Here is a 248,895-nt window from a genome sequence, read left to right on the forward strand (position 1 = left end):
TTTCTGATTTACTTCACTCTGTATGACAGACTCTCGATCCATCCACCTCACTACAAATAACTCAATTTCATTTCTTTTTATGGCTGAGTAATATTCCATCGTATATATGCGCCACATCTTCTTTATCCGTTCATCTGTCAGTGGACACTTAGGTTGCTTCCAAGTTTTGGTTATTGTAAACAGTGCTGCTATGAACATTGTAGTACATGCCTCTTTTTGAATTATGGTTTTCTCAGGGTATATGCCCAGTAGTGGGATTGCTAGGTTGTATGGTAGTTCTATTTTTAGTTTTTTAAGGAACCTCCATACTGTTCTCCATAGTGGCTGTATCAGTTTACATTCCCACCAACAGTGCAAGAGGTTTCCCTTTTCTCCACATCCTCTCGAGCATTTATTGTTTGTAGATTTTTTCATGATGGCCATTCTGACCTGTGTGAGGTGATACCTCATTGTAGTTTTGATTCACATTTCTCTAATGATTAGTGATTTTGAGCATCTTTTCATGTGTTTCTTGGCAATTTGTATATCTTCTTTGGAGAAATGTCTATTTAGGTCTTCTGCCCATTTTTGGATTGGGTTGTTTGTTTTTTTGATACTGAGCTGCTTGTAAATTTTGGAGATTAATCCTTTGTCAGTTGCTTCGTTTGCAAATATTCTCTCCCATTCTGAGGGTTGTATTTTCGTCTTGTTTATGGTTTCCTTTGCTGTGCAAAAGCTTTTAAGTTTCATTAGGTCCCATTTGTTTATTTTTGTTTTTATTTCCATTTCTCTAGGAGGTGGGTCAAAAAGGATCTTCCTGTGATTGATGTCATAGAGTGTTCTGCCTATGTTTTCCTCTAAGAGTTTTATAGTGTCTGGCCTTACATTTAGGTCTTTAATCCATTTTGAGGTTATTTTTGTATATGGTGTTGGGAAGAGTTCTAGTTTCATTCTTTTACATGTAGCTGTCCAGTTTTCCCAGCACCACTTATTGAAGAGGCTGTCTTTTCTTCATTGTATACTCTTGCCTCCTTTATCAAAGGTGACCATATGTGTGTGGGTTTATCTTTGGGGCTTTCTAACCTGTTCCATTGATCTATATTTGTGTTTTTGTGTCAGTACCATACTGTCTTGATTACTGTAGGTTTGTACTATAGTCTGAAGTTGGGAAGCCTGATTCCTCCAGCTCCGTTTTTCTTCCCTCAAGACTGCTTTGGCTGTTTGGGGTCTTTTGTGTTTTCATACAAATTGTTAAATATTTTGTTCTAGTTCTGTGAAAAATGCCAGTGGTAGTTTGATAGGGATTGCATTGAATCTGTAGATTGCTTTGGGTAGTATAGTCATTTTCCCAATGTTGATTTTTCCAATCCAAGAACATGGTATATCTATCCATCTGTTTTTATTGTCTTTAATGTCTTTCATCAGTGTGATAGTTTTCTGCATACAGGTTTTTTGTTTCCTTAGGTAGGTTTATTTCTAAGTATTTTATTTTTTCTGTTGTGGTGGTGAATGGGAGTGTTTCCTTAATTTCTCTTTCAAATTTTTCATCGTTAGTGTATAGGAATGCAAGAGATTTCTGTGCATTAATTTTGTATCCTGCTACTCTACCAAATCCATTGATTAGCTCTAGTAGTTTTCTGGTAGCATCTTTAGGATTCTCTGTAGTATCATGTAATCTGCAAGCAGTGACTGTTTTACTTCCTTTCCGATTTTATTGGATTTTTAAAATTTCTTTTTCTTCTCTGATTGCTGTGGCTAAAACTTCCAAAACTATGTTGAATAATAGTGGTGAGAGTAGGCAACCTTGTCTTGTTCCTGATCTCACAGGAAATGGTTTCAGTTTTTCACCATTGAGAAGGATGTTGGCTGTGGTTTTGTCATATATGGCCTTTATTATGTTGAGGTAGGTTCCCTCTACGCCTACTTTCTGGAGAGCTTTTATCATAAATGGGTGTTGAATTTTGTCAAAAGCTTTTTCTGAAGCTATTGAGATGATCATATGGTTTTTCTCCTTCAATTTGTTAATATGGTGTATCACATTCATTTGTGTATATTGAAGAATCCTTGCATTCCTGGGATAAACCCCACTTGATCATGGTGTATGATCCTTTTAATGTGCTGTTGGATTCTGTTTGCTAGTATTTTGTTGAGGGTTTTTGCATCTCTGTTCATCAGTGATACCGGCCTGTAGTTTTCTCTTTTTGTGACATCTTTGTCTGGTTTTGGTATCAGGGTGATGGTGGCCTCGTAGAATGAGTTTGGGAGTGTTCTTCCCTCTGCTGTATTTTGGAAGAGTTTAAGAAGGATAGGTGTTAGCTCTTTTCTAAATGTTTGATAGAATTCGCCTGTGAAGCTGTCTGGTCCTGGGCTTTTTTTTGTTGGAATATTTTAAATCACAGTTTCAATTGCAGTGCTTGTGATTGGTCTGTTCATATTTGCTCTTTGTTCCTCGTTCAGTCTCAGGAAGTTGTGCATTTCTAAGAATTTGTCCATTTCTACCAGGTTGCCCATTTTATTGGCATATAGTTGCTTGTAGTAATCTCATGATTCTTTGTATTTCTGCAGTGTCAGTTGTTACGTCTCCTTTTTCATTTCTAATTCTGTTGGTTTGAGTCTTCTCCCTTTTTTCTTCATGAGTCTGGCTATTGGTTTGTCAATTTTGTATATATTCTCAAAGAACCAGCTTTTGGTTTTATTGATCTTTGCGGTCGTTTCCTTCAGTTCTTTTTCATTTATTTCTGATCTGATCTTTATGATTTCTTTCTTTGTGCTAACTTCGGGGGTTTTTTTGTTCTTCTTTCTCTAATTGCTTTAGGTGTAAGGTTAGGTTGTTCATTTGAGATTTTTCTTGTTTCTTGAGGTAGGATTGTATTGCTATAAACTTCCCTCTTAGGGCTTCCCTGGTGGCGCAGTGGTTGAGAGTCCGCCTGCCGTTGCAGGGGACACGGATTCGTGCCCCGGTCCGGGAAGATCCCACATGCCACGGAGTGGCTGGGCCCGTGAGCATGGCTGCTGAGCCTGCGCGTCCGGAGCCTGTGCTCTGCAACGGGAGAGGCCACAACAGTGAGAGGCCCACGTACCGCAAAACAAAAAACAAAAAACAAACTTCCCTCTTAGAAACGCTTTTGCTGCATCCCATAGGCTTTGGGTCATCGTGTTTTCATTGTCATTTATTTCTAGCTATTTTTTTGATTTCCTCTTTGGTTTTTTTCAGTGATCTCTTGGTTATTTAGTAGTGTATTGTTTAGTCTCCATGTGTTTGTATTTTTTATAGTTGTTTTTCCTGGGATTGATATCTAGCCTCATAGCATTGTGGTTGGCAAAGATACTTGATACAATTTCCATTTTCTTAAATTTACAAAAGCTTAATTTGTGACCCAGGATCTGATCTATCCTGGAGAATGTCCCATGAGTATTTGAGAAGTGTATACTGTTGTTTTGGGATGGAATGTCCTATAAATATCAGTTGAGTCCATGTAGTCTAATGTATCATTTAAAGCTTCTGTGTCCTTATTTATTTTCATTTTGGATCATCTGTCTGTTGGTGAAAGTGAGGTGTTAAAGTCCCCTATTATTATTATTATTATTTTTTTTTTGTGGTACGTGGGCCTCTCACTGTTGTGGCCTCTGCCGTTGCAGAGCACAGGCTCCGGACGCGCAGGCTCAGCGGCCATGCCTCATGGGCCCAGCTGCTCCGTGGCATGTGGGATCTTCCCGGACCAGGGCACGAACCCACATCCCCTGCATTGGCAGGCGGATTCTCAACCACTGCACCACCAGGGAAGCCCAAGGTCCCCTATTATTATTGTGTTGCTGTTGATTTCCTCTCTTATGGCTGTCAGTATTTGTGTTATGTATTGAGGAGCTCCTGTGTTGGGTGCATAAATATTTACAATTGTTATATCTTCTTCTTGGATTGATTCCTTAATCATTCTGTAGTGTCATTCTTTGTGTCTTGTGATAGTCTTTATTTTAAAGTCTATTTTGTCTGATATGAGAATTGCTACTCCATCTTTCTTTTGATTTCCATTTGCATGGAATACCTTTTTCCATCCCCTCACTTTCAGTCTGTATGTGTCCCTAGGTCTGAAGTGGGTCTCCTGTAGACAGCATATATATGGGTCTTGTTTTTGTATCCATTCAGCTGGTCTGTGCCTTTTGGTTGGAGTAATTAATCCATTTACATTTAAGGAAATTATCGATATGTATGTTCCTATTACCATTTTCTTAATTGTTTTGAGTTTGTTATCGTAGGTCTTTTCCTTTTGTTGTGTGTTTTGCCTAGAGAAGTTTCTTTAGCGTTTGTTGTAAAGCTGGTTTGGTGGTGCTGAATTCTCTTAGCTTTTGCTTGTAAGTAAAGGTTTTCATTGCTCTGTCCAATGTGAATGAGATCCTTGCTGGGTAATCTTGGTTGTAAGTTTTTTCTTTTTATCACTTTAAATATGTCCTGCCACTTCCTTCTAGCTTGCAGAGTTTCTGCTGAAAGGTCAGCTGTTGACCTTATGGGGATTCCCTTGTATGTTATTTGTTGCGTTTCCCTTGCAGTTTTTAATATTTTTTCTTTGTATTTAATTTTTGATAGTTTGATATATGTCTTGGCGTGTTTGTCTTTGGGTTTATCCTTTATGGGATTCTCTGCGCTTCCTGGATTTCATTGACTCTTTCCTTTCCCATCTTAGGGAAGTTTTAAACTATAATTTCTTCATACATTTTCTCAGACCCTTTCTTTTTCTCTTTTTTCTTCCGGGACCCCTATAATTCGAATGTTCATGCGTTTAATATCCCAGAGGTCTCTGAGACTGTCCTCAATTCTTTTCATTCTTTTTTCTTTATTCTCCCTGCCAGTTATTTCCACCATTTTATCTTCTAGGTCACTTACCCGTTCTTCTGTCTCAGTTATTCTGCTATTGATTCTTTCTAGAGTATTTTTAATTTCAGTAATTGTGTTGTTCATCACTGTTTGTTTGCTCTTTAGTTCTTCTAGATCCTTGTTAAATGTTTCTTCATTTTGCTTTGAGATTTTGGGTCATCTTTACTATCATTACTCTGAATTCTTTTTCAGGTAGGTTCCCTATCTTGTCTTCATTTATTTGGTCTTACAGGTTTTTACTGTGCTCCTTCATCTGTAACATATTTTTTTGTTGTTTCATTTTTCTTGTTTTTGATGGGTGGTACTGTATTCCTGTCTTACCGGTTGTTTGGTCTGAAACGTCCAGCAGTGGAGTTTGCAGGCAGTTGTATAGAGCCTTGGTGCTGAGATGAGTACCTCTGGGAGGCCTCACTCCGATTGATATTCCTTGGGGTCTGAGGTTCTCTGTTAGTCCAGTGTTTTGGACTTGGAGCTCCCCCCACAGGAGCTTGGGCCCAACCTCTGGCCTGGGAACCAAGGTCCCACAAGCTTTGTGGCATGGTGTTTAAAAAAAAAGAAAGGAGCAGTATGATATCAAAGAATAAAAAAGAAAATAAAATTAGAAAGATAAAAAATATATTAGGAAAAATTAAACTATAATCGAAACAATTGCAATTAGCTAAAATAAAGCTGCAACAGGAAAAAGAATGGAAAAAAAAATGGGGGGTGGGAGAAGCCAAAAGGAAAGAATAATAACAAAGTATAAAGAATAAAATGAAATTAGAAAAATGAAAGATTTATTAGGAAAAATAAGAATATAAAAGAATCAACAACAGTGAACCAAAAAGGTAAAACAGAACCCCAATCTAAAGGAAGAAAAAGGAAAAAAAAAATGCCTTGGCTGTAGGAGCAGAGTTTAGGCAGGGGTGGAACTTAGGCAGGGGAGGGGTTTAGCATGGGGTGGGACCTAGGCGGGTGGGGGATGATGTTTGAGTGTGGGGCGGGGCCTCTGCTTAGGACCTGTGTGGAAGGGAAGAGGCAGCCTTCCACGAAAGAAGGGCCTCTGGAGTGTGGAGTTCCAGTGTTTAGAAGTAGGGCCCTGAGTGAGGGTGCGTGGGTGGGGTTTAGGCCCATCGCGTTGGAGGGGGTCTCTGAGTGTAGAGGTAGGGCCCTGGGTGGGGGTATAGTGGCGGGGTTTGTGTTCTGCACAACAGGGGGGAGGCTCTGAGGGCAGAGGATTAGGCCTGGGAGTCTAACAGGCTCCCCAGTGCCTAAGTGGACAGGAAAGCACTGGCCGTGTTCCCTTCTGTTCCTTCGTGCCCCTCCCCCACCATCTCCCCCAGGGTCTCCCCCATCGCCGCTGGACCCCTTACAGTGGTTGGGTCCCTCTGGGTGTAGGAACTCCTCCCCTCCCCTCCCTCAGCTACCCCTCAGGGGTGCTGGTTCCGGAGGTCTGGCCTTTGTTTTTGCTCCACTTCCCTCCCTCCCACACCCTCAGGACCCGCATGGCTGGAGGGGACCTAGGTGGGCAGAGGATCTGTCCTGGGATCTCAGCAGGTTCCTGGGGGCCCATGTGAGCAGGGGAAACCTGGCCACACTCCCTTTTGATCCGCTGTCCCCAGTGGTTCCCCTTTTCCCCCTTTGGGCATGGGAACTCTTCCCCTCCCCCAGCCACCTCTCAGGGGTGCCAGTCCTGTCTTGCCTCCACTTCTTCTCCCCCTTCACTCCCCCCCCAACACCCCACGTCCTACCCAGTCGCTGGGGGTTCCTCCCGTCTCCTTAGGTGTCCGTGGTCCCCCACCAGTGCCTGGTGGGTGCCCTAGTTGTGAGGAGACACAAATCCTGCATTCTCCTAGTATGCTGTCTTGACTCTGTCCTCCTCAGTGTGGTTTTGATTTGCATCTCTAATGACAAGTGATGTTGAGTACCTTTTAATGTATTTATTGGCGGTTCATGTATCTTTTTTGGAGAAACATCTGTTCCAATTCTTTGCCCATTTTAAAATAGGGTCATTTTTCTTTTTGTTGTTGACCTGTAGGAGTTCTGTATGTACAGTTGACCCTTGAACGTCACGGGTTTGACCTGCATGGATCCACTTACACGTGAACGTTTTTCAGTAGTAGATACTATAGTACTACATTCTATGTGGTTGCTTGAATTCTCAGATGTGGAGCTGCAGTTATGGAGGGCCAACTGTTAAGTTATACTCAGATTTTTGACAGATGGTCAATTCCTGCATTGCAAGGGTCAACTGTATTCTGAATATCAATTTCTTATCATATATATGATTTGCAAATATTTTCTCCTATCATGTGGGTTGCCATTGTACTCTGTTGATAGTGCCCTTTGATGTCCAAAAGCTTTTACTTTTGATGAAGTCCAACTTAACTAATTTTTCTTTTGTTGCCTGTGCTTTTGGTGTCATATGCAAGAAATCATTGCAAATCCAAAGTCATGAAGTTTTTGCCCTTTTTTTCCTTTGATAAATTTATATTATTTTAGGCTGTGTTGGGTCTTCATTGCTACACGTGGGCTTTCTGTAGTTGTGGAGAGTGGGGGTTACTCTTCATTGTGGTGCGCGGGCTTCTCATTGCAGTGGCTTCTCTTGTTGCGGAGCATGGGCTGTAGGCGTGTGGGCTTCAGTAATTATGGCACGTGGGTATAGTTGTTCCGTGGCATGTGAGATCTTCCTGGAACAGGGCTCGAACCCGTGTCCCGTACTTTGGCAGACGGATTCTTAACCACTGTGCCACTAGGGAAGCCCCACCTTTTGTTTTTCTTCTAAGAATTTTATAGTTTTAGCTTATATGTAGGAATGTGATCCATTTTGAGTTGATTTTTGTATGTGGTGTGAGATAAGGATCAAATTTAATTTTTTTCCATGTGGGTTTTCATGTTTCCTGGTGCTGTTTGGTTATTTTTTTTTTTTTTTTTGTGGTACGCGGGCCTCTCACTGTTGTGGCCTCTCCCGCTGCGGAGCACAGGCTCCGGACGCGCAGGCCCAGCGGCCATGGCTCACGGGCCCAGCCGCTCCGCGGCACGTGGGATCCTCCCGGACCGGGGCACGAACCCGCATCCCCTGGACCGGCAGGCGGACCCTCAACCACTGCGCCACCAGGGAAGCCCCCTGGTGCAGTTTGTTAAACACTGTCCTTTTCCCCCATTGAATGGTTTTGGCACCCTTGTTGAAAATCATTTAGCCATAATATATGAGGGTTTATTCCTGGGCTCTGTTGTATTCTGTTGTTGGGTATGTCAGTCTTTATGCCAGTGTGGTACTATTTTGATTACCATAGCTTTGTAGTAAGTTTTGAAATCAGAAAGTGTGACACCTTCAACTTCCTTTTTTTTCAAGTTTTGGCTATTTGGGGTCCCTTGAGATTCCATATTTTAGGATGAATTTTCATATTTTTGCAAAAAACTGGTGTTGTGATTTTGATAGGGCCTGCATTGAATCTGTACATTGGTGGTTTGGGTAGTACTGACATCTTAGCATTAGTTTTTACCCCATGAGCATGAGGTGTCTGTCTTTTTTTTTTTTTTTTTGCGGTACACGGGCCTTTCACTGCTGTGGTCTCTCCTGTTGCGGAGCACAGGCTCCAGACGCGCAGGCCCAGCGGCCATGGCTCACGGGCCCAGCCGCTCCGCAGCATACGGGATCCTCCCAGACCGGGGCACGAACCCACGTCCCCTGAACTAGCAGGTGGGCTCTCAGCCACTGCACCACCAGGGAAGCCCATGAGGTGTCTTTTTATTTATATGCATCTTCTTTATTTCAGCAACATTTTCTAGATTTCAGCATACATGTCTCTCACTTCCTTGGTTAAGCTTAACTCTAAGTATTTTATTCTTTTCTATATTTACTTATTTATTTTCTGTATATTCTTTTTATTTTCCACTATAAATGGAGTGATTTTCTTAATTTTATTTTTAGATGTTCATTACATAAAAATGGAATTGATTTTTGTGTGTTGATATTGCATCCTGCAACTGTGCTAACTGCTTAATCAATTCTAACAGTTTTATGTGGAATCTATAGGGTTTTCTACATAAAAGATCATGTTTTCAGAGAACAGAGATAATTCTATTTCTCTTCTAGTTTAGATGCCTTTTATTTCATATTCTTGCTAATTGCCCTGGCCAGGACTTACAGTACTGTTTTGAAGGGAAGTAGTGAAAGTGAACATCCTTGTCTTATTCCTCACCTTAGGGAAAATGTTTTCAGTTTTTTACCATCAAGTATGATGTTGACTAATTTTTTTATGTATTGGTTTTACTACATTGAGGTAGTTCCCTCTATTCCTAATTTGTTGAATGTTCTTGTTATGAAAGGGTGTTGAGTTTTGTCAAATGCTTTTTTACTGAGATGGTCATGTGGTGTTTTTCTTTCATTCTGTTAATGTGGTGTACTACATTGATTTTTCTTGTGTTGAACCATCCTTGCATTCCAGGAATAAATCTCACTGGTTTATAATTCTTTTCATACTGCTGTTAAATTTGGTTCGCTAGTATCTTGTTGAGGATTTTTGCATATGTATTCTTCAGGGATATTGACCTGTAGTTTTCTTTTCTTGTGAGTCTTTGTCTGGCTTTAGTATCAGGGTAATGCTGGGCTCATAGGATGAGTTACTAAGTGGTCCTGTTTCAGTTTTTTTAAAGAGTTTGAGGAGAATTGGTGTTTATTTCAATTGTTTGATAAAATTCACTAGTGAAACCGTATGGACTTTTCTTTCTTTGATTACTGATTTAATCTTATACATGTATTCAGATTTTCTATTTCTTCAACATTCAGTTGTGGAATTTGTCCGTTTTATCTCAGTTTTCTGATTGGTCAGGATACAGTTGTTCAGAGTACTCTCTTATAATCATTTTTATTTTTGTAAAATCAGTAGTAATGTTTCCCCTTTCACTTCTGAGTTTAGTTAATTGAGTCTTTTTTTCCTTAGTCAGTCTACCTAAGGGTTTATCAGTTTTGTTGATCTTTTAGAAGAACCAACTCCTGGTTTCTTTGATTTTTCTCTATTTTGCTCTTTTTCACTTTATTTCTGTCTGCTCTAATCTTTATTATTTCATTCTTCTAGGTTTGGGTTAATTCATTCTTCGTGTATTTCCATAAGATGTAAAGTAAAGTTGGTTTGAGATCTTTTTCTTTTAATGTAAGCATTAGTTGTAAGTTTCCCGCTTTGCACTGCTTTTGTTGCATCCCATGTGTTGTAGTGTGTTGTGTTTTCATTTTCATTTGTCTCAGGATATTTTCTGATTTCCTTTGTGATTTTTTCTTTTCCATGGATTGTTTAAGAGTGGGTTAATTTCCACGTTTGTGAGTTTTTTGTTTTTCCTTTTGCTGTTGATCTTCACTTTCATTCCACTGTGATCAGAAAAAATACTTTGGATTGTTTCAGTCTTTTAAAGTTTATTAAGACTTGTTTTGTAGCCTAAGCTATAATCTGTCTTGGAGAATATTCCATGTGCATTTGACAAAAATGTGTGTTTTTCTGTTGTATGGAGTGATCTGTGTATTTCTTTTAAGTCAAATTAGTCTGTAGTGTTGTTCAAATTCTCTTTTTGATTTTTTTGGTCTGGTTCTGTTCTCAGGTGCTTTCTTTGAGGTATTATTGTCATGTATGTTGCATGTTATAAGCCCAATAGTGCAGTGTATTTTGTTTTTAAGTTATTGTCTTATAAAGGCTGATATATTTTAGAGAAATTAGAAGGAGGAAAGATAAAAATACATTTATTCAGTCTTTTACCTTTATCCATTTACCATATCTTGTGCTCTTTGTTTCTTCCTTTGGATTTGAGTTACCATCTTTCTCAGTAGTCCCCTAAATTACCCCCGGTTCAGTGATTTGCTAGGAAGACTCACAGTACACAGCATATAGTCACATTCATGACTGTGATTTATTACAACAAAAGGATACAAAGCAAATTTGCCAAAGGGAAAAAGTTTAGTGGGCAAAATCTGGAGGAACCAGCTGCCAGCTTCAAATAGTCCTCTTTCAGTGCAGTCATATAGGATGTGCTTATTTTCTCCATTAAATTGTGACAACATTTGTACAATGTTGAATACCAGGGAAGCTTGTTATAGACCTAGTCCCCAAGGTTTTTACTGGGGGCTTTCTGCCTAGCACATACTGAATTTCACATTCTCTGAAAGAAAACAGGTGTTTCAGCATAAGCTGTTTGATTTGTATAAACAGTTTAGATACAGTCAGCACTCTAATTAGTTTTGGAATGGTGGGAACCCTCCCAAAATCCAAGTTCCCAGATGCCAGCTCAGGACCAACCTTGCAGGCAGGCGGGGTTTTTTTGTTTGTTTTTTAGTACAGCAGTCTTAAGCCAGTTAACTCTTTTCTGCATACCTTTTGATGTCCTTTCCTTTTTTCCTGAGGGATTTCTTTTAGTATTTCTCATAAGGCAGGTTCAGTAAGAACAAATATTTTAATCTCTGTTTATCTGGGAATGTCTTTGTCTGTAGTTCCAAAAGATAGTTTTGCTGGATATAGAATTCATGGTTGACAGTTTTTCTGTTTCAGCATTTAAATATGTCCTTTCAGTGTCTTTTTGGTTTCCATTGTTTCTGACAAGAAGTGAGCCATTAATTGTATTTTTGTTGTCTTGTGTGCGATCACTTGTTTTACCTATATTCTTTTAACATTTTCTTTTTGTTGAGTTTAAGTAGTTTTGTGTATGATGTATGTGTGCATGTGTTTATCCCACTGGGATTTTGTCAAGCATTCTGAATCTGGGGCTTAATGTCTATCATAAAACTTGGGACATTTGCAGTCATTATTTATTCAAATATTTTTTTTATCCCATGTACTATCTCCTGGAACTTCCCATTATACGTGCGTTAGTGCACTTGATGTCTTAGGGGTCTCTGAGGCTCTCTTCACTTCAGTCTTTCTTTTCTGTTTTTTATATTACTTAATTTTATTGAAGTGTTTTCATGTTTTTTGATCTGCCATCTCAAATCTGCCGCTGAGTCTGTATAATGTTTTCATTTCAGTTATTGTATTGGGTCGGCCAAAAAGTTTGTTCGGATTTTTCCATAAGATGTTATGGAAAAACCTGTGTGAACTTTTTGGCCGACCCAATACTTCTAAACTGTAGAATTTCTAGAATTGGTTCTGCTTTATTGATTTTACTTCTTTTTCGAGATTCCCCACTTGTTTAGGTGTCATCATATTTTTTTTTCATTATTTAAACATACTTTCCTTTATTCTTTTAATATGTTTTTCATGACTGATTTGAATTATTTGCCTGCCATTCTGGGCCCGCTCACAGGTAGTTTCTTCTTCCTTCAGTCTGGGTCACTCATTGTATATCTTCAAACTTTTTTTGTTGATGATTGGACATTTTGGATAATTTATTATAATAACTCTAGAGTTTGTTTTTTTTTGTTTTTTGTTTTGTTTGTTTCCTGAGGGTCATTGTTGCTGATACTTGTTTTAGTATTGTTTTTTAGTAAGTTTCCTGGACTTAATCTGCAAAATTGATCTCCCCTGCAATGTGCAGCTACTGACTAATGTCTCTGCTTATTTTTTCTTATTTTTATTTTTACAATGGCTTTCTAGGGGTTGCCTCCATATCTGCATAGTGTTTAGATGTTCAAACATCTTGAGCCAGTAAGGCATCTGTTCTCTGTTGATTGTGGGATGATGTGTGGGTTTGGGAGTACAGGCAAAGTTCAGGACGTTTTAATGTCTGCCCCAGCTTTTACTTCCTGCCAGGCCTTTCTGGAACTTCCTTGCAAACAGCTTCCCAGTGAGCTAGTGATGTGTGGGGAGCTTGGCCTTTCAAGTGCCCTTAGCTTTGCATGTACACAGCCTCCCTGACAGACAGGGATGAGTGGAGAGCTTGGGTGCTTCAGCGTTTTTCCCTTTTATAAGTCTGCCTCCCGTTGAACCAAGGATATGTGGCAAGCTTATCTGTTCCCTCTTTGACTCTCTGGTTTCCAGGATTTTCCTGTTAAATTTCTTGCTGGTTGAGGGATGTGCTGCTTGCCCAAAGCAGGTCTGCAAACTCTGGCTAACAACACTGTTAGCTTTTTCTGTTTGTTCTCTAAGAATTTGCCACTTTAACAGTGCTGCAGGCTGTATTGCACTCTGCTCCATGTCAAGGCAGCAGCAAAGCTGCTGGTTTTTCACCAACAGCCCTACCCTGGTGGCACTACTGCCTACCAGAGTTTTGTGAGGGGATGGGAACAGTCCTGGCAAGAACATCATTTATTGCCACTGTTCTTATCTGAGGTTCAGAAGTTTCCCATGCATAAAATGTTCTTAATTTGTATGCCATCACTTTTCAAATACAGTACAGTTGACCCTTGAATAACACAGGGGTTATGGGCCCTGACCCTCTGTGTGGTCAAAAATCTGCGTATAACTTTACAGTCAGCCCACTGTTTCCCTAAGTCTTAATGGGGTAAAACTGAGCAAATTGGCTCTTTGTGTCATAATTCTCAGTCATTAGAAGAAATAATTCCTTAATTTTTCTCTTTAAGCACATGTAATTGTTGATGTAATTTCTGCTTTCTTCTTAAAGCAAGACTGAGCTGTTTTGAGTGTGTGTTTGTGTGTGTGTGTGTGTGTGTGTGTGTGTGTGTGTGTGAGAGAGAGAGAAGTGGTAGGAAGAGAATATGTTTGAAGCTTGGTTATTTACAGTACAGTATTCAGTAGCTTTGGGGTCTCATTTGTCTTACATTACCATTATTGTTATCACTTTCTTTAAAAACCAGATCCACTACCATCAACTCTGCTGCCATCGTCAGTATCACTTGTTTTTGAAGCAGAAGAGTGATAGAATTTTTGTTAATTTTTTTTCGCTGTCAGTCACATGAAATATATATCCACTGACCTTAAAACTAAAAACCTAAAAGAGAACAAATATAAACTAACAAGTATTGAGTGCATATTGTATGTCAGTCTCTATTTAAGTTTATTATGTATATTATTTCATGAAATCCTTACAGTAATTTTGGGAGATTGGTCTTAGTTCTGTTTTCCAGATAGGGAGACTGAGGCTCAAATAAAGTAATTGTGTGGCCTAGAGGAAATTATTTAATAAATGGCAGAGCTGAGATTCAAACCCACGCTTAATGCCAAAGCTGATTTCGTGGGGATTGTCCCGTGCTGCTTCTCCTATAAAGTAAGAACAATAACAGTTGAGACAATCTGTTTGAAAGATATCTTAGCAACAACTCAAGTAAAACCATATTCAAATAGTTCTGTTCAGACTTAAAGATTGTTTAATAAATGCCCACTAAATTTCAAGCACGGTGTCTAATAATCTTTTGGTATATTCTGTTTAAATGAAATGATACTGTGAAGTAGAATGGATTTCTTTCCATTTTAGGCCTTTTCGTAAGCCTGGGTTCCACCAATTCTGAGGTTGAACTAAAGGAAGATTATGAAACTCAGCTGGAAAGATGGCGTATAGGAAGAAGAAAAGTCTTAAAACATGGATGTATATTTCAAACCAGAAAACTATATTGTTTAGTGTATTTTAAAATGTTTACTATTTTTCTGGAATAGGGGAATTAGGTAGTCTCCCTAAGTCTATTTTCCAGATAACTGATTCTACTTCTTTAAGTCCAACTTATAAATCTTAGTTAATTATTTTTTCTAAACTCTTTCTGAAGTTCTGTTATTTGTTTTTTCTTTATCTGGCATGTAAGTAGTATGTAATAGTGAAGACTCTTAAGTCAAATAGTACATAAGACTTCTAGAGTCTCTGTTGTTGATATCATGGTGTGCTGTTGAGGTATGTTTGTCTGTGACCCACAGTTTGCTCTTAACTATATGCTAGGAAATGGAGATAAATTATACAGATTGCATACCTTCAGCTCTGTACAGTTTGTTTCTAGAAATTTCCACCTCTAATTATGTCCAATTGTGTATACACATAGGACTAAACTGGTGCTTCTTTAGAGGGACTAGTGTGGTTTCCTTAATTCATGAGATTTAAGTATTGTTTCCCAATTTAAGAATACAACCAACTCCTTATTTTCTTTATAAAGTTTTATAAAAGTTTTAAAACATACAGAACACCTGGATACTCACCACCTAGAATCAGCAATTGTCAACATTTTCTTTCTCATTTATTTGCTTGGGTGTATATATGTATATGTCTGTGCGTGAAGTTGGAGACATCAAGACACTACACTAATACCTAACTACTTGGTGTTCATCTTCTAAAAGTGACTTAAATATACATAGCCATAATATGAAAATTAATAATTCCGTAATCTGTTATGGAGTTTGACTTGAAAATTTCCCCAGTATTCCCCAAATTACTTGCATAGCCTTTTTCTTATTTTAAAACAGATCTACTCAAGGATCACACATTCCATTGGATTGTTGTATCTTAGAAATTGTTATCGCTTAACCTAGGATAGTCTTCCTTCCTTCTCTTACTTTCAGTTATTCAATATGTAGATTTATTTTGTTTTTAATAGATTAGGTCACTTTTCTTGAAAGATCACCCTCACACTCTGGATTTGCTTAGTTGTTAATGTTTTCCTTGAATCCGCTATATTTCTTGTAAACTGAAAGTTACGTTTAAAGGTTTGATTAGATTAAAGTTAAGCATATCTAGTGTGAATACTTTATGCGTGATTTTTGTATTCATGAAATTAATTTTAAAAGTGTTTCCATTCAAGAGTACTTGTTAATTGAGGTAATATTGCACAGGCTAAAGAATAGTAACATGGTAGGAGGTAAACAGTCTGGTTTCAGGAGCTTGAAAGTGGGAATCAGGTATTTCTCAAGTATTACTCATTTTGTAAAGGAAAGACAGAAAATAACCAAAGTTTATTGGCTGTCCTTTTCCTGTACATGAAGGTGATCATCTCAGTTTAATGCCATGAGTATTGGTGTTGAGCTTGAGTCATCAGTCACAGTCATTAGCTGCTACCCTTAAGGAAAATTGCACTTTGGAATTCGAGGAATGTTTGAAGCATGGAGTTAATTACTTATCACTACTGACATGGTATCAGTAGAAGAAAGTGCATGTTACTGATAGAAGTGACCTGTGTACTCTGAAAATAATACCTAATGGACTGTCAGCAATTAACCAGAAAACCTTTTTTGAAAATCATCTTAAACATATTAGTAATGTTTCCTGTGTTTGTAAATAGTATTCAGTATACTTAAATGATGGCTTATTTATTTATTTACTTTTAGACTTTTGTTTTTTAATGTACAGTGATGTGTTGTTCTTAAGTGGATATTGACAGGCGTATATACTAATGTAATGACTATTCCAATCAGGATTCAGAATATTTTCATCACTCCAGAAAGTTCCCTGTGTCTACTTCTGGTCAGCCTGGTTCTTCTCCCCATTCAGGTATCTGGTGGTCCAAGCCCTATACTGCCAGAGAGTTGGGCTGATCTTGTCATTGCTTAAGCTGTAGCAGAAAGCAATATGTTACTGGTGTCTTAAGTAGGAATTTCAAATACATTATCTCAAGGAAGCAGTTGGGAGTTTTGTTCTGTAGTATTTTTAATAATGTGATCCTGGGACATTAAAATAATAAAACAGCAACAAATAATATCTACAGCACTTGCTGAGCTCTAAGCACTCTGCCAAGTGCTGTTATTTATTTATTCAATTTTTGCAGAACCTACCAGTGAGGTAGGGTCTATTGTTAGATTTATTTTAAAGATGCAGAAACTGAAGCATAGGAGAAATTAGTTTGTTCAAGCTCACAAAGCTATTAAATGGCAGAGCAAGTATTTGAACCTTGCATTCAGACTTCAGAGCTTGTATTATTAATCACTGTATTATATTCCCTGTTAGTATATGTGGGCTTAGGAGACCTTCTTGAGCTGGTCAGGGAATCTAATCACCATTTATAGTGAATTTTCCTATATGAACAAAAGAACCCCAGTAATCAACTTAAAAAGACAGATATTGGAACAGTACCTCTTTGAAAGTTGGTGATCCCAGTTAAAAAAATAGGCAATGGATTTGAATAGGTATTTCTCCAGAGACGATGTAAGATAGCCACATGAAAAGATGCTCAACGTGATTTATTCATTAGGGAAATGTAAATAAACCGTAAGATACTACCACACTCACTAGAATGGCTACCATTAAAAAGACAGTAGCAAGTGTTGGCAAGGAGGTGAAAAAATTAGAACTCTCATGAACTGCTGGTGGGAATGTATAATAAAATAGTGCAGTCACTGTGGAAAACAGTTTGACAGTTCCTCAAAAAGTTAAACACAGAGTTATCATATGACCCAGCAATTCCATTCCTAGGTATATAGCCAAAAGAATTGATAACAGGTGTTGCAACAGAAACTTGTGCATGAACGTTCATAGCAGCATTTTTCACAATAGCCAAAAGGTGGAAACAACCCAAACATCCATCAACAGATGAATGGATAAACACAATGTTGTATATCGATACAAGGGAATATTATTCAGTCATAACAGGAATGAAGTATTGATACATACTACAACATGGATGAACCTTAAAAGATTATGCTAAGTGAAAGGCCATGTGTCATATGATTCCCTTTATATGAAATCTCCAGAATACGCAAATCCATAGAGTCAGAAAGTAGATTATTGGTTGCTAGGAGCTGGGGGTGGGGGCGGGGGGGAATGGAGAATGACTACTAATAGATACAGAGTGTCGTATTGGAGTGATTTAAAAAATGCTCTGAAATTATATAGGGGTGATGATTGCACAACTCTGAATACACTAAAGCACAGTAAATTAGACACTATAAAAAGTAAAAAGTAGACTTTAAAAGTTGATGACATTTAGTTTATCAGACATAATATACACATATAACTTACTTGAAAAGTGTAGAATAGAATTTCCTGGAGGCTGGTATACAGAACTCTTGATACTGTGTGGTAATCTAGGGAAAGACGAGTTGTTTAATCAAGTAAACTTGGGAAATATACGTACTGTATCTATTGAAGATTTACAGTGTACATCAGCCCACTAAAGATTTGGTAAAGCTCTGTGGTAAAGAAACCTGTTCAGTGTTAACACAGGATTTTTGTAACTGAATTGGTCTTCAGCCCTTTAAATGAACAATCACCAGTTCTACAGAACCTACTTCATTATATCCAGCTTGGAAAGCACCGGTCACATATTATTAAAATTTTTAGTTTATTAAGAATTCAGTAAAATAAAATCATTTCCTTAAACTAGCCACATTTCAAGTGCTCAGTAGTCACATGTGAGTAGTATATACTGTATTGGATAATGCATTTCTCTTGTTGCAGAAAGTTTGTACAGCCTTAGTAGACATACACAGTGAGACATACAGTCATAGGATGTTTTTATTTACTCTTAGTGCCCCACTTCTCAATTATTATAGAGCATTACAGAGAGAATGTTATGGGTTGAATCATGTCTCCCACCAAAAGATATACTGAAGTCCTAACCCCCAGTACCAGAAAGTACTTTTTATGCAGAAAAATTCATGCCTACTTGAATCTTTGTTACCATGTTACAAGTTACAAGGAAATATCTGATAGACTTCTTTAGTTATACATACATTTAGACACAGAGGTAGTTTTGTAAGGAGTAAAATTGCCTCGTAGAAAGTATTTTTTTTTAATAGCGTCAACAATTAATTGGGGGCCTTTAAACACGTTGATTTCTGCTATTTATGGAGTCAAAGTAGTACTTATTAACATTTATGCAAAATGTAAGTTACTAGAAGAGAGGTGGGACTGAAGACTGCTGGTTGTCTGCTTTACATAAAAATGTAGCAGTTTCATAAGCCCACGTTATTGTACATTATTCTTTTGATATGGATACAAGCAGAATAACAATATCAGGTTTGATACGCTTTCTGACTCCCAAATTAGGGAAGTCATTCATTTCGAGAAATGAAAAGTTTATAAGATATATAAATATTGAAATAGTTAGAAATAAGTAAATACTAAAACATACTATGATTTTAAATTAGTGATTAAATATTGTCACCCTGATTGGCTCTTTTACCTTTATTAATCCAGTTGGCAAATTATCATCATTGCTGATTATAACAATAGAAACCTTTTTAAAAGCCCCTTTTTTGATGGGTTAACGTTGTCTCCTTTGTCATTAACATTAAAAAACAACCTTTCAAATAGATAAGAGATCCCTAAATCATCAAAAATAAAGATGCAATTTACTCTAACTTGTATCTTGCATGTATGTATTGTAGTTGTGAAACAAATTACAATCAGTTTTTGTTGTTTTTGTCTTCTTTCTGTCCCTCCTACCTTCTGTCATAGTTCAGGTTTCTCTTTTAGGTTTTTGCAACAGATTCTGAGTAGGCCTCTGTAAGTATGTTTTTTTCCCCTTTAATTAGTTCTTCAAAAGACCATCTAAGATAACTTGTTTTTAACTTTTTAAACTTTTTTAGGATATACTTGACATAAATATAAATATAATTGACATACACATAAATTGTACATGTTTACAGTGTAAATTTGATTAAGTTTGATGTGTATGCACCCATTAAACCATCACTATAATCATGATAATGAACATATCCATTACTCCCAGTTGTTTCCTCCTGTCTCTTCGTAGTGGCTTCCCACTGCCCTCCATCTCTGGGCACTCATCTGCTTACTTTCTCTCACTGTAGATTAGTTTTCATTTTCTAGAAGTTTATATGAATGAAATCAGGCAGTATGTACTTGTTTATTGGTTGTTCTTTTGTGTCTTTCACTTAGCATAATTATAAAGAGGAAATTAACATTGGTACAGTATTATTAAAGTACAGATCTCATTGAAATTTTCCCTAATTTTTCTACTGATGTAGTTGTTATTTCTTAGTCTTTTCCATTCAGTAATAGTTGTTCAATTTTCCTTGTCTTTTATGACCTTGATCCTTTTGAAGAATACTGATCAGTTCATTTATAGAATCTATCAGCTTGGGTTTATTTGATTTTTCTCATGAATGGAATGCGCTTATGTGTTTTTGGCAGAAATTATCACAAAAATGTCCTACTCAGTATTATATCAAGGAGTTCATGATGTTCATATATCTTACTATTGGTGACCTTTACCTTGATCACTTGGTGTCTGCCAGGTTTCTCTACTATAAACTTTCTTTTTTAAAAAGGAACTGGGGGAAGATATTGTGCATATCTTATTTTTCCTGAAACTTGCTCACTGATTTTATGTCCATCACTGGATCTTGTCTGCAGCTAATTATGTGGTGTTTATCTAATGATGATTCTCTACATCCTTCTTCTTTCTCTATTTATTAATTGGAATTCTATGTAAGAAAGAGCTGTCCCTTTGCTTTCATTTATTCAGTTACTTATATCAGTATGTTTTTGTATTTACGTGTTAAATACAATGCTGTAATTATTTTATTTAAATTTTTGCCTATTTTAAAAATTGGATTGTATATATATTTATTTACTGCATTTTAAGAATTCTTCATTTGTTTTGGATACAAGTCATTGATGCAGATACGTGATTTGCAGATATTTTTTTCCAGTTTGTAGCATGTCTTTTATTCTTTTTAGTAGTGTTTTTTGAACAGAAATATTTGATTTTTATAAGGACCAGTCTGTCAGTTTTAATAATATTTATTTTGTGAGCCATGAAATAAATACTGTGTCTTATCTAAGAACTCTTTGCCTAACCCAGGACCACAAAAGATTTTCTATATTCCTGAACTTTGATGGATCAGGTTTTACATATAGGTCTCTAAATAGGTGAATTAATTAATTAATAGATATTATACATCTATTACTGTATTTATTAGGTTATTTTGATACTTTCGTCTTTTAACTTTTATACTAGGATTAAAAGGAATTTACTTATCATTATAGTATTCTGTATTTGTCTATATATTTACCTGTACCAGTCGGTTTTATACTTTTTTTTATGCTACAGTGTTGCTGTTCTGTGACCTTTCATTTTAACCTGAAGAATTTTAACCTTTAGCATTTCTGGTGAGTAGGTCTAGTGGTGATGAACTCCGTCAGGTTTTGTTTGTTTGGGAAAGTTTTTAATTTTCCTTCTTTTTTGAAGGATAAGTTGCCAGTTATAGTATTCTTGGTTGGTGGCTTTTTTCTTTTAGCACTTAGAATATATCATCCCACTCCTTTCTGGCCTGCAAGGTTTCTGCTGAGAAATTTGCTTATAGTTCTATGGGGGTTCCCTTGTACATGGCAAGTTGCCTTTTTCTTCTGCTTTCAAAATTCTCTCTTTGGTTTGACTTTTGACAATTTAATTTGTCTCATTGGGGATTTCTTTGAGTTCCTCTTTGGGGTTCTTTGGGCTTTTTGTATCAGGGCATCCATTTCCTTCCCCAGATTTGGGAAGTTTTCAGCCATTATTTCTTTGAAAAAGTTTTCTGGTCATTTCTCTTTCTCCTGAGCATACATTGATCTGCTTGTTGGTATCTCACAAGTTCCTTAGGTTGTTTTTTTACTCTTTTTTTCATTTTTTTTTTCTTTTTGTTATTGAATGATTCCTGATGACTTTTCTTAGACCTTTTTTCTTTCTGCCTGATCTAGTCTTCTCTGGAATCCCTCTAGTGAGTTTTTATTTCAGTTATTACATTCTTTAACTTTGTGATTTCTGTTTGGTAGTTTTATATTTATATATAATAAATTATATATATATAATATGTATATAAAATATGTTTATATATATATTTTTAATTCATTTTATTTATTTTACTTTTGGCTGTGTTGGGTCTTTGCTGCTGCACACGGGCCCTCTCCAGTTGTGGCGAGCGGGGGCCACTCCTTGCTGCAGTGCACAGGCCTCTCACTGTGGTGACTTCTCCCACTGCAGAGCACGGGCTCTAGGCACGCAGGCCTCAGTAGTTGTCGCATGCGGCCTCAGTAGTTGTGGCTTGTGGGCTCTAGAGCACAGGCTCAGCAGCTGTAGCGCATGGGCCCAGCTGCTCCGTGGCATGGGAGATCCCCCTGGACCAGGGCTCGAACCTGTGTCCCCTGCATTGGCAGGCAGATTCCCAACCACTGCGCCACCAGGGAAGCCCCTATTTATGTATGTTTATTTAATAATTATTTATTTAGTATTTTGTCTTTGTTGAAATTCTTACTTTGTTCATGCATCGTTCTCCTGATCTCAGTGAACATCTTTATGATGGTTATTTTGAATTATCTGTCTAGTAAATCATATATCTCTATTTCATTAGGGTCTCTTTCTTTTTTTTTAAAAATTAATTTATTTTATTTTTGGCTGCATTGGGTTTTTGTTGCTGTGTGCGAGCTTTCTCTAGTTGCGGTGAGCAGGGGCTACTCTTTGTTGTGGTGCGCAGGCTTCTCATTGCAGTGGCTTCTCTTGTTGCGGAGCACAGGCTCTAGGCACATGGGCTTCAGCAGTTGTGGCATGTGGGCTCAGTAGTTGTGGCTCTCGGGCTCCAGAGTGCAGGCTCAGTAGTTGTGGAGCACAGGCTTAGTTCTGCGGCATGTGGGATCTTCCCGGACCAGGGCTCGAACCTGTGTCCCCTTCATTGGCAGGCGGATTCTTAACCACTGTGCCACCAGGGAAGCCCCATTAGGATCTCTTTCTATAGATTTATCTTGTGTCCTTTGGAACATATTTGCCTGTTTCTTCGTCTTCCTTGACCCTCTTTTTTGGTGTTTGTGCATTAGGCAAAGCAGCCACCTCTCCAGTCTTTATGGATTGGCCTCATACAGAAGAAGATCCCTACCAGTCAGCCCAGCCAGAGATTCTGGTGGCATCTCAAAACTATATTCTAGTTCAGCATGCTTACTTTATTCTTTGCAGCCGCCTGGTGTCTAGGTTATTCTACATCCCCTCACAGCATCAAAACAAGTGAGACTGAAGCCATTTCTCAGGCAGCCTCTAAAAAAGTTGGATCATTTGATGGTTTAGCCAATTCTTTCCCTCCCTTGGGAGAAGCTGAGGGCTACGTTTTTTCATCCACTTGCTCTGTGCTGAGCTGAGGGGAGGAGCTTTGGGAACTGGCAGCCCAAACCTCGGTCTCTATTCTCATTAGCATCTGGTGGCTAAATTATGCCAGGTCTCATTATTGCCCAGTGGAAGGCAAGACAGACCCCACCACCACCCCTTTTTTGGGCAGCCCCCAGAAAAGTTGGGGCATTGGAATTGTGGGCTAATCTTTAGCTCCCCAGGGAGAAGTTGGGGTTGGGTTTTTTATCCACTTGCTCTATACTTAGCCAGGGAGAGGGGCTATGGCAACTGCCTGCCCAAACCTCTGTCTCTGTGCTTACTAGCCCCCAGGCAGCTAGATTTTTCCAGATCCTGTCAGCACTCTGAGGCAGGTAAGTCAGAACCCATTCCTTTGAATAGGCCCCATAGAAACCGGGCTTTTGGACGTGTGGATCAACTCTTTTTTTCCCAGGGAAAAGCTGAGAGCTAGAATTATTTTCTCTGCTAACTCTGTGCTAAGCTGTGGAGAGGAGCTATTGGTGACTACCAGTCCATGCTGTTGTCTCTGTTCTCCCCCAGGTAGCTAGATTATGCCGGTTCTGACAGTGCTTCAAGACTGACAAGTTAGAAGCCTGTCCTCTGAGGATCCCTGTGGAAAGGTTGGGGCATCTGACACACAGACCACCCCTTTTCCTTTGTAGGGATTAGCTGGGAGTTGGAGGGTTTCATCCTGATTGTATGGCACTATGTTGGTGGTAGGAATTCTGGTGAGAAGGTGTCCTGAATTTCCCTACCAGCTTTGATGAGTGTGATCTCTCATTCATCCAGCATTCAGGTGCTTTTCAATTCATTTCTGTATTTCTCACAAAAGGGGATTTGTCTGCAAATTGTCGTGGGGGGGGTGGTGGAGAAGAGAATCTAGGACTTTTTACTCTGACATTTTGCTAATGTCACTGCCCCCAGGGTATTTGTTTTTAATGTTTAATTGATATTTGAAGTACAGACAACTAATGCCTAGCAGTTTTAATGTGTTTGGAGCTTTGTTAGCTTCTTAGAAACTTTTGTATTTCACTTTCAGAGATTAAAAAAACTTCTAAGGGGATGACCTATGTAACTTTGGAAAATGGCATTGTAACTCGTTATTCTAAGGCTAAAGTAGAAGTTATCCAAAAAAACTGTATTGTATTTGGTAAATTTGTTTTTTTATAGGGGTATAGTTAGCAATTGCAAAATACTATATACATATGGTAAGGTTGAACAAAGAACTAAATTAGTTGTATGAAATGATAGCCAGGTTCTCGCTGTCAGAAGAAAGTTCCAAATAAGTAAGGGAGAAGGCTAGAAAGAACCACATTGTGCTTGATTATAGTCACATATATTTTTGTTTATAAATATATGCATATATTGAAAGAAATATGTAGAGATACGTGTGTATATGTGGGTTATATAGGTTCATATACTTCCTACTGTGTTTGCTGAGAGGACCTACAAGTAATGACACCCCACTAACAGTAAGCATCTTGTTTTCAGGTCTTCTTTTCTAAATACTATCTCTAATAAAAGGGTCAGGAATCCCTGAAAAAATGGCTGATTTTAGGGCAAGGACAGACAGAGTACCAGATGACCTTGTGGAGCTTCTTGTAGTGCCAGAAACTGGATGTCCAGTTGTTCCAGCATCATTTGTTGAAAACTATCTGTTCTCCATTGTGTTGCCTTTGCTTCTTTGTCAAAGGTCAGTTGACTGTATTTATGTGTGTCTGTTTCTGGGCTATTCTTTCATTGATCTGTTTTCTATTCTTTTGCCAATACCACACTCTCTTCATGACTGTATCTTTATAGTAAGTCTTGAAGTTGGGTGGTGTCAGTCTTTCAACTTAGTTCGTTTCCTTCAATATTGTGTTGGTCGTTCTCGGTCTTTTGCCTCTCCATGTAAACCTTAGAACCAGTTTGTCAATATCTATAAAATAACTTGCTGTGATTTTGATTGGGATTGTATTGAATCTGTAGATCAAATTGGGAAGAACTGAACATCTTGAGAATACTGGGCTTTTTAATCCATGAATTTGGGATATCTCTCCATTTATTTTTTATTTTATTTTGTTCATTGAAACTTTGTAGTTTTCCTCACATAGATCCTACACATATTTTGAATTTATATCTAAATATTTTTTGTTGAAAATTCCACTTGTTCATTGCTAGTATATAGGAAAGCAGTTGACTTGTATATAATAACATTGTATCCTGCAACCTTGCCATAGTCACTTATTATTTCCACAAGTTTTTTTGTTATTGTTGTTGTTCATTCTTTCTGATTTTCTATATGGGCAGTCATGTCATCTAAGAATAAGTTGTATTTCTTTCTTCTCCATCTGTATATCTTTCATTTCCTTTTCTTGTGTTCTCCCAGTATGATTTTGAAAAGGAAGGGTAAGAGGGAGTATCCTTACTTTGTTCCTGATCTTATCAGGAAAGCTAGTTTCTTCCAGTGAGTATGTTGTTAGCTATAGGTTTTTGTAGATGTTCTTTGTCAGGTTGAAGAAGTTCCCCTCTGTTTCTAGTTTGCTGAGAGTTTTTGTCATGAATGGGTGTTGGATTTTGTCAAATTCTTTCTCTGCATCTATTTATAAGATCATGTGATTTTTTTTCCTTTAGTCTGTTGATATGATGGTGGATTATATTAATTTTCAAATGTTGAACCAGTCCTGCAGATCTATAGTAAATCCCACTTGATTATAGTATATGATTCTTTTTATACATTGTTGGATTTGATTTGCTAATATTGTGTTCAGAATTTTTGCATCTATGTGCATGAGAGCTCTTGGTTTGTCATTTTATTTTCTAATAATGTCTTTTCTGGTTTTAGTATTAGGGTAATACTGGCCTCATAGAAGGAGTTAGTATTCTCTGCTTTTATCTTGTGGAAGAGATTGTAGAAAATTTGTATAATTGCTTCCTTAAATGTTTGGTAGAATCCACCAGTGAACCCATCTGGGTCTGGTCCTTTCTGTTTTTGAAGATTATTAATTATCAATTCAATTTCTTTAATGGATATAGGCTTATTCAGATTGTTTGTCTTTATGGTTCTTTTTAGTTGATTTGCTTGGACTGTTTAAACTCATTTAATATTGGATTATGTTATCTTTTGTTATACTTCTAGAATTATTAAAATACTGTCAGTGTACTTGATGATATCTTTTACTTTTTATGAGATATTAATAAAATAAAACTGTTTTCTTCCAGCCTAGTGTATTAATCATAACCTACAAGGAACCTGCAAAATCATCTTCTCAGTTTGGATCCTACACGCAAGCTGAATGGAGGCCAGATAGTACCATGATAGCTGTGTCAGTAAGTACATTTTTCAACTTTAATGCTGTTTTCTTATGAAATCATTACATCGCATTTAAATTTAATTCTCTTAGATGAGATCCTTTCACTTTTTCACACCCATTAGTATTTACCATCTGTGATAGGAATTGCTGTACCGATTCTTCTATTCAGGTTACTCCTACTATATCGTTTTTCTTGATTCTTCTACTTCCTCCCATCCCTAAACGGTGCCTATATCCTTTTCTTTTTATTCCTCTCACTTTACTGTTTTGTCCTTGAAGTCTAATCTAGATTTTTTAAGCTTTCATCTGTATTTACATGGTATTCCCAAATTTATATTATAAATCCTGCCCTCTGTTCCCAAAGATGTCTCATAAAAATGATAAACTTTGTGTTTATGTCATACTACATTCTCATATCCATTTGGGTTTATTTCTGCATTTCTCCTCTATTCCATTAATGTGCTTAGGTCTGGTTAATTTTACCTTTTTATTGTCAGCTCTTGGGCTGTCATCATCACCTAATTCGAATTAGCAATAATACATTTATTGAGAGCACCTTCCATGTAACTATTATTATAACCGCATTAGGTGTATCATGTCTTCTAAGCTTGACACTTCGAAGTAGATACAGTTGTCCTTCGTAGTAGATTAGTGTGTTGAGGGTTTGAGAAAGTAAGTTTTATCCAAAGTTACACAGATAGTGTATATTGGAGAGAAGGACTTTAGAATTAGGTACTTAGATTCCATTTACTGTCAAGTACTACACTGATATCTCTCTGCTTTCGGTCCTTTTCCTGTTCATGCTATATAATGCTGACTGGGTTAATCATCTGAAAGTGGCTCCATAAAATAAAAAATATTGAGTAGTTCCTCACTTCCTGCAGCAAGGGTTTGCAGACTACCAACCATGTGCCAAATTTACTCTGCTTCCTGTTGTGTGTGGACCATGAACTAAGAATAGTTTTATGTTTTTAAATTATTGGAAAAAATCAAAGAGGAATAGTATTTTTGACAGGTGAAAATTATATGAAATTTAAATTTTATTATCCATCAATAATGTTGTTTTTGAGTATTAAAATGCTGATTTCTTTGCATGTTGTCTGGCCGCTTTCAAGGGACAACAGCTGAGTTGAGTAATCCTGACAGTGCCCATACATGGTGCTTTATCTCTTCACTCTTCTGCTCAGTGCAGTATAAATTATAATAAAGCATTTATAAATTCATTGTTTCAAGTGCCACGCATATTGCTATATTGTGACATGTCATATTATTTTTATTACTAGTGTATACTGATCATGTCAAAGGAATAAAAAGAGAAAAATAGATTTTGAATTTCATGCTTTTAAAGCACATGTGTATTATTTTATTACCGAATTAGATGGCAAAATATTGTGTTTATTATGGAATGACACTATAGTGATGCCAGAAGAATACAGTATAAGTTGAAATTACCCAGCTACGTACTCATCACAGTATTCCCAGCTCACTGAAATTAGTAGTCAGGAAAAATCAGAAAATTTAAAATGGATTATCTCATCACATCAGATTTTTTTCACAAAAATAAAAAATTAAAATGAAGGTGCAATCAAAGTAAGTTTGCTTGGTTCTTATGATGAATTGACAAATGTTAATACTGCTCAGTTTATTTGAATATCAAGACAGAATGTGAAATGACTAAGAATTACTCCCCATGAATAGCATGTGTGGGACAACTTCAGGTGAAAAAAATTTTCAAAGTTGAGAAAACACTAATTCAATACAACCTGAAGTAGAATCCACTAAGGTGTCTTGATTGATGGTGGTAAAAACATGGAGCAGAAAAAGGCTTCAGTTGGACAGATTTACAAAGCTTATGAATATGTAAACATTTAAAACTGATGGTTATTTTAAGTTTTCGTCAGAAATAGAAGCTGAATATCCTGACTTGCCCAAGACCACAGTCTTTTGATGGCTTAGCAGTTAGTGGTAAACATTTATTGTGAATTTTTTGAGCTCATGTGTGAGGTTGAAATTTTTTGAACTTGAGGAACCACTCTTAATCACCTGTGGGACATTGAATGGCTTTGGAAAATAGCTTTGCTGCAGACTTGATAATGTTTCCTAATGAATTTAAAACTATAAAGCAAAACAGCGCTTGTATGTGAAACTTATATGTGGTTAAGCCATTTTGATGACAGCTAATGTTTGAATTACAAGTAAAGTCAGGCTGTCAAAAGTTAACAAGAAGATGTCTATTTCCAAGAAAAATTAGCAATAGGTATTTTTTCTAAGGTCAAACCACAGTTCAAGTAGTATTTTTTGGATCTTGATGCAGTTGCAAAAGAAATTTCCATATTCATAATCCATTAATTGTGCAAATGAGGAGTGCTTCCACCTAACCTTCAGTTGGAAGTGATTACAATGTAATGACATGTTAATAGGCAAACATAGAAGAAATCTGGTAGACTTTATAATTGCCTACCAAGTGATGAATGTATTCAATTACAATCATATGCTCATGGGTTGATATCAGTATTTGGCAGTACTGGTTTGAAAACACATTTTCACATATAAATATGTAAAATCACATTACAGACTAGCATTAAGAGGAAACTTTGCAATTGATTTTGATCGTGGGAACACTAACTTTATTTTTAATTGAAATATAGTTGGTTTGCAATGTTGTGTTTCTGGTGTACAGCAAAGTGATTCAGTTATGTACATATATGTTTATATTTATTTATTTATTTTTCATATCATTTTCCATTATGGTTTGTTACAAGATATTGAATATAGTTTCCTGTGCTGTGCAGTAGGACCTTGGTTTTTTTTTTTATATATATAGTAATTTGTATTGGCTAATTCCAAGCTCCTAATTTATCCCTCCTCCACCCCCATCCCCGTTTGGTAACCATAAGTTTGTTTTCTGTGTCTGTGACTCTGTTTCTGTTTTATACATAAGTTCATTTGTATCATATTTCAGATTCCACATGTAAGTGATATAATGTGGTATTTGTCTCTTTCTGTCTGCCTACTTCACTTAGTATGATTATCTCTAGGTCCATCCATGTTGCTGCAAATGGGCATTATTTCATTCTTTTTTATGGCTGAGTAGTATTTCGTATATATATACACAACATCTTTATCCATTCATCTGTTGACGGACACTTAGGTTGCTTCCATGTCTTGGTGATTGTAAATAGTGCTGCTCTGAACATTGGGGTGTATGTATCTTTTCAAATTAGACTTTTCCTTTTTTCCAGACCATATGCTCAGGAGTGGGCTTGCTGGATCATATGGTAAACTCTGTTTTCCATAGTGGCTGCACCAGTTTACATTTCCACCAACAGTATAGGAGAGTTCCCTTTTCTCCATACCCTCTTTGGCATTTAATATTTGTAGACTTTTTGATAACGGCCATTCTGCCAGTGTGAGGTGATACCTCACTGTAGTTTTTTTTTTTTTTTTTTTTTTGCTGTACGCGGGCCTCTCACTGTTGTGGCCTCTCCCGTTGTGGAGCACAGGATCCGGACGCACAGGCTCAGCGGCCACGGCTCATGGGCCTAGCCGCTCCGTGGCATGTGGGATCTTCCCGGACCGGGGCACGAACCCATGTCCCCTTCATCGGCAGGCGGACTCTCAACCACTGCGCCACCAGGGAAGCCCCTCACTGTAGTTTTGATTTGCATTTCTCTGATCATTAGCGATGTGGAGCATCTTTTCATGTGCCTGTTGGCCATCTGTATGTCTTCTTTGGAGAAATGTCTGTTTAGGTCTTCTGCCCATTTTTTGATTGGGTTGTTTGATTTTTTGTTATTGAGTTGTATGAGCTGTTTGTATATTTTGGAAATTAAGCCCTTGTTGGTCACATCATTTGCAAATATTTTCTCCCATTCCATAGGTTTTCTTTTCATTTTGTTCATGGTTTCCTTTGCTGTGCCAAAGCTTATAAGTCTGAATAGGTCCCATTTTTTAATTTTTGTTTTTATTTCTATTGCCTTAGGAGACTGACCTAAGAAAACACTGCTACAGTTTGTGTCAGAGAATGTTTCACCTATGTTCTCTTCTAGGAGTTTTATGGTGTCCTGTCTTATATTTAAGTCTTTAAGCCACTTAGAGTTTGTTTTTGTGTGTGGCGTGAGAGTGTGTTCTAACTTCACTGATTTACATGCAGCTGTCCAGCTTTCCCAGCACTACTTGCTGAAGAGACTTCTTCAGCAAGAAGTAGAAGAAGAAGAGACGACTTCTTGCCTCCTTTGTCAAAGATTGACTGAGTGTGGGTTTATTTCTGGGCTCTCTGTTCCATTTATGCATGTGTCTGTTTTTGTGCCAGTACCATGCCATGCTGTTTTGATTACTGTAGCTTTGTAGCATTTTCTGAAGTCTGGGAGAGTTATGCCTCCTGCTATGTTCTTTTTCCTCAGGATTGCTTTGACACTTCTGGGTCTTTTATGGTTCCATATAAATTTTAGGATTATTTGTTCTAGTTCTGTGAAAAAGGTCATGGGTAATTTTATGCTAGGGATTGCCTTAAATCTGTAGATGCTTTGAGTAGTATGGCCATTTTAACAATATTAATTTTTTCAGTCCAAAAGCATGAAATGTCTTTCCATTTCTTTGAGTTACCTTCAGTTTCCTTTATCAGTGTTTTATAATTCTCAGCATATAAGTCTTTAACCTCCTTGGTCAGTTTTATTCCTAAGTATTTTATTTCAGTTTTTGGATGCAGTTTTAAAGAGATCTTTTTTTTTTTAACTTTCTGATATTTCATTGGTAGGGTAAAGAGGTGCAACTGATTTCTGTATGTTAATCTTGTATCCTGCTACGTTGCTGAATTCGTTTATCAGTTCTAGTAGTTTTTGTGTGGAGTTTTTAGGGTTTTCAATATATAGTATCTTGTCATCTGTGTATTATGACAATTTTACCTCTTCCCTTCCAATTTGGATACCTTTTATTTCCTTTTCTTGTCTGATTGCTTTGGCTAGGACTTCCAATATTATGTTGAATAGAAGTGGTGATAGTGGGCATCCTTGTCTTGTTCTAGATTTTAGCAGGAAGGCTTTCAGCTTCTCCCCATTGAGTATTATGTTGGCAGGGGAACATTAACTTTAAACCTCAATTAAGCAAAAAATATTATCCCCACAAAAAGAATTTCATTCTCTTTAGTGGATATATATTACAAAGAAAAATTGTACTAAATTTTCATCACTATTATATTTAGAATTTTGTAACAGTAAAATTTATGAAAATTTGTTTTCTCTCTGTAATCTTGTGTTGTTGTTTTTCTGTATTTTGATGCTTTGACGCTGGCCCTGGAGAGACTGCCCCTCTCAGGGCTAGCCAATTTCTAGAGATAGTAAAGGATTACCTGCTAATGTTCCTTTCATGTGCAAACCAAACACTTCACAGCCTGTACCCTCAACCACATCCTTTATGGAGCTCTTTACCTAGGGCCACTATTCCCCACTCCTAATTACCCCAGAGCCAGTTACCAGATAACTAGAAACAGCCTCTACAGAAACAATTTCACAATAATTTATTAACCTTTGCATATACTAAATATTAAGAAAACAAAGAAGTTAGGAATTATTTCTGTTCTCAAGTTGGGGGTGGGTAAAATACATATGTAAGAGAAGATAACAAACAATTTACTCTTTTTGGCTACTGAAAGTCCAGTTTTTATTTTACCTGGTTATTGCTTATAGTCTTTTTCTAGAAGATACATCTCCATACAACTGGAGATGTCATGATGAACATAAATTTAGCTGTTGTAGTCTGGTTTATGTTAAATAGGCTAAGTAAATGCTGACCTGATTCAAGTGATTTAAGTTAATTCATCTCTGTTTGTATAATTTAAAACATGAATTTATGGTTTAGCTTATATGAATTATAAGTTCATAAATGGACTTTATGAAAAATAGACTTTTTTAGAGCAATTTTAAGTTAACAGCAAAATTGAGAGGAAGCTATAGAGATTTCTTGCATTACTCCCTGCCCCAACACATGCATAGCCTCCCCCCATTATCCTCCACTAGAGTGATACATTTGTTACAATTGGTGAATCTACATTCACCATCATTATCACCCAGAGCCCATAGTTTGCATTACGGTGCACTTTTGGTGTTGTACATTGTGTGGGTTTGGATGAATTTATAATGACATGTATCCATGATTATAGTATATAAAGAGTAGTTTCACTGCCCCTCAAAGCCTCTGTGCTTTACCTATTTATCCCTTCATATCCCATAACCCCTGGCAGCCACTGATCTGTTTTATTGTCTTCATAGTTTTGCTTTTTCTAGAATGTCGTATAATTGGAATCATACAGTATGTAGCCTTTTCAGATTAGCTTCTTTCACTTAGTAGTATGCATTTAACGTTCTTCCATGTCTTTTCATGACTTGATAGCTCATTACTTTTTAGCATGAATATTAAATCATGGGATGTATTACAGTTTACACATTCACCTACTGAAGGACATCTTGGTTGCTTCCAAATTTTAGCAGTTATGAATAAAGCTGGTATAAACATCTATGTGCAGGTTTTTGTATGGACATGTTTTCAACTCCTTTCATGCGCTGAGGTGCGCTTGCTGGGTTGTATGGTAAAACTATGTTTAGTTTTGTAAGAAACTGCCAAACTGTCTTCCAGAGTGGCTGTACCATTTTGTATTCCCATCAGCAATGAATGAGAGTTCCTGTTACTCCACATCTTTGACAGTGTTGTTAGTGTTTTGGATTATGATCATTCTAATAGGTGTATAGTGGTATCTCCTTGTTTTAGTTTGCATTTTTCTCACGACATATGCTCTGGAATATCTTTTCATATGCTTATTTGCCATCCATATATCTTTGGTGAGGTGCATGTTAAGGTCTTTGGCCCATTTTTTAGTTGGGTTGTTTGTTTTCTTATTTTTGAATTTTAAGAGTTTTTTGTTATTTTGGGTAACAGTCCTTTATCAGATATGTCTTTTGCAAATATTTTCTGCCAACCTGTGGCTTCTCTTTTCATTCTTTTGACAGATTTTTTGCAGAGCAGACGTTTGTAATTTTAATGATGTCAGGCTTACCAGTTTATTTCATCGATTGTGCCTTTGGTGTTGTATCTAAAAGTCATCACCAAACCGAGGTCATGTAGATTTTCTGTTATGTTATCTTTTAGGAGTTTTATAGTTTTGAGAATTGGATTTTTAAAAGTTTTAGTTTTTAATAAGGGGGATAAATGTTCGATGAAGAAAATCTGAGAATTGTAGAGATAAACAAGAAAAAATAAATAACTTCACTACTCACAGATAATCATTAATTTTTACTTATGTTCCTATACCTTTTTAACGGTTGTTTGCAGATACACTTATATTTAATAGTACATAGAATTTGAAAGGCTATTGAAGTCTGTTTGTTTTTAAATCCAAAGTGATATTACTATAAGTGACTGTTAATGTCACCTGTTCATGAGGAGCACATTTGATAAATCTGTGAGTTTTCATAGGTAGAGCATTATTGAAAACATATTTTTTTCTTTATAGAAAGCTACTGTACAGCTTTTTTGACATGTTATATCATGAACAATGTCTCACTTCAACATTTTTCTGTAACTTGATTTTGAATGTTTGCATAGGATTCTAACTTACAGATGAGTAGATTTAAATAGATAAATATGGAAATTTTCATTATTTTCACACAAAATTAACATCTTAATTTACACATTACTCTGCAATTTGATTTTTTTCACTTAGTATATTATGACTACCCTTCTAGATTAATACATACACTCTAACTTATTAGTTTTAGTATTTGTATAATATTCCATAGTGTGGAAGTTTCTTATACTCTTTGCTATTCTTCTAATGGACCTTTGGCAACTATAAACAGTGCTACAGTAAACATCGTTATACATATACCCTTTTGTATTGGCGCATTTATTTCTTTAGGGCACTTTTCCCTATGTAGGATTGCTGGGTCAAAGTGTGTATGTATATTCTTTTTAATGAGTATTGCCAAATCATTTTTTCATAAAATTGTGTCAGTTTCCAGAGTCACTCCTATGTGTTCTTAAGATTCCTGTTTACCTACATTGTGCCTGCATTGGATTGGTGAAAAATGGTCTTGTCATTTTAATTTCCATTTGTTTAATTTCTATTGCTAGTGAGGTTTGGCATCTTTTCCTATATTTATTGGCCCTTTGCAGTTCCTCTTCTGTAGGTTGCCTGTGTTTGTCCATTTTTCTTTTTTTCTTTAATTTATTTGGTTGCACCGGGTCTTAGTTGTGGCTCGCGGGCTCCTTAGTTGTGGCACACAGGCTCCTTAGTTGTGGCATGTGAACCGTTACTTGCGGCATGCGTGTGGGATTTAGTTCCCTGACCAGGGATCGAACCCAGACCCCCTGCATTGGGAGTGCGGAGTTTTATCCACTGTGCCACCAGGGAAGTCCCTGTCCATTTTTCAAACCCAGAATATTAGTTCCATATCTTTTTGCTTGTTATTTTCACTATAGCTTCAATGCCAAGAGCATTTTCTGCACACAGTGGGCATTCATATATTAAATAATATCTGAACGTACTGTTCTTTAAGCATGGTGAAGGATATCCTGTCTAGGTACAGGATTCTTAGATTGAGATTCTTTTTTTTTTTTTTCCTAGCCATGAGGTAATGTTCTAGTGCCCTCTGGTTTCTAGGGTTATTAGTGAGAAGTCTAGTGTTAATCTGAGTCTTTTCCCTTTTCAGGCAACCTATTCTTTTTCTATGAAAGATTTTTCTCTTTGTGATTGAAATTAAGTTATTTTTACTTACAAGATTGTATCTTTTTTTTTTTCCATTAAATTGTCTCCCTCTGCCTGCCTCCCTCCTTCCCACCCCGGGCCAATCCACCCAAATTAAACCTGAGTCTTAGGCGTTTCAATCTGAAGACTTCAGTCTGTTTCTGCAGCTAGGGATTTTTTTTTCTCTTTTTCCTAAATAAGAGAAGAATAGAACAAGGTTTGTCTTGTTTTCTTCCCTTTTTTTTTTTATTGGAGTATAATTGCTTTACAATGGTGTGTTAGTTTCTGCTTTATAACAAAGTGAATCAGTTATACATATGTTCCCATATCTCTTCCCTCTTGCGTCTCCTTCCCTCCCACCCTCCCTATCCCACCCCTCCAGGCGGTCACAAAGCACCGAACTGATCTCCCTGTGCTATGCGGCTGCTTCCCACTAGCTATCTACCTTACGTTTGGTAGTGTATATATGTCCATGCCTCTCTCTTGCTTTGTCACAGCTTACCCTTCCCCTTCCCCATATCCTCAAGTCCATTCTCTAGTAAGTCTGTGTCTTTATTCCTATATTACCCCTAGGTTCTTCATGAAATTTTTTTTCTTAAATTCCATATATATGTGTTAGCATACCTGTTTTCTTTCTTTAATTCATTATTTGCAGAGCTCCTGAATTTGTCTTCCAAGTCTCTTACCTTTCAGTAATGATTTTATCGAGAAGGGACAAGCTGTCAAGATGGCAGCATAGAAGGACGTGGAGCTCACGTCCTCCCACAGATACATACAATAATACATCTACAAGTGGAGTAGTTCTCACAGAATACACACTGAAAGCTGGCAGAAGATCTAATACAACCAAAGCTGCAAGAAAGATGCCCACGTAACTGGTTAGGATGAAAGGGGAAATAAAAAGGAATCAGGACAGGACCTGGACCCCTGGGAGGGACCTGTGAAAGAAGAAAGGTTTCCTCACCCTGGGAACCTCCTTCACCAGCTGGGAGGTCCACTGGGACAGATAGGGAGCTTCAGAGACGAATACAGGAGCCAGCTTATAGCCAGGTAGGGTAGAGGGAGACCAGCATAGACGGTCCTTGCACATTGGTGCACTTTCCAGCCCGACATGCAGGCCTGCCGGTATGTGCAGGGGCTGGATGCTGAAACTCGGGCTTCAGTGGACAGACCTGGTGAGGGGACTTGGTTTGGCTGTGCAGAGATAGCCTGAAGGGCCTGAAGTGTGGTCTGGGATGCAACTGGCACGGAGCGCAGGTCTGCCATAGGAGCCCCATTGTCAACACACGAAGGGAAGGGTGTGGGCCCACCATGGCAGCCTCATTGTCAGCATGCTCCCAGCGGGGCATGGCTGCAGCCACTGCGGACTTTAGAAATGTGCACCAGCAAGTTTTGGGAGCGTGCAAGCGCCACCAGAGTGGGTGTGCACGTGCAAAGGCAGGGCTGAAATCTGAGCAGATTACCAGCACTCCGATAGTGGGTGCAGGAGTGACTTTGGTGGGTTTTCGCACCAGTGGCGTTGTGAGCATGCACATCCCTGAGAAATGTATGAGTCTGTTGTTTATTGATGCTCCTGTAGCGGAGGCTGGTTTGAAGGCAGTGCCAGCAATATTGTACTTTGTGGGCGCACACACCGGGTGGCAGGTGATATCACGGAGTTGCACGTCCTGGTGGACAGCTGCTGGAGAAAAATACACAGAGGCCCCTTTCCTAGTGAGAGCTTTCCAGTCCTGCCTACCTCACACTGTAGCTTAGAACTGGATCTGGGGGCTTCTACTCCAACAATTGGGGAGCAGACCCTGCTCCCAACAGGGCTGTGACAACCACAGAGCAAAGAAGAGGCCCCGCCCAACATCCAGTGCAAGCTCTGGTCACCACAACACAACCCGTCTGTCAGGGGGATAACGGCCAGAACATGGCAGGCATCCATACCAAATACAGGCCTTGCACCAAAAACACTGGACTCACACAGGCTACACAGGGATGCTCCCAAATAAAAAACAGCCCTTTAAGACCACAGTAGATAACTGTTTCTCCTAAATTCAGAGAGAGAAATATGAGTAAAGTGAAAAATTGGAGGAACTACTCCCAATTAAAAGAACAAGAGAAATCCCCTGAAAGAACACAAAATGAAAGAAACCTCTCCATTCTACCAAACACTGAGTTCAAAAAGGAGGTAATAAAAATGCTAAAGAAATTAAGAAAGATTATTGATAGAAATGCAGATCACTGTAGCAAGGAACTAGAAACTATAAAGAGGAGCCAGTCAAAATTAGACAGTTCAATTGCCAAGATAAAAACTGAGCTAAAGGCAATGAACAGTGGACTAAATAAGGCAGAAGAATGAATAAGTGATCTGGATGATAGAATAACAGAAATCACCCAATCAGAACAGCAGACAGAAAGACAAGAGAAAAAAAAAATTGAAAGCAGCATACGAGATCTATGGGGTAATGTTAAGCCTTCCAATCTACGCATAATAGAGATCCCAGGAGAAGAAAAAGAGGATTGAAAGTGTATTTGAAGAAATTATGGCTGAAAACTTCCCAAATCTAAAGAAGGAAACATATCTAGGTACAGGAAGCACAGAGGGTTGCAAACAAAATGAACTAAAACAGACCTACACTGAGACGTGTTATAATTAAAATGTCAGAATTTAAAGATGAAGAGAGGATTCTTAAGGCATCAAGAGAAAAACAGTCAGTCAGTTACAAGGGAACCCCCATACGGCTATCAGCTGATTTCTCTACAGAAACTTTGCAAGCCGGAAGGGAGTGGCAAGATATATTCAAAGTCATGAAAGGGAAAAATCTGCAACCTAGGATACTGTACCCAGCAAAATTATCATTTAGAGTAGAAGGGGAGATAAAGAATTTCCCAGACAAGCAAAAACTAAAAGAATACAGCAATACTAAACCTATCCTAAAAGAAATATTGAAAGGTCTTTTCTAAATAGAAAAGAAGCAAGACTCTATAAGAAAGAGAAATCACAATAGGAAAGGCAAGTACGTAAAGGGATTGTTTGATCACCTAAGGAAGCCAGTACATAGATTTTTTAAAAAATCAAAAAATTTTGTGAAAGTGATTATAATTACAATGAACAGCAAGAGGATAACATGAAGATGTAAAATAGGACATCAGAGTCACAAAATGTAGGGGAGGGGAGTAAGAAAATATAGATCTTTTAGAATGTGTTTGAACTTATATGACTACCTGTCTAAAGCAAGGAGATATAGTAATGGGTTAACATATTTGAAAATCAGGGTAACCACGAATCAAAAACACACAATAGATTACAAAAAATAAAAAGAAAAGAACTCAAGGATAATACGAAAGAAAACTGTCAACCCACAAAAGGAAAACAAAAAGAAGAAAGGAACAAAAGACAAATACAAAATCAACTGGAAAACAAGGTTTAAAATGGCAATAAAGACATATCTACTTATCAGTAATTACTTTAAATGTCAATGGACTAAATGCTCTGATCAAAAGACAGAGTGGCAGACTGGATAACAAAACAAGAACCTATAGCATGCTGCCTACAAGAGACCCACTTTAGGGTAAAAGGAACACATAGACTGAAAATGAGGGGATGGAAAAAGATACTTCATGCAAATCGACATGACAGGAAAGTGGGGGTAGCAATACTCGTATCAGACAAAATAGACTTCAAAGCAAAGGCCATAAAGAAAGACAGAAAAGGACACTATACAATGATAAAAGGATTAATATAAGAAGAGGATAGCATATGTTAACATGTATGCACCCATATGGGAACACCTGAATACATAAAACAAACACTCCTCTAAAGGTAGGTAATTTTATTGCTTCCACCATATAGTAGAGCTAACTATGGTAGACAGGTTAAAGCACCTGCCCCAGATTACATAAATACTATGTGCCTAAGATCACATCACTGATAATGGAATTCTAACCCATGAAGGCTGGTTCTAGAATTTGAAAGTCTTAATAATTTTGCCTTGCTGCCTTTCTCTGTTAGCATGGTTGTTTGATCTTACTAGCTATTATGGAATAAAGCTGAATCTAGGAGACGCTTTGAAATTTGCTTCTACAAAAAAAATCATTGATCGACTGTGTGAGAAGGATATACAGTTGTATGACCTATAGAGCAATACATCATCACTCTCTGCACATTAAGTCAAAGCCAAAGCAGTCATCCCCATTTAATTTTCTTATGGCCTTCCCCCTGATCCCCAGGTATAGTCATTGTATGCTCTGACATGTCAGTATTAAAAATTCTAGTACTGTATCATCAACAGAACCACAGTCACCTCCTTATCAACTTGTACCTTAGAAAGAAATCTCACTGACACTGTTTTTTAATGGGGTGTGAGAAAGAAAATCCTTTACCATTTTAAGAATTGGCCCATAGCTTTTGGGAGTGTGCATTCTCTGAGCATCAGAAGTAGAATATCATTTTTGTAGACATGTTACCAGACCATAAATATCCTTACAGTTTTCCTCAGTTTTAGACAATTGATCTATATCCATGCGCAAGGAACATTAAAATGAATTTGAAGTACTGTCTCATTTCTAGGACTGTGTCTGGCAAATAGTAGCACCAGCATATTTAGGCATATGCGTAAGTATTTTTATTGAGGCTTTGCTTATAATAGGAAAAAACCTGGAGTCCCTTGGTTCTGTGTTCCCATCCAATCACCAGTATTTTGCTAAGTCCTGTCTCTAGTTTACTGCCATCCTCTTCTCTTTATTCTCGTTGTCATTGCCTTAGCACAGGCTTTTAGTATCTTTTGTAGATTGCCTAGAACTCAAAACTTTCAGTTACATTTTTTTGTCTACTTGAAATGCATCTAAATTATGCATAGCTATTTCTGAATCACAGCTTTTATTTTTTAAAATATTTATTTATTTATTTGGCTGTGCCGGGTCTTAGTTGTGGCACGCGGGATCTTGGTTGCAGCATGTGGGATCTTTAGTTGCAGCATGCGGGGTCTTTAGTTGAGGCATGCGAACTCTTAGTTGCGGCATGTGGAATCTAGTTCCCTGACCAGGGATCGAACCCGGGCCCTCTGCACTGGGAGCTTGGAGTCTTAGCCACTGGACCACCAAGGAAGTCCCACTTATATTATTCTTACTTTAAACCTTTTGGTGGCTTCCCATTGCATTCAAAATGTGTTCCAAACTTCTTAGCCTGGTATTCAGAGCATCTTGTGCTCTGGCCTCTACCTGCCATTCCAACTCTATTTCTCATTGCTACTCTTAATATTCTCTTTCACACCCAGCTAAATGGAAATGTAGATTGTTTTGCCACAACATGAGTTACTGTGACATGAATTAGAATATAATTTATTTATAAATAAGGGAAAGACATCAGTTTAATTTAGAATTCCTGTTGTTTCATTGTGATTTTTTTTCCCGTTCCCAGCATGTTAATGTATTGAGTCACCAAATAACAGCTGAAAGCAAAGTATTATAAGAGAGTGGAATACAGCAAATTGTAGAGGAGTACAGTGTTCTAAATAGTACCCATTCATCTCTCTTTTTTTTTTTTCTTTTTTTTTCCCATCTTGGTGTGACCAGACACTGTTTTGGAAGTGATTACTCTGCTATTCTCCTGGATCTCTTTGAATTTTGCTCTTGTCTCCATAACTTGGTGTCTTTAAATCATACTATTTATACTTCCTTAAATTATACTATTTTTGTTAGGGTTGTTATTTTTCACAGTTAACCATTATCTTCAAAATGGTGGCTCAAAACAGCCATTTGTTTACTCTCATTCTGTGATTTGCACTGGGTTTGGTCAAATGGTTCTCCTGATCTCACCTCTAGTACTGATGTGGCTACAGTCATTTGACAGCTCCACTGATGCTGGATAGCCCCTTAGTTACATATCTGGTAGTTGACTGTAGCTGTCTGTTCTGGTTTCTTTGTGACCTCTTATTTTCCAGTAGGCTAGATAAGGCCTTTCTTGTGATGGTAGAAGCTTTTCAAGAAGCAGAAGTTTCTAAGTCGAACCATCACTTCCATTCCTCTTTTCTAAATAGCTTTATTGAAGTACTGTTGATATACAATAAATTGCACATGTTTGAAATGTACAATTAGATAAATTTTGAAACCATAACTACAGTCAAGATAGTGAACAGATCCATCACAGGTTTCCTTGTACCCTTTTGTAATTCCTCCATCCTGCCATGATTCACCTCCCTCTAAAACCAATTACTGATTTGCTTTCTGTCACTACAGATTACTAGAGTTTTAAACAAATGGAATCATACAGTATGTGCTATGACATTTTTCTAATTTCTTTTACTCAGCATAATTTTGAGATTCATGCATGTTGTCATGGATCAGTAGTTAATGCTGAGTATCTTATTGAATATAACACAGTTGGTTTATCCATTTATCTGTTGATGGGCATTTGAGTTGTTTATAGTTTTGGGCTATTTTAAATAAAAGTGCTATGAACATTCATGTACAAATCTTTATATGGGCATATATTTCCTTTTATCTTGGGTAAATAGCCATGAATGGAACAGCTAGATCGTAAGGTAGGTCCCTTATGTTTAACTTTTTAAGGACACGCTAAACTTTTTACGAAGCAGTTGTACCATTTTACATTCCTACCAGCAGGGTACAAGAGTTCTCATTCCTCTTTGCCAACCTAAGGTGTGCCTTTTTAATTTTAGCTATTCTAATGGCTGTGTGGTGGTATCCCATTATAGTTTTAATTTACATTTCTCTAATAACTAATGATGTTGAACATCTTTTCATTTGTTTATTTGCCATGTGTGTTTTCTGTGGTAAAGTGTCTTTTCAGATCATTCGCCCATTTTATTTATTGGGTTCTTTGCTTTCTTATTGTTGAGTTTCTAGAGTTCTTAGTGTATTTTGGATTCAAGTCCTTTATTACACATATGCTTTACGAAGAATTTCTCCTAGTATGTTACTTGTCTTTTCATTCTCTTAACACTATTTTTTGAATGCGTGAAGTACTTAATTTTGATGATGTCTGGTTCATTAGTTTATTTTTTAATGGCTCTTATCTTCTTCCTATGCTTTCTTCTAGAAGTCTTATGATTTAGGTTTTATATTTAGGTCTCTGATATATGTTGAGTTAATTTTTATATATGGTGCAGGATATGGATCTAAGTTAATTATTTGCATATTGATATTCAGTTGTTCCAGCACCGTTTGTTGAAAAGGTTATCCTTTCTATATTGCATTTCTTTTGCATCTGTGTCATAAATCTGTTGTCCACATGTATGTGGGGTTTTGTCTGTGTTCTCTATTCAGTTCCATGATATATTTGTCTGTGTTAATACAGTATTACTTTTGATTACTCTAGCTTTGTAATAATTTTTGAAATCACAGTGTGTTACTTTTTCAACTTTGTTTTCAAAGTTGTTTTCAGTGTTTTAGGACCTTTTGTTTCTGTATGAATTTTAGCATCAGCTTGTCGGTTTCTATGAAAATACCTGCTGAGATTTTGACTGGCATTGCATTGGATATGTGGATCCATTTGGGGGGAGTTGTCATCTTAGCAGTATTGAATCTTCTGACCTATGAACAACATATATCTCTTCCTTTATTTAGATATTTTTAACTTTGTCAATGTTTTGTTATCAGTGTACAAGTATTTCACATCTTTTGCCAGGTTTATCCCAAAGTATTTTATATTTTTTGATGTTTTTGAAAACAGTATTTTAATTTGCTGATTGTTCACTGATAGTATATAGAAATGCAGTTGATTTTTCTATTGATCTTGTATCTTGCAACCATGCTAAACTCAGTTATTCTAGTACTGTTTTTGTAGATTCCGCCAGATTTTCTGTATAGACAGTGACGTCAAAAAACAGTTTTACGTTTTTTCTTTCCAATCTGGATCCTTTTATTTCTTTTTCTTGCCTGATTTTATTGGTTAGATTGTCCAGTACAATTTTGAATAGGAGGAAAGCATTTAGTCTTTTACCATTAAGAATCATGTTATAGGGGCTTTCCTGGTGGCGCAGTGGTTAAGAATCCACCTGCCAATGCAGGGAGCACAGGTTCAAGCCCTGGCCCGGGAAGATCCCACATGCTGCAGAGCAACTGAGCCCGTGTGCCACAACTACTGAACCTGTGCTCTGGAGCCCACAAGCTACAGCGACTGAGCCCGCGTGCCACAACTACTGAAGCCCGCGTGCCTAGAACCTGTGCTCCTCAACAAGAGAAGCCACCGCAATGAGAAGCCTGCACACCGCAATGAAGAGAAGCCCCCGCTCGCCGCAACTGGAGAAAGCCCATGCACAGCAACAGAGACCCAGTGCAGCCAAAGATAAATAAATAAATAAATATTAAAAAAAGAAGAAGAATCATGTTATAGATATTTTGTAAATCCCCTTTATCAAGTTGTGGAAATTAACCCTCTCATTAATTTGCTGAAAATTTTTAATTAGTAATGTTATATTGGATTTTTTCTAATGTCTTTCCTGCATTTATTGAGACTATCATACTATTTTTCTTTTTTAGTTTGTTAATATGGTAACTTACATTTATAGATTCTTGAATGTTAAACCAACCCTGCATTCCTGGATAAACCCCATTTACTTATGATGTATTAATACATTGTTAGATTTAATTTGCTAAAACTGTTTATAAATTTTACATCTGTGTTAATAAGCGATATTGGCTGGTAGTTTCTTTTCCTCATAATGTCTTTGTCTTCTTTTAGTATGAGGGTAATGCTGGCCTCATAAAATGTGATCAAAAGTGTTCCCTCTTTGTTGGTTTTCTAGAAGAGTTTGTGTTGAATTGATATCTCTTTTCTAAGTATTTGATAGAATTCACCAGTGATAGCATGTGGGCCTAGAGTTTTGTTCTGCTTTGTGGAAAGGATTTTAATTGAAATTTCAATTTCTTTAGTAGATATAAGCCTATGTAGGGTACCTCTTTCTTTTCAGTACGATTTAATAGTTTGTGTCTTTAAAGGAACCCATCCATTTCATCCAAGCGGGAAATTTACTGTCATAAAGTTATTCACAGTACTCCCTTGTTATTTTAATATCTGTAGAATATGTAGTGATGTCTCCTCTCTCATTTCTGATAGTGGTTATTCTCTTTCTTTTTTTCCTGGACAGTATGACTAGAAGTATATCGATTTTAATGGTCTTTAAAAAAAAAAACAGATTTTAATTTCATTGATTTTATTTTTGTTTTCTACTTCACTGATTTCTATGCTGATCTGTATTATTTCCTCTTTTTTTTTTTAATTTGTTTATTTTGGGTTTCATTTGCTCATCTGTTTCTTGTTTAAAGTAGAACCCAAGGTCACCGATTTGGCATTTTTCTTTTTTTCTAATACAGGTATTTGAAGCTATAAAATTTCCCTTAAGTACTGCTGTAATAACACCCCACAAATTTTAGTATCCTGTATTTTTCTAAATTTCTGTCTTGATTTCTTCTTTTATTCATGAAGTATTTACAAGCATATTATTATTATTATTTTTTTTCGGTATGCGGGGCTCTCACTGTTGTGGCCTCTCCCGTTGCGGAGCACAGGCTCCGGACGCGCAGGCTCAGCGGCCATGGCTCACGGGCCCAGCCGCTCCGCGGCATGTGGGATCTTCCCGGACCGGGGCACAAACCCATGTCCCCTGCATCGGCAGGCGGACTCTCAACCACTGTGCCACCAGGGAAGCCCTACAAGCATATTATTTAGTTTCCAAATATTTGAGAGTTCTCCAGAAATCTTATGTCATCAATTTCTAGTTTAATTCTGTTGGGGTGAAGGAACATATATTATACATGTTTTATTTTTATATATGGTAAGACCCCAACATAGATTGCTATTATTCTTGTTTAAAAAGTCAGTTTAGGGCTTCCCTGGTGGCACAGTGGTTGAGAGTCCGCCTGCTGATGCAGGGGACACGGGTTCGTGCCCCGGTCCGGGAAGATCCCACATGCCGCGGAGCGGCTGGGCCCGTGAGCCATGGCCGCTGAGCCTGCGTGTCCGGAGCCTGTGCTCCACAACGGGAGAGGCCACAACAGTGAGAGGCCTGCGTACCCCCCCAAAAAACACAAAAAAACCCCCAAAAAACAAAAAAAAAAGTCAATTTACCACAGCCATACCTGAGGACTACCTTCCTGAGCATTCTAATCAATGCCCTGTGCGTTATGAGTTTCCTCAGTCTTGCTGGTGGGACAGGGACTGTTTTCTGGACTGTTGGAGCACCATGCACTGTTCCCTTTACTAATCCTTTTGGTTTCTCTTCTGCCTTGGTAGTATCCTCACATGCATGTGCTTATTGGTGCTCTTTGATTCTTTCTCCATGCAGCTCTCTTGACTCTGGTACTCTGTCATATAAATTTTGTTAGTGCCTTGTTCTTCCTGGACTCTCAACATCGTCTTCTCAACTCAGGGAGTCTGCCAGGCTCTGTCTCTATTCCCCTTCTCAGTGCTGTGACCTGGAAACTCAAGAGAGTAAGCTGGAACAATCATAGAACTCACCTGAGTTGTTTTCCATGTGTCAGAGATCACTAGCCTTCATTGCTTGTCAGTGTTTTGAAAACCATCGTTTCATATATTTTGTTTGGTTTTTGGTTGTTTGTTTCAGATGGAAGCACAAATTGACTTCAGCTTAATCCATCTTCGTTGGAAGCAGAAGTGTTTTTTTTTTTAAGTATTTTGATATAAAACAATGTGATAGAACTAGTAATAATATAATAATTTTTGATGACTATTTGTATCAAAAGATATTCTTCACCTATCTTTGAGAGAATATGTTATTTATAACCATTTTTGTTATTTTTCATTTAACTATATTCATAGGTATGAATGTACAAAGTCTGAAAGAGTATACAAAAGTGTTAGATCATTATCTTATTATGCTTTGGGGTGAGTAATTTTATATACTTGAACATGTATAACAAAAAAATAAAGCTAAAAACAGAGAGCATCATTTATAAACCAGTGTAAAGAATTAAAAAATGCTAGTCTGTTATCAGCCTTATTTGAAACCTGATATGACAGTATGTTGGCATAGAAGATACATCTCTAAATCATCGAATCCTTCTCTCTTAAGTTATTACAGAAATCTCTGTGATGCCGTTATTCAAGTCATTGGAGCCAGATGCATAAATCTGTCCTATTCTTTATGGTAAAAATGGTATATGCTGAGGAAGAAATGCACTATGACTTGGAATTCTAAACTATCTGGTGAATTCATGTACAAAAAAGTATTTGGGTTGGTAGAGGAAAGTATTGGGATGCTGCCTACAGGTTAAGCATTAGTTATATATAGCAGTTGATTTGTCTCATGACACGGTTAGATTTAAATTACTCCTGTTTACAGAAGTTTACTATTTGTAATATATATGTCATGCATCAGTCATAAAATAATTTAAAAATACATTTAATTTGGGGTGGCAAGTGAAAACTTCCCAAATGCCCAAACAAAGCAGAATAGAAACAGGCAGTTAATAATAATAATGATAACCGTATCAACTACCACCACCACCTGTAGAATTCAATCTCTTCTTTTTAAAATGTGAAATTAGGTGAGGTAGTTTGCCTGGTTTTTTAAAAGCTCTGTTACTAGATTTACAATTGAAATAAATGATGTGAAACTTTAATATTCATACCTCTCTGACTGATAATTTGTTGCATTATTAATATCCTTTTACATTATTGTTTCTAGTTCTTCTAAGTAGCATTAGTAGAGACAAGGCTGTCTCTTCCAGCCTCTATTTAAGTAGTGATTTTCTTTTATCCTCTCAATACCTTTATCCTTATGACCTTATGGCCCTAATTCATGGATAGACAAAAGAAGGGGACATAAAGACTTGTCATATAAGTTGCCTACAGATTGTTGGGCCTCTGTAATTAAAGGCACATAATCCAGTAATATACCTTGGAGAAAGAAAAAAATATTGTTAAGATAGGGATAACAGGAAAGAGAACTTCGAAGTTCTTTATTTTGTCTTTTCATTAACTTAGAAAAGTTAGTTTTGGGGTGTGTGCGTGTGTTTATGGATGTATACTCTAAGAAGGTATTGGTATTGTTGCCTACAGAGTAAGCAGTAGTTATATACTTTTTTGCAGTATTTTAGGGATAGGAAGAGAAGGGCCATCATAACACTGCATAAAAACAGTTTTGGTATAGATACACAAAGATGCTACTTTTTAAGGATGATCATGTTTTTGCTACCAAAACTTTTTAAGTTGTTCAAAGGCAGGACTGTTCATGAAATTATCACTGATGAATGTCATTGAGATCTGGAAATAAATAGCATTTAATATACATGCAAAGCCATAGAAACTTGGTAAAGATCATTGATACAGAATACCAAAATAGTAAATCAAGCCATTATTTGTAATTTGATCTAGTATACTGTCTATATAAAATTTCTAAATGCTGGTGCAAAGTGATGCTGTGTTTTTCCTGGCATTATAGTCTTCTAAGCACTTGTTAAAATTCTGAGTACATTATTAGCATTTGATATTCTGAAATGTTGAACTTTTGACCTTGAGTGACTGATATTCAGACAGTGGTTGTATGTTATTCATCTAAGTACTAGACCGTATTATTTTACTTTTCTAGCCCCTGTAACAGTAGAGTTTACACATTTTAAACAGTCACTAATCTATATAGGGGTCATGATGTCTGAAACTTTCAATATGGTTTGATTTGAATCCATTTTCTTTTTGATCCCATAGTTTTCACATTAGAAGAATAAAAAATTGCACATGAGTAATTAGAATGATGATCTTTTCTGAAGGATTTTAACCTTTTTTCTTTTGTATCCCAATATGTTGAATTAGAGTTTTGGAATACATTAAAATATTAAAGTTTATAGCTTAGAAACAAAACACCTGGCTTTGCTGAAGAAATTGAGTATTTCCTCTGGCATTCCTTTATGTGAAAAACAGAAAACCAGTACTGGAAAGAAACTTGAAACTTTGAATAATTTTTTCAGTTTCTTTAGTTCTACTTTGGGTAAAAGCCCTCCTGCCTCTAAAATGATAAGAATTCAGTGTGAATATAAAGAAGTTTGGGTAAAACATTGCCACTTCACTCTGTTAATGCCTGAAAATGTTTGGTTAGAAAAAGCTAAATATTGTATTTATATAAATGTAAAATGGTTGTTTGAGCTTTACAAGTCAGATATGTGCCATGATCATATGATGGCACTGTTTGTTTTAATATAATTTATATATATATTTTAATTGAAATATAGTTGATTTACAATGTGTGTTAATTTCTGCTGTACAGAAAAGTGATTCTTATACATATACATACGTTTTTTAATATTCTTTTCCATTATGGTTTATCACAAGATATTGACTATATTTCCCTGTGCTGTACGGTAGGACCTTGTTGTTCATCCATTCTATGCATATCATGTTTGCATCTGCTAATCCCAAACTCACAATCCATCCCCCCCACCCCCCCATCCCCCGGCAGCCACAAGTCTGTTCTCTATGTCTCTGAGTCTGTTTCTGTTTTGTAGATAAGTTCATTTGTGTCATATTTTAGATTACATATATAAGTGATATCATATGGTATTTGTCTTTCTCTTTCTGACTGACTTCACTTAATACAGTTTATATTTTTAAAACATTTTATTAACTTAGAAAAATTAGCTGATGTTCAAATTTTTTAAGTTGGAGGTTTGCTCTGTTTTTACTTCTGTCTTGATATATTTTGTAGTAAATCAGAGGCTAATTGATTGATTTTGAAATGTATAAAATATGTTATTCTGAAGTTACACTATATAAACTTTGAGTAGAGTCAAGAATTTCATCATACTTACTATTTGGTGACATAATTGCTTTAAAAACTCAGAAAAATTATTTGCCGTATTATTCCAGAGTTTAAAACGTTCTGTATATTTTGCAAAATAATCATCTATTATTGAATAATAAAGTTATTTTAGAATATTAATGTCTACAGCATGTTATGAACTATTGATTTCAATTACCTATGAAATATTTTGAAATCTGTAAATCCCTTTCATGAGTTACTTTAAACAAGATGGATTATATTGAAGCAAAGTGATTTTTTTATTTGCATAATTAAGCTGTAGCTCTTCAAAAGGGGGTTCTTGAAGTGTTTTCAAAGTAACAATATATAAAATTAAGATTACAGTCATAGCCTTACCCTTTAATTCATGGTAAATAAAATTTATCTTTCAGACGGCAAATGGCTACATCTTGTTTTTTCATATAACATCTACAAGAGGGGACAAGTACCTTTATGAACCAGTGTATCCCAAGTAAGTTTGTTGTCTTTCATTTTTTAAATATTTGATTTGCATACTTTGTATTCACAAAACATTACAGTTTGGGGTTGTCTCAAGTGCTAAGCCAGCATTTCCAAAACACTGTTTTAAAGATTACCAGGTCTTTGAACTGCTGTCACTTGAATAAAGAATTCTATAATTAAATAAGTCTGAAAATCTTGGATGGATGTACTATCTCCAGAATTACTATTAAAATACTCCAGATCTAGCATCCTTTAGTCTTTATTGGGGATGTATGAGCTAAGATCATGAGGGGAAGAGGTGAAGTGTCAGTAAGCTATACGTACTTTTTCCTGTACATTTTAGTGTATGCATAGAAAAAATATGTACCCCAAACAGTGGGTTACCTCTTGATTAGAATTTGAGGGAACTTGGACTTTTGATCTTTAATCTGTGTTCTGTATGTTTTGCATTGTTTTTTTTTCCTTTTTTGTTATTTTCCTTACTTGTGAAACAAGAGAACATTTTATTGAAAGACCTTTTGAAATAAAAGAACATGTAATGTAATTTTCAAGTATTTCACCTTTTTAAAAAACGATCAAGCCATTAAAACTGGATGAAAATATAAATGAATTATTTATCACATTTCTAGATGATAGAAGACAGAGGTTATTAGTTATATAAGTAATTAAAGGGAAAATAGATTACATTATATGAAAGTTTAAATTTCTGAAAATTAACAGAAAAAAAAAAGACCAACATTAAAAGGGCAGATAACAAACTGGGGGAAAATTTTGCAGTAAACAAGACCAAGGCTTACTGTTTTTTATATGAAGGGGTCATATAAATTGCTAAGAAACACAAAGATTTCAAAAGATAAATACGTAAAAGCAATCTCATAAGAGGAGATGTCATCCATTTTAATTCTCAATTTAGACATACTCTGAAAGATTTCAAAAGATAAATAGATAAAAGCAGTCTCATGAGAGGAACTATCTCCATTTTAATTCTCAATTTAGACACTCTCCTGTAAATAAAAAGCAATAAACAGAATCACCTGTACTTAACTTGATTATTTTTTATACTATTATAGGTGGGCAGGGGACTATTATAGGTGGGCAGGGGAGGGAAATAACATCTCTTGAAACAGTGAAAAATACAATTTTCTTCCATTTGCCAACATGATTTACATATATTTAGAGTGTTTTGGAGTAGTATTTTGAGACTCACTTTTTGTTTTCCAGAGGTTTTAAAAAGTTTCTTACCTTTTAATTCTAAGACTCCAGGGGACACTGCTTAACTAAGTAGTAGTCCCAACAATGCATGAGCTATGCTGTGTTTGACTGTATATGTTAAGCTAAAGAACTAAGTAAAGAGCATTATTGTTTTGTTTTGTTTTTAAACTTGGATGTTCTTCCACTGTGTTGAAGAGTTTGAGTTTCAATATGTGGGCTCAATAAAATGTGTATTGCCTTAGAGCAGCATAAATAGAAATTAAGGGGGGATATAGGCTTTGGTGTCAGATAGACCTGGAATTGAATGTCAGTTCTGCTGCTTTTCAACTGTATGTCTCCTATCAAGTTAAAATACCTCTAAAAACCTGAGTTTCCTCATCTGTAGAATGAGATAACAGTAGTAATTATTTTATAGGATTAAATGAGACCATGCATATTAAATGTTTAGGTAAGTGCCTAGCTTGTGGAAAAATTAATAATGGACAGCTGCTATTATTATTAATATATTTTTTCCCTCATCAAATTTTTACTTTATTTCTAATGTTTTAAGTGATTATATATATAAAGTGATTTTATACATTACATAAATTGTATATATTATATATATTTTTTGTTTTTAACTTGATAATATACTTTTTTCAGAGTTTAACTTCTAGTAACTGTTACATAAAATCAAACAAAATCTCTTATATGGAAACAGTTTCGCAGAGCAGATTAGAATCAGCCTATTATGCATTTGTTTGCTAGACTACTTTCTAGTTCGGCTTTTTAGTCTAGTAAGTTTCTTAGTTTTTCTGTAGAACCTGTTTATAAAATGGGAATAAAAATATTTTCTTCAGTTGTTTGGAGGGTTATGTGAGTTTAGGTTTTTAAAACCTGATTTGAGGAGAGTTTTTTTTTAAATTTAGTTTTTATTGGGTGTAAGATAAGCTCAAGGATGTATTATACAATATACAATGTAGCCAATATTTTGTAATAACTGTAAATGGAAAGTAAATTGTATAAAAATTTTTAAAAACTAAAAAAATTTAGTTTTGAGAGTGTATCATCATCATCTGTGCCATTGTAAACACTTATGCAATTCAAGACACTATTCTAAGCACTTTTTCAAACTAACTTAATCCCTGTAGCAACCTGATGAGGTAGTTATGTACAGTAACTATACAAACTGCAGCACAGAGATGGCCAAGTAACTCACCCATAGTCATACACTAGTAAGTGACACAGTCAGGATCTAAACTTAAGTGTTGTAGCTTCAAAATCTGTGTATTTAAATTAACCACCAATACTACACTTCAACCCCGTGTGTCCATCTAGCCATCTACTACTTTGGGTTTTATTTGGGGAGTTAGGGAACCAAAAATGGATAAATGATCTGGAGTGGTTTATAGTAGTCCTGAAGAATAGAGACAGCATAATTGAGGCCAGTGGTTAGTCATCCTCTTCACAGTTTTAGAAACGCTATTGTCTCTTGCTTCTCTTCTCTAAATCTTATAAGTTCCTCCCATGAGTTTTTCTATAGTATCTCAACTTCCTTGTATTATGTGACAGCATCTTAACCTCAGACTGCCTCTTTTCCCATAGTGCTTCATCTTAGAACAGGTCAGATGCCCCCATAATCTTTCAGAGTTTCCACATAGTGTTGTTTCCAACATCCTTCCTGTTGATGGTGGGAGTCAGGCTTCAGCAATGGTTACAGTCTTATATTAAATGACTCTTTATGCCTCAAAGGTCATTTAGGTCATTTATTGTTTGATTAATGAATTTTCCATTTCTTTCATCCTTTGCATCTTTATAAATTCCATTCTATATTAAAATATTCCTTCATATTGGTTACACAGGCCAATGGATGGACTTATCCATTGAAGGGGTCATCTTGATGGCTTTTTCTTTCATGTCTTGTAACTTACAGTGCAATTAATGAAGGAAACTCTGTCAGGGATAAATCAGAAATAATTTGTGTTAAGCTTTAGAATATGTTCATGTGTTTATTTTTAAGTATGAGTTTGGTATATCTTGAAACTGCAAATCATATTTAATTTCATAATGAAAATAATTTCAACAAACATTTCATCATTATGTATACTACTTTGAGAGCAGAGATTTTTTTCTCCTTATTCTTTCTATCTTTCCACCTTATTGAGACCAGCCTTATTGAGGTTAGTGGTCTTTTAAAAAGAAAAGTTACTGTACTAAAATTCAGTATATTTAATTATCAACTATTAAAGATGAAGATATTATCTTCTTCACTGAAAAAAATCACTCCAAAACAACTATCAAAATTCAGACGTCCCACTCCCTCCCCAAGGCCAATATTTTTACCATCTGTTATGAATTAGTGCTAGGTGGGAAGCAAGAAGAGAATAATTAGTTGAAGTTAGCAATTTCTAACTTCAACACAACTTGCCTTTTCAAAAATCCTGCTTCTTGGGAACTATACTCAATATGTTACAATAACCTATAAGAGAAAAAAATCTGATAAATAACATATATATGATACATATATATATACACATATATATTATATATACAACTGAATCGCTGCTGTACACCTGAAACTAGCATAACATTGTAAGTCAATTATACTTCAATAAAATAAAGCTTCTTGCAGGAGAAACCTGCAAGTAAGGGGATATAAACATTTACTCAGTTACATCAAAGAGAATAAAAGAGGTTTGAATTACTTACAGATGTGAAAGATTCCCCTCAACATTTGTTTTTTTCTTTTTGCTAGTAAGTTTTGAGTGTTAGTTTTCTGGAGAATAAACTTTAACTGCTTTTTTCCCCTTAAGCTTCTATAGATTTAGAAAGTTATTTCTAACAATATATCTTGGTCTAAGTTCAGTTTTTGAACTTGACAAAGTGTGTTAGTTATCCTAACATTTTTGATTCCCTTTGATCTTCTCAAAACGTTGCATGTGTAATTTGATTTCAATATGTATGTATTCTGTAACAGTACATGTGTAACCTTTAGCTGTTCAAATTTGTGTCTTTTATGTATCCATTAGCTTACATTATAATTGCATGAGCATTTACTAATAAGATTAATTAGCAACGTTATTCTATAAATTCTGGACAGTGAAAACCACTCCCTGTTGGCCACACTTCTAAGACTGGCACCTGAATTCAAAGAATCACAGAATTGTTAAGAAATCTGCCTGATTCAAAGAGCCCTGTGCATTGTTCTTATCGGACTCAAAGCTGTCTGATTTTGTGATAATGTAAATAAAAAGCTTTTTTTTTCTTTTTAAGAAAAATGATATAAAATGCCTGGTGATAAAGAGTACTTACCTCTTTCAGAAAACTCTTCTGAAAAATTGTTGTCATCCATCTGTCCATTTAAGTATTAAATTTTGTCAGGCTCCAGGACCGTTTTAGATACTGGGATGCAGCAGAGGAAAAAGAAAAAAGAAGAAAAACAACAACAACAAGAAACTCTACTCATACAGCCTGCATTCTTGTAATAGATGATGATAAATAAGTAAAATACATTACAAATTAGGTGATACATTCTATGGAGAAAAATAAAGCCGGGAAAGGGAATGGGAAGTGGGGAAACAACTTGAAATAGAGTGGTCAGGGTCTTTACTGAGAAGATGATGTTTTAAAAGTTCTCAATGAGATGAGGAAACAAAACATACACCCATGGCCAGAGCATTCTGGATTGGTGAGATTTAGAAGGTAAGAAAGTTAATAAGAAGAAATTACTGTGACTAAATCCTAGGTCTTATCTAATAACTTACAGTGAAAAAATCAGAAGGGAGAAATTTTTTATTAAATATAAAAAGAAAAATTACATTCTGCTTTTAAAATAACCTAATCCTGGGAAAGCCTACAGTTTATTCTCTTTTTTTTGTAAATGGCACCATCATTTGAGCTTATTTATTCTTACGACTTAATAACTCCAATAGCCAGTCTATATCAAGTCCAGTATATTCTACCTTGTATCCCTCATGTCTTTGCCTTCTTCCTAATTCTCAGCAACACTACTTTAGCTTGGGTTCTGTCATTTTTCTCCTGGATTATTGTAATATCTTATTAATTAATCTTTTGTGGTTTACCCCTAAATGAATTTTTCTAACATAAAATTAACTGGCCATTTTTCTACAGTTTTTCAGTGGCTTTTCTTAGATTTCAGGATTAATCGTGTTGCTTACTTTTTTTGAGTTTTATTTTACAAATCTGAAGAATGGATTTAATATCCACTTCATGAAGATGTCATTAGGTTGTTTTTGTTTGTTTGTTTGTTTTTTGCGGTACGCGGGCCTCTCAGTGTTGTGGCCTCTCCCGTTGCGGAGCACAGGCTCCGGACGCACAGGCTCAGCAGCCATGGCTCACGGGCCCAGCTGCTCCGCGGCATGTGGGATCTTCCCGGACTGGGGCACGAACCCGTGTCCCCTTCATAGGCAGGCGGACTCTCAACCACTGCGCCACCAGGGAAGCCCTGTCATTAGGTTTAAATCAACACCTTAAATTACTCTGTAGAGTACCTAAAATAATGCTTTACTGTTGCCCAGGATTTTGTTATGCGTTCTCTTGTATTCTACATGCTCTTACTGGCTTTAATTATCCAGTATATATGGATGAGGTTCAGACGTTTCTGTAATATAGTACCACTTTCTTAAGCTTCTGGCCCACCTTTCTGGAACAAATCTATTTAGGTGTCTCTAGGCAGCCTCAAACTAATCATGTGTAAACCTAACTCATTTCCTCTCTACCAAGCCAAACATGTTATTGCTTTTCTAAAATTTATTGCCATTACCATGATCTTTTATACAGTGTGTGATGTTGAAAACCTTGGAATCTTTATTTCTTCATTTCTCTTCTTTGTTTGGTAATCAGATTGTATTGATTGATTACAACTCTCTAGTGCCTCTAAAATTTGCTAGTATGTATTTTACTCTCACTTGTCATATTAAGGGCATTCATGGCCTCTCCTTGCCTATTGAAAAGCTTGTTTACTAACTCATTCTTGTCCTCTAGTCTCTTTCTCCTCCATACTGAAATCCATTCTTTGCACTGATAACCAGATTTATTCTTCAGAGCAGAAACTTGATGATGTGATTCTTGTCTCAGAAACTTTTTTTTAAAGTCTGGATTTACTTTGTTCTAAATAATTAACACCTGGATCTAAAGATACAAAAAAAGCTAGCATTATACATCAGTACTTCCTGGAATATTATTTCAGAAAGATCATATCAGTAAATTTTTTTATTTCTGATTTTTTTATTGTGGTAAAATACACAATGTAACATTTATCATCATAATGTTTTAAAGTATAGTTATATAGTTGGCCCTTTAACAACACAGGTTTGAACTGTGCAGGTCCACTTATACATGGATTTTTTTCAGTAAATATGTACTGCAGGATTCTTGGTTGGTTGAATCCAAGGATACAGAGCCACATATATGGAGGGCCAACTGTAAAGTTATGCACAGATTTTCAAGTGCATGGAGGTCTGCATCCCTAACCCACAGGTTGTTCAAGGTTTAACTGTACTTCATATAAGTGAAACCATATGGTATTTATCTTTTGTGACTGACTTATTTCACTTAGCATAATGTCCTCAAGTTTCATTCATTTTGTAGCATATGTTAGACTTTCCTTCCTTTTAAAGGTTGAATAATATTCCACTGTATGTATATACCACATTCTATTGTGAATAATGCTGCTATGAACATGGGTATTCAAATGTCTCTTTGAGACCCTGATTTCAGTTCCTTTGGGTATATACCCCAAAGTAGAATTGCTGTATGTTACGGTAATTCTCTTTTTAATTTTTTTGAGGAACTGCCATACTATTATCCTCAGGGGCTGTACCATATTCTGTACTTAGTGCACAAGGACTCTAATTTCTCTACATTTTTGCCAACACTTATTGTTATATATGTATTTTTATAGTAACTTGTAGGTGTGAGGTGGTATCTCACTTTAGTTTTGATTTGTATTTCCCTAATGATTAGTGATGTTAGGTACTCTTCTAATGTGCTTATTGGCCGATTGTGTATCATTGGAGAAATGTCTGTTTTGAGTCCTCTGCCCCTTTTTGAATCAGGTTGTTTTGGTTTTTTGCTGTTGAGTTTTAGGAGTTCTATATATATTCAGGGTATTAATTCCTTATCTCATAAACTTCTGTTGCTCTCCAGTCCCCACAAAATAAAGTCCAAGAGATCTGGCTTGGCATTTAGAACTTACTTTTCCCCTATCTCTAGCACACTGAACCCACACTTCCTATGTATTTTAATTCTGTTCATTTGCTATTTGCTTTACTTAGTATGCCTTCACCGCTATCTTTTTTTATGTAAGAAAGCTATCTCACTTCGTTTTCAAGCTCAGGTCAAATGTTTATAAAGCTTGACCTCAACTCTCCTATCTTCCCTTGTACCCAAGAAATAGCTGATCCCTCATGTATAATCCCATGGCACTTAAAAAAATTTACACTGGTAGTCCATGAATTTATTCTTATAAAAACAAACAAGTACTATGTTGAGGTATGTTCCTGCTGTGCCTGCTTTCTGGAGAGTTTTTATTATAAATGGATGTTGAATTTTATCAAAAGCTTTTTCTGTATCTATTGACATGATCTGTGGTTTTTATTCTTCAGTTCATTAATGTGATGTATCACATTGATTGATTTGTGGATATTGAAAAATCCTTGCATCTGTGGAATAAATCCCACTTGATCATGTTGTATGATCCTTTTAATGTATTGTTGGATTTGGTTTGCTAGTATTTTGTTGAGGATTTTTGCATCTGTGTTCATCAATGATATTGGCCTGTAATTTTCCTTTCGTGTGATGTCTTTGTCTGGTTTTGGTATCAGGGCGATGGTGGCCTCATAGAGTGCGTTTGGAAGTGTTCCTTCCTCTGCAATTTTTTGGAATAGTTTCAGAAGGATAGGTGTTAACTCTTCTCTAAATGTTTGGTAGAATTCACCTGTGAAGCCATCTGGTCCTGGAATTTCATTTTTGGGGAGTTTTTAAATTACTGATTCAGTTTCAGTACTGGTGATTGGTCTGTTCATATTTTCTATTTCTTCTTGATTCAGTCTTGAGTGATTACACCTTTCTAAGAATTTGGCCATTTTTTCTAGGTTGTCCATTTTATTGGCATATAGTTGTTTGTAGTAGTCTCTTATTATCCTTTGTATTTTTGTGGTGTTGGTTGTAACTTCTCCTTTTTCATTCCTGATTTTATTGATTTGGGACCTATATTACAAACCAACAGCTAATATCATCCTCACCGGTGAAAAAGCTGAAAGCATTTCCTCTAAGACCAGGAACAAGACAAGGGTGCCCACAATTGCCACTTTTATTCAACATAGTATTGGAAGTCCTAGCCACGTCAATCAGAGAAGAAAAAGAAATAAAAGGAATGCAAATTGGAAAAGAAGTAGAGCTGTCACTGTTGGCAGGTGATATGATGCTATACGTAGAAAATCCTAAAGATGCCACCAGAAGACTACCAGAGCTCATCAGTGAGTTCGGTAAGGTTGCAGGACAGAAAAGTAATATACAGAAATCTGTTGCATTTCTATACGCTAACAATGAACTATCAGAGAAATTAAGGAAACAATCTGATTTACTGTCACATCAAAATGAACAAAATACCTAGAAATAAACCTACCTAAGGAGGCAAAAGACCTGTAGTCAGAAAACTGTAAGATACTGATGAAAGAAATCGAAGATGACTCAGATGGAAAGATATACCATGTTCCTGGATTGGAATAATCAATATTGTTAAAATGACCATACTACCCAAGGCAATCTACAGATTCAGTTCAATCCCTATCAGAATACCAATGGCATTTTCCACAAAAGCAGAACAAATAATTTTAAAATTTGTATGGAAACGCAGAAGACTCCAAATAGCTAAAACAATCTAGAGAAGGAAGAACAAAGCTGGAAGAATCACATTCCCTGTCTTCAGACTATACTACAAAGCTACAGTAATCAAAACAGTATGGTACTGGCACAAAAACAGACACATAGATCAATGGAACAGGATAGAGAGCCCAGAAATAAATCCACACACTTATACTCAATTAACCTGACAAAGGAGGCAAGAATATACAATGGAGAAAAGACATTCTATTCAGTAAGTGGTGCTGGGTAAGCTGGACAGCTGCATGTTAAAGAATGAAATTAGAACATTCTCCAACACCATATATAAAAATAAACTCAAAATGGATCAAAGACCTAAATGTAAGACTGTATACTATAAAAGTCCTAGAGGAAAACGTAGGCAGAACACTCTGACATAAATCACAGCAATATTTTTTTGGATCCGTTTCCTAAAGCAAAGGAAACAAAAGCAAAAATAAACAAATGGGACCTAATTAAACCTAAAAGCTTCTGCACAGCAAGGTGCAGGAGTAAAGACGTAGACGTAAAGAATGGACTTGAGGACATGGGGAGGGAGAAGGGTAAGCTGGGACGAAGTGAGAGAGTGACATGGACATATATATACTACCAAATGTAAAATAGATAGCTAGTGGGAAGCAGCCACATAGCACAGGGAGATCAGCTCAGTACTTTGTGACCACCTAGACAGGTGGGATAGGGAGGGCGGGAGGGAGATGCAAGAGGGAGGAGATATGGGGATATATGTTTATGTATATCTGATTCACTTTGTTATAAAGCAGAAACTAACACACCATTGTAAAGCAATTATACTCCAATAAGGATGTTAAAAAAAATAAAAGCTTTCTGCACAGCAAGGGAAACCATTGACAAAACAAAAAGACAACCTACTGAATGGGAGAAAATATTTGCAAGCAATATGACTGATAAGGGATTAATATTCAACATACATTAACAGCTCATATAACTCAACATCAGTAAAACAAACAACCCAATTAAAAAACGGGCAGAAGATCTGAATAGACATTTTTCTGAAGAGGAAATGCAGATGGTCAATGGGCACATGTAAAGAGGCTCAACATTGCTAATTATCAGGGAAATGCAAATCAGAACCACAATGAGATATCACCTCACGCCTGTCAGAATGGCCATCCTAAAAAAGAACATGAATAACAAGTCTCGTCAAGGATGTGGAGAAAAGGGAAGTCTCGTGCACTGTTGGTGTGACTGTAAATCAGTGGAGTCACTGTGGAAAACCATATTTTTAGTTAAAAGACTAAAAATAGAACTACCATATGACTTAGCAATTCTACTCCTGGGTATATGTCAAAAAAACCCTAAAAACACTAATTTGAACAGACACATGCACCCCAGTATTCCTAGCAGCATTATTTGCAATTGTCAAGATATGGAAGCAATCTAAGTGTCTATCAACAGATGAAAGGATAAAGAAGAAGTGGTGTATATATATATACAATGGAATACTACTCAGCCATAAAAAGGAATGAAATTTTGCCATTTGCAGCACCACGGATGGACTTGGAGGGCATTATGCTAAGTGAAATAAGCCAGACAGAGAAAGACAAATACTGTATATCACTTCTATGTGGAATCTAAAAAATATAACAAACGAGTGAATATAACAAAAGAGAAGTAGACTCACAGATACAGAGAACAAGCTAGTGGTTACCATTGAGGGGAGAGGCAATACAGGGGTGAGAGAGTAGTAGATACAAACTATTGAGTGTAAGATAGGCTGCAAGGATGTATTGTACAACACAGGGGATGTATCCAATATTTTGTAACAACTGTAAATAGAGTGTAACCTTTAAAAATTGTATTAAAAAGCACACAGATAATGAGAGACATACAAAAAGTAAAAAGTGAAATTGGGAACCTTGTCTGCTTTTTCAGATTCCAGTCTCATTTCACTCTCCAGTTAGCTTTATATCTTTTGAGTAAATAAATACCTAAGAGTTGAGTTGCTGGGGCATATCACATGTCTAGTGATTTTAGGTTGGATCATGGGCATTGTATTAGATATCAAATGTCTGATTTTCATTCTTTTGCTTTAAAGAATGTTGAGTTTTGTTTTGGATGGCAGTTAAGTTGGAGAGCTTCTTGATCCTTTTGAAGCTTGTTTATGTATTTTTAGGGTAGGTTCAACCTTTACTGTAGACTAGCTTAGCGCTTCTGAGCTCTCTGCTAATGTCCTGAGTCTTTAATGAGGTCTCTTTTATGTGGTCAGAACTGGAATGTCTCTCAGCCCTATATGAACGGTACAGCTTAAAACTCTGGTAGTTATTCTTTGGCTGACCTTGTGGGGTTTCACCATATATATGCATAGCTTAGTATTCAGCAAGACTTAAGGGGAATCCCTTAAGCTCTAGGTTTCTAGAGCTCTTTCTCTGTATCTCTCACCTGTCTTGTACTCTGTTCCACAAATAGCTGCTTCTGCTTCCCTGAACTTTAATCTTTTTCTCCTCAGCTTAACAAGACTGCCATATTATGCTTGTGTCTTCCCACCATACATGGTAGTCTAGAAAGTGACTTCTATCAGAAAACCTTGTTTGTCTCCCTTCACTCAGGATTATAGTCCTGTTCTGCCTGTTATGCAGTGTCTGAATATGGTTGTTTTATATATTTTGACCAGTTATTTTTTTTATTGTTTCTGGAGGGCTAATTTGGCACCAGTTTGCTGTTAGTATAATAATAACGTGACTGATGACCACCTATGTGTCCATCAGTCAGCTTGAACAATTTTCAGTCTTTTTTCACTGAGTATGTTTTAGCACATTCAAGATATCATCATTTTATTTCATGCCCAAATACTTTCATTATTGATATTCTGGTAACAATTAGGTTAACTGAAAATGATGAAACAGGAGGTACGGAGTTTGATGAAAGAAACCATCCTGAGCCTTTCCAGAACTATGGTTGGAGAACCAAAGCCTTTTGGTCCAGAATTCACCTAGGATTGCCAGAACTTCCTGGATCAAGCCTAATACATTCCAGAATCATTTTAAAATTTGATAACCTGAGTTGTAAGAGAGTAGATCTTGAAAGTTCTTATCACAAGGGGAAAAAAATTGTAACTGTGAGGTGTTGGAGGTTAACTAATCTTATTGTGGTAATCATTTTACAGTGTATACATATTGCAAATCATTTTGTTGTGCACCTTAAACTCATACAGTGTTCTATGTCAATTACACCTCAAGAAACTGGAAAAAAAATGTGAAAATCTGGAATGAGATTTTTTTCCATCATCATCAAACACTTATTGTATGCTTTGCTATCATTTGTAAGGCACTAGCTATTCTGTTGCTGAAAAGGTATAAGATGCTAATGAAGAGAGACATATTTAAAATTAATGGCAATATGCAATGGCAAATGCCAAGTGAATGAACATCCCTAAAGGTGTTAGTAGCATTTCAGGGGAAAATTCTTGAGTTGTCAGGGAAAGGTTTGTAGATAAGGAGATTTGAGCTATACTTGGAAGGAAAGATAGGCCTTAGGGTAAGTAATGTTGCTAGGAAAAACACTGTATAGTTAGCTGTACTTCTGAAATTCCTATCCGATGTCCCTGGGTTGTTTGCTGCCCACCCCACCCCCAGCACCACCAAATCCATCAGGTTATCTGCTATGTTACTGTTTTCTTTAGCTGGCACTTAAAGTATTTGAGATGTCCTGCACACTAGACTTTGTTGAAATCAATGCCTGTTGAATTTAATTGCATAGTGACAGTTTTCTGTATCATCTTGTTTAGCCCTCCAAAGCATACTTGACATATATATTAAAGGCAGTTTTTTCTCTCTTTTTTTTTTTTTTTTTTGCGGTACGCGAGCCTCTCACTGTTGTGGCCTCTCCCATTGCGGAGCCCAGGCTCCGGACGCGCAGGCTCAGCGCCCATGGCTCACGGGCCTAGCCGCTCCGCGGCATGTGGGATCTTCCCAGACTGGGGCGCGAACCTGTGTCCCCTGCATCGGCAGGCGGACTTTCAACCACTGCGCCACCAGGGAAGCCCATTTTTTTCTCTTTTAAGACTTCTTTGTAATTTTTATGATACGTTTTTGAGTACTGTAGTTTGCTTTTTATTTTTATCAATTTAGTGGGAAACTGCTCCCTCCTCAAGGCTATGGGAAGTTTGACTAGTAGTTGACCTACCCCTCATTTCATTTTTCATTGCCCTTTGGGGGCTGTGCATTGCATTCATTAGAATGGAAAGCTAGGAAACTTTATTTAAAAAATAAATTTATTTTTATTTTTGGCTGTGTTGGGTCTTCATTGCTGTGCGTGGCTTTCTCTACTTAACGGCGAGCGGGGGCTACTACTCTTTGTTGCAGTGCACGGGCTTCTCATTGTGGTGTCTTCTCTTGTTGCAGAGCATGGGCTCTAGGCGAGTGGGCTTCAGTAGTTGTGGCATGCGGGCTCAGTAGTCATGGCTCTCGGGCTCTAGAGCGCAGGCTCAGTAATTGTGGCGCACAGGCTTAGTTGCTGTGCAGCATACGGGATCTTCCCAGACCAGGGCTTGAACCCGTGCTCCCTCTGTTGGCAGGTGGATTTTTAACCACTGGCACCCCCAGGGAAGCCTGGAAACTGCTTTTAATTCATGAAAAATACATCAGTAAAGCAAAACTCTTAAACTGGCTTAATTTCATTTTCCCTACTTTCTTACGATATTGGACTTAATATTACTACCTCTGATAAATATACAGCAGTTTAGAGATGTGGAGAAGAGAATTTGAAGAGCATTTGAAATTAGAGCCACGTGGGTTTCAGTCTGGGCTCTACATTTTATAGGCAATAACTTTGGAAAAGCTGCTTGTTCAGTTACTTTCTGTGTTTTTGTGCATCTATAGAATGAGAACAATGAGTTAGTACGTTCTTAGTAAGTTGCAGTTGTTGTTGTCTAGGTTGCCTTTTGAATTATTAAACATAATCTGCTTCCACTGGATATTTAAGACAATTTGTGTGTGTTCAGGAAAGAAGGAAATTCAAGTTCACTAAATATATGGATTCTCTTATAATCCATTTGTTTCTCTAAGGTCAGTAGTAATGTCCCCCCTTTCATTTCTGATTTTAGTGAGTTGAGTCTTCCTTTCTTTTTTCCTTAGGTTTTTCAATTTTGTTGTTGTTTTCAAAGAACTACCTTTGCTTTGCTTGATTTTCTCTATTGTTTTCCCATTCTCTGTTTTTTGTTCATATCCGCTCCAGTCTTCATTATATCCTTCCTTCTGCTAGTTTTGAGTTAAGTTTGCTCTTTTTCTAGATCCTTTTAAGGTGGAAAGTTAGGTTATGGATTTGAGATTTTTCTTCTTTTTTGGTGCAAGCATTTTAGCTGTAAATTTTCCTCTGATCACTGCATTCACTGCCTCCTATGGTGTTGTGTTTTCATTTTCATTAGTCTCAAAGTATTTTCTAATTTTCCTTTTGGTCTTTTCTTTGACCTATTGGCTGTCTCAGAGGTGTTGTTTAATTTCCACATATTTGTGAATTTTCTAGTTTTCCTTCTGTGATTGCTATCTAGTTTCATTTCATTGTGGTCAGAGAAGATAATTTCAATCTTTTTAAATTTATTGAGGCATTTTGGTGGCCTTACATGTTCTATCCTAGAGAATGTTTCATGTACATTTGCGAAGGAATGTGTATTCTGCTGTTACTGGGTAGAGTTTGGTATACATCTTAGGTCTGAGTGGTTTGTAATGTTCAGATTCTCTGTTTCCTTACTAATCTTCTGTGTAGTTGTTCTATGCATTATTGAAAGTGCGGTATTGTCCATTCGTTACTTTAGAACTGTTGTCTAGTTGTTACTTTAGAACTTTTTCTCCCTTCAGTTGCTTCAGTATTTGCTTCATGTGTTTTGGGGCTCTGTTGTTACATGTGTTATCTGTTTATAATTGTTATATCTTCTTGCTGGATTGACACTTTCATCAATATATAATGTCCTTTATCTCTTTTAACAATTTTTGATTTAAAGTATTTTGTCAAATATTACTGTAACCACTAAGCTCTTAGTTATACAATTTGCATGGAGTATCATTTTTCATCCTTTCACTTTCAACTTATTTGTTTCTTTTGATCTAAATTGAGTTTCTTATAGAAAACTTAGAAATGGAATCATATGTTTTTTTAATCTATTCTGACAATGTGTCTTTTAATTGAAGTGTTTAATCTATTTACATTTAAAATAATTGTTGATAAGGAAGAACTTCTGCCATTTTGCTATTTGTTCTCTGTGTGTCGTATCTTTTTTGTTCCTCAGTTCCTTCATTACTGTCTTCTTTTGTGTTTAATTTTGATTCCTTTTTCATTTCCTTTTCTTTGTATATTTCAGGTTTCTTTAGTGGTTATTTTGGGATTACGTAGTATCTTACACTTACAACAACCTAGATTGAATTAATAACAACTTGGTTTCAGTAACGAAACTATATTCCTCTACATCTTCATCCTTCCCCTTTTATGTTCTTATTGTCACACATTATTACATCATTATACATTGTGTGCCCATAATGTAGATTTAGAATTATCTTTTCATTCATTAGTCTTTAAAATCATATAGTTAAAAAGGTGGATTTCCAAATCAAAAATACAATATTGCTGGCTTTATATTCACCTATGTAGTTACCTTTACTGATGTTCTTTATTTTTTTCATATGGCTCTGGATTACTGTATAGTGATCTCTCATTTCAGCCTGAAGGACTCCCTTTAGTGTTTCTTGTAGTTCAGATCTGCTTGTGACAAAATCCCTCAACTTTTGTTTATCTGAAAATCTCTTAATTTCTCCTTTTTTTTGAAGGATAGTTTTTCTAGTTAAAGAATTCTTAGTTAGCTTTTTTTTGTCTTCCAGCATTTGCATTGTCATCCCACTGCCCCTGTCCTCCATGGTTTCTGATGAGAAACTGGCTGCTAATGTTATTGAGGATCCCTTGTATATGATGCGTCACTTCTCTTGTTGCTTTCGAGGTTCTCTTTGTCTTTCAGTAGTTTGAATACGATGTATCTTGTATGGATCTTTTTGAATTTATCCTTCTTGGGAGTTTGCTAAGCTTCTTGGATGGTTAGATTGATGTTTCTGTTAGATTTGGGACATTTTCAACCATTATTTCTTCAAATATTCTTCCTGCCTCTTCCTCTTGCCTTGCCTTTGGGACTCCCATTATATTTATGTTGGTATGTATGGTGGTATCCCACAGTCTCTTAAGCTGTGTTCATTTTTCTTCATTGTTTTTTCTTCCTGCTCCTCAGACTACATAGTTAATAAAATCACTCATGAATAATAATCACAAACTATTAATTTGTTGGGTTTTACTGGACCACAGTCTAACAACTCTCAGTTATTTGATGTGGTATACAGTTGACCCTTGAACAACATGGGTTTGAACTGTGCAGCTCTGCTTATGCACGTTTTTTTTTTTTAGTAAACGCAAATAGTACAACATGATGCACGGTTGGTAGAATCTGTGAACGCAGAACCACAGATAAAGAGGACTGACTGGGGGACTTGAGCATCAGCGGATTTTGGTATGCATGGTGGGTCCTGAAAACAGTCCCCTGCACACACCAAGGGACAGCTGTACTGTGTAAGTCAGCATAGGCTAAGTCCCTGCGGTAGAGGATAAAAGCAGAGCATTGTGTACCAAGTGTTGGCTCTTTAAAGTCTCTGCCCAGAAATGACCCAAGTCACTTTCCCTTGTGTTTTATAGGCCAAAGTAAGTCACATGGCCATACCTAATTTTAAGTGGTGAGGAAAGCACAGTTCTCTCTGTACCCCAGAATGAAGAATATATTATGTTTCAATAGCTTGAATGACAACCAGGTATGCATACAATGTGATTGTATGTGTCTGTTTCTGAGAAGTCTCTGTTAATGACCGGGAACTATAATTCTCAATATGCTTTTATCATATCCCTTCAGAAAAGATTATGATAAAATTGTCTGAAAAGACATTTCTACTGCCACTGCTAGTAGATGCCTTTGTGTACTCTTATTAACAGTCTCCTAATTAATTTACACACTACTCCCTCCCCACTCTATCACCAGTCCATTCTTTAGCATTCATTGTAATATTTCTTTGTGTACACAAAGGTTATTATTAGTCTCTTTAACTCTACTAGTTTTCAGTTTAACTCCTTCACCTTACTAGCTCTGTGACCATAAACAAAATTCTTAATAATAAACTGAAGCTTCAGTTTCTTTTCTGGAAAAATACAGATAATAACGCCTGACTCAAAGGATTGTAATCAATCAGTTGACATAATGTGTGCAGAACGTTTTGTACACTCATACTTGGTAACTGCTCAATTTATTGCTTTTTTTCCTCCTGGCATTCAGTGCTCTTCATAGTTTGGCTCTCCCTTCCAAAAATCTGATGCAATACTCTCAAATTACTGTTGAACTATGAGTAATAATATTTTTGATCAGAAAGTTAGATTTTTTTGTTAATGTAATTTTTAACAGTTTACTGCATTTTAGTATGTTTGGAGGAAGGGGTGGAAATTATACTGTGAAGTTTATCTCCTAATTTTATAATGGAAGTCATTGCGAAGTCAGGATTTACTTAAATTTGCTATAAAATTCTTATCATAATACTTTTAGCTCTAATAAATGGTAGTATTTATATAAAGGAAAATAGTTTCCAGTTTCAAGATGGGTAATGAGGTTTCCACCTTTTTCTTGAAAATCACCAACAGAACAAAAAGTTGAAATACTGTTTTCATCTTTAATGAGAGCTGGAGGTATCTCTAACCCATGACCTAAAAATTGGATGAGAAAAAATAAATGACTTAGGAAGAATATCAAACCTGAGAGCCTAACGTTACATATATGATATTGATGAAAAGCAAAACCCTAGAACCCTAGAATGTTTGATCTGCAAAACCCTAGAATGGCTCAGGTACTAGTACCACAGAATATAGGAATGAACCAGGGGCCATAAATGGGGATTGTTTGAAAAATCTGAATAAGGAATAGGATTTCTATGTTCTCACCTCACAGGAGACAGGATGTCTGATTAAACCAGAGGGATTCCAGACACAGAGTAGGGCAAGGATGAGATGCTAAACTAAAGATGGGGATTAAGTGAAAGTTGTTGTACTGAACAGTAGGATGTCAAGCTTTCTTCCCCTGCTTGGCTCCAGACTTCTGGCTTCTGTACTTGATTGAGGGATTCTTCCTAGGGAAAGTAAATCACTCCCGATGAATGACCCAACAGCCTCTCATATTGGAAGACCTCAAACAAAAATGCCTACCCTGAGGTCCACCAGTTGACAACCCAACTTGAACACATAGAACTTATAATTAGTTTTTTCTCATTAACCTCTTGAACATGAAGAAAGATGTTATCCATCTTAGGAAAGTTTCTAACGTAAAATAGAGACACACAACAGAAAAAAGGAAACTCAGAGGAAATAGGCAATATAGGGAACAAAAACACTTTGGTGAAATGAAAATTAACCACCTTAAACAGGTATTGCCTAATTAAAAAAAAATTGATGCTATAAGAAAAAAGGGGAGGTGGGTGTGAGAAAGTTCCTGGAATGAAAAGTATGATAGCAGAAATTAAAAATTCAATAAAAGCATTAAAAAAAACATTTGACAGACCCTCCAGGATATAGAACAGTGGCAGAAGAAATGTCTTCAGACAACTTTATCATCGTCTTTTTTGAAGGGACATTCATTCAAGTGTCATAATAAAATAGAGACATTTCAGACTTGAGAGTTCTAAGTTTACTTCTCATGCACCTTTCCAGAAAGCCCCAAGAATATGTGAACCGAGGAAGATACAGGATCTATAAAATAAAGAGTTCAACATAGGAAAGAAGCAAAGAAATCATAAGGATGATGACAAAGTAAATATCATGTTGATAGCTGTGCATTAGACTTAGTAGGGCAATGGGCATAAAGAGGGATGCCTCCAAGGGCGGGGGTGAAATGGAAATCATAAGCTATATAGCAGGTTTGACCACATAGAAGATTGTTTTGAGAATTGTTTTGTCAGACCTATTAAGGAGTATGAGATGACTTAGGTATAAGTTTAAAGAAAACCAAGCAGGGCTTCCCTGGTGGCGCAGTGGTTGAGAGTCCGCCTGCCGATGCAGGGGACGTGGGTTCGTGCCCCGGTCCGGGAAGATCCCACATGCCGCGGAGTGGCTAGGCCTGTGAGCCATGGCCGCTGAGCCTGCGCGTCCGGAGCCTGTGCTCCGCAACGCGAGAGGCCACAACAGTGAGAGGCCTGTGTACTGCAAAAAAAAAAAAAAAACAAGAAGAAGAAAACCAAGCAAATGAAAGCATGTGGAAAATTACCAAGTTATTTAAGGAAAGATTACTGAACACTATTTGACCCAGAAGTGAAAAATATTTATGTAATCATCATAATGAAAACAGTTTGGTATAATTATGTTAGGAGGATGGGAAAAAATGGGTAAATGAGAATAAAAAGCTAATGTCTAAAATTAATGATGTTAAAGCAGTGTAAACACATGGTTTAAAAAATACGCAGGTAAATAGAAGAAGATAACAGCTCAAAGAATTCAAGCTGGTTGCCTCCTCACTGAAAGAAGACTACTTCAGTAGTTATTTTTGTTTGTCATAAGCCTTCTAGCACTGTTTGACTATTTATGTGTATGTATTACTTTGAATAATAACTTTAAAACTAGATGTACATGGAGAACATCTCAGAAAATTCATCACAGTGTCTTGTGTGGTTAGCAATTCAGATATGACTCCTGTAAACTAATAACTCATGATGTCCTTTTAAGGGCTGTCATATCAAACATACTAATTGAACATGAACATGTTTGGTTAAAAATTAGCCAATTTAGCCATTCAGGCACGTAGAAGGAATCAAATATTCCAGGTCATGGCAGTAGCAGAGCAGGATAGTAATAAAGCACCACCAGGTTTCTGTATGGAAAGTAATCTAAAACTAATAAGCATCTAAATAATTTTCTGAGCATCCAGATAATTTTCACAAAGCTAGGAACCTTAACTTGTTAGATTCTTTGCACTTAGTTTTAATAGTATTGACAAATTGGTTTCTAGGATTGTAGGTGATGAGAAGGAAAGATGATGTAGGCAGGCTAATTGTTGCCTAAAGTAAGTGATAGCTGATAGTAAGAGAAGAGACAGATAGCTGTTAAATTCTAGCACAGGCATTGAGAAAGAATGGTCCAATGCCATATGGATATAAAGATTCCAAAACAGCTTTATAGTCCTTTTGAGGGCTTGTATGTGACAGCTCAATTATGTTGGCATTGACCTAGCCACTCTAGTGCAGCCATTTAGTGCCAAGGAGTTTTCGAATTTACCCATTTTGCCACTTAATGTAAAACATCTCCTAATTGCATCCCTGAATCTGACCTTAAGTCTGATACATACCTAAAGGATAGGAATCAAGAATGAGGTGTGGAGCAAGGGAAGATGAAGTGACGATTTGATCACTTCGGACATGCACTGTATAATAGAATGGTATATAAGTTTCGTAGTTGCTCAACTCAGAAAGGGCTGTCAGTCATTTTAAATGCCTGTTGGTTCCCTTGAGAATTAACTTCTATCTTTACTGTTTTTTTCCCTAAGATTCTTTGCTCCTCTCTCTCTTCTCCCTCCATTCCCACTCCCCCCAATATAAGTTACACTGGTCAGACACATTTATTTCTAATTGATAAATAGATATGTCTGCTATAGTGGAATTTAAGTATGTTTTTCATTTGAGAATCTAAAGGATGAACACCTGATTTTTACGTTTGATTGTGTTACTTTATTTGATTGGCTATTAGTCACAGAGTGGAGGAGAATTCAGTATCTTTCTCTTTAATCCTGTGTATTTGCTTTTTTTTTTTAGAGGAAGTCCACAAGTGAAGGGGACACCCCATTTTAAGGAAGAACAGTGTGCTCCAGCATTAAATTTAGAGATGAGGAAAATATTGGATTTGCAGGCACCCATCATGAGGTACAGTACTTTGGTTAAATTTAGCATTTTGTGATGACAATATACAGTGTAGTTTGTTAATCGCATGAGCAGTAAGAAAGTTGATTTTATTTCTTTTCATTGAGGATCATTTTTTTTAGTCCTAAAAATTCTTGATTAGCCCTTATAAAAATGTAAAATTTTACAAATGGTACATTATTATACTTAAATTACTGTAATAAAGCCCACAATTTGGGTATACCAACTGTAATTTTATTTAGAAATTTATATTTTTTGATAAGATCTAGAATTGTTTGAATGGTATAACATAGTACATGTTACTTAAAAAGATACTCATATGCATTTGTAAAAACATTGAGGGCACTTTCTCTTTTCTTTTTTTTTTGCGGTACGCGGGCCTCTCACTGTTGTGGCCTCCCCCATTGCGGAGCACAGGCTCCGGACGCGCAGGCTCAGCGGCCATGGCTCATGGGCCTAGCCGCTCCGCCCCATGTGGGATCTTCCCGGACCGGGCACGAACCCGTCCCTTGCACTGACAGGCTGACTCTCAACCACTGGGCCAACATGGAAGCCCGAGGGCACTTTTTCTTGAAAAAACTCCCCAAATACGTTGTTGGGTTAAGAAAAGTGAGGTATACTGTACATAAAAATGCTACTATTTTATTTTAAAGCGAGCTGGTGGTGGTAGTTTATGTGTTGTTCTGGAAGAATACGTAAGAAACTGGGCATGAGAACTGAGTGGCTAGGGGGGACAGTTTTGGAAAAAAGACTTTTTACTATGTAGTCTTATTAAGTGTTGACCTACACAATACGGATACAATACGTGAATATATTAAACTATATGAATGTAATACATATGTTTCTTAAATTCTTCTGATTCACAGTTCTAACTAAAGGCTTCCTTCATCATTTCTCTTGTTAGAATACAGTACAGATACTAGAACATGTTAAATAGAATTGTATACAAGTGGCTGGCTATTGCCTTGTTTAATCTATCTTTTTTTTACTTTAAGTCTCCTCAGAGAAAAAGAATGCCTTTTTGTTGTTGTTTTTATTTGTTTAAATGTGATCAGGGCTACAGGAGATTGAGTTCAGGTTACTCTTTATCTCAGATTTTATTTCAGAATAGAGATCCTTTTCAAGAGTGTAACTTGTGTAAGGAATTTTGAATGTCTGGGTTCCAAGCTGGATGGAACTGTACAAGCATGGCTTTCTATCTCCACCTGGTGGCAAAAACTGTGTGGTTCATGGATATAGGATAGAAAAAGAGCCTTAAAAAAAAGAATTCCTGCTGTCTTGTACAAGTTTAACTTGTCAGGTGCTAGTTTTTAATCTACTAATTTAGATGATTGGAAATCTCTCATTTTCTCTCAGAACTTCAGTAAAATGATCGCATTTCAGAGCAGTGTTATTATTAGCACCTGTAACATGTACCTCCTGGAAATTTGATTGGAGAATTCCTATATACTTTTGAATTGAGTGAGGGGGCATGAAACTTGGCCTTTAAACCAACTGTTTTCCCTCCTACTACCAAAAATTAGTCAAATAAAGTTAGGGACAATGATTATGCTGTTGCTTATAGGCATAAGATTGCAAGAGTCTGCCATCTTTTAATTTTTGATTGAAGAAAGAATTGGATTAATGTTAAGCATCTACACCTTGTTATTAATTGAGGGTAGAGAATATGTAGAAAGTTTAAAAGTACTGGGACTTCCTGGTGGTGCAGTGGTTAAGAATTTGCCTCCCAATGCGGAGGATGCAGTTTGATCCCTGGTCAGGGAACTAGGTCCCACGTGCATGCCGCAACTAGGAGTTCTCATGCCACAACTAAGGAGCCCGCCGGCTGCAACTAAGACCTGGCACAACCAAAAATTAATTAATTAATTAATTAAAAATTTTTTAAAAAGAACTGATATAATTTATAATTAAAACTCTTAGTCTATTTCTAACTAATACTAATAAATGCTACAGTTTATTATCTTCCTTCTTCCCAGGCACTTAGAAAGACCCATGTAGTATATATAGTATTTAATGTTAATTAGGTATTAAACATATTTACATATTTGAGAATCGGTAATTGTGAATTATTCATTTTATATTAAGAATATTTGATTAATCAGATTCCAAAATCCTATTATTCTCCTCCCCAAATCCTATTATTCTACTTCTAAGATCCTAAATTAAACAACGGCAATAACAAACACCTGTGGTATACCACATAGCTGTTAATAAAGCCCATAGAAGTCAGTGATTGTAGAGGGCATAACTATGCCATAACTAGAGGCATAGTTATGCCTCTCTAAGGGCATAACTTAGAGTATCTTCATGTGTATTTTGTGTGTACTTACACGTAGGGGTGATTTTCAATAAAAGTCAGTACAACATATGAAGACATAGGATATAAATTATTGGTACAGGGTCCTAACATCCCCCAGGTGGCAAGAATTAATCCTTTAGTTCTTAAGTCTTTGTGAGAATGGGAATCCGTGGGGAGAGACCCTTGGGTGACTTGAAACAAGGCCTATTTACTAAACTTCATGGAAATATTCAGTACTTTAACATCTGATATCAGCCTTTAATTGAAAGTTTGTTTACTTTCAATTAAACGGGGAGAATCTATCCTTTTTATAGATTGTTTATCATTTTTGTCACAGTATTTGTTAATTCCAACGTCAGGATTGTTTATGAGTCTGTTTACATTGATGGATTTTTCTCGACTCTGGGTCACATTTTCCTGTTTATTCAGACATCTGGTCATTTTTAATCACAGTACTGTGGATGATGATGATGTAGAGATTCTGAATTCTGTTAACTTTGTCAGAGAAGTGTTGAGTTTTGCCTAGAAGGCAATTAAATTACTGGAGGGTAACCTTGATCTTGTTCCTAATCGTCATATGCAGTGATTCTTCCAGGGAGATACAAGCTGGGGAGAGGGAGAATGTGGTTTGAAAAAACCGAGGCTGACTCCTGCTGAATGAAAACCACTGGTAAACCAGTGACTCCTCCACTAAATTGCCTCTCTTATATCAGGTCTAAAACAAAGTTTTTATATTCTAGCCACCACATGCTACACATAAATTTTACCACTAAAATATAAATTTGAAATAAAAGAATATAATTTTAAAAGGTGAACTTTCATTAAACTGGGAATTGTAGTTGACTGCAAATGCTCTGAAGTTCAAGAGATGGAGCTCAGTAAGGGGACATGTTATTCTTATCTTTTTTAATATTTTTATAGTTGGGAAGAAAGTACAGTAAATTCTTCATCATCTGAAATATATGGTGGAATAAGTCATTGAACTTAACTTTCCAAAGAATTAAAAGTTAAAGAAAACATTAAAAACGTTCTTTTCACCACTATGGATTAAAATATTTCTGAAATAGACTCTTAACTTCTAAAGTATGAAAGGAAATTTAACAGTACATAATAGAGTATATAAATAGACATTACATTTTTCATTCTTTCTTACACTTAAATTTTCTTTTTTTACAGCATTTGATACTCTTTTGAGTACTCTTTCTTAAGTCCATCTTATTCCCTTGGCTTTCTTGATACCATTTTCCACTGGTTCTCTTTCTTTCTCTCTGCCATTATCTTTGTAGCCTCACTTTTGGATTCCCCTTCCCTCTTGACCTTCCTCCCACAAACATTTGGTGCCATATGTAACTAACATTGCCCTAGGGACTTGGCATTATAGGAGTAAACAAGTCAGGCATTTATTGCCCTGCAGTTGTAATTGTTAAATCTCTTTGCAAGTATCAATAAGTGCTGAGATCATACTACATAATTACTTTTCACTACTTAGTTAGCTGAGAGGTCTTCTGCAGGCATAAACTGTATTTTATTCACCTCTGAATCTCCAGCCCAGCATAGTGCCTGTCACAGAGCTCAGGCTTAATTAAATGTTTGTTGAATGGATGCACAATGTGAGATTCTTTGATACCCTAGAAATACTGTGGTCTAGAACTATGCTCTCCACTACAGTAGCCATTAGTCAAATGAAGTGATTTAAATGTAAATTACAGATAAAATAAACAGAATTAAAAATTTAGGTCTTCTGTCACACTAGCCATGTTACAAGTGTATAATCACCACATGTGGCTAATGGCTACTGTGTTGGATAGTACAGATACAGAACATTTCCATTACTGGTGAAAATTCTGTTGGATAGGGTTAGAGGATTGTTACCTCTACACTCCATGTCTCTGGATTGTCATTCTGTCATTAGTTCTTTTCATGGTTTCTCTGTCTCTTTCCTTTCTTGTCAGCTGTCACTTATCCTTCCATCTTCTAATTTGCTGTTTCAGTACGTCTAGTTTTTAAACATAATTCATCAGGTTTGTGACTACAGCAACGCGTGGTCTTTCATTTTTTTCAGAATTTCTGATTCTAGATTGAATTATACATTGATAAAGCTGATATATAGCTAAATTGTAGATAAATGGCAGTTTTGTTAAGTGGTTTTATGATCTTTGCATGAATATTCTCCAGAGCAGTTATACTCATATTCATTGCTTACCCAATATGCTTTTCTTAAAAGGAAATTGATTCTAAATTGCTTACTTCTCTACAGTTTGCAGTCTGTGCTGGAAGATCTCCTGGTTGCTACTTCTGATGGACTTCTTCATCTTATTCACTGGGAAGGAATGACAAATGGGAGGAAAGCTATTAATCTTTGTACAGTACCCTTTTCAGTAGATCTCCAGTCATCTAGAGGTAGTTACACTTTTTTCATGAGACAGAACCAGATGTTTAATATTTTATATAAACTAGTTAGATATTTCTTATGGATGAACATTGGTTTATCTACTTTGGAATTAATTATGCAAGGGAGGAGGGTGTGTGTGTGTGAGAGAGAGAGAGAGAGAGAGAGAGAGAGTAGGAAAGAGTAGTTCAGTTGTTTAGTGTTGTTAGGTCATTATGTTTGCCCTTTTAACTGTCCTTATATGGTTTGCAAGCAAAAATACAAGAGAGTTAATTTACTATATTTATATTCATATTTCATGTACTTTTTTTTTCATCAGCAGGTTCATTCCTGGGCTTTGAAGATGTGCACATTAGAGACATGGAATACTGTGCCACACTTGATGGGTTTGCTGTTGTGTTTAATGATGGTAAAGTTGGATTTATCACACCAGTGTCAAGTAGATTTACTGCAGAGGTATGACTTATTTACTTGGAATGTTTATTTTTTAATTTTGCATTTATTAATTTTAGTCTTTATTAAACCCCTCCCCTATTTTCCTTATTTAAGATTTTTTTAATCAAAACTATACATATAAATAGTGTAAGTAGACAATTCTATTGACATGTTAATGAAAAATGATAGTTCCTTTCCTCCTGCTTGTTCTCTTCATGCCGTTTTCATTCTCAGAGGCAACTACTTTTTATTCCTTCACTGGTGATTTTGCTATTTATCTCCACTACTCTGAGTATTTCCTGTAATTTTTAGTTTTTAGGCTGTGTTCATTGACTTCCCATTGTGGAAAATGACCATGTACTTCCCACTTCCCTGTTCCCCCACCCTGTCTGTAAGTTCTTCCCATCTTCCCAATATAGTTATTGTGATTTTGATTATGTTAGTATCCGTTTCATCTTGAATAAATTTCTCTTGGAGCCTTCTGGACGATTGCTTACTATACATACCTATTTAACACAGTTGCATTTTTAGGCTGTCCATCATTATCATCCTGTGGATTTCCTATATTCCTTTATTTTTAGATCCTTTCAGAGTTAATGGTTAATTAATATTTGATTCATTAATATATGAATTTGGTTGCTGTGACAGAGACCCAAAATAAGAATTTGGATTCACTGAAGGCTGTGTGGGCTTTGGTGGGTTTGGTTGACTGTGATCTTCATCATAGGGTGAGCTAACTGGGTTATTTCTTTTCCTCCCCACTCCATATCCAGTGTCTGTTGGAGAAGAGTCCTGCAGTCTTTCTCAGAGAATATGTACCTGGCTGGCCCAGTATTTTGGGATTTGAGTTATGGAAGAGTTAGACTAGAGGGTCCAAATTCAGGATGTAAACTCCCATGTATCCCTATTTTTGGTGTGGTCTAGAGACCACTGAGATTTTTTTGTTTTTCTCTAAAGAAAAACTCCAGTTTTCTATTGGAGTGGAGGTGGGATATTTCTTAGCTGCTCAGACTGGGAGGTAGGCAGTGCCAGCTACTGATTAAACAGGCTTTAAACCAATCCTACTGCTTTTAGTTCAGCTTTTGAGAGACATTTAAATTCCAAGGCCTTTTGTGTACCTTACAATGTAAGTGTGGCTGTTTTTCAACATCATTACTGCTGGTTAAGGATTCTACTCATCCACTTGCTTCCCAGCGTCCAGAATTTTCTGAGACCACCTCCTCTCCCATTCTTTGTCCTTGCCAACATATGCATTTTGAAAAAAATCTTTTCTGTTATAAAAGTTGGGGTTTTAAGAGTCAGAGAAGCTAAATATTCATGTTCAGTGTGTTTAATGGAAAGGATTTTAAGTTTTCAAGGGCATATTTTTCTATATGGTATCAGCTTTCTGTCTGATTTATTTCACTCAGCATAATGCCCTCAAGGTCCATCCATGCTGTTGCAAAAGGCAAGATTTCATTCTTCTTTATGGCTAAATAATATAGTTGACCCTTGAACAACATAGGTTTGAACTGTGCAGGTCCACCTACACCTGGGTTTTTTTCAGTAAATACATGCCACAGTACTCTACGATCTGCGATTGATTGAATCCACAGATGCGGAACCAAGGATATGGAGGGACAACTGTAAAGTTGTATATGCCGGGGGTAGATGCCCCTAACCCCCATGTTGTAAGGGTCACCTGTATATTCCTGTGTGTGTGTACCAAATTTTCTTTATCCATTCATCCATCAGTGGGCCCTTAGATGTTTCCATATTTGGCTATTGTAAATAATGCTGCATTGATCATGGGAGTACAGTTATCTTTTTAAGTTAGTGTTTTCTTCTTCTTCTTCTATTTTTTTTTTTTTTTTTGGATAAATACCCAGAAGTGGAATTGCTGGATTATACGGTTGTTCTAACTTTACTTTTTTTTTTTTTTTTTTTTTTTTTTTGAGGAAGTTCCATACTGTTTTCTCTAGTGGCATACCAATTTACATTCCCATCAACAGTGCACAAGGGTTCCCTTTTCTCCACATCCTCCCAACACTTACTATTTCTTGTCTTTTTGATAATAGCCATTCTGACAGGTACGAGGTGATACCTCATTGTGGTTTTGATTTGCATTTCCCTGGTGTTAGTGATGCTGAGCATCTTGTCAGGTAGTTTTTGGCTCTCCCTGTGTGTTCTTTGGAGAAATGTCTATGCAGATCATCTGCCCATTTTTTAATCAGAATTTTTTTGCTATTAAATGTGTGAGTTTTTAATATATTTTGGATACAATCTTTTCTCACATATATGATTTGCAAATATTTTCTCCCATTCAGTAGATTGCCTCTTCATTTTGTTGACATATGTTTGGGATTTAAATGTTTTTACTGAAAACAAAAATATTAGAGCTGGAAAGTGAGTGACTGATTTCTGAATATCAGCTTGTATTAGTATTTGGTTAAAGAAAGTTTTCTAGTAAATTAAGGATTTAAAATAATGAAAAGTAGACGAAACATTATTAAATAAGTTATAAGTAGAAAATATAAATTACAAGAAAACAATACATATCTATTACTGGTAATTGGGAAATACACTAATGCCGTATTTATATCAGACATTATTTAAGTGCTTTATAAAAATCCTGTTTGGCACTGCCTTGTTTTTTTTTTTTTTGGCTCTGCCGAGCGGTGATGCGGGATCTTAGTTCCCTGACCAGGGATCAAATCCACGCCCCCTGCAGTGGAAGCGTGGAGTCTTAACCACTGGACTGCCAAGGAAGTCCCCTGTTTGGCACTGTTCAATACAGTTAGCAAATGTATTAAAATATGTCAGATTATGCCACTCCTCTGCTCAGAACCCTTCAGTAGGACAAGATATTTAGGACAAAACCTGCTGAGGACAGCTAAAAGAGCTGGAGAAAAAATATTTTTTGAATGTGCTTAACGGCTTTGGAGAGCTAAAAAGACTGTAAAGAGCTAACAAGACTGGTTAGGGGAGGCCAGAGGCCCAGTGAGCTAAAAGCCCAGTGTTTGACATGACAATGAGCATGAACAAACAAGGCTGTATGCAACAACATGGATGAATCTCACAAACATGTTTAGTGGAAGCGGCTAGACACAAAAGAGTACATGCTCTGATTCTATTTTATATAAAATTGAAGGAAAACAAAAAACATAGGCAGCTCTGAATCAGTTCTGTGTGGACGCATGTTTAAGTGTTAATGGTTTAAAGGAAAAGAAGGAAGTGATTACTATGTAGGTCTGGATATTGTTTCTTTTGTGGTAGAGGTGAGGATAATATTGATCAGGAGTGACACTGTTGGGGGACTTGTGGGTACTGGTAATTCCTAGCCTGAGTGGTAATTTCACAAGTGTTTACTTTGTGATATTATTGTGATGTACATTTTTGCTTTTGTATTTTTCTCTAATGTATTATAATTCATAATAGAAAGGGTTAAAAAAAACTAAAGACACTCCAAATGACTCCCCATATATGAATTGGAGAAAAAGCCAAAGTTCTTATGGTGACTTTCAAAGCCCTATAAATCTGGCCCCCTATTTCATCTGTTACCTCATTTATTCCTTCTCCTTCCCCCATTCCACTCCACTCCATCTGCACAGGCCTCTTTGATGTTCTTTGAACATGCCAGAAATGCTACTGTGACAGGGCCTTTCTACTGCTGTATCTCCGAAAGTACTTTCCTCAAGAGGCACCTTCATAGGGCAGACCTTTTAATATTACATCTTCACCCATATACTCTCTTCTCCTTAATTGTTTTATTATTTTTTTCTGTAACATTTACTAACCTCCCACGTGATACTGTACAGTTTTTTAAACTTGTAAGTCTCTTAACAAACGTAAAGCAGGGATATAGCTAGGGATTTTGGTATGTTTGAATATCTGCAGTATCCTTGGCACCTAGAGCAGTACCTGGTGAATAGTAGGCACCTGGAAAATTTTTGTTACAGGGATGAATAGACGAATTTCAGTCTAGGCAGCAGTCCAAAGAAATAATGCTCAATGCTGTCTTTGCCATTTTTGTTAACTAAAATAATGTCTAGTTTTATTATTAAAATTGAAGAATAAAATTCCTACAAAAAAGCAAATATTCCATATTTAGATAGTAGATTCTATAGTTAGGAATTAAATAAAATCTATAGTATTATATTTCAAACAGTTTAATTATATTGGATCATCTAATTTTACTATCGTGATAATCCAGAAATAAAGTGCTGTATTGTAGTGTGCTGATTTTTTGTGCTTACTAAACAGTCATGATGACCTTTGCCTTAGAAATTTATGATCTAGGATGCCCTTGATTTGACAAATAAAAACAGACAAGAGAGCTGAATCTATTCTGTGTCTGTATTCAGAATTAAGTAGCATATAAAGCTTAATAATAATGTCATTCATTTATTGAAGCTTAACTTGTTGAATTCCAGGCATTGTATTAAGTGGGTTACTTGTATGTAAGTTCTCATTTAATTTTCAAAACACTCTAAGAGGTAATTTACAGATAAGAAAACTGAAGCTTGGAAAGGTCAAATAATCATTTTAGCAAGTCGGGTAGATCTGAGATGTTATGTCAGGCTGCCAGATACCATGCTACTAACCACTGTACTATAAAGCAAAGGAGTAATAGAGAATAGTCAGCAATTGACAAATCATTAATCACTTCCAAAGGATAGATGAAATAAAATCGACCATTTTCGATTGATCAGAAAAGTTCAACACTATATGCTAGGTGACAAGAATAATAATAGTGAGCAAATTAGATGCAGTTTCTACCATTAAGAGGTTTACATTTTAATAGGAAAGTTGTCTTCATTTAATTTGAATTTACAGGTCAGATATCCATTTTTTAGTGTTTTATGAATAGATTAGCACTGGACTGAGCTCATTTGGGAATATGTATTGAACCAGTTAATGAAATTGAGGTTTTTAAGGGAGAAAATCCAGATGGTAGTTCTGATGGGATGTTTTCCTATCCAGATCAAACCATATAAAGAACCATATAAAGCCTTATAAAACTGTGTTCATTGAAGGAGAATTTTATTGATAAAAGTATATTTGGGGAACATGCTTTAAATCTTAACTATTTTTCTTAATTTTAGCAGCTTCATGGAGTTTGGCCACAAGATGTTGTTGATGGAACTTGTGTAGCAGTAAATAACAAGTATCGACTGATGGCGTTTGGTTGTGCGAGGTAATTGATACAGATGTCTGTATTTTAAGACTTACTGCCAAAAATAATGGGTTTTTTTTAAACCGTAAGATATTCTTAACACACTTATGAACTTTATTGTGCCTTTCATAATTTATGAATCAGCCTTAATATAAAATTTAAAAGCATTTTAATAGATTGAAGCAAACAAATCTAAAGGGCAGATTTTGGAGATTGGGTGTTTAAGTTTGTAAAAGTGAGCTTTTTTTCAGTGGTAGGAAATTGAGTCACAAGTTGAGAAGATTAAATCAGTTAAAATTTAGGTTCTTTATTGTTTAAAAGAAGATCAGGAAGAATGTTTTCCTTTTTTGGAAACAGTCCTTTCTTTTTAAGACATCAGTGTTGACTTGCCTTTGAATTAGTGGGTGTGCCTTAGTTAACAAGCAAATTAAAAGCTTATACATAAAATCAATTTCTTGCTTTAATTCAAATAATTCAGGTTTTAGAAGTAAAATTGAATACAAATTATTCATTCAACAAATATATTTGTGTCTACCATGTGCCAGGCACAATTCTAAGCACTTGGGATACATTAGAAAATAACAAATATACCTGACTTTTTTGAGCTTTATGTTTTAGCTCAAATAAAAAGATTATATCAGATGCTGAGAGTAATGCCTTAAAACGTGTATAGTGCTTTTTAGTCTTCAAAACTCTTTGTTAAATATAAAATTCCATTTTGACCTCAAAATGTGACTTAGTGGTTCTGTAGAACATAACATCTAATATTGTTTCCAGCTACATCAAGGTAAGTATCAAAGTATTTCTATCAGTATAAGTAATACACTGATAGTGTTATAAATCACTGCCTTCATTATACTGTCAATAATCTGTTTGTGAAGTAGGAAATTCTTATCCTCAACACATTGCTTCTCACTGAGGAGATAAATGTAGAAAGTAAATTTAACTTAGTGTAAGGAGAAAAGGAAAGCGTATTTTTCTTCATCATTATGGATTTGATTTGGTCACATTTTGTTTAGAATTTTTAAATCTATGTTCATGAGTACAGTTTGCTATAGTTTTTTTTTTTTTCTCTCTCCTGGTTAACCAAGGTTATGCTTGTCTCATAAGACAAGTTGAGGAAGGATTTCTCTCTTTCCCTTCTTTGTTCATCTTTGAATGTGTGGCTGAATTTGTCAGTGAAGCCACCTGAGCCTAGAATTTTCTTGATTACTAATTCAATTCAGTTTTAAAATAGACTGAAGAACATTTAGATTTTTTGTCTCTTAGTCATTTTGGCAGGTTGTGTTTTTCTAGGAATTGGTTTCTTTCATATACACTGTCAAACTTATTGGCATAGAGTTTATAATATCCTTTTTAACTTTCATATTGTAAAATAAAAACAAACAGGAAGATGCATAATCCAGATATTCACAGTTTTACAAATAATTATAATACAAACATCCATCTTTTCACAACTCAGTCAAGAAATAGAACGTTGCCAGCCAATATAAGTTTTACTCCTGCCACTTCCTAATCATGACTCCCATCCCCCCCTTAACACTTAAAGGTAACCAATTTTGTCTTTCATGATAATCATTTCCATTTTTTTTTACAGTTTTACCACTCAAGTATGCATTCCTAAAAAGCGTAATTTAGTTTTACCTAATTTTGAACTTTATATGAATAGAATCATATTCTATGTTTTGTGTCTTGATTCTTTCAGTCAACGTTGTGAATTCATCCAGCTTATTTGCCAGTAACTGAAATCATTTATTTGGGATTGATTTATAAGTAGTGTTTTGGTGTATGAATATATCATACTTTGTCTGATTTCCTGTTAAAGGACATTTACATTATTTCTTGGTTTCCAAAAAAGGAGACATTCTCTTACATAAATGCATCATCTTTAGTCAAACACTTGGGAAAATTAATGATAAATCCCCAATAAGATCTAATATTGAATTCATATTCATACTAACCCAGTTGTCACCAAATTTCCTTCATCTCTTTTGTTTTAATCAGAATCATTCAAAATTCATGAATTATATTTGGTTATTATTTCTCTTTAGTTACCTTTTGCCTATAAAAATCCTTGTATCTTCTTTCTTATTTTTATGACATTAACTTTTTTTTGAGTCTAGGTCAGTTGTTTACAGAATATCCTACATTCTAAATGTGTCTCATCGTTTTCTCATATTGGCATTTAATTAGTTTCTGTAACACCTGTTTGAATCTTGAAGGTGGTTCTTATTGAGCCAGTATAGTCAAATGAGTAGGAAGCTCACATCAGCATTTAGAGGAAACTGACAGAGACGGGAACAGTGGTAGGTGTGCAGTTCTACATCACCTACATTTAGGACTAGCACCCAGGGGTCTAGCAAGGCCAGATTTTAGAAGCCAGGATTCTAGCCCTTCTTCCAGGATAATGAAGGTGGAATCTTGGCCTTCAGCCTTTTAGTTACCTCAGTTTTCATGAGTTGGGAGAGGATCAGCCCTTCTTATGGCATGATCATGGGTTGGGGTGAAAGTTTTGTGATTATAGCTATGTGACATAACTGACCTAGTGGCTTCTAGCCCTGATCTGCCAGCACTTACCAGGATTAATTGACTTGAACACCTCATTAGAGTTCTATAAGAAACCAGCTTTCTTTTAGGATGACAGTTTACAGCCTAATTCTTCCCCTTATATTTAAAGGTTTGATTAGATTCTGGTTAAACATTTTTGTCATAGGTGTTTTGTACTTCCTATGGCATCATGCAGCAATAACATTGAGTGGTCTCAGTATTGATGATGCTAAATTTGATTACTTACGGTGGTAATAGCCATATATATCTCTATTATAGAGAGATGTTTTTTGCTTTGAGATTAGTAAGTAGTGTCTTTTTAATGAAATATATTTTTCTTTTATGGTGGGCTTATGAGAAATGGAAAGAAAAATAATTTAATATAGGCACTATAAATACTTAAAACGTTAATTGTCAGTCTTTTGTAACTATTGACATAGCACCTACTTCTTATATTAGAAATATCTGGACTCCTCACTGACTTGTTAGAGTTCAGCAACCCAGAGTTAGCACTTGACAGTTGTTAGATGCAAAGCAAAAATAAGTAAATACCTGCTAGCCACTTAGTGCTGTCTTTTAGCAAGGTATCTAATTGGGCAGGTAGTCTGGATAGATATCTGTTCCAGGCATTTGGCTTCTAAGTTAGAGTAACAGATCAGATTTTTCTCTCCCACCTAAAATAGCCAAGAAAATGGACAAAACTATGAAACAAGTGTTTTGAATTCAAGACATAGGACATCAGGCAACAAAGGATAGTGATCCCTGAAAGATGAGAAACTAAATAAGAAAACTCTTCAACTGCCCCAGCTTCAATTACTTTGAGAGAATCTCCAGCACAAGGATAGAGAGACAGGGCCTGGCAGATTCCCTGGGTTGAGTGTGTGGAAAGGAAATGAGAGTCTGGGAGACCAAAGCAGCTGGGGCTCACAGGCCAGACATCAGAGGAGAGAGTGGCACAAAGAGAGAACTCCAGAGAGCTGTAGAGGGTTTCTTTTGAGTATTGAACTGAAACATGGAAGACAAAAGACCCAAATCAAACATTACAGAAGAAAAGATTAATAAGCTTGAAGAACACAGCAAGAGAAATGATGCAAAATGAAACACAGAGAGAAAAAAAGAATTTAGAAACAGAGCATCAGTGAGCTGTGGGATAACTTCAAGTGGCCTGTTATTGCAGGTATTTTATTTAGTCCCCATCCTGATCCTTGAGAAGAGTGGGGCTGGAAACTGGAAACTGGAAACTGATCAAAGCTGCTGTGAGGAGATCATCTAACTTCTCCTACCTTGAAGGAGTACAGATAAGGGTCAGAACATTCTGGCAGTCATAAGCTAGTATCATCCTGATGTGTGCAAAAGCAGCCTTGGATTTAAATTATTTTTAAAACAACATTTATGTTAAATTTTCGATCTGAGAATGACTCTGTAAGCAGAAATGATATTTTTTGTGATTATTATAATTCAATTTTGAAATATAGCTTAGATGTAATATACAGATTCTTTGTTTTGGTTTCTGGCCCTTTGTAAGTTTGACCCTTGTAAAGATTTTTTAATGGAATAATGATACTTACCATATACATAAGAGTATGTATCATGTGTATACATACAAAAGATAATATAAGGTAAAAAATAACAAAATGAAGATTTCTGAACGTTTCCAGTACTGCACTGATGTAGCCCCCGTTTGTCTCTCTTCTTTAATATTCCCCTTTCTCCACCAGGGCAGTTACTAATCTGGAATCTGTGTACATTAGGTCCTTGTTGTATTTTTACCACAAATGTATTTAACTATGTTTTGAATGTTTTTCACAGTATAGAAACAGAATTATACTATTTATGTAGATATATAGATAGATGGGTGGGTAGATAGATATGCTGTACATTTTAATGCACATGACAAAAATTCATTTTCAGTGCTATATGGTATACTACTATATAAATATACCACAGTTTCTCTTTCCTTTGTCTTATTGCTGGACATGTAGATTATTTCCATTTCTTTGCACTTATTCCCAGTACTATAATGAACATTATACATGTCTCAAAGACAAGGATATTTCTGGGTTATATCTGTAGGTGAAATTGCTAGATTACAGAATATGCATTTGTTTAAATTTAAGAGATGACTGCAAATTATTTACAAAATGGTTTTGTTCTAGTTTACACTCCTATCAGCAGAACATAATATTTCCTGTAGTCATGTTTTTTTATATTTGTATTTGTCTCTTTACACTAAAAGTCTTTTTGATTTTTACAGTGGTTCTGTACAGGTTTATACAATAGATAACACCACTGGAGCCATGCTACTATCTCATAAACTAGAGTTAACAGCAAAACAATATCCTGGTGAGTCCTCTTCTTTTTTTTTTTTCTTCTTAATTAAAGGTAATAGAGTCTCTGTCTCTATTCCTGCCCTGCAAATAGGTTCATCTGTACCATTTTTCTAGATTCCACATATATGCATTAATATACGATATTTGTTTTTCTCTCTCTGGTTTACTTCACTCTGTATGACAGACTCTAGGTCCATCCACATCTCTGCAAATGATCCAATTTCGTTTTAAATTAAATGATGGAGGTTTTAAATTAAATGATGGAGGCCAAAGGCCAAATATTGTTAAAATATGTAACAATGTTCTCTCTGACCCAAGGATTTCTGTGTCACTAGAGGCTCCTGGGATATCTCTTCATTTAGTTTTCTCTGTCCTCACTTAGTTTTAGCCCCTATATTCCTTGTCTGGGTTTTGCTTTAGACTCTTGCCTGATTTCATCGCCTCTGTTATTTTATGCCTTCCAATTCCATTTGTTCATTCAATGAGTAATTATTGAGTACATACTGTAGGCCAGACACTGTTCTAAATGCTGGTTGCACAGCAGTAAACAAACCAGAAAATCTCTTTCTGAACCCCCTTAGTGACTGTTGATTGAATCCTGTCCACAGATGTAAGTCTAAAGTCTGTATCATTGGAAATGTTTTTGAATGAAACTAACAGAAAACCCAACTTACTATTGCTTAGACAAATAGGATTTATTTTCTGTAATAGCAAGAAATCCAAAGGTAAGCTGCTGTTGGCACTCATTTGGCCTTTCTGTCATGATCACAGGGTAGCTTCTGAGCTCCAAGCATTACTGCTGCATTTGAGTCAAGAGGAAAGGAGGAAAGAAAGCATCTATATGCTTTTTGATCAGGAAAGCAAAAAAGCTAGATTGAATTTGAGTTCTTCCAGAGAAGATTTCTGTTTGTTTCTTCCAATCACCTGGGAAAACTACATCAGTCTGGAACCCTTTGCATTATATTCTCTGTTTGAGATTTTTTTGAATCATACAAGTTACACAAATTACAGATCAGACTGAGGACTGGTTTCTGGTTGCAGATTCTCAGGGGAACTTCTTTATTTTCCATTCAATACCATGGACAAAAACAGGGAAGTGTTCTTGCTATTTTTTCACCTTCCATGTGGTAGAGTTTATTTCTCATTCTCCCTTGTTCATGGAATCTTTGTAGTCCCAGCTTTACGTGGGTATCTTCTATTAGATTCCCTGCCTTGGCCAAGCTCTGAGCTTTATCTCCTGTTCCTCACATGCTGTGAGTCGTCAGATGTAAAAGTCAGGTCTCTAGGGTTTGGCAGAAAAATTCAGGGCAAGAGCACTTGGTACACTCACTTACCTCCCAGTATTTTTGGATATTTTGGTGTGTTTAAGTATTCTGTTTAACATTTTAGTTGTTTCAGTGTGGAGAGTCATTCAAGGTGTCATTTCGCTATACTGCCAGAAACAGAAATTTGCTCCTTAAGTTTTTATCATTCTTACTGCATAGCCTTTAAAGGCTTGCATGTATTTTTTTCTAAGGACACTTTTTGCTGCAACTGACAAGAATAGGGTGTTGTGTATTTTGATTGTGTTTTCTAACCCTTTTATCTGTTTAATTTTCTATCCATACTAATGTTGTGATGTGCAGTACAGTAGTTACCAGCCACATGTGGCTGTTTAAATGAAACTAACTGACATTAAAGAAAATTAAAACTTTTCTCAGTTTCATAGTCACACCTAAATGTTGAATAGCCACATGTAGCTAGTGACTGTCTGTTAGACCAAGCAAATATACAACATTTATCATCATTTCAGGAAGTTCTCCTCATTGCTTCTGTTGATTGATTGACAGCACTGTATTGAATTTTTTAGATTGTTTCCTTTTCTCATGTTCTTGGAATGCCAATTCTCCCTTTGGTTATCTGCTAACTCTCACTCTTGCAGTTTTTCTTATGGGAGAGTGCTGCCTTCTTGAGTTACATAACTTTAGACTATAAAAACTGCTTAAAATGTCAGGAGACTTGTGCTGTCCTGCATCTTGAACACAGACAAGCTTCTGTGTATTTTTCTGGCTCCACTGGCTGATTTTTACAGGTGGCAGCACTGCAGGAGTCCTTACGTGATACAGCGGCTTCCATTCTGATTCCCAGACTCACGCCAGCCTGAAACCCCTTTCTTGTCTTTGTATAGGATGTGAGACCCCAACTCCCTAGTCATTGCTGGGTCCCATTCCAACCTTCTGTCCCTATATTTCTAACCTTTTTCACCTCACCACTCCCCACTCTTCACACCTCCGCCCCCTGGGCTGCCTTAATTCAAACACTAACCAAACTCACTTTCAGTTTTCTCCTTTCTTTCTTCAGAGTTCAGCTCTGTAACAGAAAGTCTTTGGATTACGTTTTACATTTTTCTCATTATGCAGGTTATCACAATCTATGTTTATGGTAGGTTACCAGCTAGATAAATTTTCCATATTCCTGCCACTTGAAGATTAGGTTAACTGTCATTAACATTTTATTGTATATCTCTACAACTAGATTTTAATGTGTTCATAATACTTGGAAAATAGATATGCATATTATGTACATATGTATATATATGTTTACTTGGGATTAATAGGAATACTGTTTATAACCATTCTGTAAGCTTTGATTTGAGTTTGTATGTTTCTTCTTGGTTTGGTTTTAAATTTCGCTCTTAAATGTGTAAAGTATACTAATAAGATACGAGGTTTCTTATGCATGTTACCATTTATTTATTTGGTTATTTGTTTTGTTTTAGTTTCGTCATTTGATATGGCTTTATTGGGCATTTTTTTTTCTATTTTAATAAGAATTTTTTTTATTGCAGTATAATTGCTTTACAATGTTGTGTTAGTTTCTCCTGTACAATGAAATCAATCAGCTATATGTATACATACATCCCCCCCACCTTGGTCCTCTCTCTCACCCCCCCATCCCACCCATCTTGGTTGTCACAGAGCACTGAGCTGAGCTCCCTGTGCTATACAGCAGGTTCCCACTAGCTATCTGTTTTACACATGGTAGTGTATTTATGTCAAACGTAATCTCCCAATTTGTCCCACCCTCCCTACCCCCTGCTGTGTGCACATGTCCGTTCTCTACGTCTCTGTCTCTATTCCTGCCCTGCAAATAGGTTCATCTGTACCATTTTTCTAGATTCCACATATATGCATTAATATACGATATTTGTTTTTCTCTCTCTGGTTTACTTCACTCTGTTTGACAGACTCTAGGTCCATCCACATCTCTACAAATGATCCAATTTCGTTCCCTTTTATGGCTGAGTAATATGCCATTGTATGTATCTACCACATCTTCTTTATCCATTCATCTGTCATTAGACATTTAGGTTGTTTCCATATCCTGGCTATTGTAAATAGTACTGCAGTGAACATTGGGGTGCATGTGTCCTTTTGAATTATGATTTTCTCAGGGTATATGCCCAATAGTGGGATTGCTGGGTCATATAGTAGTTCTGTTTTCAATTTTTTAAGGAACCTCCATAGTGTTCTCCATAGTGGCTGTATCAATTTACATCCCACCAACAGTGCGAAAGGGTTCCCTTTTCTCCACACCCTCTCCAGCATTTGTTTGTAGATATTTTGATGTTGGCCATTCTGACAGGTGTGAGGTGATACCTCATTGTGGTTTTGATTTGCATTTCTCTAACGATTAGTGATGTTGAGCATCCTTTCATGTGTTTGTTGGCCATCTGTATATCTTCTTCGGAGAAATGTCTATTTAGAGCTTCTGCCCTTTTTTGGATTGGGTTGTTTGTTTTTTTGATATTGATCTGCATGAGCTGCTTATATATTTTGAAGATTAATCCTTTGTCAGTTGCTTGGTTTGCAAATATTTTCTCCCAGTCTGAGGGTTGTCTTTTCATCTGGTTTATGGTTTCCTTTGGTGTGCAAAAGCTTTGAAGTTTCATTAGGTCTCATTTATTTATTTTTGTTTTTATTTTCATTACCCTAGGAGGTGGGTCAAAAAAGATCTTGTTGTGGTTTATGTCAAAGAGTATTTTTCCTGTGTTTTCCTCTAAGAGTTTTATAGTGTCTGGTCTTACATTTAGGTCTTTAATCCATTTTGAGTTTATTTTTGTGTATGGTGTTAAGGTAGTGTTCTAATTCCATTCTTTTGCATGTAGCTGTCCAGTTTTCCTGGCACCACTTATTGAAGAGGCTGTCTTTTCTCCATTGTATGTTCTTGCCGCCTTTGTCATAAATTAGGTGACAGTATGTGCATGGGTTTATCTCTGGGCTTTCTATCCTGTACCATTGATCTATATTTCTGTTTTTGTGCCAGTACCATACTGTCTTGATTACTCTAGCTTTGTAATATAGTTTGAAGTCAGAGAACCTGATTCCTCCAGATCTGTTTTTCTTTCTCAAGATTGCTTTGGCTATTCGGGGTCTTTTGTGTTTCCATACTATTTTTTATATACATAAATAATACAGTTATTCATATATCTGAATTATGGTGGGAAATGCTAATGTGAGGATTCAAACATAGGCAGAGGAAAAAAGTTTTACTTACTCTATTAACAAAGGCTGTCTTCTGTAGGCTAAAATCTGTATACAAGCCCTTTGTGGCAAAGGTACTTATAACAAAAATTTATTAATACTGCAGATGTAAAGAATTTTAATTTTAAAGAGGTGAAAGCTATAGATCTTTTGAATTGCTGATGGGAAATGCTGCTATGTTTCATTTAACTCTGCAGTAAAGAAACTTGGATTTTACTACACAATGAAATTTTCTCCTTTAATAATTACATATGAAGAACTATTATTAGTTAAAAGAAGATATAAGCGCCTATGGTACTGAGGCTGGAGTTTACCTACTTAATCCTAATGTAAGGTTAAGCTTTGATTTATTTTAACTTGGATCTCTTTGATATTGCTGATGGAACATGGAGATCATGGTAAAATATTATTTTACATTTTAAAACACCCTCATACTTTGCAGAGTAGTTTGACATTCAGTGTTGAATCATTCAAGGGATATATTATTCCCATCTTACAGAAACTGATTTGCCCAAATCCAAAGCCTTTTTAAGACTACACAGTTATAGTTATTTAAGCTAATAGTGGCCAGAAACGGTTTTTGGTTCATATAAATCACTTGGGTACTGACTTTGTTCTGTTTAGATCGGGTCAAGGCTAATGACCATACTGATTTTAAATAGCCCTAAACGAACAGAATTCATCTCATTATTTGAAGCAGGCATGCCTTTCTGCTTGTTTCAACTTGAAGGTATAGGCTGTAAAAAATACTAAGTATTTATGAAGTAATCATTTATTTTTAACTCTTCTCACAATTTCTTAACAGACATTTGGAACAAAACAGGAGCTGTTAAATTGGTCAGATGGTCTCCTGACAATAGTGTTGTAATAGTGACCTGGGAATATGGAGGCCTTTCTTTATGGAGTGTATTTGGAGCTCAGCTGATTTGTACACTTGGAGGAGATTTTGCGTGAGTCAATAAAGAAATTTTAGATGAAATAACTCCATTTTCTCCAAGACAATACACATACACAGAAACTTTGTTATACAGCTACCATTTTGCCTTGACTCTGAACCCAAAACAATTTGTAAGGTTCAGAATTAATGTATTCAGAATGTATTGTTTCCTCATACATCCATCCTCTTTCCATCCTCTTAAAACTGACCATTCAGTGAAAGTGCATTTATTTATTGAACCCCTATTGTGTATATGATAACATGTTAGATTCAAAGCTAAATCAGACATGAATCTGCCTTCAAGTAGCTTATTTTTTTTTTTTTTTTTTTTTTTTTGCGGCACGCGGGGCTCTCACCGCTGTGGCCTCTCCCGTTGCGGAGCACAGGCTCCGGACGCGCAGGCTCAGCGGCCATGGCTCACGGGCCCAGCCGCTCCGCGGCATGCGGGATCTTCCCGGACCAGGGCACGAACCCATGTCCCCTGCATCGGCAGGCGGACCCCCAACCACTGCGCCACCAGGGAAGCCCCTCAAGTAGCTTATTATCTAATAAGAGTGGTAAGCTATATACATAAATAACTAGTAGGAAATGAAAAATTACATTATCTCATTGGGTTAATGTAGGTTAACTCAGTGGGTTGATAGAACTGGGTTAATATCTCTGTCCACTTCATATACTACCCTGAACTTCAGTCCTGATATAATGAACACACCTTCCCAAACTGCATGACCCTGTTAAGTTATTTAGTAACCGGAAGACTGTATCTCAGTGATATACCTAGGTGTATTAACCAGGAGTCTCATATTTCATACAGTATTGTGTATTTCTCATTCTAAGGAACAAAATCAGTTTTTTAAAATTAAAGCTAAATATTACATGCAATTAGAAGACTCTTCTTAATTAAGTTTCTATTGTGTTTCAGTTATAGGTCTGATGGTACCAAAAAAGATCCCCTTAAGATCAACTCTATGGTAAGTTCTTTCTATAAAATATTGATACAGTGTGAAAAACTTGGTTTTTTCTTCTTCTCTCATGTTGATCTGATAAAATTACAAAGCTATTCTAGTCTCAGCAGACTCTTATACAGTTCTTGCTTTGATAAAAGTATTATCTTTAAAAATCAGGAGGCTGCCCAGTTTTCAGTATTTGATTTTGGTTTTGTTTAGATGTGTCCAGCAAGCCCTGTCATCTCTGTGAACATACTAACTGTTGAAATCAGGCCTTTGTTTTTCCAAAGCATACCTACATTTCTTATGGGACTCAATAGCACCCACTTCCCATGGCCTCCTTTCTTTTAACATAATGTGAAATGCTCATTGGGTCTTCTTCCTGGAAGACATGTGCTTGTACGTTATTTGAGCATATTTAAAATTTTTTCCATAGATGTATGTCAAAAGAATTGTAGTCCCTGTTGTAACAATATTTTTACTATCAATTTTCAAGAGTTTCTGTAGAAAGCAGTGAGGTGTAACCCCTGTCTTTACATACAAACATTTTCTTTCTATAGCCCTCTGTGTACCATCTTTGAGGAATTAGTGGCTGTGAGGCTTATCACTACCTTTCTCTGCTGCTCCACAGAGGAAGGCATTTTCTGATCATGGGTTTCTCGAAGAATTAAGACCACCATGGTTGCCTTCAGTAGGGGTTCCCAACCTTTCACCACCAAGGATCCCATTTGATGGCTCTCCTCACCTCCATATTTTAAAATAAGTTTTCAAACACCATTTCTCTGACTGCCAATCAGTGCTTATGAATGCCATGCAGCAACCAGTGTTACCTGCCTCACTAAGTTAATATTTTAATCACAGCTAAGAATCTAAGCATTTTAGTTAACTTATGCAACCAAAACTTTTCATGGGAAAGCAAAAGTTCTATTCAACTTCTGAAATTTTGGAACAATTCATGGACCTCTTCTCCCCGCATTAGTATTTTCTTGGCCTTGCAGATTGGGAATTACTAATGTTAAAAAAAATTTTTTTTTTTTAACTCTCATGGAATCTCGTTAATAGAATATTGAAATGAACTGGGCCTGGAGAATTTATTTGAACCCTCTCATTTTACAGAGGAAGAAACTTATACCCCAAGAAACCAAACAGCTTGGCCAAGGTTGTACAACAAAATGGTAGCCAAGCTGGAGTGCAAAACCCTAGTCTCATAGCCTCCAATCCAGTGTTCTTTGTTCTGTACAAAACTGCATCTGTTTGGGTGCTTCTTTGTAAAGCTTCAGCTATGTAACATGGGTCTTCTCTCTGTAAGGAATTTCTTTGTATTTGAGAGGCAGTTAAATTAATGGTGAAGTTACAGAGAGCAGTAGGCATTTCTTAGGTTTTGGAGCTAAGATTGGTGTGTAGTGTTTTCACTCTTCTAAGTGGAGAGCAGTGATGGTTTCTACTGGAGATCTAAGATGTAGTAGATGTAGGTATAATTCTTGTCTGTGTTGTTTGTCATGGTTTCTCCAGCCTTCAGAAGTCATTAATAATGCTGTTGTTGGTTATTTCAGAATTTGAATATTTCAAACCGGGAAAAAATAACAAACTTTTTATTGCTTTGATTTTCTTTCCCTGACTCCCTTCTTCTTTCCCCCTCCTCTCTCCAAGAGCTGGGGTGCCGAAGGCTATCACCTATGGGTAATCAGTGGATTTGGTTCTCAAAATACTGAAAATGAGTCTGACTCCAAGAGCATAGTTAAACAGCCTAGCATTCTACTGTTTCAGTTTCTCAAGAGTGCACTCACCGTAAACCCTTGTATGGTAAGTTTATTTAATTAAAACTCCGTTAGTTTTTTTTAGTGGCTTTCATATTTGAATATGACTCTTCCTTATGACAATTTTATTTCTGAGCAGGTTTTGCTTTTTTTTGGCCTTGTGGCATGCAGGATCTTAGTTCCCCAACTAGGAATTGAACCTGCGCCCCCTGCAGTGGGAGCGTGGAGTCTTAACCACTGGACCGCCGGGGGAGTCCCATGCTTTTTTTTTTCTTTTTTTAATAGGATCACAAGCAATTTGAGGAAAAGCAGTGTTTACAGATTCATTTGAGTAACCTGAGTAAAATTTAGTCTTTGTCTGAATAGCATTTCTCAAAGTATGTTCCACCAGGCACTACTTGTGAGAAATATCAAGAGCAATTACGTAGGACAAGAAGAATTTCTGTTGTCTCTTAAGTGTGAAATAAAGGAGTTAAACAAAGCTGTAGAGATTTCTTTAACATAGGACTCAAGTCTTTAATATGCTGATGTGCATCATGAAAGTCCAGGAGTTGGTATATAAAAAGCATTGTTTCCCAAGCTTATTTAACTATGAATTTTTAAGGAATGCCTAGAAGAAAATAAGCCTAGAATCCTGCTTTGGGAAACACTGCCCCAAATTATAACATAAACTCATGTTTTATCAGTCTGAAATAAGATATTAATATGATATATTGTTGATATATAGTAACAGTGATATGTTATATGATAGGGGTGCATATCTTAGTATCTACCACCAATGGGTTTTTAAATATTTGGTGCAACCAATTTCTAATTAAAATTTATAACACATTGAGGAAGAATGAAAATACCCTGGATCTCAGACCTCATTACTATAGCTGAATAATAAGAAAAACAAGAGTAGAGGATTTCTCCTCTGCTTGCACATCCCAAATAAATAATTTAAAAGCACTCCGAGTTTTATATCAAGACAACATTTGGACTACAATGGGAAGGTGAGTGGCTGGAGTGCTGATCTAATTTAAAGAGTGAGTGAATAATCTGCCCACATTTGAAAACACTCGCCTTTAATTAAAAACCAGGGCATAATCACAGAGAGTTGAAACTATATTTTTGTCTAAACATCCTCAGAACCTGGTACACTCCTTGGTACTAACCAGGCTGTCACCAAGCAATTATTGAATTGTTCTGAACCAGGACCACAGATGTAGGCTACTCTTCCTCCTCCCCATGATTTAAAAGATCCTCCTGTATCCAGTTATCCCTGTTCGTAATCCACTCCCTCTTCTTACCACGTGGGCACACGGATGAGCGTATACACACAAACAGTTTGACCAGACATGTTTTCTTACTACCATTCATGAGGTATCTTATATGAAACTAGTTTGTAAACTGTAGACATTGAATAGTCTTATTCAGTTTTCAGGTGGAAAATCTCTCATAGCACTGCCCTGGGCATGTTTTGGAATCTGTATGATAAAACAGACTTTAACAAAGATTTTATTTACACTGGGAAGTAATCATTAAAATGTTGTCTGTTAAATATAACAGTGTGTGAGATTATTAGGTAGTCTTGTCCTCTGTGAGGAAAATCAGCATTGAGATGTGTGGTACATTTCCAACAATAAAAGTGAATTAATGTATTACTTACTTTCCCCTACCTTATACTAACTTGTTTTTATTTGCTTCCCTCCCCTCTGCTTCCTTTTTCCCTCATCTAGAGTAACCAAGAGCAAGTGTTGCTTCAGGGGGAAGATCGATTGTACTTGAACTGTGGAGAGGCCTCACAAACCCAGAATCCCAGGAGTACTTCGGCACACTCTGATCATAAGCCCAGTCAGGAAAAGAGCCCGTTTGCAGATGGCAGTTTAGAGTCTCAGAGTTTAAGCACTTTACTTGGTCATCGGCATTGGCATGTAGTGCAGGTAAGTCTTCAGATGCTGTTGACTGTGGACTTAGTCCTTGGTAAGATAGCACCCTGAAGCACATATTTAAGTATTTCATTTGTTGCTTTAGAAAACTGAGAAACTTTGTAAACTTCTTGACTGTCATGTCTCTCTTCTGCTGTTCTGTGCTCTTGTCCTCTTGTCTTCTCCTTTCTTTCCACCTGATGTAGATTGTATGCCCACCTACTTTAAGTCCATTAGTAAGTGAATAGTTAAAAAAAACTAGAAGTTTATGCTTTGTCCTCTTATTGTGCAAGACTGTTTATTTTACTTCCAGCCTATTTTTGGTATAAATTTAGCTCTGGATTTGCATAGGCTAAAGTGTAGTAATTTAATGAAAAGTGACAATATTGATTAGTACCTTGTGCAGCTGACCTTGTAGTCCTAATGGGGACACATTGAGGTTAATTGCCTGACTTTGGACCCAAATTGCAGACTTCTGATTAGTCTAGAACCTTAGTGTTAATAATTTTATTATTACTCAATCTTGTACCAGATTATTATTAAATTAGCAGTTTCTTTTAGTAATTCTGATACATTGACATTTAATATAGAAATTAATTCTGAGTTTCGATACCAAATAAAATTAATTTGGGTAAATCAGTAAATTGAAGTTTCTTGAAAGAAACTTTCACACACATTTCAAAGTCCTGAGTGTTTTCTTCCCACTTTTCATGCCAGAGTGTCTTAGGTACATCAGAGCCTACTCTTGGATTAGTTTCTTTTAGTCATTTTCTATTTCCACAATTCTTTGTCTTACTTCTACATTCTGTACTTTTACCTTACTAGCTTACTTCAGCTCCCATGTTATTTTCGGTTGACTTTGAGAGGAGATAATGAGAGACATAAGAATGGTCATTGTGTGAAAAATTGAAGGAGGAATATCTCCTACATTGACATGTGGTATACACTAAAAGAAAATGTATTTAACTTACATTAAGAAATTCATAAAATCAAAACAATGTGCATACCATTTTATAATTAGTAACAGTTATTAAATAAAACTGCATCAGCTACTTCCTTGACTAAAATTTTCCACTGCTCCCTTCTCTCCTATAGCCATTTCTCTGCTATTTTCATTTCCCCATACTTTGAACTATTCATTCTACACTGACCTAGCATCAATGCCAGTTCTGCCTAGCCAGGTCTGTGTTGCCAGAGAGCCAAGTAGAGCAGAGGATCAAAGAAGGTAGGTCTGGAACTCAAAAATCCATCAGGCAATAACAAAAATTGAATTTCCTTCCAGCTCAAAAATTCAGTGATTCTGTGATTCATAGCCATCTATAAAGTATCCCATATTAGAAGCATATAACACTGATTTTACAACTTCAGGCAAAGTAGATACTAGCAAGATTCTTCTGTCATCCTGTTCTTTAGGTATCTAAAATATTTAGAAAGATAAACTTGTTTAAGTCTAGCTTTACGTAATTTTTTCAGTTTCCTTAAAACTAATAAAAATAATGCTAGAGTTGTACTCCCCCCAAATTAAGTTATAATGGACTCATAGAATTTTTAGAGCTGGAAGGACCTTAGCAATCATGTAGTCCAACTAGGTTTTATACATGAGGAAATTGAGGCTCAGGGAAGTTAGGTGACTTGCCCAAGGTCACACAGCAGAATAGTGGCAGACTCTATCCTTACCATGATATAAATTAAAGTAATAATCAAACCTGTTTTAAAACCTAGGTACTAAATGTTGAAGCATATAATATACTGCTGACCTTGATCTAAAACTGAGAATGTGCCTATTTGACATTCTTTTTACTTGGAGTTGCCCTATGCTTTGTTTGCTGGCACTCCAGCCACAAGAGTCAGTGCAGCATTGTGGTGGTGTTCGTTTGGTAGTGTGGTTTACAGTGTCCATATAATGTTAATGCTTTTAACTTCCAGACATTTTAGCCATTAGTAAGTATTCCCTGAAGAAATGTGGGTGCCTGTTTAATTCCCCCTTCAACATATGCTCTTGTCTAGGATAAGTGCCCGCATCCTCCATCACAATGGCTTTGTTTGTGTGGTTTATACTTTGTATGCTTCTTGTACAGCTTAGAGTTCATCACATGAGCTCCAACTAATTCTGCTCTGTCTGTTCCTCATCTAGACTACTGGATTTTTTTTGTTTGTTTAAGCCTTCTACCTTACACTCGTTAGTTTCCTGGTCAGAAGATTCTGTGTTAACCATGTTTTCTCCTTTAACAAAAATAACACAAATACATACTTGTCGGAAGCAGGGTAATGTATCAGGCACTATGTTAGAGAGGTCAACAAAGAGGATTGTAAAGGCTATTTCATTTATAAATGATTTGCTCTCATTCCTACAACGTGTATCAAATGTTCTGGGTATTTGGCACAGATCATATCTCCTAGGGTGATGGCCCTCACAGTCTCACCAGTTACAGAAGAAAGTAGGCTAGGTAGGAGACATGGTTTTAGCAGAATGACTTCAAGGGAAAAAAGGTAGATTTAGGTTCTCCAAGAGACTGAAAAATCCTAAGATGTTCAGAGTAGAGATTCTGTACCTTAGCACTGAGTTTCCCAGTGGTATGACATGACTTTTGTGCCCTGACTATGCATTCCTAACCTGAGTTTCTTCATTATTCATTAGCCACCTCTTTTCTTACTTCTGCCATTTCCTGTTCTCAGTATTAGGAGTGGAACTCAAAGTTCAGGTAACATATACATCTCCTGGGGCAAAACCAAGTTTTTGTTCTTATTTCATAGCATCTTCAAGACACAAAACCATATGAGAAATAAAGCTTCATTTTAAGTTTTGAAAGTAAACCATTTGTGGCATCTCATATACTTTTGGAGGGTAAAAGAATTTGTTTTCTCCTAGAGATAGTCATCAGAATGTGATCGTATGATAAGTTAACCTTGGTTCCCATGATTAGAAACTCTTCATGTTGGAGTCCACTTTGGCAGTGAGATCTCACTTCCCACTTTACCTGCCCACACATCTCACAAATACTTATGAAACACTAAGGTTTGGGGAAAGTCGGGGGTGGGGTGTTTAGTGTCATGGATGGCTAGCTCAGTTGTGCTCCAGGAACATCCTTCTTCAAGTGACTATTTTTATTTTCTTCATCCAAAAAAAGAATTTCACTTACAGTGTCCTACAAAACTACTTTCAAATTTTACTTCGCCACCTGATCATTACCTCAGATTATCATTATTCTGAACTAATTCCACCCATCATAGTAAATTTTACTGGTTGGCCTGAATAGTACAGCATATCTGTTAAGATACAAGTTAAGCATTCTTCAAGCGTATCTATCCTGACACAGTTATTTTTAATTCTGTAAGGTAGGCTTCCACAAACCAGCACTGGGGTTAAGAACTTCCTAATGTACCAAAAGCTGTTAATTTACTTAGATTTTAGGTTGACTTACTGGATAATAAGTGAAGTCTAACAAAAATAGTTTTATAAATAAATTTTATCAAGGTTAATACAGATGTTTTCACTTGATTTTTGCTTTGTCTTCACATTACACAAAGAATCTTATTGGATTTGATTGCATTTACTTGGCTTTTTAATTTGACTTTCTCTTTTTAAATACGTAATCATTTTTCTTTGAGTAAACGGAAACTAAATTAAATTGAAGGTTCTCTTATTCCAGGAACAGAAGATTTTTCCTTTATTCTGTTGTTCTGTTAATTTTCACATTGCATTCACCATGTGCTCATGAAAACTATTTACTCAGCAGGCTAATAGATCACAGTCTCAGTAAAGCTAGACTTAAGCTACATTGATACCTCACAGAGGATTTTTTAAGTTTAAAATTCTCAGAGTGACACAAAGACACTGTGTACAAAGATGTAAGACAGACGACATGGAAAGATATATTTATTGCTTATATTGCAGATAAAGAGTTAATATCTGTAATATATTAAAAGTACTTGTAGGTGAATAAGTTGAACGCCCCAGTAAAAAGCAGTAGCTTATACACACTTTTATATATATATGGCTGTTTGTTTAGAGATAGCAATGATATAACAGAAGAATTTCACTTTGTATTTTGTGTACTTTTATACTGTTTAAATTTTATAAGCATGCATTGCTTTTTTATTAGAAAATGTAAAAATAATAAAAGAGAGTTCTACTAAAAAAACATAAACAAAACTCTTGCTGAGGCTCTGATTTTATTAGATAAGGGTTTTTTGGGATGGTTCATATCAGCGGACCCAAACTGTTCCATCTACACAATTCTTGGCTGCCTTAGTAGATGCTTCTCTAAATATCTTTTGTCATTCTGTATTTATTGAGTGTTCAATATTTAATTTAAATCAAATAAAAACAGTGTAGAGAAAAAAGAGGAAAGCCTGATGTCTAGAAACATATAATGAAATGGTTAAGACAGGAGTTGTGAAATATTGGCTGCTAGTGTAATACTCATTATTTGGGAGCACTTTTTAAAAAACAATTTATTTTATTTTTGGCTGTGTTGGGTCTTCGTTGCTGCTTGCGGGCTTTCTCTAGTTGCAGTGAGTGGGGGCTACTCTTTGTTGCGGTACACAGGCTTCTCATTGCGGTGACTTCTCTTGTTGTGGAGCACGGGCCCTAGGCGCGCGGTCTTCAGTAATTGCAGCACGTGGGCTCAGTAGTTGTGGCTCGCAGGCTCTAGAGCACAGGTTCAGTAGTTGTGGCGCACAGGCTTAGTTGTTCCGCGGCATGTGGGATCTTCCCAGACCAGGGCTCAAACCTGTGTCCCCTGCATTGGCAGGCAGATTCTTAACCACTGCGCCACCAGGGAAGCCCTATTTGGGAGCACGTTAAACATTACAATAAAATTAATCTCATGATGTTAATGCTTTTACTTGCTTTACTTTAAAATATATTTCAGAAGTCTTACCAAACTGATGTGTTATTTTCTATAGATTTCCAGCACCTATCTAGAGAGCAATTGGCCTATACGGGTGAGTTATTTGTTACTTTGTTGGTGTTAACTTTCATTGGATAGCATTTGCTGCAAGAGGTATTCTGGGAATTGAGCCTTTCAGTGGGTGCACTGATAAAAGTAAAATTTCAGTACTTGCTTCCTTGTACATTGTTAGTGTAACTATAATTTGGTCAAATGTAACATGTATAAATGTTAAGATTTTTGAATTTAGCATTGTACATTTAATTCTCTTAGCAAATGTTTATTAATAGTCTGCTTGCCTGACATAATCCTCAGCTCTTTACGCCTAATTAAAAAACTCAAGGAAGCGCTCTTAATTTTTTTTTTTTAATCAGTTTTCAGCTATTGATAAGCTTGGACAGAATATTGCTGTGGTTGGCAAGTTTGGTTTTGCACATTACTCTTTACTCACCAAAAAATGGAAGCTTTTTGGAAACATTACCCAGGTTAGTCTTTTTGAAATTAAAAACCTATTTCTCAAAGTATGAGAGAACTACAATATGAAATAAGTATAAAGTAAACCACTGTTTACTTATTAAAAAGTAAAATCAAATATTAAAAAGTGACACTGGATTATACTAAGGGTCAGTTCTGATGAAGTACTTGATATTTGATAAAAGATTTTGTATTGAGATAGTTGGTTTGTTTCTAATTCTTGTTAAGATCAGACACTATAATCCTGTAACTTGAGGATTTACTCTTACATTCCAGGTAGAGTTCATCAGATATGATCGGAATAAATCTCCACAAAATTTGAGATCATTTCCTGCTTGTCTGTGTATGACATAAATATTTGGGTAGCATACAAACATATGCAGTTGGATTTTGCAAGAATCAAATAGGAGGAAAAGAAGGAAGTTAACATTTAATAGGTGCCTACCGTGTACCAGGCACTTCCACATATGTTATCTCATTGTTCTTCATAACAACCCAATGAGAGCACTATTGTTACTCACCATTTTATAAAAGAGAAACTAGGATTCAGAGTCAAGCAGCTGATAAATGATAAACCCAGAATTTAAACCAAGGTCTGTTGAATGTGGAATAATGATGCTACATGGTACCCAGTTATTTTGAATGATGTATTTTATGTCTTACAGAAATATTTATTTCTTTCAAAGTAGGATGTGAATCATTATTAATAAAGGCCCTAGAGTAATACTTATTGTTGAGGGGGGCGGGAAGAGAGTAGAGCAGAAATAATTAGAGCTTTCATTGTCTGATTAGGAATATTTTACAAGTCTGTTACTGGCAGGAATAAATGTAAATATGTTTTTTATATTTTCTTTTAAGGAGCAAAATATGATTGTGACAGGTGGCTTAGCCTGGTGGAATGATTTTATTGTCCTTGCATGCTATAACATAAGTGATCATCAAGAGGAGGTATGTTTTTGTTTTCTCAGAAATAACAAGATTTTTACATTTTAAAGATATTAAGCACAGTTTGGTTTTTATATAAAAATAACCTATTGAAAATGAACAAAACGTTTTACTTTTTAATCAAGAATTTGGCATTTTTAACAAATGGGATTTTCATTTCAGGTTACTTAAAAATTTAAAAGGATAATCAGGATTTCTGTGATAACTTTTTCTAAGGATTTTAGCCATTAGACATTCTCTATAAAGTTTGTAAATAATAAAAAATAGTTAAAAGTTGAGAAGTTTATAAAGATAGCTGTCCTTAGAGATTTATTAACTTACTTATTTCTATATTTATTTTTTGAGAAACTACTGATCTCCCTGTATCAGGTCTAAATGCGCAGGTCTAAAAGGAGTATCTCGTAAGAGTACATCACAGTTTTGATCACTTCATCTTTTAGTTATTTGTAGAATGAGCCTACCCTGTCAAAATATAAACATCCATTTTTTATTAATGCTCAGATTAGTCTTTAACTCCTCTTACTTGAAAAAGTCAGTAGATAATAAAACAGCATGTCTAAGGTATTTAGTCATCCATGGTAGGTATCTTGTTTTTACAGTTTTCTTTATTTTTGTTTTCTATAGCTCAGAGTATACTTGAGAACGTCAAATCTGGACAATGCTTTTGCTCATGTCACCAAAACACAAGCAGAAACATTACTGCTTAGTGTCTTCCGGGACATGGTAATAGTATTTAGAGCAGACTGTTCAATATGCCTTTACAGTATTGAAAGGAAATCTGATGGGTAAGTATATAACGTATGACAGGTCACTTTTTGCTCCTATTTATCATGTTTCCTCTGTAGTTTTTATTTCTCAAAACAGTTATTCTGATTTTATATTTAGTTTCCTTTGTTTTAGGAGTTAAAAAAGCAAGGAATTTTAATTAGTGATATTCATATAGTAGTTATTTTTTAGCTACCAAAATAATTAAAGAGCCTGTACCAAGTTCTTCAGCTAATCTTACTGGACTCATTTGAGAAAAATCCAGTTCGGGATGGGGTAAAGCTTTAAATACTAATTTTTTTTTCACAATCTTGAAAACAAGTGGTTACTAACTATCCTGGTGTTCTAGAAACTTGGGGAAATTTGTAGGAGTTTACAGCTTTAAGGCCTTAGGAAGCATGACCTTAGAAGACTCATTAATATTTTAACTGAGCTAGATGGCTGTAGTCTGGGAAAGGAAAAACTGTCAGACCTGTTGGAGCTGCGTGTTGCCTATATTCTTGGCATCTGGCTGGCTTGCGGCATTTAGACCATTCTTCTTGAGTTTTATTTTGTTCTCAAATAGTTTTTGTTTCTTTTTTTAAACAGCTATGAAGTGCATATTTGCTGAAGTAGCTTATAATTGAGGAGTAATATAAAAATAAAAATTAACAAATCTACTAGCCTCGGAACGCATGTCTTTCTCAACCAACTATTTCTCAACTGACTAAGCTATTCCTATAGCTTCTTCCCAGTTTATTTCTTCCTTTCTACATCTTACTGCCTTTTTTTCCCTCCCTCATTTCCAGATGTGTTCTTGGGTGCCACAACCTTGTTGGTCTGCTGTTTAAAGGATACTTGGGGAGGAGAAAATGATAGGTAGAAGGCATTTGGGCCCATAAACATAAAATCTCATACTATTAGTAGTGGAAAAGGAAAAAACCTCATTAGCATTGTTGTTGAGGTGTATGGGTTTCTTTCTCTTTTTTGCAGTCCAAATACTGCTGGTATTCAAGTTCTTCAGGAAGTCTCCATGTCACGCTACATTCCCCACCCTTTCCTGGTAGTATCTGTCACTCTGACATCAGTGAGTACAGAGAATGGAATCACCTTGAAAATGCCACAGCAGGTACCATTCTATTATCAGAGTTCTTTAGAGTTTTCATTTCAGTTTTTTGTGTTTTAATTTGATTTTAGGAACTATTAATTGTTCAGCAAATACATACTAAATGTCTAGAATTTGCCTTGCATGAAGCTGCTGGGTTACAGTGGCAAACTAAACAAACATGGTTTCTGCTCATACTATAAAGAAATAATTACATACATAATTAATTACAATTGTGATGTGTATACCAAAAAGTAATATGGCTTACTGTGTATAACAAAAACCTGGAGTAGTCTAAGCAATCACAGAAGATTTCTAGATCATTTAAATTGAAACCTGAAGAACAAGTGGCAGTTATCTAAGTAAAGAAGGGGAATTTCAGGCAGAGGGAACGGTATTCAAAGGCCCATAGATAAGAGAGAACATGACACCTTCAGGGAATTGGAAGTAATTTCAGAGTGACTGGAACATAGAGTATTAGAGGATGAGAGTCTTATTGATAATACGGACTTTGGAGTTTGTCTGAAAGTCTAAAGTGTTTTAAGCTGGATGTTATTAGATCTAAGCTTTATAATGTTAGAGAAAACATTACAAAGGAGGAAAATGAAACAGAGTGGGACACAACTGGATGTAGGGAGAGCAGCTGAAAGGCCATTGTAATGATCTAGGTGAATGGTGTCTGTGGCCCAAACTTGGGTAGGGAAAAGAAGATGGAAAGAAGTGGAAGGAATATGACATATAGAGGACTCCATGATTAGTTAATTATGAACAAAGAGAAGGGATAATCCCATAGCTTCTGGTTAAAGTAGCTGTGTAGGTAGCAGTGTCACCAGGACCCAGGTATTATAACTTTCTATTCCAAGCCGCCTTCCATTATACCACTGGTTTCCAAACTTCATGTCAATGTGGAACCCATTTTCAAAGGAAAGTTCTGTGCGGATTTATTTGTCATCCCTGTCTGCCCAGTCTGTCTTTTACTTCCTATTAAGGCACTTCCACTGAGTGCCTGTAAAATACAGGTCCCATTTTTCTCTGCAAACTCTATTTCATGTAACAAGATAGTCCTAGTTGATAAGGGGAAGTTATCTTTTACAGAAGAACTCTAGCTAAAAGATATGGAAGGAATGTAAGAATTTAAGAATCACGATTTTGCAGCCCGTGAAGAAATGAGTGATTCAGGCAGTGATCATTGGATGAAACCAATGAAAGGTTGATGGGAAGTTTACAATGAAGGTATCAAGTTGTCATGCCCAAGCCTTATTAATCAATTTTAGCATCACTAAAAGTGGGAGAACCAGATGTGGCATGCTTCCTGGGGTGAAGCAACCTGAAGTTCACGTGAAGAATTACTAGCAAAAACATTGAGCCTGATCTGAATCAAGCTTCTAGAGTCATCTTCTATTCACAGAAAATACAGAGAAAGAGGTTTAGTTTAATAATATTTTATAGGAAAGCTGCAGGTCAATAATGTGGGGGAAAAAAGAAAAGATTCTTCTAAATAAGACTTTCGAGCTATAACAACAAAATGCATGCGTAAGTTCATTTGTATCTTGATTCAAATAGGCTATATATAAAAAGACACTGTTGAAACAATTTGCAGTATTTAAATGTGAACTAAGGAATAGTTGTAAGTTTTATTACATTTAGATGTGATATTGGCGTTGTGATTATATAAGCAAATATCCATATATTTTAGAGATGCCTATTAAATGTATAGGGGTAAAATGGCATGGTATCTTTTAAAATGCTTTGGCAAAATAAGTAAAAAGAAAAGAGGGATAGGTGGAGCAAACCTTGATAGTTGTGAATCTGGATGATGGGAATAAGGGGGCTCTGTTTGTTGTACATTTTACATACTTTTGATCATGTTTGAAGTTGTCATATTAGAAAAAAAAGGACTCCTTGTATATCCTAGATACTACTATTAGGCAATCAGTGGCATCAGTAATACTGGGTGCCCCATTTTAAGAGGGCCCTTTACAAAGAGGAGATACTTAACTTGGTAAAGAGCACATTAAGAAGTAAGTTGAAATACAATAGGAAATAGACTGATTACATCTTGCACGGAGGGAAGACCAAGATTTAAAGCAAAGCAAGTCTTGATTTAACAACAAAAAACTAGCAGTAAGAACTGTTCAACAGTAAGGTGGCCTTCACTCAGGAGAGAGGTGAGCACCTTGTCTCTGAAGCTTCCAATGAAAATTATCTACCAGGGATTTTTCAGGGTAAGAGATGGTATGTTGGGTTCCTTCAAATATAGGATTTTGAGGATACATGTAGTCCCTGCTTGTATGTTACAGTCAGTTTCTGAAAAGTTCATTAAAGTTGCCTGAGAGGGCTGTCGTGGTCACCGGTTCTTACGTATTGTAATATTATCAGTAGAAAATGTTGACTGCATGTAGAGCTGAAGGAAAAAAAAGAATTTTGCTTTTTTAAAAAATGAAGTAGTATAAAATGTAGTGGTGAATTTACCATCTTAAAACTTAAAAGTGGTCATTATGAACATTAATCAGATTTTAGTGAACTTCAGTAAATGCTTTTTAGGTCTTTTGAAGTGTTTGAGGAGTTTGTCCCTATGCCAGTCCCCAAGCAGTCATATTGTTTGATTCTTGGCATTGCATATTCATTTTCCTCTACTCTCTAGCGCTTATAATTCCCACATAGCTTTTAAATTCCATTTTTCCTTCTCTTACCTCCAAGTTATTTGCTTTTTCTCGTGTGTTAGGACAGATGTTCAATTTTTAGTTTTCATGTCATTATGTGCTAAGTGGGGAAATGAAGATTTCTTTCCAAATAAAATTCTTGAGTTTTGTGACAGTTGCTTGGAGATTTTGTAGGGTTATTTTTTAAATTCCTACTTTGTAAATTAACAGCAGTTCATATCATGCTTACTACCTACCTGGATATGATCTAAAGCAAAAAAGAATAACAAAGCCTGTGAGTATTCTGTACCCTTTTGCCATTTCTTTATACACAATCCCTTGTGTCTTAGAGCAGTGCAAAAGAGCATTTCATGTATCTGAATATTTTTTGCAAGTAGAATACATAGGGTGACGTTGTTTTCTTTACCAAACCCTAAATGATATCGGCAGCTTAAATTCATCCAGCCAGCAAGAGTCAAAGCTGGGACATAATCCATGTCTTCTGAATAATCATCCTTTCCTTCTTAAAACTCTTTCCTTCTCTGGTCTGTGACATCATGCTTGATTTCTCTTCTTGCCTTCAAAAGCTTAGACAGTGGCCCTCTGCTCTTTTGCCTCCCATATACTTTGCCTCAGAAAACTCATCTGTTTCCTTCAGCTTACCAGGTTTGCCTTTATGGTTATGATTCTGGTATTCATCTCCAGTTAAGTCATCTCTCACAACGTTTTTACTTGAAAGTCTTAAGATTCTTTCTAATTTAAAATGGGCAATAGAAGGAAACTCTTCAGTTTCCCTTCCCTAAACTATTTTCTCCTCCTAACTTGTATCAGTGACAACTGCAACTTCTCTAGCATCTCGCCAAGATTCAGTTCCCTGAAATCATCTTTGATTCAGCTTTCTTTTCCTACCCTTCATGTCTAGAATATAAGTAAGTTTTTGTTTTGTTTTGTTTTAATCAAAATGCTTTTTCCTCTTTACAAGTGAAAATGACTTGATGTCTGAGATTCATTTTAAAACAGTGCTCCTGAAACTTAAAGCTGGGTGATAGGGTTCAGTGAAAATCATTATACTAGGTTCTCTACTTTGGGGTTTGATTGAAATTTTCCTTAATAAAAAGGCAGACTATTTCCTTCATTCTTGAAGTCACCACCCATGATATCTTCCTCTCCTCAGTAATCCATCCTGAATAACTCAGAATTTTTAATAACTCCCTTATTCAAGGACCATACATGGTGGCTTTTTTCCTGCTATATTTTTACCTGACTTTCCAAGCCCTCTTTGAAGGTCTGTTACCATCAGCATTTTTTCTCATAACATCCCTAATTTAGCCAGATTGTTCTCACTTTCCCAGTAGAACTATTTTATCCTACCTCTGTGTCATTTATATTGCATTCTTCAACTAAAGTACCAACGCTTTTTCTCCCACCCGTGTAGGTTAACCTCACCTTTCAAGTCCCACCTCATCCTTTAAGCCCTGTCTAGCTGTGCCGGCCAGGTCACTGAAGCGATGTCTCATTTTTATGAACTTCTGAAGGTCTTTTAGTTTTTCCAGGATAATTCAGCTCTGCCCTCAATTTTATGTTCACTTGCATTGTTCATTAATTACATTGTGTTAAGCTTGTTCTACCCTAGCCAGACAGCTCGTTGTACTTCCACAGAGCCTAGCAGAATGACTGTACATAGTACACACTCAATATTGTTGTTTGCTTAAACTGTAAACCTTATGCATTGGCGGGGGAAATGCTGAAAACATACCTATTAATTTTTATAAATACAATTTATTTTTCTTTCAGGCTCGTGATGCAGAGAGCATTATGCTAAATCTTGCAGGACAGCTCATCATGATGCAGAGGGACAGATCAGGCCCTCAGATCCGGGAGAAGGACAGTAACACTAACCAAAGGAAACTTGTGAGTAAAGTGCAAGTCATTTAAAACGTTAAGAATGTATGGGAGGAGGATGAAGGAATAAAAGAATTTAAGAGGAGAGTATTATCTTGTGATTTGGAAAGTGAGTAAGTACATAAAATAAGTCTTAAGCCTCTGGGTACAAGACTGTTTGTGAAGAGTGGAAGATGAGATCCTAAAATGATAATAAAATGCTCTGTATGCCGGATGTTACTGCTTAGGCATTATTATTTACAAATTCTAATGGGAAAACAGGATAAATTGGTGAAGTTCCTTGGGGTGGGGGGGTGTTCTTTTGGGGTTTTTTTAGATTTAAATACACATACTTTGAAAGTCAGGGTACTGTTATTAACTCTGACTCTAAATAAATTCCCCTAATTTTCCCCAAAATTTATACTGTCATTTTGAAAGATTTGGGAAACTAGTACCTAGGAAAACTTAGGAATCTGCAAATTTAATAGGGGAAAAACTGATTTCTGTCTCTCGTTCTCCAGCTGCCATTCTGTCCTCCTGTTGTACTAGCCCAGTCTGTTGAAAATGTCTGGACCACGTGTCGAGCAAATAAACAAAAGCGTCACCTTTTGGAGGCCCTCTGGCTGAGCTGTGGAGGTTCAGGGATGAAAGTCTGGCTCCCTCTCTTCCCTAGGGATCACCGTAAGCCCCATTCCTTCTTGTCCCAGCGGATCATGCTGCCTTTCCACATAAATATCTACCCCCTGGCTGTTCTGTTTGAAGATGCATTAGTCCTTGGTGCTGTCAATGACACTGTACTGTATGATTCCTTGTATACTCGGAACAGTGCTAGGGAACAGCTAGAGGTGCTCTTCCCTTTCTGTGTTGTGGAGAGAACCTCTCAGATCTACCTCCACCACATTCTACGTCAGCTGCTGGTGAGGAACCTTGGGGAACAAGCCTTGCTCTTAGCCCAGTCCTGTGCCGCGTTACCTTACTTTCCTCACGTGCTGGAGCTCATGCTCCATGAAGTGCTGGAAGAAGAAGCTACCTCACGGGAGCCCATTCCCGACCCTCTGCTTCCCACTGTGGCAAAATTTATCACCGAGTTCCCACTCTTCCTGCAGACAGTTGTTCATTGTGCCAGGAAGACTGAATATGCCCTGTGGAATTACCTTTTTGCAGCCGTTGGAAACCCCAAGGACTTGTTTGAGGAATGTTTGATGGCTCAGGATTTGGATACTGCTGCCTCGTACCTTATTATTTTACAGGTAACAATTCTCTTCTTACAAAGGTATAAGAATTGTTGAGCGTAAACCTAGAGGAAAAGGAAGGCAAATGTCCTGTGTTGGCACTGTGATTGTGTTTAAAGAACTATTACAGTCATGTTTTCTGTTCTTTTTTTTTTTTTCCGGTATGCGGGCCTGTCACTGCTGTGGCCTCTCCCGCTGCGGAGGACAGGCTCCGAATGCACAGGCTCAGTGGCCATGGCTCAAGGGCCCAGCCGCTCCGTGGCATGTGGGATCTTCCCGGACTGGGGCATGAACCTGTGTCCCCTGCGTCAGCAGGCAGACTCCCAACCACTGCACCAAGAGGGAAGCCCAACTTTGGGGTTTTTTTGTTCTTCTTTCTCTAATTGCTTTAGGTGCAAGGTTAGGTTGTTTATTTGAGATGTTTCCTGTTTCTTAAGGTAGGATTGTATTGCTATAAACTTCCCTCTTAGGACTGCTTTTGCTGCATCCCATAGGTTTTGGGTCGTCGTGTCTCCGTTGTCATTTGTTTCTAGGTATTTTTTGATTTCCTCTTTGATTTCTTCAGTGATCACTTCGTTCTTAAGTAGTGTATTATTTAGCCTCCATGTGTTTGTATTTTTTACAGATCTTTTCCTGTAATTGATATCTAGTCTCATGGCGTTGTGGTTGGAAAAGGTACTTGATACAATTTCAATTTTCTTAAATTTACCAAGGCTTGATTTGTGCCCCAAGATATGATCTATCCTGGAGAATGTTCCATGAGCACTTGAGAAAAATGTGTATTCTGTTGTTTTTGGATGGAATGTCCTATAAATATCAATTAAGTCCATCTTGTTTAATGTATCATTTAAAGCTTGTGTTTCCTTATTTATTTTCATTTTGGATGATCTGTCCATTGGTGAAAGTGGGGTGTTAAAGTCCCGTACTATGAATGTGTTACTGTCGATTTCCCCTTTTATGGCTGTTAGTATTTGCCTTATGTATTGAGGTGCTCCTATGTTGGGTGCATAAACATTTACAATTGTTATATCTTCTTCTTGGATCGATCTCTTGGTCATTATGTAGTGTCCTTATTTGTCTCTTGCAATAGTCTTTATTTTCAAGTCTATTTTGTCTGATATGAGAATTGCTACTCCAGCTTTCTTTTGGTTTCCACTTGCATGGAATATCTTTTTCCATCCCCTCACTTTTCAGTCTGTATGTGTCCCTACGTCTGAAGTGGGTCTCTTGTAGACAGCATATATATGGGTCTTGTTTTTGTATGCATTCAGCCAGTCTGTGTCTGTTGGTGGGAGCATTTAATCCATTTACATTTAAGGTAATTATCGATATGTATGTTCCTATTCCCATTTTCTTAATTGTTTTGGGTTTGTTATTGTAGGTCTTTTCCTTCTCTTGTGTTTCTTGCCTAGAGAAGTTCCTTTAGCATTTGTTGTAAAGCTGGTTTGGTGGTGCTGAACTCCCTAGCTTTTGCTTGTCTGTAAAGGTTTTAATTTCTCCATCAAATCTGAATGAGATCCTTGCTGGGTAGAGTAATCTTGGTTGTAGGTTTTTCTCCTTCATCGCTTTAAATATGTCCTGACAGTCCCTTCTTGCTTGCAGAGTTTCTGCTGAAAGATCAGCTGTTAACCTTATGGGGATTCCCTTGTGTGTTATTTGTTGTTTTTCCCTTGCTGCTTTTAATATGTTTTCTTTGTATTTAATTTTTGACAGTTTGATTAATATGTGTCTTGGCATGTTTCTCCTTGGATTTATCCTGTATGGGACTCTCTGTGCTTCCCGGACTTGATTAACAATTTCCTTTCCCATATTAGGGTAGTTTTCAACTATAATCTCTTCAAATATTTTCTCAGTCCCTTTTTCTCTTCTTCTGGGACCCCTATAATTCGAATGTTGGTTCATTTAATGTTGTCCCAGAGGTCTCTGAGACTGTCCTCATTTCTTTTCATTCTTTTTTCTTTATTCTGCTCTGCAGTAGTTATTTCCACTGTTTTATCTTCCATGTCACTTATCCATTCTTGTGCCTCAGTTATTCTGCTATTGATCCCTTCTAGAGCATTTTTAATTTCATTTATTGTGTTGTTCATCGTTGCTTGTTTCCTCTTTAGTTCTTCGAGGTCGTTGTTGAATGTTTCTTGCATTTTCTCTATTCTCTTTCCAAGATTTTGGATCATCTTTACTATCATTATTCTGAAGTCTTTTTCAGGTAGACTGCCTGTTTCCTCTTCATTTGTTAGGTCTGGTGGGTTTTTATCTTGCTCCTTCATCTGCTCTGTGTTTTTCTGTCTTCTCAGTTTGCTTATCTTAGTGTGTTTAGGATCTTTTTGCAGGCTGCAGGTTCGTAGTTCCCATTGTTTTTGGTGTCTGTCCCCAGTGGCTAAAGTTGGTTCAGTGGGTTGTGTAGGTTTCCTGGTGGAGGGGACTAGTGCCTGTGTTCTGGTGGATGAGGCTGGATCTTGTCTTTCTGGTGGGCAGGTCCACATCTGGTGGTGTGTTTTGGGGTGTCTGTGGCCTTATTATGATTTTAGGCAGCCTCTCTGCTAATGGGTGGGGTTGTGTTCCTGTCTTGCTAGTTGTTTGGCATAGGGTGTCCAGCACTGTAGCTTGCTGGTCGTTGAGTGAAGCTGGGTGTTGGGGTTGAGATGGAGATTTCTGGGAGATTTTCGCCGTTTGATGTTACATGGAGCTGGGAGGTCTCTTGTGGACCAGTGTCATGAAGTTGGCTCTCCCACCTCAGAGGCACAGCACTGACTCCTGGCTGCAGCACCAAGAGCCTTTCATCCACACAGCTCAGAATAAAAGGGAGAAAAAGTAGAAAGAAAGAAAGAAAGAGGATAAAATAAAATAAAGTGAGATAAAATAAATGTTATTAAAATAAAAAATAATTATTAAGAAAAATAATTTTTTTAAGTAGAAAACAAAAAAAACGGGCAGACAGAACCCTAGGACAAATGGTGAAAGCCAAGCTATACAGACAAAATCTCACACAGAAGCATACACATACACACTCACAAAAAGAGGAGAAGGGGAAAAAATAATATATCTTGCTCTCAAAGTCCACCTCCTCAATTTGGGATGATTCGTTGTCTATTCAGGTATTCCACCGATGCAGGGTACATCACGTTGACTGTGGAGATTTAATCTGCTGCCCCTGAAGCTGCTGGGAGAGATTTCCCTTTCTCTTCTTTGTTCGCACAGCTCCCGGGGCTCAACTTTGGATTTGGACCCGCCTCTGCGTGTTGGTCACCGGAGGGCGTCTGTTCTTCGCTCAGACAGGACGGGGTTAAAGGAGCAGCTGCTTCGGGGGCTCTGGCTCACTCAGGCCGGAGGAGGGGGGGAGGGAGGGGCACAGAGTGCAGGGCGAACCTGCGGTGGCAAAGGTCGGCGTGACGTTGCACCAGCCTGAGGCGCGCTGTGCGTTCTCCCGGGGGAGTTTTCCCTGTATCCCGGGACCCTGGCAGTGGCGGGCTGCACAGGCTCCCCGGAAGGGGGCGTGGAGAGTGACCTGTGCTCACACACGGGCTTCTTGGTGGCGGCAGCAGCTGCCTTAGTGTCTCATGCCCATCTCTGCGGTCTGGGCTGATAGCCGCGGCTCGCGCCCGTCTCTGGAGCTCCTTTAAGCAGCGCTCTTAATCCCCTCTCCTCGCACACCAGGAAACAGAGGGAAGAAAAAATCTTTTTCCTCTTTGGCAGCCCCAGACTTTTTCCCGGACTCCCTCCCGGCTAGCCGTGGCGCACTAGCCCCCTTCAGGCTGTGTTCACGCTGCCAACCCCAGTCCTCTCCCTGGGATCCGACCTCCGAAGCCCGAGCCTCAGCTCACAGCCCCGCCCGTCCTGGCGGGTGAGCAGACAATCCTCTCAGGCTGGTGAGTGCCGGTCGGCACCGATCCTCTGTGCGGGAATCGCTCCACTTTGCCCTCCACACCCCTGTTGCTGTGCTCTCCTCCGTGGCTCCAAAGCTTCCCACTTTGCCACCCGCAGTCTCCACCCGTGAAGGGGCTTCCTAGTGTGTGGAAACCTTTCCTCCTTCACAGCTCCCTCCCACTGGTGCAGGTCCTGTCCCTATTCTTTTGCCTCTGTTTTTTCTTTTTTCTTTTGCCCTACCCAGGTACGTGGGGGAGTTTCTTGCCTTTTGGGAGGTCTGAGGTCTTCTGCCAGCGTTCAGTAGGTGTTCTGTAGGAGTTGTTCCACGTGTAGATGTATTTCTGATGTATCTGTGGGGAGGAAGGTGAGCTCTGTGTCTTATTCTTCGCCATCTTCCCCCTCTCCTCCTCTGTTCAGTTTTTATCTTTCCTTTTGAAGAACTCAATCTTACCATATGATGGCAGAAAATTTCTTTACTATCATAAAGTAACATTGCAGGGTTGTGTTTTTTTAATCCTGTTTGTCCATAAATAGGCCTAAAACAAATTAATGAGTTTACAGTATTATTTTGAATAATACTGAAGAAGTGTATGTATACATATATGTATATACATATTATATATCATAGTACATATAATGATATGCACATATTACATAAGATTATTGAAATATGTAAGAAACATAATAATAAAGAATTATTTTGAATATCAGTGGGTTTGTCTGAGCTCTCCACAATAATCTCTTTCCTTATAGTGTGGAATTGCTGAGGGGACTCTGATTAGAATGTGGGTTACAACAGAGTACCTTACGTTAGGCTCCCCATAGCACGCAGGGAAGACCCAAACCTGCCGCAGTAATTACACAATTTTTCTCAAAATAATGGGTTCTTTGAGACTCCTGAAAATTTGTTTCATTATACATTTGACAAAAGGGCTTGATAGTTTGCTTTCCTATTAGTCTGATGGGAATTTGATAGGTTACATTTAAAAGTTCTTTAAAATTACTGCAGAGTTGTTTTCATTGATTAAAGAAGCTAACCATAGACCTTGTTTGAAATTCTGCCTGAAGCAGTTTTCCTGTCAGTTTATTTGCTTCATGGCAACTGATTGAAACCAGAGGGGATATTCAGGCAGAAGCTAAGTGGCCCCGAGATTCTGTGATTCCTTGGGTATTCTTAAAAGGCCACACAGTCATAAAAGCAAACAATAAATGCAGCTGTGTTTTGTTTTAGGTCACTCCTTAGACTTTCAGTGATCTCCCAAGCAATGGAATTAGAAACTTGATCTGAATTCCTAAGTTGCTGTGGATTGACAGATAATAATTACAGTTGAACTTGCCTGTTAGGCACCTTTCCATGAAGGCCAAGGCAAGCAGCAAGTTTAAATTTGTGAAAAAATTACAGAGAATGCTCTTTGTGTAGCAAGACTACATACTATTGCCTAAAGCAAAGATTTTTTTTAGTCACATTTTCAGAAAACTCTCTGTCGCAGGAAATAGACCTGAGCTTTTTTGGAGTCAGGGAGACAAATTTATATTCTTTTCCGTTGATCTTTAACAGTTATTTAACTCAGTTTTCTCATCTGTAAAATGAGAATGAAATACATATTTTGAGAGTCACTAGGAGAAATGAAAGAATATGTAAGGTTTATGTAAGATATCTGGCAATAATGGGAGTTCAAGAAATCATAAATTATATTACACCAGCAGAGTATTTGCCTCACTTTTCCTTGTATGGTACTTTTTAATGCTTCTTTTAATTTTACTGTTAAACTATTCCCATTGTTGTAGCTGCATTACTTCTCTGGGTTTAGGGAACCGTGGAGATAAAGAATTGCTTATATCTTCCCAAGTCATTTGTAGTATAAAAGGAATTCTTGTCTTCCTTGGTTGTTTTTCTAGAACATGGAAGTACCAGCAGTAAGTAGGCAGCATGCCACCCTTCTGTTCAACACAGCCCTGGAACAAAGCAAGTGGGACCTGTGTCGACACATGATTCGATTTCTTAAAGCCATTGGCTCTGGAGAATCTGAGACACCTCCATCCACGCCTACAGCTCAGGTTAGTTGCAGAATTGCACAGCTTCTCTAGGCCATTACACCCACGTGGCATCTTCCTCTAACTGTACGGTGTGTAATCATAGGAACCCAGTTCAAGTGGTGGATTTGAGTTCTTCAGGAATCGAAGCATCAGTTTATCCCAGTCAGCTGAAAATGTACCTGCTAGTAAATTCAGCTTACAGAAAACACTAAGTATGCCGTCTGGCCCTTCTGGAAAAAGGTAAAAGAATGAAGAGCTGTTACTGGTTTTAGGGCATTCTGCGACACATTGCATTTCAGGGTATTTGTAGAATTGCATCTTGGGAAAACAACTATTTGATCCAATTGCAATTCCTTTTTACATTCCCAAAAGGCTTCCCTTTTTTCCTTCTCCAAAGTTCACTTCTTTATTCTTTGTACAGTTTCTGCCCTTTGTACTGGAGTAGATCTCGGTTTGCCCATGCTGAATGCCACTAACTTTAAATTACCTCTGATAATAGAGGACCAGAATAAAAAGGAAGACAGATAAATCTGCAGATAATTCAAAAGCCTTCTTACAGGGCTTCCCTGGTGGCGCAGTGGTTGAGAGTCCGCCTGCCGATGCAGGGGACACGGGTTCGTGCCCCGGTCCAGGAAGATCCCACATGCCGTGGAGCGGCTAGGCCCGTGAGCCGTGGCCGCTGAGCCTGCACGTCCGGAGCCTGTGCTCCGCAACGGGAGAGGCCACGACAGTGAGAGGCCCGCGTACCGCAAAAAAAACAAAACAAAACAAAACAAAAGCCTTCTTACAGTCAGCAGTTTTACCTTTCTTTCCAACTATACCTCTTGACAAAAAGTAAAATTTAGTTCTCATGTACTTGACTCTCCTGTGACTCTTTTGAGTGGAGAAGTCATTAAACAGTGGAAGCCAAAAAGAAGTGTATCCTGGAGCCTGAAACCTACATTACACGTAGATGGGTTATTTCTCCTGAGAGGTAACTATGAACTCATACTGAACATTATAAAATAGAATTTCCTCCGTTTTGTGAGGTCCTTGTATTCCTTCCTGTGTTATTTGGTTCTGTGTGTATTCTTACTACAGTGCCTGACACATAGTGAGAGCTTATTGAACATTTTTTATTGTGATGTTTTACTGCTTTTTCTTATCACAGCCATTAATACAGCCCCATTCCCAGTGTGCACACACACACACACAAACACACACAGTCATGGACTATAAACAAGTTAAATGCAACCATGGAGGATTGTAAACAATTGCCAGGCAAACAGTAGCTTCTCAGCCATGCCCCTGAATTTAAAAGTGCTGGCTAATATATACTAAGCACTCACTATGTGCTAGGCATGGTTCTAAGCATTTCCATGTGTAGGTCTTTCAGTCCTTACAACAGCTCCATCTGGGTAGATACTGTTCCACATTACACAGGTGAAAAACAGAGGCCCAGAAAAATAAATTTGCTTTATGTTTGTACAACTAATGTGTGGCAGAGCCAAGATCTGAATCTAGGCAGTCCTGCTCCAATACTGCCTCTTGCTGAAAGCACCCTGTCACCCAGTGACCAGACCAGTTATACCATGTCAGTTCATGTGAATAAAGGACAATAGACTATATTTAGCAGTTAATTTTTAAAAATCCGTTTTGATGTGTCTGTAAAACTCACATTAAGAGACTCCATTTCACTGTGCTTCTCTCTCGTTAGTTCCTTTGATCTGATCTTCCCTCTTTTCATTGGTCTTTCCAAATACAGCATTTTTTTGCTCCCTTTCTTTCCTTTATCCAGCTACCATCCTCTTCCTGGTTTGACTTAGTTTCCTGTTCTTTCCTATTCTATATTTTCATTATACAAATATGTTTTAAGAGGCTACTATGATCGAGGTATTGTTTAATAGATTGTGGTATCACATGGAGAAGCCCTAATACTTTAGCTTCAATCAGAATTAGATCTTAGATGTCTTACCTCCTTGTCAGCGTTTTCAGTGTTACTTCATAAAAGTATTTGAAGTCCTCCAGTGAAGATTGTTCTGTAGCTTTCTTGTATTCCCACTTACAGATGGAGCAAAGACAGTGACTGTGCTGAGAACATGTATATTGATATGATGCTCTGGAGACATGCCCGGCGTCTCTTAGAAGAAGTTCGGCTAAAGGATCTCGGCTGCTTTGCAGCCCAGCTGGGCTTTGAACTAATTAGTTGGCTATGCAAGGAACGTACCCGAGCTGCCCGAGTAGACAACTTTGTGTTAGCCCTGAAGAGACTCCACAAAGATTTCCTGTGGCCACTTCCCATCATCCCAGCTTCTTCTCTCAGTTCTCCTTTCAAAAATGGAAAATACCGAACAGGTAATGTAGGCTTTGTGTTCCTTGTACAGGGAGGATTGTATTTTGCTCCAAATATGTAGACATTTTGCTGTTAGTTGATATTCAAGGAAGTCTTTTCATTCCAAGGTCAGAACAGATAAAAGCTAACTTTTTGTGCATCACTTGGAACATCCACCATTTGACTCAGGATGTAAATAAAGTAGAACATATGTCTCTAGGTCTTATGACCTTTAAGTCTAATTTATGAATCCAACCAGTTGTTGTATCAGATGATCAGCAGGTTGAGCATTGACTGAACATAGAAGCTCCCACATTTGTTTTTTGTAGGAAGGAGTTATTAATCACAGACCTCAAAATAAGCTAAATTGTGACTTATCTGACAGGACTCATTCCAGAGAAATGGTAAAAATGCATCTTGAGAGCTTGGGCCATCTTCTAAATTAGGAGAGGACAAAGTGAAACTGTATTTTGATAAAAGAAAAAAGTTTTTTAGTTCAGGTCTTTTAAAGAAGACTGTTGTAATTATTATCACTTACGAAAATTCAAACAAAAACCTTTATTATGGCATTTGGAAACTTCATGTCATGTTAAAACCAAGGAAAATCATTTAAAGATGAACAGAATGAAGTTTTGCCTAGTTCTAGTAAGATACATGATGATATAAGATGACTGCTGGGTGGCGTTATATAGTCAGTCCATTCTGTTACAGTCCCACATCCCTGGTTCAGTGGATGGATGATGCAGTGTAGGGACAGTAATTAGCTCTGAACTTTTAGTATTTGGGGTTGGTGAGGGAAGAGAAGCTGAAAGAACTGAATTGGAAATGGCAGTGTGTGCACCTTTAACTCCCATTTTTTTCTTTGTTTTTGGATCTACCTTGCAGTGGGAGAGCAGCTGTTAACATCCCAGTCAGCTGACCCTTTTTTGAACCTTGAGATAGACGCTGGCATCTCTAATGTCCAACGAAGTCGGAGCTGGCTTGGCAACATTGGCCCCACGCATCATGAAATAGACACAGCCTCATCCCATGGACCACAGATGCAAGATGCCTTCCTTTCACCTTTATCTAATAAAGGTAGATATCATTTTAAACCCTAGCTCCTCTTCAGTTCCTGTGGAGGAAAGTTTATATGCTATAGCACTTCAGAGAGAGAGCTTCACTCTTTTCTTTCAAGATATGTCCTTGAGGATTAGCCATTTGTATCTGCTGGAGAGGTGGATAGTTACTAGAACAAGGCCATATTGGCCTTGACTATACTTTGCCATGTTTATTTTAGATAAATGAAATAGGTAAATTCTCATTGCAGCTCAGCACTAATAAATGAACCTTTGTAATCAACTTTGATGATACAGAAACACTAACTTTGAACCTCAAGTAAGCAAAATGTTATCCGTGTGTAAAGAATTCCATTCTTCTCATAGGTAGACCCGTATCATAAAATTGTACCCAGTTATCTTCTATTTTTTTATTTCACTGATACAAATTTATGGAAAAAATTTTTTCTCTTATAAATTCCTGCATGATATCCTTAATTTTGCCGCTTAGCCTTCAAAGCCTAAAATATTACTGTCTGACCCTTTATCAAAAAATGTGTGTCAGCTTCTGCAATTATAGTAATGGTTACATTACAGGTTGAAGAAGTTTTAAAGTGATTTATGTTGTTTAGGTTTATATAAGAACTTAAGTAGCAATTGGTCTGATTTTCTGGAGTTTTTTAATGGCCAGGCATTCACCTGATGTTTGATTTTCAGTGTCATCACTGTTACCGGAGCTTCTGCTATGTGGAGAGGCATATAGCTGCCATGACTTTCTTTTTAAATTTTGGTAGAATACATGTAAAATTTACTATCTTAACCATTTTTAAGTGTACAGTTCAGTGGTATTAACTACATTTTTATTGTTGTGCAACCAACCTGCAGAACTCTTAATTCTTTTCATCTTGCAAAACCAAAACTCTGTACTCTGAACAATAGCTCCCCATCCCTCTCTCCCCCAACTCCTAGCAACTACCATTCTATTTTCTGTCTCTGTATTTGTCTTTTTGTGTCTGGCTTCTTTCACTTAGCATAATGTTCTCAAAGTTCATCCCTATTGTAACATGCATGGAAATTTCCTTTCTTTTTAAGGCTGAATAATATTCCATTATGTGTTTATAACACATTTTATCCATCCATCAGGGGACATTTGCATTGCTTCCACCTTTTGGTTAATTGTGAGTTATGCTGTAATGAATGTGGGAGTACAGTGAACATGGGAGTTCTCTTCGAGACCCTACTTCCAGTTCTTTTGGGTATATACCCAGAAGTAGGATTGGCAGATCACATGGTAATTCTATTTTCAATTTTTTTCCCATAGCAGCTGCACCATTTTACATTCCTACCAACATTGGCAAGGATTCCAGGTTTGCCACATCCTCACCAACACTTGCTGGTTTTGTTGATAGCAGCATCCTAATGGACGTGAGGTGGCATCATTGCTTTTTTTTTAGAAAACTTTCTAAAGAGGTCACTTCAAACATATTTAAAAAGGAGAAATAATAGTATAATGGACACCCTTCCCCCAGCCCCCACTCCAGTTATTACCAAGTCAGGAACAAATTTGTTTTATCCACTTTCCCCTTCCTGTATTATTGAACTAAATCCGAGACATGATATATTTTATCTGTGAACATTTCAGTATATATTTCTGAAGACTCTTCTTGAAGATAATGATAATTACACCATTAACATCTCTTTAAAAATTTAATAGTAATTCCTTAATACCATCAAATATCCAGTAAATATTCAAATTCCAACTGTTTTATAATGTCATAATTTTTTATGGTTTGAATCAAGATCCAAATAAGATTCACACACTGTGATTATGTTTTTTAATTTTCTTTTTAGTGATTGTTCCCCCTCCCCATTTCTCTTTTTTTTCCACTTGCAGTTTATTCATTGAATAAACTTGATTCTGTGGATTTTCTCATGATGTGGATTTTAGGTTATTGCATCTTCATGGTTTAGACAGTTTCCTCTGTATTGTAAATTGGTAATTGAATCTAAAAACGTGATCGAGAATTCCCTGGCGGTCCAGTGGTTAGGACTCTGTACTCTCACTGCGAAGGGGGCCCAGGTTTAACCCCTGGTCAGGGAACTAAAATCCCACAAGCTGCGAAGCATGCCCCCAACCGCCGCCCCCCCCCAAAAAAAAAAAAAAGACAAATTATTGCTAGGGTTTTTTTTTTTCAGAGGTGGGCAAGACTACTTTTTAGGTAGTATGAAGGCACATAAGGCCTGGTTACCTCCTAATAATTTTTTTTATATCTATTATTATTAATGTAACATGGGAGTTTTAGTAGTGGATTTAATGTTTTGGTCTCAAAATCCTGAAGAGAAATCAACATCTGAGAGACAGTTAACATTTATAATGAAAGGAAAACATATTTTCTACATGAAGCTAGTTTGTAACTTTTGGCAATTCTTCATCAGGTGATGAATGCAGTATTGGTTCAGCCACAGACTTGACTGAAAGTAGCTCCATGGTGGATGGAGACTGGACAATGGTGGATGAAAATTTCTCCACACTCAGTTTAACTCAGTCAGACCTAGAGCACATCTCTATGGAGTTGGCAAGTAAAGGACCTCACAAATCCCAGGTTCAGCTTCGGTGAGTTTCTCAGCATTTTGAAAGCATAGAATGCCTACTCAGGAAATCTGGGCAAATTGGGTACAGAGGCTACTTTCCCGATAATGACTGCCCTTATGTACATCTGTAGATCATTTTTAGCATCAGTCATTTGTGTTTCTGCTTATATATGTAGGTATTTGCTGCACATCTTCATGGAGGCAGGATGTCTGGACTGGTGTGTTGTTATAGGCCTGATTCTCAGAGAATCCTCAGTAATCAACCAGATTTTGGTTATTATACAATCTTCAGAGGTAGATGGAGAGATGTTACAGAACATAAAGACAGGGCTGCATGCTGTGGACAGATGGGCCTCTACAGATTGGTAAGTGCTAGTTTCATTAGGTTTGTTATCTTCACGGTCCTTTGGTGAATCCTGTCCTTTCACATTAAGGCTTAGTTCTGGTTCATTTATTTGGAGATTTTTTAGGTTGTTAGAGATAAAAACTCCTTTTGTATATTCATTTTAAAGGCTAGTTTCTTTAGTTACCATTTTATACCAGTTTAGATGAGTAATATCCATTGAGATAGTGTTGGTCAGTGAATACATGTCACTGACTCAAGACTGATGCAGTACAAATGATCTTAGATCTAGGGTGGAACTTGAGATTTTTAGTTCTGTCAAGTAGAAGGTAATAACCTAAAAACATCTGCTTGAGAAGATAAAAATTTAAGGTCTGTGTGAATTTAACATTCCATGGCAATTACTAACAAGCCCAAATTAAGAGTAGTGAATGAAGTTAAAAGAGCCTGGGATTCTACCCCTTTGTCACCAGTTATGTGTGGATTTGGGATTTCCCTTACTTGGGTCTAGTTTTCCTTAATTGGTAGATTCATTCATGTTAAATGTTCTCTGAAGGTCCTGTTTTTCAAGTCTAAAATCCTATCGGTGCTTAGATTATAGAATACGATTTTTAATCGTAATACTGGATAAAGAATATCAGTCTTTGCTCTTTGTGCTCACACTTACATTACGTGCTGCTCCCTCAATGGTGGCCTTGGCACCTAAAAAGCCTTTCCTCCCGACCCTTCTGTGCCTCCTCCCCTCGCCCACAATCTCATTGACCTTACTATATCAGTGCTTAGTAGGAATTCATCCATAACATGCTATGGAGCCTTTTGAATGTGGCAGAGGAGAGCTAATTTCCGTTTTCTTCTACTTAGTCCTGGATATAAGCCATTTTTAAACATCATTAAGCCACAACTGCAGAAGCTCAGTGAGATAACAGAAGAGCAGGTCCAGCCTGAAGCCTTCCAGCCAGTAACTGTGGGTAAGACTCCTGAACAGACAACCCCCCGGGCAGAGGAGAACAGGAGCTCCTCCAGCCACGGGAGCATCCCCCAGGGCGAGGTTGGAGGTAGCAGTCTGGTCAGCCGGAAAGAGGAGGACACAATGCGAGCAGAGGAGGAGGAACCTTTCCAGGATGGGACTTACGACTGTTCTGTGTCCTAACAACATTGGGTGCCGTCACCACGGGCAGTATTAATTAGCAGCAGCATGCAGCTGAGGACACTGTGACCTAGCTGGATGATTTAACCAGGGAGAGAACTCAGCTCTGAGACTCTGGTAAGGTATTACTAAATTTTAACTAACTCTTTCTCCTCTAAGAAATCTCTTTGAGTCCATAAAAATGTGATATCAAAAAAAATCATCTTTCATAAAAAAAATTTTTTAAGCTGCAGTGGAAGTAATAAAGAATATTGTACAGATGTACACGAGAATATTTTGGTTTTATTCTTAAAGGTTGGTAGCTCTTAAACCACAGGGATTGTTTTGCCCCAGATGAGCAAAACACTTTTCACTACTTACAGCTTCCTATGTTTTCTGGTTCAGCGTGTGTTCAGACTGCTTTTTAAAAACAAATGCTAAGGTGCTTGCTATAGCTCATCAAGTACTTGAGCTACCTGTATGCCCCCGTGGATCAAGAGCACTGGCCTCCCTAACTGGGCCTCTGAATAGATGCCTGCCCTAGCATAAGAGGTGCCTGTGTGAAGGAGACATGCTCCTCTTCTAGCCTGTTAAATCCCAGTGCTGAATTGATGGAAGCTATTTAACCTGTGAGTCAGTGTGCCTGCTTTTTAGCAAGCTTGGTTCCTGCTAGGTCAGCGTGGGCTGAGGTCTGAGGAGTTTTTATCAATTATGCTATTAGATACCACTAAACTATTTTGTATCAAAGAACTGTTATCTTTTTGTGAGTACTCTTGTGTAAGTATACTCAAAGGCACTGTTCATATTTTTAGGGCTTGTACTATAATTTGTAAGGTTTTATGCTGGATTCTGCATGGCTATAGATACTCACTCTTGGAACAAAGACAGGGCTTGCTCTTCTTTCCAAATATAAGCAGTCTTCATAGAGGAAGACAGGTTTATTGGCTTGGTCATAAGGTAACAGAAATGGTCACACTGATCATGAAATGAAACAGGTTTTGTGCAAATTAATGTAGTTTCTTATTTATTGCTTTTATAAATTGAATAAAAATGGACTTTTATGTAAATAGACTGCTGAATCCTGTATTATCACAGCTACTAAAAATTAGTATGTAAAGAATGCATTCTTCATTGTAACTTTTTAAATATTTTATGTATTTCTAGAAATAACAAACTTTAGTTTTCATACATTATGAAAACATGACTGCATACTCAATTGCTTTAGACTGAACACATATCCACTGTATGTACATCAATTACCTTATAACAGTATTAATTTAGATAGCTTGTTTGTACTGTGCAATTTGAACAAAGGAATGCAATGTTATTTTTTACAAAAATGAACTTATTTTTATAATAACAATGTATTTGATGTGGACCAAATTCATACCACTATGTAAAACAGCCTCTCTTCTCATAGTGCAATTACAGTTTAGAAATAAAACTTGGTCCTCTATCCTTGCTTTTTAAAGTAAATGGCTAGCTTTAGTTGTCCTAGCCAGGTTTCCTCTGAAGGGAAACCCAAAACCATTTTGAAAATGCTTTGTTCATAACTCATCAAACGGTTTTAAATTATTGAGTTTGGTAATTTACTATCACTTACTTTTCACATTACAAGTGCAATAATTTCACATACAAAAACTCCTGAATGGGTGGAATATGTGATTACTGGTACCTGGTCCTTCTGGTGCTATGTTTATTTAAGCCTTTGTTTTAACCACCTTTCTCTGAATTTTAAGATAGAAAATGTTTCCCATGTGAGTACATGCAGCCCAGCAGGAAAGTAAACTGAAGAATTTCTTCTCCTGTCCTAGTCCATTAGGAGAAGAACTAGCATTACTTTTGTGTTTGGTGTATTTAGTCAATAAAAATGACTTACCATTGTAAACAGCTATGATCTTTTTCAGGTATCCTAATGTGCTGCTGGGTTCATCCTGCACTCTTAAAAGCAGGGCACCAATAAGTTAACTGTATTCCTGTGGTTAATGCCATGAACGAAACTTTTCTTGTATAAACTACTTGTTTTTCAACTAAGAGATATAGGTGGCCCCAAGGCAAAAAAATTGGCAACTTTATAGAAAATTTCTCTTTGGTAATGTGTTACATTAATTTTTTTAATTCATATTTTAATTTTGCCTTGTTTGGATCACATATCGACTGTTTAAGCCATAATTTTAACCAGTGAATTTAAATATTCAATATAACTATTTGAAGTTTAAATTATTTGCTGATACCAAAACAGGAAGTCATTTGGGGGTAGAGTCAACCTTTGCTTGTAATTAAAGTTGCTGCTACTTCTGTAATGTGTATTTTTTTACTTGGTAAAGGGCAATAAAACCATTACGTGAACTTTTGTTTATTCATCATCTCAAGTTAACAGCAAAAAGTATATGTATTGAAAGTCATAAAAATATTCTTTTCATTATATAATTCTATCTCTTAGAATTTTCCTTATGAAATAACTAGAAATTTAGATTTAAAATGTGTATGCAGAATTATTTAGAATAGGAGCATCAAGAGTTGGCAGCATCCTAGATGCCTGGCAATAAATAGGCAATTGGAACAGACGGTCCATATTGATGACATGGAAAATACTCAAAATATAATGAAAAAATGATATAAAAGTACACATACCAGAGGAAACTAGTCATCTCTAATACGTGTGACTAAAATAATAGGTGGAATTTTGACTTTTTCCTATTTTCCTAAATCTGCTTTCTGTCTCTGAATTTGCCTGTTCTGGACATTTCATCTAAATGGACTTATATGTGGCGTTTTCTGTCTGGCTTTCACTTAGCATGAGGTTTTCAACTTTGTATATTAGTAGTTTATTCCTTCTTAAGGCTGAATAATCCATTTTATGGATATATATACTACATGTTTATCCATTCATCAGTTGAGGGACATTTGGGTGGTTTCCACTTTTTGACCATTAATAATGAACATTGATGTACAAGTTTCTGTGTGGACATATGTTTTCAGTTCTCTCTAGCAGTGGAAATGCTGTGTCATATAACTGGTTAATTTTTTTGAGGCAATGCCTAATTGTATTACCAAGTGCCTGTGCCTTTTTTTTTTTTTTTTAACATTTCCACTAGCAGTGGAGGAGGGTTCTGGTTTCTACTATCAGCACATGTTATTGTCTGTATTTTTGGTTATAGCCATCTAAGTTATGTATGAAGTGGTATCTTATGGTTTAGATTTACATTTCGCTGATGGCTAATGTCTTTTCATATCTCAGGAGAAAAATATGTATTCACATCCTTTGCGCATTTCACAAATGGGTCGTTTATTTTATTGTTGGTTTGCAAGAGGTCTTTATATATTCTGGATACTAGACTTACCAGAGATACGATTTGCAAATATTTTCTCATTCTGAGGGCTTTTCACTTTCATGATACTGTCTTTTGAGGCAAAGAAGTTTTTCATTTTGGTGAAGTCCAGCTTTTTCTTTGGTTGCTTGAGCTTTTGGGTGTCATATCCAAGAAACCATTGCCTAAATCCTAGGTTATGAAGATTTATGCCTGTGTTTTCTAATGAGAGTTTTATATTTTAGCACCTGCATTTAGGTCTTTGATCCATTGAGTTAATTTTTATATATGGTATGAAGTAAGAGGTCTATAACTTTGTTCTTTCGTGTGTGAATGTTCAGTTCCAGTACCATACACAGAAAAGATTTTTTTCCTATTGTCGAAAATCAATTGACTATAAATGTATGGGTTTATTTCTGAAACTGTCAGTTGTATTACGTTGATCTCTGGGGTCTTTCCTTAATGCTGGTACCAGATTGTCTTGATTACTGTTGCTATTTAGTAGGAGATTTTGAATGTGTAAGTAAGTCATAAGTTTGTTTTTTTCAGGACCATTTTGGCTCTTCTGGGTCCTGTGCATTTCCATTTGAAATTTTACAGCCAGCTTGTCAATTTCCGTGCACACCCGCACACACACATAAGGCAGCTAGGATTTTGATAAGGATTGTATTCAGATGAATTTGGAGAATATTGCTGTCTTGATAATATGCCTTCCAGTCCATGAACATGGGTTGTTTTTCCAGTTATTCATGTCTTCAGTTTCTTTCAGTAGTGTTTTATAGGTACTTTTGTTAAGCTTATTAGTATTTTATTCTTCTTGATGCTATTGCAAATAGAATTATCTTTGGATTGTTCTTTATAAAAATACTATGCTGTAATTGGATCCTACAGCACTGCTGAATTCATTTACTATTGGGTTGGCCAAAAAGTTTGTTCAGGTTTTTCGTATGATCTTAAGGAAAAATCCAAAGGAACTTTTTGGCTGACCCAATATAGTTTTTTGTGTGGACTCTTTAGGATTTTCTGTATGGAAGATCATGTCGTCTGCGATTAAAGCCCGGGCCAGAGCCTCCAATACAGTATTCAAGTGGCAATAGTAGATACGCTTGTCCTTCTGACGTTAGGGAGTAAGTAAGTATTGAGTCTTTCATAAATTAGGATGTTTTAGCTGTTGAGTTTTGCATCTGTTGAGATTATACTGTAGTCCTTTATTCTAATAACCTGGTATGTGACATTGGTTTTTTGAGGTGTTAAACCAACATTCCATTCCTGGTATACATCTATTTGGTCATGGTGTACGGCCAAACTTGGAGAAAAATTATCAACATGCTTATTGTATTTTTTACCAATCAATCAAATCAGGAAGTAGTGGTATCAAAAAAAGTACTGATGCACTTCAAAAATGCCCAAGATGTTTTTTCGAACAAAAACAGAGGTAAAGAGGCATAGATGCATTTTGGCTTTACTGGCCCTAAAAGAAGGCAAGGTGTATTTAAGAATAGAAGTTATTCGGAGGGAATTCACTTAGGAAAGGAAGTAACTTGCACAGAGCTCTGGGCGCTCACAAGTGGTACACTGTTTGGGGACTGGTGGTGACCCTTCCTTGTGTGAAGATTGGAATGTGCAGTGGGTTACTCTCTGGCTGAAAGACCATATTTTCTTCCCTCCCTCCTATCCCTATCAATCACTTAAAGAATGAAAGAATATCATTTATTAGCCCTTCAGTGATTTTCTTTGCCAGTGGCAATGCTAAAACTGCTAAGTATGCTGTAGCTCAATATTTACCAAATGATTGATTGATAGGCCATTGATTTCTGTGAAATTCAGATGCACAATTTCATTCCACAGTAAAATGGATTCCAGTTGAAGCCATGTTGAGTTCTTTGCTCACATGACCCATTAAAATATCAATGATACCACATGAGCCATCTAGGTCTTTTTAAAAGGCTCTATACCCTTCAAATATGGGGGACACAGGAAAACAAAATAAAGATCCATTTCTCTGTTAAAGATACTAACTTGTATGTTAAAAAGTTTATTTCAGTTAAAGTGTAAGGCAATACTTAATCTTAGCAAACAAGTTGAAAGAAAAAGACATAATCATTTTTTTCTATAGCTTCCTGAGTCAGCAGTCTGGCTTCGTAAGTAGTGGCTCCCTCAGTGGTGACATTTTAGGACTCTATAGTGCTTATTTACATCTGCTAAAGTGTGGAAACAGAAAAACTTCATGCAACAATCTTAGGTCAGACACAATGTAAATTTTAAGGATTTCTTCAAAATCGCAACCCTTCACACTTTCCCTGAATGTGCAGTACTGTACATTTTAAATTCTGTAGGAAATGCATTAGAATTTGAAAAGACCCTTTTAGAAATGAGTCATTCAAATCAGATACTCAAGAAACTAACAAGTTCTTTAATCTCAGAGATTGCTGATCTGACGGTGTTCTTAACAGAGCCATGATATTGTGTATAATTACTTAACCACTTTTGGCATTAAAATAGTCCCCCAGAATATTAAGCATGCCATGAGACTAGTGAGCATTTGTACGATAATCAGAGCTTTATAATGCCAAAGAAAACCAAAACAAGAGAGAATTGTTCGCATAGGAAAATAACTCAAAGGCAAAAAGAAAACCATGATTATTACTGAAATGGAGTAACAACAGGGAACTATTGGTTTCTCACGTAATGTCCTTCTTCAACACTTGTGATTTTGCTTTTCTTTTTCCTATAAATAATTTCCATTAATCTATTTCATATTAACCACAGGAACAGAAAATATGCCTGTATTTTGAAATTTGTTTAGATGTTTTTTTCTCCACAATTGATGAGTCTATAAAAGCTATAAACACTGCAAACCTTATGTGTACTGCCTGACATGTGAAGCACCCAAGACTAGTGATACAGCTGACCCTTGAACAACATGGGTTTGAACGGTGCAGGTCCAATTATACGCAGATTATAAACGGGTATTACAGTACTACATGATCCGTGGTTGGTTGAATCCATGGCTGTAGAACCTTGGATACAGAGGTATGACTGTAAAGTAATATGCAAATTTTCAACTGCACAGTGGTCAGTACTCCATATCCCCAGGTTGTTCAAGGATCAACTCTATATGGTTCCTACAAAGTCCAGGAAAAGCAATGGTTCCAGTGTCCACGCATGTGACAGCATGTTACCATTCAGCTCTGGCTGCAACCCTGCTGTCTGTGTGGGCTCGGTCAGTTTTTAAGGAGTCACAAATGAGGCAGGCAGTATATGAGGAGCATGATTCAGAAAGCACACTGTATACATCCCACAAGCAGCTTCAAGAAGTATTTTCTTCCACAGCGCACACTTACTATGTATGCTCCTTCTGTTCAGGCAGATCCGAGTGCCACTTTTTTTGTTTTACTCTGGCTTTTCTTTAACATGTTTTTTTTGGCCTAGGCTTGCTAAATGCAAAAATTGTCTTTTTACATTTTTAATGGAGAAAAGAAAGCTAGCAGAATTTACCACTGCTCTAATCAAACTCTTCCACTGCTGGAGCCAGGAAGCCAACAGCCATCTTCCTCAACATGAAAAGTACCTCTAAGTCCTAGAGCTGCCATCATGCAGGATCTGAACACCGACAACTCTAAGGACAGTTACAGAAGGACATTCCAGTACAAGCCACAGCCTCAAGTCTCAGGAAAGCCAGCTCTGCTGAACACAGTAAGTTAGTGAGAGACTAATCTGTTCAACTGGCTGGAAAACAGACAAAAATAAGGACCCAGTGCATCAATAAAATTATGCCCTAAAGGATTAACCTTGGATAACAGAAGACTCCTAAAAAGTGAGAATAAATATAAAACGCCCAGCCACTCCCGACCCCACTCTCCTCCCACCCCAGAATAGCCACCATGGCAACTAGTGCTCTGAAGAAGGAAGTTAACATCATATACTTGCATGAACAATATTCTAAACCAAAAGGGCCTGTGCAACTCAGAGGGAAAGCAGACAAATACTCTTCTCACAATGGTGAGGTGTGGAGAGGAGGAAAATATATGTTTCAGAGGGAAACAGGCATTGAAAAAGCAACCTCAGAAAAACATTACAATGATGGAGCTCAGTGACCACTTGTCAGAAGGACAGGAGTCCCCAACTCACACAGGTTTCCACATCAGAGGACCGGGGCTTCAGAGGTGCAAAGCACACTAAAGGCTGCATGCAGAAGCAGAGCTCTCGGCACAGGCTGGGGCCTCAAAAGCCCAATGGTGCTTCCCCAGTCTTTACCGCAGTTACCTTCTAATGACCTACAGAGTTAGGCCTCAAGGGGAATCATTACTCCTGTGAATGATGTTTAACCTACCATCCAATGACAAAAAAAATGCTCTTGGGCTTTAACTGGAAATGTCATTTGTCTCATTAACAGTGGACTTACAGTACCTTCTGCATCTTTCATGATCCTAAGGGGACAACTATTAAAGTGGTTTGTTGGCTTTCGTCCTTAAGGTCATACAAAATGACCTATGTAGGTAAGTGGCAGTACCCACATGTGCTTAAGTGCCAGAAAACTGGTATTTTCAAGTGTCAGAAGGGCCATGCACACTACCCCACAGCATAACCATTACAGACAGTGCTGGGCCCTGAAGAGTGTTAGACCACAAAGCTCTTTGAACATATGCTCATTAATTCATTGACTTACATACAAACATCCATGAAACACCAGGAGAAACCGTGGGCATGTACTTAGAGCTCATCCACAAGACTAAAACACAAAGAGATGGTAGGTGCACACCCAGGCAGAGGGAAATGTCCAATCTGGGAACTTCTCTTTCAGAGCATCCAGCTGGGAGGATCTCTTGTCTTCCCCAGAAAGATAGTGGGCAGCAATGGCCACAGTGACCGCTCCTTCAGGCTGTTCTTCCGAGACCTGGAGGAGAAAATTAGTTACTTCTCTAGTGCTAGGAAGGCAAGAACACTGACTGATCCCAAGATTCTTGCCAAATACCACCTGGAAACCTGATCAGTAATATCAGCAATACTGGGAAGTTCCCACCTGTACTTCTATCCAGAACTGCCATGCAGAGGCCTGGAGTCCATGGGAATAAAATACAAAGTAGTCCCCTCCTTTACTCGTGACTGGGGTGCCATTGCCAAGAGACCACTGAGAAAGTGTAGACCCTTTGTGGGTTCGGACATAGAATGACATATGGCTTGGTCCTGTACGATAAGAGGAAGGAAGAATAGTTAAAACAATCTTTGAAAAAGCAACAAGAAAAGAAACCCACCACCCAAAGCAGACTACGAAGTTCAATGCTTTATATCACTTTTAAGACACTCAGTACAAACCTAAAAAAGGTGCCAGGTTGGACGTTCAGTGTGTATCAACAAAGGTAAGTAATGAGGTGCGGCAGAAAAGGCACAGAATTTATAATGAGAAAACCTCTGTTTACATCTTGGTCTGGTCATTTAAACATGGAAGAACCTTACCACTCGTGAGCTCTTCTTCAGAAATCTAGAGAATAAGCTTCATCTAACCCAAGAGATAACTGCAAAAACTATAGCAAAAGAACTGACAGGATTTTAATATATCCACATACATTATTAAGACAAACAAATATTGAGGTGAGGGTGGAAGGCTAATGGGCAAATGTTGCATGTAACAAACACAGAGGGAAAGGGCAAAGCAGATAAACTGTGGTATAAGCTAATAGAGTTAAAGAATACAATTAAACACTGACACACAGATAGTAAAAGGTTAAATAACAGGCAATCAAAACAAAAATACAAACATTATATGCCAGAAACTACCTTTTTCAAGAGCAAGACAGCACATCATAGAAAAAGGAATATAGCAGATAAAACACACGTAATTATAAATATTTTTGAGACCAAAAGTATTATACAGTAAAAATAAATGTGAAAAGACCTAACCCGGCTGCTAAAAGAAAAAAAAGTTTAACTTAGCTTACAAAGCTAGACCTAATCACATACTGTAACATACTTAAAGAGATTCAGAAAGCGTAAAAAACGAAGGTTATTTCAGGCAAGTGGACAGAGTTTTTAAAAAGACAAGAAAGGAAAAACTAGAAATCAATGAAATAGAGAATAGAAGAAACAGACCTAATAATCAAAAATCTGTTATTTTTTTAAATTAACAAGACAACCACTAAGTAACCTGATTGGAAAAGAGACGGAGGGAAAGGAGAGTGGAGCAGAGAAAACAAGTATATACACAAAGAGAAATAAGAAAAATAAGCAGAAGTTGTTTAAAAAATCACACATAACCACTCTGCCGCCCTCTGTAAGTTTGAAAACCCACATGAAATGGCTATTCTGCTAGGAAAATACAGATTATCAAAACTGATAAGAGATAATAAAGCTAGAGCAGAGATAATAAACAGATAAAGCTAAAGCAAACCAATTTCCCTAGAAAAATTAAGAAACTACCCTAAGGAAAAGCACCAGGCCCAGGTGAGTTTAGAAAGGAATTCAAGCCAACTTTTCAACAAAATAGTTCTAATGCACCATAAACTGTTGCAAGAAAATGAAAACCAACTGTTTTTATGATGTATAACATTCAATACATTTATGATATATACCTAAATCTGATAAGGACAGTACCAACCCACCCCCCCCCAAAAAAAACCCCAAACAACACAAACCAATATCACTCATGAACACTGATGTGGCATTTCTAAATAATATATTTGCAAACAAATCCAATATCACATTAAGAAAATAATAGCCTATGTGTGACCTGGTAAGATACACCATTTACTTAAAAGACCCAAGGAAGAAAAATCCCATCATCAGTTTTGTAGATGCTAAAAAAGCTTTTCACAAAATTAAAATCTAAAATACATTCCCTAAAAAAAATTCAAGGAATGACAAGTGATGAATGCTTGTTTAACATGATTAAAAAATATATACCTTAGTCCTAACGTCAATATCTTATATAATAGGAAAACACTAGAGACCTTGGTTCTAATATCAAGAACAAGGCAAGGATGCTCACCATCTCCACAACAGTTCTATCCTATGCTAGAAATGTTAGCTATTTAGACAGAAATCAATTAGAGGCATAAGAGTTGGTAAAGAAAAATTATCTGCAGATGATATGCAGTAGTAAACAAACTATACACCTGAGGTCTGTATTTGTATGGCTCTCAGGCTAAGCATGGTTTTTACGTTTTTAAAGAGTGGTTAACAAACAAGAATCTATCATGGAAACATATGGCAAAGCCTAAAATATTTACTATCTGGCCCTTTAAATGTTGGCAATTCCTGGTATACCTGGAGAACCCTAGTATCAGTGGTTAACTAAAACAAGATTCAGAAAGGTAGCAAGATACAAAATTGACATACAGACGTCAACTGCCTTCATACATAAAAAATATAGCCAGTTTGAGGACATAATGATAGTAGCAACAAAACCTTTATAGCACTCCTGAAAGACATGAAAGTAGAACTGATCGAACAAATGCAAAGACATTTCCAGGTTCAGGATAGGGTGATTCAACATTGTATGTCAGGGTCTCCTTAATTTATAAATTTATTATGATACTCCCCTAAATACCAATTAGCAATATGTTTTATATTAGATGATACTAAAATTCTAAATACTAAAATTATGGAAAAATAAGCATGCAAAAAATGGCAAGGAAGATACTAAAAAACAAAAACTACAAAGGATCTTAACTCTCCCAATCATTAAATTATAAAGCTTCTGTAATTAAAAGTGTGGTAACTGATGCACAAACAGACCTGCACACGTACAGTCAAAAAATAATTTTTTTACAAAATGATTTCTTGTCATTTGTAATCACAAAACACAGGGCAGTAGGTGTACAACCTGCCTGCCAGGAACCTGAATTTTATTGGAATTCTCCAAATGGTGCATAAAGGATAGAGAAAGGTTTGAATTTTTCTGTGCTTCCTTTTTATAGGCTGGCATTTAAATAAAATAAAAAATTACTGGCATGAACAAGAAAACCAATTAGTGCAAAATAAATTTATTTCTAATTAAAATTTTAAAGCCTAGAAAACGGAAGTATTCACCTTCAGAAGTGTCAGCTAAGGCACTTCCTTCCCATAAGTGCTTCATCCCACTGGTTAACTACCAAATATTATTTCACTACTACCATCTTGTGTCCTCCAGCTTCCCTCACTTACAAGATTTTCAAGTCCCTGCTGTGTTAAACTGAATGAAAATACAAAAACCAAACAAACTACTTGTAGAAGAGAAATTTCAGTAAAAAGTGGGCAAAGCTGAGGTATATACAGTCAAATAATTTTGTGTATGGTGTTAGGGAGTGATCTAATTTCATTCTTTTGCATGTAGCTGTCCAGTTTTCCCAGCACCACTTATTGAAGAGGCTGTCTTTTCTCCATTGTATGCTCTTGCCTCCTTTGTCATAAATTAGGTGCCCATATGTGCATGGGTTTATCTCTGGGCTTTCTATCCTGTACCATTCATCTATATTTCTGTTTTTGTGCCAGTACCATACACAGTCAAATAATTTTGACAACGGCACCAAAGCAATTCTGTGAGCAAAGTCTTTTCAACAGATGATGCTAGAACAACTGGATATCTATAAAGGAAAAAGGACCTTGACCTCTACCTCACACCATATACAGAAATTAACTCAAGGTGCATCCTAGGCCTAAACATAAAAGCTTAAGGCTATAAAGTTTCTAAAAGGAAAAGTCTAAATTCATGATCTCTGGGTAGGCAAGCTTTTTTTGGAAGATACATAAAGCATTAATCCTGAAAGAAAAACCTGATAAAATGGACTTCATAAAAATTTAAAACTTCTTCACATCAGAAGACATCATTAAGAAAATGAATGGGCAAGAAATCTTGATAACACCAGTTATCTGATAAAGGATTTTATCTAGAATGTATGAATGTATGTCCTATAAGACAACAAGCTCAGTTTTAAAAGGGAAAAAGACATGAGAAAACAGGTGAATGGCCAGTAAACACTTATAAAAGTGTTCCACATCTTAATTATCAGAGGAATGCAAGAGGTACTACTACTAAACACCCACAAGAAATGATAAAATGGAAAAAAACAGTAAATTCTGGTGAGAATGTGGAGTAACTGGAACTCTCGTATACTACTGGTGGGAGTGAAAAACTGAAAAAAACAATTTAAAAAAGTTAAATGTAAGTCTGTCCTATGAACCAAACAATTCCACTCCTAGATATTTATCCAAGAAGAGAAGTGGAAGACATATTCCCAAAAAGCTTTGTACAAGAATGTTCATAATAGTTTTATTCATATTAGCCCCAAACTGGAAACTGCCCAGGTGTCCGTCAACAAGAGAATGATAAGCTGTGGTATAGTCATGCACTGAATACTACTCAGCAATGAATAGGAACAAAATACTGATACTCAAAAACAACACAGCTCAATCTCAAACACATTATGCTTAATGACCAGACACAGAATATTACATACTGGATGATTCCATGTATATGAAGTTCAAGAATGAGCAGGCAAATCGAATCTGTCAATGTAGGAATCAGAAAGTTGCTTCTCCAGGGCAGGGAGACTTTAGTGTAAGGGAACTTTCTGGGGTGATGGAAATGATTTGTGTTTTGATAGTGGTTACATGGGTATATGTATGCTTTTATCAAAACTAAAGGAACTGTACAAGATCTGGATGTGTCAATGTATGTAAATTAGGCCTTAAAAATATACATATATATATGTATGTACATATATATATGAATGAATAAAAATAAACAAGGGGGAAAGTTACGTATGAAGATACCTTTCACTCATAAAATCCTGGGCAACTTTCTATCAACTTTTTTTTTTTTTTTTTTTCAATTTATTTTTGGCTGCATCAGGTCTTTGTTGTTGAGCATGGGCTTTCTCTATTTGTGGTGAGCAGGGGCTATTCTTTGCAATGTGTGGGCTTCTCATTGTGGTGGCTTCTCGTTGCAGAGCATGGGCTCTAGGTGTGCGGGCTTCAGTAGTTGTGGCACACGGCTCAGTACTTGTGGCTCACAGGCTTAGATGCTCCGCAGCATGTGGGCTCTTCCTGGACCAGGGCTCAAACCCATGTCCCCTGCACTGGCAGGTGGATTCGTAACCACTGCACCACCAGGGAAGTACCTCAACCTTTTTTTTTAAACTCAGTAATTAAAGTACAGAGTGAACAGTAGCAGGAACTTTTAAAAATGAACTTCCTGTATTAGGGTTCTCTAGAGAAACAGAATAGGATGTGTAGAGAAAGAGAAAGAGAATTATAGAACTGGCTCATGTAATTGTAGAGGCTGGCAAATCCAAAATCTGCAGTAGGGGCTGGCAGGCTGGAGACTCAGGGACGAGCCGAATTTGAATTCCTAGGCTGTGCTGGCAAGACCCCCCCTCCTTGGAGGAGGAGAGTCTTTTTTTTAAGGCCTTCAACTGATTGGATGAAGCCCACCACATTATGGGGAACAATCTGTACTCAGAATTTACTGATCTAAATTAAATGTCAATCCTATCCACAAAATACCTTCACTGGAAACATCTAGTATGGTGTTTGTTCATATATCTGGGTACCATCTTAAAAAGAAAAAAGCTGACTAATTTAATTTAACTCAACACATTTGAGTGCCCATTATGTGTCAGTGATTTCACTGGGCACCAAGAATAGAAGGATAAGAACCCACCATGTCTGCCTCCCTTGACTAAATAATCATGATACAAGGAGGTCAGCGCTACAATCAAGATATGTACAAAGGAAAGAAAAAGGGTAGCAGTTGCTTAGTCTGTTGGAGAAGATGGGAGAGAAAGGTCAGAGTAATCTTGGCATTTTGCCTAGGGGAGAAACACAGAGTTTGGGTGGGAGGTAGTAGCAAGAAAATCTCTCTCTCACCAGGAGTGTGTGTGTGTTTGACTGGACAGAAAGGAGCAGTTGGATGTAGCTAAGGAATGCACCAAGGGAAGTGCTGAAAAAAGTTTAAATGGGTACCTGGGCCAAACTCCCGAAGACCACACATGCTTTGCCAAAGAATTTGGATGTATTCTGCGGCAACAGGAAATCGTTAATAGTTCTTTAAGTAGGGAAGTGACGTGATCAAATGTATTTTTGAAAAATAATATGAGAGACAAGACTTAGAAGCCAGAACACCAGTTGAGTAGCTCAAGGAGCTAACTACTAGTTTTAAACATAGTAAATATACCAAGAAAGGTAAATAAAGTCACACTGTCTACTAATGCCAGGCCAAATGCTGTTTTGGATCTACCTGACAACTAATATCTGACACTAAAAGTTTTTCAGTAAGGCTCCTTAAAAATTATTATCTGCCTCAGTTTGTTTTTAGAAACACTATAAGCTCTCAAGTTGCTGGTCACGATAATAAATCTGAGGGGAAAAAAGCTCACATGCAACATATTATAAAGTTGAAGAAGTGAAAGAGAAAGAGAAAAAAAAAATGTTGTCTGACTTACCCATTGCTTCAAAGGTCAACTTTACAGAATCCCAGGGAGGGAAGAATTGGGAATATTACATTATAAAGCATCTGTACTACCCATGAAGCAGTACAGTGTTACTTGAAAGTGAACTTATTGAAAGCTCTAAACCACTTAAAATAATTTTTAACAAGTATAATCAAAATGCTAATATATCAGTTTAATCAAACAAGTATAATTGCTATGTGCCTAAAAAGCAGACCAAAATAGGTGAGGCAAAAACTGACAAAATGGAAAGAGAAAAAGACAAATTCACCATTATAGTTGGAGACTTCAACAACCTTTTACAGTAACTGACAAATCCAGCAGGCAGAAAATCAGTGAGGATATATAGCTGAACTAAAACACCACCATCAAAAACATTCATAGAACTTCATCCAACACCAGAATACACATTCTTTTCAAGCTCACATGGAACATTCACCAAGAGAGACCATATCCTGCACCATAAAACATACCTCAACAAATTTAGAATAGAAATCATATAAAGTATGCTCTCAGACCACAATGAAATTGTAGAAATAAATATTGAAAACCAGCTGGAAAATCCAAAATATTTGAAGATTAAAGAACATGCTTCTAAATAACAAATGAGTCAAAGAAGCCTCAAGAGAAATTTTTAAATAAATTGAACTAAAATTGTAAATTTGTGAGATGCAGCCAAAATAGAGCTTAGGGGGGAAAATGTAGCATTGAATGCATACATTAAAAAAGATGATCTAAAGTCAATAATCTAAGCCTCCACTTTAATAAGCTAGAAAAAGAAGAGTATTTAAATCCAAACTAAGCAGAAAAAAAGAAATACTTAAAAATAGGGCAGAAATTAATGAAATTGAAATAGGAAGTCAAGAGAGGAAATCAATAGAACCAAAAACTGGTTCTTTGAAAAGATCAATAAAATTGATAAACCTCTAGCCAAGCTAAGAAAAAAAGAGAGAAGACACAGATTACTAATCTCAGAAATGAAAGAGGTGACATCACTACAGATCCCACGTGCAGTAAAAGGATAATAAAAGAATATTATGAACACTGTAGGCCCCAAAATTTGATAACCCAGATGAAACAGACCAATTCTTTGAAAGACACAATTTGCCAATATACACACAAGAAGAAACAGACAATCTGAAATAGTCCTTTATTTATTAAACAAAATTGAATCAATAATTAATGACTTTCCAAAACAGAAAGAACCAGGCCCAGATGGGTTCGCTAGTGCATGCTACCAAACATTTAAGGAAGAAATTATACCAACTCTCTACAATCTCCTCCAGAAGACAGAAGCAGAAGGAACACTTTCTAACTAATTCTGTGAGGCCAGCATTACTCTAACACCAAAACCACACAAAGACATTACAGGAAAACTTAAAGATTAGGACTCGGGCTTCCCTGGTGGCGTGGTGGTTAAGAATCCGCCTGCCAAGGCAGAGGACACAGGTTCGAGCCCCGGTCTGGGAAGATCCCACATGCCGCGGAGCAACTAGCCCCGTGAGTCACAATTACTGAGCCTGCGCGTCTGGAGCCTGTGCTCCGCAATGGGAGAGGCCGCGATAGTGAGAGGGCCCGCGCACCACGATGAGGAGTGGCCCCCACTTGCCGCAATTAGAGAAAGCCCTCGCACAGAAATGAAGAGCCAACACAGCCAAAAATAAATAAAATTTAAAAAATAAAAACAAAACAAAAAAAAACTTAAAAAAGATTAGGACTCCTTCATGAACACAGACGTAAAAATCCTCAACGTAATATTAGAAAATCAAATCCAACAACATATAAGAAGAATTATACACTATGACCAAGTAGAATTTATTCCAGGTATGTGAGATTGGTTCAACATTTGAAAATCAAGTAATGTAATGCATGACATCAACATGCTAAAGAAGAAAAACCACATGATCATATCAAAAGACAGAAAAGTATTTGACATAATCCAACATTCATTCAGAATAAAACTCTTAGCAAACTAAAAATAGATGGGAACTGCCTCAGCCTGATCTGACGAACATCTACAGAAAACCTACAGCTAACATTATACTCAGTTGGTAAGAAAGCTTTCCCATTAAGATCAGGAACAAGGCAAGGATTATCCCTCTTACCACTCATTTTTAAAACCATACTGGAAGTCCTAGCTAATTGCCATGAGATAAGAAAAGGAAATAAAAAGTATAAAGATTGGGAAGGAAGAAATAAAACTGTCTTTGTTTGCGAAAGACATGATCATCTATGTAGAAAATCCAGAAGAATCAACCAAAAAAATCCTGGAACTAATAAACAATTATAGCAAGGTTGCAGGATACAAGATTAACATACAAAAGTTAGTTGCTTTCCTATATACCAGCAATGAACAATACTATTTACATTAGCACCTCAAAAACGACATACTTAGGTATAAATCTCACAAAGTATGTACAAGATCTATGTGAGCAAAACTGTGAAACTACCAAAAAAAAAAATCAAATAAGATACAAATAAATGGAGAGGCATTCCATGTCATGGATAGGAAGAGTCAATAGATGTCATTTTCCCAAACTTGATCCACAGGTTCAATGCAATTCCAATCAAAATCCCAAAAAGTAATTTTGTGGGTATTGACAAACTGATATATAGAAAGACAAAAGACAAGCAATAATCAGTATACTGAAGAGAAAGTTGGAAGACTGATATACCCAACTTCAAGAAATACTATAAAGCTAAAGAGATGAAGACAGCGCAGTAATGGGAAAAGAATAGAGAAATAGATGAGTAGAACAAAATATAGAGTCCAGAAATAGCCCCACGCAAATATAGTCAACTGATCTTTGACAAAGAAAGGCAACTCAGTGGAGACAGGATAGTCTTCAACAAATGGTACTGGAACAACTGGAAATCCACATGCAAAAACATGAATCTAGACACAGAACTTATACCTTTCACAAAAATTAATTCAAAATATATCACACACCTAAGTGTAAAAGGCAGAATTTTAAAACTTCTAGAAGGTAACATCAGAGAAAATCTAGACACCCTGGGTTTGGCAATGATTTTTAGACACACCACCAAAAGCATGTTCCATAAAACAAAAGTGATTAAGTTGGACTTCAATAAATTAAAACACTTAATGCTCTATGAAAAACACTGTTCAGATATGAAAATACAAGCCAAACTGGGAGAAAATATTTGCAAAACACTTACATGATAAAGGACTTATACCCATATATACAAAAATCTCTTAAATCTCAACAATAAGAAAACAAAATTAACAGACAAAAAGATCCAAATAGACACCTTACCAAAGAAGTTATACAGATGGCAAATAAGTATGAAAAGCTGCTCAACATCATATGTCATTAGGGAATTGCAAATTGAAAAAGTAATAAGATACCACTACGTAAATATAAGAATGGCTAAAATCCAAGATTGGTTCAAGATGGTGGAGTAGAAGGACATGTTCTCACTCCCTCTTGTGAGAGCACCGGGGTCACGGCTAACTGCTGAACAGTCATCGACAGGAGGACACTGGAACTCACCAAAAAGGACACCCCACATCCAAAGACAAAGGAGAAGCCACAGTGAGACGGTAGGAGGGGCACAATCACAATAAAATCAAATCCCATAACTGCTGGGTGGGTGACTCACAAACTGGAGAACAATTATACCACAGAAGTCCACCCATTGGAGTGAAGGTTCTGAGTCCCACGTAAGGCTTCCCAACTTGGGGGTCCGGCAACAGGAGGAGGAATTCCTAGAGAATCAGACTTTGAAGGCTAGCGAGATTTGACTGCAGGACTTCGACAGGACTGGGGGAAACAGAGACTCCACTCTTGGAGGGCACACACAAAGCAGTATACGCATCGGGACCCAGGGGAAGGAGCAGTGACCCCCACGGGAGACTGAACCAGACCTACCTGCTAGTGTTGGAGGGTCTCCTGCAGAGGCGGGGGGTGGCTGTGTCTCACTGTGAGCACAAGGACACTGGCAGCGGAAGTTCTGGGAAGTACTCCTTTGTGTGAGCCCTCCGAGAGTCCACCATTAGCCCCACCAAAGAGCCCAGGTACGCTCCAGTGTTGGGTCACCTCAGGCCAAACAACCAACAGGGAGGGAACCCAGCCCCACCCATCAGCAGTCAACGGATTAAAGTTTTACTGAGCTCTGCCCACCACAGCAACAGTCAGCTCTGCCCACCACCAGTCCCTCCCATCAGGAAACTTGCACAAGCCTCTTAGACAGCTTCATCCACCAGAGGGCAGACAGCAGAAGCAAGAAGAACTACAATTCTGTAGCCTGTGGAACAAAAACCACATTCACAGAAAGATACACAAGATGAAAAGGCAGAGGACTACGTACCAGATGAAGGAACAAGATAAAACCCCAGAAAAACAACTAAATGAAGTGGACATAGGCAACCTTCCAGAAAAAGAATTCAGAATAATGATAGTGAAGATGATCCAGGACCTCAGAAAAAGAATGGAGGCAAAGACCGAGAAGATGCAAGAAATGTTTAACAAAGATCTAGAAGAATTAAAGAACAAACAAACAGAGATGAACAATACAATAACTGAAATGAAAACTACACTAGAAGGAATCAATGGCAGAATAACTGAGAAGAACGGATAAGTGACCTGGAAGACAGAATGGTGGAATTCACTGCTGTGGAACAGAATAAAGAATGAAAATAAATAAAGACAGCCTAAGAAACCTCTGGGACAACATTAAACGCAACAATATTCGCATTATAGGGGTCCCAGAAGGAGAACAGAGAGAGAAATGACCCAAGAAAATATCTGAAGAGATTATAGTTGAAAACTTCCCTAACACGGGAAAGGAAATAGCCACCCAAGTCCGCGAAGTGCAGAGAGTCCCATACAGGATAAACCCAAGGAGAAACATGGCGAGACACATAGTAATCAAACTGGCAAAAATTAAAGACAAAGAAAATTATTGAAAGCAGCAAGGGAAAAACAACAAATAACATACAAGGGAACTCCCATAATGTTAACACCTGATTTCTCAGCAGAAGCTCTACAAGCCAGAAGGGAGTGGCATGACATATTTAAAGTGATGAAAGGAGAGAACCTACAATCAAGATTACTCTACCTAGCAAGGATCTCATTCAGATTTGATGGAGAAATCAAAAGCTTTACAGACAACCAAAAGCTAAGAGAATTCAGCACCACCTAATCAGGTCTACAACAAATGTTAAAGGAACTTATCTAAGTGGGAAACACAAGGGAAGAAAAGGACCTACAAAAACAAACCCAAAACAATTAAGAAAATGGTAATAAGAACATACATATCGATAATTACCTTAAACATGAATGGATTAAATGCTCCAACCAAAAGACACAGGCTTGCTGAATGTATACAAAAACAAGACCCATATAGATGCTGTCTACAAGAGACCTACTTCAGACCTAGGGACATATACAGACTGAAAGTGAGGGGATGGAAAAAGATATTCCATGCAAATGGAAATCAAAAGAAAGCTGGAGTAGCAATACTCATATCAGATAAAACAGACTTTAAAATAATGTTATAAGAGGCAAGGAAGGACACTACAAAATGATCAAGGGAACAATCCAAGAAGAAGATATAACAATTATAAATATCTATGCACCCAACATAGGAGCACCTCAATACATAAGGCAACTGCTAACAGCTCTAAAACAGGAAATCAACAGTAACACAATAATAGTGGGGGACTTTTAACACCTCACTTACACCAATGGACAGATCATCCAAACAGAGAATTAATAAGGAAGCACAAGCTTTAAATGACAGAACAGACCAGAAAGATTTAATTGATATTTATAGGACATTCCATCCAAAAGCAGCAGATCACACTTTCTTCTACAGTGCGCACAGAATATTCTCCAGGATAGATCACATCTTGGGTGCCAAATCAAGCCTAAGTAAATTTAAGGAAATTGAAATCATTTCAAGCATCTTTTCTGACAACAATGCTATGAGATTAGAAATCAATTACAGGGAAAAACATGTAAAAACCACAAACACATGGAGGCTAAACAATATGTTACTAAATAACCAAGATATCACTGAAGAAATCAAAGAGGAAATTGAAAAATACTTAGAGACAAATGACAATGAAAACACAATGATCCAAAACCTATGGGATGCAGCAAAAGCAGTTCTAAGACGGAAGTTTATAGCAATACAAGCCTACCTCAAGAAACAACAAAAATCTCAAATAAACAATGTAACCTTATACCCAAAGGAACTAGAGAAAGAAGAACAAACAAAACCCAAAGTTTGTAGAAGGAAAGAAATCATAAAGATCAGAGCAGAAATAAATGAAATAGAAACAAAACAGTAGCAAAGATCAATAGAAATAAAAGCTGGTTCTTTGAGAAGATAAACAAAATTGATAAACCATTAGCCAGACTCATCAAGAAAAAGAGGGAGACGACTCAAATCAATAAAATTAGAAATGAAAAAGGAGAAGTTACATCAGACACCGCAGAAATACAAAGCATCCTAAGAGACTACTACAAGCAACTCTATGCCAATAAAATGGACAACCTTGAAGAAATGGACAAATTCTTGGAAAGGTATAACCTTCCAAGACTGAACCAGGAAGAAATGGAAAATATGAACAGATCAGTCACAAGTAATGAAATTGAAACTGTGATTAAAAATCTTCCAACAAACAAAAGTCCAGGACCAGATGGCTTCACAGGTGAATTCTATCAAAAATTGAGAGAAGAGCTAACACCCATCCTTCTCAAACTCTTCCAAAAAATTGCAGAGAAAGGAACACTCCCAAACTCATTCTATGAGGTCACCATCACCCTGATGCCAAAATCAGACAAAGATACTACAAAAAAAGATAATTACAGACCACTATCACTGATGAATATAAATGCAAAAATCCTCAACAAAATACTAGCAAACAGAATCAACAACACATTAAAAGGATCATACACCATGATCAAGTGGGATTTATCCCAGGGATGCAAGGATTCTTCAGTATATGCAAATCAGTCAATGTGATACACCATATTAACAAACTGAAGAAGAAAAACCATATGATCATCTCAATAGATGCAGAGAAAGCTTTTGACAAAATTCAACACCCATTTATGATAAAAACTCTCCAGAAAGTGGGCAAAGATAGAACCTACCTCAATATAAAGGCCATATATGACAAACCCACAACAAACATCATTCTCAATGGTGAAAAACTGAACAGGAAGAAGACAAGGATGTCCACTCTCACAACTATTATTCAACATAGTTTTGGAAGTCCTAGCCACAACAATTAGAGAAGAAAAAGAAATAAAAGGAATAAAAATTGGAAAAGAAGTAAAACTGTCATTGTTTGCAGATGACATGATACATACATAGAGAATCCTAAAGATGCCACCAGAAAACTGCTAGAGCTAATCAATGAATTTGGTAAAACTGCAGGATACAAAATTAATGCACAGAAATCTCTGGCATTCCAATGTACTAATGATGAAAAATCTGAAAGAGAAATTAAGGAAACACTCCCATTTACCATTTCAACAAAAAGAATATAATACCTAGGAATAAACCTATGTAGGGAGACAAAAGACCTGTGTGCAGAAAACTATAAGACACTGATGAAAGAAATTAAAGATGATACCAACAGATGGAGAGATATACCGTGTTCTTGGATTGGAAGAATCAATATTATGAAAATGACTATACGACCCAAAGTAATTTTTAGATTCAATGCAACCTCCATCAAATTACCAATGGCATTTTTTACAGAACTAGAACAAATAATCTTAAAATTTGTATGGAGACACAAAAGACCCCGAGAAACCAAAGCAGTCTTGAGGGAATAAAACGGAGCTGGAGGAATCAGACTCCGTGACTTCAGACTATACTACAAAGCTACAGTAATGAAGACAATATGGTACTGGCACAAAAACAGAAATACAGATCAATGGAACAGCATAGAAAGCCCAGAGATAAACCCACGCACCTATGGTCAACTACTCTATGACAAAGGAGGCAAGGATATACAATGGAGAAAAGACAGTCTCTTCAACAAGTGGTGCTGGGAAAACTGGACAGCTACATGTAAAAGAATGAAATTAGAACACTTCCTAACACCATACACAAAAATAAACCCAAAATGGATTAGAGACCTAAATGTGAGACCAGACACACTATAAAACTCTTAGAGGAAAACGTAGGAAGAACACTCTTTGACATAAATCACAGCAAGATCTTTTTTGATCCACCTCCTAGAGTAATGGAAATAAAAACAAAAATAAACAAATGGGACCTAATGAAACTTCAAAGCTTTTGCAAAGCGAAGGAAACTACAAACAAGAGGAAAAGACAACCCTCAGAATAGGAGAAAATATTTGCAAACGAATCAACATACAAAGGATTAATCTCCAACATATATAAACAGCTCATGAAGCTCAATATTAAAAAAACAAACAACCCAATCCAAAAATGGGCAAATGACCTAAATAGACATTTCTCCAAAGAAGACATACAGATGGCCAAGAAGCACATGAAAAGCTGCTCAACATCACTTATTATTAGAGACATGCAAATCAAAACTACAATGAGGTATCACCTCACACCAGTTAGAATGGGCATCATCAGAAAATCTACAAACAATAAATGCTGGAGAGGGTGTAGAGAAAAGGAACCCTCTTGCACTGTTGGTGGTGGGAATGTAAACTTGATACAGCCACTATGGAGAACAGTATGGAGGTTCCTTAAAAAACTAAAAATAGATTTACCATATGACCCAGCAATCCCACTACTGGGCATATATCCAAATAAAACCATAATTCAAAAAGACACATGCACCCCAATGTTCATTTCAGCACTATTTACAATAGCCAGGTCATGGAAGCAACCTAAATGGCCATGGACAGACGAATGGATAAAGAAGATGTGGAACATATATACCATGGAGTATTACTCAGCCATAAAAAGGAACGAAATTGGGTTATTTGTAGAGACGTGGATGGATCTAGAGACTGTCATACAGAGTGAAGTAAGTCAGAAAGAGAAACAAATATCGTATATTAACGCATATATGTGGAACCTAGAAAAATGGTACAGATGAACCGGTTTGCAGGGCAGAAATTGAGACACAGATGTAGAGAATTAATGTATGGACACCAAGGGGGGAAAGCCGCAAGGGGGTGGGGGTGTGATGAATTGGGAGATTGGGACTGACATGTATATAAAATGGATGACTAATAAGAACCTGCTGTATAGAAAAATAAATAAAATTTAAAAATTTTAAAAAAAAGAAGAATGGCTAAAATCCAAAAGGCTGACAGCACCAAATGCTGGTGAGAATGTAGAGCAACAGGAACACATTCATTGCTGGTGGGAATTCATACTGCCTTTGGAAGACACTTCGGCAGTTTCTTACGAAGGTAAATATATGCTTACTATACAGTCCAGCAATTGCACTCCTAGATATTTATCCAAATGAGTTGAAAACCTATTCTACACAAAAGGCTGCACACAGATGTGTACAGAAGCTTTATTCATAACTGCCAAAACCTGGAAGCAACCAAGATGTTCCTCAGTAGATCAGAAGATAAACAAACTGTGGTACATTCACAGCAATAAAAAGAAATGAGCTATCACGCCACTAAAAGACATAAAGGCACCTTAAGTGGAAATTACTAAACAAAAGAAGCCAATCCGAAAAAGCTACAAAGTGTAATTCCAGCTATATGGTATTCTGGAAAAGGCAAAACAATGGAGACAGTACAAAGATCAGTGGTTGCCAGAGGGAGGGAGGAGAGAGGGGTGAATAAGTGGAGACAGGGGATTTCAGGGCAGTGAATCTACTCTGTATGATACTGTAATGGTAGATACATGACAATATGCATCTGTCAAAACCCATAGAACTAAACAACACAAGGAGTGAACTAAGTCTAATGTAAACTAAGGACTTTAGTTAATAATAATGTATCAATGTAGGGCTCATCAATTAAAAGAAATGTACCACACTTAATGCAAAAGGGATAATAATAAGGGAAGCTGGGGGGTAGAGAGGACAATAGGGAAATCTCTGTACTTTCTGGTCAATTTTTCTGTAAACTTAAAACTACTCTAGAAAATAAAGTCTATTAAATTTTCTTTTAAAAATCATAACCAGCTTCAATTGCTTTTAAAAACACCAAGTTCTTCCTAAATTGCTGGTCACTATTATACATTTGAGGAAAAAATATACACGCGTATTAAAATTTTTAAGAAATGACAAGAGAGAAGAAAAAACTACCATATGACTTACCTGTTGCTTCAAAGGTCAGCTTTACAGAATCCCAGGGTGTCTGTTCTTTGGATACAAGTCTGAAATGAGCAGGTTCTTTTGGAGAAACTTCTGGGGCAGGAAGATACCAGTTTTTCCTATTTGGAAAGGTAACTTCAATATTCAGGTTGCTTTATTAGTTGATTTTGAACTATAATTCATGGAAGTGCTCAGAATATATAATAAACACATAAACTGATGAATATGATAAACAATGTCAGTTTCTCTGAAGCCCAGGTTATTGTGTAATAAAACCTTCCCAAAGTTAAGAACAAGGATCCTAGGTGATCTTGATTCCACTACCCATCCTATTTCTTCTCATCCATTCCTTCACAGCCAAACCATAAAAACTCCCCAGAAATAAAACAATTTGAAATTGATGCTTAGCTGCTTGCTATCTGTTAGACCAGTTAAGAGGGCTACACTTTCTAACTATTCAGCTTTCTAGAGGAAAGACTTCCTAATTTGAAAAAGCAAAATTTGGGGGAGAATAAAAAACTTCTGAGTGCTTTATCCCACAAAGAAATACAACTTCTGTAGTTATATTAAAAAGAAAAATAGTATAAACAGTACTCAACTTCTATGTTAACCAGTTAAAATAATAAAGTACTGATACAGTGATAGGACTTGAGAACAAACTAACCCCCAACTAAAAGCAGAAAAGTAATGAACCAACCTGATGAGAAAGTGCACTGGAAGATACCAAGGGAAACCACATAGGGGTGCGTTCTCCTCACAGTGAGCTCGGATGGTATCGTTGATCTCGGGAATGTGAGGTGTTATGTGAGACATTCCGGTATAATCAAACCCGTTGATCCATATTCCAGAGTCTCGTTTAACTACGTTTCCATCCAAGTCATGAAATGTTCTAGTCATATGCTGAAAAGAACAAGACTAATGAGGAAACTACTGTTTGAACTCCTTCACCCACATCCCCACCCCAGATTAACAAAAATGACTACGTGACAATACCAAGAAATGATGAGGCTACTGAGCAACAGGAACCCACCGCTGGCACAATCACTTTAGGAGACTGCTTAGATTACCTAATAAAGTTAACATGCGCATAACCCTTCAAGTCAGCAACTCCACTGCTGAATATGGACCTTAGAGAAACTCTTGCAAGGTACAAAAGTGTTGGTTCAGCATTGTCCATATTAGCAAAAACTGGAAACAACCCAAATGTCCATTAACAGTGGAATGGGCAAATAAATTGGGGCATCCTCCTATGACAGAAGTCTATTCGGCAATGAAAAATAACGAACTACAGTGACACAGATCAACCTGGAAGACTCTGACATGCTGTTGGGCAATAAGAAGTAAGCCACCAAAGAGTATATGGTATGGCCTTACCTGTAAGAAGCTCAAAAGCAGGCAAAACTATATGTTGTTGTTTAGCGATTAATACATATGTGGTAAAATAATGATTAACTCCAACCTTTAAGATAGTGAGTACTTTGGGGGTGGTAATAAGAGAGAGAGGAGCAAAAGAGTTGGGATCAAGAAGGGAATACTGAGGTTTTCTAAGATACAGCTAATGCTCTTTTAAACTCAATAGATACTCACATGATTACTTTATTATTTCTTACAAATATGTTTCTAAATTTAAATTTCATATAAAAAGTTTCTGAAAACCTACTATTTCAGATATAAAAGACATGAAAACTAGAACTCTTAAAAGTCCTAAAAGGACTTAAATACATTCTAAAAGAAATACACACACATTTCCCTTTCGGGGTGTTACATGCTAATTGATGTGCAGAGAAAAATAGGAATCACAGCTCACCACTGTGCCTAACAGAATTCTCTGAAAAGGCACCATGCTCCATCTGGAATAGCTCTATTAACAACGGAAACCAGCCTGAAGAATATCAAATAGGAAAAGAAAAAGGATTGCAAAGGGCAGGGGTAAACCACAGCCCACAGGCCAAATGGCCTGCTGCCATTTTTATAAATAAAGCTTTATTAAAACATGGCCACATTCATCTGCAGGTGTCGTCTATGGCTCCTTTCACTCTGTAGAAACAGAGTAGCTGCAACAGAGACCACATGGCTGGCAGAGCCTAAAGTATTTATTTTATGGCCCTTTATAGGAAAAGTTTGTCACCTTCTGGCACTGGGGAAGAAGAGAACCCCAAAACAAATCAGAACAGGAGTTTTTAAAAATAAAAATCTAGCTTTTCCTAATGACTACTGATGTGACTGTAAAATTTGTCACATAAAATGTATCACTGTGTCCTACAGGACTGGAAACAAAAACAAGGAATAGTTGGCTCTTTCTCAAAATCTCCTCTCTCATATTTAAGTTCAAATATATTATTACTACTTACTCAAGTCCTTGAATAATTATCTAGGTTATGACTGTTGGCTTTTCTGTTTGGCCACTCCATTCCCTCTAACAGACAGGAAGACTGGAAATAAGGGGACTTAAATTCTTTTTCCTGTTTTACACCAGCTCTAAAAAGTTTGCAGAAAAACCTGAAATCTAAGAAAGTTCTAAATCTCATTTTATTAATATCTAAGTTATTATATTTTCACTATCACATTACCTTGAACATTACCTAAGATCAGTCTTACCGCATTTTAAAGAATCTGTTTCATTTTGCCAGTTGACAGGAGGTCATATTTTTACTCAGCCCACAAACAGTTTTACAATCTGTACTTCTGACAGCTCATTATTCCATGATACATATTTGCTCTCGTTTTTCCAAGTAGGTACATTTTTGTAATTTGAACAGTAATAAGAACAACAAGCAGACATTTCTGATTCAGGCTCTTAGGAGAAGTGTTTCTAGCTGATAAGAATGCCTCTTGATGGTCTTTTCCTCACTGCCTTACACAAAATAGTCGAGGTACCAACTAACAGGTCAACAGTAGAAAAGTCACTTATGTGTTTCGAGCTTCACTGTTGACTAGTAAGCTCAAAACACCATAAGCCTTTCCTCTCCAGGATCTCAAATAGCTCACGCAAGATCGCTCTTACCTGAAGAAACACTCTCTTTGGCTTTGGACTGGCAGGGTTGGAGCTGTATGGGAAAAAAGTTCCACTGCAAACAAGGAGGAATGCAATTGCACATACCAAAGTTAAAGTTAGCATAGTTCTTTTTGTGCTTTTGGCAAGGTAGATGAAGTTAATCTAAAACACAAAACACAAAAATAGAAAAATTACCATTGGCAGAAAGGTGGCTTTACTGACTTGACATTGTAACAGGTGTTGTCAGACAGATAATAAAGGACATGTATCAGCATGTGCTACCATACTCCCAACTCCCAGTACACAAAGCACTAATTGTAAGGGATTTCCATCACAAGCCAGAGCCTAAATAAATGAGAGACGCCCCCATCTGCATGATGGTGCCTCTCTTGACAGGCAGCCAGACAGTAAGAGGGAAAAAGGCAACTGAGACAGTGTCTCTGCTCAGCCAAGAGACTACTAGAGGATGTACATCCACCATCAGTCAAACCGTGAACTTATTTTATTTCCAATTCTATCAAACCCTGTAAGTTAACTGCACAGCAGACACTATTTAACCGTACCAAACATCATGACATCAGGCTTTTATTAAAGAACCAGAGGTAAGCTTTTAAGCAAGTAAGCAGGCCTATTTCAACAAAACTCAAGTTCTAATAATGCTTTCATAATGTGCCTATGTGCTGGATTCATCTTTTAGATACACCTACAAGACTCTGCCTGTGGACCTGCACATAAGGAAAAACTGCAATAAAAGTAATTCTGCACCTGAGACTCACACAATATTGTAAATCAACTTATAGTTCACTTGGAAAAAAACCAAAAAAACTATGAAAATTGAAACCAGGGGAAAAAAGGTAATTCTGCCCTTGTCACTGCAGAGTTAACCAAGGCCAACACAATCAAAATAACAAATCTGAACTTGGGCAGGAAAAGCAAGTGGCTCTGTCTCAAGATGGGCATCCAGGAAGTCCTAAATATGTTTATATTTTTTAATTGTAATAAAGTCACTGAATTAAAAATTGCAGGGGACACATGATTATAGAATATGTCCACAGATCCCTTAGGGGTTCTGAAGGAGCCACTTTGAGAAACAATGACCTAGTCCCTGCTCCCCCTTTTGCCTTCTCCCCCTTATTGCCCACCCTCCAGGGTCAATAAGTAGAAAAGTGAAGAACATAAATGTGAAAATATTTTTACTGAGATGAAAATGAAAAATTAAGCAGATATTCATAACCTACCATATACTCTACTATATGAAACTAAGAGATTTTATATCTACAGTGTAACGATATGCCCGCCAGGGTAATCTCCAGCAAAACAGTACTGGTCTTAAGTCAAAGATCTTAATGTTTTTACACTGAAGGACAGAAATAAGAGAGTACCCAAGGATTTATGGCAGTGAGTCAGCAAAACACAATTTGTTACCCTGTCCGTCCCTCTTTCTCCTGACAGTCACAATATTTAAAATGTGGCTCCTTAGAACAGGGTCAAATATCCTGCCAAGTAATAAGTTTCGCCTCCACTGGGAGACTGGTTAAGTTTAGGTATACAGAGTCGTTTGGGTCCAAATAAAACCTCCCTGTCATAATGCTGTGGTTCCTGCCATTCTCAACCCTGTTGCTACCCAAAGTTGTCCTACAACTTCAGGTTAAGCTACAGTTTCCACATCCATATTTTTCTCTTCTCCAGGTCATGAGGCTCATCTTCTGCCTCTTCCACCCACCTTCTGGAAGAGCTTTGGTAATGGTGATAAATGAGAAGGTGATCAGAGAGTGGGAGAGAAGGAAGAAGAGAACGGCCTAGTGACAGTGTGTTTGGATCCCACTGTATCACATTTTACTGTCTTTTGTCTTAAATGTTACATCTGATACCACTCTAGGTTCCGAAATGGGTGTGAAATAAAATGAAGAGAAGCATGAAAAGGGACTATGAAGTGTCCCGTGTGCGCTGGCTCTTTCTCTGTTTCTCTCTGAGAATCTCCTCCTGATCCCGCTCCTACCAGCAGTCTCATTTAATCAGTACAACCAAGATGGCCCCAGCACAGGGGAACCCCAGGAAACCTGTTAACCGATCATTTGACAGCAATTTAATTGCTTCCTAGCAAATATATTTAATAAATCCCCAAGGACTAAAAGACAGGCTCTCTGAAGTGTGCATTGTGGTTCAATTCTCCATTACCCAAGGAGAAAAGTCTCACTCTAGTAAAAAGCCACTATCTGTAACACAGCTACACATAAGTAAGAAAATAGCGAAGAGAATGATAACCCACAGCATCAAAGGGCAGCAGAGTTATTTCACATTATAATGAACATTAAAGTATTCCAAGAGCCACTCTCCAAAAGTAATTTAGAAGGTAATAAACTTTAATCTGCTTGCTTATGGTTTCCAAGATTTCCATGCTTTTGGGGTCATTTTCAATTTCCACAGTGAAGTTTTCAGGGTTCATTTTGTCCCCTTCCCTATGGAACAGAACTGAAATGCCCCACATTCTGATCATCTTTTATGAGCATCAGTAGCTTTCATTCATTGACTGTGATTTAAATACACTGCAGGGGCGGGGGGGGGGGTCCAGTTCATAACTCAGCTGACTCTAGATTACAACCTAATCTACATGTGATGAAACTACATCTCCTTTAGTCCTCACAACAGCAAACCATCTATTAAGATATACAGAGGATTTAAAGCCTTAATATTAAAACCAAAAGAAGTAAACCCTGAAGGCAACAAAGAACATTTTAGAATTTTCCATCTATCCCTGCAAATACCAGTAAGGACTAAATCATAATATTAAAAGTAAGATGGCTGCAATGCTCAGATTTCTTTCAGAACTAGTACAGCTGATCTCAAACAATAGCGTGCATAAGAATTACTCTACAGGGCTGTATACGCAGTCACACATGCAGCTGTTTATTTGCCATTTAAGGGACTTGCATGGACAGCACTGACGACGCACGTGGTACTTGTATCTGCTGTCCCTAGACCCTAGTCCCCACATGAGATGCCCTTTACTATATCAGTGTGAAAAAGCTCACTATTCTCTCCATGAAGGAAAGAGCTATAATAGTCATAGCTACTTTTTCTATTTGGTACCCTAGCCTCAAATCTCAGAGTGTACCTACAGGTATTCAATAAATACTTCTTACTCTTAGGGACTGCAATGAAAAGAGCCACAAAACAGAGCAGCCAGGCCTGAGTCCTGGAGAGTGCCGACACCACGCCAAGGGCAGCACTCTGCCTGGAGCTTGCTCTAACAGAGGGCAGTCTGGTTGTCAACTCTACATCATGTCTTTTCTTCCCTCCGGAGAGTCCCAGGGAGGAGAAGCAGGGATGGCACAGGTAGGACTCGCCCAGTGAGGGCAGAACACTGATACAGTAAAATGACAAGGCCTGTAACATGTATTCATTACTTGGTAAAGGAAGGCGTGTTTGGGTGTTGTAAGTGTATGTCACTCAAGGACACAGACTCATCAGTGACCTTGGCTGCGCCAGCACCAAGGCAGGTAAACGACAAGGGAAAACTCCTCATCAGAATTAGTCTTCCTTCACTAGCTCTAACAGCACCAATGAAACTACCATGTATTTATTAACATTTGCCTCTAATTAGTAAGTTCAAAACACACTCTAAAAATTCACCACCAAGCAATCTCTACCACTTCTCACTTGGTATTCGTTCCACACATTCAAATTCAGGTAGTTTGAAAGCTATTTGAAAAGAAGTATAATCAGAGGATTTGGGAGGATGAGGAAGCAAAAATAACAACCACCCCCCCTTCTACATTTTATGCCCATACCGAACCCACAATATGCAGAGTCATTCACCATTTCTTTTGCTTAATAGTAGAATCAACACTATTTCACAGGATCTAGCATGGCAAAACTCATCATGTATTTATATATAAAATGAAGAAGGAAATTTAAAAAAATTTTTTTTTCCTTACAAAATAGGATGAGAGAATCATTGTACAACCAGCCAAAATAGAAGCCAGCACGACATCAGGTGGAATTTCCGAACCACTCCTCCCAAGGATAGGGGTAAACATCTCAAATACGGCCCAGATGAGGTACAATGCATAAAGATAAGGAATAAACATCCCCAAAAGGTAAAAGGCAATAAATTTTCCTCCGGCACCTACAGAAAAAGAGAAAGAAAACACATCTCTGAAATTCTCCAGTGAGATAACAGCTTTTCATAGTCCTGGTATACCTTCGCACCTAACAGAAATTAGGTTAGCTCTGACTCTTGCCCTTTTGGTACATGTTATCTTAGTGAGATAAAACACTTTGACTTAGGGTAGAATACAAATAAGAAAACAAAGTATGTAATATATTAGCATGTGCTCATTTACATGAGAATGATGGGGTAGGTATAAGGTGTAAGATAAAAATCTGTGTGATCTGAAAGTTAAAAAAAAAACAAACAGCAACAATTTAGAAAGCCTACCCAAAAGGATCAAATATGGAAATAGTTCCTGGAAGCCTTATCTTATGTATTTTAAGGTATTTCCCATTTGTATCACAACCAAAAATACCCTACCATGCCGCTTAAAGTCCTTGTGCACGCAAAGCTTTGTGAGCAACGGGAATGCCACCCAGACAGCGCTAATAAATGCCGAGCAGAGCCCTTGGTAAGTGAGAGCTGTAAGGAACCCACAGTGCACAAACAGAGAGACGTCAAAAAATACTTCTCCCAGATACTGGTCACTGGCATTCTGAAAGAAAGAAAATATACAGGTCGTCTCATTCATGGGCCATTCATAAAGATCTTCTATTGTAGTGTAACTTCCACTGCTCCAAAAAGCTATATTTTGTTTGGAGCAGGGTCTATCCTTTAAACTTTAAAGTAAACACTGACAAAGCTACCTCCTATCATAAAGTAATAAATTACTGCACAGGAAAGGGGAATTTAACAAGATGGGGGTAAAAACATCATTACTTGTATATAATCTGTGCTCTCCCTCCACCGGGCTGAAAGACCTTTGGAAATGTTCTAAAATAGAAGAAAGGACTCTCCTAAAAACATTCACCTCTGTAAGCTCTTTTATTCATGCAACTTACAAGGAATGTCAAGCAAACTGGAGAAATGACCTATGTGAAGGCGGCTGCAGCGCCACCAACAGCACAGCTTGAGAACTGCAGGACCTTTAGAGCACACAGCCATGGGGGGTTTTTGCTCGATTCCTGAGTCTTTTCTATCTCCAACTGGTCTTGTAGCACAACTTTGCCCCCATCCTGGATTCCTGGTGGTTTCACGTTATAAAATTTGATCTACATTTTTTGAGCTCTGAAGTCTGAGGATTCCTGTGCAGCACCTTGAGTTCTTCAGAAGAAAGTTGCCATATGAACTTAATACATTTTAACGTCTGCACCAGCGATTCTATTAATGTAAACATGAAAGTTATAATTTTAGTGCAGAAATACCAAAACGGAAATAGATATATTTAAGCTTTTCTCTCTCCTCTGCCTTCTCATTTCTGTATAGTCCAGGGCATGTTTGTTATAAGGGTCCCTAATTCAAGAGCTCAAAAGAGTTTGTCACATGTTTTCAAAACAAGTTAAAGTTCACTTGACAAACCTCCTTTGGACAATGAAAGACAGGCTATCATCGTTAAATAATTAGATGTTCAACACTGTTAATCAGGAGTCATGGTCTTTAAAAAGAATGAAATAATCCTTAGGATTCAATTTGAAGCCAAATTCCACTCAGATATTTAAAAACAAAGATCTCAACAATGAAGACTGTAATAACTGAAAATGTTTTACATTGTTCCCACATTGTACCCAAGTCCAAACATCCCTCAAATCTAGTTCCCCTCTCCCCGTCTCTATTATCCCTCTACCCCTTCCAATCCATTCTGTACACTGTTACCAGTGTGTTCCTACTAAATACAAATTCTCACACTCAATATCCTGCTTAGAAATTTTAAATTGTGGCCCCACTGGTTTTTAGGGTCATGCTCCAACTTCACCCTGGCCTGCTTTCTCAGTTATTATCTTATCAACCTCATCTTCACCACACTGAACTTTTTACTGACTGTGAGCCAAATGCATCTTGTACATTCCCACCTTTGCCCATCAACCTGTTCTCTATCTGGCACACTTCTACTCAGGCTTCAGAAACCCAGTTCAAATGTCACCACCTCCTTCATGAAGCCTTCCTGACTTCCACAAACAGAATTCATCTCTCCTGGCCCTATATTCCTACAGCACTGTTAATATATCACTCTACTTCACTTCGTCCCAATGTACTGAAACCCCTGTGGTTTCTCCATCATTTCATCCCCAAATGAAACTGTGAGCTCCTTAAAGAAAAAGACTATGTCCTGAATCTCTGTACCAGACCTTAGCATGGAAGCCCACTAGATACTCAAAGACCATTTGTGAAATGAAAATAAAACACACTATTCTTTACATTGTGCCTTCAGCCCGAAGTTTTGTAATCAGACAACTGAAATCAGTCAAAGTAGAACTTTACTAAGCATTTCTGTCTTACCCTCTACTGCACCCCAATGCCGTATCAATGACAGTCAGCCACGCTCTGACTAATTACATACCATTGCACTAAGAATAAGCATGTGAAATTGAGCCCCATGGTATCATTCTTTTGGAGACAGAAGCCACTAAGATACAAGCATTGGCTCAACCATAAACAGATGGCTAACCTCAAAGAACCTTTCTTCAGTAGGGCCCGAAACACAGAAGGGCTCCTCAGATCATATCCCAACATGAACTGAAACTGAGACCAAGGTTCAGGTACCAAAGACATCCTTGTGAAAGGATGCTGTATTATAGTCTTCCATGTCTCCATTCTAATCCCCAGCAGTACAAACCGAAAAAACAGGTGTACACTGGCCGTCTTGAAAATGACGGAACTAAGAAAGATTTTCCCTTTAACTCTCTTAGAAAATCAGAAACCACTGCTTGCTCTCTCACTGTAATTTATTTTTAGTCCTATTATCTCATAACCCTAATACCTAATTTTGTTTTTACCAAACAAAATACAATGGTATACAGTTGAAACCACAACAATATGGCTATATTCTCTAAGTCAGCATAAATCATTTTGGAACCCTATGTACCTCCCCTTATTCTCCTTAGCAATATGTCAGTATAACCCCCAGACCACAGAGGCATGCTGACAGAATCTGCATCAACAACATAAAAGTTAAAAAAAAAAAGTGAAGGAAACTGAAAACTTTAAGCGCAGTTTTAAGCGCAACGTTCATTCACACAGCAAACACTTACTGTGTGTTAGTGCTGTTTCAGACACGGCCTAAGCACAGGGGACAATGAACAAAACAATCCATGCCCTCAAGGAGCTTACAGTCCAGTGGAAAACAGAGCTATTCAAATATAAATAATTGGGTGATCCCAAGGAAGGCTGGTAGATTAAAGAGCATGGTTACAAAAACCGCAGACTCAGGAGAGGCAAAAGGCTATGCTAACACACCTTGCTGTCACCAACACCGCAAACTGTTTGCAGCTTTATAACCTCATTTGAAGTCTGCTACCTGCAGATTGAGAAGCCTTCCAGAAAGTCAACACAGATCTGGGAGTCAATTATCTATAGCCATGCCAAACAATCTGTGATAGCTCAGAAGGCCAATCACAAGGAACACCCACCTGAGTTTGTCTTCAATCCTAGAAGGCAGCAAAAAGAAATCAATAAATATGCCCAACACTTACCACATAATGAAATCTTTTTGCGAGGGTATGTATGAATATTATTTTGGCAACAGCTGCAGTTCCATACAGACAAACGGAGACGTAGAAGTGGTTATACCATGCGAGAGACTGTCCAATAAGAGAGACGAACACTGCTATAATGAGAACTGTAACCAAGCTAGTAAACCAGCTTATCAGAGTGATGCCAAGTCCACAGAAGAAGTCCTTTGTGTAGGTAGCAGCTAATTGAAAGAAAACAAAAAGTAGAGATCACCGTCTTTATCAAATCAATTTCATAACCAGTTAGTAGAATTAAAGGAGCAAACATTAAAATAAAATTCACCATTGTAATTGAAAATACTGAAATTTCCTAGGGGTAAGGTTTGTTAAACACTACACAGGGAAAGTATCAGTGAATAAGATTCAAGTATTGACATCTACTCAGAGTCCGTGCGTACAAACGACTCAAAGAGATAAGTCTTCAGGAGCAGTTCAGATATATTCCTGGCTAGAAAAGTGGGTCGTCTTAATCTTCATCACCTTTGGGATGCTTTGTGTATTGAAATAACAGCAGAAATGGAAGGCAAAGTTCCATGTAAAATCTTACTAAAAGAAGCTAACACAGGAATAGAAGTAGCATGAGAAAATAACCAGTGATAAATGAGTATTTAAATTGCTGCTAAATATTTTATCGGATAACAGCACACACCAACTTAGAGTACAAAACATAGTAGAAGGAGACCAATTTAACCAGAAGACGCTCATTTATATTCCAGAACAGTGTGCTATTGGTCTGTAGTGTGGACAAGACTTTTTAATGGGACTCTTCACTAAAAGTCAATCTTTACAAACCATTTTCCACAAGCTTTTGTGGTACTTCTATGAAGTGCATAAGTACGTAAAAATTGCCTGCTTCACCATGACTAAAAGTATAATGAGCATATCAACCTGATACTCATTTACAAATTTCTTACAACAGTATAAATCAAATATTATTTTTCTTAAGATTTTTAACTTCTTGGAAAGATATAAGCAAAGTGACTAAAAAACTTCAGGCAAATTCCATACCCGTGCCAGTACAGTAGTTTTAAAGGAAAATACTTACTCTTATGTTGGGGCTGCAATAATTTCTTTCCCAGGTATAAAACAACAGCCATTACCACCATGTAGTTAATTATCAAGCCAACACGAGAGGGGTAGGCAATGACAAACAGGCCAAGCACATCAAAGAAGACCATGTTTCCATGTTGATACTTAGAAGAAGAAGCCAACATATCAGATGTAGCTAGATATTTAAGAACTGCTAAAATATTGTCACCTATCAGTAAAAAAAAAAAAAGAAAGAAAGAAAAGAAAGGTAACAAAGTTGAATAAACCATCCACTGTTAAGAGTAAAAAAATACCTAGAAAGACTGTGAACAGAAATAGCTTTCTACCATCCTACTGCTCTCCCCCACTTTTCTTACTAAATATCTCAGATAAGGTCCATGCCCCCTACTCTTGTTTCCTCTCCACTTCAAAGCTCAGTGACCTGGTCTTCATCCTTTCTCTTCTATTTATTACAGCTACTCCCTGATCAGTTCTACCCTCGCTGTTGACAAATCCAGTGGCTGTTTCTTAGTCCTTCTTCATTTAATATATACTTAATGTAGCAGACACCGCTCTAGATACCAAAAATTCAGTGGGGAACCAAGAAACTCATGAAGCTCACAAACACCAAACAAGTTATTACACGTGTGTTAAGAATAAGGAATTTCAATGATATCCCAATTAAAAAAAGAAATAAGAAGGAGAGAGTCCCCTAAAAACATATCACGGGAGACTAATGGAGTGGAGTTTGAGAAGTCAGGGAAGCACTCGAGGAAGTGAAATTTACAGCTAAAGGATGGACAGGAGCTACATCGGGGGAGAGACTGTCCAGGCTGAGACTGTTCATCTGTGTAGATGAAGGCTCTGAGGAGGGCAAGTTCCAAATACAGGGTGGAAAAAAAGTCCGGAATGAGTAGAGAGAGTATTCAACAATGAAACTGGAGAGCCGGGAGAGCCATTATCAGGCAGAATCTGGCACATCAGATGCCGTCACAAATATCTGTTATATCAATCAATGACTAAACGAGTTTGAACTTAATAATGAAGAATTACAAGAGGACATGAATGATTGGCATTCCTTCCTGCTGCTCATCCCATTGACTTTCTCTTTCCACTGAAGACACCACCTCTGTCTTACTGCGGGATTTCTTTCATTGGCTCCTCTGTCACACCTTAGAATGTGTCTTCCTCAAAGCTCAAGTTTAGTCCTCTACCTTTGCTTCCCTCTTCCAAAAACCATTTCCATTCTCCATACTTCTGTGGTTTTCTCTATGCCTTTAATTTCCAAACCCAGAAATCCAGTTCTGTCATGAGCTCTAACAGTGTATCTATATTTTCATCTGGTCAGTTCAGACACCCTCCGTCTTACATCTGACAGACTTCAGTCCCCTTCCCCTCTTCATGACTGCTCTGGATGGGGGCCTCCTTCCCGTGTTCCCATAATGGTCAATGGCATCATCTTTCCCACAGCCAGCTAGGCCTGATGCTGCCCCTTGCTGCCCCTTTTATCTAATCTGTCAAGTTCTGTTGAATTTACATTCAAAATATACCTAATTTTCTATCCCCTTGCTTTCATTTCTATCTTTGGTCAACACCCCAGTCTATGTCCCTTACTATTCCACACGAAAATTACTGTTGGAACAGCCCTGACTCTTGGCTCTCTCCCCGTCTCCACCATCCACTCCACACTGCATCACCAGACTGACAGCATTTTAAACCATCATTCATTCGTGTACTCAGGCCTTTAATGAGTCCTTATTCCTACAGCGTCTTCTTGCTGATTTTTAAAGCTTTCTACAATTTTCTCTACCCTATACACTTATACCTCATTTCCCTCTATTTCTGAAAATGCAACCTCCATTCTCTGACAATCTACTCACCAACAGCCCCTCATACACAAACACACCCTACTCGTGCTGTGCTCTTACTTGGGACATCCTCTCTTTTCCACTGTGCCAAATCCCACCAACTCTTTTTAAGGCTCAGCAACAGACTCACCTCCCCTGACTACTATGGATCTCTCTGGAAAACACTTTAACTCCCTTGCCCCTTGTCCTGACACCTGTCCTATAACCCACTCACTGGCCCTCACCACTCAACCTTGGATCAATGTAACTTTTCCAGACCTCGGCAAGTTGCCCAAAGATGTGCTTGTGCCACTTGCAACGTATAGCTTCCATTTTGGCTACAGGCTCATCACTCAGCAATCCGACCATAACCCTGGGTCAACACCCTTTCAAATTCCTCATAATGAATAGTCTTATGTTCTTAACTGCTAAACTAGATTTCAAGGCTAAAATTCAAAGCCTCATCTAACTCCAAAGCCCCACCTCATTTACACCATACACTGCCTCTCTAATGCACAAGACACAGAATATTTATAGGTTTACAGGTCATCCATTGTATTCCATCTTAATATCAAAAGTCTAAATTAGGGGCTTCCCTGGTGGCACAGTGGTTGAGAGTCCGCCTGCCGATGCAGGGGACGCGGGTTCGTGCCCCAGTTCGGGAAGATCCCATATGCCGCAGAGCGGCTAGGCCCGTGAGCCATGGCCACTGAGCCTGCGCGTCCGGAGCCTGTGCTCTACAACGGGAGAAGCCACAACAGTGAGAGGCCCGTGTACTGCAAAAAAAAGTCTAAATTAGAATACCAACCTGCTCGCTGAATGGAATCTGTTAGAATTCTGTCCGCTGTGTCATACTTGGTGTGATAAATGTATCCATTCTCAATAAAAGCTAAGTCTATTCCTAAGACATACAGAAAAAAAAAAAAGTCATTTTAAAGATTAACCTTACTTTAGGCCCATTTGTTTAATGTATTAAATTCCTGAAAGACAAAACATCAAAGCAGTGACATGATTGCTTTGTCACATTCATGAATGCATGATGTAAATTCTCTTCCAAATTCTCACAGAACCAATAGTTATGGTACATAATTCAATACATAATGACTGGGGCATTACAATTCACACAGCAAGGGGTAGGAATATTGAGCACGGGAGGTCATCAAAACTTTGCCATCGACATCCTTGCCAGGCCAGACCCAAATTTTAACTTCAAATAAGCTGTACAAGCCCCCAGGGCAGTTGGCACAGCAAGATAACAATGAAAAAGACCCCTGAAGGATCTATTACCATCTTTGGGGAATGAAGTGCTAACCAGTTCTCCCCTGTTCTGTCACACTGTGGGCCAAGATGACATGTTCTAGAAAAGGGAAGCATTTAACTTAGACTGGAGTTTAAAAGAAAAAGAAACTATCAGGGTCTCTCTTTCAGTAAGTCAAAATATGCAGTTTTCACATAGAGAATTTGCTCTCAGAAAATGCTGCTCACTCACAAACTTCCAAAATGTAAAACTTGTTTTTGATTAATCATTGTCACAAAAAAGCCCGTAACGACTGACAGAATACCTGGAATGTTCCCAAAATCCCTGTAGATACGAAAGTCAGTATCTGAAGGAATGATTCCACTCTGGAAAACCTCCTGAGCCACCACGGAAGCAAAAGGGTGTTTAGCTGCTGAAACATAAGCTTGGACCAACCAAGGATTTTCAGGACCTGAAATGAAACATGACAACATAATACAAGGTTAATCTGGTAAATATTTTTAATATAGTAATTTTTTAAACACACCTGAAATAGTTACTGTGGTGATTTGGGGAGATAGGTCAAGAGTTTGTTTTTTTTAATCCTATTTTCTGTATTTTCCAACATTTCTTTGATAAAAGTGTATGACTTTTTAGAATGAAAAATAACCTTTAAGAAAACAAAATTGCTTTCAATTATAAAATAACAGCACTAGGGCTTCCCTGGTGGCGCAGTGGCTGAGAGTCTGCCTGCCGATGCAGGGAACACGGATTCGGGCCCCGGTCCGGGAAGATCCCACATGCCATGGAGTGGCTGGGCCGTGAGCCATGGCCGCTGAGCCCGTGTGTCCGGAGCCTGTGCTCCGCAATGGGAGACGCCACAACAGTAAGAGGCCCGCATACCGCCAAAAAAAAAATAATAAAAAATAACAGCACTATAAAAACTTTAAGTTTAAAAATGAAAAACCACTAAGATAACTATCATCATTTTTCTATTTTCTTACAAATGTATGACTGTGTGTACATAGCTGTACTGATAGGGTATATATACTCTCTACATTGCTCTTTCACTTAACAGTGTACTAAATGCATTTTCCTATGTTGCTAGATATTACAATGATCATTTTAAGAACTGCATAATCACTGAATATATCATAAAGTTCCTTACTACTATAAATTTTTATCATTGTTAATAATTCTGCATTAACATCTTCATGTACATACAGCTTTCTTCAAATGTGGGAGTTTTTTCTTTAGGATAGCAAGATAAATTGTATTACTGTTCCCAATTATTCACTCCTCCCTCCCATATAACTTATAATGCCTCCCTGGGGAAGTAGCACATACATAAATTGCTTCAGTCAATTGATTGTGAATGGGAGAGAAATGAACTTCAACTGACAAGACTCTGAAGAACCATCACATGGTCCATCTCTCCCATTAACTTTGGCCCTGAGATTAAAACATCCCTGATGAGGGCTTCTCCTTCAGCCTAGGTCTCAGAATGAATAAGACACGTGCAACATAATAACCATGGGATGTAGCTGCAGTTACTCAGGAACCAGAATGTAATGCAAGCAACAAATAAGCCTTTGCTATTGTAATCCACTGAGATTCAAGGGTTGTATATTACAACTAAATTTACCAAAAAGTTGTCTGCTGTAGACAGATCAAGTAACTGTATTTCAGGAAATCTAAGAATATTAACATTTTTATAACTTTATAAACAGATAATCAATTTGCTTTCCTACAGAAAAAAATAACCATAAACGGTGGGGGAGGGAAGGGGTGGAGAAACACTACAGAACCAGACACCCAAGTGACCCAGAGACTGGAGTTACCAGGCATGGATTTTAAAATAAATACTATTAATTATTCAAAAACACAGATGATAGCAAGAATTTCACTAGACAACTACAACCTATTAACAAAGAGAGAGTGAGAGACATAGTCAAATGGAAACCCTAGAACCGAAAAGCATAATAATTGATGTTAAGAATTTTAATACATATATAGTTTAATACAAAGTTAAACACAACCGAAGAAAAAAATATAGATCCAGAGAATTAAAGCACAGAAGGAAACAGGGATGGAAAACATAGAAATGCTTATAATACATATGGGATACAGTGAAAAGGTCTAACATGAGTAACTGGAATCTCAGAGGAAGAGGAGAAAGAATGGAGTAGAAGCAATGTTTAAAGAGGTAAAGGCCAATAATTTCCCAAAACTTAAATACCAAGCTATGAATTCAAAAAGCCCTACAAACCCCAAATAGGATAAATATTTTTAAAAAAACCTACTCAGCACCAAGATCTTTGCTTCTGAATACAATTATCCACTAAAAGAACCAGTTCTCCCTAGAGACATGCCCAATTCCAGATCTGAGCCCAGGAAAATACTGATAAGTGGGATCATCTTGTGCCAGAAAGTAAGAAGGTGCTCAAACAAACATGTCAGAGACATGTCAAAGAGACAGGCACCAGCTGAAGGGGCTGCCACTGGCCTAAACTGGAACAATTCATGCATCAAAATGATTATAACAGAATATAAAATCCATAAAATAAAACATACATGAAACACTGAAATAAATACACACAAGAGAGAAGAGAAAGCCTTCCTTCTAGCGAACTCCAACTATTAACTACAGACGGAATGACAGACCCAGAAAACAGCATCTGGCTAACATTATAGTAAAAATGCTTTGGGGCAAGAATCATCAATGACTGCTAAAACTAGGATCAAAGTTTCACAAGAAACAGGATATCTACACAGCTTCAAACTATTTATTACAAAGGTGTAACTTTACAAAGTACAAAAACCTGGCAAATATAATCAAGTGATAGAAGGTTAACACCGTCAGTAATCAGACACACATTACATGCTTCTGATGTGATGCACTGAGAAGAACACAAATGTAAAAGGAAAAAGAAAAATGATGGTGGGGAAGATTATCAAACCATATCATGTTAAAATATTAAAATATTATTACTATTACAATTAGATATTAATAAAGTTTTATGATTAAAATATTAAAACCACATTGAAAAACAGGTAAAGCTAAACTATAAAGGAAAGAAAGTAATGATCATAAAAATTAGAATAATGGCTAACTTTAGATGAGAGGGAGGGAGTTGTATTTGTGAAGGGGCAGGTGGAAAACTTCTGGGAGGGTGTAGCAAGAGTCTATCCTCGGGCTCCCCTGGTGGCGCAGTGGTTGAGAGTCCTCCTGCCGATGCAGGGGACACGGGTTCGTGCCCCGGTCCGGGAAGATGCCACATGCCGTGGAGCGGCTGGGCCCGTGAGCCATGGCCGCTGAGCCTGCACGTCCGGAGCCTGTGCTCTGCAACGGGAGAGGCCACAACAGGGAGAGGCCCGCATACCGCAAAAAAAAAAAAAAGTCTATCCTCTTTCACACGTGGGGGTTAGAAGGGTATTCACTTTATAATAATTAAGTTCACACTGATATTTTTTATGTGCGTGTTATATAATGACTGTGATGTATCAAAATACATCTGACATTTGATCCTGGATTGGAACTCAGACTAAAAAACAAAACAAAGGATGTTATCAGAACAATAGAAATCTGAATATGTACTGTTTATTCACTAACAGTTTGTTTTTTTGGGTTTTTTTTTTTTTGCAGTACGCGGGCCTCTCGCTGTTGTGGCCTCTCCCATTGCAGAGCACAGGCTCTGGACGCGCAGGCTCAGCGGCCATGGCTCACGGGCCCAGCCGCTGCGCGGCATGTGGGATCTTCCCGGACCAGGGCACGAACCCGTATCCCCTGCATCGGCAGGTGGACTCTCAACCACTGCGCCACCAGGGAAGCCCTAACAGTTTTATATTAATGTCACACTTTTTGAGTGTGATAAATGTACTGTTATTGAAGGAACATATCCTTGCTCTTTATCTACTGAGATGATTATGCTGAGATTATCAATTGAGATGGTTTTTCTCCCTTACTCTGATAATGTGGTGAACTACATGGAGTGACTCAAATATTAAGCCATCTTCATTTACCATTAGTAAAACTGCAGGATGTAAAATCATTCCACAAAATCATTTGCATTTCTATACACTAATAATGAACTATCAGAAAGAGAAATTAAGAAAATAATCCCATATCCAATTGCATCAAAAAGCATAAAATACCAAGGAATAAATTTAACTAAGGAGGTGAAAGAAATGTACACTGAAAACTTTAAGACACTGATGAAAGAAATTGAAGATAACACAAATAAATGGAAGAAACTGTGTGCTCACAGACTGGAAAAATTAATATTGTTAAAATGTCCGTGCCACACAAAGCATCTAGAGATTCAATGCAATCCCTACCAAAATTCCAATGGCATTTTTCACAGAAATAGAACAAACAATCCTAAAATTTGTATGAAACCACAAAAGACCCCAAATAGCCAAAGCGACTTTAAGCAAGAAGAACAAAGCTAGAGACATCACACTTCCTGATTGCAAACTATATTACAAAGCGCTAGTAATGAAAACAGTATAATACTGGCATAAAAAAAGAAACAGATCAATGGAACAGAATAGAGTTCAGAAGTAAACTCACATATATATGGTCAACTAATTTACAACAAAAGAGCCAAGAATACACAATTGGTGAGGGACAGTCTTTTCAAATAAATGATATTGGGAAAACTGAACTGCCACAAGCAAAATAATGGAAAGGGACCACTATCTTACACCATACACAAAAATTAACTCAAAATGAGTTGAAGACTTGAACATATAAGACTGAAATCAGGGACTTCCCTGGCGGTCCAGTAGTTAAGACTCCGAGCTTCCAATGCAGGGGTGGCGGGTTCGATCCCTGGTTGGGGAACTAAGATCCCGCAAGCCATGTGGCCAGAATAAATAAATAAATAAACTTTAAAAGACTGAAATCATATAATTCCAAGGAGAAACCATAGGCAGTAAGCTCCTTGACACTGGTCCTGGTGATGATTCTTTGGTTTTGACACCAAAAGCAAAGGCAACAAAAGCAAAAAACAAACAAATGGGACTACTTCAAACTAAAAAGCCTCTGCGCAGCAAAGGAAACCATCAACAAAATAAAAAAGGCAGTGTACTGAATGAGAGAAAATATTTTCAAATCACATTTCTGATAAGGGGTTAATATCTAAAATATAAAGAATTCATACAAATCAAGAGCAAAAAACCCCCCAAACAATCTGATTGAAACATGGACAGACAACCTGAATAGACATTTTTTCCAAAGACGACAAACAGATGGCCAAGAGGTCCCTGAAAGGTGCTCAACATCACTAATCATCAGGGATATGCAAATCAAAACCACAGTGAGATATCATCTCATACCTGTCAGAATGGCTATTACCAAAAAGACAAGAAGTGTAAGTGTTGGTGAGGACGTGGAAAAAAGGCAACCCTTGTGAATTTGGTGGGAAAGTAAATTGGTGCAGCCACTATGAAAAACAGTACTGATGTTCCTCAAAAAATTTAAAAATAGACCTACTGTATGATTCCACTTGTAGGTATTTATCCAAAAAAAATCTAACTCAGAAAGATATCTGCACCCCCATGTTCACTGCAGCATTATTTACAATAGCCAAGACATGGAAGCAACCGTGTCATCAATGGATGAACGGATAAAGAAAATGTTTGTGTGTGTGTGTATACACACACGCACACAATGGAATATTATTCAGCCTATCCTAAGTGAAATAAGCCAGACAGAGATAGAAAAATACCATACAATCTCACTTATATGTGGAATCTTGACCAAAAAAAAAAAAAAAGAGGACTTCATAGATACAGAGAACAGGCTGGTGGTTGCCAGAGATGGGGAGGTTGGGAGATGGGTGAAATGGGTGAAGGTGGTCAAAAAGTACAAACTTCCAGTTATAAAATAAATAAGTCATGAGGATGTAGTGTATGTACAGCATGGTGATTAAGTTAATAATACTGTCTTGTATACTTGAAAGTTGCTAAGAGAACAGGTCTTAAAAGTTCTCAGCATAAGAAAAAAAATTTGCAACTTTATGGTGATGAGTGTTAACTAGACTTACTGATGATCATTTTGTAATATATACACATTGAGTCACTATGTTGTACACCTGAAACTTAAAAAATCTTGTATTCCTGAAATAAGCTCAACTTGGTTGGAAAGCATTATCTTTTTTGTATGTATATATATGTACACATATACACATACACATAACTACACATATATTGCTGGATTCAGGACCAGTGTTAATAATATTTTATTTAGGATTTTTGCATCCAAGTATGGCATACATCTACCAAAAGTTATCTACCAAAGTTGAAATTACACACACCTTATGACTCAGTAGTTCCACTCAGAAACGTGCATACACAAACATGTGTGCTAAAGACACTCATAAGAATGTTCCTAAAACCAATCATAAGAGCCAAAGCCTAGAAGCAACCTAACATCACTAGTAGAATGGATATCCTTGTCAATGGAATATTATTCAGCAATGAAAAAGAATGAACTAAACACAACATAGAGGAATCTTACAGACATAATATTGAGTAAAAAAAAGGCCATACACAAAAGAAAACATAGCGTGTGAGTCAATTTACAGAAAGTTCAAACACAAGCAAGATTAAATCTATCAAGGCATAAGTTAGAATGGGGTAATCTTGGGGAAAGAAGACTGAGAAGGGACACAGAGGAGGCTTCAGGCTTCTGGAGTACTCACAATACTCTCAATCTTGAGCTGGGTTCTAGTTACATGACTTAGTCTGTAAAAATTCATTAAGCTGAGCACTCTCAGAGCTGTGTACTTTTCTTAGTTTATAATAAAAGATGAAATAAAGACACCTAAGGATATCATCAAGTTTAAGTTCACTTTATGCATTGTACCATAAAAAATATTTGAGAAAAATGTAAGCTCCATCAGTAGGAAAGGGTTTTGAATAGCCACGACCTGGCCTTTGACCCCTTTCAGATCACACTGCTGCACAGTAGTGCTTCATCCCTACTCCATCCTCTCACTGATTGTCCACTGAGGCCTACAGGTCACAGACAGGTCAAGTGTTGGTGAAAAAGGGAAGACTGGGGAGACTGGGATGGGGAAGGCAGATGAACTACTAAGTAAGATACTCTCTGTGATATAAACAGGGCAAAGGCAGCTCTTAAACAAGAAATTACAGACTTGAGGATTCTACGCACTGGTTATTAATCCTATATTATCCCAGTTTTACTGATGAGGAGCTGAAGCATGGAGCTCCAAGGTTGCAATGCTACAGCTGAGATTGGAACTTGGGTCAGCAGAACACAGAGGCTGTGCTCTTAATCACCACCTATCCTGCCTCCCCCAGAAAGCTCTTATCTTAATTATCTCACAGAGGAAGGTGGGAGGCACACACAGAAACATTTTCACCTTACAGTCTTTCTCCTGCCATCATCTAAATCCCATGATGCTTCCAGTTTCCTGTGTACCCATTTCTTCTTCAAGAATGCATCCCATCTTTCTTAAAGCAAAGGGCATGAGCATGTGTGATATTGAGGGGAGGCAGATCGCAATGTCAACAATGAAAAGTCAAAGTTCCCTGGAAGTCCAGAACCAACTCACACACAGCATCATTCCCTCTGCTCTGCTTTCTTCTAACTTTAGTTGGGAGCATCAATGCCCAGAATAAACAAAAAAAGGAGGAACTAAAAAAGGAGACTGAGAGCAGAGAATATTATTATGGAAGCCAAGTAAGATGTTTATTAACTCAACACTAATATAACCAGTCCCTTATGCATGGACGTGGAAGGTGTTTTCAGTTTTTCATTCTTATTAAAAAAAAGCTGAGAAGATTATGCAGTACTTAGACCTATGCGTCTATGTGCAACTATTTCTACAGGATAAATTCCTGCAAGTGGACCTGCTGGACAGAAGGGTCTGTACATTTTTTAAAGTGATACATATGGCCAAACTGCCCCAAAACTGCACCAATCTATACTTCCACCAATAGTGTTTGAAAATGCCTGTTCCTCTGTATTCATCAGAACTGGGCATTATCATTCTACTTACTTTTTGAAAATCTAGTATTAAAAAAATTCTTACTGTTATCTGAATTTACATTTCTTCTAAAATAAAACTTATTTGGTTTAGCAGTTTCTTAAAAAGTTAAAACATAAATTTACCATATGACCCAGGAATTCCATTCTTAGGAATCCACCCAAAAGAAATTAAACTATATGTCCACACAAAGACTTACACACAAATGCTCATAGTGGCATTATTCATAATAGCCTAAAAGTGGAAACAATCCAGATGTCCATCAGCTGATGAATGGATCAATGAAATGCAGGATATCCATACAATGTAATATAATCTAGCCATAAAAAAGAATGAAGTACTTGGGAATCCCTGGCAGTTCAGTGATCAGGACTCTGCGCTTCCACTGCCAAGGGCTCGGGTTCAGTTCCTGGAGGGAACTAAGATCCCGCAAGCCGCGTGGTGGGAAAAAAAAAAAGAAAAAGAATGAAGTACCGATACATGCTACAACATGGATGAACCTCAAAAAATACTCTAAGGGGCTTCCCTAGTGGCGCAGTGGTTGAGAATCTGCCTGCCAATGCAGGGGACACAGGTTCGAGCCCAGGTCCGGGAAGATCCCACATGCCACGGAGCAACTAAGCCCGTGCGCCACAGCTACTGAGCCTGCGCTCTAGAGCCCGCGAGCCACAACTACTGAGCCCGTGTGCCACAACTACTGAGCCCGTGTGCCACAACTACTGAAACCCGCGTGCCTAGAACCCGCGCTCCGCAACAAGAGAAGCCACCGCGATGAGAAGCCCGTGCACCACAATGAAGAGTAGCCCCCAGTCACGGCACCTAGAGAAAGCCCATGCGCAGCAACGAAGACCCAATGCAGCCGAAAATAAATAAATAAAACAAATTTTTAAAAAAATTAGGTAGTAATGATTATTCTAGTCACTAAAAACTCCCCAAACGAATGTCTCTCTGAAGTGACAATGGAGCACTAGAGAGGACAAACTGTTTTAACGGAAACGTTCCCAGGGCAGGACAAGCGCTACTGTGTAGGATAAAAGCGCCTGTTGCAGAAGCTGAGGACAGGGTGGTCTGGCAGAGCTCCCCAGGACTCCAGACCCAGGAGGCCTCATCCTCCCTCTTCAGACATGGAAGCAACACTAACTAGCTTTCTGAAAGCAATCCCCACAAGAAAGCTAGTTTTTTGTAGGAAGGGCATCTGGAAGTGAGAGAAATACTGGGAAAGGTATTAGACTGTCAGAAAGTGCCCAGAAAGCTTTCAGGTATACAGTTTAGCCACAAGAATAAGCTACCAAAACCTAGAGGGAAAACAGCATACAAAGACTCAAAGAAAGGGGAGAAACATTCTTTACAAATATTTGTAGGATGCCCCTCTAGAAAAAACTTAATTTTGAAATACGAGGATTTTAGAATGAGTAAAACATTTAAATTGTATATATATTGCTAAGTAGTAACAAGTCTGTTTTTATTATTAAAGTAATCATATGAAATGCAAAAAATTTAAACAATACAGAAAACTATAAAGAGTATCAGTAAAGCTGTAATGGCAATTCTGATTGTAAGTTTATGAAGCAGTGGAGAGTTCAAATTGGCTTTTCACATTTTGCCCCATCCTCCACTCTAGTCACACCCACCACAGCTCTGACAGCAATGCCCACCATCCAGTAGTGACTGTTATTAACAGTTTGTTTATATCCTTCCAAATAATGCAATTATATCTAAAATGTAAACTGTAGAATTTTTATGTCTAACTGTCCGCATTTAGTAAAAATAGCAGGGACTGTAAATTAGACCTAGCATAAATGAGTACTCAATAAATGTAAATAAATAAATGAAATGACTTGGGTCTAGCCCTTGCTAACCCTAGGTAAGTATTTTTTTTTAAACGCAATTTTTAAAGGTTACTTTCCATTTAAAGTTATTACAAAATATTGGCTATATTCCCCATGTTGCACAACACATCCTTGAGCCTGTCTTACACCCAATAGTTTGTACCTCCTACTCCCCTACCCCTATAGTGCCCCTCCCCTCCTCCCTGGTAACCACTAGTTTGTGCTCTATATCTGTGAGTCTGCCTCTTTTTTGTTATATTTACTAGTCTGTTGTATTTTTTAGATTCCACATATAAGTGATATACAGTATTTGTCTTTCTCTGACTGATTTCACTTAGCATAATGCCCTCCAAGTCCATTCACATTGCTGCAAATGGCAAAATTTCATTCTTTTTCATGGCTGAGGAGTGTTCCATTGTGTACACACACACACTATCCATTCACCTGTCGATGGACACTTAGGTTGCTTCCATATCTTGGCAATTGTAAATAATGCTGCTAGGAACATTGCAGTGCATGTAACTATTCAAATTAATGTCTCTGTCTGTTTTTGTTTTTGAATGTATACCCAGGAGTTAGGTAAATGTGTTTTAACCTCTCTGGATTATATGTACGAAAGATATATTAATATATACACACAGAATATGTATGCATTAATAAATATGCACAGAAAAATTCAGGAAAGGCACACACTAAACCTTAGACTGGTTCTTCTTTGGGTCCTAGAAGTACAGGGGCAGGGTCCAGTGATAACAAATTAAAAAGTATGGATGTGAAGGTACTTAAATTATAGTACGCTTCCAGTAGGGAAAATATACAAAGACACACTCCTGCCCATGTGCAGCCCTAGTATTTTCACCAGAGAAAAGAAAGACACAGTGTCCTCTTTGCTTACAGAATGTTCTCTTGCTGCTTTTTGATCTGGTGGTTGTTATATCAAGTGTTCCTCTTACCCTGACGGACATCCAAGAATTAGAGGAAAATGGATAATAGTGTTGCATTCACCGACCCCTATAGATATTAGGTACCAGCTTCTTTTCATTATTCAGATGAAGAGTAAACAGAAAGGTTTGAGGTGAAAAGAAGGGAGAACCTTGCTTCTGACCTCATAACCTTGAGATGCTCATAGGTTTGGGTGAAGTTAAAATACACATTCATTTTGAGTGGTAAAAGTCTAAAGTAAGTTGGATGGAGAATATTAAAATGTGGTACTGTTTAGGTTATGAAGACATACTTAGCATATCTCTATAACTTAAGCAATATCATGTCTGTGAAGGGTGCTAAAAAATAAAAAACAAGTTCCCATATCACCTTCCTCACTTCCCCTAGCCCACCTAATACCTCAAAATACTCCTCATTATTAAGCTTCTAGCAAATGCTACATCTCTGGCTAAAATACATTACCCAAATTTCTAATAGAGCAGGAAAATGGCATGAACCGACCAACATCAGATTTTAGTATGCCCTAACCAAACAAATCTGAGCTTTGAACTCTGATTCATATTACTGGATTTTTATGACATTAACATTAATATTATTTTGTTAAAAACTTCAAAAAGACAAGCTAAAACTGTCTCATGATTTTAAAAGAATGTTCATTTCATTAGATTATTTACATTCAAAAAACTTCCATTTTATAAAAAACAAAAATAGCATTAAAATATACAACGTACAGCCTCACACACCTGTTTGGAATACAAGTTCTTTCCCTCCTACACCCGCGGCCTCCAGGTTAATAAATGCACGAATCAAGCTGGCCCACGGGTGCTGGGTAATAAAACCATGACTGGCCTGAATGAGAAGGAAAGAAAACAGATATCAGTTAAACAATCTTATACTATTAAAGTCTTTATTTTGCTTTTTTTAAGGACGTCTATGTTGATGAGGGGAAGAATAAAAAAAAAACAATCATATTTTTCAAAGGCAGGATCTAAAGACATCTATCTGTGTGTCTCTCTCTGCCTAATGGCCATGTGCAGTTTGCTCAGCAGAAAGTCACTCTTCACAGAAGGCAGCCTGATTTCCATGAGTGGAGCCAAACAACATCTTTAGTAAGTGTGAGCCTGTGCAAAACAATAGAAGGGAAGGCGCTATCCCTGTGGTTGGGCATTCATGCCGTGTGCCTGCCTCAAAACATCTCTGAAACTCTAGAAAACCTGAGGTGAAAAATTATGCCATCACAGAGCCCTTTTATGAAAAAAACACTGACAAGACGATCTAAGTTGAGTTTTCAAATATTAAACATGTATACATAAGTGGCTGTAGATTTTTTTAAAGTACAGCCCAGTACAGTATCTCTTTTGCATGTCATTTTATGATACTACTCGAATGAATAATCAAAATGCATAGATGTTAGCTATTGTTATTATTATTATTCTCATTACCATTATTACTCAAGCCTAGTCTTTAAAACAGTAAAATCTCACTTGCAAGACATTTTCCTCAGCACCATTAAAGAGAAATATGACAGCATGATGTAAGGCTTCTGAAGATGTTGACAAGACACGAAGGACTTCCAGCATCACTGAACAGCTAACTGCATCATCACTGGCACCTTTAAATCAGAAAAACAGATTTGCTTCTCAGATTTTAAAACCTTTACAGTATGAACCATTATGGCAAGAAACAGAGTTTTCTCATCAAGGAAGCATCACAATAGCTGCAAGTAGAATAGCTCTGTCATCATCTGGTGATAACTACACCCACCAGCAGTAAACTCCAGGAGAACGGGAATCTTTGGTTTGCTTGCTGATTTACTCTCAGTATCTGGAACTGTGCCTGGCCCCGCAATAGTTGCTCAATTAATACCTGTTGAATAATCAACCAGAAGGAACCTAAGGCAATATTGAAAACTGGCATTCTCATCGCCCAAAGCAATTTTTAAAATTCTTCATCCTTATTCCACGTCCTCTGTAGTATCCTCACTTCTGGTGTTCACGGTTTCCTATGTCATCTCCAACTGCCACCCACTCCCTTCCTGCTAGTTTTCCTGCTAAAAATCTTAAGAGGGGTCAGTATGGATAGTGTAGCATTTTTTAAAGTTTCTCCAAGGGGATCATGTGATGAAAAAGTACAAAGAGGACACCCAATCTAATAAGATACAGGAAAGGAGACTAATGACCTGAGTAGTAATCTTTGGTCCCAGCACTGATAAAGCAGAGAACCTCATCAAATCACTTAACCTCTTAATTCAGAAACTTTATATATTAATTAAAGGTGATTATAAAGATGATTTTAGGGCCAAGACTTTTCTTTAAAGTACCATAAGAAGTCATTAAGGAACTGACTGGATATTTGATGATATTAAGGAATTATTGTTAAGTTTTTCATGGTGTTATGAGCATGTCAAAAAAAAAAAAAGAGTCCTTATCTTTCAACAATACAGCCCAAAATACTTACAGAGGAACTGATATAGCTGAGATCTGCTTTAAAATAGTCAAGGTCGGGGTGGGGGGTAGGGCAGTAGAGAAGAAGCAAGATTGAACTGTTGAAGCTGGGTGACTGGTACACTCAGGTTCATTAAACAATTCTCTTTCTGTATATATTTGAAATTTTCCATAATAAAAAGTTCAAAGAATAATCAAAGTAAATAGGCACAGTAACAACCCAGGCAACAGCATTTCTGGGTTTACACGTGGGAGGCAGGGTGCTACAGAGAATAGTGTGGGTTTTAGAGTAAGAAAAGACTTGGATGTAAATTCTAGCTCTGCCCCTTTACTATTTCCTGGTCTAGAGAGCAGATTAATAACATCTATATTTCACAGTTGTGTTGTGAGGATTACAAGGTAATGCACAGTGCCTAGCCTGTGGTAGGCATTCAGTGTTAGCTTTTCCTTCTCTTTGCAAACTTAAGGAAGGCTCTGCAGCCAGCTAAAATGCTTGTTTTGGTGCTGTTAAATTCCAGACCCCATTCCTACTTGAGAGGAAACTACTTATTAGCTATACTTGTCTCAGTAGTGATTACTGGATTGTATTTTAATCGAAGTGAAACAAAGTAATAATTACCTAAGTACTATCAAGGAGGAAGTATAATGTAGCTATCAGTAAAAAGTGCCACCTTTCAAAAACCAAAGGAAACAAATGATTTTTAACTTTGAGACTGTGACTTACTTTAAAATAAAAAGCAGTAAAATTTTTCTTTATTCAAAGGAAGAGAAATGGAAATTTAAAGATATATATCTCTATAGAGTTGATTAAAAGTTAAACTGTCCTTTTATCTTCCTTTATTTTAATGGTTCTGGTGTCTGAGAATAAACCTAGAGAAGGGTTAGACATCTTTAAGAAAGTGAAGGAAAGTTAGAGGACAGTATCTATAAGGGCTGGATGCTTAACCAACATCCCTTTCCATTTAGAATTAACCCTGAAACTGAAGCCAGCCCCAGAGTAACAACCTGGAACCATGCAGCAAACCCAAGAAGATATTTAAGGCCTTTTTCTGTGGGTAACATTACTCCTAATTGGTATCAGTTCCTAAGTTCCAGATACCTTGCTGAGAAGTACCCTTAAAAAATAACCATGTTTCAGTTTGTTCATCCACTAAAATAATTTAGGTGACAATCTATTTTATGAACGTTTTTAAAACTATTTTTAACAATTTATTAATGACAGAAATTTCCCTGAGATTGTTGGCATAGGTATCCTTACAAAATTTTAGTTAAAAATGGGTTCCAGGGGCTTCCCTGGTGGCGCAGTGGTTGAGAGTCCACCTGCCGATGCAGGGGACATGGGTTCGTGCCCCAGTCCAGGAAGATCCCACATGCCGCGGAGAGGCTGGGCCCATGAGCCATGGCCGCTGAGCCTGCACATCCAGAGCCTGTGCTCCGCAACAGGAGAGGTCACAACAGTGAGAGGCCCGCGTACCAGGGGGGAAAAAAAAAAAAAAAAAAAAAATGGGTTCCAGTAACCCACAAAATGCCATCCTTTCATTACTGGACTTCATATATATGATTTCTAACATTTGGTACTGTTTGTTTCTGATACTTGTATAGATGTCTTTCTTATATAATGCTCTTAAATAACCATGATGTTAATTTGTCCCTTCCTAGATTTTAAGCATCAAAATAGTGGGCACAGGGTGATGCTTATTTTATTACCGCTATGAAATGGACATACAAGACCACTAATTTCCCCAGTACACACAAAGGTATTTCTGACTTTATAAAACAGATGAGTGTATACTAATTTTTGAAAAAGCATGTTACATTCTAAATGCAATTGGCAAGATTCCTAATTAAAGATATCCTAGTATGAATAATTTTATCAAGCACGCAAATTTTAATTTATAGTTTGTATAACTCTAGATGTTCATATTGGGGCTGGTTTAAGTTTAAGCAATCCGCAAGTACTTAATATTAAATAACTACTAATTGCAAAAAAGGATTTTTCATGCCAGTTGCTATTCTACTACTTTACTCGTATTTAATCCGCATTTAATCCTCTAAGCAATGCCATTAGGAAAGTACTGTTATATCGCCATTTTTCAGATTAGAAACTGAGGAAAGAAGTTAAGTAGTTTGCCAAAGGGAACATTAATTACATCCTAATACTCTCCTTCCTTTCAAATATAGCTAAAAGAACTGACTAGCCAGGAAACCCAGGTCCTGGCCCTGTCTCAGATCAGTGGTGATCAGCTAAGAGTACTCCTGTGTCAAATGAGGGGATTGAACTAGATGCCATCTCATTGCAAATTGCTATTATTTTCTATTCTTCCCTATTTACAATTTCTAGCTACTGAAAACCTTTTTCTGAGGAATCTTACTCTAAAAAATTGAAGTTCAATTTAGGAGATACTGAATTCAACAAATATTTACTGGTCAGGCACTGTCCTAAACATCAAGTACTCTATTCTGCCGAAGTATTTTCAGGGCAAGATTTATGGATTAATGAGGTACTCTACCAGTATGGCATCCCCAATGGACCAACATTCTCACATTATAGGTCGACAGAAACTGCTAGGAGAGTGAGCCTCCAAACCATGTGTCCCTTGAAGGCCAGTACAGTTCCTTCATCCCACAACCCCAAAGCCTAGCACGACACCTAGCTGAGCAAACACTTGAAGTGGCAGGACCTAACTCCATGACTGAAGAACACACACTGGTAACACTGATAAGGCTATTTCAGTCTGCCAGAAATACTCGATGCCCTGTCGCTGGGCTGCTGGCACTAATGTTTAAAAATTAAGTAAACAAAGCACTTGAGAGAATACTAAAAGGTAGACCTTAAACTAAATGATAATTATTCTAATCATCCTATCTTCCATCGCAATGAAAAGAAGATTTGTCTAAGAAAATAGTGCCCACAGTTGCTCAAGCAGCTTGGAGTTAACAAGCTTCCTTGTTGTGAGGATTTCAAAATGACTAAAAAACAGGCACAAACCTGGTGAGTTTGCCACTGAGTCAAAATGACAGTTGGCCAGGACAGCATGCTGGGCTCCATCTCTGGGTTCCAGCTTTACCACAACGTTGGTGATGTTGTCATAGTAGCTTGTAAACCCTCCCAAAAAGTCAATGCTAAAGGAGCCTGTGGGCCGTTGTACATCTACTGAAATTCTGTGAAGGCTGTTGCTCTGAACTTCAATCAGTTTAATCTGTTCCAAAAGGTAACGCACTGTCAGAATTTCATTTTCTGGACTTCCTGTAGTCCTGGGGCCAATGGATGTTATGTGTTCAAGATAATCCCTGGAAGCAACCAGAAGAATCATGATGACAAGGCGTCCTAGGCTTAAGACTAACACTTCGCACAGAGCAACTCTTCCTCCACACTTCCCCTTTCCAAAGAACAAGTTCTCTGACTTCTCACATAAAAGAGGCTGCCTTTAGTATTTCAGGTAACATGTGAAAATCACTTGCAAAGTTCCATCATTTTATTTGGCCTTCCATGAGTTCATCCCTTCAGTTTTCTACACTCACTCCACTCCCAACTTCTCCCAACCCCCATATCGAATCAATACAAAGACGAGGGATTTTATTCAAAACGTATAACTGCTGATGGCTAGACAGAACAGAATACAATTTCATTGTGTCACACTCTGGAGGGTTACTGATGCTGGGTTACTGATTCTAAGTAGCAGAAACCAAGAGCAAAGACAATTAAGTCAAGAGGTTAAATAAGCAAAGAAAAACTTTTGAAGAATGGACTCAGCCCTCCCATTGTGCACACAAGGCCAAGTAACTTCAATTCAGGCCAAAACCAACTCTACCCCTAAAACAAACAAAAAAATTTTTTGTCTTTTCACTGCATTCCAAGTGAGGAAAACAGGGGGTGGGGAGGCGTGTTTCAGAAAGCCTTTAAGAAAATAAGCTTCCAGCACTTTGTACTTCGAAGTTTTCTAAAACACCAAGGCTGTTGAAAAGTCTGCTAGCTTATGATTTTATGAGCTTTGACACATTTAGGTCACAATACCTTTGACTTAATTCACATTTCCTAGTATACGTAAAGGTCTCTTGTGTTTTTTTTTTTTAAAGAAAAAGCCAAACCTCACACACCAAGGACCCAAGGACAAACTCCAGGAAACTGAGAAGTTCTGAAATAGTAAAATTTTGAATGTGCCGTCTTCCAGGGAGAGCCTCCATAGCTCTCAGGTTTGAGACCTGTGACCCTCAAAGATTTAGACCACTGCATTAGCCCCTTCGGACCCTTCCCAGAAAACCGAACTGGGTCCACAAACCTCACAGCCTTCCATCTCACTTGCAAAGTAGGAGAGCTAGTAAAAAGCGTAAGTTGCTCCGAAAGATGGGCGATTACTAATAACCAAACCATCTGCAGGTGAGGCAAAAAAGGGATGGAAAAGCCGGCGCAATCACCCTGGCCACCCGCACGTGTACCACGAGCTTAATAGGGGGCCGCGCGACCCCAGCGTCCCGCAAATTGGGGCTCCAGAAGGGGGACGCGCCAGGCAACCCCACCCCACGTGCAGCCGGGCGGGGGCGGCGAGCCCAGGAGGCCTCGCAGGGTCAGGTGCACACAGGTGCGGCATCCCGCACCGAAAAGGGACGCCCGGGCCCGGCGGAGGCGGCGGTACCTGGCTTGGCGTGCGTCGAACTCTCCGCGGTGCCCAACAGCGGCCCGACGCACCACGAGCTGCTGCAGCGAGAGCTGCACGAGCGCCCGCAGCGCGAGCAGGTAAAGCGCCAGCCCCAGCGCGGCGCGCGCCTCAGACAGTCCGGTCCCCGCGCCCCGGCTCGCGCCGCCGCTCCCCTCCCCGCTCCGCTTCCGCGTCCTCGCGCCGCCGCCGCCGCACGCGTCCGCCGGGGGCTCCTGCGCCAGGGCCTCCCTCTCCAGTTGCGGCGCGGCCGCCGGGCCGTCCCGGCGCTCCCCTCCGATGCGGTACCGCCTCACAGCTCCCGACTCCGAACCCCACTCCATGGCCACGAGCGTCAGCCGCCAGTCCAACCGCCCCGGCCCGCGATAGTCCCGGGAGCCGCCGCGGCGGCCGCAGCGCCTCCTAGTGAGCGGACGGAAACTGCAGAGGGCCAAACTTCTTCTGATTGGCCGGTCCCGCCGCGCCGTGACCCAGGTTCTTCGGGCAGATTGCTGGCGGGCTCCGCGGCAGGGCCAACACCCGGCTGGGTGTGATAGACGTACCTTCTTATTTCAGGGCTTCCCTGCCTGGTGTGGGGACAGAGATTAATAAATGGAAAGATAAGCATAAACCTAGAAACGTGAGAAAAGAGAGATTGTTTTTAAAAGAATGCACGAGGGGGCTTCCCTGAGGCGGCTTCCCTGAGGCGGCTTCCCTGAGGCGGCTTCCCTGGTGGCGCGGTGGTTGAGAATCTGCCTGCCAATTCAGGGGACACGGGTTCGAGCCCTGGTCCGGGAAGATCCCACATGCTGCAGAGCAACGAGTAGCCCCCGGCTCGCTGCAACTATAGAAAGCCAACGCGCAGCAATGAAGACCCAAAGCAGCCAAAAATAAATGAATAAATAAATTAAAAAAAAAAGAATGCACGAGGTTCATCATTTACACATCATGAAGAAGGCAATGGCCCAGCTTTCGCAAGGAGCATTAGAATACGCTCTGGAAAAAGTAGGCGCCTGGCTCTTCATATTAGCAACACGACTGCGCAGAGGAGGCCTAGCCTCATGCTTCCACGTACAGTGATCTAATCACAGGTCTTCATAACCATGTGAGGTAACCATTGTCTCCATTTAACAGACTAAGAAAAATAATAGTTGTTATTTCTTGAATACCCTCCATAAGCCAAACACTGTGCTAAGTGCTTTTATACACTCATTTGATTCTCATAAGAATCCTGAAAAGAAAGTATTTTTATGTCCTCTTAATAGCTGAAGAACTTACAGGTAACAGGTGAAGAACTTAAATCTAATTCAGTGGGCTCCCAAAAGAGCATATTGAATATGGCACTCTGGAAAGGAAGATTCAGAAAAGACATTCCTCCCTCCATGTCGCCCTGGGTGGGAAGAAGCAGAGCCTTGGTTTTAGTGTAGACCCTAGTGAGCATCTAGTCTTCTTCCTGCTGATGCAATGAGCCTCTCTGCCTCAAATCTCTGTGTCTCCAGCATGGAATTGCTGCGGTACCCTGTCTATTAACCTAGAGACCAACTGGGAATGTGCACTACCTGACCGGTCTGCCCCTGCCTACTGCTCAGGCCCACCTGAGACCAGGGCACTCCTTATTTCCAACTCTCTAGTCACAGTGACCTCTTTCAAAGTCCTTCCTGCTCACCATCCTTCCTTCTACAGCAGGATCTTTTTTTTTTTTTTTGCGGTACGTGGGCCTCTCACCGCCGCGGCCCCTCCCGTTTTGGAGCACAGGCTCCGGACGCGCAGGCCCAGCGGCCACGGCTCACGGGCCCAGCCGCTCCGCGGCACGCGGGATCCTCCCGGACCGGGGCACGAACCCGCGCCCCCCGCATCGGCAGGCGGACTCCCAACCACTGCGCCACCAGGGAAGCCCTACAGCAGGATCTTATACACTGAGTTGTCTGGAATGTTCTTCCCTCCCCTCATTGCCTAGTTTTAACTCCTGTTTATCATTCAAGTCTCAGCTTAAGTGGAACTTCCTCAAGCAAGAATCTCCTAATCTGATGAAGTCAGTTTCCCCTAATTGTAGGATCTCATAGCACCTTGTATGTGTGTAATTATTTAACATCTTCCTCATTAGACTGTAAGCTCCATGAAGGCAGGAATCATGTCTGGTTTTGCTCACCATTTTATTTCCTTCTCTTACCACAACATGTAGTATGTAATCAATAAATATTTCTTGATTGTGTGAGTGAATGAAATCATAACAGTTTTATGGCAGCAGCATAATTTTAGCGCAGTAAGATCCTTTTTAGTCGTTAAGATCCATGAGACCAACGACAATGTCTATCTTATTTATTCATTACTATGTCCTCAGTGCTTAGTTCTGTGCTTAGCCCGTGGTCACCACTCAATACATATTTATTAAATGAGCAAATGAATATATATTGTCTTTTTATAAGAACCAGCTGTCTTACTGTCTTGTCTCTTTCCAAAAATTCAGCACCTCCACCATCTTTGGAAGGTAAAACCTCAGAAATGACTCTGTCCACTGCAGCATAACAAGTTGTGGAGGTCTCTAGTTCCTAGGGGTAGGGCACAAATGTCTCATGGTCTTTTACACTTTACTTATTTTATGCTGTGACTTGCTAGGCTGGGTGGGTGTCAGAAAACCTAGGGATGAGTTACACTTCTCAGGAGCTGTGTTACTGGTTAAGTCATCTGGGCTCTCTTTTTCTGAATAGATAATGTATGTTAAGCATCTCTGACAATATTCCATGGGAGGCAGTGTACCATAGTAGAAAAAAGACTGGAAAAAAGAAAAAGAAAAAAAGCCTGATCGTTGGAGTCAAAAAGATCTGAGTTCCTGAATCATGTACCTTTAATACACATGGCATTATGCAAGGTAAAGTTTCAGTGTAAATGTCCTTATCTGTGATAATGGAGATAACGGCTGCCTTAAAGAACTTCAGTGAGGATTAATCAGCTAATCCATGTGAAAGATCCTCATACATAAATCTCATTAAATACTATTTTCCAGAATTTTCCTTCTTATACAATCCTTGGCAGAATGGGTTAAAAGCCAGTTTCCTATCATGATACAATCATAGAGTCCTAGGTGGTGAAAGTTGAGCTATTATAGTTGGGGTCTTGGAAGGCAGTCTTTCTCTAGACTTATATAACCTATGCTATTCACATTTGAATATTTTTAAGCTACCAGTTGTTGGCTGTCTACTCTGTGTCAGATGCTGATCAAGGTGGGTAAACATCTAGATGAACAAATCAGTGTTTCTGCCTTCACAGAGCTTACATTCTAGTGGGGAGACAATAAATGAAAGTGCGTGCGTGCGTGTGTGTGTGTGTGTTTCTGTGTGAATAAAATGTCAGATAAACTGTTATGGAGAAAAATAAAGCAGGGAATTGAGAGTGACCGAGGCTGCTCTTTTAAGTAAGGTGATCAAAGAAGACCTCTCTGAGGAGATGACATTTGATCTCTCTCTCTCTCTGCATGAAGTTAGGAATAGGGCCATGAAAGCCTGGGGAAAGAATGTTCCCAGCAGAGGGAAATGAACTGGGGTGTTCTGAAGCAACACTGAGCAGGGCATGTGGCTAAAGCAGACTGAGCATGGGGGTAGGGAGTAGTGATAGAGATGATCAGAGAAGTGGGCAGGGGCCAGTGCAAGGAGGGCCTCCTGGGTCACAGCAAGGACTCTGGAGTGGTTTTGAGCAGGAAAATGTTATGCTCTAGGTTATGTTTTATGAGATCACTCAGTGTCTCAGTGCCAGGCAGAGCAGCACAATGACCATACCTAGATGACAGAGGCTAATAAAAGACTTTGCTAATTTCTGGCCTTTGAAGTATTTGAGGTCATTTATCTGTAGTTTTAATTGCTGGGAAGTAGACCACAGTCAATTGAAACACACATTCTAGTTCCTACATATCAAATTGCTGATGAGGACGGAATGGGATGTGAGAGTCTTCGGCTGCCCCATCTGGTGAGCTATTGATCAGTGGGGTTGACTCAATTCATCTGGCTTGGCAGATAATTGTGTTTTTCTTATGTGTCCCTTTATGACAAAGTGAGAGTTAAACCAACTTGACAGGCATTGAGAGTCCCAAGTCCCTGTTTTGCCATCTCTCCAGTATTTCCTAGTAACCCGGCCAAGGTGAATGGAAAGGCATGCAAGCTGTCAGGATTCAGGTAAATTGCCAGACTCTGTCTTCCACAGAGGTCATCCCACGGCCTACGTGCCTCCTTCCTTGGAAGAGGGGCTACTGGCGCACTTGGTGAAAGTTCTCTGAGACTGACATTAAAATCAAGGGAGGTGCCAAGCCAAGAGGTGAGAAGAGAATCCAGGGAATTCCCTGGTGGTCCAGTGATTAGGGATCCTCGCTCTCACTGCCAAGGGCCCAGGTTTGATCCCTGGTCAGGTAACTAAGATCCTCCAGGCCGCGTGTGGCACGGCCAAAAAAAAAAAGAGAGAGAGAGAGAGAGAGAATGCAAACCGGTTGCAAAAGACAGAGAAGATGTCAAAACTTGACAGGCAGAGTGAATCAAAGATCGAGAAATCAAGAACAATGATTCCAAAGGCAAAAAAGATCTTGGATAAATATTGTAGACAGGTCCTGTTGCCTACAGCAACAGGGTTTAATGTACTCACTGAGGTGGTATGAGGATGGGCCGACTCTGTTTAGAGGGCCAGGGATGGAGCTCATGCTCAGGTTCAGGGGACACCATTAGTTTTTTGGTTTTGGGTTTTGTTTTTTCGGGGGGCAGAGGGCAGGTTTAGGTCCCTTCAGTGTTAAGCAAGGGCCTCAGGGTGCCGGTAGACAACTGGTCTTCCTAATTATGGAGCTCTGCAATGGAATATTTGGGAGCTGGTAACAATGGTCAGCTACAGTAAGCACCTGCAATAAGCCAGGCAGTCTGGGAGCTGACAGTGCCGGTGGAAAAGGGCTTTCTAAAGGAAACAGAGGGACTTCCCTGGTGGTTCAGTGGTAAAGAATCTGCCTTACAATGCAGGGGATGAGGGTTCGATCCCTTATTGGGGAACTAAGATCCCACATGCCGCAGGGTAACTAAAGCCTGCATACCACAACTACTGAGCTCGCACGCCTCAACTAGAGCCCGTGTGCCGCAAACTACAGAGCCCTCATGCTCTGGAACCCGCGCGCCACAACTACAGAGCCCACGCACCCTGGAGCCTACATGCCACAACTAGACAAGAGAAAACCTGCAGGCCACAACTAGAGAGAAGCCCGTGCACCACAACGATAAAAGATCCCACGTGCGTCAACGAAGATCCCATGTGCCGCAACTAAGACCTGATGCAGCCTAAAATAATAATAAATAAATCTTAAAAAAAAAAAGTAAAATAAAAGAGACAGTGCTTTCTAAATAAATAAAGGGCATAGAGGCCAGATCTGTAAATCCTCCTTTTGTTCAGAGCTTTTCTACGCCCATGAGCTGAGCTGTCCTTGGAGCCTAGGGAGAGGGTGACGGTGCACCACTCTTACCGCCCCTTCCAACTCCAGGCTGGTCCCTCCTACTCCTTTAGTATCCTGTTGCTGGTGGCCACATAGGAGGTAGAAAACCAGTCCAGTTTCATTACCAGCTGAAGTTACCATGTCCGATAACCCTTTTCCATGGCCAACTGGAAAGGAGATTCTCTGATTTTGGAAGAACCCATATCTGGCTAAAAAGTCCTTCTGAATGGGCAGAAAACCTAAAGAGACATTTCTCCAAAGAAGATATACAGATGGACAGTAGGCACATGAAAATATGCTTAACATCACTAATTAGAGAAATGCAAATCAAAACTACAATGAGGTACCACCTCACACTGGTCAGAATGGCCATCATTAAAAAAGTCTACAAATAACAAATGTTAGAGAGGGTGTGGAGAAAAGGGAGCACTCTTACACTGTTGGTGGGAATGTAAGTTGGTGCAGTCACTGTGGAAAACAGTATGGAGGTTCCTCAGAAAACTAAAAATAGAATTACCATATGATCAAGCAATCCCACTCCTGGGCATATATCTGGACAAAACTATAACTCAAAAAGATACATGCACCCCTGTGTTCATAGCAGCACTATTCACAAGAGCCAATACATGGAAACAACCTAAATGTCCATCAACAGATGAATGGATAAAGAAGATGTGGTACATATATACAATGGAATACTACTTAGTCGTAAAAAAAGAATGAAATAATGCCATTTGCAGCAACATGGATGCAACTAGAGATTATCATACTAAGCAAAGTAAGTCAGAAAGAGCAAGACAAGTACCATATGATATACTTACATGTGGAATCTAATATATGACACAATGAACCTATCTATCAAACAGAAACAAAACCAGGGACATAGAGAATAGGCTGGTGGTTGCCAAGGGGGACAGGGGTGGTAGAGGGTAGGAGTGGGAGTTTGGGATTAGAAGATGCAAACTGGCATATATAAGAATGGATAAACACCAAGGTCCTACCGTATAGCACAGGGAAGTATATTCAATATCCTTTGATAAACTATAATGGAAAAGAATGTGAAAAAGAATGTATATATGTATAACTGAGTCACTTTGCTGTACAGCAGTAATTAACACAATGTTATAATTCAACAAAAAAATAAATTTTATAAAAGGCCTTTTGGAAACAAATGGGGTGACAAAATTGGCTCTTTTGAGGGAAAAAATAAAATTGGAAACTTATGCCATATTACACCCCCCAATCAAGTAGAAATCAGAATTAAATATCATTTAATTATTTTTTTAACTGATTAAATAATTTTTAACTGATTAAAAAATAAGGTAAACATAATTAAATAATTATAATAATTAAGATTCGAAATGGCCAAGGACACTTTAATCAAAAAGGAAGTAGAGGAAATCATAAAGTGGAAAATCACATGTTGAACACACAAAATTTAAAACTTCTGTATGTCAAAAACAATCACCAAAAAAATGAAGTCAAATGACAAATTTGAAACATTATTTTCAACAAATTTTTAAAACAGGAGACTAATTATACTCTGTCTCTCATTCTGTCTTGATAGATAAATTTAATGTACATATTTATATTTTATTATATATTATTTTATATTATATAATTTATTATAAATAGTTATATTTAACTTAATATATATATTAACATCAGCAAGAAAAATATCAATGCCTCATTAGAAAAATACATAAACCATTCACCCTTTGTATCAAAGGAATACATGTGAAAATGTAGGCCATTTTAAACTTATCACATTGAAAAAGGTCTCTGTGTTGTGTTTTTAATTATAATATGCACGCTGGCAAAAGTTTAATTGATAAGCACTTACATGATGCAGATAGAATATATATCTGAATGCCTTTCTGGAAAGCAATTTGGCAAGATGTACCAGGAGCCTTAAAAGAATCTGCAATTTTTGATGTAGTATTTTCACATGTCAGAATATGTTGATATGATAAAATTTAAAAAAAAAAAGAAAAATGCAAAAGAATGTTCATCTATAAAAATCAAACATGTGGAAATGACTTCAGCATATAAAAATCAAGGTCAAATAAATTACAGTACATCCGGAGTATGGGACACCATGTAGTATTAAATACAACATTACCGAAGTCTATTCAATAATATGGGAGAAATGCTCATGTTGTAAATATTAAGAGGAAGGAAAAAATATACAAAATTGAGCAAAGCATATACTTCTGAATATTAAATATGTGGCAGGAAATACATTGATGCAATGACAGTGGTTCTCTGTGGGTGATTTTTCTCTTCTTTATTCATTTCTCTCCCACCTTTCTTACCATGATCTCAGTGTTCTCTTTAAAGAGCCTCAGGCTGTGAGGTCAGGCTCCTCAACCCTGTGTCTAGGAAGACGCTTAATATCTGCCAGATTTTAATCCTTAGGAAGGCAGTTTTTAAATTGATTCCAGCATGGATATGATCCAACAGGGGAATGCAATGTCAAAACCTCATCTCTGACCTGAGCTCAAGTACATTTCTAGACTAAAAGTTTTAGGGTAAAGACTCAGCAATTAATGAATAGCTGAACCAATAAAAAAATTTTTTGGAGAGAATTTTCACTTAATTCTCATTCTTTAAATTCAGTCTGTGACACTAGAGAAGAACTGGTGCTTAGACTTTTAAATGGCTTTCGATTTTGCATTTTCTCTTCCCTCCATCCATAGTACATTCTTTGTATTAGAGGAAAAGAACCCAGGAAGCCAGAAGTCTCCAGGGATTTATTGGTACTTGAGGGCCACGTGCCCAGGGTTTTATTTGCCTTCCTTCCGGGGCTGCAGGGGCAGGTGAGCAGGGACAGAGGTGGGTGACTCAGCAGTTTGGGGGTGGGAAAAGCTGACTCCATGCTGAAGCTCAGTTGTTTTAGACAACCCAAAAATTAATGAGCATGGACTTCCCTGGTGGTGCAGTGGTTAAGAACCCACCTGCCAATGCAGGGGACATGGGTTCGAGCCCTGGTCCGGGAAGATCCCACATGCCACGGAGCAACTAAGCCCATGTGCCACAACTACTGAGCCTGAGCTCTAGAGCCCATGAGCTATAACTACTGAGCCCATGTACCACAACTACTGAGCCCTCATGCCACAACTACTGAAGCCTGTGCACCTAGAGCCTGTGCTCCACAGCAAGAGAAGCCACCACAATGAGAAGCCCACACACCACAACGAAGAGTAGCCCCCGCTCATCACACCTAGAGAAAGCCCATGCGCAGCAAAGAAGACCCAATGCGGGCAAAAATAATTAATTAAAAAATAATAATGAGCATGAGTGTTGCCAGGGCTCAGCGCATCTAAGAGAGCACACCCAGAGACCCCATCTCTAAGCAGCTACCTCCTCCTGCAGCTGCCTGAACCCCTCTCGCGGGCTCTGTGCTGGGCCTGGTTCACTTGCCCTGTGAGCCTGTGACCTTCATCAGGACCTTACTGGTTGAAAATAGCCTCTGCAACTGTGCTTCTCCAAGACACCCAAAGGAGAAAAGGGACAACAATGGATCTTGGATGAGAGTAACAAATATCTCTCACAGTGTGGTCTGAGGACCACATGGCATGAGAATCACTTGGAGACCTGCTAAAAAATAGTTTTCCTGTGTCCTACGCACCTACTGCATCTGACTGTCTGCAGGCAAGGCCCTGGAAATTGTGATTCCTACGTACGCCAAAATGGTAAACCACGATGCAGTCAAGGGCCTTCTGTCTGTGGTCCACAAGCCCAAGATGGCACACGGGCCGACTGTGAGTGGAGCCTGGGCCAGATGGTCCCTCCCTCACCTTTAGGAAGATTGAGTCAGCATTGCTGCTGCCACCTTCTTCCAACCTGCCGTGCCCACCCCACCCCCAATGGCCAGAAGAACAGTGCAGCACTTTGCCACATCTCGTTAGAAAATAGGGATGCCAGAGGCGGAAGGTGCACTGGTTAAGAGCATGGGTTCTGCACTCAAACTGCTTCCATCTGGACTCTCTACCACCAACATGCTGTGTGACCTCCAGTGAATTACTTAACCTTACAGTGCCTCAGCTTCTCCAACTGAGAAGTAGGGCTAATAGGGCTGTTTTGAGGGCCTAGACCGGAAGACCTGGCAAGAGCTCAAGGTGTGACAGCTGTTGCTCCTATTCTGTGGTTTGAACCTTATCTGTAGGACATTCGGAAGATGAAGAGATAACATCTCTGTGTCTCTGACTCAGTTTCCAAATTCTCCAATCACTTTTTTGCAGGTGGCTATGTGAGTGAAAGGAAATCAGAGAACTCGGACAGACCCCTTTACAGCAACTTAAAATTGTGAAAGGCAGTTTGCAACCTTAGCCTGAGGGAAACTTGGCTTCTATCTTTACTGGAACGGCAACTGCTCTGCTCTCTCCAACCCCTTGAAATACACGCATTCACATCCTTACAAGTACATTCCTCTTTATTCCTACCTTGTTGGTGAGAGGGTTTGTGAAAAACCTGTTTTCTTCTCTTATCTCAAGTCTTGGCCTCCCTTGGTACATAAGAGGTTAATGAGCAAAAAACCAGAAGTATCAAGAATAGGTACTGGGGCTTCCCTGGTGGCGCAGTGGTTGAGAGTCTGCCTGCCGATGCAGGGGACACGGGTTCATGCCCCGGTCCGGGAGGATCCCACATGCCACGGAGCGGCTGGGCCCGTGAGCCATGGCCGCTGAGCCTGTGCGTCCGGAGCCTGTGCTCCGCAACGGGAAAGGCCACAGCGGTGAGAGGCCCGTGTACCGCAACAAAACAAAACAAAAACAAAAAAACAAACAAAAAAAAGAATAGGTACTTTCTTTTTTTAAATAATAAAAACTTATTCACAATATTATTCAGTCACAAAAAGAAATGAAGTGCTGATACACGCTACAATGTTGATGAACAGACAAAACATTATGCTACATGAAAGAAGCCAGACACAAAAGATGGCATACTGTCTGATTCTGTTCATATAAAATATCCAGAATAGGTGAACTCATACAGACAGAACACAGGTTGGTGATTACCAGGGATAACGGAAGGGGGGAATGGAATCAACTGCTTTATGGGTACAAGATTGCCTTTTGGGCTGATGAAAATGTTTTGGAACTTGATAGAGGTGGCATCTTGCACAATATTGTGAATGTACTAAGTGCCACTAAATTGCACACTTTATATTATGTGAATTTTACCTCAATAACAATAATTTAAAGTTTTATTCACTATAAATTACACACTGCTGACTAGATAGTAAGTGGAATTTAAAAAGAATTCTTAGCTCCAGAGACAGGTGCCTGCCCAAGTTCAGTTACAGTAAAATGATTTGTGACTCCAGATCTATTGTTATAAATTGTGATGATAATAATGAAGTCCGTGGGTTTCAATAGCTTCTTATTTCCGAGCAACTCAAATTAGGATTTCTGCTCCAAGGTGTCTTGGGTTTTTTTCCCTGAGAAAATCAATGAACAGATCTGTGACAGAAACGCTGATTCTTTAGAGAAGGCAAAGGAAGGAGCTTAATTCATGGCCTCAAGTTTTTAAAATCATTTCCTCCCAGATTCCTCCATGGTTCTAATTTCACTTAACATAAAGGGCTAGCCAGAGGTAAGGCTAATCTTTAAGGAACTCCTGCAAGATCGGGAGCCCAAGTTGAGAGATTCAGAGATAAAAATCCAAGAGAACTGTGCTATTGTGTCCACAAGGTGGCTTTGACTTATTTGGGGTGACAGAAAAGAGCATTCACCTACCATTTTCTGATATGGGCAGATAAGGTAAGAATAAAACAGTTCAGATTACAGTTGTAGGGGGTGGTAGGAACTGGGGTGAACTGTGACCTCAAGCCCCACCTGAATCTGTAACTATTGCTCTGTGGAATTTGGGGCTCAGCATAGCCAGGTCTTCTAGTTTTTCAAGAAATGACAGAAATTCAGGTATATATGTGAAACCTTCTGCTCTGTTAATGTTGAGAACTAATTTTAAAAAGAGATCATTGTACATGCCAAACAAAACAGGTCTGCAAACTGGATCCTGCCCTCCAGCTGCCAGTATGGAACTTCTGAGCCCTCACCTTCAAGGACACACTTGCTAAAGATAAAATATTTCCCTGAGTGACAATCAGATTATAAACAGAATTCTTAGCTCTCGATTTAGGGTAAAGTTTACAGGGCTAGGGTGGGTCAGATATAGCCAGTATAGCCAGGGCTCTTTCCTTTCTTTTTAGGTGACAGGGGAGTCTTGTCAAATGCATCCCCCTTCTATTCCTCTTCCCCCGACACCCCATCTTTATTTTGCTTTGAACATACTGGAGCATGAAACTGACATGTAGTTACAGCCCTCTTAGATTCTGGACCAAGCTGTGACTATGCAGCTGTTATTTACCCTCCCTGTGTGTCCCGTGGGGAGGAAGGAAGGGAAAAGCAGAGAGCGAGTGGGCCTAGGATAAAGCCCATGACTGTGGGGAACACGGAGTGTTCCTCCACACGGGGGCCAATACCAGGAGCACCGACTCTTAATTTGAAGTGTAATCCTCTGTGAACTAGGAGGGCATTTCCAGGAGTTGAGACTCAGTCAAACCTACAAATTGGTTCTGATGTTAAGAAAAACACTTTCTTCTTAAAATTAGATACCTTGTCCTGGAAAACACTGGCATCCTAAATCCTGGGACTTCCTTCCTGCACCTTTGAGCTCTTTCCTCCCAGGCTCAGACATAAGTGGCCAAGGAGCCACAGTGACCCAGCAGGAGAGATTAAATTCAACTTTTGTAAGAACTAAAGAGAAACCTCTGCAGTCCACCTTGCCGAAACCTGACAAAAATCTACTTGGGTCAGACGGAAAGGCGCTCCTCTCGAAGAAACCCAGGCAAACTACCTGCACCCCTCCTTTCCCCTGGGTTTTTCAGGTTTATCAGCCTTGCAGGAAACCATAGACTTCCAGTTGACACTCATGCTTTCTGGTTACGTCAACCCCAGTTCTTCCTTCCAGAGACACCGTCCTGGTTGTAGAGAGAAAAATCAACAAATACCACATTCTTTCCAACTGGTTTACCCATAAATTACAATTGGTTTGAGCATGTCAGCCTTCTGGTTTTCTCCAGAGTGTAAGATGTTCCCTGGCCTCACTGGTGGCTTAGCTGGGTTTCCTGCTGACACGAACAGGAAAAAATGGCCCCCTCCACGCTGTCCAGGCCTCTCCCTGGGAACAGCATCAGGCCTTTGAATCTTTTAAAACTTCACTTGCTGAGCCTAAAACCTATATCTTGGTATTTTACTTGTTTCTGTTTCCATCAGGCAACCTTCAGCGCTCCTTCTGTGTTGGCTTAAAAAAAAAAAAAATCATTGTTTATTTTTAAACCTGTAATGTCCCTGACCTGTGACCCTGAGGGGATTTGACAATTATCTGTGCTCTTAAAAAAAAAAAAAGTTTCTTAAACTGTGGAGGAGCGGGGAGGAGAGAGAAAGCATTAGAGTGAGAGAACAGTTTGTTCAAGTTATTTATCTTCTCTGTTTTCTGTCTCACAAAACCAATTCCCAATTGACTGATTATCTGTGCTCTTCCCGGCCTGTGGCTTAATTACACGCCCCCCTCATATCTTTCCCCTTCCTTTGCTGCCAAGTGTCTGTTGTTTCTGCTACAGAAGAGGGAAGAAAAAAATCAGATTAGTTCTCTTTGATTACCCAAGAGAGGTTGGTGGGGTCCAGGCCTTATCTTGGTCTCTCTTAAAGCAAACAATGGGGTCAGCGCTCGCCTCTCAGGAGAGCACACCATGCTGAGGGCTCTTTGGGCATTTTATGAGAAAACTTTCTTGAGTGAACTTCTTGCTAGAGTGAGCCAGGACTCCAAGGTGGAAGGGCTTAACAGAAAAAAATATGGGGAATGAACGGGCCTAAGGAGTTCTTTTGAGGCCATAAAGCCATCAACTGGTACGGGGAAAGTTCCAGAAGGAAAGAGGAAATTAGTGAAATTACACTGTTAAAACCCTCGTGGTGCTTGGCTCAGGAAAAAGGGAAAAGGAGGAGCCATTCTGGAATACCAGGTAGGCCTGGGTGCAGATGCGGCACAGTAGGGCTTCTTGAACTTGACTGTGCCTAGGAGACACCTAGGATCTGAGTCTGGAGGTCTAGGGTGGCCAAGATTCCGTGTTTCTAGCAGGCTCCCTGATACTGCCCAGTGCTGCTACTTTACCACACTTTTAGAAGCAAAATGGTAGAGTATTTTGGGAACTAGGGACAGCATAAAGGTGAGGTGAGGGGCAGAGGCAGGAGAGAGCAGACAAAGCAGTCTGCAATCACTTCACCATGAAGGCAACAGATGGACAGTCTTACAGTGAGGCAGCCAAGAGGAAAACGAGACTACCAGTGGCTGATCAATCTGGGTTCAAATTCTGGCTCTGCCACTACTCTGCTGTTTGCCCTTAGAGAAGTCATTTCATCCCTTGGTGCCTCAGTTTCCACATCTGTAAAAGCAGGGATAATAAAACCTACGTTGGCCAATTCCCAGGGTTGCCCTGAGGATTACATGAAAAAAATATGAGGAAACTCTTTACAGAGGCCAAAGTACTTTGCAAATGTAATCTGTGATTATGCTGACACCATCGCAAAGTTTCACCCACATATGATTAATAGCCAAATCTAACTGCATTTCTCAGAGCACTGGGTGGAAAGGAGGAACTTCTATCTGTTTCATCATCCTTCAAAGCCTTTGCGACTAGATGTTAATTGGTCTGTGTCCCGGGCCTTTGCTATCCCTCTGGTTCAACATCAATCACCTCACTTGTTTCATTGGATGATTATTCCCATCTGAAAAGATGAAGGAAGTGTTTGTGTTGACCGAAACTCTTCTTTTCTAGTTGGGGCTGTCTCACATTTACACTCGTGGGCAGAATAGTTGATTTTCCTGTTGGACGTGGAACTAGAGGCCCTTTCTTTAAGAAACTCCAAATGGATAGGCTACAAAGATACATTACAGATGCCTTCTCCTGAAAACAGAGCTCATTTTCCTTCCATTTTTCCAGACAGTGTGATGGTGCCCCTCACAGCAGACTCGGTACATTTCCTACTGCATTCCCTCAGCACCAAGGCAAGGTACCCCCAGGCAGGCCTCAGGGACCATGAATATCCAGGAGAGAGGGGAAGAGACTGGCAAATGGAATTTTCTGTTTAACTTACCATTATATCTAGGAAATATGGAGTTTCCCTCCCAATTCTTACAATTAAAAATTTCTCTAAAACAGTACTCTCCAATTCACTACCTTAATTAGCAGAATATCCCAAACAATTACTTAAAGTTTTTGAAGATTAGGATTTTGCAGCATCTGAGTCATCATCCTGAATATCATCACTAATTACACATGATACCAAGATGTAGATGACGGTAGACAAGCTCCAGATTGATTTTTAAACTAAAGCCCTAATTTTTTTCCTTCTCTTATAACACGTAGCAGGCAGGCAGTATGCCATGTGCTTAACAAGCTTTACCTTATTTAATCCTCAAAAAACCAACCAATTAAAACAAAACAAAAACCCTATGAAGTAGATTTGTTATTAACCCACTTTTATTGATGAGGAAACTGAAGCTCAGAGAAAGGATACAATTTAACAAAAGTCACGGGGCTTCCTTGGTGGCGCAGTGGTTAAGAATCTGCCTGCCAATGCAGGGGAAACGGGTTTGATCCCTGGTCAGGGAAGATCCCACATGCCGCGGAGCAACTAAGCCCGTGTGCCACAACTACTGAGCCTGCACGCTAGAGCCCACGAGTCACAACTACTGAGCCCACGTTCCACAACTACTGAAGCCCGCGTGCCTACAGCCCGTGCTCCGCAACAAGAGAAGCCACCACAATGAGAAGCCCGCACACTGCAACAAAGAGTAGCGCCCGCTCGCCACAACTAGAGAAAGCCCGCGCACAGCAATGAAGATCCAACACAGCCAAAAATAAATAAATTTATAAAACAAAAAACAAAAGTCACATGAACAGTAAGTGGCCACGGTGGGATCTGAAGGTAAATCTGCAGGTTAGGCAAAATAAGAGCCCACCCCTCCCCCAGCCCCAACTATGTCCACACCCTAATCACAGAACCTGTGAATATATTGCCTTATTTGGCAAAAGGGACTTTGCAGATTGCTTAAATTAAGGACCTTGAGATGGGAGATTATCTGGATGGGCCCAGTATAAACACAAGGGTTCTTATAAGGAAAAGTGGGAGGTGAGAGAGTCAGAGAAGAAGTGAAGACAGAGCACAGGTTGGAATGATACAGAGCCACAAGCCAAGGAACGCAGACAGCCTCTTGGAGCTAGAAAAGGCAAGGATGTGGATTCTGCCCTAGAACCTCCAGAAGGAACACAGCTCAGCTGACCCATTTTGGACTTTTGACCTCCAGAACTGTAAGGTAACATATCTGGGTTGTTTTAAGCCACGAAACTTGGAGTAATTTCTTATAGCAGCAATAGGAAACTAATACACATGCAGGCATATCTTGGAGATATTGCAGGTTCAGTTCCAAACCACCACAATAAAACAAATATTTCAGGACTTCCCTGGTGGTCCAGTGGCTAAGACTCCCCGCTCTCAATGCCGGGGGCCCGGGTTTGATCCCTGGTCAGGGAAGTAGATCCCACATGCTGCAACTAAGAGTCTGTATGCCGCAACTAAAAGATCCCACATGCCGCAACAAAGATCCCGCATGCCGCAGCTAAGAACCGGTGCAGCCAAATAAATAAACATTTATAAAACAACTATTGCAATAAAGTGAGTCACACGAATTCTTTTGTTTGCCAGTGCGTAAAGAAGTTAGGTTTACACTATACTGTCATCCATTAAGTGTACAATAGCATTATGTATAAAAGAACAACGTATATACATTAGCTTAAAAATACTTTATTGCTAAAAATCATCTGAGCCTTCAGCGAGTGGTCATCTTTTTGCAACAGTAACATCACAGGTCACCAATCACAGATCACCATAACAAATATAATAATAATGATGAATAAGTTTAAAATACTCCAAGAATTACCAAATGTGACACAGAGACACGAAATAAGCAAATGCTTTGGAAAAATGGTACCAAAAGACTTGCTCGACACAGGGTTGCCGCAACCTTCAATTTGTGAAAAATGAACTCTCTGTGAAGTGCAATAAAGTGAAGCACAATAAAACAATATCTGAAAACAAAAAACAGAAACAATATCTGCTTGTACCGATAGGAGGAATAGTGGAAAGAAAAGTCTGGTTTTGTCAATGAGTCATATATACGTTGCTATTAGACATTTCTGGTTTTCCATGTGGATTTAGGGAACTGTAATTATTTTTTAATGCTCAGAGCCTTAACTCTTAACCACAGAATGAGATGGCCTCTCCCCATCTCCACACCCAAATAAGCCCTTTATTGTTTGAAGGTGGTTGTTTGTAGATAGAATTCTGGTTTAATAGGGATTATTAAAGAAATAACGACTCTAAAGTTTATTTGCATTGGAAATTATTGGTAGACTTCTTGAGTATCACCTTTCCAAAAGAGTGAGTAGTGTGGACTGGGTTACAGGGGTGTCAGTTTGAGTGCAGGTTGAATGCCAGAAAAGGGAAGGAGAGACCCACTTGGTTTACTCTGATCAGATGGAGTGACTCTGACTGAGTAGAGAGAATGAACGGGGAAGCCTTTCCGAGCTGCAGTCTTGCAATCAGATAGTCACAGCCTGTGGGGGACAAAAGGGGCCCTCAAGATAATCATCCAACCTCTTCATTGTACAGATGAGGAAGTTAGTCCCAGGGATGAGAGCTAACTTGCCCAAGGTACACAGTGAGTCCTGGGTCAGGACTAGAGCCCAGACTGGTCCCTGGCCCCAGTCTTTTGCTCTGCCCACTCCCCTGACTTGGCGCTTGGTGCAGTTTTGGTACACTAATTGGGTATTTCACATAAATAAGATCAAAATTTGGGCACTGTTCAGAGGATGGTATTTGTAGACACTCTCTTTTTTTTTTTTTTTTTTTCGGTACGCAGGCCTCTCACTGTCGCGGCCTCTCCTGTTGCAGAGCACAGGCTCCTGACGCACAGGCCCAGCGGTCATGGCTCACGGGCCTAGCCACTCCTCGACATGTGGGATCTTCCCGGACCGGGGCACAAACCCGTGTCCCCTGCATTGGCAGGCGGACTCCCAACCACTGCGCCACCAGGGAAGCCCTGTAGACACTCTCTTAAATCACCAAGAAATGTTCATACTTCAATAAATTGTCCTGTTATACTTGGCCAATAAAACCCATGCTGTTATAACAGGTTTATTTCAGACCTACATGTATCACAAAAATAAATCATTCAATTATAGCATATCTTTGGCAAGCTCAGTTCTTGCAGAAGTGCCTATGCCAGCAGCGGCAAACTTCCATCTGCCTGTTGTATTACATCTAAATCCACCCAAATTCTGACATAAGATAGGCGAAACCAGGCCAAAGGGCACCCCTCCACCCATGTCCCAAACTCACACATACAGGCTTAAATGAATGAACCCAGAGACCCAGATTTCCATCGTGGGCTTGTGGATTTCAATCTAGCCCTCTGTACACATACCCTGCCCCCCATACACACACACACCCAATAAAAATGCATACCTGGTGGCCACAGACATACTTAATCCTTTTAAAATCTGCTTTCCCAAATAGGAGCACATCTTCAATTTAGTTGAGTGTTTACTCTGTGCCAGGCATTGATCTAGGTTGGGGGGACACAAAAATTAATAGGTCTCAGTCCCTGACTTGGTGGAGCTTGGGAGATGCAGGTATAGCAGATTATTTCTATAAACATTTTACCAATGAGGAGCAAAACTAGAGTGCTTAATAATAGGTCCAAGGTCACATAGCCTGCTGTTGTCAGAGCAGACTAGATCCCAAGTCTTTCCCCCTTTAAACTTCATGGACTGGTGTGAATCTGTGGATGGGCTGCCTCAGAATTACCTAGGGTTCTTGTTAAAAATACAGAATTCCCTGGCCTTCTGTGTCAGAAGCTGGGTGGACTAGGAGACAGAATGTGGCTGGGGTATTTTAATGTTTAACAACCTCCCTAGGTGACTGATACATACTCAGGTTTGTAGACCTCCAAGTAGACCCAGTTGTCAGCGGGTCTCTACTCAGCTGGTTGTACATAAAAATGAGCTGGAACATTTAAAATCTATATGAATTCCTGGGCCCAATCCTAGAGATCTATATTCAGTTCGTCTAAGTGGTGCCCAGGCAATTAGCTAATTTTGGAAAGTTGCCCAAATTATTCTAACGTGCAGAGTTTGAAACCCACAGCCCTGTGAGCAGTGATAACAAATGCTTCACCCCAAAGTCAGGGTAACTCCTCAGGTAAATCAACCCTATCCTTCTGGCTGTGTCCTAGCTTGCAGGGTCCCAGAAGGAAGTACACGGCTTAGAGAAACTAGACAAGTCAAGGAATGAGGAACGAGGTGGAATCCCCTGAGAACACCGGGGTTTTGGATCAGCAACCTCATCCCCAAATCAGTGAGGAAAGAACTGCCCGAACCCTGAGGTCCTCCCCTAATGGCCTTTCCCCAAAGATTCCCCCAGTGTTCCCTTTTTGCTGGTATCAAGCAGAGCCTCTGGAGTGTTTCCATTTTGTGGATACCGTGAATCTTATAATTGATTTGTTCTTTCCTTCGTTCTACTCTGAACCTCAGAGCCAAATTGGAAGCTCACTTTCAGCAACTATACAGCACATGTGGCATGCATTGTGTATACTCTCAGCCCTGGGCCACTTCTTATTTTCCTTCCTTGGTTTTTTCATCACTTGTTTCTGCGTTTCCCTTTTTTTTTTTTTTTGGACAAACGTTCTCAATTTATTTTGACATGCTGTAAGTGAATAAATTACACTATTTAAAGAGTTATCATCAATACATTTTTCTTCCTCTTAGGTCAGAGAGAGAAAAATAAAAGACCATGCAAATAAGACTGAGAAAGGAAGCACCTGCACAGGTAACTTACAGATGTGGGTGGGGAGAGAGGCTCAGGTGAGAACCTTGCACACAGTGATACTCACCAAGGGTGAGAGTCAATCTGCTCAGAGCCAATTCATAAGGGTTTTTTAAAACTTTCTTTTGTGATCAAACCTTTTAACACTTTCATTCTTATTCATAATCAGGCCACTTGTTACATCAGTGGCAGCAGGAGTTACAATATGAAGGCCTGGCAGTTGGGATACTAAGTATTATGTCTATGAGTCATTTAAAAAAGAATGTGAAAAAAAGAAAGAAAATGAAAGAATGCCTTTGAACCTTCACACACACACACACACACACACACACACACACACACACACGCACACCCCAACATTTATTTTAAAACAAAAAATTAAGAAAAAGTTATAACACTACATCTAAAATAATTTGCAAAGGAATATTTCCTTTACAAAAGGCTTGAAGTAGTCTAGTAACAAATTAGGGATATTTTGATTTCATAGTGAGTCAGCAAGGCATTTTTGTTATTGTCTAAAAAAAAAACTCATTTCTTTACAGAAACACTTTTTGGTTTTTAATGACCTTGTATACAAAAAAAGCTCCCATTTCAAATAAAAACTAAATCCCAGATCATATTGACATTTACAGCAATTGCATTTATCTAAGTGACATACATAATCAGTTGTAAGATGTTAACTAAATTTCGGTGACAAGTATGCTTTCTTTTTTAATAACCAAGAACAATAGAGAGAATGCAGCACCTGAAGGATAATTTTGATGTCACCAAGTTTTTCTTAAGTCTTTACTTTAGATGCTGTTACTTCTAGCAGAGGTGACTATCAGAGTCTTTCATATGCTCAAACACTGGAACATTTTGTTGCTATCATACCAGCAAAGAAGCCAACCATTTTAAGAACGTTTTAAATGAACAATTTACAAACTCCAATGATATCTACTTTTTTTTAGATTTGTATTATGTATATCTTAATAAGTTGCCTCAAATCTGCATTTTGAAATAAGGGAGATTATAGAAAAGTTAATAACAGCAACAGAAGAGATTCCATTCACCACAGAGACATGTTTTTATAAGTGGGATGAAAAATTTTCCTTTTTCAATGACATGCCACATGTCAGGTCTTTCCACTGTAGCAGGCGGGGAGGGGGGGACCTTCTTCACTATTCTCAGTTTAGTCACTGAGACCTGCGAATTAAACTGACAGAAGAAAAGGCAAACAAATTTTATGTGCACAGGGGCTTCACAGAAAAGAGGTGAAAACTCAAAGAAGCAGTTAGAGTTATATACCATTTTAACAAAGTGATAAATAGTGGAGAAGTGACTAGACAAAGGAAAGGGGGTTCGGGCTTCTGGGGGCAATAAACTATGTGAAAGGGACTAGGAAATGCATGGGGGAAACTACTAGAAGGTAGAAGATAAGGGTTATATTAGTAAGGTCTGTTTATGCAGACGCAACTTGGTGCCAGCCCTCCATCTGCAATGATAAGGGTCACTCTCCCCATCCTAGGACAAGAGGTGAGGTAAATTACTGCCACCTTCAAGAGGGAAATTTATACCCTGCTTTATGAAGGGGGGAGGACAGAGCTCTTCTTGCATTTGCTGTTTCTCAGTTGCCTTCAGCTCAAAATAATCAATACGCCAAAATGGCATCCTTGGCATAGCTCATCCTGGGCCCCTTCACCACATCACTTGTCTTCCCTCTTGCCCTGTGGCTGCACTCAGAGTTGCCTGAGGTTTCAGGGCTGAGCTCCCAGGATTGTTATACTTGTCCTGTTAGGAATCATGCTCTGCCCATTAAGAAACAGCCACCACATGGGGTTCAAATGATTCTGCACCCCAGCTTGTGTGTGTTCTTAAATGTGCTTCAGCCTTGAGAAACAAGGGTTGGGAAGCCTTGGAAAGCCACGTTCTCAAACTTGAGTGTGCGTTAGAATCATCTGGAAGCCTTATTAAATTGCAGATTCCAGGGCCCTGCCCCAATTCTATCCAGCAGGTCTAGGAGGCCCAGCAATTTGCATTTCTAACAAGCTCCCAAGGGATGCTGGTCAGGGGACCACACTGAAGAGCACAGCCCCAGAGTTAGGACTCTCCAGTCAGGCTGACATGGAGAAAGAGGAACTGCTGTGGGTGAAGATCCACTCTGAACTGGAGGGAGGAGAGGGGGCCACGGTCACGTGGGTATCTAGGTTCCAAAAAGAAAACAGCTGGGATTTTCCATAAACTGTCAGTACTGGTTAGGATTCTGGCAGGAAACTGATAGCACATTTAAATGGGAGATGAAGGGAGTTTACTACCGGGATTATTTACAAAGGTGTGGGCAGGATGCAGGGAAATCAGCAACGGTCGGTGAAGCACCCCGGGGCTAGCTTCAGTGGGGACCTGTTTCCACCCCAGGCACCTAAAGGGACAAGGAGAGGGAGCTGCTACCAGAATTCTAAGACAATAACTATAACTCCAAAGAAGCTGCCCTGATGGGAGCTGTGGCTTTTGACAGATGGATGGAATCAACCTCATGTCAACCCAGGAGGTAGGAAGCTTCCTGGGGAATAAATACAGTTGATTCTCATTATTCAAGGCAGTTATGCTCTATGAAGCTGCAGCTGACTCTGAATTAGTGAGTGCTGACCCATTGCTCCTGAGGCGATCCAGAGTTAGGGTCCTGCAATCTCTGGCCACAACATCTTCATCAACCGATCAATACATATCCTTGCTTCACGTGTGTTTCTTTTAAAGACACATTATTTAATACATATTGTTGATTCATTAACTTTGGACTCATAGTCAAGAGCACCTGAACTCAGCTTATGTAACACACATATTTTTTCCATAAGGAACACTACATAGCACTTCAGCTCTAAGCTTGGGGCCATTTTAAACAGTGAAGTCACCAGCAAAAAACACAAACGTGCAAAAACATGGTGCTCAATGGACGGTAAAAGGGACGATTGTTCACAGTATGAGAACTGAAATAAGAAGGCAGAGCAGTTACCTTGTCTGATCTCAGCTGGGAATGTGCACATCAGGCAACAGAAATTTTTTACCTCTCTGTGCGTGTCTATGAACGACCACAAAAGCACCGCGAGCATTGATTTGGGGGTTCCAAATAGATTTTAGCAAGTAGGCAAATTTGCAGCTGCAGAATCTGCAGATAAGGAGGATCAACTCTACCTACACTTCACTCTTCTCCCTCCCTCTAATCTATTGGTGCCTCCAACTGACTGAACCCAACCAGAGGGCACAAGGACCGGTTGATACAGTCTTATAAAGGTCAACTTTCAAGGATACTGAAAAGGATGGGACAAGGTAGAGAGTAGATCTGGGAAGGATCTAGAAAATATTCAGTGCATCACCCCTTATTATTTATAGACTTGGCTGAGACCCTAGGGGTTATGGTTATTTTACAACCCATTCATTCATTCATTCACTCATTCATTCATCAAGCATTTATTGAGCACCTAGCACTAGGCTATGCACTCTCATCTGTATAGGAGAAGGTTGAAAAAGTTAGAAGATACAGTTTTCCACCTGGAACTAACACAATATTGTAAATCAACTATAAATAGGTAGGTAAATAAATAAAAGATACAGTTCCCATTGAGCTATTTGAGCACCCCCTACATTCTAAACCCTGTTTTAGGTGCCCAGGATATAGCAGGACCCAAGAAACATCCCTGCCCTGGCAGAACTTATAGACCAGAGAAGAGGAAAGACAACTGAGTGAAGGACCCTGCTCTGGGATGCTAAGTGGAATAGAGGAGCCTCTACTCGTCAGGGGAATTAGGGCAGATCCAATTAGGGAAGAAAGAATGACTGTGGAATAGTCAGGGAGAGATTTCTAGAGGCAGGAAAGAGTGGCTTGAAGGACTCTGAGTCAGCACCAGGAGCCCAGAGCAGGGGAAGTTAAGAAAGGCGAGAGGTGAAGCCATGTCTGTGCACAAATGTGATTACATTGTGTCTCCAAATGCTGAGAAGTGCCGATGAGAGGAAGAGATAAAGCACTGCAGGAGCTCACAGTAAGGCAAGGTCACACTGCACTGGCCCTGAAAGGATGAGGCGGACCGTGATAACTTCCTAAAAGCACGGACTCGTCCTCTGTGCTGGCCACACACAGTGCCCACATGGCAGCACTTGATGGCGCTCATTCTTCTAGCCCGAGCCTCCTTGAATTGCCCAGGGAGGCCCATCGTCTCTCTGGAGCTCAAAAGTCAGAGTCGTAAGCAAAGTTCCCTAAAGGGAGACTCAAAAACTTAAAAGGGGTAAAATTGTGGGGCAGTTGGGATACTGGGGAAATGTTCAAATCACGTCATGCAAAAGGGCCTTCTTCACCCCTATGGTGACCCTGAGATCAGAGAAACATTCAACAACATTACACGGATTCGCTCTGCTCAGCTTCAAGTGGGTGCACTCAGTAGAAGGAGGGAGGAAGGAAGGAAGAAAGGAAGGAAGGAAGGGAGGAAGGGAGGGAGGGAGGGAGGGAGGGAGGGAGGGAAGGTGAATGGATAGATGAATGGGAACAAAGTAAAACCTAACATTTTCTACCCTTGTGGCACTCGGCTGGCTCCAAGCTGTGGTTCCTTCTACTCACCAAGGCAGGGAGTTCACCAAGTCCCTCCTGTGTGCCTGTTGCTGAGCTAGGCCCTCTCACAGACATGGACTCACTTCATACTTCCAATAACCCTGAGAGGGAGCTCAGGGTTATTGGAAGGTAACTTTCCCCATTTAATGAGTGAGGAATGTGAGGCCCAGAGAAGCTTAGTAATGTATTCCAACTCCATGCCCTGAAGGAGACAGAACGGAGACCTGAATCTAAGCCTCTGCCTCCAAGTTGTGTCCTTTTTCCTTGTTCCTTTTCCATTTTGCTTCCTCTTCTCCTTTCCTTCTCTGTGTTAGTAAGAAGGAAGTCCTTTTGAAACAGTATCTTCTCTGTTCTAAATAGGAACTGAGCTCTTAATGGAGCTTTGTCACCTGGCAAAGATGCTATTTTTGTTTTTGTGAATTCTGGGAGCTCTTGCTGTCCCCTTGGGAGTACCTTGCTCTTTTAACCTTTCAGGCACTTTCCCACCCCTCTTACCATTTAAATCTCCTAAGTGCTGTATAGGGTAGTTAGGGGAAGCTATAGTCTCCATTCTACAGATGAGTAAACACATGCTCAGAGGAATTTAATGACTTATCTCAAAGTCATGCATCCTGGGGTTTCCCTAGTGGTGCAGTGGTTAAGAATCCGCCTGCCAATGCAGGGGACACAGGTTTCAGCCCTGGTCCGGGAAGATCCCACATGCCGCAGAGCAACTGAGCCCGTGTGCCACAACTACTGAGCCTGCGCTCCAGAGCCCGCGAGCCACAACTACTGAGCCCACATGCCACAACTACTGAAGCCCGCGTGCCTAGAGCCCATGCTCTGCAACAAGAGAAATCACCACAATGAGAAGCCTACACAAAGCAAGGAAGAGTAGCCCCCCACTCGCCACAACCAGAGAAAAGCCTGCGGGCAGCAACAAAGACCCAATGCAGCCAAAAAAAGGTAAAACAAAATAATACAATAAATAAATTTATATATATATAAAAAAATGTCATGCATCCTTACCTTGAGACAAAATAAGGAAGAACCTCTAGGCTCCTAGTCTCTTTCTCCTAGCCTAGGAATGGGAGTGGCAAATGGGTTATATCTTTGACTGAGAGAAGGATTCTGAGGCCATCTTCAGACTCAATGGGAAAGAGACCTATAATCGATTAGCAATGTCTGCCATGGGAGGGGGAATGAGGTAAATGGAGGCACACGTGCTTAGTATTTGCTATCCCAACTTACCATAACTATTTCTAAGCCTTATGTTCTTTCTTTTTAATTATTTATTTTAATTAATTATTTATTTGTTTTTATTTTTGGCTGTGTTGTGTCTTTGTTGCTGCGCGCGGGCTTCCTCTAGTTGCGGCAAGTGGGGGCTACTCTTCATTGCGGTGCACAGGCTTCTCATTGTGGTGTCTTCTCTTGTTGCAGAGCACGGGCTCTAGGTGTGTGGGCTTCAGTAATTGTGGCACGCGGGCTCAGTAGCTGTAGCTCGTGGGCTCCAGAGCGCAGGCTCAGTAGTTGTGGCGCATGGGCTTTGTTGCTCCATGGTATGTGGGATCTTCCCGGACCAGGGCTCGAACCCGTGTCCCCTGCATTGGCAGGCGGATTCCTAACCACTGCGCCACCAGGGAAGCCCTGTTGTTTCTTATTTAATGAAGAATTTTGTTAATTCTCTTAGCCTGACACAAAGTTGATGCTCAGTACAGAGAGGTACTATAATTTATTGAGTGACTACTGGTTATCAGGCACTGAGCCAGGCTACATAGCTACATTTGTAGCCATTCAAGTTGATCATAAACATTCTGATTCAGCTAAATTTAAACATGGTGAGCTGTTTTTACTCCCAATACTTCTAACCAAAGGTGTGGTGTTTATCCCAAGAGCGACCAATTATGCAGTTCCCTGAACACCAAATGGGTGTCCAACAATTCAATTCAACTCTGACACTAACTACCCAGAATTAGCAGAGGCCCCACAGGTTAAGGGCTCAGCCCCACAACACTGCCTCCACTTCAGATACTAGTCACAAGCCCCAGGTTACTACCTGTACTTCTGACTGACTGGCTCTAAACTGAGATAATGGGGACTTCCATGGTGGTCCAGTGGTAAAGAATCCACCTTACAATGCAGGGGACACGGGTTCAATCCCTGGTCAGGGAACTAAGATCCCACATGCAGTGGGGGAACTAAGCCTGTGAGCCACAACTACTGAGCTTGCGTGCCTCAACTAGAGCCGGGGTGCTGCGAACTACAGAGCTCACGTGCCCTGCAGCCTGTGCACCACAACGAGAGAGAAGCCCGTGCACCACAACGAAAGTTCCTGCGTGCCTCAACAAAGATCCCACCTGCCGCAACTAAGACTCAACACAGCCATAAATAAATAAATAAATAAATAATAAACCTTAAAAAAAAATACTGAGATTCTCATGACCCCCTCTTCAGGTTTGGTAATTCACTAGAATGGCTTATACAAGTCAGGAAAACACTTTACGTACATTACTGATTTTTAAAATAAAGGATACAGGGACTTCCCTAGTGGCGCAGTGGTTAAGAATCCACCTGTCAATGCAGGGGACACGGGTTCGAGCCCTGGTCCAGGAAGATCCCACATGCCGCGGAGCAACTAAGCCCGTGCGCCACGACTACTGAGCCTGCGTTCTAAAGCTGGCGAGCCACAACTACTGAGCATGCGTGCCACAACTACTGAGCCCCTGTGCTGCAACTACTGAAGACTGCGGGCCTATGGCCCGTACTCCACAAGAGAAGCCACCAAAATGAGAAGCCCGCGCAACACAACGAAGAGTAGCCCCCGCTTGCCGCAACTAGAGAAAGCCCGCACTCAGCAACGAAGACCCAACACAGCCAAAAATAAAACAATAAAAAATAAAAGAAATTAAAAAAGAAAATCATAAAAAAATAAAATAAAGGATACAACTCAGGAACAGACAAATGGAAAAGATGCATGGGGCAAGCTATGGGGAAAGGGGGTGGAGCTTCCATGCCTCTCTAAGAGCGTCCCCCTCCCAGCACCTTGGTGTATTTACCAACACAGAAGCTCTCCAAACCCCATCATTGACGGGTTTTACGGAGCTTTCATTACATAGTCATGATTGATTAAATTATTGCCCATTGGTGGTTAACTCAATCTCCAGCCCCTCTCCCCATGCCAGTAGTTGGGGGTGGGGTGAAAGTTCCAATACTCTAATCATGCCTTGGTCTTTCTGGAGACCAGTCTCCATCCTGAAGCTATTTAGGGGCCCCCAGCCACCAACCATCTCATTAGCATACAAAAGACTCTTATTGCTCTGGAGATTCCAAGGGTTTTTAGGAGGGATGTGCCAGGAACCAGGGAAAAAAGACCAAATATGTATTTGTCACACATGGCCTTAGACACCGATGTCAATACCATGATTAAAAGAACCCTAATAAAACTTTCTTAGGCACCAAATAAGCTTACATTAAGTTTATAAAGACAGCACTTACACATGTGATAAATGCGACTGTCAGTATTTTAGGTGTGAAGTTTACTGCCAGTGAGCACAGGGAGTGTTCTATTCATTTTTATGTCTCCAATGTCTGGCCAACCCTGGGCACAAACAGAATAAATGAGTGAGTGAGTGAAGCTGAGAGCCATTTGCTGATTTTAACTAGTGACATGTCACATGTCCTCCCTCTAGTGGCCATGAAAGGTTGCCAGGACAATTCCTACACCTTTGATCCACATGTTCTTTCAAAATTCTCTCAATATGGACACTTTGAACATCTAAGACGATGTCACTGGTGATTGCTTTCTGTACTTATGTGTGGATGTGGATGCATGCAAACGTGGTTACAAATACCAAGGAGCAAATAGCCACAAGCAAGGCCCAAAAGTCAAGGTGTCTTCCAGTGTTCAGACCCCCAGTTATTATACAGGAACAACAGCCTCTGCCCCCGGGGAGGGAGAGAGGATGCGGGGCTCTAAGTCTGTCATGCTAAGTCTGGCACTCTAAGGTGTTAAGTGAGGGCAAGAGAAGACCATCCTCCCTGAGATAGTGATTCCAAAGCACAAGTCTTGCTTGCTGAGAGCAACAGGAGGAGGACGTCCCCAAATCATGCTTGTGAGAAACCTGGACAACCCTGAACTTGTTCTCCATCCCATTCCATTCTTTCTTCAGCTCCCTGTCTGTGACACTGGGACAACCTGCTTTCCTGAGAGAACACTAGATAGAGTGGTGCAGGGTGTGTCAGCCCAGACTCGGGAAGCAAGACATGTCATTTGCTTTATTTTTCTGTTTCTCAATTCAATTTCTGTGTCAAGTGCCTAATTCCCAGGAGTACCGGAAAGAAATCTCATTAAATGGGAGCTCTGTCAAGGCCCTGTGACTTGTCTTTGCCAAACCCTGCTGAGATGTTTGAGTTCTTGCCCTCCTGGAACCTTCAGTTAGAGGATATTTCTGCTCCAAGTCTGCCAGCTGGGGGCACAGGGGTCATCCTGCTTTCTTGTGACCTTGGGAAGTCATCAAAGGCCCTTCCTGTCTGAGCCACCTCTGGAGTGGTACCCTCTCTGAGGTCTCGCCAGGGAAGCAGAGGCCAGGGCCCCATCTGGAACCCACCAACTTTATCACTTCCCTTCTGTCGTTCTGACCCCATTTTAGGTCAGGGAATCTTCTAGTCTACGGGAAAGTGGGGAGCTTGATAAGAAGGTGTGCTGTCCGGATGTTTCTGCATTTTCTAAGACAATGAACACACAATAGCCTAGAGGGTGTGTGTGTGTGTGTGTGTGTGTGTGTGTGTGTGTGTGTGTGTGTGTGTAAAATCCAAGGAAATATGAACTACGGTGGGGTGAGGGCAAGTTGCGAACTCGAAGTATCATCCCAAGATGTTGTTATTGGCCTGAGGCTGTGCTGGACTTGAGTAAAAAGGGAAGATTTAGGGAAACATATTCTAGCCTCTTTGTACTCAGGGTACATGACTGAGTTTTCATAATTTGCTTTAACTTCTTTTTGAAGCACTTAGGGAGGAGGAAGCAGGAGCCATGTGTGTCAGTCTTGATTAAAGACCCATTTGTCTGGTTCCAGAGATGGCGTTAAATGCAGGTTCATTTCCCCCTAAGGAGTGGACAGTTAACTGGAGACTCAGACCCACAAGGGGGGGCCTCTGGAGACCTGGCAAGAAAAGGTGGAGGAAAGTACTGAGCCAGTGTAGGGAGTCAATGGTATGTTCTCTCCCCAGTGCAGACAGAGCTCACGAGAGTTGACCCTGGAGAAAGGATGAGCGTCCAAGGACCTCGGTAGGTGCAACAGCAGCATCGGGGTGGGACACTGCTCATCCCCTTTTCCTAGGCCACCTGTGGAGATGGCTCCTGGCCCCTCTTTTTTTGTGTGACCAGTTGAGTGTAGTTCTTCCTGTTACTAAAAGTGGCCAGAGGTTTAGGGACTGCCTATCTAGACACAAGCCAACCACCTTAAAAAAAACAATCCTTTAAGAAATACAGATGAACAATAGGCACATGAAAAGATGCTCAACATCACTAATTATTAGAGAAATGCAAATCAAAACTACAATGAGGTATCACCTCACACTGGTCAGAATGGCCATCATTAAAAAGTCTACAAATAATAAATGCTGGAGAGGGTGTGGAGAAAAGGGAACCCTCCTACACCACTGGTGGGAATATAAGGTGGTGTAACCACTGTGGAAAACAGTATGGAGGTTCCTCAAACTAAAAATAGAACTACCATATGATCAAGCAATCCCACTCCTGTGCATATATCTGGACAAAGCTATAACTCAAAAAGATACATGCACCCCTATATTCATAGCAACACTATTCACAATAGCCAAGACATGGAAACAACCTGAATGTCCATCGACAGATGAATGGATCAAGAAGATGTGGTATATATATATAATGGAATACTACTCAGCTATAAAAAAGAATGAAATAACGACATTTGCAGCAACATGAATGCAACTAGAGATTATCATACTAAGCAAAGTAAGTCAGAAAAAGACAAATACCGTATGATATCACTTATATGTGGGATCTTAAATATGACACAAATGAACCTATCTATGAAACAGAAACAGAATCATGGACATAGAGAACAGACTGGTGGTTGCCAAGGGGGAGGGGGTTGGGGGAGGCATGGAGTGGGAGGTTAGGGTCAGCAGATGTTATGCTTTTATATATAGAATGGATAAATAACAAGATCCTATTGTATAACACAGAGAACTATATTCAGTATCCTATGATAAACCAAAATGGAAAAGAAGATTAAAAAAAGGATATGTATATATGTATAACTGAATTACCCAGCAGTAATTAACACAACATTGTAAATCAACTATACTTCAACAAAAAAATAAAATAAAATAAAATTCCACCTCCTAAGAGGCAGAGAAGGAAAAAAAAATCCTTTAAAAACAGCGTTAAAAGACAATCACCCTTTTCATTTCACATACAGCATTCATTGGTGGCTAAACCAAAACTCCTGTCTTACAGTCAAGGGTTATTACCTACCTCAACCCTGAAGGCCTACAGCTTTCAGTCTTTCAGAGCATGGGCTGACCACCAAAGCAAGTTCTTGTTTTAAAGGGGTATGTACTTGTTGGGGTCATGGGATGGCTCTTGGGCCCTGCGAAGGGATTTGTCCCAGGAACTCCAACCAAGACAGTGTGTGACAATCCAATGAAATGTAATAGGAAAGCCAGAACCTGAGAGTCTCCCTTGAATGTGGGCGAGTTAATGGAGGAGAGGTTGGTGCACCAGAGGAAAAGACTGAAAGAAGAGAAGGAGACTAAAATGTCTGTTTCCTGTAGCACATGGATTCAGAGAAAGACTTTTCTGAGACAATTCCTCCTATGAGTTTGAAAACCCAGCTCCTGGGGCAATGGAAATAGCAGTAGTATCCCATAATTATGGGCGTGGGAAATCCAGTCTCCACAGGGAGAGGACCAAGACAATGCTGTTTTACACTAGTGTCAGTTTAAAGCTCCCATTAGACATATAATGTTAGAAATGTCCCATTTCTGAGACTGGGCAGCTGCAGGGGAGTTTAAAAGCAGTATTTCATAGCAGGAGTTTCTGCAAATGTCATCCAATCACTTAAAAATACACTGGGCCATAAACTGGGACCTGGAAAATTCCAAGGATTGCCTTTCCATCACCACCACTTTTTTATGACCAAACCATTGAAAAGTCAATTTCCCATTTCCACTCCTTACACCAAGACTACTGTTGTTTTAATGAGGTAAAAAAAAAAAAAAGAAAAAAATGAAAGTGATAAGAATCATGGGGCAAAGCCTGCTCCACCAGCAGTGATAATAATGAGGGTATGCTGAGCTGGAGGGGCGGTGCCCAGATGACCTTCTTCGGGGCTGGCACGTGTTCCCCGCCCTGGCTGGGTGCAGCTGCATGCCAACAAGTCTCACTGTTGGCACATTCTGTAAGGACCAGGGGAAGGTCAAGGGCATGCGTGCGTTTGGAAGCCAAGCAGAGATTCTTGGAGCCTTCAAAAAATAATTTTAAAATATAATTTTCTTATCACAGAAGCCATACTCATTCATCAAAACTTAGCACATTAGTTATATCTTTCCATATATATATATGTTGTTGTTTGTTTGTTTGTTTTTTGTTTTTTTGCGGTACACAGGCCTCTCACTGTTGTGGCCTCTCCCGTTGCGGAGCACAGGCTCCAGACGTGCAGGCTCAGCGGCCATGGCTCACGGGCCCAGCTGCTCCACAGCATGTGGGATCCTCCCGGACCGGGGCATGAATCTGTGTCCCCTGCATCGGCAGGTGGACTCTCAACCACTGCACCACCAGGGAAGCCCTATATATGTTTTTTTATAACAAAAATGGGATTATTCTATTCTATAATTTACATCTTTCACTTAACAATACAGTATGGGCATTTTTTTGTGTGTGTTAACAAATACACATCTACATCATTTTTAGTGACTTATAGTCCAGCAATATACCCCAAATACTTGATTTGAATTAATAATGTTATTAAAGTTTTTTTCCCCACAAATTAGACTGATGATGAGAGTCAGGAGATGAGATGACCAAATGAGGGAAGAGAGGGTGAAAAGAGGCAGAGAGGACATGTGCATGTATTCCTGGGGTATTTCCTCTTTCTTTTCTAAATGTGGGCCTGTAGGCAAAGGTATACAATCTCCCCAACCCTCATCTGTAAAATGGGACTAGTAAAAAGAATGGGTTGTTTTGAAGACAAAATGAGTTAATTTATATATATATGTGTGTATGTGCAGAGTGTGTTCATTAAGTGATGGGTGTTGTATTTCTTTTTTTTCCCCAAACCAGGAAAGTAGTGCTTTCTCACTTCAGAATAGGGGGCCCAAGTGGGTGGGAACCCCTCCACCCATCAACTTATCTTAGGGAGTCTGGGCTGCAGGGGGCAGGCTTCTGCCATCCTTGCATAGTTGAAGAGGAAGGAGAAGGGTGGGGCAGGGGTCCCTGGGACAGCTGAAGGACAGGGAGGGTGGGATTCATCCACTTTGCTGTTTTGCTGGTGAGTCGCTGTGTTTGACTGACCACCTCTGGCCAGGTTTGGAACGAAGGCAGAAAATAGGATGAACAGAATTCACATCACAGAGAGGCAGAAGAGAAGGAAGTTAATGGCCCAGATTTGATGGCCAGTTCAGCGGAGTTTGAATCCCTGTCCCTCCATGCCCTGGCTGTGTGCACTTGGCCTCACTGTGCCTCAGCTTTTCATCTACTAAAAACAGATGATAATGGTGGTGATGATGATGACAATGAAAATGATGATAACCGAATGTACATTTCAGGGTTGTTTTCAAGATGAAATGAGTTAATATGTATGAAGCATTTAGAATTGCGTCTGGTACATGGCAAGGGTTCACTCTCACTATTAGTCGCACTCTATGAAACGAACAGAACAGTTTGGGTCAGGAAAGGTGTCCGAGATTGTGTGTTTCCCCTGCATCATGGTTTGTGCCCGTGGACAGGTGGCAAAGAGCTTCAAACAGAGGCTTGTCCAAGTTCACTTAGTCAGACAGCATAGGGAGGCCAGGAAACTTCACTCGTTGACCCTGGGTCCTTTGTGTTCCTTGTATAAACACACACTTGTGGCTTCGAGCAAAAGTCTGTCCTGGATCTCAGACATGAGCTCCTCAATTGCTGTCACCTTTGTGGGACCCAGGAATCTGTAGGCTCCCTACCTTGGTTGAACAAGAGGTGGAATAAGGCAGGTAGTATCAGCCAAATTACCTGGGGTAGTTTTGGGACTGCAAATAAGCTCATGTGAAAGGCTGGTTACAAGTTTGATTCTAAAAGCTACCAGCCACTAAAGAAACAATCCTGCCCTGGGGGTGGAGTGGCAGGCCCCTCAGCCAGGCAGGCATCGCATTCCAGGGACACAGGTGACCCCAACGGCGTCCTGGAGGGAATCGTATGGCAAAAAATGGGGCCTCACAGTTCCTGCTGGCCATGTCGCTGTCTGGTAAAGGCTTAGAGCAAACACCAGAGAGAAAAATCTGGTTTTTCTATAGGGAAAACCAAAATAATATGTTAAAGTATAATACCATAATTAAAAAGTAAAACATGCTCATCATAAACAATTTAGAAAACAGAGAAAACATAATGAAGAAATAAAATTATCATTTTTGTGTGGTGCTTTTTTTTTGTTCTTTTATTTATTTTTTGAAAGAAAATTATATTTGTGATGAAATTACTCAGTATTTGCAGTACAGTTTTGAAGTTGTCATCATCATCATAACCATCCTGAAAGTTATTTTTTAAGTAACTGAAAGCTATGCTAAATGCTGTAAAAAGAGTTTAAATATAACACCCTAACTCACACTATATAAATGCATTATCAACATAGATACACCTAAGATATATCATCAGCAAAATAAAAATATTAAGCCTATACATGAAAAGAGTGAAGAATGTACACATTACTGGAAAAAGCAGTTAATGGCATTTTGTGTGGTTCTTTTTGGCGTTTGATTATGTATCCATAGTAGTATGTAATTTGATATAATTGAGATTATAAAGTATATTGAATTTTATATCCTGATTTTCACATATTATGAGCACTTTTGCATGTCATTAGGTATGTTCTTCAAAATATCATTTTTAATAGCTGCAAAGCATCCTAGTAGATGGCTGGACCATAATTCTTTTTTTTTTTTTTTTTTTTTGCTGTACGCGGGCCTCTCACTGCTGTGGCCTCTCCCACTGCGGGGCACGGGCTCCAAATGCGCAGGCTCAGCGGCCATGGCTCACGGGCCCAGCCGCTCCGCGGCATGTGGGATCCTCCCGGACCGGGGCACAAACCCGTGTCCCCTGCATCGGCAGGCGGACTCCCAACCACTGCGCCACCAGGGAAGCCCTGGACCATAATTCTTTTAACCATTATTAGACATTTACGCTATTTCCAATTTTTCCTTTTTTTTTTTTTTTTTTTACAGCTATGAGCAATGCAGCCTTAAGCCTTTTACAGTTAAATATGTGTGTATATCCCTGATAATGTCCTGAGGTTAAAATCCTAGACAGGGACTCACTAAGGTTCCGCATTCTCCTACTATTAGGGAGAATGCAAAGCTTCCCTTGCAGGGCCCCTTAGGAAGGTAGAGCAGGAGAGGGACAGCTGACATATATCCAGGCAAAATCCTTATCAGGACTTGGTGCTAAAAGGCAAAGCTCTCAGTGATGACAGATGGGACACTTTGGTGTCCATGTGGGGACTGCTCCATTTAGGCTCTACTTTTGGGGCCTCTGTTCTGTAGGCTCCTGGTCTGCTATATTAGAAATGCATCTGAAATTACTTTTAGCAAAAAGGTAGTCAATTGGAAGAATACTGGAGCAACTCAGGTAATCAAAAGAAGGGCGTGTAACCAAATTGTGGGAAGGGCAGGGACACAGCTGAACCTCACAGGAAACAGGAACCAGGAAGTCAAGTATGTCAGCACTTTCCTTATCAGGTACCTACTCCAGACCAACCAACCAAGCCAGGAGGGTAGGCTCTATAAGAACATGAAAACTCCCAAATACGGGCTTCTCAGAAGAAGGGGTTGCTATGCCATGGAGAGAGGGAAGGGTAATGGCCTTCGGGGTCTCTTTTTTCAAGTTGCGATGACATGATGGACTTGGCACTGCCTCCCACTGGGACCTGGGCCGGGCCCTGGAAGAGTCTAGAAGTGGGTTATCTTTAGCCAGTTTTGCTCAAGGCTTTAGGGAGGAAGATTCTCTTTCTTTTGTGTTTTCTTTCCCCCTTTTTTTTTTTTTTTCCTGCTCTAAGGTGGTGAGTCCTCTAGGACCAAGATTAGGAGGTGGGCCTTGGAGACAAAGGTGAAGGCAGTCAGTTACAGGGTAAGTGTTAGCTCAAAGGTAAAATTAGCACTCTGGCTCCCATAAGCTCCAGCCCAGCTTAGCAGGACTGGAGGGTCCATGCAGGGGTCTGGGACCAAACACTAGCAGCAAATGCCAAGCCCTGGTGTGGAGTGTCCCCAGAGTACATCTCCCTCCTGTACCTATGGCAGCAGAAGCCTGAGGATGTGTAGGCCAGGAGTCCTGGCCAAACAGCTGTCCACTTCTTCATGACAAACAAAAAGGGAAGCACATTTTTAGGGCTTTCGAGACATATTGCCAAATTACCATCCTGAAAATTGCACCAGTTCACACCCTGTCTGGAAGCCAGCAGAGTCCAACCCAGGAGGAGCTCTTGTCAATCCTGTACACAGCACCATCTCAATCAACTACAATTAGCACTCAATGTCTGCACAGGGTAGAGTTTTCCTTAGAACCAATCCATCACATATAATAATCACTGTCATACAATGCCACCTGATAAAATATTGTGTTGGTTCCTTCTGTGCAAAGTTCCTATACCATTTTCCTATGTTTTTTTTTTTTTTTTTTTTTTTTTTAAGATAAATTGCTAGGGGACTATTTTCAAATGGTATAGAATTCAGAAAGGTTTCTTTGGGAAACTTGTTTGGCTGTGCTTTTTTCTCACACTGAAGTTCCTGTCCTGAGCACAGGCATTAGTGTTTGGGTGTAGACTTTCTGCTTTTTTCAGGGCTTGGGATCCATTTTTGGAAGACTGGACAAATGTGGATGGATGCCTCATTGGGAGCGCTGCCTGCCACGACTTCCCTAAGCAAACATGGTGTGATGGCAGTGGGCCACAGGGCATGTGAAGGGCACACGCCAGTACACACAGACTGGTACTAGCTGGCACACCATGCCCTGTTCATAGTTGCACAATTGGATCAAAGCGTGATAGAGCTGCAAGGACCCTTGGAGACCATCTATTCCAACCCTCTCCACCAAATCTACCCACCTTACAGAGGAGGGAAGGGCTAGAAGTGGCTTGTCTGTGGTTACACAGGCAGAATAATCAGTCAAAAATGAGGTCTGGGTCTCCTCATCCCCAAACCAGAGCTCTGGTAAAAGGTAAATATGCATTTAAGGAAGAATTTAAGTTTTGTATTGCTTGTGTCCAAATATTTTAATACACGTGGAGAATGATCAAGTAAGTCAAGCCCAATAGAGCCAGGAAAACCTGTGTGCAAATACTTTGCAATTTCAGTACTTCCAGCTCTTAGTGAGGAGAAGTCAAGCTTGAAGGAGATTTCACTACAGACCAATGGTAAATACACAAGTGTAAACACAGCTCTGATTATGGTATTTGTTAATGATTGTCCTTTGTTAGTGGCTTTTGGCCCAAATGCATCCTGTATCAGGTAAGGCTGCTAAATTCGAGGTCACAAGACTGAGTTCAGTGTAATGCTCTACTTCTTTGCTAACTATGTGACCTTTGATAATGACCTCTCTGAATGTCAGTTTTCTTATCTTTAAAGTAGGGATAATGATACTTGCCTCATAGGTCAGAATATAATGTATTTAAATGTATACAGTCTTGTGACCCCCAAAGATACCCTGGTCCTAATCTCTGGAATCTCTGAATGTTACCTTATATGGAAAAAAAGTGTGTTTGTAGATGCGATTAAATTAAGGGACTTGAGACGGGTAGATTATCCTGGATTACCTAGGAAGGCCCTAAATGCTATCATAAATATCCTTATAAGAAGGGGGCAAAGGGAGATTTGACTCCAGATAGAAGACAGAAGGCTGTGTGACCACAGACGTAGACATGAGAGTGATGAAGCTACAAGCCAAGGAAAACCAGCAGCCACCCAAGGCTGGAAGTAGCAAGAAAAAGATTCTCCCCTAGAGCCTCCAAGAGGGAGGGTGGACCTGCCAACACCTTGACCTTGACCCAAAATGGATTCTGGACTTTCAGCCTCCAGACCTGTGAGAGAATAGGTTTCTGTTGTTTTAAGCCACTGAGTCTGTGGTAATTTGTTAGAGCAGCCACAGGAATGTAATATCGATCCCACTGAGATACAAGAGATGGTTAGAGTTACAGGTCCTATGGTTTCTTAGACTTCCCCCAAAGTCCAACAGTTCCATGAAAATGAGAAAAATGTAAATTCTCATGCTCCTGTGCTAGAGAGAAGCAGAGGCAAGATTTAGGAGAAGCCAGGGGCCCTGGTTAACTTCAGGGCTGAGGTGGCTTTATGGGGGCTTGATGGTTCTTCACAGGAGACAAATAAGATGTTTGCAGATACCTTTCAGGCAAAGCATTGCTTCTCTAGTGGCCCTACTACAGCTGGAGAGTGAGGCTCCAGAGGGCTTTAAGGGGTGGGTGGAACTGCCCTGCTTGGAAGAGGGGCAGAATTCTGTTGGTTTTGCTGGGAGTGAGGGGGCAGAATGAGCAAGTTGCCAGAGGCTGAATGTCTATGATGCCTTTCCTTCAACCCCTTCCCTCTTCATTCAAGTTACAAAAATCAAAAAACGCTGGGTGTAGTGGATTTTTCCTCAAAGATGTTATTGTGAAAATTTTCATATATAGAGAGAAGTTGAAAAAAATTAAACAACAACCAGTCGTATACGCACTACCTGGATTTTCCAACTAACATCTTACTACATTTATTCCATATCTACTCATCTATGCATCCTCTAACCACATCAATCCATCTTATTTTTTGACGCGTTTCAAAGTAAGTTGCAGACATCAGTACACTTCTAAACATCTCAGCATGTATCTCATTAGCTAGGGTGGCTTGAGTGGATTTTTTTGGTGCAAAGCACAGAAGGTGCTTAAGCTTGTTCCTGAACTGATACAGGGAAGAAGCAGGGCACCAGACGTGGACACAAGTGTACGGGGCAGAAGCATGAAGAAGTAAAGCCTGGGAGGGCACTGAAATTTGGGGAGAGGCTGGTTTCCCACAGGCCAGGGGTTGGATTTGGAGATAAGATTAACCATGTCCCATCTGATGTCCAAACTGCATTCATACAGGCAAAGGCCCAGTGGTGAGGCTATCCATGCGTGGGCAGAGGAAGCTGAAATGGTGCTTATAAGCCCAACAATCTTTTCTGTGCTGGACACAGAGTAAGCTCATCAGTGCAAAAGTTTAAAGGAAAAAGATCTCTGATTTTTATTTTAAAAAATATCACCAGAAGGAGAAGAAAGAGAGAAAGAAATAGGAGAAATATTTGAAGAAATAACGACAGGGAATTTCCTCAAATTAATGTCAGACACCAAACCACAGATACAGGCAGCTCAGAGAACACCAAGCAGGATAAATGCCAACAAAAGCTACACCTGGCATATCATATTCAAACTACAGAAAATAAGAGATAAAGGAAAAATCTCTAAAGAAGCCAGAGGGGCAAAACATCTTACCTATAGAGCAGTCAAGATAAAAATTATATCCAACGTCTCCTCGGAAACCATGCACACAAAAGAGAGTGGAGTGAAATATTTAAAGTGTTGAGAGGAAGAAAACCACCAACTTAGAAGTCTGTATCCTGTGAAATTAATTTTCAAAGGTGAAGGAGAAATAAAGATTTTCTCAGGCAAACAAAAATTGAATTTGCTGCCAAGAGAACTACCTTATAAGAAATGTTAAAAGAAGTTCTTCAGAGAGAAGGAAATGGTACAGGGAAGAAATTCAGCTCTAGGAAAGGAAGAATGTTAGAAAAGGAATAAATGAAGGTAAAATTTCACATTCCTGAAGTAAAACACACACACACACACACACACACACACACACACACACACACACAGGTGTGTGCACGTGATCCCCAGGTCTTATGCTTTTAACTGAGTATCTTGCCTTGAAGGATGATGACTCTGAGGAAGTCTCCCAGGGAGCAGGAGACCTGGGGCACAGTGACTTGGCCCAGACCTGGATGAGGGGTGCTTTCTTCTGCCTGAGCTCTCCTGGGTGGGGGGAGGGGAAAGAGAAGACCCAAACCTGCCTACAAGATGACATCCTGTCCAGCTAGCAGCTGGACGCTTAGCTTTCCAGGTGGCAGAGTTGCTGAAGACCAGAGGAAAGAAAAAAGCCAGGAGGCCACCTGAGGGAGGCCTCTGGCCACAGGAAGCAGCAACATCACTGAGGCAATGAGCCAGGGGCCACCAGAGATGCCGTGAGAATTGGGGATGATGAAGGTTTCAGACACCCCCAAGATGGCTCCGCATCAGAGCTATGGACCAGGAGCTGCAGACCCAGCCACCTGCCTGAGCTTGCCACCATGTTGGCTTTGCCTGCACCTCTAGCTTGAAGCAGCCTGGGGTAGGAGAGGGAGGAAGAGTATACGAGTCATGGCTTTCCTCCCTGTTTTTGTGCCTTGTTAGCCAAAACAGAGAGATCCCCAGGCTAGAGATTTGAATTTCAAAGTTCTATGCTCAGGAGAACTGAAATGGAGCAAGAGGACACAGGTCACCATATGAGGCAGAGGCACGGGAAACTGGGAAACGGGAAAGGCCTGCCGGGTTAACCTTCTGGAGACCCACACACCTGCCCTCCCTCAGTGCTGAACACGTTTGCAGAGACAAAGGCAGGCTGGGTACTTCCTGCCAGGGACTCTGGTGCCAAAACCCAGTCTCCCTCTGTTTGGTCAGGGCTGCTTAGTTCAGAACCAATATGATGGTTTAGGTATTTGCCTCAAGAAGAGACAGGACCAGCTAACCCAATGCCAGGGATGGAGTTTGCAACAGCAGGGGAAAGGACTTTTGAGTTGGGTCTGGCTCCACCACAGACCTTTGTGTGACCTGGGTGGGTCATCTCTTCCCTCTGTGTCTCTGCCTCTGCTCTCAGAAGAGACCATTCATCACCTTCAGATCATTCACACCAGCCCACTCTTTCTGTGGAGGGTGCAGATGGCAGTGAAAGAGAGGAGCAGGCTTATGTCTGGTGGAAGGGTGGGGTTGCCGCTGTCCTTAGAGCTACTATCCCCAGATTGTGGGTAGAGAATGTTCCCAGAAAGGCATGATCGCAGCAGACCAGATGTGGCCCAACATGTGAGGGTGTCAAGAGGCCAGGGTGGAATGGGCTGGCCCAAGGCCAGGGAGGGGTGGCCAAAAGGACATCCCTGGCCTCTAAGGAATAGCAGGCCCAGGCCTGGGGGTGCTCAGATGGCCTTCCTGGGAAGCTGTGTGTGGGCTCACCAGCTGGGCTTTTCTCCACCAGCCAGTACTTCTGCCCAGGCCAGAGAACTGAATGGAGCCAGCGGTTCTCAAACTCTGGCTTGTGTTAGAAACACCTGGAGGAGCTGTTAGAACATGGATTGCTGGGCCCCACTCAAGAGTTTCTGATCCAGGATGTCTGGAGTGGGGCCTGAGAATATGTTTTTCTAACCCATCCCCAGGGCCTGTTGCTGCTGTACAGTGTGAGAACATCTGAACCATGGGGAAATGATTATATTTTATGTGACATCATGGTAGATGCTATATGTATATCATCTCATGTAACCCTCACCATGACCCTGCTGGGTAGATGCTGGGCAGTCTGTGGAACTCTCTGTTATGGGTTGAATTGTGTCCCCCCAAAGATACATTGAAGTCCTAACTCCTAGTATGTGACCTCACTTGGAAATAGGGTTGTTGTAGATATAGTTAAGATGGGGTCCTATCGGTGTAGGGTGAGCCTTTAATCTGACTGGTGTCCCTATAAGAAGACACGGACACAGGGCTTCCCTGGTGGCACAGTGGTTGAGAGTCCGCCTGCCAATGCAGGGGACACGGGTTCGTGCCCCGGTCTGGGAAGATCCCACATGCCGCGGAGCGGCTGGGCCCGTGAGCCATGCGCCGCTGAGCCTGCGCGTCTGGAGCCTGTGCTCCGCAGCGGGAGAGGCCACAACAGTGAGAGGCCTGTGTATCGCCAAAAAAAAAAAAAAAAAAAAGACACGGACACAAAGAGAGGGCACAACACCATATGAAGAGAGAGACACAGAGAAGACAGGTGACAGTGAGGCAGAGATGGGAGTGATGCATCTACAAGTTGGGCAGTGCCAAGGATGGCCAGCAAAACCAGAAGTTGGAAGAAGCAAGGAAGTGTCCTCCCCTTCAGGGTTCAGAGGGAGAATGGCCCTCTGATCCTTTGACTTCAGACTTGTAGCCTCCAGAACTGTGGAACCATACATTTCTGTTGTTTAAGCCCCCCAGCTTGTGTTATTCTCTTAGAGCAGCATTAGGAAACTGATAGACGCTGGAGCCAAACTGCGTCCTTGCTGTTCCTCAAGGGCCATGACTCTAACTGGCAAGACCAGGGAACCCTTCCTGAGCCAAAGAGAGCTCTGGACATGAGGTGGCCTGCTGTGAAGACATCGCCCAATGGGGATGCTCCATTCTGGACAATGACCAACCAGCCCCATCAGATCCGTCAGGTAAGGACTGCAAGAGTGATGAGGAGGTAATAAGAAGTATCAGAAGGAGTGGTGGGTACTTTTGCTGACGAGTCACTATAGCCACAGTCACCTCCTTAATGAAAATGGGGCTCTCCCCAGCCTCCATGAAGCAGTGCCAGCTCAGCCTTGGAAAAGTCCTGTCCTTCCTAACACTATGCTTCTCCACCTCACCTGAGGCTGCCTATGGGTCTCTCTTTGTAATCTGGAAGAAGCTAAACAAATAAGAATGATCCTAAAAAAGAATGATTGTGCCCACCTTACCATTGAGCAAACTGAGACTAAGAAAGGTCAGGTAACTTATCCAAGGTCCCATGGCTAATAAATAGCAAAGATGAGACTTGAACCCCTGGCTTCTATTTTAGCACTGTATTCATTTGTCCCTCATGGGGAAGGCCCAAGCAGAAGCTCTTGGGGTGAGGTAGATTCTAGTGTTAGCATTCCACATTTTAGTCAGTGCCCCCTGAAGAGCACAAAATGGCCACACCATGGGCCCCCGGGAAGGTTATCCAGCAGGTAGTGACCTTGACAAGCTGCTTATAGGTGATCACTCCCTCTCTGGCTTTGGGGCCCAGAATGGGACTCAACCCTGCATGTCTGCATGCATTTCTCTAATAAGCATTTATTAAATACCTTCTGTGTTTCCCAGCCTTTGAATGTTAATTGTCTATGAAATTCTTACATTTGAGGCATTATCCTTCCAACTCTTAACCACTAGCACAGTACCCCTCTCCCCAAGCAAACAATGTGATTTATACTATCAAGGAATTCATACAGGAAAGGGGTGTATACCTCATGTTGTCCACGCATAGTATGAGAAGGGCATACTCCTCACGTGTCATATAGCTCTCACATGACATAAGAGGTTCAGAAAGGGGAAAAGCAACTCAAAAATTTTTGGTGACTACTGAGTTCAGTCCTTGGCATATTGTAGGTGCTCAAGAAATATTTACTGACTAGGTGAAAGAATTTGGGCAGTGTTTCTGTTAGGAAACACTTATCATCAGAATCAGTTGTAAAGCCATCTCTTCATTCATTATTTTATTCATTTATTCAAGAAATAGCTGTATACATCAACTACACGTCAATTAAAAAAAAAAGAAATAGTTGTGAGCCCTTGCTTTGGGCCAGCAGCTGATAATGCAAAGGTGAATGAGACACAGTCTCTGCCCTTGAGAAGGTCAAGGAATAATCCACATGGAGAGTTCCTGGACACATGTTCTAAGTAAATAACTGACTCTGGGGAAGGGGAGCCGGTCTTATAGCTGTCCTATGCCGGACTGTGTTTAATTCGTGGGCAGTTTTCCTCTGGGGGAATCTCCATGTTTAAGCATGGGGGTTTGGCTATCTCCACTCTGCCAATTACCAACTAGTGACCTTAAGTAAGTTACCCAAACTTCCTGGGCCTCAGTCTCCTCTGTTAAGTGGTGGTAATAATAACACCCACCTGACAGTGCTGTGTGGGGCTTCAGGAGAAAATGAGATAATCCACGTTACTCACTTCATTCACTTTCTGGCACACAATAAGAATACAATACATTTAATATATATTTATGGGCTGAATTCTTTGCGGAAAGGGACTCATTATAGGCTCTTTGTTAAATACTTGAAGGAAAAGGCCAATCACATGAGAAGCTGGACCTATAATGACCCTTCGTGGTGATACAGCCCAAAGGGTGTTCTTGGAGCACCAGGGCCAGCGAGATCTGACTCCACACAAGATGGTTCGAGAAACTCTGCTAGCAATTGCCTTCCCTTGAAGATTCATAATGTGCATTAGCATATTAAGGATGTCAGAAGAGTTGTAGTTAAACAAAAGACATCTGTTTAAGTTTGTTTAGATCAGTGCTTTCCCACCGTATTAGCCCAGTAACATACTCTGGGAAAACTAAAACTCCTGAATTTAGACCTAGAAGGAAACTCTGGGCAGAGAGAGCTGGTTGGGCCCTGAGTGCCTGCCTCTGGGTGTTTTTTCTTTCCCTTTGGGGTCCTCTCAATTTACTACTTTTGCCGCTCATGACTTCCAGGGCTCCGTTAAAACTCTTTGGTTACTCCTGGTAGAGCTGATACTGGCTGAAGTATTACAAAAATTTTACTGAATACCTCTAGAAAAATACAAAGAAACATCAAGAAACACACCAACAGCCTGATCCCACCACAGCCCGATGTGGTCTCCTTCAGACCCTGGCTGAGCTGCCTTCTTTTGATCCCCAAAGGGCTGCACAAACCTGTATGCACAGTAATTGGCAAAAGGAAATCTGCCATTCTGTTGATCAAATTCAACCGTAAGCTTGAAAGCCAGCAGCACCTGATGCTGGTCCCACATTGGTCTTGGGGACTACCACTGCCTCTTTAAAATGAGGTGTCAAGCTTGGGCCCATGAAGCTCCCCTAAACTAACTGACAAATGGACACTGGGTTGGACCAATTGAATAAGCTCAGGGATAACTCACAGGAAGGAAGCGCAGAGATAAGGCAAACAAATGATTTGACTCACAAGGTCAGTCTAAGTTTCAGCTTGTTTACCAGCAGAATGTCAGAGATGATGGATTTATCCAGTCCATGACTATTATCCTAAAAAAAGTCCACATCTGGGATCTCCCCTTCAGATAACTCAAGTCAACCATCTTATTTTTAACATAAGAAACAAAATCAAAATGCTATGTAGAAACTTCTTTTACAAAGTAAATTGGAGTTGAGTTCTTTAACTCTTAAAAAGTCTGACATAGACAACATATCCCTCCATCGTCTCCACAGACTTGGTAAGAAAGAAATTATACAGCGTAGCTCTGACCTTGGGCAATTTCAAGTTCCACCTCTTCCCTTTTTCCCCCAACATTATTCTTAAAATCCCAAGATCTCACTCCAGACGGATGAAACTGCCTAACTCCCCACTGAATTTGTTCTTTTTGCTTCACATACAGAAAACACTCCCTTTGCATGGAGACAGTTGGTGTTTTTATCTGTTTAAGGTCTGTGGGTTATTTCCAGGCATTTTGGGGGAACAGCAGGAAGACAGAGCTGAGTAGGGCTTATGGGAGAGCCAAATGACCCTCTCTTACTGAAACAGCCCAAAGCCTGTTATAAATGGTCACTGCCCCCAAAATACAAAATCTATGGGAACATCAAAATGTCAGCCCTTAGAAGCCAGAATTTCTCATGGGATTGTAGATATGGTGGCCATAGAAGAAAGTCTGGAAAAAGACTCTGTGCCAGGCAATGGAGATACAGAGGTAATGTGAACCTTACCGCCTGGAAGCTCAGGAACCCATGGATACATCAGAGATGAACAGATACGTCAACATCACGTAGTAAGGGGTAGGATGGAAGTGCAAACAGGGAGCACCTGGCAGCCTTCCACAGTCTCCTGCAGGACTTTCTCTCACAGTGCTTGTTAGGAAACAGCAAAGACTTAGGGAGACTTCTCAGGGATAAATCCTCACTTGAGGAGCCCTGTATAACTCGACAGCCACCATTTGCCAAATGCTGTAGAGGTCTATCTTTGTCTCTCTTGCATCCCTTCCTTCTTATTTTCGTAACAAAAAACCAGACTCCCTCTGAACATTTCTCCTTCCCTGTTTCATTCAGCCTTGATGCGGTGTGAAACACTCCCGCCCCCAAGATCACTCCACGCCTAGACAAGGATTTGGTATGAGACCCAAGCAAGATTCTCCAATGAATCTAAATCTCCTAGGCAAACAAGGATGAACATAGTTAGAGCTGATTTCTTCCTGATGGCAACAACCTGAAGGGCCATTCATTAATTAATTCCTTCTACCTGTGTCCACAAAACTGCTCAATTCTGTTCCTTCTTAAGGCCTGGTTTGCTCAGTTTTTCCTTTTTAATTCTGTGGGACACTTTTATAACCTCCCATTAATTTCCTTATATCCTTAAGTAGCCAGAGTTGAGTTTCTGTTGCCAGCAATACAGGAACCCTGACTGATGTAAGTGTTCACTGCACACCAGGCACGTGAGCCCTCACCTAACAGCCCCCCTGAGAGACAGATACTGTGTTCCCATTCTGAAGATGACCAGACTGGTGCTGAGAGCCTTGCATAGCGGAAGACCACAGCCAGTCCATGCTGAAGCCAGCATTTGACTCAGAACCAGAATCCAAAGCCCAGGCTTTCTCCTATTCATCCCTCCATGTCACCAATACATTGTCCTGACATTTAAGGACAGACTGCTGCTTCTAGATTTCATGTCGATATGATTTAGTTTACAAACTGTTTTCACACACAATGGCATACATAATCCTCACAGCCACCTGGGTGGTAGATGTTTTCATGACACTGGAAAACAGATTGACCCCAAGTCTGGTCAGCCTCAGTTTCTCCCCTGCTTAAAAACTTTCTGTGACGCAACACAGCCTGCAAACTAAGCCCAAAAGCCCCAGCATGGTGTTCACGTGCTCTGAGATTCAGAACCTCAGGTCTGAACTCCTTTTCTGTACTTTGAACTCCAGCCGTACAGGACAAGCAGTTCCCCAAACCTGCCAGGCCGTTCCATGTCTCTGAGCCCTCCCTCCATGTGGATGTCACCTTCCCACCCTCCCCCCAAGTTGTGACTAGTAAATATTTACTTGTCCTCTGCATGGAATGTCCGCTCCCCATCTCATGCCTGGTGACCTCCTGCGTACCTTTCCAGACTCAGAGGAAGCTCATCTTCCTCTAAGAAACCTCTCATGTACCTCCTGTCCCCAAGAAGAACCCATACCCCTGCTACTCCCTGGGCAGGAATCTGGGGTGGCGCCCATATGATCTGACATCGTGGTGGGCATTGAGGTTGACCTCAATAGCTTTCCACTCCAAAGGTCATTCTAATCCAGCCCTGCAATTCTATCCTTCTTGGTAGTGACTGGTCAGAAGTGGCCGTGGGGTTATTAAATCCCATTTCTGATTTATTAGTGGTCTTTTCTGCCCACCTTTGCACCCTTAGAAACTGGGCCATTGTTCTCATACTTGAGCCAGCTTCTGTGCACGCATCAGCGCTGACGCTAGCTTACCTGTTGGAGGGGGGAACCAAAGGAGTCCTCCTGACGCCTTCCTGAGAGTCCAGCCTGAGGCTGGCAGAATCCGACTCTTGCTCTCGGGTGCCTGAGGGAGGAGGGGGCTCCTGCTATCCTCCAGCAGCCCCCCAGGCAGCTGGGGCTTCCCTGTTAGGCCCCCCGCGTAGACACACTTTCATTCTGCTCCCGTCTGGACCTCGGCACTGCCCCTCCACCTTCAGAACTTCTCCATCTGACCGTCTCTTTACTTCACAGGCAATAACTTGTCAGCTCATTAGCACTAAGCAGTCAACAGGCCACAGCTGATCACTATTAGTTCATAGCTTACCTTGCTATCCCGCAGTGTCACAGCTGTTTGCACCTTCACAGGAGATCAAGCTTTAGTAACTTCCAAGGCACTGCACTGGATAATTTTACATATTTAATCTCATTTAAATCTCACAGCAATTTTGTAATAATTATTTATTCCTATATTGTAGATGAGGTTGCTGAAGCTCAGAGAGGTAAAGAAACTTGCCCAAGGTCACACAGGTAGTAATGGGAGCTGGGATTCAAGGCCATTCAAACTGGGTTCAGGACCCCACTGGGTGTAGGGCTGTCTGCAGCCTGCCTCAATAACTGCAGAGATGTCTACCTGCCTTCTCCACTTTCTGAAAAGCAAGTTCTCTTTGTTCAGCTTCTCCTACAAAAGGGCAGCAGCATCAACCCCCCTTTACAGCACTGCCTTTTATAACATTCTAGCATGTTCTGTTGAGGTGTGTGTAAGAGGGCAAAAGCTCACAGTCTTGTGGGGCACTGAAGAAGGTTCTAATCCCCAAGGAAGATGAGTAAAGAGGATTCTGGCTCCTGAGCAGTGTGAGCAGGAGGGTTTTGAAAAGATCAAAGAGGCATCTCTGCAATCAGTCCCAGTGGCTTATCAGGTGGGCCTGTAGTGCAAGGGGGGCCAAGGCCCACCAGGTGGCAGCAGAGAACCGGGCAGTGGCCAGTAAGGTGTCACCTGGTCCAAGCTCTAACCCTGGGACTGGGGCACAGGAAGGGGCAGCGCCACATCCAAACTCAAAGCAGGTTTGAACTGGGCCAGAGGGGTAGTGGGTGGGGCAGCCTTGTAATAACATTGTTGCTAAACTTACTCTGTTGAGCAAGAGCAAGTTTAGACACTGTGCCAAGCAGGTGGTAATTATCTCCTTTTACTCTCACAACTAATCTAGGAAGTAGATACTATTATTAGCTCTACTTTTTTAGATGCATGCAGTGAGGTTCTAAGAGGTTTATGATTTACCCAAGGTCACACAGATTGAATAGAGGAGGTGCAGGCAGTTCGGACTCTAGAGCCCCGACTGTGAGCCTGGTGGCTGGGTGGCTGGGTGTTACACTGCCGGGGAAGATAGGGAAGTCACTAGGAAGGAAGTGTGCAGGGTGAGGGCAGGTGGGGCCTGGCTTGGGCTGGCTCTGAGGCAGAGCCTGAGGCCTAGGCCAGTCCAAGGACAGTGACTAGGAGCCTTAGTCAATGGGAACTTCTGGGGGCACTTCCAGGAAACAGGATGTGTAGGGTTTTCAGGCTGAGGTTCCCTGGGAACTGTTATTTGAAAAAAGCCACCCCAGCTCATCTTGGGTGATTCACCCTAACAGGACTGGGCGCCTCAGAGGCTGCAAACCACTCAAAGACCTAAAGAGTTGCCTTTGTAAGATCTGATCAGGGCTCCCTCGCTGAGCTCCAAAAAGCAGATTAGCTGGAAAGGAAGTGACCAGACCGGTCACAGTGTCCCCAGTGTGCTGGGCCTGGTCCTGTAGGCCCCTCTGGGGAAGGCGATGCCAGCTGCCTTGTGGTTTCCACCCTGGAGCAGTGTCCAGGCACACTCAGGGACCTGGAACTAGCTCACATCACCAGGGGACTTGAGTGAGACCTGGGACTTGAGCGAGACCTCCCCTTGCCCTGAGATCCAGGTCAGTACCTCCCTCTTCTCTGGTCCTGCTGCCAATCATCCAGGGGGCCATGTTAGTTAGTAGAGTCCAGCTTAGCACAAACCTTCGGCCTCTTGGATCAGAACTGCATCCTTCTTTCTAGACTAGCACCCACCGCTAGGCCTTCCTGGGAGTTATCAGGTGTAATCCTGAGGTTCAGGTTGAAGTTACTCTCCCCAAATCCCTCAACACCAAAGATTTGTATCCTTCCTGATTTTCTTACAAGATCTCCTGAATCAGCCTCAGTTCTGGGAATCCAGACCAAGTCATGCCCCATTACTCTGCCCCAGGGCCTTTGCACTGGTTCTTCTCTCTATTTGAAATGCTGTCCCCCCATCTTTTTATGAAGGACTCCTTCTTGTCATTCAGATCTGTTTGCATTTTCTCTCTCCTTTTCAGAAAGAAGAGGATAAGGATCTCACCTAATAAACATCAACCTCCTCCACCCTGTTTTATATCCCCCTTGCCATTTCCACTGATGATTATCCAGTAGGTTGATAATGCCCTCACACAGAACAGTCCAGTGGAAACTGGAAAGCCAGAGGATCAGGAAGGAGGGGGCTCTTGAATATTATGGGGAAGGGGACTTTAGTGGTCATTTAATCTAAGTCCTCAGCTGGTGAGAACTCTCACATTCCTTTATTCTGGTGGGTGTTTTGTTTGGTTTTTGCTTTTCCACAATGGTTACAGAGAGCTGGTGAGCAAAGATAATTCTGTCCCACTGAAATGCTTCTGGGCTGTAACCATTTGACTCTTGGAGTAGGCTATAATGTCAGGTTGAATCTGCCCTGGTTTTAATAAAATTCTAGGTAGGTCATATACTACCTTCAAAGAGGAAATTTTGTCTGCTCCTTGCAAATGCAAGAAACCCACACTTCCCAGGGGACAGTCATCTCTGAGGGCATCACAAAAAATCTGGGAGCTCAGCTCAGGAAGATTTAGGGATCCTCTATTTCCTCTTCTTGATCAGGAGGTCATGGTCCTAGATGACCTCCAGGTCTGAGCCCAAAGTCTCACCAATCCTTTGAGGTAGAGATGAGGGAAGGTATAGGGTGCCCAGTTTTATATATATATATATTTATATTTATATTTATATTTATATATATTTATATATTTTTTTATTTTTTATTTTTTATTTTTTTGCGGTACATGGGCCTCTCACTGTTGTGGCCTCTCCCCTTGCGGAGCACAGGCTCCAGACGCGCAGGCCCAGGGGCCATGGCTCACGGGCCCAGCCGCTCCACGGCATGTGGGATCTTCCTGGACCGGGGCATGAACCCGTGTCCCCTGCATCGGCAGGCGGACTCTCAACCACTGCGCCACCAGGGAAGCCCCCCAGTTATACTTGAATTTCAGATAAATAACAAATTTTTTTTTTTAGTAAAAATACATCCCATGCAATAAGTGGGACATATTTACATTAAAAAATATTGCCCGGACACAGTTATACTAAAAAATTATTCATTGTTTATCTGAAATTCAAATGTAACTAGGAATCCTATATTTTATCTGGCAACCCTACAGAGAAGGGATTGGCATTTAAAATTAATGGCTTCCCTAAGATGAAACCCTGGGATTGGGGAAAACAGAGGCCACAGTGAGCTGTGACTTTTTGAGGAGAGGAATGAAATCGGTTTCTTTCACGCCAATTAAGCAATCACAAATGACTCCGTCAGAAATCCAAACTCGTGACTAACATGGGACTCAAGACCAGGAAAAAAAATTAAAAAGATTAAGAGCCAGAGAAGCAATCTTCACACACAGGGCCAGCCAGCAGACGGAGTGGATCCCATCCAGGCAGGTAAGAGCATTGCCATCTCACCCATTCTTTCAGAACAGAACAGGGTTGGGAGATTCTGGTGTGATCCTCCAGCCTCCATGACTCCCGGCTGTCAGCAGAATTCCTCCTCAACATTTATAATTCTCCGACTTCTGAAGGTTCACAGAGTCTCCTCCTAGGTCCTCCCTCTAGGCTGCCAGGAAGCAAAGCAGAGAAGCAGGAGAAGCAGTTGTTCAGGCTGCAGCTGGCTCATGAACAGCTGTGTCCGCTCCCTTGAAGAACCAATTTTCTTGGCTCAGGTGGGATGAGGTGCATTTGATGAGCCCACACTGTTTGCCAAGGCTCAAAGCTGGAGGTATAGATTTACAAAAACAACTTAATGCAAAATTAATTAAGTTTTGTGTCTATCATTTTGAGCACAGAGTTCACCCCTACATTATTCACCTGAGATGATCAGTGAGTTCAAGTGTGATTTCTTCTTTACAACTGGGAAGGGAAAATTACACATGAAATGCCCCAAGGAATGGGTTCGTGGGGTAAACTCTCTGCTCCTCGCTCCCACTTCTCTTCAGCTGTTTTAAACAGGCTCATTAATACAACTCTATGGGGACCAGACCTTTGGGATTCATGAGAACAATAAGAGGGAAGAAAAAAGCACACTAGCAAGGAGAGAAGAGAAACCATTGTTGATTTTTAGCAAGCACGCTCTAATCATGACCACTGAAGTTCATGAGATTTTTTTCTATTTGTTTGTATCATAGTTTAAAATTTTGTATTTTGGGGCAATTTCATTTTTTGGAAAATGGGCTTGGAGGATGCTGTGCTAGGCCACACACACATTATGTCATCATAGCCTTCTATTTGTCCAATGATCAATATAAAATAATACCTTTGGAGAGAAATAACTCCTCTTATTAACCACAGTCTTGGACCAGGGAAAGTAAGGAATAAAAATGCTTCTTGTTTGTTTCCCTACAAGTTTATGGTATAGAGTCAAATTAAAGGTTACTTCCCCCCCCCCCCCAAATTATAACTCAGTTTGAAAGTATTTTCCTTTTGTTTGTGGTTCTTTCTTTGAACCTGAGCGATTTCCACTTGATATTAGTGAAAGAAGGAGGTGCAAATCCTCTCACAGGGAGAAACCAGAGGGTTCGGCTGTCATTCCTGGTCACCTAGCAAGAATGTCTTTGTGGGTGTTTATGAGATGTAAGAACATGCTGGATGCGTGAAATGACACTTGTGTGCCCCTGCTGTTAGGTGACCCGAGGTCTGACCCCACAAGATGCCAAGAAAAGAGGCTCACTACATCTATGGTTCCCCCAAGAAGGGGCACGGCCATTCCTACATCACAGCTGAAGAGTAAGTTCAAAACCAGACGCAGCGGGGTTTCCAGTTTGTCTTTTGCTTACACAGCCTGCTGGCTTCCCCCAGCACATGCCTGTCTGTAAAACTCTCTAGTGTCTATTCCTCCAGAAAGTAAAGACCCTGGCAATGAGGTGAGGAGACCCTGTGATCCTACAAGGGACCTCAAGCTTCTCTGAGGCCAAGGAGGCAAGGAGGTAGGAAAGGTAAAAAGCTGGATCTTGCCATTTTTGTCTGCATTCTTGGCTATGAGGCATTCATTGTAGGTTCTCAGGCTGAAAAACATCTGTCTGGGAGCAAGATGCCTCTTTCCTCAAGCCTTGCCTGTCTACTCCACTCAGGCTTCCGGATGTGGTTTGCAGACAGAACAAAGGCAAGTTGCCAAAGGGCAAGTGAGGATGAAGGGTAGATGTGTGTGACTCCACCTGCTGACTGACTCCAAGGTGATTCAGGGTCATAACCTTTGCATCAATACTTTATCCTAAAGAAAGGTGTTTCGTATTATGAATTAACTTAAAATAAGTATTTACATGATTAGACATTTCTAAGTGCTAAGCATTGTATACCAGCCCAAGATGCTATTCTTGCCTTTGAAAAAATCTTACAACCTAGTGGGAGAGTTAGGCATGGGAGTAATTTCGGCAAGTGTATGTGCTGTGATGGGAACACAGGCTGTAGGACACAGTCTGCATGGATGAGAGTGGGCAAGGTCGGGGGATAGTGGCAGGGCCCCCCCCAACCCCGAGTGGAGACTCCAACAGGACAAACGAGGAACCTGGTTTTTATGTGGACCATCTCTTAAGTGGTCTGCTCAGAACTTTCTGCAAACCTGCTCTCTCGGGAAAGAACTGTTGAATAGCTTTACCAGAATGACCTAGCAGGGGCAAGAGACATGAAGAACCCATCAAAGGCACCGAGGAGGAGTTCAGCCTGGAGCATTTCCTCAGAAGACCCTAGTGGGATTCTCTAACATCCCTGCATGGTCAACTGGGAGTGGAGGTGGGGAGATCTTCTGAAAAAATGTCCCAAGAGCAAAAATATACTCTTGCACATGGTATTAGGTAGGATATCTTTCAGCTCTTGTATGATGACTCAACAGACTCTGTGAAACCACCGTCAAGAGAGGTTCTCAGTTGAGGGGGCATAAGCCGCCTATAGAGCTTGTGAAAATGCAGCTTCCTAGGCACTGCTACCCAAGAGGCTGACTCAGTAGGTCTGGGGGTGGGGGGCCCAGGATCTGCACTTTATTTTATTTTATTTTTTGCGGTACGCGGGCCTCTCACCACTGTGGCCCCTCCCGCCGCGGAGCACAGGCTCGGGACGCGCAGGCCCAGCGGCCGCCGCCCGCGGGCCCAGCCGCTCCGCGGCACGCGGGATCTTCCCGGACCGGGGCACAAACCCACGCCCCTTGCATCGGCAGGCAGACTCCCAACCACTGCGCCACCAGGGAAGCCCCAGGATCTGCACTTTAACATGCATCTCAGGCAACTCCACTGCAGAAGGTATCTGGGTGACATCTCAGGAGCCCTGCCTGGCTGGGCAGTGGGTTCTTGTGTTGTGTCTGGCACATCCCAGTGTTCTCGGCTCTCACTAGGCATGTGTGAGTGCAATGTAACTGTGCACGAAGAGCTGGAACAGAAGGCTTCCCTGGTGGCGCAGTGGTTAAGAGTCCGCCTGCCAGTGCAGGACACATGGGTTCGAGCCCTGGTCTGGGAAGATCCGACATGCCGCGGAGCAACTAAGCCCATGCGCCACAACTACTGAACCTGCGCTCTAGAGCCCACGAGCCACAACTACTGAAGCTTGCGTGCCTAGAGCCCGTGCTCTGCAACAAGAGAGGCCACCTCAGTGAGAAGCCCGCGCACCAAAATGAAGACCTGACGCAGCAAAAAATAAATAAATTGAAAAAAAAAATAAAAGAGCTGGAACAGAGGTCTATGTGTGTCAAGATGTCCAAGGGGGTGACCACAGACCTAGGGGGTGGAATTAGAGCACAGGCATGCTGGGAGTTGAAGCAGCTGCCTCCAGTCACGAGAGCCCACTGAATGTCCCCGTGACAGCTTCATTTCAGGAAGGGGCGATGCAGCAGGAAGGGCACTGGCTGGGTACCTCGGGCCAGTTGCTGGGAATGCTGGTTCTGCCGCTCTCTGGTGGTACAACCTTGGGCATTTTACCAGCCTAAAATCTTGAGGATGTCAGATGTGAAATGAACATTCTACCCACCCCAGTGGATTGTTGCGGGCCTATAGTGGGGTGCTTGCCCCAGTGCTTGGCGGGGTTGTTGTGAGAATTCGATAATCTAATGCATGTAGAATGGTTATCATGGTGCCCAGCTTACAGCAGACATTAAGTCAATGTTCCTTTCCACTTCTTTTTTGTGGACTGAGAGTTGGGGAGAATGTTTTAAACTAGCCCTAATGAAAAGAAAAGATAAATATGTTGTCTCATTAAATATGTTGTCCACATAAGGGTCAGTTGCTACTGTACCTGTTGCACCTGGAACTTGGGTGCTGGGGCCCAGGCCAGTTAGCACTGCTGCTGTGGGCACACACCTGAGAGGTTTCCAGAGATGGTCCCGTCCCTGGGTACGAGTGCTGGAGGCCTGGTGGGTGCTTGGTGTGGTGTGGAGTGGGACACTCCTTGGGGACTGCTCTGACTGCAAAGCCCCTGTGAAGAGAACACATTGATGTACATTTCATTATAATCTGGAACAAGGTTTCTGTACCAAGATGTATCTGTCTATCTCTCGGGCCAGGGCTGCAGGGATTGGCATCCTGACAGTGATCCTGGGAATTTTACTGCTCATCACCTGCTGGTACTGTAGAAGACGAAGTGGATACAGAAGCTTGAAGGTGGTAAAGTTCCCACTGCTGTGTCCCTCCAGATCAAGGACCTCCTTTCTCCTTCTTTCTCTGAATTTCTGGGGAGTGGGGGGACATTCTCATGATCACCTCTAGCTCTGATTCCTGGTTCCAATGAGTCTTCCTCTACATTGTACTTCTTGTAACTCTTCCTTTGCCTCTGCCCACGTGTGAACACCAATCAGGAACTTGGTCCATATTTTTGGTTCCACTCACAGGAAACTCGAGTGCCTATCTGTGTGTGTAGCTGAACACTAATGGTTTGTGGGGCACAGGAGAAGGGTTCGTGGTTCTCTTGCACAGTGAACAGCAGCATTTGAGACACTCCAGATCTTACCAATCCTTCTGGGGATTCCCACTGGCTCTGTTACTCCACTTAGAGGCCCGCTCCTCTCACCTTGCCTCTTCACCCCTTTCCTCCCAGGTTGCCTGGGAATTCCAAGTTCTTCTAACTCTGTTAGCAAGCAACCCATCATACCCAGGACCCGTCCAGCCATCAGTGCAGTGAGGAAACCATCCACCCCTCAGCAGCACAAAAGACCACCAGGTTTTTAACAGATTCCTTCCTCCACTGATGGCCAATGTGGTTTTAATAGGATTTTTCCTCCTTTACCCATACGAGCAGGAAGTTAACAAATGACACGGTCCAGCCTTGGGGTAGCAGGATCTTCCACACATGAGAAACATCAACAGAGTCTCTAAACTGCAAAGACGACAGGTTTCAGAAACCTTGCTTCAAAGCCAGGTAGCACTTTGGAACTTAAGCATTCTCCACTGTGAGAAATGGGATGGAAGGAGAGTTGCAACTTGCTCTCTCTCTTTCTTTCTCTCTCTCTCCCTCTCTGCCTTGTTATTGCAGATCTGAAAGCTTCTGAGGTTGATAAGTAATGGAAAAAAATTTATATTTACAAAAGATGTTGGAAAGTTCCAGTCCTCATTCAGCAAGCACTTCATGCAGAGAAAGAGGTTCTGTGATGGAGGGGAGGACCGGCCTGGGTGGAGGGTTGGAGCCTGTGGCAGTCTGAGGAGAAGAAAGGAAAGGGGAGAGCTGTAGCTTCAAGTTCTTCTCCTCCTTGCCAGGAAGCCTGGGCAGTCACATGTGTCCCTTTCCCTAATGCCCATCTTGCCATAGCGTCCCAGATACCAACCATGGAAGACAGGGTGACCTTGGGGGGATACAGCCACCAAGCAGCAGCCCTCCAGTGTGGTGACAGTTATGGGAAGGAGAAGTTTCTGAGCCTGAATAAGACTCCAGACCAAGTTCTGTAGCAAAGCCTTGGGTTAGGAGGTTAGGGATAAAACTCTTTGCTCTCTGCCACACACTCCATGTGTACCTCTAGCACTGTGTTATGACATTGCCTTGTAATTTATTTACTTTTTGCTTCTTCACCCCTTCTCTTTCTCTCGTTTATGAGCTGGGACAGAGAATATTTCTTATTCATCTTTGTAACTCCAGTGCCTAGCACGGTGCCTGGCACACAGCACTCACCCAATCGTATGGCATAAGGAGTTGGTCTCATTGTCTGCCATTGACTTGCTTGGTGGTGTTAGATTTTCATTTCTCTGAGCCTCATTTACTCTATTATACACCTAGACACAGATGATATAACATGATGTGTATCAGTTTTTATTTAATATGTTTTCTTCTATAATTTAAAAAATTTCATTCTATGTTTGCATATTTTAAAAGTTTTTTAAAATAAATTTATTATTTATTTTATTTATTTACTTTTGGCTGCGTTGGGTCTTCGTTGCTTGCGCGTGAGCTTTCTCCAGTTGCGGCGAGCGGGGGCTACTCTTGTTGCGGTGAGCGGGCTTCTCATTGTGGTGGCCTCTCTTGTTGCGGAGCACAGGCTCTAGGAGCGCGGGCTTCAGTAGTTGTGTCTCGCGGGCTCAGTAATTGTGGCTGGCAGGCTCTAGAGAGCAGGCTCAGTAGCTGTGGCGCACAGGCTTAGCTGCTCCGTGGCATGTGGGATCTTCCCGGACCAGGGCTCGAACCTGTGTCCCCTGTATTGGCAGGCAGACTCTTAACCACTGTGGCACCAGGGAAGCCCTATGTCTGCATAGTAAAAGAAAAATGATTTAGTCTTTCAAGGAGTAAAACCTCTACAAACTCAGTATGTTGGTACCCATTTCCTAACTGTCCACGATTGCTAGCTTGATGCTACCCGGACAAAAAGGCAATGTGTTTTGTTTTTCTTTTTCCTTTCTGCTTCAACACTCTCATCTTAAATGTGTTCACTTGAAGAGTAACAGTCTTAGTGTCGTGAGCTCAGACACTGAGCATTTTGCCTGGTGTAGTTCAAGTTCAACCTGCCACCCTCCATTCCTCCAGGCCTAGACCAGTGATTTGCAGAGTTTTTGGAATTTTTATGAGATAGAACTGTGTTTAAATTCCCTTGTTCCCTAATGTTTAAAAATGCTGTCATTTATTTTTTTAATTAATATTAAAATATTGTTTTGAGACTTTCATATCTCCTGAAAAGCCATGTCGGGGACCAGCAGTCTAAGAAGTTTAGGCAAAATTATGTAAAATAGTGCATTAAGTACTGCATTTAATTACATACTCATCTCCCTGGCTCTCCTTGGTGATTCTATTTTCATTATAAAGCAGAAGAACATAAGTGATGAAAAACGCAAGTTTTGGGTACCTGAATCACTCCACATGTAGCAACCTTCATTAGGCTTTGAAATATGTTTATTCTCCCACTTACACTGACCACAGAATGGTAGAAAGGTTGGTTGGAATTAAGGTCTCCTAAAATTTCCCCTTTGGCTAACAATTCCCCTTAGATCTGAAAAACATCTTCTGAAAAGAAAGACTGCTTTTTGCAGCAATGTGTCTCAGAGGAAAATGATTTGTAAGGGAGTGGAAGTTGGCTTTCATATTTATCAGTTTTACTCTTTCACTTGGGAAGTTTAGGACATAATACTTTTAATTCTTGGGGAAGAATTTAAAGGCTCTGCTGATAGCTCAGTTTACACTCATGTCTTGCGGTGCCATGTCTCTCAATGTATGGTCAGGGGCCTTTGCACTTGAATCACCTAGGGTTCTTGCTAAAACGCAGATTCTGGGACCATCTCTGGTGGTGGGACCCGGGAACCTATGTTTTAACACACACACTGAAGTTTGATCAAATACAGAGAATTGGCAGTGAACTGGGGAAGTGGCCCACGCTCCTATCCTATGGCAGGTGAGGATTAAAAAAAAAAAAGAAGAAGAATAAAAGCAATAATTGAGGTAAAGGGAGAGAATGCATTAAACACCTTACCTGAGATATATTGCTGGGAGTGGTGGAGGGGAGCAGAACCTCCCTGGGCCCTCATGTCAAAATTGGGGTTCTTGTGCTTATATCTTTCCAAGGGGTAGTGTCAATAATGATTTCAGACTAGAGTTTAGGAAAATTACTTCTTTACAGTCTGCACACTGTGTAGGTATCACCTCCAACCATGTGTGGCCTCATCCAATTGATGTTCCAAACACTTCTCCTCCCTGGGAGACCTGCCTTGATGCCCTTCTCTTCCAACCCAGTAACCCCAATAATCAGCCATGGTCTGAAGACAAGCCTGCAGAGGCACTGAACACCTGCACAGCCTCCCTGTTCCAGCCCCCCTCAGCCAGGACCACAGAGAGCTGCTCATGCCCTACTGGTGGACTGGGTTCAGATATGTTTGGGTCTGTATCTTCAAAAGATGAATTAGGTGCGAGCATTTAAAAGTAACAGTTTACATAAAAATCTTAATTTCTAGTTTCTTTTTTTTTAAAAATCAAAAGATCTGGCAAAACTGGCAGCTATGCAGTGGTCTGTCCCTTTAGATGGGATATACACTCCCTCCTTTCCTATGGTCCCCACTTGACCTCCTCCTCCCTCTAAGTGTCTGAGCCTAGCTGAGTCACCCCAGGCACAGGCGATAAGAAATTGCATTGTCTGGAGAGCAGTGGTTCTCTGTGTGGCCCTGGACCAGCAGGATCCACATCACCCAGGGAACTTGTCAGAAATACAAATTCGTGGGCCTTCACCCTAGACATACTATGTAAGAAATTCTGGGTGTGAGCCCAGGAATCTGTATTTAACAAACCCTCCAGGTGACGCTGATGCATTCTAAAGTTTGAGAACCACTGCTGTGGAGAATTTAACAGTAAAAGCAACTAAAAGTTAGTCTGCTTTTTATGATCACAATGTGCTAGCAATTTTAAACAATGTCAGTAATGAAATACTCCCCCTCACTAGGATGGACCGCTCCTGCAGTCCCCATTTTGGTATGTGTCTCTGCCTTGCATAAATGGTTGTCATTCTATTCTAGGGAGGGAAGGCATTACCCCCTGAACCTATGCAAACCACCGAACTAAGCTTTTACCCACCCCTCCCCCAATAACTCAAGGTGCACGACAGCCTTTGACTGACTTGCCATCATTGTTGTGATGTGACTTGGAAGCTCAGTGCTACAGCCACAGCATTTCTATCACAACACAGGCATTCGTACTGTTTCAGATATTTTGCTGTCATTATGGGGAAGGCAGAAATAGACAGTGTCCCTGCTATCAAGTTGCTCATATGCTTGTCCTTACTGTGATACCAGCTCCTGCTTCACTAGCTCTGATCTCTTCCACTTGTAACCATTCTCTGAGAGCCATTTTTTAGATTCACTCTTTTTTTCCTTCCTTTCAAAAATATTCATTAACTAGTGGGTGTCAGGCACTGTACTAGGTGCTTCACCTTTAGTTAATTCCCACAACAATTTTGAGATGTAGGCGATATTATCTTCATATTACAGATGAAAACACTGGAATTCAGAGAGATAAAGTGACTAGCCTGAGGATACACAGAGAGTAAGTGGCAGAACCAAGATTAAAACCCATTCTTAAAACTTTGGCTTCTTCCTCTTTTCTTTAATGGACTCAATTATTTTTTCCTCACCCACTTACCTTCATGAATTCACATTTCAGGACAAAAGCATTCATGCTGGTACTCAAAGTACCTTAACAGGAAGATGTTCATGTGAGGGGCTTGGTCACCAGGACGCCAAACTGCCTTTTCAAGAGAACAATTGTGAACCTGTGGTAGGTTGAGATCCTGCATCTTGATGTTTTTGTGTATGGCTGGTTTCAACTTAAATGAATAAAATTATTCCCATTTAGAAAGCAAGGGCAATGTGAATGTGCTTAATGCTACGGACTTTAAAAAGTGGTTAAAATGGTAAATTTTTGTTATGTATATTTTACCATAATAAAAAATAAATAGTAAGATTAAAAACAAGGGAATCATAGAGATTTTCTTAAATTGTGTCCTCTCATACCCAGATTTTCCAGGGTCAATAATGAGACCCCACATGTAAGATCTACAGGAAGAATTTGGTTCTGGTTACAATATCCTTTTGTCTTATGTTTTTAGTATAATTGCCTTTGTCCTGAACATAGATATTATCTAACGGAGAAAAAAAAGTACCTACTATTAACTGTATAGAGTTGCACTGTCCAATAGGGTAACCACTAGTCACATGTGGCTATTGAACACTTGAAACAGAGTTGTTTGAATTAAGATGTGCTGGAATACATACCAGATTTCAAAAACTTAGTATGAGGAAAAGAGTATAATTCATTAATGATTTTTTTATTGACTACATGTCAAAGTGATAATATTTTGGTAGGTGGGGTTAAATAAAATATATTAGTGAGATCAATTTTACCTGTTTCTCTTAATTTTTTAAATTGTAGCTACTAGAAATTTTAAAATCACATATGTGGTGCACTCTATTTCTATTGGACAGTGCTGGTATAGATGTAGTACATCATAGTTTTTGAGAGCACTGACTCCAGAGCCAAGTTACTCCATGACTTACCAGTTGTGTGATCTTCGGCAAGTGACTTAACCTCCTTGTGCCTCAGTTTCCCGACCTGTAACATGAAAACCTTGAAAATACTCCCAGGGTTGTTGTGAGCATTAAATGAAGGCTGACACATTTGTGCTCTGTTGATAGTAGCAGTGGCCTTTAGACACGACTATAGGGATTTATGCTTGTGGTAAAGATGCAGTGCGATCAGTGTCTGTTTAACAGGATTCAAGAATTCATTAGTTAGGTTTGGGGCTTCTACTGACAAGGATAATCCAGGTATAAATAAGTTTCTGAAATTTTTGGGAAGCCACTTAGCCCTTTTTCTTCTCTGCCATTGTTTCCCCCAACAATGCTTCAACATATATACTTGTGTAACCTAATAACGATTACCTCATTGGGTGGAAATTAGCTGTGGACAGTTAAACAAGTTTCAATCCAGAGCAAAAGTATAAACATCATGCTAACTATTTTGACTTAATCCCTCTTCCAGAACCGTATGTACTGCTGCCAAGCCCGTGCTCTCCTTTCTCACCCTTACAGGTTCCCAACGCTCCATCTGCCTATGAGAAACTCTCCACAGAACAGTCACCACCACCTTACTCTCCGTGAGAGCCAGGAGGCCCCTGAGAGATGCTGAAATGATTTCCCTCACACTTTTTGTTGAATTTGATGTGGACATGTAATGTTCTGCTTCAGAATGCTGTAGAAACAGTGTACATCATCTCTACTATTAAGCTGGCTGTTAAATTCCTTATAGGGCAACTAGCAATACTGATTGAGGAAATGATGAGAAATATTAAAATGGGAAAAGCTTCGTCAATAAACATGGTAATGGATGATACTCTCTGTGCCAGTAATAATAAATCTACAGTATTATTTTCTGAGGGAGATCTTTCAAGTGTGTGTTCTGGGATCATCTGATTTCTTTTTAAGTTGAAATATGGCTAGTAACTAACAAACTGCTATTCTGATTTTTGAAGACGCAGCCTCTTGACCTACATGAACTCTAACAGGACTGTTGCAGGTGAGTCTGTGCTGCAGAGCACTCACAAAGGATACCTTTACAGGTTTAAGACCAAGAGCTAAATGACCTACCAAATTATAGTCAGATTCACCTGATCAGGAAAGTGTCAGTAATGTCTCTTTGTCTTCTAAAATTCCATGATGCTACAATAATATACTGCAGAGATCCTGTATCTTCAGCAATACATATCGTGCAGTTCTAATCACATTTCACTTCAAGGATCAATGCTATGATAATTAATGACAAGAACTTTCTGTTAAGCCAGAAGGTGGTGTAAGGACTTGGAAACAAGTAAAAGCTACTGTAGCTTGGTTGATGTCTTGTCTTAAATATTGCAAAGGCAATTTAGCTCCTTTGAGCTCCCAAATCCCTCTCAAAAGCACATGCAGAAGAAATCATAAGGGACCAGAAATTCTGGAATGGTGTCATTATTTGTATAAAAATATTGCAATTTATCTGTGTGACATCTACATAACATCTGTCTGTTTTTCTTTTCACTGAAAAATTTTTTTGGCTTAACTTATATCGCCATCCTAAATGGAAAATCAGTATCATTTTTCGTAAGTAGAGGATGATTATAAAAAATGAAGATAATGAAAGCAAATTACTTTTATTGAAACCTAGGAAGATACTGATGGTCACAGAATGCTGTCAACTTGAAACGTGCCCTCGTTATTAAAGAGGGAGATTAGCAAGAATCAGAGAAAATCTTTTGACCTAATTAGAAGGCTTGCAAGAGAAAGAAATGACTTGCTCACTCTGTGACTCACTGTTGTTTAATGCCAAGTCAGTAAACCACCTAAAATCACCTTGTGTCATTGGAAACGCCAGTGTGGCGTAACTGCATCATTTTCACCAAAAGACAAGATTGCACAGAGGAGAAAAAACACTGAATAAAGAGACATTACACACACTGAAAAAAAATGTCATTCCACAAAATACTAAAAGACCCTCCCCCACTGCCCTTCCTGATTCTGTCCAGTCTTAACACTTAAAATAAGCCCTCTCCCTCCCGTTTTCAAACAAATAAATTCTGAAAAAGAAAAGTTCATTAGGATTTGGCCAGCATCTGTCCTCATGACAGGGCCCTGTCTGAGCCTCAATCCTCCCCTTCTTATAGAAGAACCTGTGCCCCCCCAAGACCAACCACAGCTGCTTATTTATTTACTATTGTGTGTCACTGAATCACCCCTTCACCCTGCTATAACCAATCCTCCTGTAATAAAAGTGTTAGTGGGAATGTAAAAAAAATTTTTTTTGACAAAAGAATAAAGTTGGATCCCTATCTCACACCATTACAAAAATTAGCTCAAAAAAAAAATCATAGAGCTAAGTATAGGAGTTAAGACTACTCCTTAGTTAAGATTTCTCCTTGTTTCTCTTAGGAGAAAACAAAAGAGTAAATCTTTGCAACGTTAGATTTGGTAATGGTTTCTTAGTTATGATGCAAAACCATAAGTAATGTTGGTAAATTGGAATTCATCAAAATTAAAAGCGCTGTGCTTCAAATGAAGGACAAATCAAGAAGGAGAAGACACACAGCACTGGGAGAAAATATCTGCAAGTGATATAACTGATAAGGGAATTGTATGTGGTATATATAAGTAACTCTTACAACTCAACAATAAAAAGAAAACCCAATTACAAAGTGAGCACATTTACCTCATTACTTATTTCTCTATATATTGAAAATCATGAGTTCACACTGATAACTCCAATCTTAAATCAGCTACAAAGGGTTCATTCTAACTTTTTTCATTCTGATCTCTTTTCATATTTTTAAATCAATTTCTCCCCATAGTGAGAAAGTGGCTTCTGTTAATCTCAGATTACCAATTTACTGCATGAATCACCTTTGTATGTAAGCATTTCACCATCTATCTTTCATGCCGTCCCACCCCCCTCAACAGATGCCCTCCAGTCCTTATTCAGACCTCGAAGTCTTGCTGTGGACCACCACCAGCTCCCTAACCGGAACACACCTTTCCCTGCTCAGGCGCCAATACCCCGTGCCCAAGCTTCTAACTATGGCTGCCTCCCCCTGACATAGACCTGCTATGGTACCCCCCGTTCAAACATCCAGATATTGGCCTCATGTGGCCAACAAATAAATAAATAAATAAAATTAGGAGAGAGAAAAGGTATTCTTAAAAAAAAAACCAAAAAACAAAAAAAGTGTGATGCAAATTTGCATAAAATCAAAATCAATCAAGGAGAGAATTTACTGCATATAAATCGAGAAGAAATGTCCCAAAGTGCACAAAAATATTAGTCATATACATCAGAAACATGACCCCTAGAAGGGATGGCCTTGAGAAAGAGTTGGAAAGAAGCACTTCCTTTTATCAAAGCTGGATTGTCTCCCATGAGAAAAAAGCTCAAGAAAGTTGTTCGGCAGCTTGGCTGAGTGCAAGTTCACTGAGCTAAGAAAATAATCAAAACAGACAAAAATTGGCTGAAGCAGTTTAAATTCCAGCTTTTCCCAAGTTGCCCCCACTGTTCCACATGCAGCCCTGGTCAGAGGTGGGAGAGTATCAGGAGACTCCCTGAATCATCAGGTCCCAAAGGAAGGGAGAGGTTTCAGCTGTGAGGGCTCAGGCATGAGCATCACCTGCAGGTCTGATTCAGGTTTACAGCAGCCAACTCCTAAACATCCATAGCAGGACATCTGTGTTTTCTCTCTTTAAAAATAATTTAAATAAATCTCTTTTCAGATTAACTGCTTTTACTTAATGGATGCTACATTTGCTCAAATTGAAGTTTGATAGAACTGTAATTCCTAAGATAGTGTTTTGCAAATCTAGATGGTTATAATAAAATTCTTACGGATATCAGACCATTAGACTCTAGAATTAGATCCATATATGTACTGTATTTAGGTTGAACTAAATGGTCCACTATTATTTAACCCATAATTGAATTTTTATATGATCAGGGAGAGACATTTAAATCAATAAAGACCATTTATATACGCTATGAACTGTCAGAAGAAATCTGTAAAAAAAAAAACTACTTATCTCAATAAATTTTGATTTAAAAAGTGATATAAAACAAGAACCCCACCGAATGTAAATTGATACAGCCACTGTGGACAACACTATGGATGTTCCTTAAAAAACCTAAATAGAATTACTATATGCCCCAGCAATCCCACTACTGGGCATACACCCAGAGAAAACCATAATTCAAAAAGACACATGCACCCCAATGTTCATTGCAGCACTATTTACAATAGTCAGGTCATGGAAGCCACCTAAATGTCCATTGACAGACGAATGGATAAAGATGTGGTACATATATACAATGGAATATTACTCAGCCATAAAAAGGAACGCAATTGGGTCATTTGTAGAGATGTGGATGGACCCAGAGACTGTCATACAGAGTGAAGTCGGTCAGAAAGAGAAAAACAAATATCATATATTAACGCATATACGTGGAACCTAGAAAAATGGTACAGATGAACTGGTTTGCAGGGCAGAAATAGAGACACAGATGTAGAGAACAAATGTATGGACACCAAGGGGGTAAAGCGGGGTGGGGGGAGGGGGGTGGGATGAATTGGGAGATTGGGATAGACATGTATACACTAATATGTATAAAATGGATGACTAGTAAGAAACTGCTGTACAAAAAAATAAAGTAAAATTAAAAAAAAACTGATACTTCTTCAGAAGTTTGTATTTTCATATGGTTTTCCACCGATATGCTCATAGTGGATGAACCAACAGAATGTTCCAACATTCCAGGTGCTAAAAGATTGCTATGAGAACCATCTTTCCCCTTTGCAGTTGCAAATAAATTCTTTTTTTAAAAAACAAAACAAAAAAACCCCAAAACAAGAACCCCACCAAAAACAAAACCCCAAACAAAATTGAAAAAAACATCACCCCCAAATGAACCTATTAGTATTTTCATTAGTTTAGCACTAAACTCATAGATTAATTTAGGGGAGATAACACTTTGTTCATGATATTTTGTTGCTTAAATGTTTCTAAATTTTATAGTCAAAAAGCTTTTCCTTTAAAAATCCCCTTTCTCTATCCTTTCCAATCTAAATAGTGTCCATCTTTTTTCCCCCCTTAACCTCTCTGTTGCTACCATTACTGCCAGGTGACAGGTCTTCACACCACCTGCTCAACTCACCGAGTAATCTTATTAACATTTACTATGTGGCAGGCATTATCTTATCTAATTCTCATAGCAATCCTGAATGGTAGTCCTAGGTGGTACTTTAATAATCTTCACCTTACATGTGAATGTCACTTTTGCTTCCAGTCCTCTTAACCCGTAATATTCTATTCAAACCCAGTTGCTCTGTTCCTTATATGTTCCTTGTGCTTCTCTTTTTTAAGAACTTGAGGTACAATTGACATATAACCACAATAAGTTAACATTCACCACACAGAGTTACAATTTTTTCTTCTTGTGATGAGAACTTTTAAGATCTACTCTCTTAGCAACTTTCAAATATACAATAGAGTATTGTTAACTTCCTTGTGATATTGTGAGACTGAGTCTCTGCAGGCTTGGTTCTAAACATACTTTGTCCCGTCACAAACGCCACCTTGTGTTTGAAACCTCTGGCACCTCCCTACTAAACTCTTAGTTCTTTATTCCTCTGACATTTACTTTTAGCTTGTTATATTCTTTTGATTTTTTGTTGAGGACCGGGAAGGGATCTTACTTATCTATGCTGTTCCTACAACATCTTTTGTACTATATGGTTCTCAATAAATGTGTAGAATGAATTTATACAACTCTCTGATTTTATGTTGATAATTATGCTTTTGAGTTCATGTTGATAACTGCATTAAGAATGGTATTAAAGATTACATACAGAAGAACACACAGTTTTGGTTCTGCAGAACCAAAAAACTGTAGATTTTTTTCACAGTTTGTCTCCAAGTTAAACTATAAGAACCTGAACCATGCCATGCCCTTCAGCTTTCTTGTTAATAAACAAGCAAGCATCAAGCACCATGGTGTGCATAGTAAGTGCTTTTTGAACAAATGAAGAAAAATACCTGGGGCAGATGACAGCATTATAGTGACAATGAGGCTCCGGGTTCAGGTGTTGGCAATACAACCTCTGGAAAGAACTTAAAGTGAGTTATGTATCATCTTTATGTTACAGTACAGTATAACTTTGAATAACTAAACTCCCCATCAAATTTCTTAGATCACTTTCAGATCCTGCCATTTTCTCAAGCTTTTAATATTAAGTATTTCTAAATTCATTCTAAGTTAATGATATAGTAGACCAAACAAACATTTCCATTTATCTTAGTGTATATTATAGTCATCGCTGCTTTGATCATAAAACTATTGATGTCAATTACTTATTAAATATATCAATAAAATTGGAATCTTGGAATGAAAGCAGGAATCTAAGCAGCCACTTAGTATTTTATATATATATATATATATATATATATATATATATATATAAAATCACAAAGGAAAGTTTTTTTGGTAGGAAAAATCATAGGGAATGAGAGAAAAGAGTTAACACATGAGAAGGAGGTATGTTATTTCAGCATGTTTTATCTTAGCATTTAAAATGATATTGAATACTGACAACCAAATGGCCTACTAATTCTATACTAAGGGTAGAAACACCCTTCCAGGACCATGAAGTCTTTCAGGTAGCATTGTGGTGACTTTTCTTCCTTTACACGAATGCTTTAATAGATGACCTTTAAGAATACTTAAAAACACTGAACACAAAGAACTGAGGAATTTGACTTTGTACTCTCTGGCCAAGATCCCAGAAATCCACATGACCTTCCAAACTGGAGGCAAAGGAAAAGGAATTTGACTTTTTGATTATATAATCCATTAATTTAGTCAAATTTCTAGTAAAAATGGGGCATTATTTTTTTTAAAAGTAAACTAGACCTTAAATAATATAAGAAGCTAACTAGATTCCTCACTCATTCAACAAATACATATTGAATATCTACTATGTGCCAGTTGCTAGGGTGACAATGATGAAGATGACTGACAAGGTCTCTCTCTTCTAAAAAATGACAGGCATTAAATAATTGCATACAGATCATTTTATTACAGTTGTGAAGGAGTACTATGCATTTCTCACACTATGACCTCAATCTCTGAGTGACTGCAATAGCATGATGCTGGCTGGGGTAAGGAGCGGGAGTTATGTAATATGTAATGAGAACCTGAAATGAAACATTAAGTTAAAGGGAACATCTAGGAAGACCTTGAGGTCTTGAACTTTCTAGGAACTAAAAGAAAGCTAGAGTACAGAAAGCAAGGGGGAGAGTCAATTGAAATGAAGCTGGAGAGGTAAGCAGGAACAGACTGAAGAGCCTTTTAGGCTCTAAAAGCCTAAACGGGGAGCAGGGACTTTAAGGTTCACCAGATCACACAGAGCTTTGAAAGTCATATTAGGATTCTGATTTAGGAGTCAGAAAAGAATTAGTGGTTAATAAGTGAGGGGCCTTCACTGGGAATAAAGTGTGTCATAAGTAATTCGGTAAATTCGTTTCTGGAAGTGGTGTAGAGAATTGTTTTCAGACAAAAGATGAATAGTTTTAGGTTGTTTTGTTTTAAAAAGTTGAGTAGGTAAATACATTCATTTATTGTGCACCGTGTATGTACAATGCAATGTACTTCAAACATCACCCACTTCCCCCTGAAATCCAAGGTTTCTAAACTGACAAGGAAAGGGGGAAGGTGACTACAGAGTGAAGCATAGACATGATCAGCAAAGGTACTGTCTTAGAGTATAAATCTAGGCTTTTGAGAGCCTTTAGCAACTTTCCAGGAATACCCTCACTGCCCTCTTCAACTAATAAATTTCAATGTAGTTTCAAAAGAAGTCTTTAGGCCTACTCTTCAACCCTAGACTACAACTCCATGTGATCAGGTTTAATAGTATCATTATAAATGGGATGTGGATGAGTTTACAATCAGTATCCCAAAAAAGATAATGGATATAAACATCAAGTAAGTATAAAATCTACCTTTTATTTAAAATGAGGCAAATTCTGAAATACCATAAAGTTGAACCCCAAGAATAAGCTGGTCCATATAAACATTGCTTTACAATGGAATTTAAGTAACTGCTCTGTAATTGAAAAATACACACAAAAAGAGAGTACTTATAAATAATTGAAAGTGTTCACATTCATTTGTCATTCTAAACAAACAAAAAAAATTCACGTTTTTAAATATCATTTTGGAAAAT

General features: G+C 39.1%; 3 protein-coding genes across 3 annotated transcripts; 2 read left to right on the plus strand and 1 right to left on the minus strand.

The window, feature by feature from the left end:
- Positions 1 to 23,798: 23,798 nt before the first annotated feature.
- RIC1 (RIC1 homolog, RAB6A GEF complex partner 1) lies at positions 23,799 to 124,805 on the plus strand (the record flags this gene model as incomplete). The annotated part of the gene is made up of 26 exons (XM_082656894.1): positions 23,799 to 23,852; positions 25,938 to 26,045; positions 48,922 to 49,001; positions 69,907 to 70,014; positions 74,568 to 74,710; positions 75,019 to 75,155; positions 80,219 to 80,310; positions 85,091 to 85,179; positions 90,495 to 90,639; positions 91,549 to 91,597; positions 93,224 to 93,376; positions 95,052 to 95,255; positions 100,149 to 100,187; positions 100,507 to 100,617; positions 101,465 to 101,554; positions 102,176 to 102,336; positions 103,289 to 103,424; positions 107,837 to 107,953; positions 108,445 to 109,173; positions 114,919 to 115,077; positions 115,160 to 115,296; positions 117,104 to 117,390; positions 118,253 to 118,444; positions 120,841 to 121,018; positions 121,173 to 121,361; positions 122,201 to 124,805. 26 exons carry the CDS (start codon positions 23,799 to 23,801, stop codon positions 122,487 to 122,489), a joined length of 4,176 nt encoding a protein of 1,391 aa, XP_082513020.1. The 3' UTR covers positions 122,490 to 124,805.
- Positions 124,806 to 127,836: 3,031 nt separating this feature from the next.
- Positions 127,837 to 180,495, minus strand: ERMP1 (endoplasmic reticulum metallopeptidase 1; the record flags this gene model as incomplete). Its single annotated transcript, XM_082656176.1, has 15 exons — positions 127,837 to 130,673; positions 130,800 to 130,963; positions 147,458 to 147,573; positions 148,152 to 148,354; positions 150,459 to 150,611; positions 154,388 to 154,578; positions 154,984 to 155,158; positions 158,133 to 158,353; positions 159,217 to 159,429; positions 161,856 to 161,948; positions 162,610 to 162,756; positions 173,817 to 173,922; positions 174,558 to 174,685; positions 178,507 to 178,808; positions 180,152 to 180,495. The coding sequence occupies 15 exons, from the start codon at positions 180,493 to 180,495 to the stop codon at positions 130,509 to 130,511; spliced, it is 2,721 nt and encodes a 906-aa protein (XP_082512302.1). The 3' UTR covers positions 127,837 to 130,508.
- Positions 180,496 to 230,576: 50,081 nt separating this feature from the next.
- On the plus strand, positions 230,577 to 241,388 carry MLANA (melan-A). Its single transcript, XM_082657456.1, has 5 exons — positions 230,577 to 230,618; positions 231,855 to 231,956; positions 234,715 to 234,811; positions 239,769 to 239,882; positions 241,196 to 241,388. Exons 2-5 carry the CDS (start codon positions 231,880 to 231,882, stop codon positions 241,262 to 241,264), a joined length of 357 nt encoding a protein of 118 aa, XP_082513582.1. The 5' UTR covers positions 230,577 to 230,618; positions 231,855 to 231,879; the 3' UTR covers positions 241,265 to 241,388.
- The last annotated feature ends 7,507 nt before the right edge of the window (positions 241,389 to 248,895 follow it).

This window comes from Grampus griseus, assembly GCF_964374135.1.
Source record: "Grampus griseus genome assembly, chromosome: 6".
In the NCBI taxonomy this organism is placed as follows: domain Eukaryota; kingdom Metazoa; phylum Chordata; class Mammalia; order Artiodactyla; family Delphinidae; genus Grampus; species Grampus griseus.

Coding starts and splice junctions, on each gene's coding strand:
- MLANA (XM_082657456.1), top strand. CDS start 231,880: ATGCCAAGAAAAGAGGCTCACTACATCTATGGTTCCCCCAAGAAGGGG. Junction 234,812..239,768: donor GTGGATACAGAAGCTTGAAG/GTGGTAAAGTTC, acceptor TTCACATTTCAG/GACAAAAGCATTCATGCTGG. Junction 239,883..241,195: donor AGAACAATTGTGAACCTGTG/GTAGGTTGAGAT, acceptor TCACCCTTACAG/GTTCCCAACGCTCCATCTGC.